Genomic DNA, 288,358 nt, shown 5'->3' on the forward strand with positions numbered 1-288,358 from the left:
CAATACCCAATACCGATGGAATTTATACATACTGTTAACTTTGATTAACGGTTCAAGGTAACAATCAAAACATCAATTTGATAGTTCATGTGCATTGAAATATGAATCAAATACAAAATCCCGTATACATTTTTACAAAAGACAAGTGAACAAAAACAGTATAATTTTTAAGTAGTTTCGATTTGGCCCAGTTACATTTGCTTACATTCTCTGCTGCATCATCAAACAGATTAAAGGTAAAATATCATAGTTTCGATGCCAAAGATTTCATCAACTATAAGGAATTTGGCAGCCGACAGTCAGTTCAATATACACCGAGGGAGACGCCTGTTCGTCTGCATCAGTTTTTGCTTTTCCAGAACGGTTGAGAAAGGCATCTTCCATTTAGCCTACGAGGGTTGTTACTTATGTATTTAGCCTAGAAATGTAAACAGTATTATTTCTAATCGGAAATGGTTTTATTGTTTTTTCAAAATATTGCCCTAGATAAACAATACACTTTTGCATACGCTTGAAAAACTTTCATAACATTTTTTCCACTCTTCTTTTTGTACCCCAAAACATAGGTTTTGAACGCTTCTTCAGGAGTATTGAATCGCTCTCCAAGCAGTTCATTCTTCACGAATGGGAACAAATAGAAGTCGTTAGGTGCCAAGTCAGGACTATACTACGAGTTGTCCATCAATTCGACGTTTTGGGTGCTCAAATATTTGGTTGTTTGAGACGATGTGTGGGAGATTGCATTATCATGATGAAAAATGTTTTGCGTCTTACGATCCTCTAAAGCAGGGTTCCCAAAGTGGTCAATATAGACCCCTTGGGGTCGATGTCCTTTTTGTAACATAAACTGACTGTGGGGGTCGACGAGGTCTAGAAATCGACCCCCTATTATTTGATATAAGTTGTTATTTGAAATATTCATGCTAAAAAAGTTGTTTTTATTTGACCATCAGTAGAAATTGGTAAGTATTTGACATCAATATTAATAAAGCAAGAAATTGAATTCTCAAAGGAATTTGTTAATGGGGGTCTGAGGTCTAGGTTTATTTTAGTAAAGGGGCCATGACCCAAAATAGTTTGGGAACCCCTGCCCTAAAGCAACGGTAGCGATATGTTAATTTATACTGAGAAAACAAACCACCATTTTCTTTGAAATGGTGAAAGTTTTTTTTACAGTCGCATAGAATAGTGCTACACAGAAAATAACCTGTTTTAATTCTCATAAATAAATGTGTGGCATTCTTAAAAAAACAAAAAGGTTTGTCCATAAACAAGTATAACCTACAGAGTGTAACAGTGTTCAGGTCGGTTAGGCCATCTCTGAGGAAACGAAGCGAGTTCCACTATTGCAGGTAGTTCCGAAACCGGAATTCAACCGGTATAATCGAAGTTGGTTCGAGAAGAGTGACTGGGATCCATTTTTAAGTCTATGGCTACAATTTCCGTTATTAAATCGAAAACCGGGAACCAGGAATGCTGAAATTAATTTGTCTGGCCGTCTACTGACAATAAATACCAATTGGAACAGTTTTGAGTCTAGTTTAGAAATTATTTTACATTTTATTTCCAGTGCTTCCGGAATCGGAAACCAAAAACCAGCATAGCCGAAATCGGTTTGTTTGGTTGTCTATTAACAATGGCTACCGATTGGAACAGTTTCGAGGCCAGTTTAGATTTTTTTTAACGTGTTTAGCTTCACCGCTTTCAGTGACGGTGTCAAATTTTTAACAAACTTCACCCTATAATTTCGGAACCGGAAGTCAGATTCGGATGAAATTTGAAAGTTTCGTGTAGGACCATTCATTTGACCTATGAATATATATGAGAAAAGTGGGAAAGTAATTTGAAATAAAGATTTTTTCTCTGATTACTCTGTCATTTCGGCACCGGAAATCAGATCCAAATAAAATTCAGGAACTTTGTATGCGTAGTTTGTATCTTTCGTTTGAATCTAAGCTTGTGCGAATTGGTTCAGCCGTCTCCGAGAAAAGTTAGTGCACTTATTTTCATTTTTTTTTTGCACATATCACCCTGCAATTCCGGAACCAGAAGTCTGATTCGAATAAAATTTAGGAACTTTGTGTGGGGTTACTAGTTCTTTTGTTCGAATCTGAATTCATGAAAATCGTATAAGCCATCTCTGAGAGAAGTGAGCGCAAAAAATATAATTTAATAATACATTTCAAAGTACCAGACATCGAAAATTAATGTATGTTGTTTTATTCATTGAAAAATCAAGACATTCCAATTTACTTTTACATCGATGATGGTTTTCAATCAAATTTCTTTTATCAATTCATATCTCTTTCAAAGTATCATTGAATTACATGTCGTGTAAATTTTATTATTTTTTCTGAGTGTTTCACGCGCGAGCATTGAACGTTTGTAGACTGCTCCTTACTTTTAACTCTCAAACAAAATAAAAATCGATCATCACCATCATACCGAACACAGTAACTTAATACATCTCAAAATAATTTTTAAAAATGAACTACATAACTAGATATCTGCGAATTGAAAAAACGTATTCCCTTGTACAATAATGAGTTTTGCGATCTGGCTAACAAAAAGGATCAGATGCGTTTCTAGTTTCAATTCGATCACACGAATATCGAGGCAGCATGCAATATAAGATCTTGAAAATAAATAGCATGGTTAAGTAGTAAATTCTCTGTTTCACTGAAGGCCATTGTAATGCGTTCAGTAGACAATATGAGGAGGTTTCTCTACTACATTTTCGAATTAATCGCATGATTTTATTTTGCAGTCGCTGTAAGTTCAAGATTCGTGTGTTATTAGCAAGATACAGAATGGATGGGAAGAAGTCAATGTGTGGTGAAATGATTATTTTAAACAGTAAAATCTTACTATGAATCGATAGGATTTGAATGTTAACTTAACTGTACCACAGCTTCATTGAAATCTTTACATGATACATAATTAATAGAATAGGACCTAACACACTTCCCATAGGCACACCAAATAAATTAAATTAAATTACTACATCGCTAAAAATAGTTTTTTGAAATCTACCACATAAATAGTTTTCAAACCATTTACACACTTAAAACCGATTCTCGAGCTCAGCATAATGGAATGCCGAATTATATCGGCAACACTTAATTTTACTGATTATTCAGTAATTAACATGCTCTTTTCCGAAAATCGGTAAAAAATACCGAGATCAGCAAAACCGTTTGCCGAGATTTCGAACAGCGACTTAGCTTTTACTGAAACTCGGTGAGACACTTGTCATCTAATGTTTCCTTTCGATTTTCCAAGCATCACGTCACCATTGCTCGTTTAACTGGAAAACATCTAAATTGGATGAAGGAAAAAGATATGTATATTTTGTTAAAAGATAAGTAAAATCGAAAACTATCTAATTTGCATATATATTTATATCCGCTTATTTACAGGTAAAGGCGTGAGGAGCACTAGAAACAATTGTCTTTAGTCGTGATGTTTTCTTTTGGTGTTTGCGCTTTTTTGGTTTGCTGAATTGAAATGAACATCAATAAAATATTTCTTTCACCAACATTAGCTTTTGTGATATTAATTTCATACAAAAATAAAAAAATATCTTTTCTTTTTTCGATTACTGATGACTCGGCAAATCATGTTTCCATCCTGATAACTTTTGCCGAGCTGACAACAAAATTTCTGCTGACAAGTTCGGCAATAATTGACAAATTTTGGATTGCCGAGATTCTCAGTAATTATACATTTTGCCGAGACGATTACCGAGCACTCGGCTGTGCAAATCTCGGCATTTTTTTGCCGAGATTCAGCAAGAAATTTTAAGTGTGTATGTGCCACACCCACGAGATTTAAGAACACATTACACTTCCGGTGAAACCCTTAACGAGTGAACACGTCATATCGTGTTAGTGCGGTGAAAATTCGAGTATTTTGCGAGAAAGAAAGGATTTTCATCCGTACTTCGGTGAATCCACGTTGTCACATAGCGAGGGTTTCACTTGTAGTCCAGTGAAAAGAAAGTCCATTGGACTATAATCGAAAATTAACTGGCAATATAGCTGAATCGCTGTGCCATCAATCGGCGTTATCTCAAGTGAGGTGACGCCACCAGAATGGAAGAAGTAGAAGAAGAACACATTAAAAGTACATTGGAAAGTCAAGTTCTGAGAAGAACTTCATATTGAATTTCCTGCTCCAAACATGTGCATGAAAAAAGAAGTAAATATCTGTGTACACTACTAAAAGTCAAACTAAGTTGATTGAAGCACTGTTGTCTTAATAATCCACGACGAAAATCGTAATAAATCATTACACGAAAATGTGCACGATTCAATTTAATTTTTTCTGAGGTTAAATTTTCAACTCACTGTAAACAAAACAAATAGCGCTCAAATGACAGAATGTTCTGAAGATGGTAATGGTTGAAAATGTCAAACTTTATGATGGAAATGGAAAATCCACCATGCAGTACTTAGTGTTGACAAGACTAAATACATAAGTAACAACCTACGCATTGGGAATTACGATGCAGAACGCTACTATCTTAACCTAGAGTGTTGTTGTTTCAAATAAACTTATGTCGTTTTCGCTTGATGCCAAACCTAACCCAGTTTCCACTCTAACTGCTGTCAAACCGTTTGTTTGAAGCCAGTTTCGAACCTAGTTTCAACGTTGTTGAACTGAAAATCGAGACATTTTCGAACCTGGTTTTTATATTAGGTTTGTCCAAACTCCCGTTGCTAAGTGCGAAATCCACACAGTTTCGTGACAAGTGTTTGTTTAACGGAACTACTCAGGGTCAGTTTCAGTTTTCTCAAGCGAGACCTAAATTGTCAAATGACGGAAAATTTTATTTGTAATGACTTAATGTTAAATGAGCTTGATTTTTACTGGTTTCAACTGTAACTTGCGTTCTGCTAGCAGGTGGGACTGTATGAATTTAAATGCACCTTTTACCAGCCAAGCAGATGCATGCTTCTGTGGCTCAGTCGATTAACAGACGTATGTGCTATCCAATGATTCTTGGTTCAAGTCGCGGCGGTTGCTGTCAGTATTATATTTTTTCATTTCAATGAATTGCATGTCATGGAGTTTTAGACACAATATTAAATGTTCTTCCACGTAAATTTGCGTGAGCTGCGACGCTTCATTTATGTGCATCTAATAAGATGTAAAATCACAGAATTTTTTTAAGTGTGTAGGGATGTTTAACCTTCGAGCGACAAATCGATAAAATTGTTTTTATTTCTCATACAAAATGTAGATGCTTAGTATTGTTGTCATCAGCTAGGGAGACATAAAAAATATAATAGTGGGACCAGCTTCAAAAATTTAGTCCCTGCCACCCATCGTCTAAAATGTTTGAAATATTCAACACTCATCAACTTTTAATCCCAATATCGCAGGTAAGATGCGGTTGCATCTTGATAGCAACCATTGAAATCATAAAACATTTCCTGTAAGTGGTTCGCAAAAAAACATTCAATCATTTTCTGAAAATTGTTTTTGATGGAATACGACAATAACAAAACCACGTCATATCCCTCTTGTGTTTACAATGGTGGTTTTTTCGTGCATTTGTACAATTGACATAAAAAATATAAACCGTAAGCTTAACTTTCTCGTGTTACTCAACTCGAATATATTTTACATCAATTTGGATTACTCTTAGAGCAAATTCAGCAGCTGCCAGATTCATATGGGTGGTATATAATATAACTGAAACCGAAACAAACGTATCCCCAGCAAGCCGTTTTAGTTTTATTTATTCGAACAGTTCTTCGTCATATTTAAAACTGTTATACGCTGCCGTTCTTTTTTTCTATATTTGAAACACATATAAAACGCTGCTGGGGCTGCCAATTTAAAACAAATTCTAGATTCAAATTTTAAAATTGACATAAATTATGCATCTAGAACTAGAACACTACTGAATATGCCCTTACGATTCACGAGGGACACCACAGTAACACTGCGAAGGCAAAAAAGGTTACTAATACAATTCAAATTTGAAATGACAGCTTTTCCAATCAGTACACTGAATCAAACAACCCTAAACATATAAAACATTTTTCCATATGCACTATAGCTGTAAATACGATTCAAAATCCAATCTTTTACTAATGCGTAAAAAAATACATTGTTATAACAAAAATCCTTTTTGATATAAATGTATGTAAAATTTATTTTCAATCTATGTAATACTTTAAATGCAAACGCAGAACTAAACGAATTCATCTGAATGCACTCTAAATCTACTCCTTAACATTTCGAAATTAATTGTAACAATCACAATTTCTTGATTTTTCAAATTTCTTGATTTTACAAATCAATCCACTTGCATTCTGGCTTACTATGATGATACTTTCCAATTCCAGTGGTGTAAATACACAATATAAGGTTGGTCGAAACTTTTGAATGTAAAAACGATGATTTCAATTCTAATTCTGCACAGATCTTTGAACGGTTTGTTATTTTGATTGTCGTATTGTTTGTAGGCGATACCTTATTTCAGAGAAAATCAACATTTAAAATTTAGGAAAGTTACTACCTCTAAGTGGACAGCATGCTCAATTAGTTTTAAAATTTCATTATGTGGTGCATGATAACCGTAAACTATTGAACAATATTGAATTAGTAACCTTTTCAATCACGAGATGGTGTAACTGTGATGTCTTTTTCGATTCGTGTTAGATTCCCGAATCTTAAGAAATAAACGTATTTATGAAAAAATGTATGTTTTATAAGTGAATCTGTGTAGAGAAGTGAATTTTTTTAGAACTGGTCAATAAACCCATCTAGTTTACAGGATTTATTGTTCCGAGTTGGCGGTTTAATGCATAGAACACTTAGTCTTGAAAGCAGGTTGTCGTATGCTCGAGCCTCGACCAAGAAGGATTCGTAGTATTAATAGAATCGTTACACTTGTCATGCAATGTCAGAGGACTGTTGAAATAGAACACAATTTATTTCGACTCCGATTCGCAGTTTCAGAACCTCCGGAAAAAATGTTCAAAAGACTCCGAACAAAATATGTGCTCTCTTCGACTTTTCAGAGGTAGTTGAAAGGATTGCAAAAAAATTACTTTCCAAAACTGGTATTAAACATACCAAATTTGTATAACTTTTTATTTCGTTTTCTAATTCCCAAAATAACGGCAGTGATGGTTAAGAAACTCCAAAATAAAACATCACATGATTACACTTTACACTCACACGTGTTTTGCATCGTGGTTTTGAACACCTTAAAACTCAATAGTAAGCTATAGGACCATAAGACCTTCCATTTGAATTCAGGTTCGCGAAAATCCGTTAAGCGATCTATGGGTCACTCGCCAGGCCATTGTAGCCTTGGACTGTTTCCCACTGATCCACAGGATCGACAGAATACGGCCACCATCGAAGTACCCAAGTCATCTAGACAATTCCCATCTAAGATCCATTCCATCAGCTACTGCCGTTCATCAACTGGAGACTGGATCCCTCAGAGCTGCGGTGATTAGCCTACGATAACGTGATTGTAACAACATTGTTGCAATTCAAGAAATTATCCTAGTCTTGAGAACAGTTAAGAAATGCCCTCGGCATCTTAGAGCTAAAGAAATGAGAGAAATGTAAAAAAGCGAGGCAACTCAATGCCTCCTCTTGCTTTGTCGCCGAAATTTAACCCTAATTTCCAAATTTCTCCAAGACTAACCCGATTCACGAAAAATCAAAAACATACGATTGTGGATAAATGATTTTTCTATACATTTGGCGAAAAATATCAGTTAGAAAGCATTTCTTTTGAGATATTTCTTGCGAGTTTTGTTAAACATTTTGTTTTCTTGTGTGTTGACATTGTGAGTGTGCGAAAGAATAAGGAAAAACTCATTTATTTTTACAATTCGCACGAAATCTTTCGATAAAAACGTTTATCAGGCACAATTTATATACGAGTTGAAGAAAAACTAATTATCTAGAATCGCATGTACTTGAAATTTCCGTTTTCTTCCCCGTTCTCTCGCAATGTTGGGTAAGGTGCGTGAAACCCCGGGATAGGCAGCGAACTGCACCTGACCACGGCGAAGCGCTACCTTAAATGAAACATGCGATCTATGAGCAAACGAAATGAGTTTCATTATGTAGTTTTTGACCACAATTTCCGGTACTTTCGAAACCGGGGACTGGGGTCCGGTATACACGAAATGATTTTTGGATCATCCAACAAGAAGAAGTATATGACTACTTGAACAGTTTTCGTTCGATTAAACATCGTTATCGCTTATCAGTTTATTACTCCGAAACCGAAAATCGAATCTGAATAAAATTCAATAGCAGCCTTTTGGGACTATAAAAACATTTACCATTTAGATTTATGGAAATGGGTCAGGCAACAGATATACAGGCTCAATCATTTATTTTTTTCAAAATGCTGTGTAAGTTTCAAATTTGTTATACGGAATCAAAAAACTCACTATTGTCACCTACTCGACAATTCGCCGTGATCTATCAAAATATTCCACTATGTTCCGAAACGATACTGTCTACCGTTTGATTTTGACATTGGCTCTTTGCATAATGTTTTATGTACCGACTTGAAAAATATCTTATAGTCCGTAAAATGGTAGCATCGTCCTGTGCATTTAGAAGTCGGAGTCTGTGGAAACAGAAAGCCAAGCTCCGCATTGGAATGTAATGTCCTGATTTTGTGGCAGGATCTTACTATTCCAGAAAAAGTACGGTTTACCAACATCCAAATGGTGCCAGAAAACATGAACCTTCCCAATACACCAGAGCTCCGCAAATAAAGAAATATAGATCCACTGGCAAGTGGACCTTTGAATATTGAAGGAAATCGATTTACACACAATCCTGTTCGAACAATGTTTAAAATTTTAAGAAAAAATCATTCGGATAAAATTCAATACCAAACAACCTTCCGTTTGAGCCTAAGTTTATTCAAATCCATTTTGTTATTTCTGGGAAAATCAAGTGAACTCTGTTTTGAAATCTCTAATATTATCGCCGCTCTAATATTTCAATACCATCTTTGTAGAACGATTTATCTTTTGTTTCAAAATAGACCTCAGTTTCAGTGATAACCTATTCATTCGTGCGAAAATTTAACCAGCGATCATTTTTTCAGATCTGCGAACAGCCAGTAGTCGCTGGGAGCTAAATCTAGTGAATATAATATTCACTGTTAATGGTATTTCCATTCCTCAAGATAGTCGATAAATATTACACCACAAGACATCCCAAAATACCGGGGACACAACCTATCCAGCCGATTGTTGTGCTTTCGAGCGTTAAGGACGAGGTTCACCAGTTGCTGTCCACTCAGATAACGATCGTTTTGATTCCGTAGTGAAGTGATGAATCCATGTTTCATCCATTGTCACATATCGACGCAAAATTTCCGGTTTGTTACGTTTAAACATGGCCAAACACTACTCAGAATCATCAACGACATCCATTGACACTAGGTGAATTTAAACAAGTTTTTTTTCTGATAACACAAGAAAGTCATCTACGAAACATGACATTATGATTCAACAAACTTCAGATCCGATTCACGGTGTGCTAGACAATTACATGACTAGTTCTACCATTCTATTGACTCTGACTCTGAGTACTAAAGATCAACACCTTACGATCCTAACCGCCAGCCAGGTCGAAAAAATCCTACCTGCAATTTGTCGGAACTTTCACACCGGATTGTTCCACATTGCAAATAAATGTTTTCTATCTCACAACTATCAAGACACCCACAACCAACCCGCTAATTGCTGACAAGATAATCCAAACGATGCTCGCATCACTGGCTTAATTAAAATGTCGACCTCTAATTTTACCCAAGCTGAGTGGGATTCTGCCGACAAGCAATTTGAGACATGACAGCGAACAGTCCTTCGGTCAAACAGAAGATATCAAATGTAATACGCCACAATTTCCTTTGCAGTCGGCAAGAGCTCGAGTTTAGTATTTCTGATTTTCCCCCTCTTTTAGCATTCGGGCTGAATTGGAGAAAACAAGTTGCCTTCGGTGTCATTCTTCAATCCTTTCAAGTCGTTTGTTGCGAAAAAAGTGGGTCGCTATAAATATGATTTTGCAAAATATATAAAGCGTAAGGACTTTACATGTACGGTATAGGAATAGAGAACAAAACCTTTTTGTTTAATGGAATGATAATGCAAATTCTAATGCTAGTTTTTTAACTTTCATTGCTGCATAATATCGATACATAATCATTAACAGATAGGTAGTTGATTTGAAAAAGCAATTTTTCCGGAATAGTAGCAAGTCTTCGTTTATCAAAAATTCATGAGAATAGTTTCAAACCAATCACCATAAATTCATCCATTTTTTTATGTTTGTCATCTGTGACATCAAGTAGGGAATAACAGAACATTAGGACGGTTCAACACGATTTCAGCAAACATGTAAGAACTTCTTGGCATTGTTCCAATATAATTTCTTTTGGCAAACGTATTACAAGGATAATAATGCAGTAGACGCTGGCTCGAATGAAACTTGCTCATATGCTGATTCTATAATTTTGCATCTGGCGTGCTGAAATGTAAAATCGCAACTTCAAGTTTCCAACAAGCAATAAATCCTCCGAATGTTCGGTGACAATGTAATTAATAACTCAATAAAACTTTGGAAGCAGTATTGCTGTTACGTAAACCCACAATTAAGACAATAATTATGCCGTGGATGGCGTTGTTGGCCAAACGTTATCAGTTCTCTGTAGCCAATCTTCTGCCTACGATACCTTCTGTCCAACCAAGGCTGTCATTTAAATAGACACCAGGGAAGTCATTACTCCAATCGAAAAGTTGGAAATTTGAGCTAAAATCGTGAAGCCTTCGAACTGCGATTGAAATTTAATCCACACTTAATTCAAAAGCAGTCTTAACGACCTGGATGAATTTAACGATGTCGGCATTTCAGATAGCATTAATTCGGAAAAAAATTTAAAAGCTTCAAAAATAATCATAAATATTTTAATACGCATTTTAACAGAAATTCAAAAGCTGATAAAAATGTAACTAGTGATAAATTGTCTACTTGAGTCGAAGCTGAATAAATCGCAAGAAAGCTCAAAAATGTCACCCGATTAATACAGCTAACAGCATTTATCGCTTGTTAGTGGTTGAACGATGTTCGAAAACTGTAAGTGATATTAATGATCTTCGTGAATTGATGGTGTACTTTCACAAATCGACCTCTTCGGTTGTCACTTTTTCAACTTTGTATCGAGCCGTTGGATGGGTTGGGTTGGACATGATTAATAAAGCATCCTCATTCAAAGGATGATAGATATATTAGGGACGAGAACACGAGAAGAAAAGATAGTAGAAAATTGAGCTTTGGCCTCTCGAGAATGCTTAAATTAGAATTCCTTTTATAAAGTCCCCTACTGTTTGAAAAATATACTGTTTCTTATTTATGTACATGTATTTGTGGTTTGTAATAGTAGCCTGTAGTTCGCATGAATTTCATACTTAGAAATGTGATACAATCAGAACAAAACTTGAATTTTTAATGGCTGTATTCTGACATGTTATTGTTTTTTTTCTTTGATCAGCCATCCATATCCCTTTTCGCGGCTCTATATTTCTATTGCTATAAAGTATAAACCATGAATACACAAACCAATGGTGGAATTGCAACAAAAAAAATTTTTGCGTCTTGCTCTTGGATCGGATGCTGATTTAAAATATTCTGTGCAAAAAAAGTGTCAGAATTTGGTTATGAATATCTCCTGTAGCAATAAATATAACAATATAATTCATGCCTCTAGATATTTAGCTTGCCTTCAATAACTAGCCTTTGAGTCCAATAACGGGAACAGCATACACTCAAATAACACAAATGGGGTACTTGGCAATCGACTTTTTTGCTTACGGTAGACAGTGAACTAAATGTCTATGGGTGTTCTCAAGATGGTGTACTACCATTACTTTTATGGAAAATGGTTAGGAACTAAATGATTTAACCGTAATAGCGGATCTATCACTATCATTTATGGCCATTAGAACTGTCGATTTGCATATGTGTTCTCTCCGTTGTGTTCAAACTTTTATGAATTTAACATAAATGGAAACGGCTGATTTTGCATAATGACGCAATGTGATTCTTACCTTCAAAAGAAAGTAATGTTAATAATCCTTTAGAAAAAAAAATAGAGCCCTTAGAACGGCTGATTTCGTGTAATGCTCCCCATCGTTGTCCACTTTTCGTTTGCTTTATCTCCAATGCAAACGACCATCAGGATGACGCAATCGCTCTTGTTTGAAGCGAAACTCACACTGTGAATGTTATTTGGTTTTAATTGCCGCATAATGTCTACTATATCGATTTTGATTGGTTCTTTTCGGCAAGCATTAACTGAAAGATATGAAATGAAAAGACGGATAGGTGTTCTAGATTGAATCAGTTATAAATTTAGAACGGAAAAGCTAGCCTAGGCAGGCTCATATAGGCATGATCAGAAGAAAGAAATGAATTCTATTTTACCTTCTACTTGAGGAGGTCGAACACTAAATTGCGTGATCGGATCTAGGCGGGAAGATTTGAATTCTATTTTACCGGTGTCAGTAGCATAGTGTGGTGAAGAATTAAACTTGTTACACGACCATACTTGGGGACTCGAATTTAGTGTTCGACCCCCTAAAGTAGAAGGTAAAATAGAATTCATTTCTTTCTTCTGATCATGCCTATATGAGCCTGCCTAGGCTAGCTTTTCCGTTCTCAATTTATAAATGATTCAATCTAGAATACCTATCCGTCTTTTCGTTTCATATCTTTCGTCTCTTTCAGTTAATGCTTGCCGAGAAGAACCAATCAAAATCGATATAGTCACACTATGAATGTCTAACGGTAGATATGCTCACAGAAAAACTAGTTGACATTTTTCTCCGCTTAGGCTTGAGGAACAGAACCTTATATTCGCCATTGAATGAAGCACCAGTTGAATAATTCCTGATGTAGTTCCACTTTCTTGACGTAGATGGCGGCCTGCGCATTCGATGTGTCTCCATTCATGGATTTTCAAAGACTGACGCTAGCACACGTGCATCTGGTTCTATTTATAGATTCGGTTGACTCTGATGTTTCGTGTATGGACCTTCACAGTTTTCCCACTATTTTAATAATGCTTACGTAATAAACGTGGCATTAACAACAATGTTACACCTTCTTCCATTCGTTTCGTGAAAGAATAAGAGAAAATACGAAAACAGGAAAAAAGTTATCACGAACTCAAATCTGGAGTAATTTGGTTACGCTTTCGTATTGTAAAATTTTGAAAATGCATCCAGATGAGCATAGTAAAAAAAGACGTAGTCCTACGTCAAAGATTTTGTCGAAAAATTATTAAAAAATATTTGTTGAATGAAGTGATAATTTAGTAAAATAGAGTAACCAGATGTGAAACCCTGTAAAAACCTGATAAAAGGAAGGAAAAAATAGAAAAGTGAATCAATTGTCGCCTTTTACCTCATGTAAGCAAGTACCAAGTGGATCTTGGTTGAGTTTTTTTCCCGACGGATTCCACACGCCATCTAGGCTGGTCCTGTCCCTAGAAAGATAATAAGTACTATCACACTTATAGTTGACCCCAGGGAGCAAAATAAAACAATTCGGTCCGTTTTTTGGGGGTCAAAAATACTTTTATTTCTAATTAAAAAAAGTACGGGTGTGTAATGTCAGAGACATAACTGGATGTCGTGAATAAGAATAACACGATTTCTTTACACTTTCGAATTCGAATTGATAGTTGATCGATTGTGTGAATTGCAAAACTTTCCCCTTTTTAACTACTAAAATTTTAAACGATTTTTGACGATTATCTCATTTCGGATTAGCAAATTTCATTGAAAGAAACTATAAAGATGCTGTACAGGATTCGTTTCTGGCTTTTAGAAGGACCAAATTGTGCAATTCTCTACGACATTTGGCACAGTTCGGAACGTTTTTCCCGAACGATTTTCGTACAGCGAAAAGTACACGAAACACATCAAATTATTTTGGATTTTCACTAAACTGATGACTTTACCTTCGTTTTGCAAAGAAGTAAACTTAATAGTGCTTTAGAAAACATTTAGAGCCATTAGAACGGCTAATGTTGTCCACTTTTCGTTTCTTGTTTTCGTTCTCTCCAATGCAAACGACCAGCAGCTGATGCGATCGTTCTTGCTTGAATTGAAACTAGCTTTGCGAACAAAACGCTCGCAGTGCCACATGATGCGAAACTGGTTTACTGCGTCTTCTCGCCTTGACGATCGGAAGGCAAATGAGAACTACGACCTGAGCGTTTGAGGTTTTTAACCACGCAGAAGGTGCGCTCTCCGATGCAGCTTTTTGAATGCGTCTTCTCGCCCCGACGTCTGCTTCCATCCAACGCACAAGAAGGAATGATCGATTTTCGACCACGGTTCCCCTTTTAAAACGTTCAGTTGAAGATATGTGACTGACTACCTCAAAATCGTCGTCCTTGCGCAAAAAACCCAAGCAAAAGTAAAGAATTTTCCGTGATGTTTTAAAATTTTCAGAAAACTTAATTTTTGAGTTGTTTGTGGTTATCTCACACTATTCAAAATATTATCCTAAATTCCTGATCATATTTTTGAAGAAATAGTGAAAAAATTATGTTGCTACCATTAATACAAGTCGAGATATTCACGATTAAGTTCTGCCCATTCTTCCATACGGTTAATTTTGAAGAGGCGCCTCATAGTAAAGTAAGTCGTATTCACGACAAAAGAATTTAAAGATTAATCGAAGTATTGTCCATTGATAGTTGATTGCCAATTTACAATTTCTGCGAAAAAAGTTAACCGATGACTTGCCAGGACGTGCTGCATCCGTCGGAGTAACCAGTAATCAGAAGGAGCAATGTCAGAAGAATACGGCGGATGTGACAAAATAATAACTAATAATCACTTTATCATACCTTTGCTTGTATTCCGACCATTCTTCTCGTACTGCACTGCTCAAATGCGTCAATTTCAGCCTATACAGATCGCCCGTTAGAGTATCGCCTAGTTGTAGCAGCTCATGGTACACAACACACTTTTGGTCCCACACAACATGACCTTCGAAGCATAAATATTTGGCTTTGATATTGATGTTGAGGCCGATCGGAATAATTGATCGGGCATAGCGCAGAATTTTTTCTTCCGCAACTCTTTGGCGATTATTTATGTTGAAAATTTTAAATCGTTGATTTCCAAACGGCTCCATTTTTTCAGATGTTAAATCTTTTGGAAACTATCGCTCCGCGAAAGTCAATGTTCGCACATTTCTGACATTTCCCATTGGCATCCCAATACACATACTCACGCCGACATTTTCCGATCTCATCAAGCTGAGTCGAAAGACAAACATTACTTGGGGCCTCAGGAAGTCCTATCCAAACTTGGTTTTCCAGCCATTCCACACCCTTTCTATAGAGAAAGGATAAACACCATGCTCCCAATGAATGAATAAATGAATTGAAATTCGATTTCTCACATTGCATTTCTAAAACGTGATTTTTGTGAATCACGCTCAATAAATCCAAACATTATTCCGAGTATTCGCTTTTATTTAATAACCACAAGTTCATTTCATGACAAGGACTTTTCTTTTTATGACAGCTTCCTCTGAAAGCAGATATGGGCTATGAATCCTAATTTTACACCCAGTGCGTCTATTCAATAAGGTGGTTGGAATTAATGACTATAATAAAGACGATGGTACTCCATTCTGATTAGAGGAGCCAGTATAATAGCACTAACACACACGCATGCATTTTCAGCAAAGACGGGTTCGATTGCCGTTCGATAGAGTAATGATCATAGATAGGATGGATAGCGGTACGTTCTTCGTAGGAAGTTTATGTATCAAACTTTGAATTTGAAAACGCGTATAATGGAGTGCATCTTGTTATTTCCATTTCTATAACGATTATGAATGAGTTTATGGTTAAACTTTGTCGATATAACTTAGAGGCGAGACCGGAAAGTCAATGTTTTTACTATGGCAGTCAATTATCTTGATTGAGCTGTTTACAAACATCATATAGATTTGTTCAATTCTTTCTGATGAGTCCAATCAGTAGTGGATCGAGTCCAACAATACTACTTGTAGAATAGAAGGACTGTGAATGCTCACATAGCGCCGGCTTCACATCATTAGGCATACTGTAAAAGTTAGATAAGGCGTAGAGAAAACTTTTCCGTGACAGAGCACGTCCAAATTGAGTTGAAGATTATTATTCTTTATATTCGTTGGCGTTGGCTTTGGAAGTATGAAAGCGGTTTATGGAAAGTTTGTTAAATTATATCTGTAAGAAAATGCAAAGCACAAATAAATCGTGTTTCAAAACTATGATATAAATTGAAACAATTGCAGACTTCAATGGTTAATTTTACTTGATACATTTGTATTCTCACATGCCGAACTATCAATGAATAACGAGATAGAGAAATCTATGTGGGAATGGTACGAAGTATACGTAGATCATCGATTCGATAAACATAGTTTCGTCTTATTGTAAATCAATTGACTAATGGTCATCACGTAAATGTAACATAAGCAATTTGTTTTTTTTAATCTTATCATCATTGGACTATGAATTTTGAATCTCTTGCGTTTCAATTCCATCCACTGTTGATAACCTTATGCCAAGCCGTTGAAAACTGCAAAAGTGCTGTACATTCACTTGTTATCGATCTTAATTGACGAGTGCTTCGAATTTTCACATTTGCCATCAGAAGAAAAAAATGAAGCGCAACTAATGGAACAAGAGAAAAATCGAATGGTGTGTGTGTGGCATCGACCGGAAACTTTCTCGTTGTAATCAAACAATCGAATCCGGGATGGTTTTCTTATGCTAACAAACATTGATTCTGCCACTAATATCAATCATCCCGGTTGTATCCCGTACGTAATAAAGTATTTCATATAGAAAATAAATGATAATTTAAGTTAAATGGTGAACAATTACCGTCGTTGTTTCGTTATTAAGAATAACGTGTCATGCTGAAGCTAACATGTGTACAAAAAAGTTCGTGTCGTTTTCTTAAAGATGGCGTAACAGTGATTAATCTTTCCTAATATGCGTTGGAAAGCTATAGATGTTTAGTTTCCGGGTCAGTATGTGTCATTTAGCTAATCCATAACCAACAATACTTTTTTCACCTCAAAAACCTGAACCCGACAAAGTAACCTTGCAACATGTGCTCGTCCGCAAATTGTTCAGCCGGTAAAACATACTTCGAATCGATGAAATGGAAAGTCCTTCCCCATGCGATTTATGGTCCAGACATTACTCCTTCCGATTACTATTTGTATCGTTGGAAGCAGTATCACCTGGCAGATAAAATTTGGTAATTTTCAGTTTTTAGACAATATCTGTCACAATCGTTCTTGTAAACGAAATATGTTTTGAGATTTAGATTTCACACGGTAATAGTTATCCAACAAGTCATAGATTATTGAAATCAGTCTATTTTGAACTGAGATATCGATATTTTTGTGAAAACGACTTTCCCCCATATTCAAGCAGAAGCAGTTTTGAGCGCTGTACGATAAAGCGATGCAAAGTGAAACACTGTTTTTCATACTGCTGTATACAATTGTTTTTGAGCACGACTATGTACAGCATCTTTTTACATGATATTTTTACTGTTTTCCATTTCAGCACGGTTTATTTTTGGCAAATGTTTCGAATATGCCATATGTATTAGAAGAAAGATGGCAGCATTTTCGAATTGAAAACAATATATAAATATATACATATATATATATATATATATATATATATATATATATATATATATATATATATATATATATATATATATATATATATATATATATATATATATATATATATATATATATATATATATATATATATATATATATATATATATATATATATATATATATATATATATATATATATATATATATATATATATATATATATATATATATATATCTATATATATAACACTTGGATCAATAAGTCCCGAGACTAAAGCAGAGATGGCGCTCGTAGTAAACCAGTAACCACGTCTTTCTAGAGTACTAACCTTTGCTTGAAACGAGTCAAAATTTTAAGTCGATCCGACCAGAAACAGCTGAGTTATCGAGGTTGGAATACAGTCGTTTTGTAGTTTGTTTAAAAAATGGAAAAACCGAATTTCGTGTTTTGATGAAACATTGTTTTTTAATGGGTAAAAACTCCGTGCAAGCGAAACAATGGATTGAAAAATGTTATCCGGACTCTTGTCCATCAAAAGCAACGATTTGTCGGTGGTTCGCCGAGTTTAAACGTGGTCGTACCGACACAAATGACGCGGAACGTTCGGGTAGACCTGTGGAAGCCGTTACACCGAAAAATGTGAGTGAAGTGACAAAAATTATAATGAAAGATCGTAAAGTGAAGCTCCGTGAGATTGCTGAGATGACACAGATATCATATGGAAGTGTATTTACTATCCTTCATGAAAAATTGAGCATGAAAAAGGTTTTTTCCAAGTGGGTGCCGCGATTGAGACAATGCACTCTGCCACAAGTCGATGAAAACAATGGTGAAATTGAACGAATTGGGCTTTGATCTGCTTCGCCACCTGTTCTGTTTTTTTCTTTGAATAACTGCAGTCTTTACTTATATTTTTCCATCTTAAGCGAAATTTCTTGGGGTGTCGGTAACCGAACACCTTTTTTAAAATGGCCAAAATTTATCACTTTACTAAAATGATAACAATATTTTTCCAATCAAATGAATCAACTTGTACCGTTTTCGTTTATTGATCAGAGCAGCCCGAGAGCAGACCCAGAGTCGCTAAAACAACTTTTGATGAGTTTGTTTTAGCAACCTGGGGTCGCTCTAGATCGGACTACAATCGCGTAGTTTCGGTCTGAAAATTTTCTCGGGTCGCACCACGCATCCATGCGAGATTGTTTATTTTTTCATTTTTATACGAGTTGTTGTTTAAGGTGCGTACCACGTGTTCCTTTTACTCGGAGTCAGAGTCACCCGCGTGTAGATTCTAAAACGAAAACGGTATTAGTTTCTTAACATTCCAAATACCAAGCCCGAAAAAAAGTTGGAACGGTAACTTTGAGCTGTCATAACTCAGCTGTTTTTCAACGGATCTCAATAAATTTAACACCCTTGAATTTTGTACAGTTCGTAGATTATTTTAAGTATATCATTATTGACAATCGGTTAGGAAAAATCAATGAAAATGTGATTTTTCCTGTTCCAGGTTTTTTTCAGGCGCAAAAAATGCCCTATCTGCAGTCTAATTTTGTTTCCTTTGGCATCAACGTCGCGACTGAATATTGAGAGATCCAACTTTATCGAGTCATAACTTTGTTGATAGTCAACCGATTTTCACAATTTGTTCACCATTGGAATGGTACTAGTTTCAGAAATAAAATGCACTAAAACATACGTAAAATAGAGTTGTCTACCTAAAGTTATAGAGAAAACTGTATACAGGAGACCACAAAAAAGATGGGATTTTTTACAATTGTCGTAAATATCTCTGAATTCAAAGCGATGACCTATATGTTTTTGTACATCATTGGATTGCTAATAAAATCAGTTTCAAATAGGTCTAAATTAGCAGTTTTTTGTATATTCAAAAACATCTAAAAATAACTTACAAACACTGAAAAATTTAAAATTTTAGTTATTTTTACTAAATGCTTAGAAATTTAAGCGGTGACATACACTTTTTATACACCCTATCATTGTTATTAATACTCACGATTATTTATAAAAAATTAAACTCAATGTTCTTAAGGAGAATCTAAAAACAAACGGCATAAATACAGAAATTTTCAAAACTTTTTGTCTTTCTCATATGGAAAGGTTATGCAATCACTGTGAAATCCGACTTTTGAACCGAGACCCTGAGGGCCGAGTGTCATATTCCATTCGACTCAGTTCCTCGAGTACGCAAAATGTCTATATGTGTGTATGTGTGTGTATGTATGTATGTATGAAACATTTTTTTGTACTAACTTTTCTCAGAGATAGCTGAACCGATTCTCACAAACTTAGGTTTAATTGAAAGTAACTGAATTTCATTTCGATTCAATTTCCGGTTCCGGAATTACAAGGTGATTAGTATAAAAATTACAATTTCAAATTATTTCATCACTTTGCTCAGAGATGGCGTGGCAGATTTAACTAAAATTAGGTTCCAATGAAAGGTCTCATAGTCCTATATAAAACTCCAAAGTTCCATCAGAATGCGACTTCCGGTTCCGGAATTATAGGGTGAAGTCTGTTGAAAATTAATACAGTCACTTAAAGTGGCGAAACAAAAAAAACATAAATAAAATTCTAGACTTACCGCGTGACTATTCCAATCGGTAGTACTTAACAGTGGACAAATAAAATATTATCTGAAAACTAAAAATCTATTGGTGAAATTCAAATTATGAGTCTCTAAGAATTATAGTTTCTGTTGATTTCAAACGATAGAAGTATGAAAACATATTTTGATACAATAAAATATCAATTTACGCAAAATTTAATTTACGCATCCACGACTTTGCGCGTAAATTGAGGTTAGAGTATATACTGAAACGTTGAAGGCATAACAGAAATTTTAAAATTTCCGATCCTGCACTGATTTTTTAGATTCTACGGAAATGTTGGACAAATTCAAAAATGTAGTAGATATCAATTGAGTTTGTTTTATATGTACATAAAAATTATTTGGATCTATGTGTTTATTCTTTAATACAGCACAAAAATCGAAGCCTCAACTTTTGAGTAAATTGTAAATAAATTGATTTCAAAATATAAAAAAATTTAAATTATATTAGTCTATAACGTAACTGTTCTTGCTTGAAATTTTTAGGCAATATATTTCCGCTGCTAGAAATTGAATGTATTTCTACCAATTTTTTTTAGTTGTTTTGAGAGAATATATAATTTTATTCATCAAAACAATCTTTATGATAATTTTTTATTTATATGTTAAAAATATTTTTTTTTGTAATATTTGTCAATAACATTTACACTGTAAACTTTCTGGTTGTTTTTGATAGTGCAAAAACGTCAGCTTAGCAGAAGTTGTAGCTGGGTTGACTATCGACAATCGAATAATGTATAAAAACATATAGGTCATCGCTTTGAATTCAGAGATATTTACGACCATTGTAAAAAATCGTATCTTTTTTTGTGGTCTTCTGTTTACAGTTTTCTCTATAACTTTAGGTAGACAACTCTATTTAACGTATGTTTTAGTGCATTTTATTTCTGAAACTAGTACCATTCCAATGGTGAACAAATTACGATTGAAGATCGATTGACTAACAACAAAGTTATGACGCGAGAAAGTTGTAGTTCTCAAAATTCTATTCACAATGCTGGATGCATAAATGCAGATAGGGCATATTTTGTGCGTGAAAAAAAAAACTTTAAACGGGAAAAATCACATTTTCATTGATTTTAGCTAACTGATTGTCAATAATGACATACTTAAAAAAATCTGCGAACTGTACAAAATTCGAGGGTGTAAAATTTATTGAGATCCGTTGAAAAACAGCTGAGCTATGACAGCTCAAAGTTACCGTTCCAACTTTTTTTGAGGCTTGGTGCTTCGCGTAACTTTTTGAGGCTTGGTATTAGGAGTGTTAATCAGTTGTTAGCCAGGGACTTTAGCTTTCCATTGATGTACATTAATTTATTGTTTTTTGTTAAGAACTCTTAGGAAATTTTTGTTTCATTTCAATAGGATACGTGGAATTTTCGAGAAATATTTTTTTGAAGTTTCTCGTTCACAAGAAAGAGTCTTTTTTCAACAAACAATACTGGAAAATCTAATAAAAATACAAAAATTCTTAATGAGGGATTCCAAAAAATACCTATTGTTTATTCAATGAAAAAAGTTAAAAGTTGATAAACAAATAAAAAAAATCAAGCATTGGCCTAATTTTTTTTCTTGTTTTTTGTTGAAAAAAGACACCTGAGTCAAATCCTGGCAAAATTTCAGAAAAAAATTATACTCTCGGGGCAGTGAATTTTTCCATCACGAACCGTACGCACGGAGCGCTATATCTTCGTCGGTACTGAACCTATTTGTTAATGTTGGTATCAATGGATTTTTTTGAACTGTAGACACTACTGACTTGGATTTGAGCATTGGTCATTTTTTAAGTGGAAATGTCGGAGCAAGTACTGTAAAATGACTTATGCATCGAAACAATTGTTGAGAACTTAACATCTATCGCGATAACCCACGATTTTTTTATTCTAAATCATTCATATTGCCACTAGTGATAAGTTATCAGATTTCTAATTGAATTTTGACATTGAAGGAATCAAATATTTTCACAAAATTACAATTTCTGCGTTTTATGCATTAATTATGGTTTCGACTTTAGCGGTCTGTTAAATAAGAACGGCTGTTATATACTGCCCGACGTTTCGACCACTGGTTATGGTCTTTTTCAAGGGAAACTGTAAGCCGTTCTTATTAAAAGACCGCTAAAGCCTAAACCATAATTAATGCAAAATATTTATACGGTCGTCTAATTATCTTTCTGCGTTTTATTATATAATTTGCTTTTTTCATAATGACTCACCACTACTGACTAAATACCTGTTGCTACTCGCGTGCGGGTCGTGGTTGAATATGCACTGCTCCGAAAGTATAAATCTTTCCACACTGAAACTTTGTCAGGATTGAGTCAAGCCCCTAAGGTTTCTATTTTTTTAACAAAAAAAATAGGTCCAAGTTAGATTTATTTTTTTTAAACTTTTTTCATGAAATAAACCATAGGATTGTTTTTGAAAATCGTTTTCTTGAAAGTTAAAGAAAAAAGGCTCTCTTTTTATGAGTAATTTCAAAAAATCATTTCTCGAAAATTTCAAGTATCCAAGATCTAGCTGACTCGAAACTTCCGTTGAAGCTGAAACACAACGTGTGAAAAAAGCAAATGCGCTGCTGTAGAGGGCCGCGGAAGGAAGATTTAAAGAATATCCAATCCAATGCCAAAAACTACGAACCTTCGCCCATTTGCTGATGGGCAACCAAACGACAGAAAATAACATCGGAGATGGTTTGGGCCGGAATATCCTTTAATGGCCGGACTCCGTTGATTTTTTGTTCTTCAAGCAGTGAAGACCAACCAAAAACCAATCGGGAACTAATTTTTCAGGACGGCGTCGAACCGCGGGCAAATCACTTAAATCTCAGTTCAATTCAACTATCGACCGGCAAACGACCCCTACAGCCAGCTGCTTTCTCCGATCCACCCAACAAAGATCTATAATCCAATGAATGTTTCCATCATCAACTCAAGCTTACGTGTCACAATATCAACGTCATAATCGAGCCCATTTATCTTCAAATCACAACTTATAGTAGCCCATTTAGACTCAAACACATTTCCCTATTCCGAATAAAATTAAAAACTTTTTGAAAAATGATTGTAACAGAATAGGATAGAATATTCTACACATTAATATCCCGCAATTCGATACTTTTTTGACGAAAATTCACGTTAAACATCTGAAATAAACGATTTTCCGGTGTATAAATTTTAATTTATAAAAATTACTATTACCGGATGATCAGTTACTCGTCAGTTCATTTGCGAAATCTTACTACTATTAATACGATAAATCAAAGTAGTCGCTGAGTAGTCAGAAATCAGTAGAATCAGTAGAAATCACAAGATTTTTTCGAACTGTGAATCTTTCATCCTATCCTTCTATGTGATAAAAAAAAATGAGAATATCTAATACATATTAAATTTTAAAGACATTCAAACTCCGGTTTCCAGGCTTCCTTGCTTTCATGTGAATAACACAATAGTTGCTGTTATTTTATCGAAGTTATGCTTTTCTCTCTATGATTTCAGTTCGCTTCATAAGCGTTAGAAACTCTTTTGCTTGGGATACGGGCTTAAATTGGAGAAGTTGCTTTTAAAATTAACATAGTGGCACATTGGCTTTCTCGAGATTCGTTTATTTTCATTGCACCTAACAAACTAAACATCTAACTAACATCAGCTTATGACCGTTTCGGAACACAATCTTTCCCGTACAATTGCTGCACCAATTCTCTTTGTTTGCCATTCGCACACATCTATATATTCAAACCAAGGAACGAGTACTATCCAGTGTTTTCAAAATAGATCAACCAATTTCAAAAATGTTTGGTGCAAACAGAAATACAGGGAATGAAAATGTCTCTCATCTAAGAATCTTTTTATCTCTCTGCTTGGCACACCCGGTCGGGTGGAATTGGAAAGTCTCTTCTACTGTAGCATGATTGAACTTCTTTCAATCGATATCACAATCATCCAGGAGGATACCAGATTTGCTCCGACGAGCAGACGAACGTTATGTTGATTCGTTTATTAAACAGGACAATGCTAGATCTTGCGCATGCATGTGACAAAGTGGTCCCTGTATAATAAAGTCTATTTCCATCCTTCAAAGTGTTGCGTTGGTATTACTACTGACATGATACTCCTTCCTGGTTGCAAGAGCAAGGGTTATACGGCGCTTGTTACTACTTATGTACATGTGTCGTGACAAATTGTTATCTTTAGTGATTGGTTCAATATCAGTTGGAAGGTGTGGTGAGAATAGTTGCTTAAGGTAATATTATTCATCTGGTATTTACGAAACAAATAATATTAGCAAGTACACTTCATTACTTCATCTTATATGACACTATAAATAATTTCAATCAATAGAATTGAATAGTGAAATGCGTCAAAATATATAAAAAGCTTTTCCCGGTTGCTCGAACTTTCGATTGCATAATTTAATTAAAAACCTTTCCTTTTTAATTTCATCAACGTGCGGCAAGCTTGTGGCTCATGGGTAAAGAAAAAGAGCGAAAATATAATATTACAGGCATAGCACCGAAATGAGAGCAAGGTGAAGAAGATAAAGAATCGAAAGGTGTGACAAGGCGAGGGTAATTTGAACAAGTAAAAACTTCCTGGAACTGACGTTTCTCTTATTGCTTTTACCAGTGAAGTCGAACTTAAGCATTTATCCGATGCTAAAAACAATATCTTTTTCGTGTACTGTATGAATCGATTTTTTACTGCCTGTTCTAATACATTGTCTTGGAACATTTCCCATTATATCAATTTTTGAAAATCAAATTATTGTAGTTAAAATTTCTCGCGTGATATTACCGAACATATCGACCCTTGCTGCTCTTTGTGATCGAAACATTCAAAAAGTATCGTTTCGAAGTATGACGTTAGACGACGCATATAAATCATCGATTGTAGTCGAAGTTTTGATATTTTTACATGTTCAAATATTATTGTTATTATTAATGTCATTTTTTATACCCGGCTTTAACCTTTTCGGTTGTTCGGCGGGTTATAATGTCCAAATAACGTTGATGTTGGTGCACAAATTTAGATATGGTGTTGGCCTACTAGTGATCATTTCGAGTGATCATTTCGACGTAGGACTACATCTACGTTTGCATATTCAAAATACGGAAAATAAACCCGTAAAAACAGGTTTTCAACATAAACAGCCCAATCAATTTCAATCAAATTTTTAGACATTCGGGCCACCCGCTGGGTCTCTGTGACCTGGGGGTGTTTCCCGCGGACCCATTGAAACGTATAATCGTCATCTGGAAGACACTAATGTCATATTTAATCCACCGACCATTGCCGATCGCCAGCTGCAGACTGAATCTGCCAGAATCGAACATTGCGACCGGAATTCGCCACTACCCTAGATAGTACCCTAGTTTTAAGTTAGTTATAATAAAATAAGAAAATGCCCTTGGCATCTTAGAGCTTAAGCAGTGTGCCTTCAAATATGTTACTATTGAATAAAAAAATGTTCAGACATCATTACATTGCTATTGCTTGAGAATATGTCTACGTAACGATTCGGGTAAATGAAACATAATTTCTTACCCCACCATCGGATATATGTTAAGTAGTTTATGATAAAATTTGCAGTAGTATGAGATATCCAAAAATAACTCAAAGAAGAAGTTTTCAAACAGTGAAATTCGGTGCCGAAATAAGACGCGAAAAATTCCAAACACATAAATTGAACGAAACATCGCACAAAGCGTATTGTGCAAAACTGACACATAGAAATATGAAATATTTTCAATAATTTTGTGCTTTGGGTTTACTACACATTTAGTGCCCTAGTGGAACAAACACTAACTATGGATGGTTATAAACCATCAGTATTTTTTAATTAACTAATATAAGATATTTTTGTCCTTGTTGTTTAAGACGTTAGACTTAGTCATTCAATTTGCTTCAAAAAAATTGTCATTGATTTTTTGTTGAAGTCGAAATTGTTCATAATGATAATAAGTAATTTTGCATGTGATGATTTTATATTCGTGAGTCAGTGCAACCCATTTCATCAGAGAGGACACTTCAAGATAATTCTAAGAATTTCACTCTGCATCTTTCGAAACATTTTCTACCCGATGAAACAACAATTTGACCATATTAATACGGGATAAAGCAATGAACAATTTGTTATTAAGACATAGCATAGAATTTCTATTTAGAAGAAGATGTAATCATTTAATACATTTATTACGCTTCTCCTGTACTCCTTCTCTGTGGGTTGTAGTTCCTGGATTAGTTTGTGAATTTACGAAGCCAGGAGGTACAGTCTTTCGTTTTGAAGTGGACTTTATTGGTTTTACACGTGGATCTTTCTAAAGGGTGAAATTTAAGATAAGGTCGAAAATCAAATGGCTGTCACTTCTGGTTTCCATGATATAACGATATAAATGACGTACCCGACAAAATACATTGTTTTTACCGCTCAATTCTCTCAAAGATGGTTGAACCGAATCTAAAAAACTTAGACTCGCTTCGAAGCTACTGTTGAGCCATTGATTGACTTCTGATTTCGAATATACAATAGTATAAGTGACGTAACCGACAAAACACAATATTTCTCTTAACATTAAATTTTCTCGGAGAAAGCTGATCCAATTCCTATAAACATAGGCTTGTTTGAAAGCTACTATTGGGTCATTGATAAAGTTTGAAGATCAAGTAGCTGCCATTTCTGATTTCGGAAATATAATGTCATAAATGACGTTATCGTCAAAACTCATAACCGCTCAATTTTCCCGGGTAGAGACAACACCTAACAATAATTTTAGGCTAGTTTGAGACTAAAATTGGGCTGTGGGTCGATTTCGAAGATCAAACGGATGACAAGTCAAGTTTTCGATATATAATTGTACAAGTGACGTAATCGGCCAATTAACCTATGATCACTTGGTTTGAGAAATGTTGCCGAATATATGATATAAACGATGAAGCATACTTTTGTAAGTTACTCGAAACAATCTAAATAAATTTGTGTCAAATATGAGCCAAAATTAGTGTCAGAAATAGTTTTAAAAAATAAAGGCAAAAAATGAGACTATGTCGATGGAAGAGAAAGGCTTTTTTATACCACTAGATGGATTAAGAATAGGTTTTTTAATAGCTGTTGTTACCCTGCATTTATCTTCTACGGTATAATTGATACCCTTAGCTACCAGTTACAGTGCTCACTGGTAGCGTTTTGAACCTTTTGATTGATATTATTGATAATATGATGTGCTACCAATAAACAAACTCGTGCTGCGAATCATATTCATAGTGATAATGCCAAACAGTTCGGAATTAATGCCCTTGAATTTTGAGCATACTCATGCAAATGTCGCAGAATATTTGTATGGGTTACCTTTCACAATATAGTTATAGTTAAAATCATGTTCTCATACCATTTTTGTTATACTTATATGTAACAGAGCTCAAATGTTCAACTTCACGCTTTGAATACATATCAGGAGCAACCAAGCAACTCAATTGCGAAATATCCTTCTTCAAATACTCATTTTCACGAACCATCAATCCTCGCGCCTAATAGTTGATGGATCTGATTTTTCTATTCGTTCAATCACATATTTCCTGTGATTGGGTAATGTTTTATTCAATTTTGTCTTATTCTATAGAACTTATTTTGGAAATGTGAATTGGATTATGAAAGAACGTTATCATAGATTGTATATTGTCATTGATCTCGTTAGAAACAGTAGTAATTCTTTTTTTTTTATGGTTAGCGAAATGTAACTTGTAAATATCTTTCATTTTCGGAATGTATTTTTGAATTAATGTATGCACTTTGTCAAAGCTGTACAACTCATTCCTACGATTCGATTTTCCATCCTTCTGTGCTGCGAAAGCCTGTTTCTGAAATTTATGTTTTATGAAAAACCGAGTTCGATGCCAAAAAATCGAAGCTGTTCATTTTTTCAAAAAAATAAAATAAAACACACACGTATGAATTACCGATTCCTCGTGTCTGAACTGAAATAAACAACACCATTAATCATGTGACGTCCCCGCTTGGTAATTCTGTAGTTCCGTAGAGCGTACATACATATAACAGAGTATGTCGTTCAGGAACCATTTTCATATCTTTCAAACTGAACTGCTGGCACACAAGTCCATTTTATAAATGGTGTGCCATAAAAACATGTCGGAACTTAAAGTGTTTTCTGTCTCTTAACCGGAATACAACTCATTTCCGGGGACAAAGAAATATTGCAAAGTATTTTTTTGCTCACGATAATTTTTCTGTGAACCAAATATGTGTATAATACATTTAAACTTGATCATAAATCACTTTCAAAAATAATTGTCCGGATAGGGAAAAAATCGATATGTCGTTACGATTATATCTCCGAAGCTGAAAATGTCAGCCATATGATCTTCCAACACAATTTATTATTAATTTCTAGCGAGCCTAAAATTATATAAATCGGTTCATACATATCCGAGAGAACTGAGCTAACGAGTTCTTCGTTTACGTCTAAGGTTTACTCGGATAGAAAAAAGTGCGTTTTGTTGGTTATATCACTTACACCATTACATCTCCGAATCAAGCAGTGACAGCCGTTTGAACATCAACTCAATGGTATCTCTAAAACATGCTTAAGCTTGTGAAAATCTTTTATATTTCCGGAACCTGAATACACAAACAGGCACACACAGACATTTTTCGATCCCGTCGAACTGAGCCGAATGGTATATAGTTACATACTGATCAATCACCAACGGCCCAACTCGTTCGACCACGCCACTGCAGAAGTGCAGACATCAGCAGTACAGTCCGGTGGACTTTGCCAACTCGTTCGAACACGCCGCTGCAAGCATTCCAGCCCGGTGGACTTCACCCCCAGGCCAATATAGCATGATCAGCAATTAGAACCATTAAGTAGAACCTCGATAGGTAGGGCATTCATTCAGTTTCAATCGCGCGACGAGTTCAGTTAGCATAGCATAGTGTTAAATGTAAATTTAATTAAAGGAATAAAAAGTTTTTTTAAAGACCACCGCGTGTGATCTTTTTATTGGCGCAGCCGTCCGGAGTCGGCTGAGTGATTGCTTGTGATTAAGTGGAAAAATTACGAACACGAAAACGTAGTTACAGTGATTCCGCCGCGTTCATACGAAGAGAACAAAGCATCGGTGGCACGTAGATGATTTCATCGCCACAGAGTTGAGGATCCCCCCGCAAGCAACACCTGGAGTAACCAGCATCGTCAGCCCGGCCTACACAGGACACGACAGCAAAACCGTGAGTAACACAAACCTTTTTTTTAAGTGATCAGTGAGTCTTTAGCAAGGAGATTTTGCAAACTCCTACAGAAAATTCGCACTACCAGATAGACGAGTTTTCTGTCCCGTTGACGTACTACCAGATAGGCGACAATTTGTGGTGTCTTTTCGGCTTATCCGACCTTTTAACTAAGTGCAGTGTTATTTACGAGGAGGTTTCGCGCACTACCAGATAGACGCAATACCTCTACAGAAAATCGCACTACCAGATAGACGATTTCTCTGTCCCGACTTGACGCACTACCAGATAGACGACAAGTTGGAAACCCTTTTCTTTTGAATTTTTTTTCAAAACCCTATGAGCCAATTGCAAGAAATCCTGTTCGCGATACGCACACCCAAAAGCGACGACGAACACAGTGATAGCAATAGTGAGTGTTCAAACGATTCAGGAGATTTAGCGCACATACCAATTGCAAATCTCGACATCAATTTAGAAGAAATGTCCCTCAACGAACAACAGCAGCAGCAAGCGCCAACAGCAGAACAAGTGCTCGCGCAGTTAGTAGATCAAGTTACAAGTTTAAATGTGACGATTCAACAAATAACATCGAAACAGCAAGCGCACGATACAGTGCTACAGAATATGGCAAGCCCCCCTGGCTCCTCAAGAAGCAACACCGCACCACAAACCCAGTTGGCAGGTGACATTTTTAGAATTCCTGATCCGATTAAAGGAATTCCCACTTTCGATGGCAACCGCAAACAACTCCAATCTTGGATTACCTCTACGGAAAATACCCTAAACGTTTTCAAAAACCTCGTGAACGACCAAACATTTCAAATTTATGAGCAAGCGGTGCTCAATAAAATCACAGGCATCGCAAAAGACGCGGTTTGCCTCGCGGGTAATCCGTTTAATTTCGATGATGTAAAAATCATCTTATTAGATTCATTCGGCGATCGGCAAGAGCTGGCAACATACAAAGCTCAACTTTGGTCCAACAAACAAAATGAGGATATGAACATCCACAAATATTTTAGACGAACCAAAAAAATAGTGCAAAACATCAAAACGATCGCTAAACAAAACCCGGACTACTGCAACAACTGGGCAGTGATCTGCAAATTCATCGACGAAGACGCACTAGCCGCATTCATTTCGGGGCTTAGACACCCGTACTTTGGATATGCTCAGGCAGCAAAACCTGAGAATATAGAAAATGCTTACGCATTTCTTTGCAAATTCACTTCTGCCGAAAAAATATCATCACAGTTGTTTTCTCAGGCAGGACATAGTAGGCAAACACTAAAGGAAAAAACGCAATCGGATGGCCGCTACCAAAAAGGAACCCAAAATCACACCAATCAAAAAGGAACTCAAAACTATGGCAACAACAGCAATGTCGAGAATAAACAAAAAGCGGACCAAATGGAGGTCGACCCATCCCTTAAAAGCAGACTGACGTTAAATCGGAAGCTCGTCAACAATCAAGAAATTGATTCCGACGACGACTCTAGCGATGTAGAAGCAAATTTTTGCACGATGACGACGCCAGACACGGATCCGTAAAACAACACGACTTCCTACCATACTTAAAAATTGTTGACACGAATGAAAACATTACTCTGAACATTTTGATCGATTCCGGCGCAAACAAAAACATTCTTCGACCAGGGATTCTTAAGAACCCTAAGAAAATTAAACCAACTATCACCAAAAATTTTTGTGGAAGTAGGACTATCTCGTCAAGAGGTATGGCTACACTTTTAGGCTCAGAATTACCAGCAATTCCGGTTTATGAATTAAATTTTCATAATTTTTTCCATGGATTGATAGGTTCAGAAACCCTTTCAAAATTTAATGCAACACTTGATTACAATAATTCAACCCTGAATGTACTTAACAAAACGATTAAGTTTCACAAGTACACAATCAGGCGTAAATCAAAACAGTTCAACCATTTTATAACCCTACCAAGTGACAAAAATGGAAACTGGATTGTCACCAAGCCTTCAAAATTAACTAAAAATATCTTTATTGAACCCGGATTATACAAGTCAGAACAATATAAAACCACCTTTCTCGTCAGAACAAATAACCCCGTACCCCCGGAAATACCTGTTAAAAAACTATCTTTGAAGGTCAATAATTTCGAAGTAAACAATTTCTTTACCCAGGCTAAACAAACCGACAAAATACCGACAGAGACAATCGAATCATTAATTAGAACAGACCATTTAACCGAACTGGAAAAATTAAAAACTTTAGAAACTCTTGCAAAACACGACAGAGTTATTCTTAGAGATAACGAAAAATTAACAGCAACGACTAAAATTAAACACAAAATTAACACGACCGACGACATTCCAATCTATACGAAAACGTACAGATACCCACACGCTCATAAGACAACTGTCAAGGACCAAATAGAAGATATGCTGGAAAACGGAATTATCACACATTCAGAATCTCCGTGGAATGCACCTATTTGGGTCGTCCCAAAAAAGACAGACGCTTCTGGTATCAAAAAATTTCGCGTAGTTATAGACTATAGAAAACTTAATGACAAAACAATTGACGACAGACACCCCATCCCACAGATAGAAGACATTTTAGACAACCTAGGGCGCTCTTGTTATTTCACCACGCTTGACCTGAAATCTGGTTTCCACCAGATAGAACTCGACGAAAAATCGCGACAGAAGACTGCATTTAGTACAGACTTAGGGCACTATGAATTTTTGCGGATGCCATTTGGTTTAAAAAATGCACCCGCCACTTTTCAAAGAGCGATGAATTCCATCTTAGGAGACCTCATTGGTAGTGTATGTTATGTCTACCTGGATGACATAATAATTTTCGGCAAAAACCTCCAGGAACATCTTGAAAATCTAGGCAAAGTACTTGAAAGGCTCGCACAATCAAACTTAAAAATTCAACTCGACAAATGCGAATTTTTGAAGCGAGATTGTGAATTTTTAGGCCACATTGTCACAGCCGAAGGCATTAAGCCAAACCCCGAAAAAATTAAAGAAATTCAGAAATGGGAACTACCCAAATCTCAGAAAGAGATTAAGCAGTTCCTAGGATTACTGGGCTATTACAGAAAATTCATTAAAGACTACTCCAAATTAGCATACCCAATGACCAAGTACTTAAAGAAAGACAGAGAACTGGACACGACTGACGCACTTTACATTCAGGCATTTGAGAAATGTAAAAAAATCTTGACAATGGACCCAATTCTGATTCACCCAGACTTTTCGAAACCTTATGTACTAACAACCGACGCTTCAAATTATGCTCTAGGGGCTGTTTTATCCCAAATCAATGATGGAAAAGATCACCCAATAGCTTTTGCATCCCGAACTCTGAACAAACACGAAGTCAACTACTCCACGACTGAAAAAGAAGCGTTAGCGATTATTTGGGCCGTCGAGAAGTTCCGACCTTACTTATACGCACATAAGTTCACGCTGATTACCGATCATAAGCCACTAACATTTATCAAGACCTCTACAAAAAATCTAAAAATCCTACGTTGGCGACTGGAACTCGAAAACTACGACTACACAGTCGAGTACAGAACCGGCAAGACGAACGTTGTTGCCGATGCTTTGAGTAGGAAAGTGGAAGTTAACGCTTTAGAAAACGGAAACGACACTGATGGAGAATCTGTACAAAACAATGCCGCTGAATCTGACGTAGACACCGTCCATTCTGCTGACACATCAGACGATTTCTTTCTTCATTTCACTGAACGTCCCATCAATTCATATAAGAATCAAATTACTTTCAAACATGCCAGAATAAACACCACAACACAGAAAAACCATTTTCCCTCACCACACTCGCACAACAGTTTGCAGTAACAATTTGGATAAGAACCTAATCATTGAAACACTCAAAAATTACCACAACGGCAAACAAACTGCAATTCATGCTCCAGAAGATACACTTCAATTAATCCAAGAAGCGTACCGTGAACATTTTTCGGACTCCCCTTCACACTTCGTCATAACGCAAAATATGGTAAATGATGTTACTTCCGAGCACAGGCAAGATTCGATAGTAAAAAAAGAACACGAAAGAGCACACCGTGGCATTCAAGAAGTTGAGAAACAACTCAAACGCTCTTACTATTTTCCAAAAATGTTGAAAAAAATCAAAAGGTATAACAATTCTTGTCGCATCTGTTTCCAACACAAGTATGAGCGAAAACCATACAATATAAAAATTACCCCCAGACCAATAGAAAAAACTCCATTCCAGAGAGTACATATGGATATTTTCGGGATAGACAACCACAACTACCTATCCCTCATCTGCGCGTTCTCCAAACACCTTCAGTTAATTCCAATTGCAACGAGAAATACTCTAGACATTCAAAATGCTCTTACAACTTATTTTGCTAACTTCAGAACACCACGTACTATAGTCTGTGACCACGAAGCCTCCTTTACTAGTATTCAACTTAAAGGATTCCTAGCAGATTTAGGAGTTCAAATAGAATTCGCATCTTCATCCGAATCCAACGGTCAAATAGAAAAAACCCACAGCACAATAATAGAACTTTTCAACACAAACAAACATAAATACCCAGAGTTACATTCACCAGAAATGTTGAACGTAATATCTTCACTCTACAATGAGACGGTCCATTCTGCCACCTCGTTTACTCCAAACGAGATCATATTTAACCAGAGAAATTTGGTAAACCCTCTCGAAATTGCAGAAGCTTCACAAAAAATTTTCGATAACGCCATAATTCACTTAAACAAAGCCAAAAAGAACATGCAAAAGTACAACGCTAACAAGGAAGATCCACCCGTAGTCGATGTTGGCAAAGACGTTTTTGTGAAAAAGGGTACTCGAAAAAAGTTAGACCCCCGCTTTACAATCGCTCAATGTATCGAAAATGGTATCAAAACAGTTAAAATACCGAGGAATGTAAAACGTAACAAGAGCAAAATTAAACGTTTAAGAAGATGAAAATTTCAACTTTACTTATTCATTTCTTTCTCGTTACAGGTTCCGGTACCCTCCTCCAGGAATCACGACAAAAAAAAAACAAATAAAAAAATTTTTCTTTGCAGCACACAAAAAAAAATTAGAACCAAAGTTATCATAATCTTCTTTTTCTTTTAGGCCACAGTTGCGATCGATGTTACATGGATACGTGAGAAGACGCTATCGACAGACAGAACGACAAGACAACACCAATCTTTTCCTCTCTTTCCAGCGCGTTATTACGCACTTAATAGTACAAGTTTAGTTGAATAATCAATAATTAATCAAATTCCAATAATGATAGGGTTTAAAATATTCATGCTCGTCGCAATAATTGACGTTAGGGCCCAGAAATTAGAAATAGCTAACATAAATGAGCAACCTCTCTTAACATTGATTACAGGCAAATGTAGAATTCAAACAGGGAATATAAAAATTATACATCCTATCAATTTGACAAATATAGAAGCCACAGTTAATCTTTTAACCAACGTTGTTCACGAAAAAACTAACAATCATTTAACAGAAATAGCAAAATTCAAAATAAAAGAATTATATTCAAATTTTGTAGAGATCAAGCCTAGGAACCACAGGGGACGCAGAAGTCTGGAATCTTTCGGAACGGCATGGAAATGGATAGGAGGCAGCCCAGATGCAGAAGACCTGAGGATCATCAACAAGACAATGAACGAGTTGATCGCCAACAACAACCAACAATACCAGGTAAACGAACAGCTCAATAACCGACTGAATTCAATTACCAGGAGTATCAACGCAATCATCGAGAACAAAGCAAAAAACAGAATAATACTGGACGAAATGGAGACCATCGTCACCATGATAAAAATAGACGTTATCAACAAGCTGCTAGAGGACATAGCAGACGCCGTTATTCTTTCCAAATTGGCAATAACCAGCAACAAAATACTCTCATTGAATGAGATATTCATCATCAGGAAAATCTTAGAAGATCAGGGAATTCAGACGGACCTCCCGGACGAAGCACTAAACCTCGTGCAACCCAGCGTAGCTGTCAACGATCAAACCCTTTTGTACATCATAAAGGTCCCACAGCTGGAAAAAGAAGAAGGATCCATCATTCGAATAATTCCAACGACGAAAGATGGACAGATAATCACACAGTTTCCAGATTATCTGTTAAAAATTGGAAAAACATTGTACTCCACGAACCAACCGACCGCGTATATTCAACGCAGCGCCTTCATTCGTGAGTATTCTGATAGTTGTATACAACCTTTGATAGAAGGAAAGACGAGCAAATGCTCAACAAAAGAATCGTTGGAGACAAAAAGTTCTCTCCTTACAGACGGCATGATACTTATTAATAATGCCCGGAACGATTTAATACAAACCAATTGTGGACCAGATGACCGCAATTTGACCGGAAATTTCCTAATATCATTTTCAAACTGTAGCATTTCCTACAGAAACGAATCGTTTACATCGAGTACGAAGGAAATAACAACAAATATTTTACATGGAGCAATGCACAACCTTGTAATGGAACTGCAACCAGAGGACGACGTACTGAAATTAATCAACAACTTTACAATAACCAACAGGAAGAAGATCGACCATGTCTATCTAATGCAGTACAATAACAAACTTTGGGATTGGAGCCTACTAGGAGGAATCTCCATCTCTACGGCATTAACCATAACAGTATCTGTTTTTGCTTTTTTACTCTACAGAAAGTCATTATGCACAATATTATCAAAACTTACTAGGAAAAGTAAACCCAAGACCCCATCACCTGGAGATCAACCAAATCAGGACGCGTGAGGTCACGCTTTTTTACCCCCCGGAGGAGTTACATACTGATCAATCACCAACGGCCCAACTCGTTCGACCACGCCACTGCAGAAGTGCAGACATCAGCAGTACAGTCCGGTGGACTTTGCCAACTCGTTCGAACACGCCGCTGCAAGCATTCCAGCCCGGTGGACTTCACCCCCAGGCCAATATAGCATGATCAGCAATTAGAACCATTAAGTAGAACCTCGATAGGTAGGGCATTCATTCAGTTTCAATCGCGCGACGAGTTCAGTTAGCATAGCATAGTGTTAAATGTAAATTTAATTAAAGGAATAAAAAGTTTTTTTAAAGACCACCGCGTGTGATCTTTTTATTATATAACGCTAGGGATCTCCGAAATCCTGATCAAAAGTCGGTTTTTACAGAAACTCTATTACCTTTCTCTAGAGAGTAAAGCAAAACAGGTGATGATGAATTTGTTCTCTTCAAATTTCTTTTGCGGTTCTTCGGTTTGACCGACAAAGTGGAATGAACCGTAAAGTTGTCATCATCGAATCTAGATCTCTGCTTTTTACCTTTTCACCCATTTCAATTAATTTGAATTTCGGCGCATCCTTGTATAATCAGAAATTATTCAACTGGTATATCCACAACTGCCAATTGTTTGGTTGGATTCTTATTAAATATTGATCATAAACGTAGTTAAATTTAGACGGATTTCATCTGAGAATTGAACCAAATCACGAACTCAACTATAAATATATGTATAATCAATCATTATTCAACATAGAAATAAGCAGCATAATTTTAGTGAGAAATAACATTGAGATGAATACAGGGAAAATAAATCAACAAAATTAATTTTTGTTTTCGATAGTATGTTTCTTTAATATTCACATTTGCAAAACCGTTGGAGTATTCATACAAATTCCTACCACGTACTCGAAGGATTATTATTCCTTCGACTACCCTCTCATAGCAGTGGTGATAATGCCAACTGGCTGTGGGAGGATGAAAATGGTAGCTCCGTTTAGAAAGCACGTTAAACGCGATGAATGATAAGCATGCTCTGCTATATATGCAGGATGAATACAAATTTCTGTTATCCGTCGAAGATACGCTAGAAATGATAATGCACAACTGATCTACACAAAAATGACAACTAGTAGAACAATAACATAAATTTAGTACACGCTGTACACGCTAGCACTAGCATTTTTGATCGCATTTATTAACTCGTAGTTTCGGGATCCTGTAGATCCAAGGGCCAATCCAGATAAATTTTTATTGATAATTGAAACGAAAGTAATCAAAGTAAATTAAGTCTCTATCATCAGCCTTTATCCTCGCTACCATCATTTTTTAACACAAATATGTGTTTATTAATCTGATATTTGTTCTCCCGAGTCCGAGCTGTTCAATACATTTGGTCAATTGTCGTATGTTCGAGTGTACAACGATACTACAGTTATGTACACTGAGAATCAACAGCGAAGTCTGTTGAAACAGAATGGTTAAGTTTTACAAAAAAGAATGTAATTTCAAGACATTCCTTTTTGTGTTTTACATCAATGCTTTATATTACAAATATTTCGACTCTTTGACCATTTCATCTTTGTTGTAATTCGATTAGCGTATTTATTGTAGTTCCTCTTTTTTTACATACTAATTTTTATGGCGTGATGGGATAGTCCATGCCTTTCACGCAGCCCACCTGGGTTCGATTACCAACCCCGCACACAGGGTCAGAAAGCTTTTCTGACCCGAAGAGGCGAATGACCTTAAGATTAAAACCTCTATAATTGAAACACAAAAAAACGATTTTGTAGATTTATGACCTAAAAACCAGATGCCTGTCAAATGTGAGTCCTAGATATAACTTCGTTGAAACAGCAAAATTGAATTAAGCTTTCGTTTGATGGAACAAGTTTGGGAGATCTCCAATGTGGAAACAAAATGATCAAATTCTTCGCTGCAATGATTACAATTTTTCAGTCAATTCTTCAGAACATTAATGACACGGTCTTTGCGAAGCGGATTTTCTTCATTGGATGTAGAACATAAAAATGTTATACATAATACTTCCTTGGTGCACACCGACAGTGATGGAAAACTTGTATTAAAGTATATTATTCTGGGATGCCTCGAACTCTCTATATTCAAAATAATTTTTGATTATATTAAATAAGTAAATCGGGATATTATAAAGATCTGGCCATCGTGTCACACATTGTAGAATTTCAAGTAAGCTATAGTTGTCGTTTTGGACAGTGACTTGTTTCGATGAATGACGTAGGTAACTCTTGGTTGGTGAGTGGTGACATTCAGTTGCTTACAAGAAGACTCTGTTGTCGAGTTATGGTGATCACAGCACAGGGCCATGATTTACTTGTACAAGGATGAAAACCGTATTTGACTCCGATGTTTTCTAGCTTGGCAATCGTAGTATTGTGGGGCAGCTGATTGAGTCGCTTCATTTCGAACACTTTCACGGTTTGTGAACCCGAACACAACTTATAAAGAATTAATATGGAGTCACCGTAAAACCCAACTTTTGAACCCGTTCGTCGAGATCTGCATGTGGTCCAAGATATGTATCAAAAACTAGTTTTAATTCGGCTGCGTGGGGCATGAAAATCGAATCTCGTTGAAACAGCATTGAAAGATCGTTGCAGTCCAATAATAGCGCCATTGATTCCATAATTAGTGCGACGTAGAGGCATTCTAAGAAGTTTGTTGTTGCGAACAAATCAGAGCTGCATTGATTCAATTCTGAGAGTTCGATTATTGTGGATCGGGTTCCATATTGCCGAACAATATTCAAGCGTTGAACGTACAAGCGAGCATCTATCGTAGATCCTCGGAGACAATAGTCGAAACGTATAGGTGCTCTTTTTCGTATAAACGTGATAATCGAACATTTGCTGATATTCAATGTCATTAGGTTAATTTCACACCACTCCGAAAAAAGTTGACTCTGGAGGAAAATGGTATCCTTAGTTACCTTAATAATTTGAAATCGCAACCATACCAACCAATAATTTGAGATCGCCGGCAAACGATAATCATGAAACTTTCAGTGAAAAGTTTTCGTCATTGAAATACAGGAGGAAAATCAGTGGTCCAAGGTGCCTTGTGGAATACCAGAAAAATGCAAAAAAAATTCGTAGATACATTATCATCGATCTTAACCGCCAGCCGTCGATTGCAGATTATACGATTCAGACTACCGAAGAATGTAGGAACTAGTCAATACATCCTTCTAGTGCACACGTCTTGTTAGTTGATGATCACACGAACTCATTTCGGCTATACTGGACTCTTGTTTTGGAATCCGGAAGTACTGGAATTTCTGAACGTAAATAAGATCAATTTTTCAAATGTGGATAGGCCGTTTTTACACACTTAGAAACAAACGAAAGGGCTAACGGTCGCCTACGTACTAGTTAAAGTTAAGCGAACAATTTACAAATTAAAATAATAGAAAGTTTTGAAATCTATTTTCAAAATATTTTGTTTTTCGCCAAATTTGAAATTATCCTCTACATATGTGAATGCCCGAATCATTAACTATATTGATTCATTCTATCCATAAGAAATTCAATAAAACGGGATTGTAGTAAGGTTACATCTCCTAACGCTCTTTGTGGAACTCTGCAGTGTAAATGTGAAAGCAAGTTAGGAGAATCAACTTCGTTTTAAGCAACTTTGCTACACACACTGCTTATTGAATATTCCATCGGTTAACGAGTGTATCTATACCAATAAGTTTACAACGTTCATGATACGGTAACACGTTATGCGGGTCACACCACGGCAGATTTCCCAATGAAGCAATTCCAGGAATGAGTAGCATTAGCATTAGCTTTAGCATTAGAGACCGCCCGTGTGTTGCTACTCCGTTATTGATCTGGACCAATTGAGATTGCAAAATGATTTTTTGAAGTAACATGTTTGGGAATAACACATTGTTTCACACTGTGCAAACTGTATTGAACCATGCATGCTGATCAATACCGACGCCGGCCACGTCCGAATGCAGATCTACTTGGGAGGGAAAGGATTGTTAGTTCGATGCATGTTGCTACTAAGAACCGAGGAATCCTCTGCATTCCCACATGCATCACAGGAGAGGATACTTTGTTAGTAAATGTTTTAATAATGTTATCATGTGTTTATTGCTCTGGGTAGCCGGCTACCAAGAATGTTTTAAAGTATTATCGTTTTATGTGTTACTTTGTGCTGGCAATATAATGCACGAAACAGTCAATCTCCGAAATTGACAAAACTCAGGACAGCCGGCTGTGGATTATGCAGTCACTCGTTTATGCATCTACCTTTCGCGTTTTTTTAGTCATGCAAAAAAAACACATGCGGATTGATAAAAAAAGGTATCATCTCACTGCTAGGTGGATTAAGCACGTTTTTATAAATGAAACTACGTGATGCAAAATAAACGAGCGAATAGGATTTAGACAAAAAAGTTGATTCATTGCATTGAAATATTCTAAACAGTTATTATAAAATCATTTTAAATCACCAAACAAAGGTCAACAGATTTCACACGCGTCTTGATTCTTTATTATTTCCGCTTTATTATTTGAATTATTTATTGAAATTATTAATTGGTTATATTAGTTGATCTGGGCAGCCGGCTACCGAGAAAAATATTAATTTACTGTTTGAAATATTAATATCAAGTGTTTTTTACTATGTATTCAATATACCGATATATGTTATCTCTGTTATTAACTTTGTAATATAAACGGATTTGCGCAATGGTTGATTTTTATCATTCATTTTATAATCCTGAAAGACAATCAATAAAATGGAAGAAGAAATCATTCCTAATAAAACTTTTCTCCAAAGCTAGACGGAAATTGATAGGTTGAATAAAGAGATGATTTAGTAAAATAGAGTAATCAGAAGTAAAACATTGAAAATATCTTATAACTGAAAGAAAAAAGAAACTCCTGCAATTGTCGCCTTTTACGACATGGAAGCAGGAACCCAGTGGATCTATTCTTGGTTCATTTTTTTTCGCCGGATTCCACACGGCATCTAGGCTGGTACAGTCCGGAGAGAGCTAATAGGTACTATCAATCTCCTAGTGGACCCCAGCCCCTGAAGTCATTCCAGGAATGAGTAGACGAAAAAGTGACAAAATCAGAATCGACCTTCTTCGATTTGGACGAAACTTTACACATGGCTCCAGTATGGCAAACCATAAGTTTTGAACCGATGGAGAGGTCAATTCGACTCATGACTGATTTTTAAAAAGGGCGTATGTATATTTGCATTTCACAAAAATTGCCTTTTTCAAATCGTTGTAACTCGGAAACCGTTAATTGTACAAAAATGGCGTTCAGGAAGAATAAATTTTTTTTTTTATAGTTTTTGTTTTAAAACTATTTTTTTTTTTATAGTTTTTGTTTTAAAACTGTTATTAAAACCTACAGTTTGATAACCTTTTGAAAAATGAAGAAGTTATACTAAAACAATTTACAGATATATTCGAAATTTCAAGTTCTCGTTGAAAGATTTTCATTTAAACAGTAGAATATTATTCTACAGCTTAAAGGCAATACATTTGTTCATGATATCCTTTCTTCGAAAATGTTGCTGTTCTTGAGATACTTGAATATTTAATTATAACACCATTTTTTTCATATTTCCATGAATTGTTTATTTGCTTACTATATCTACAATTATTACATTACGATCGTATAACTTTCCTTATAAGCCCGCCTAGGACAGCGATCACAAATGCTTAACGTGGTATTCAATTAAACCTTGCACTTTTGAGCTTCCAATTTTCCAATTATGGTTTCTGTTAATTGGAAAAAATTTCCGGAACACACAAAACCAGGAACAGGTTTACGACACTTTGGGAAAACCATATTGTAGTATTGTAACTGTTTCAAAGGAGATATGTTATAAACTGATATCTGTTCTACGATGCATGGCTATTTATATGCGAAACAGATAGAATTTAAGTAATCAATTCGCCGGTACGTACGTTGGTTGTAAACAGTAGGTAGTAAACTGGCACACCTCTTTGATTCTACATGTGTTTATTCGTTTGGACGAAGTTACGTTAGTTCTACTGTTTAAATGATTATCTTTCAACGAGAATTTCGAAAATATATGTAAATTGTTTTAGCTGTAACTTCTTCATTTTTCAAAAGACACGGATGGGATAGCCATCAATCTATAAGTTTTAATAAGAGGTTTAAAATAAAAATAATCAAAAAAAAATCGAAACCCTGATTTTTTTTAATTTAATTTTTTTGGTTCATTACAACGAGAAGAACTTGATCATTTGCATGCACCCGTAAACTGTTTTAGCTGTAACTTCTTCCTTTTTCAAAAGGCACGGATGGGATAGCCAATAATCTGTAGGTTTTAATAACAGCTTTAAAATAAAAATTATCAAAAAAATTGAACCCCTGATTTTTTTTATTTAGCGGTTTCCGAGTTACAACGATTGAAAAAGGCAATTTTTGTGAAATGCAAAAATACATACGCCCTTTTTTAAAAATCAGTCATGAGTCGAATTGACCTCTCCATAGGTTCAAAACTTATGGTTTGCATACTGAATCCATGTGCAAAGTTTCATCCAAATCGGAGAAGGTCGAGTCTGATGATCTGCTAAGCATTTCTGGAATTGCTCAATGACATCCAAACGAATCCTTTTTGTATCCGTTCTATTCGTAGATTCGAAAACTGCTGATAAGGACTCAACACTTTCGAAGAGCACTCAAGAATCAGATGAACTAGAGAGCAACTTACTTGTGAACTCAAACAAATCAATCTACGCAAAACACGTATGAATTCTCTTAAGCTTGATTCAAAATAATTTTTATCTAATTAGTTGATCGTCATACAAACAAACCTGGGCTATACCGGCTCCCGGTTTATGATTCCGGAAGCACAGAAAGTAACGATCTTTTCTGTGTGACGAAGAGCATGTGTCATAGCAAGGCCAGCTCTACCTTTTTTAAAAAATCAAGGCTGTGTTTATTCACCTGTGTACACTTGGGTGCATTTAGGTGAGAGCACGTGAATGCGGTTCAAAGGATAAGAGTGTGGTTCACTCACACCAGCTTGATCAAACACAAGCGCAGACAAAAAATCTGTCTGTTCTACACTTATGACAAGTGCACTCTTCTTTTTGTGCGGTGTTCACCGGTTGAATTCTCAGTGTAGGCATGAAACTTACACGCAGGTGTATCAGTCTAGTGCAATATCATCACTGCTCACATCGAAGGCACGACCGATTTTCACCAACTTATATTTAAATCAAAGGTCTCATGCAGAGTTGCACTGAGTCGTGATCATCATCCACACGTCAAATCATACGGAGTAGTTCCGTCACGAACCAAAATGATCGTCATTCAACGTTGATCGAATTCATGCCATGGCACAGTGGTTCAAAAGCCCATTTTCACGCTCTTAATTGATAACTCATAGGATCTTGGTTCTTGAGGTACAGTATCTTCAGAAAAGTTGTTCAGAATGATAGACGCCATCTTTTGGAAAATTTTATTTATGTGATTAATCCCCCTAAAAGTGAGATAAAAACTTTATTTTTGCTCAGGGCCAACATAGGGGCTAAGTTACTTCGACAAAGTTGTTCAGAAAGTTATTTCAAACAAATTTGCTGAAGGTACTATTCCCGTAACATGAGTGTAATTCAAGATATAATGTATTTTCTTAAAAGGGTTTCCAAAAACCAGTTTTTGTAAGAAAACATATATATTTTCAATTTATACGAGTTTTTCATGTTATACAAAGTTTTTCATCTTTAAAAACTACACAACTTTCTCGAACATACTATGCTGCTACCATTTCAGTTTAATGAAATAGAGCAATTTTTCATGTTTTTTGCATAAAATTCTAACTTGTCTATTATCAAAAGGCGCAGAAAGGTGCAGATGAGACTACTTACATATTAAACTACTTCAAAAGAGCTTTCATACCGTGGTTGAATCACTCGTCTGCGATCGTCTGCAGGCGAGATATGTTCTTTTCAAATATCCTTGTCCTTTTTTTTTTTTATTCAACAATATAATATATTTTTAGGCACACTGCTTAAGCTCTAAGATGCCAAGGGTATTTTCTAATCTTAATTAACGACTAACTTAAAACTAGAATAGTATCATTAGATTATGTCGTCTTAGATTTTCTAGAATCCATTGTATGTTGCATGGGTCTTCCAGATGGCGCTATCTATGGCCGATTCCTTTCGGTTCGTGTGGGTCCGCGGGAAACACCCCCAGGCTACGAAGGCCCGGCGGGTGGCCCGCATGCTGGTCATCGACTGGAGCGTAGAACCGTAGACGGTGATGGTGATGTTACGGAAGAGAATGAAAAAAAAAGTAAATATTGTGGAAACCGAGGTAAATAGGGGGTATGGAAACAAAATGTCTGAAAACTACAAAGATCTAATTAGTTGCCATCGAGATGGTGAAGAGACGGAGAAAGGGGGAACGAATAGTTAGTGACAAAAAAAAAAGATCTTGTTAGTTCCAATGAAGATGGTGGACAGGGACGGGGATCGAGAGAATCGGGCGGATATTAGTGTCGAACCTGTAGGTGGAGATTATACTTTCTGAGCGAGGTATATCAGATTACACTTGGATATTAATGTGTTTAAGGTACTGATATATGAGAAACATATATGAACTATCCCGACTCGCCATCACATCTCGGACCGGAACCTCAGGTGGTCTACCTCGGGCCCTAAGGGATTCCAGTAGCTTCGACCTGGCGTCGCGATACTCTACGCACGACCACACGACATGCTCGATGTCCTGATAACCCTCGCCACAGGTGCAGAGACCGCTCTCCGTGAGCCCAATACGCCGGAGATGTGCGTTGAATGTGTAGTGGTTTGACATGAGTCGAGACATCACACGAATGAAATCGCGACTCACGTTCATCCCCCTGAACCAAGGTTTCGTCGATATTTTGGGAACAATGGAGTATAGCCATCTTCCCAGTTCGTCATTGCTCCATGAAGTTTGCCAACTTTCGAGTGTCCTCTGACGAGAAATGCTAAAAAATTCATTGAAGCAGATTGGTCTTTCATAAATTTCACCTTCTAATGCACCCACCTTAGCCAATGAGTCTGCCTTTTCATTTCCCGGAATGGAACAATGCGAAGGGACCCAGACTAAGGATATTAAATAAGACCGACCAGATAAAGTTCTCAAGTGTTCCCGTATTTTCCCCAGAAAATATGGGGGATACTTTCCTGGCTTCATTGAACGGAGAGCTTCTATTGAACTTAAACTATCCGTGACAATGAAGTAATGGTCTTTGGGTAAATTTTCAATGATCTCAAGAGTATACTGAATAGCAGCTAATTCTGCGACGTAGACTGAAGCCGGATCACTGAGTTTGTACGAAGCGGTGATGTTTTTATTGAAGATACCAAAGCCTGTGGATCCGTTGAGATTTGACCCATCAGAGTAAAACATCCTTTCACAGTCAACTGCTCTGAATTTATAATAAAAAATATTAGGGATCACTTGAGGGCGTACGTGATCCGGAATCCCACGAATCTCTTCTCTCATGGATGTGTCGAAAAACACAGTAGAATCAGAAGTATCCAAGAAATGAGCACGGTTGGAAACAAACGAAGAAGGATTAATATTCTGAGCCATGTAATCAAAATACAAGGACATAAAACGGGTCTGAGAATTGAGCTCGACAAGCCTTTCGAAGTTTTCAATCACCGTCGGATTCAAGACATTGCATCGAATCAGCAATCGATATGAGAGATCCCAGAATCGGTTTTTAAGTGGTATAACGCCCGCCAGCACTTCGAGACTCATCGTATGAGTCGACTGCATGCAACCCAAGGCTATACGCAAGCAACGATACTGAATTCTTTCCAGCTTGATGAAATGGGTGTTCGCCGCGGATCGGAAGCAAAAGCATCCGTATTCCATCACGGACAATATCGTTGTTTGGTACAGCCTGATCAAGTCTCCTGGGTGAGCACCCCACCAAGTTCCGGTTATTGTGCGAAGAAAATTAATTCTCTGCTGGCATTTTTGTTTCAGATACCTAATTTGACATCCCCACGTGCCTTTGGAGTCGAACCAGACCCCGAGATATTTAAATGTGAAGGCCTGAGCTATGGTTTCACCCCTTAGTTGAAGCTGTAATTGTGCTGGTTCTCGCTTCCTTGAAAATACAACCAGCTCAGTTTTCTCCGTAGAGAACTCGATACCCATTTGAAGAGCCCATGTCGACAAGTTGTCGAGGGTATCTTGTAATGGTCCTTGGAGATCGGCAGCTTTGGGTCCTATAATGGACACAACGCTGTCGTCGGCAAGTTGTCTTAGCGTGCAAGATGTGTTTATACATTTGTCGATGTCGTTTACGTAAAAATTGTATAAAAGGGGGCTTAAACATGAGCCCTGAGGAAGACCCATGTAACTGAATCGTATTGTCGACAAATCATTCTGCGCAAAATGCATATGTTTCTCGGACAATAGATTATACAAAAAGTTATTCAAAACTGGTGAAAGACCATGCTTATGCAACTTCTCAGATAGGATATGTATTGAAACTGAGTCGAAAGCCCCCTTGATATCTAGGAAGACTGATGCCATTTGTTCTTTACGGGCAAATGCCATTTGAATTTCGGTTGAGAGCAACGCAAGACAATCGTTTGTTCCTTTGCCCCGGCGAAAACCAAATTGTGTATCTGAAAGCAAGCCATTGGTCTCGACCCAATTGTCTAGGCGGAAGAGAATCATTTTTTCAAACAATTTCCGGATACAGGAAAGCATAGCAATCGGCCGATACGAATTGTGGTCGGAGGCAGGTTTCTCTGGTTTTTTAATGGCGATAACCCTCACTTGTCTCCAGTCATGAGGGACAATATTACCCTCAAGAAACTTGTTGAATAGATTCAACAAGCGCCTTTTGGCAGGGTCAGGCAGATTTTTCAACAAGTTGAATTTGATTCTGTCTAGCCCCGGGGCTTTATTGTTACACGACAAGAGTGCAAGAGAAAACTCTACCATCGAAAACGGTGTTTCGTTTGTATTCGCTGTCGCGACGCGGGAGATCTTCTGGTCCGGAACAGAGTCGGGACACACTTTTTTAGCGAAATCGAATATCCAGCGGTTAGAATATTCCTCGCTTTCGTTCGTGGTGTTTCGATTGCGCATTCGTCGGGCTGTGTTCCAAAGAGTGCTCATCGATGTTTCTTTTGTTAATCCGTCAACGAAACGGCGCCAGTATCCGCGTTTCTTTGCTTTAATTAGGTTCTTCATTTGCATGTCTAACGCCGCGTAATTCCGATAATTATCAGGTGTTCCGTTTTTTCTAAAAATGATATACGCTGCAGATTTTTTAGCGTTTAACTCTGAGCACTCTTTGTCCCACCACGGGTTGGGAGGACGGATGTTAGTTTTCGCGCCCGGTACACGTTTCGTCTGAACTTGAATCGCGGTTCCGAGAATCAAGCCAGCCAAAAACGTGTACTCTTCCTCCGGAGGAAGTTCTTGTGTTGATTCTATTTTCTCAGATATAGAGTTTGCATATCTTTTCCAATCAATATTTCGTGTGAGGTCATACAAAACATTGATTGTCTTCGATGGTCTTAATCCGGTGGCAATTGAGATGACGATAGGCAAGTGATCGCTACCGTGGGGATCAGGGATTACCTTCCACGTGCAATCCAACCGTAGCGATGTCGAGCAAATGGAAAGATCCAGCGCACTTGGTCTTGCTGGTGGTGCAGGAATCCGTGTCATTTCTCCCGTATTTAAAATTGTCATATTGAAGTTATCGCAAAGGTCATAGATCAGAGTTGATCTGTTGTCATCCTGAAGACAGCCCCATCCCGTACCATGAGAGTTGAAGTCTCCTAAAACTAACGTAGGTGTAGGAAGGAGCTCCATGATGTCACAAAGCCGTTGGTGCCCAATCGAAGCTCTTGGGGGAATGTATACGGAAGCAATGCAAAGGTCCTTGCCTTTCATTGTGATTTGACATGCAATAACTTCAACACCTGGTATCGAAGGGAGGTTTATCCGGTAGAAGGGATAGCACTTTTTGATCCCTAAAAGTACTCCTCCGTAAGGGTTTTCTCGATCCAAGCGGATTATATTAAAATCATGGAAGGTAATTGGTATTTCAGAAGTTAGCCATGTTTCGCATAAGGCAAATGCGTCACACTCCAAGATGTTTATTAATACTTTGAAGGGGTCTATTTTCGGTATGATACTTCTACAGTTCCACTGTAAAACAGTGATCGGATCCATTACCTCGTTCAATAAATCAGCCATCGAAGGATACAATCGCTGAAATGAGGGGCCATTTTGCAGTTGACTGCTTCAGAAATGTTTTGACTGTGGGTATAAAACTCATCATAAGCTGTTTCAGGGGGTCGGAAATATTGAAAGTTGTGAAAATCCAGTCCACAATATCCGAGAATTTTATGAATCCAGCACTCGGTCGATTTTCTGGTTGGTTTTCTGGGACACTTGGGGATTTTGATGACCCAGGAAGTGCCGGGAATTCCTTTTTAGATCTGAGTTTCTCAAGATCAGGAGCTGTTTGCTTTGGTTTTTTCATTTTACCAGCACTTCCCATTGCTGTTACTTTTGGGGGACCCTCAGAAGATACCTTCGAACCCTTGCTAGGGAGCTTGTGAGAGGAAATATTTATCCTCTTCCTATAGCTGTGAGGGACTGCCGAAGATGTACCTTCTTGGGGATCGTCAGAATCACACTCATCAGTTGACAAGCAAGCGTAAAGGTTTCCGGTGAGTTTAGGTGGCGTAGCACTCTTGAGCATTTCTGCAAAAGACCGTTTGGAACGAGACTGGAGAGACTGTTTCAATTTATCTCCTCGCAGTTTGTACGCAGGGCATGCCGCGAGGTCATGATGGTCCTCTCTACAGTAGAGGCACTTTTCGATGCTCTTCCCGCAAGAGCCATCCGCGTGAGCCCCTCCACAGTTAGCACAACGATACTTATTACCACAATGAGAGGCTGTATGCCCCAATTGTTTGCAATTGGAGCAATTCATGACTCGCGGCACATAGAGACGAACAGGCAGACGAACCCGGTCCAGGAGAACGTAGTTGGGTAATGCCGAGCCGGCGAAGGTCACTCGATAAGAGTCTGATTGGGGATAGGATTTTGTACCATCCCCGGCGATCGACACTGAATGCAGCCGTTTGCAATCCAGTATCTTTACATTCTTAAGTACGGGGTCTTTGAAACCGCCGGCCCCGTACTTAAGAAGATCTTCGCATGTCAGGCTCGCATCTGTGACTACGCCGTCTATTTCTACTTCGCGGGCTGGCACGTAGACACAATACTCCCGCGCAAAAAGATCACTTTGAACGATCTCGTTAGCCTGCTTTGAGCTGGTTAACAAGACCCTAAGCTTCCCTGGGCGTACTTTATCAATACGTGTAATAGTAGAGTATCGTGAAGTCAATTCGTGAGATATTTTTATAAGGTTAAATTTGTTGTTGTTCTTGGTCCGGAAATAGACCACACAGGAACCGGTCGAAAGCAAAGGATCATCGGGATACTTCTTTACCCTCAGAATCTTATTGTCAGCTGAAGGGGTAGGGACAAGTGGGGGTGGTTTTGGATCTGTCTCCATTTTTTCATCCGGAGGGGGGGGAACCATTATTATTACACGGAGCTATCTCCGCACAGATTTGATTATGTATGGTGTAAGTGAAATAATCAGAGGATAGCAATAAAATACAAACAATACTTAGCTTGTTCGGCTGCAAAAACAAACGGCCACCAAGACCTGATCTTGGTCGATTGCCTCTTCAATAGATGCCTAAAACTCCGTGAGGAAAAAAGCACAATCACAATTGTCTATCTATGGCTGTGTGACGGTGAAAAAACCTCCACGAAGAAAAAGCACAAATCACGATATCTAACTCGGTGCAAAAAAAACTCAACTCACTCGCACACCCGAGTGTCCGATCACAATCGACACTGCGAAAACAAAAGAACGACCTTGAAAGCGGATTAATGCGGACTGTACTGGACTGGATTAAAGCGAATACACATCCGATCGCGTCGACAGATACGGTGGGAATGATATCCTTGTCCTTGACATTTGCAATGATAAGGTTCATTGTATTTCAGATCAGATTTCAGTATATATTCATTACTATGGTACTTGCCACAAAATATTATTTTTTGTGCACATTGAAGTCTATAAATTGAATAGTTTAGTAACTGTTTTGTCGCGACTTTTAAAAAAGTCATCATCAAATCGAACTAAGTTATGTCATCTTCTGGTAGAGAAAAGTATGATCAAAACTCATTTTTTAGTTATTTGTATTTATTTTATGATAGCTGACAATGTTTTTAACCAGCTAAAAGACTCTTAGCATCGTTCGACAAATTCTTCTTGGACTGTTTTGGCCATTTAAGAATATTTGTAACCAAAGGATCCAATGAAACTAATGACCAATTCGTGGGATCCCGATTCGTAAGTGATCTGGATTGCTCGCGTGTATAATACCCCCGACATCTGTATAAAAGAAACTACTTAATCATTATGAACAGTACAATATAGCAAGCGTTTATCGATCTCCACTTTAATTTATGAATAGAGGATATTTATCCGCAGAGCTTTTCTATAGAAAAAAACTTATCAAAAAATGACTTAACCTAATTCGACATGATAATTGCCTTTTGTCAAAGTCGTGGCATCTTATCTCACTTTTAAAAAACGTCGGACAGTTACTTTCAAAAAACCGTCTGTAATTATTACTAAACTTTTCTATTTGTAGACTTCGATGACCATAAAAACCTTGTATTATGAGAGTTTCCATGGTAACGAATATATACTGAACTCTGATCTGATATACAATAAACTTTATCATTGCAAATGTCAAGGACAAGGATATTTGAAAAGAACATATCTGGTCTGCAGACGATCGCAGACGAGTAATTCAACCACGGTATGAAAGCTCTTTTGAAGTAGTTTAATATGTAAGTGGTCTCATCTGCACCTTCCTGCGCCTTTTGATAATAGACAAGTTAGAATTTTATGCAAAAAAACATGAAAAATTGCTCTATTTCATTAAACTGAAATGGTAGCAGCATAGTATGTTCGAGAAAGTTGTGTAGTTTTTAAAGATGAAAAACTTTTTATAACATGAAAAACTCATATAAATTGAAAATATATATGTTTTCTTACAAAAACTGGTTTTTGGAAACCCTTTTAAGAAAATACATTATATCTTGAATTACACTCAAGTTACGAGAATAATACGTTCAGCAAATTTGTTTGAAATAACTTTCTGAACAACTTTGTCGAAGTAACTTAGCCCCTATGTTGGCCCTGAGCAAAAATAAAGTTTTTATCTCACTTTTAGGGGGATTAATCACATAAATAAAATTTGCCAAAAGATGGCGTCTATCATTCTGAACAACTTTTCTGAAGATACTGTACCTCAAGAACCAAGATCCTATGAGTTATCAATTAAGAGCGTGAAATTGCGCTTTTGAACCACTGTGCATGGGTAGCGTACGGCGAATGCGAACAACAGTGACGCGAGAGTGGCAACACGCAGAGAGTAAAATATTTCGAATGAGAGAACAGATCGGTCATTCTCTGTTTGTTTTTAAAACGGTCTTTTTATAGTTTTATAGTAAATTGAAAATGATAATACTTTGATTTTCATTATCATTTTCTGACATCACATCATTGCGAATACACTTTTATTTTCCTTCTAAGAACTAAGTCAAACCGAGAAAACGTTGTTCTTGCAATTGATGATCACGACGGAAATTTTAAAAATTGACCGTCATTCTAAGATTTCAGTCATGTTGATTCGTCTCCAAGTGAGCATCAGACTGAACTGACGGAATACCTCTCTCAATGAAACTCATACATTAGTAATGACAGTACATGCAGCTTCTCAGTGAGAGAGCTTGCAAGAGAAACGATGCCTGTTGGAACGCTTGTGTCCGTCAGTGAATATTCTCTGTTTACGGATACTGGATGCAACACTGGTCTCATGGTCATATTGGACCTCATCTGACTTATAGTCTGATATCAAAACTATTTCAAATTGTAGATCTTGAAAGACGATGCTCAAACCCACTTTCGTGCTTTCATTCAAGAGTCAAGAGGATGAGTTTTGAAGAGCTCGATAGAAAAATATAAGCATGTGAGAAAGGCATAATCACACTACTATGTGGATTAAAACTGCTTATTTATCTAGTTTTTAGTCCGATTGTAGCTAATGAAATTTTGTATCAAAAAATAATATTAAGAAAAACCATTACATTTCATCCGGATCCGACTTCCAGTTCCGGAGTTATAGTTAGCCAAACGAACAAATTTAGACTCGAATGAAAGGTTGTACGATCTCATAAACTGCTATTTACTTTTATTAGTATCTGACTTCCGGTTCCGGAACAACGGAATGATGAGTGTTTTAAACTTTATATTGCCATTTAGAGCGAAAATGCAAAAAAAGAAGAATTCCTATGAGATAGATGGATTAAAACGGGTTTTCTTTACACCGCTTCACTAGGTTCAATTCCCGAAGCCATATATAGAGTCAGAAAGTAGGAAATCCTCTAGTCTAAATGAAAGATTCTTCATGTAACTTTCAGATAAAAAATGATTTCATTGGATTACTCAATTTGAGAAAAGAAATCTAGTGATTTTGCTGAAATTTAAAATATCATACGAATAATCATATCCTATATTATTGATTGAATTGCCTGATAAATTAAAAACAGAAGTTGTATTGTATAGTATTTCTTACTAAGGTAATACAAAAAATACGCTGCTCATAGACGCATTGTTGAAGCATCGAACGTCCGAAATATGTGGCTACCGCTACTTTACCATTATGTCACCAACCCCGCTCCCGAAAATCTCAACCCACAAAAAGATTTAATGTCACATCGTCCCTAAAATGCGTTACCTGGGCGCTCAGGGTAACGATAAACGATCGCTAGCACGTACCGGAAATTAGAGGCTTTTATTGTTGCTCCCCCGTAAATTTGGCATCGTAAACCAACATCCCGTTATGAACCAGTGGGGTGGGGTTACCGTAGCAAACAGAGCAAACTTGTCATGCTGGTTTGGAACGAAAAAATACCAAGATTGATACCAGATAACTCAAGCTTTGATTATATATGACATTCATTGTTGATATGTCTATAGATCTTGAATTTCATAAAATTCCTTTTTGGTTCTGATTCCATAAGCAATATAAACGACTCTAACGAGAGGTTCAAGCTGTGCTGTCGGACCCTATTCACATATTTGTAGTTGCCATCATAAAGGAGGCACATATTAAAGGAGGCACATACATACTATTTATTTATTTTGTCGTCAAACTATAGTGGACTATTACATTACATTGAATACATTCTTTACTACATGTGATACTTTCTAAAATAAACCATCCAATGTTAAAAAAAGCTAAAGTATTATTTTGGGGCCTCCGGTACAGAATGCTTCAAATCTCGACACCAATCCATTCTAAAGAGTTGATGTGTAAGGAGAAGAGACCCTGTATCTTCTCTGTTGGTTCCTAGAACCTTCTTTACAGGCCTGCGAGTAGGTAAAATCGGGTTTCTCTATTTTCCAAAAAATAGAAACTATGAAATTTATAAAATGTCCACTAAAAAAAAAAAAAAAAAAAAAAAAACAAAAAAAAAAAAAAAAAAAAAAAAAAAAAATAAAAAAAAAAAAAAAAAAAAAAAAGAGTTGATGTGTTCGGCGTGTTTTCTTATTTTATGTTAGAAGATCACTTTGTACCAAAATAAACAACTAATTTTCCTAAGTTTCAAAGATAATTCCATTCTTTAATTTATCAGGTGTGAATATGTACTTCAATATTATTACAGCCAGGCCAAAATATCTCCGTTGCCCTGGTTTTACTTTTTGCTTTCAAAGATATAATGACGTAAGTGACATAACCGACAAACCGCATTTCTTACAATATGCACATGTTTTCAGAAAGTGACTAATGACCAAGTTCAAATGTATTATTGCTGATACAGTTGGGTTCGGGAATGTTGTCAAATATGCGACGTAATTAATGGATCTACCAAAATTCGTGTAAGAAATTGTCTTAGTGAAAAAATTATAAATTATAATTACCCAGGTCCAGAGTTCAGGGGTGCAAGCCAGTTGTTATATGTGGAGCCTGAACTGGAATGATTTTGAGTGTCTGAAGGATCATATCACTAGTCATGTAAGTGACCTGTACACTTCTTCCAAATTGTAGTACCCGGACTTTGCATTGCTTTGCGTAATATTCAGCCTTTAGTAAAAGTTCCTTTTTTCGTCAAGACTGATAAAAACCCTATAGTAATCTTTCCAGTGGTGTAGCGATGCCTATCTCATAAACCTATAAAACGAAAGTTTTGAATGTTGAATGAAAAATTTAAAACCACTACTGGGAGTCATAATATACAAAAATGTGTTCGGTTTTGGTGATTTATTAAAATTATCAGTTCTTCATAGTTGTTTCTCAATTTCTAATACATGTCTATTCCTTCACGAACTAATGCCTGACATAGATTAAGCAATCACTTTCTAGATGGCAGTTGTTTCATTACTTTCTGGAAAGAACTCAACACGGGCGAACAGAATTGTTGTGTGATTAACAAATCACTAACATCCCTTAGTAGTAACCGAAAGAAATGTCGTGTAGTGGCGCAGCTCCTCCCTGTGGCAAAGCGTAGTCTTTCGCTAACTGATCCAGAACACTGGTGCTACGTCCTTGAGCTGGTCGAGCCTGATAAACAGCTGGGGCAGGTCGGGGCTGAGGGTCTGGTGCATATGCAGACTGAGTGGCAAAGGCTGGTTGGGGAGCAAGCTACAGGGAAATAAACGTAGTTTATAGTAAACATTTTCGGAATATTTCGAACTCGAAACTCAAACATTGATAATTACGTTTGTGTTTGGAACTGGGGCGGGAGCAGCAGCAGCAAATGCTGGTGCGGAGTATCGAATTCTAGGTTCCGGAGCAGGTGCTGCGACTGGGAAGGTTTGTGGTCGTGTATCGTAATTCGGCTCAGGCCGAGCTGGGCGTTGCTGAGGTGAATAGATCACATCAACAGGAACGGCATTTGAAATCTGGGGACGTTGCCGGGGAACAGGACTGGCGACTGGGCCGAAATTTGAGTGCTGAATGTATTGGCCTTGCTGATATTGTGGTTGTGGTTGAGGCTGAGGTCGTGGTTGGGCCTGTGTTTGATGCTGCTGCTCTTCTTCGTAGTCATAATACTGAGGTTGAGGGCGGTGCTGAGGCACTTGCTGGAATACCGGCTTTGCTGGTCGAATCTTCTGAAAATATATTCATGTAAAGCGTTGTTTGAAAAACTAAGTGATGTGTTTACCTGCGGTCTTGGGGCAGGAACATTGTCTTCGTAATCTAAAAGAGCATCCTTTCCTGTCGTTTCATCAACAAGAGTTGGTGGTGGAACAGTGATACCTTCACCGGAAGGTTGGAATCCATATTTATTAGCTCCGTATTCGACCACCTTGACTTTACCACTTTCATCGACGTACCCGTATTTACCCTTCACTTCACCGGTCGCTAGTTTCGTTTCGATTTTGAACGATCCATCTGCGCCCTCATATCCATATGTGTACGATCCGTCTTCATTGTGTCTATTTTGTAACAAGAAAAAAATGAACATATTTTTTTAATGTATTGCTTATTGCAATATGAATTAAATATAAATTGTCAAGATTTAATTTGGGTGTTCAGTCACAATTGGTGACTTTTCAGCTCTATTATACACATGATTTGGTTGTAACCATTAAGACATCATTCGCTTCCGCAATTCTGTGATTTTTTGTTGAAAATTGAAAAACTTCTTGAACTCATATAACAGATCGGCTGAAATGTTCGTATCGTTTCTATGAGAGGGCGCCACTAGAATTAAGTCCATACCATTTTCAGTTAGTGCCAACCTTCAAAAGATACGTGTATAAATTTGACAGCTATCTGATTATTAGTTTGTGAGATATTGCATTTTGAGTGAAGCTACTTTTGTTATTGTAAAAAAAATGGAAAAAAAGGAATTTCGTGTGTTGATGAAACACTACTTTTTGATGAAAAAAAGTGCCGTCGATACCAAAAAATGGCTTGATGAATGTTATCCAGTCTCTGCACCGGGCGAAGCAACAATTCGTAAGTGGTTTGTAAAATTTCGTACTGGTCATATGAGCACCGAAGACGATGAACGCAGTGGACGTCCAAAAGAGGCCATGATTTTCAATGACCGTAAAGTGAAGTTGATCGAGATAGCTGAAACCCTAAAGATATCAAAGGAACGTGTTGGACATATTATTCACGAATATTTGGATATGAGAAAGCTTTGTGCAAAATGGTTGCCGTCACAAATGTCACAAGTCGATGAAAACCATGCTGAAATTGAACGAATTGGGCTTCGAATTGCTGCCTCATTCACCGTATTCTCCAGATTTGCCCCCCAGTGACTTTTTCCTGTTCTCAGACCTCAAGAGAATGCTCGCTGGTAAAAAATTTAGAAGTAATGAAGAGGTAATCGCTGAAACTGAGGCCTATTTTGAGGCAAAGGACAAATCGTACTACAATAATGGTATCGAAAAGTTGGAAGATCGCTATAATCGCTGTATCGCCTCTGATGGCAATTATGTTGAATAATAAAAACGAATTTTGGCAAAAAAATGTGTGTTTCTATTAAACGATACGAACTTTCCAGCCGAACTGTTACTAACTTACTAGTTAATACAAAGAACGAATCGAATCATGGGTAACAATTAGGAATTTGCTTATAATATTATGTGACATTATATCTAATAGTTTTCTATATGTGAGAGTCTGTGTAGCTCATTTGTACTAAGCCAGAGAGGGTGCTTAAAATCAATTTCAGAACTTTATTCTGAATCCTTTGATGCGATTTCTTCCTGATGGAGCAACCACTTGACCACTCAGTACTGAATAAAGCATGGTTGGTCTGAAAATTTGTTTATGAATTAATAATTTGTTTTTAAGACAGAACTTAGCATTTCTGTTTATAAGAGGATATAAACATTTAATATATTTGTTACACTTTGCCAGGATTCCTTCTATGTGATCCTTAAAAGTGAGTTTTTTGTCATACGTTAAACCTAAATATTTTACCTAAATATTTTACATGTCCATTCCAGGCCATTCAATTTGACTATGAGATTATTGCTTTGTTTAAGAAAAGGAACTCTGAACTTGTGAGGGAAGATAATTATTTGAGTTTTTACTGCATTTGGTGCAACTTTCCATATTGACAGACAATCACTGAAAGTATTTAAACTTCTTTGTAGGTGTTTGCAGATCACACGTAAATTTCTACATGTATCGAGATTTCTGACAACCAACGAGTAAATTTGTAAGGTCAGAAATGAAAATATAAAGGGTAAAACGCATCCCCTAAGAAAATGTTTTTATATCTTAACTAGAGAGAATAACACGTGAGAGTTACATGCATGACTACATTCCGTCACCATTATTTCTCATAATAATAAATTCTCAGAATGCTTTGAAAAATACATGGAATATCTTATTTTTCAAAACCCTTAAAAATTTATCAATTTAAATATATGCGGGGCATGACGCCCGATCGTGGAAAACATTTCAAATTACGCGAAATCAGGGTTATCTGAACATAGAGGCAGAATCCATCAAAACAAAAAAAAACCCTAAACTACAATGGGGCAAAAGCAAGGGGAGGACGCTTAGAACAATGTGCCAATCACACATTAACACAATGCATTTATCAATATTGGCACTTTCGTTTTCATACAATTGCACAATCGCGGCACACAAAAGGCTCAGTTTTGACAAGTAGACATGTTTCATGGGGAACAGCGTGGCACACTTATGTCGTTTTCGTTTTTAAATTGCACTACACCGGTGTAGCGAAAGCTGCACCTAAACCGTTCGTTTTTACCAATTCGCGACTACGAAGTTGAGTTTGACAGCTTATGTGTGTGAAGTGGAAGTAAACAAGCAGAAGTAAAAATGTGCTAAATTTTAAACGTACCGTTTTTATCGATTTTCGCTTTGCTGTTTGAAATGGTTAGTCCTAGTGTTTTTTAAAATCTTCGAAAATACTAATTATGTTAAATAATATAAAATAATCGCTATGGGCAATGCCTATTTTTCCGTCTTAAAAACAGTGATCGGTATCTGAAGAAAAGTAAACACAATTTCAGAACAGCATTTATGAATGAAAATCTATCACTATGTTTCAAAATTATTGAGATTGTTTTAGAATAACATGTTTTCTACTGGTGGTGTAATTTTTTCATATAAATGTTTCCTTTAAATGTGAAAATAATTCATTTTTCGATTCATCATTAGGAGCCGTCAAAAAGTGATACGTTTAGTGTATGTGTGAACTTGACGGATGTTTTCAGCTACGCTGCTGGAGGAAGCCGCTTGATAGTCGAAGGTGAAAGAGTATTCAAGGCTGGGCACCTTCTGATAGTTGGAATAGATGAGGTCCACAATGATGGATTTGGCATATTTTCCACTTGTCTGCAGTCATCCTCTCCAAGTGCCGAGCCGCATACAATAAAAATTCGCACCGACAGAGAGTTCTCTACTTGGTCATTTTTATGTACTTGCAAAGCCGGTAATGGAAAATGCAAACATGTGATGGCAGTTCTGAATCATTTATTAAGGTTTGTTTACTGAATATCCGTGTGAAATTATCAATCACAAACTTTTTTCTTGTTATAGAAATCCAGTTATACCTTTGCTCACTGTAACAGATTTGAAACAGAGGTGGGGCAAAATCGCTGCAAAAACTGCCTCAGATATATACAAGGCAACAAAATTAAAGGATCTGTGTTTCAGTAAACAATGGTTAGGTGATACAGCACTAACTAATGTTGCTCTAAACGAATCTAACTTTGAAGAAACCCCTGAAAAAAAATTCGCTTGAACAGCAATTTTCGCAGTATTGAAACTGATGAGTCAGAAAATTCCCAGATTTTGAATCACTTTGTGAAAGGTTTTTTAATGTTTCTAATAATGTTTGTTGAGTTTTGACTTGATTTTGTATTTTTCAGCTTTTCCCGAATGTTCTCTCTCCTACGAGATACACGGTAGACCAACAAATACAAACGTGCCCAAAATATTAAGTAAAAAACCCGATATATCTGAAGAGCTACTGTTGATGGGGGTAAATAACCATAGACAATCTACGGACTCATTATGTTCTTTGGTATCATATGATGAGGATATTAGTTCAGCAACACTGAAAGCATATCTGAGCCAACTTTTTGAAACCAATCGATACATAGAGTATAAATATTTGATCGGACCTCTAGAAGCTGACTTGTGTACATTTTACGAACTGAAAGTTTGTGTATCTTCCCGTGAGAGCATCGGAATTTGCCTACGAACTCTTCATCAAAATTCAAAAGAATGGATTGAAGAACGAAGTCTCCGGATCACTGCCTCGAACGCTTATCAACTATTTACGTACTATGTATCACAAACTTGTAAAGGGAAAGACTGGAAACGAAAACTGACAAAACTTATTATTCCTAAAGAATTCAACTCACCTGCGATTGATCACGGTAAAAAATGTGAAACAAAAGCAATGCTTGCATACGAGAAATCCACGGGGAAAAAAGTTTCACGGTGTGGATTAGTCATACCACCGCGTGTGCCTTGGATTGGATGTTCTCCAGATGGTTTGGTTGTTGAGGAACGGAAAATAATTGAGATAAAATGTCCATTTGTAGGAAAAACCTTAGGAATTCGTGATACAATTGAAAATTTGCCGTATATAACTAAAAACACCTCGATACTTCGTAAAAATCACCAGTACCATGCCCAGGTACAACTAAATATGTTCATTCTTGAATGCACTTCAGCAGATTTTGTTATTTATTCTGAATTTGACGAACAGTGTTACATCATTAATATTAATTATGATGAAGAATTTGTTGTAAATATGCTAAATAGCTTGAAAGAGGTGTACTTTAATGTTTATTTGAAGAACCTTTGCACACTGAAGAATTAAAACGAATTATTAAAACAAAACGAACTAAAATCTTTTATTTGACAATATCGGATTCGATAAATTAACAATTGCACAAGCAATAATCATGAGTTCATCTAATACAGGAACAAATCTTGAGTCTACCTTAGAATTAAAAAACGAAAATATTCTTATTCGCTGAATAGCGCGTTCAACGTGTACCCGTGCTGCTGCAATGGAGATGTTAAGAGTTGCATCCATTCTGCTTAACTGCTTCGCTGGGGCATGTAAAAATGGGGGTCTGACAAGTTTAATGCCTTTTTGTTCGCACTCTTTTCCAATCATGAAACCCTTGTCCGTCATCACTGCTTGACCTGGCTTGAACCGATCTAAAACCTTCTCCTCTAAAACAATTTGTTTGTCAGATGTTTTACCTCCATATCCTGCACTAATATAAATTATGCTTCCACCAGGTGGCACACCCACCAAATATTTTGCCGTCTCACGTGATTTATAGTGCGAATATGTATTTATTCTGCAATGCAAACTCTTGGGTTTCATTATTGAAATTTCAGTGCAATCCAGCACAGCAACAACGTCTTCAAAATCAGGCCTAAAGTAATAGGATGTATTGTTAGCAATTTGCTTCTCAGAAGGCCAGTATATAAGCGGTTTGAGAGCAGCACTCAGGTATGGTAAAGTTCTATGGAAACAAGACGAAATCGTTTGAGAGTGCAAACGAAATATACCCGATATACACCGAAATGTTAGATTAGTTTTTAGTTTGATAAAAACAATCAGTACTTCTTCTTCTAAGCTAACTGATGAATGAGGTTTGTCGCGGTATTGTTTCAAAAGCATAATAGCTTTGACAATGGAATCCAACATGATACGCGATTTCAGCCCCGTCCAAGCTAGCAATTCGTCATCGTTCTCAAAGGAAATCGCAAGAGTTCGTTTCAGATGAAGGTTTTTCAAATCAATGCTATCAACTTGAATGTGCTTTTCAACCATGACGCGTGCTACTTCATTGAATTCTTTGCCAGAATTTACTTCAGGTGACATAGTTCTTGCCTTTTTTCGTTTTTCAGGATTCTGCCGATTTGAGGCACGGATTGAGCGACAATCAATCAGTTTTTGTTTTAGTTCCGTAGTAGGAACACAAGGCAAATTTGTGTCGGGGATTGCAGAAGGCCTGAGAATTAATCTCTGTGTGGTACGGTTCATGCCTGAGAACAGAAACCAAGTTGCATTTGTCTGAATTTGAATTTAAACGTATTTAATACTTACTTGGGGGAAAGAAATTTATTGCAGAGAAATGTGAACTACATACACGAGCAGTTTTCGTTGGCTCGATTTTGATTCTGAGTCGTTGCAACCATGTCATGTATCGTTTTTTGTCTGACTTTTTAGGGAAGGAATGGAACGATATATCTGGTCGATATCTATTTTTGCAATCTGGAACATAACACATCGTTCGGCTAATCGACTTTTTTGTATTGTTGCTCTCATCAACAAAATCAGAAAATCTGTTTGCGACCCCATCCGAACAACTTTTCACATCCATGATCTGCAGAATTTAGAGAAGAACAATTGCAAAAAAATCTCGATTACATTGTTTTGTTATATAATGAATTGGTATTTCATAATGAAATTTCCAAGAAAAATTGTTTTATCATAAAAAATTAAATATTCCCTTACCTATGCGGATTGCTAGCGCCGGGAGAGAAGTTTTATTTTGCTTCTTATTATCAGAATTCCTGTTACGACACACCACAAATCAAGTGAAAAAGGTAAAGCACAAGACGTTTCAATTTTTACCACCTCAACACGCACAACATCACATAAAAAACCAGAGAATTAATTAATTTTATTTTAGCGAAAAAAAGTCTTCTTTTGTTTACATCCACTTCACACACAGATTAAACTTTCATAGGTAGCAGCACCGTTCCTTCTAAGTCGCGAATTGCACTTCACCAGTGCTACACTTTTTCTGCACCGATACCACTGGTGTAGCACTCATCAAAAGTTTGGTGTAGCTCTGTGCAATGGAATCGTTAATTGTAGTCAATGGTTACTGTTTATGTTTTCGTCATTTTTGTTCGTTTATTCATGCCTCAGTGTAGAACTGCAGCGGTGTAGTGCAAATTAAAAACGAAAACGCCATTAGACTCACAGTATATCACGTGATTTTTAGAGGCACAATATAGTTTGTGTTAAGCGACTTTCCCCTTGGGCAAAAGGCACTTCTTCTTCTTCTTATTTGAAGTTTTAGCCTTTTCATAGACGAAATATTAACCAAGACTGTTCACTATTATTCATTAAATTGATAACTTGTACATAATTTTTGTAAGTGAATTCTTAGGCATCTTCCCCACATATTTTGGATCATTTTTCCATCGTCTGTAATAGACCTAATTTTTTTGTGATACATCGTCTGTAATAGACCTAATTTTCGAAAAACAAAACATTAACAAGAAAGTTCACTGGTTAATTAATTGAAATCGTCTTCCTCACTCTAGAAAATTACTAAGGAACGAACGAAAATAATTACACATTACGGAGACATAATTGGTTTATGGTTATTTTTCTAGATGATGACACTACCAAAATTTTAAAGTTATCTATTGTTATTTCGTTTCATGAAAATTTAAGTGAAGAAAAGCAAGAGGAGCATTTTACCTCGATTATTTTGCACATAATTCCACTGAACATGTTTTGCAAAAATATAGATCGATATCTTGTGAGTATTTGCAAATCCCCTTTTAAAAAAATTTATAAATTCACTAGCGCATTGGAATGTCAAATATGCTCCAGTGATAAAATAGATTCCATGAGTGGTGAAAAACATGAATATAATTTTCGTTCGCAACACTCAATTTATTTAAGAAGAAGTCTAATCTCAAAAATTATCAAAAACGACAAAGACCAAGAGCGCAAAACCAGTAGCAATACACTGAGGTCTTTTATATGCGGTCTTTTTTCATGCGGTTTTTTTTAATGCGACTTTTTTATGCGAATTTACAGAGCTATGCGGTTTTTTTATGCGAAGTTTCAGAGTTATGCGGATTTTTATGCGAATTTTCAGAGTTATGCTGTTTCCTTTCTGCGGGTTTTTTATGCGAAATTTTAGAGTTATGCGGTTTTGTTTATGTGAAGTTGCAGTTTTTCTAATGCGAGTTTTCAGAGTTATGCGGTTTTTTTCATGCGGTACGTAAACTCGCATAAAAAAGACTTCAGTAAAATCCTTATCAGATTAACATGACCACATTTGATATTCATCATATTAACTACAATCGAGTTGCATCCTTTACTTAAGAAATTATTAATAACACTGTCAAAAAAAATGATACTATCTCTAAATGTCTAGGTAGTGAAACTACACGTTATGAAATACACTTATTTTGATATGATTGGAACCACTGTGCGAGTGTCACCATACTTCTCTTTTGTGTAGATAGAAATAGTGTGTTTGAACTCGCATCCATTTCTTTAGGATCAGGACTTACGATCTGGCTCTATTTTAGGTACTTTAGTTACAATTAGTTTCACGGAATAAACAAAAGAAGATTGAACGCAAAATAAAGTATTGGTTAGATCGGAAACTAATTGTTTAAAAAAAATTGAATAACATGAACAAAATACGCGTCGACTGCTTGCCATTTGCAGGAGATCGAAAGCCTTTCTGTAATGTTTAAATCCATTTGATGCAAACATTTCATTGAGGCGAGGCTAATCGATGGAACAGTGACCACGGAACACGATTTACTCTGAGTACGAAATGGTTCATCGGAATTCGATTGAATTTAGCCCTGGACCAAAGTCATTAATTAAACAAAATACATGGAAACATCTTTTTTCTGTAAACCTAAACCTGTAAGCTTCTATACAGGTGACCTTGGGATAAGGAAAACACACACACATCGACAATTTGAACAATGGATCTGTATTGAATAAGGTTCTCGTACATGGAATGCTTTTCATTTCTCTCGCTCAGCAGTAGATCGCTTTACATATACAGATCAAATAAATGAAATTACGCACGTTCGAAGGAACTTTCAATTGAGTTATCCGAAGTGCGTGACAATACTCGTCGATAAACCATAAATACGAGCAGTATTGACACGAATAAGCAACATCCGACCATTGAAAGGAAGAAGAAACATTATTATTCTGTTGAATGAACGATCCAACCCCCATCGGAACCCCATCAACCTAGCAGAGTGCTACACCCCTAGGCTACCAGACGCTTCAGTGGTAAACGTTCATCGATTGCTCATCGTCGCTATTCACAAGAAAAATAGATTACATCTCAGAGCAATCGACGATTCTATTTTTATTTACAACCCGACTTCACAAGTGTCACCAATGTACAAAAGAGAAGTTCAATCCCGTAGAACGGTATGTTATAACTTTTGAAGAAGAAAACGATGCTAGAATTTGCACTCAAAACCGCTACGGCATTAGCAAGAAGCAAATGCTCTTAATGTTATTAAGTGTATTTACTGTTCCACATAAAGAAGTGCTAAAGTAACTGTTTTGAACTACACTTGATTTCCCTTCCTGTCAGATACGACCGAAACCAATCCAATCACGAACAACGGAAACCACTGCTAAAAGATTTAACATTAAGATTCGTGTGGTTGCAGAAAAATATGTGTATAAGTATTAATGTCGACATGCAACTACGATTGTACATCATGATGCGGGTCATAAAAGATAAGATAAAAAAAGATGTACAAGAAAATAGATTTTGGAAAGTATATCGTTTTTGCATGAGTTCAAAACATAAACCTGAACCAGCTGTGAACGATAAAATATAAGTCATGGAGGGAAGAGGGGATAACACATACCCTATCAGAAAATATTGCTATATTTATATAACTATAATATTACAGAAAAATAAACGAACACGGTGAATTTTCTAATAAGTATCAAAAAGATAAATAATTTAGATACGATATGTTGATCGGGTACTCACCCGTTTTGCCTTTCTCATATAGAAAGGGTATGCAATCGACTTTTTAACCAAGGCCAAGAGGGCCGAATGTCATAAACCTTTCGACTCAGTTCGACGAACTGAGCAAATGTCTATGTGTGTATATCTTCACAAACTTAGATTCAAATAAAAGGTCTCCCATAGCCTGCTATTGAATTTCATCCCGATACAACTTCCGGTTCCGGAGATACAGGATGATATCATAAATAAAATAAGCCTTGGTTCCCCAATGTAATAGTACTGTAGTTGAGCAACCTGTGACACCAAAAGCGCCGTCTGATGTAGAATGGGTGCCTAAGGGCTCCTAAAATGCATGTACAAAGTTGCTTGCGAATTTAACCACAGTAACTAATGGAAAAAGTACACCCGTTTCTCACTTGAAGCGCTGTCGGTGTCACCGTACAGTGGGAAATCTAGGTTAACTTAATTTATGATGATATGCACAAAAAATGGAAAAAATATGCGTTCACTTTTTTCAGAGATAGCTGAACCGATTTTCACAAACTTCAAATGAAAGGTCCCATAGTTTGCTATTAAATTTCGTTTGGATCCGACTTCCGATGCCGGAGTTACATAGTAATATGTGAAAATAAGAGAATTTTTTTCTTGGAAACGGCTTAACCGATTTTCACAAACTAAGATTCAAATGAAAGGTTTCCTAAAAATTTATAGAACATTTTATCCAGATGCGACTTTCGGTTCCGGAGCTAAAGCATAATAGGTGGAAAAATAACAATTCATGGAGTATTTCATAAAACTGTCATAAAATTTCTTCAAGTTTGCAGAACTTGTTATACTGTGGAAATAAAAATTTAATTCGGTACTACTGGTCCTCCCTTATCCTGTTCCGGAGGTACCGAAAGTAGTGAAGAAAGTTTCCAAAAATAGAATTCACTTCGATTTCTCTGTGATGCTTGAACTGATTTTCACAAATCTTGTTTTAAATTAGAGATCATATTATCTTTAAAGACACTGTGAAATTTCATCCGGATCCGAACTCCGGTTCCGCAATTACAGTGTCAAAGTTTTCAAATCGCCATATAGAATGACAATATGTACAATACCGGTACGTGGTGGTACGGTGAAAGAAGAAAACGAACGATGCGTGCTTTGCTCTATTTCGTACACACTATAAAGAAAACGAGAAGGTTACGGATGTCTGCTACTAGTGTGTGATATTGGTAAAACACGGTGCTACGGTTGATAAAAATTTTACATATTTTATGATAAGTGCGACCGAAAGAATAAAAGAATGTCAATGAATTGATTTTTTTTTAAACTATTCTATTTGCACAGCCGGTAGTGCAGTAATACCGTGCCGATGGTGTAGTGATGCAATAATAATATTAATAATCCTACTTTATATTTCATGCTGATGATCCATGCTGTTTAGCTCGACTGCAGAACTAACAGAAACGCAGGTTCGCTTCGTTTGTTAGATTTCGTTTAATTGATTTAATCGAAATAGAGCATGAGATAGTAAGTCTGCAAATGCAAAAATAATCTCACTCACTTTTCTTCAAGATTGCCCAATCGACTTTCACAAACTTCTAGGTTCAAAGGAAAAGTCTTACAGTTTCATAGGTAATTTCTAAATTTGTTGTGGATACTACTTCCGGTTCCGGAAATACAGGATAAACAGGATTTGTAAGTTTTGTTAGATTAAGTCCGAACAACCTTTTCTACTTCATTTCAATGAACAGTTGTTTTTGCGAATTCCACAGTAATATTCATATTGTTATGAGTAATATGAGAAAAGCTTAAAACAGGTTTTTAAACTGTTATAAGTCGGCAACAAACTATAGTTAAAGGGTCTTGCCGAATGATTGTTTTACCTATAATTTTAACAGCTGGTTGAATTTTCGGGCATAAGTCAAGGAAGAATTTTCATGAGCCTCCATTTTATTGTATAGCATACAAATGGATAGACTGAAGATAAAAACGCTACCGAGTTTTCTGTTGTAATAAAGCGGTTTGGAATCGTGACAACCACAAAGTGACCCGTCATTGAAATTTTATCTGGTGATAAAATGCAATAAAATGGAGGATATAGAGAGTAGGCTAATTATAAACAAGACATTTCACTATTTATGTAAAGCTTCCGTTCCAATAAGGAATCAGATCTCACAATTCGATAGTTATTAACCATAACGAATAAGCAGATTTTTCATTGGCAGAAATATTTTTGGTAATCGAAAGACCACTCACTTAGATAAACAATGCACGGAAAAACTAAATCAATTACTTTGTCTTCTTTATAGTCACCGCCACTTCGTTAAATTTTGTTGTTTTATTGATTCTTTTTGGTGAGAAAAGAAAAGAAGCAATGAAACAACATGTTTTGATTCCAAATTTGAATCAATTACTATCTCTAAATTCAAGATCTTTTTCGAGGAACAAAACTGCTACCGGGAGTGTGGTGCATCCGAGGTCCTATACACACTATCGTCAAAAGATCGTCGCAATTCACTTAAATTTACAATTCAAAACAACTTGATTTAGAAGACTATCGACTGGATTATTTTAAACTATTTTGTGGTGATCGGTTTTTCAGTCACTAGTGGACTACCGAGTATTTTTGTTTTAACACCCAACGTTTCTTCTTATTTCGGTATTTTTTTCATGAAGAAGACAAAACTATTCGTTTAATTCCACTAGTGACTGAAAAGCCGATCACCACAAAATAGCATATCATCAACTTCACCGCTAATTTAGCTGAAATGGACATCGAAACGAACGCAAAATATATTTGATTCCAAGATAGTCGAATTATCCTTCTTCAAGAAAAGTGTTCGTATTTTCGTGACATACTCACTGACATTTTTCGATGTCAACAAACTGATTTTAATGATATATGGCTTCATTGGAACTAACAAGATCTTTTTTTCGTCACTAACTTTTTCGTTCCCCCTTCCCTGTCTCTTCACCATCTCGATGGCAACTAATTAGATCTCTGTCGTTTTCAGACATTTTGTCCCCACATCCCCTTTTTACCCCGTTTCCACAATATTTTTTTTTTTCATTCTCTTCCGTAACATCACCATCATCGCCCACGGAAGACTGCTCCAGTCGAAAACCAGCATGCGCGCTACCCGCCGGGCCTTCAAAGCCTGGGGGTGTTTCCCGCGGACCCACACGGACCGAAGGATGCGGCCAGCATAAATATTTACCAACGCCGTCTGGGAGGCTCATGCAATATTCAATTCATCGACCACTGCCGATCGCCAGCTGAAAGCTAGGTTTTCGAGAATCCGAGATGACGTACTCTAATGATACTATCCTAGTTTTAAGTTAGTCGTTAATTAAGATTAGATAATACCCTTGGCATCTTAGAGCTTAAACATTGTGCTTAAAAATGTATTATATTATTGAATAAAAAAAAATCAACATCAACCAGGAAATTTCAGATTTTATTTACAGTATAACATTCCAGTATAGATTAAATTTGAGGTAATGAAACTGCAAACTGTTTTTAATTACAGATAACTGCAGAGTAGTAGCTTATACACTGAAATTTGATTCGATTTATTGAAAACAAAATGACAAACACAGCGAATAATTTCTCTGTAAATACATTTGTTTACATAACTACGTGTGTTAGCATCATGCTGGCTAGTTGCCAAATCTTTTGAATGATTTTTTCCCGTTATTAAATGCTCCAATTACTGCCGGTCCATTGTTGATGATTCCACTTCCTCCCCCAACGCCTCGATCCTGCTGCTCCTGTGATCCATACGGAGCTAGATTTAGTGCTCTTGGATTGTACTTGGAGCGAGTCTTCTCCGCCGATCGTAATTTACAATTGTTCCGAGCTGCAGTAAAGCATCGTTTTCGGTAGAAATCTCCATGCTCACTTACGGTTTCAGACGAATCAAAAAAAGATAGAAAAAGATAAAATGATAATTCAAGTGCTCATACGTCGAGAGCTGCGGCTATAGATTCGAATATGATTTATTTTTCAAAGTGTTCTAAAAACATAGTGGATCCAGCATTGATGACTGTGGGAGAAGGAAGTGGAACATCAGCAAGCGGGCTCGACATGCAAAATGCTTGTGTTAGGCGAACCTGTGAAATTAATAAAAAAAACTCTCACTGATAAAATATCGCTACAGGACCTGTAATCTGTAAAGTGAAACCAAGGCATTCACAGTGATATATTAGCAATACTCAGTAACCCCCTACAAAGTGATAATTAATTGGTATTCCACAAAAGAAAGCATATAATTAGTGCCGTTTAGCGTTAGATTAGAGATCCAAGCTAGACAGGGCGGGGTGAGTGGTAAGGGTATCCAATTAGCTACCTGTTGATCTGCTTCAGAATCGGTATCGGGGTAGGCTTTGGCTCTGCGGCATTTGTACCGATCCTGTGCGGTGCTGGTCGATATTCCTGCTGATAGTCCTGCTGAGCTATCACGGTTCCCATCAGACAAGCTACCACCAGCTGTGGAAGAAATGATATGGACAAATTAAACTGTGAATGCATTCAAATTCGCTTGCTGGGAAAATATCTGTGCAAATTGTTGTTAGGTGAAATCAACGAGGTACAATTGAGGAGACGAACACTGATGTGTTGCAAATATGCCATGAACCGAGTGATGTAGTGAAATTAATATCATAAAATGTTATACTATTTTTTCTGATGGTGTAAACATGTATGAAACTATCCTATTTCAATAGGTGAACAATGTCAACTGAAACAAATGACGAACTCAACACTGGAGGGAAAATTTATTTGTCAGTGATTATGTGTACATGGGTTATGGTTGTTAAAGTTTTTATGATTTCCGCTAATAATTCAATACATTATTTGTTCGATTATTTATTCTTAAGAAGACAAACTTGCTGTGGCGTTCAACTTCTTCTTTCAATGAGCGCCAGATTTTTAATGCACAAAGCAATCATCTCATGATTTCATGATTTCAGCTCCGCGCTTTAGAGCCTAAAACCAACGGTTAGGGTGGTTAACAGTTAGCCTACTAGTTCATAAAAAAGGCCCTGTTGCTCTTTATACCGAAGCAATTAAATTATTAACTGTTGCCAATTTATCACGAAAATAATACGGCTTTCGTTTGATGATGCTTTAATCTAATATTAATCTTCAGAACCGGTGACAAACAAGATGGGGAACAGCAGACAAATGCGTAATCGATAATCGAAAGAGCACAAGCAAAATCATTTCGTAGTTATGACAAATTGTGAAGCATACCCTGTGCGATAAAATGAAAGTTCTAAACATAAATCAACAGTGGAAGTATCATTAATTTCTTATCATACTTCATTTAAACGTTCGTTGTTTACATGAATTTATATCGGTGAAAACAATCGATAAATTTGCAAGGCTTTCACAGTTTCTTTGGCTCTGTTGAAATTATTTTTCCTACGTTGAATTTCGCTGTGAAGTGTGTAAATGAAATTAGAAACTAACTTTGAATTGAGTTGGTGCACATATACTCATTTTAACTACTTTTTGCATCTTATTTCGTGAGTCCATGCCTAAGAGAGTTTTAAAGCCGATTTTCTGATACTTTTTATTGTTTGGTATAAATAACACTACACCGACGACACTACACGATTATTAGGACATCGGCGTGCCGTTGATTGTAAATAATGGGTTCCAAATATCTTTGAAAGATATGCATTTCCTTTGAAAGATACACGTTTTTGCCTTTCTCATATAGAAAGGTTATGCAATCACTTGAAAAACCGACTAGTGAAAATTGGCCCGGAGGGCCAAGTGTCATATACCATTCGACTCAGTTCATCGAGCTGAGCAATGTCTGTGTGTGTATGTATGTGTGTGTGTATGTGTCAAATAATCTCACTAGGTTTTCTCGGAGATGGCTGAACCGATTTTGACAAACTTAGATTCAAATGAAAGATCTCATGGTCCCATACGGGATTCCTGAATTTCATCCGGATCCGACTTCCGGTTCCGGAGTTATAGGGTGAAGTGTATTACATATTGTACACCGTCACATAAACCAGCGAAACAAAAAACGTAAAAAATTTCCTAAACTGGTCTCAAAACTACACAAATCGATAGTTATTATCAGAAGGCAACTAAACAAACCGATTCCGGCTATCCTGGTTCCCGGTATCCGGTTCCGGAAGTACCGGAAATAGTGGTCATATATACCGAAATGGATCTCACTCACTTTTCTCAACGATGGTTTGATAAATTTCTACAAACTTAGATTCAAATGAAAGGTCTCGTGGTCCTATACGGAATTCCTGAATTTCATCCGGATCCGACTTCTGGTTCCGGAGTTATAGGGTAAAGTGTATTACATATTGTACACCGTCACTTAAACCAGCGAAACAAAAAACGTAAAAAAATTTCTAAACTGATCTCAAAACTACATAAATCGATAGTTATTATCAGTAGGCAACTAAACAAACCGATTCCGGCTATCCTGGTTCCCGGTATCCGGTTCCGGAAGTACCGGAAATAGTGGTCATATATACCAAAATGGATCTCACTCACTTTTCTCAACGATGGTTTGACCGATTTCCACAAACTTAGAATCAAATTAAAGGTCTTGTGGTCCCATACGGAATTCCTGAATTTCATCCGGATCCGACTCCCGGTTCCGGAATTATAGGGTAAAGTGTGTTCAATATTGTACACTTAAAATATTTTCGGATGCAACAAACATTTAAATCGTAATTTAAAGTGCGTACTAGAAGAGTTTGTGTGTCATGTTAGTTGGTGGCTGTTCGAACCGACTTTGATTATACCGGTTCTCGGGTTCCGGTGCCGGAAGTGCATATAATAGTGAACCCATTTCGTTTCCTTAAGGATGACTTACTAAATCAAAGCACTGTTTTATTCTGTATGTTATGCATAAACAATCTCTTGGTTTCTTTCAAAAATCGAAGAGAAACATTTTGAATAGAATACCACAATATTATATACATGAGAAAGGCATCATTACACCACTAGGTGGATTAAAACAGGTTTTTTTTCTTGTTTTACTATGGGACGTCATTTCAACTCCGTCCCGTGGAAGAATAGGTAGAACTTAATCATGAATATCGTTTTCTGAGTAACACCAATACGCTGATTTGCCAGTTGATGTCGAAGAAGAACTGCACAAGGAAAAAATGCCGTCTGATCAAATCACTGTTCCACATAATTATCGAATATCAAAAGTATAAACCGGTTCATCGGGATGTCATACGATGCACGAACTGTTTAAACTACGGCTATGGAGCTAGAAACTGCCACATGAAAAGTCAGTGCGAAAAATGTGCCGAGCCCCACAAGACCAACGATTGCCTACTAGATGACATCGGAGTAATATGTGTGAATTGCTATGACGATCATCCTTCTACCAAATACAAATCATAATACGGAATACTTCGACAAAATTTTCAAGGACACATTTTGCATCGTGCGGTGCACTGTCATGATACACTGTCTGAGTGACAATGTACTTTTACGAGTTTTCTATAAAACTAGCAACACTGAAGGGTAAGAACAAGTTCACCATAGTTACTGTTTATTATAGTGAAAAATAAATAAACAAACAGTTTTTATCTGATAATCAAGATAAAAGCGAAATGTAAGTTAAACAATAATCTAGAATGGTTGAGCCACCATGAATATACTACTAGCTGTATTGATATTTGTAGATTCGTGGGTGTTTGTGTTCATTGTTGCAGTTTAATACAGCAACGATAAACATAAACAAACAAGTTTGTTTTGCACCGTAGCAACTAGCATAAAGCGTTGCCAGAAACGATCTCCTTCCACATTTTCAAACTATCGCAATAAAAGGGAGTAATTTGCTAAGCTTACTTGTTCAGGCTGTGAACCAAACTTTGGCGGTTCGTTTGTATGGGACTTAGGGGTGTTATTATTTGTATTTGCTTCTACTATCAAATCGTGTTCCAAACATACTGATTTCACAAAAATTCAACAACAGGCGTCTCGTAAACCATCAACGCGCAAGAATGTTCCACAGATGGATGAAACTAACTTTCAAATTTGCCACCAATTCCTCACAGCAATCCAAAAGATCCTGACGCTTGATCACAAAAAGATTCTTTCTCCAAAATCTCTCCTGGATGGGGCAATAATCAACCACAAGCAACTCTGGTGACTTATTCTATTCTGAGCAACTGATCGTCATTTTTGAAACAATGATCGAATATGCAGGAACAAATCTGCTGAATTGTCCGATTTTCTTCAAGAGAAGAATATTAATATGTCTATTTTAACTGGAACTCATCGTAGACCTGAAATTTATTTTTTCATTTCGAACTACCGAATTCTCCGGCTGGACAGGACAACTACCAAACGAGGGGGAGTTGCAATTAAACGATCCATTCAGCACAGGCTTCTGCCTGCCTTTAAATTGAAACTTATAGAAGTCATCGTAAATGAGATTACAGCCACCAAACAGTACAAAACAAACTAATCTTCGAGATGGTACGTGTGCGTCATTGAAACAAGATCTGCCTATGCTCACTCGACGACAAACCATGTTCATCATTGCTGGAAACCTGAACGCTTGGCAAGAAATGTGAGAAAAAAAAAAGACGGAATCTAAACGAACTCGTCAAAGACTACGAAGCTGGACTACCTCGGAGAACCGGAAAGAGATCTTTCCTTTTCCAAGAGCTATGGGCTTACTCTTTGTCCTATCCAAGCAGTTTGAAAAGTCAATACAAAGACGATTTCTTGCATTCACTAATGAACACGATATATTTCTGGAAGAACAGTTTGGATTCCGGAAAGAAAGGTAGACCATCCACCAACTCACAAGGGTTAACAACGTCATCCAGCAAAACAAATCATAATTTGTGGCACGATGGCCTGTTGTTTAAACTGCATCGATATAATTTTCCGATATATCTTATTAAAATTATCAAAAATTACCTTGCAGTTAGAGCATTCCAGGTTTCTCTGAATAATGCACTTTCAGATAGTTTAACTACTCATGATGGTGTACCCTAAGGAAGTATCCCAGGACCTATCCTATACAACATGTTTACATCAGACATGCCACCTCTCTCTGGCGGTGGTGTTCTGTCACAATTTGTTGATGATACGGCCATTCTTTACAAAGGTCATAAACTACAGACAGGTCTGAATGCTCTAATTGAATATTTCACAAGCTGTAAAATTGTGATCAATGCAGCGAAAACTCATCCAATGGTTCGACGAAGTTATCTATCTAGAACTCACCATTGACAGATTTTGAGGTCAACCTCTGAAATACAAATAATTCTAAATTTGCCCGTATTAGGTTAAGGATAGTTATAAGTAGAATGATATTTTATTATAATTCAAATAAATATTATTATTGACACTAGTATGTAACACAAGAGTAACTGCAACATCTATAATTAACAACGAATCGTATGTACAGCAAAGACAAAAAAACACAGACGACTAAGGCAATACAACCCCACTTAGTGTTGACAAAAAAACAAATTTTAAAAATCGCGACTGAAATTTTCACAAGTGATTTTCAGACAAAAAAAATCATCGATCAGAAAACTCACTGCAGAAAAGTTCAGTATTAATTTTTACACAAAGGGATTCTAACTGAAACTGAATGCACATGGCAAAAAATCAGTTGTCAAAAGTTCAATAGCGAACATTCTCAATGATATTCAAGAAAAAAGTTCGTACATTGAATATATCTGAAATGATTTTCGAGTAGAGATTTTTGGAACATTAATTTTCATAACCGTTATATCTCAACCCATTGCAGAATACATGATGAATAAATTCGCCGATGAACAAAAACTGAACCTTTCTGAAAATGTTTAGTGTGCGTAGGGTGGTTGATAAGTGAATCAATAGTGAGGATGTATTTTAAATTTATACGGCACTATTTTATTTCCAGTTTAATCTAGATAGTGCACTGTAATAAACCGGCTGGAATTAAAGCAGCCTTTCGTCGCTATAATCACTGTTTGGAATGTAAAAAATATATTGCAGTTCATATTGACCACCCTACGTGCATCGAAAATGTCGCAGTTATTATTTCTTAGTTGCGGTTCAGTTGCGAATTTATCCAGTAGAGATGTTTTTATTCATGGAAATATAATAATTGAATCTAGCACAAATCACTTCGGTATCGAACTGAAACGTGGTGGAAATTCAGCATCGAAATATAATCGAAGACTCTTCTTGCTTTCGATTATTTCTTTAGTGATATTTCTGGGGGTGAAAATTCGCCATCAAGTTTCGCTGACACGAAAAATCACTTGTGAACTTCGAGATTCAGAGTTTTGTGGATGCTTGTTTCAGGAATTAAAATCTCGGAAGTGATTTTTTCAGTCACTGAGTTTTTTAGAAAATCACTTGAACTGATTTTTTCAACGAGTGATACTGAAATGGACTGTTTTCTGATCATGATTTTCCCAACACTGTCCCCTCTACAAACAAATTAAATACATTTCACCTTAAATTTAAACGAGAAGCGTTAAAAGTTTCAATTTCTAATAAAAGTTCCATGTAGTATAATATAGTCTCATGTAGTATAATGTAGTCACATTTCTCTGTTTCTCTTTCCCACTGAACGAGTAACGGGCAAGTTCGGGAGGATAATGAGAATTGAAAGAAAAGCAAATTCAGCAACTCGATGAAGCAGATTCTGTGCTGTGCTTTGATTAATGTTATACAATTGAAGTCGGGGCGGGATGCAGCTTCCGCTACTACAAAAGGACATTCCGTGCTCAGCAGAAACCGGCACAAATACATTTGGTAGCATAAATTCAATCAGTGCCGAAGTATGTAAGACCGTTCCACCTGGAATCGATTTTTGTCTAAAACAAGATAAACTATCTCAACTATGTAATCGGTAGGGTAAAATATGATACTGTTAGTCCACAGGAAATATTGCGGTATTTCTAAATGTATTAATATATTTTCTTCGATAATGTGGGTATTTCGTTTTACTAATCCTGAAAAACATAATTTTTAATGATTCTGGTAGAAGAAATATGAATTGGAGGAGAAAAACACATTTTCACGCTTCAGGTGGATAAAATGTTTATTTAGTCGACGCAAAATATTACATCGATGAGCTGCCTAATAATATTTCCAGTTTATTCATATTTTGCATTAGACGACGACTGCCATACTTGTTTAGTAGAAAGATACTACAAAGAGAGTTAGTGTTAGTGATAAAACCTTTGTTTAAAAAAGTTCTGAATGCTTAAAAATCCGACAAGGACGCTTTATACGACGTTCCTCTATAATCGAAGTGAATATGTATAACCAGTTTTGAAAACTTCGTACCATTTTTGCTTCGTCAATTTTAAGACAGTTAGACATTTCCAGCACACATCATCCTGTAATTTCGGAACCGATAGTTAGATCCGAATTGAATTTAATAACAATAAATAGGATTATTAGACCTTTTTTAGCCGAGTTTGTGAAATTCGGTCCAGCAAAACGATTCGCGAGGCAAGCTTCATTCCGATTGAATTGGAGACCATTATAGTAAAAATCAGTTTGTGAGGTTATCTACTGCCTCCATGCAGAAAGAAAGACTACAAAACTTATCCATTAACTTTAAGATTTTGATCATTGGTCACCTCGGTTAATGGGAAACTTAGTACATATTTCTCATATATTTTCTAATATTACTTGCATGTATGAAAACCTGAGTTAGGATACAGATAAAATACAAAAACAAATTATGAACTATAAATAATTTCATCATAACCTATGTTTTTAAAATCGGAGAAGCCATTTCCGGAAAAATTGAAAACACATTTTTTATTATTCGGTATCACATATCATCCTATAGTTCTTAAACCTGAAGTCGGTTTCGAATAAAATACTGATAAATCAATTGAATTATATAACATTTCACTTGTATTTCCTGTTCTTAACAAGCTGAATGGTACATGAAACTCAAACCTTCAGAATACGGTTCAAAAGTCGGTTTTTACGGTGATTGCGTACCAAAGTAACCAAAAGCTCGGATATAAGGTGATGATTTGGCTCAAGCAGCTTATACAGTTTATGAATAACTGTAGATAACAGATACACAGACTCGAACAAAATTATTTTAAAAATCTGAATAAACTTTCAATTTGTTATAAGTTGGAAACAAGAAGCTAAGTCTTGCCATCTACTCGACTAATTGCCGAGATCTTTTAAAACGTTCCACTGCATTCCGAAGTGAATATAGCACTCGAAATAGAGTCGTGAAGTGAATGCGGCGCCCAAAATAGTGTCGATCGCGGTGACATCTACAATTATTCGCCACGTTATTCACTGCCAATAAAATGTTCGCTTTGTTAACAATATATCTCTAAGTTGACCAATATCATACCAAAGATTGTTTCGTCTTTTTAAAAATATGTATGGATATTTTTAGGTGACTTTTTCCTCCACATCTCAATAATACAAATTTCGAGCACAACACAATAAAACTATGTTTGGAAGCATTAAAATTATCACTACTACACACTAAGAAAAGTTTACATCTTTATAGATGCACATAAATGGAGCGTCGCGATTCACTTACATTCACGATTCAAAGCATGTAAATATAAGTCATATCAGTAACTTCACAGTTAATGTAGCTTAAGCTTACATCGATATAAACGCGAAGTTTATTTTTACATGTTAGTAGATGTAATATTGTGCCATCACCGAAGAAATTATGGCATGTTTGAATTTACGTCAAGCGTAAATTTCATTTTTTTCTAAGAGTGTACTATATAATATTACGTACAACAATTGTTCGATTATGACATGGTTAGGTCGATTTTAAATACAGTACAGTATGAGCCTGTACATCTGTTTGCTGTAGAATAGCATTTTAAGCAGTTCATAATAGTTCACGCACGACGCAACTGAACGAAATTCTTCTTTTCAGCAATGAAAAAGTTTAGTTGAAGCTTGTTCTTCGAGTTGTCGAAAGTTCCACGCGTAATTTTAATCTCCGAGAAAGTTCACGTGAGACATGTTCGGAGACAAGAGTAGACAGACCTTTTCCAATCAGGCCCGTCAGCAGGTGTCATTCAAGGGAGGGGTTTAAGGGAAGGGTCAAGGGAGCGAGGTTTTTAAAACGGGCCTGTTCCAATACTGCGAAATTTTTGGTTTCTCCAGTCTATCTTTCTACAGGGTGCACCATCTGGATGTATCCCATTTCAACATTGAATAACTTCGCCATTTTCAGCCGATTTTGACAGATAAACACAATTCAGAAACAAAATTCAGTGTCATTAGAAGTCGATACAAACCAACATTTACTTCTATTTGAGACTAGTCAGTCAGATCGCTATTGACATGTTCTAAAATCCGATGATTATACTTTAAATTATTCACAATTTGGCGTTAAAATGCTCTCTTGGTTGACAATATCTCTCAAAGTTGACCAATAGCTTGCTAAAGATTGTTAGAATCCGTCTATTTCAAAGAACTGTTTTTTATAGGTAACTTTTCCGTCATATCCCAATAGTACAAACTGATGGTTGCGCAATAAAATGATGCATTGCAATTATCACTACTATTTCGAGGGAAGGCATAGGAACGAAATTCTTCGGGCCAGAAAAACTCTGACCTTATGTTCGGGATTGGGAAACGCACTCCACTATTCCCGCCCCCAGAACTGGAACTGAGAATAACGGCATCCATTGGCATATTACACTGGCGTTTGATTTACCAACGATATTGTTCATTCCTGGTTGGTTAAAACAATATCGTTTGCCTCTTCTACAGCAATGTAGACGAGTGTTAATTCGAAGGCTTCTGACCAACAGCTACGCTTGACGAGACAGAGGGCCGTATGAATATGTTAAAACGTAGCATGCTTGAATTTCGGTAGTAAATGCTACGTGTGGATCACTTTCCTGTCAAAACATGCTACAAACTGTAGTATTTACTACAAGTTTTCGGTAGGTAGCTCTAGAGGTTGCTACTCGTGTGTTTGCTGATAAAGTGAAGTACAGAAATTAAAAAAAGTGACATTTTTACAGATGTAAGTTCGTTTCTTGATTAGTGCATGCTTATGCCAGCTTTTCCGGCTCTGTGTCGATACGGTATGCAGTAAATGCTTAAATTCGGAAGTAGCATTAACTACATGTTCGAACTTGTTTTTTATTCATACTAAACCGCGTTATACTCTGTGGACTTTGTTTTTGAGAAGATACTACAAACAACAGACTTTACTACATTTTATTCATACGGCCCAGTTTGTAGATTCTTATTACTTTTCATTTAAATATTTTATTATTTTTAGTTTTCAATGTTATTTAAGCGAAATATAAAATAACATAATCGATTCACGAATAAATCAATAACTACGATGTTTAAAAATGTTGACTGCATTTATCTCGAATGCTTAGTGCAGGATAGGAAAAATATTGATGAATGATGGCGTCATAAGAAACACTGCCGGAACTGCACACAGAGCGAACGAATGTATTCCATACTAATGATGATGGCGGAGAAAGGCTTCTACTGGAAGAAATTATCGAGTTCTTTGGAGTTGATTCATTGGACTTTAAAAGAACTGATATTTTAAACCTCTTCGATGATTATCAATATTTATGAAACTTTTCTTGCATGTGAAAGACCAGTCGTATAAAGCTGCATGTAGTTTTCACTCAATTGGTGTGGATGAGAGTTTTGTGTATTGTCACGATAAGGTTTGTCCGTTTCTATGTTTAGGAACTAATTGCGTAAAAAAATCGCTGTAATGTCCTACCTCGCCTAACGTACAAGAAGAAATGATTGAACTGCGGCCGTGTTTTATATCCGTCCAGTTGAACAGATAGGCTGATAGGTCATTACGCCGTCCGAGTACGAGATAGGCAAACACGCAACATGAGCTTTATTTACAGATTTTCATTGTATCTAAAATAGTTAGGAATTAGATGTTTGAGACATTTATGAATATCTCATACAGCTAAAACTTTCATCCTAGGTGCATTTAATTTGTTTTTGGCTGGAAGTATAATCAATTTTTAAAGTGTTTTAAAATGTTATAAATTGGTCCTAATTCCATTCAGCTCCAACATGGGAATCTCGAGAAAGACGCGATAAAAAAAACAAGAGTATTTATCTCGGAGACGTTTCTTCAAAACAAAATAAAAATCTTCATATATACATTCTTGTCACCTTCAGTTTTAAAACACTGTACCATTCATCACGCTGCTTGACATTAGTTCGTCTAGCGTCTAGAACATCACGGACGTTTATCAAAAGAAACAAAAAGGTAAGTATCTTCTGCAGAATGGAACCCAAGTGCAACACTAGTTAAGTGTGCTTCCACAAGTTCCAAGCTGTGCATGTGGTAAGGAATATAGCGAAAAATGGTTCTATGTATTGCCTTCGTTCACTTTGTTGATGATGTGGCTTGAGTTTTTTTAATAAAGCAACTGAATGTACTGTTTACTTTTCATGGCAAACATTGCTACATGGATTCAAGCCAGACACTCTCAGAGCCGATTGCTAGCGGCTCTGTAGTCGAACAGCAAATGCACAATCTGCTGCACACCATTGCACCTCGACATGAAGATGTGGAGTACTATGCTTCTTTTTCGAATTTCACTTCAATGGAGCTGTTTAGCCGTGAAGGATAAAATATAACTCAGTTCAACAACATAATGCTCTCAAGTGTTCCATCATTTATGAGTTCGCGCTTATACACGACTTTTAAGGCGAAGAAAACAAATGGAAATCTGTCTTCTGTGTAAATTGATCCAACAAATTTCTTTTGAGAGAGAACGATTTTATTATATTTCGAAATAAATTGAAAGGGAGATCTCATCCATCATATTTTTCAACAGTCCAATTAAGTAAAAAAAAAGCTATACAGCTTCCCACGCACCGAAATCTTAAAAGTTAAAGTGCTAAAAGCTGTTTTCGATAGAAATATTTTTCAGTACCTTCACTGTCTATCAGTGAACAGCTTCCGTATTAAAGATGCACGCGCAAAAACATGCCAAGCCATCAAATTTGTTTCCCATAATGTGTACCCGTCCTGCCGTATGCCAGAGCTTGTGGAAACCGACAGGCGTAGAAAATCGGAACGGTTTGTGGATCTTTCAGCTGAAGCATGGATAGGGTGTCGAAAGAAAAACGAAAATTCTTCATGTGTGAATAGAACTGGAGTCAAAGGTTTTGTCATCGGTCACTTCATGGATCATCACCGGCTCATAAAATTTCGATATAATTGAATGAATAAAAGTTCAATGTTTGGCTATACGTTTAGCTTTGGAAATGCTCTTAGTGCTTTAGACCACCTATCGTGACGCTTAGAATGAGCACACAAAATAAAAAAATTAGGTAAATGTAACAATATACGTCGACTTACAATTTTCGGCTACTAGCTAACGCGAATGTAATAAAATAGTTTCACCTCACTTTTAGAAATTAAATGTTGCGAATTGAAACATTGTGCCACCCTAACGACCATTTCATATTTTTTTGCTGGTTAGCGCTGTAGTTGGCTCATCATAGGGCAAGCCCAGATTGGTTCAAACGCAGAGCAATATTAGCAAAGTCACGCTCCATTCTCGTTAGGAATTGATACATTTGTCGTCGAATGGTGTCACGTTCAACGGGCTTCGAGGAGGACACACAGTGTTTCAGTGATGTTATAATTCATATAAAAAAAACTTTCAGAACAAAAAAAACAGTAATATTCAATTCACTATTTTTCTAGCTTCTTTTGAGCTAGCTCAGGTTTTATAAGCGCAGGTTTTATAAGCGCAAAACAATTATAGTTTATTCAGATATTTCAAACCATATACCATTCCACTCAGCTCGGCAAAATTGAAATTTGCCAGAGTGCGCATTTTCCTGCGATTTTTCTATCCGCTAAAATTTTCTGAAATGGCTGAACCGATTTCGACAATCCTAGGCTTGTTTGAAAGTTACTAATAGGCCATGTATTAAATTAGAATGGCTCATGGCATTTCCGGTTCCGTAGATATGATCATAGAAGTTACATGACCACAAAATACAGTGCTTTCTATTGGCTTGGCTTTCTCGGAAATAGTCCAACAGATTTATTCAATCTTAGGCATTTTAAATCTACAATGTGATTACGAATCAAGTGTAAAATAATCCTTCTGACCTTCTGTTTCAACAGCCGATTCATAGCGTACAGAAACATTGCATGACTGGTGGTACGACCCTACTGACACTATGAATGCTTCAGGTCGGGGCTCGAACATACGAGAACCAGCGCCTTATGCTTTGAGTCGCCAAGTTCATATTCCGGTTCCGGAGCGTTCAACGAATGAGAGACGCAACAGTCAAACCGCACTCTTTCCTCGAAGATGACTCAATCAGTTTACACATACTTGGGCTTGTTTGAAAAGCTGGTACAGGGTTAATAATCAAGTTCAAATGTATTCACATGATACATTCGATTCCGGAAAGATTATCGAATAATCGAAAACAAAATAAATTCAAATGTATGGCATGATACAAAGCATCATTCGAACAACATTTTGTTATTTTTTCGTTGAACAATATTGAATAATAAATCGATGAAGAAGTACTTTTGAAAACGTTTCTTAAAAATCATCACTGTATTTCAGTGCAGACTTATCAGAAGACAACATTTGTTACAGTAGATGTTTTGTCGTGAATACGACTTACTTTACTATGGGGTGCCTTTTCAAAATTTACCCTCTGAGAGAGTGATAAGTTTTTGATCGTGAATATCTATTGTTGTATCTAATGAATCAACATAATTCTTGCGACATGCCATCGGAAATATGATCACAATTATATGATAAAATTTTCAGTTTTGTGACATAGTCTCAAATAATTCAAAATTAAACTTTTCTGAAATGTTTGGTATAAACGAGTATCAAAGAGGATAATTCATAAGGCGCGTTTGCCTTTCTCGTATTTTTAAAGCTCATAGCTCAGTGATCTGTGAAAGGATTTATATAATCTAACTACCAATAGAATCGAAATTTTTCAATTTAAACGTGTATAGCGAAAGCATTGAAGTATTTCAATAGTACACTATTGAAAAACCTGTCTCATGTCAACACCAGCCAATCAGAACGCGTTCTAAGGAAGAGAACAAAATATCTGCTGCTGTACAACAAATCGTCCGGGAAAAATGTTCCGAAAAGTGGTGAATATTGCAGTGAGTTCCTCAATTTGGTCCTTGTGAATGCTAGAAACGAATCCCTACAACATATTGATAGTCTCTTTCAATGAATTATGCAAATTCGAAATGATATAATCGACATTAAAATGCTGTATGCGGCTATTTTTATAGCCGTTAGGACCGCCCATTAGTGAAAAGGTACAAACGAAATAACATAAAAGGAAATCTCTTAACAAAAATTTAATCAGTTTGGATTCTATCGCCACTGCGAGCAGATGTGTTTTGTGTCGTCTGCACAGCTAGTTTCGCTTTCGGAGAGCGATTACATCACAGCTGCCAGTCATTAGCATTGGTGAAAAAACAACGGTGGAGAGCATTGCACAAAATCAGCCGTTCTAATGGCTCTAAAAGTTTTCTAAAGAACTATTAGGATTTGTTGTTCGCAAATCGTAGGGAAATATCCTCAGTTTACTGCAAATCTACAACAGTTTGGTTAGATTTGTGCACATTTCGCTGTGTGAAACTCACAGTAAACGAGATCAAGTGAAGCCTTCTTTGTTTTTGCGAAAAATGTTCCAGAGTTTAATGTCGTAGATAATTACGCAATTTGACCTTTCTGAATGCTAGAAACGAGCCCCTTCAGCATATTGATAGTTTGTTTCAATAAATTATGCAAATCTGAAATGAAATAATCAACATCAAAATTCTGAATGCGGCTATTTTTATAGCCGTTAGGACCGCCCATTAGTGAAAAAGCTACAAACGAAATCAGGTAGAAACAAGCCTCTCAACAAAAAGTGAAGCCTTCTTTGTTTTTGCGAAAAATGTGCAAAGGGGAATGCTTGCATAATTCATACAATTGATCAACTAATTGATATTCGGAAGTGTTAAGGAACATGTCAGTTGTTTTCGTATTCACGACATCCAGTTATGTCTCTGACATTACCCACCCGCCTTTTTTCTAGATGTTTTTAATAGACCTTGGGGTCTATTAAAAACATCTAGAAAAAACATCTGTTATACAGTTTCTGTATAATTTTTCTTTATTTTTTGAAGTTTTGGTGGTTGGTTAAAGCAAAAGTTGCGATTTTTCACGAAAAAATCCGCAGTTTTGTAGCTGTAAAACTTCGCCAAGTAACAAACAACGAAAAGGAGAACGTTTTTAATTCCTGCTATCGAGAAAAACGTGTTCAAAGTTTATTGTCAATAAAATCGAAGGAAACAACTTATGTTTCTAGGGGGTGCGTAGGGACTAACAATTTCGTAAAACCGTATTTTTTCTTTGCATTTTTTTTTTGTGAAAAAATTTGAAAAATGTTCTGTCCAATTTTCGTGTCAATCGAAGCAGAGCTCTTGGGCCTGTGCGTCGAGCTCTAGCCTCTTCGCAGAAGAAGTAAGGAAAGATAAAGATTCAAAACTTTTATAGCTTTGCTCCGATAGGCTTGAAAATTTGACAAAATGTTCTTAAAATGTTTTATTACTAGAAAATACAAAGAAAAAATAAAACATTTTTTGAAAGCATTAGACCCTACCTGCCTTTCAATTAATTGAATGTTTATAAAACTATTTATTTTACGCAATTGTAACGAATATTTACTACTTAAAGCAAAAATCAACAAGCAAGGTCAAACCCGGTTGAAGTGAAAAACGACGGTACTTTTCGTTTTCTCTGGCGCTTTTCGTTCGTAAGGTTTGCTAATTTCAATCGTCTTATTGATTAAAACACTTTGTTATTTGTTTCTGTCGGTCCGGCTCTAAGCCCTAAGATTAATCTAAAAAAGAAATCTGATAAACATTTCAGTATGATGCTGCAGAATCTCATAGGTTGATCATACTTGCATGCATCTTCCAAATTTAGAATGAAATATCACGTGATTACATTCCGTTGCTGAAAATATAAAAATGGCTGCTCAAGCCTCGAGTGAAAAATTCATCAGCAAAGCGGTTATTCATTTTCCTTCAATAGAGCGTCTGTGAAGCATTGGTGACGTACTTACTAGGCTATGTTTATTGCTGCATTTATTGTTCAGAACAGATTCCGTATTATCTGGTTTAAAGAAGCATACTAAACGGTATGAAAATGCGTTTGTTAATATAGCTTCGTCTAAATACTTTCTATAAATTGTATTTCTAAAATAACATTAACGGCTTTCATGAATAAGTATAGACTTCAGGATGTGTATTGAGCACGATTAACTTGGAACTCTTCTTTCAGCACTCAGATTCACAAACAGAATAGATATGAAAATTGAGTATATATATATATATATATATATATATATATATATATATATATATATATATATATATATATATATATATATATATATATATATATATATATATATATATATATATATATTCCTCTCTGTATAGTGGAATGTTCATCTCCTTTTGACTACCGGTTTGTTTTTTCAATTATTCCTCTTCTATGTTCAAAATGGAAAAGCCATCCCAATGCATGCGATATTCAGCTGTATATGTACATCCACTCATTGTTCATTTCGCAGTAGCAATAAAATCAAAAATGAAACTTACGTTTGTCCTTTTTGATACTGTCAAAAAAAGTATAATGCAAGACACTCATCCAGTTTGCCATAATATTTTAGGCCTCCAATAGCATCCAAATTTACTACCAGCGTGTTTTGTATTCTTGCCAAGTTTCTATTATACTGCATTGTTATGAGAATACTGTGGATTTCGGAAGCTGTTAGTATCTTCATTCGAAAGCCCGACAGTTTTCATGCATATAGTTGATTGGGTCTGTCAGGAAAATGAATGCGGAACATCGTTTCTGCAGATACGGCTAGTGATGCGAAGCGAGCTCGATTTTCCATGAAGACCGCGACAAAGGATGTATTTGTGCAGGTGTTTGTACGTGTCTCAACCAGAATATTGAACTATCAATAAATAATGATTTTACGGCTCTAGAGTATCCGTATCCCGCAGTTATCGGCAAAACTTGTATTCTTCTGTAGCGAACAACAAATGCTATATTGGCATGAAACCAGGTAAATAGAAATAGAAAACTGAACAAAATAAGAGGATGTATTTACCGAACGTTATTATAGTATAGGTAGCAAATAGTTGGTGTGAGGGTTTTCGGTGTTACATTTCTAAGATAATAAATTGTTCGAAATTGTATCATAATCCATCGAAAAATAGACTTGAAAAAGACTGTTGAGTGTACTACCTTAACACCATCTCAAAATCTATTTAAATATGCGATCAGTTTTAGTCGTATTTACGTATTTATGTCTCTGACATTACCCACTAGTCTTTTTGCCTTTCTCATATAGAAAGGTTATGCAATCACTTGAAAAACCGACATGATGAAAATTGGCCCGAAGGGCCAAGTGTCATATACCATTCGACTCAGTTCATCGAGCTGAGCAATGTCTGTGTGTGTGTGTATGTGTGTGTATGTGTCAAATAATCTCACTAGGTTTTCTCGGAGATGGCTAAACCGATTTTGACAAACTTAAATTCAAATGAAAGGTCTCGTGGTCCCATACGGAATTCCTGAATTTCATCCGGATCCCACTTCCGGTTCCGGAGTTATAGGGTAAAGTGTGTCCAATATTGTACACCGTCACTTGAAATATTTTCGGATGCAACAAACATTTAAATCGTAATTTAGACTGCGTGTCATGTTAGTTGGTAACCGTACGAACCGACTTTGATTATACCGGTTCTCGGGTTCCGGTGCCGGAAGTGCATATAATAGTGAACCCACTTCGTTTTCTTAAGGATGACTTACGCAATAAAATCACTGTTTTATTCTGATTCATACACACTTTTTTCCAATGATTTTCAACGCTATTCATTAGCTCAACGTATTACAGCGATATTTTTCGACTTGACGATTCCTTCAAACTTTTCAAAATTGCTCTCATACAGTGCGGTTACATCGCTTGTCTTATTCATCTCCGTGACTAATTGCGGACACTCGTCGTCAGTCTTTTCCTCAATTCAACACTTTCTTTCCTATCTGCGCTATAATTTATCTTATGTTCCACAAGAGTGACACCACATCTCATCTAGTCCTTCGTTTGTATAATTGACTCAACAGTTCTCGACAGTTTGCTCATTTTGGAACAACTGGATATTGATGTTCAGTTTAAACAGACGTTTATAACATGATCCATTTGGTTCTTGATTCTCTATCCCGATAACCTTGTGGATAATTTACAGCGAAAGAAAATGTTTCGGACTACCATTTTCCCAGAGGCACACAAAGCTCACTCGTTGTCGTTTGCTGTAGTATACAGATTATCTAACCCATTCACTAGCATGTGAATTTACTCCCGCTTGACATGAACGTTCATATTATCCGTCACCCAACATGACTGACACCTGTGGCAGGTATTTAATGTTCTGCCTATGGTAGGATAATAGCGTCCAACTTCGCGCAATGCTATTACGGACTTCCTGTATAATTGTTCTCTGTGGTTCGAAAGTGCGACTGAAAAAATACTTGAAGTACGAGCTATCTTATGACACGTTTCACGTGCACATACGTGTTCAAGTGGGGTGCTATTCAGAGTGATATGTATGATAAAAAAATCGAGGAAAGGAGAGATGCCTACAGTACTTTAATATTTAATTATACATTGTAAAGAGTATTTAATCTACAGTGTCCTATAGCCAATATCTATTAGATTATCTTGGGTGCGCTAGTGCATGAATACATGAAGTATCCTTTATGAGCATAATTGAAAGGAATCTAAAGAATCAAAATCGACTTACTGTACAGATCGGTAGAACAAATTGAGAGTGAGTTTATCTTATTGTAAGATCTCATCCGTTTTGCTGAATTTATAAACGAAATGCTTGTTAGTGAACACTAAACGTCGTCGACTAAACTGTAAACGCATAAGGAATCAAATTCTGTATAGTAAGGAAAAACAAAGAGTGCATAAAATGTATGCTTGCGATACGAAGTGTAGTAATTTCTGGCGGAGGAAAGAGATAGAGATAGAGGTACGACAATAAATTAATGCCTTGGCGTCCGAGCATAGCGTAGCATGCTCGGTTCTTCTAGTCAATTAGGCTGTTTCTTCATGTATTTTCACATGCAGGGTAGTTTAATTGCAAAATAATTTCCCCGGATAGGAGCTAGCTACGGGTTCGAGTCCCGTCCCTGCGGTAGCCTTTTTGCGGTAGTCATTACATGGTTGTGGTGTATTCGCATGTCATTTTTTCAATCTGTTTTCGTCGTTAAATACTGATTAAATATAAATATGTATTCATTTCTGTGAAATTTTATCATCAGTGACTATACCCTGTTGACAATTAAGAAATTAGATCAAGTCAAATTAATAACGTCTTAGGTCGCTGTAAGGGTACTGTGAAGGTAAATGCGGAACGAAGCAAAGCGATGCAGTATTGCTGCATCGCATTTACGCTTACAGTTTTACTTTGATCTTATGTAACTAACTTAAACGCGTGACGCTTACCCGTCACGAACGCGCCAAGACTCACGTGTGAGCTAGTTACGTTGGACCAAAGTAAACTTGTTAGAATCAGCGCAATCGCTCTGACAGCTGACACTTCGTGTGACGCACTCTGGCAGCAACCTTTGTCGTTATCTTCTTTAACATGTCAAGTTTCGTTCCAATCGAATCCATTTGCAGCATTCGTTGCTTTTCTTGTTTCTTACAAATGAATAAAAATAACTAAAGCTCATCAGTTGATTAAAAACATGGTGAACATGTTCCAGTGGTTAGAACGTATGAAATACGGTTTCATCAATTTAAAAGTTACGATTACGATTTGACTGAAAAACTGTCGGCGTTATTGGATAAGCTACTCAACCCAATCGCAACAAAAATTGGCACAAACACTGAATTCACCCAAAAAGCAATTTACCAACGTTTAAAAGACTTAGAAAAAAGAACGATGAAGTTTGTTTAGATCACTCATTCCTGGATCGTTCTACTGTTCACTACACAATATTGTACTTCGTTTCTTCCGTCCCGAACGTAAGCGATTTTGTTTTATCGACTGGCTTGGATGAGATGTGAATGGAAACTGCACAATAATACACTGTATTTGAGGACATTTAATCATATTTGATAAATAAACGTAATTTATGTTGTGTGCGACATTTTCAGTTGAATAATAAATTCGGTGAAATGATCCGCCCAGCGTAATAACACTCGACATAATGACTCATCCTGGTTTTCGGGGAAATGGCTTTTTTAACTACAACTATTGGGCAACTTCTTACACGATTTAAGAAAGTGTAAAAGAAGCGCTTTATTTCCAAGCCGTTTTTCACCACTACTTCCGAAAATGGAGCTCAGAACTGGTATAACCTAGTAAGTACTCAGACTATACTCTAAAAAATTATAACACCATAACTTTTTATAGTTGAAAATTAATGAAATTTTGAGTGAAACTAATTTTGAGTGTAATGTTTACTGCTCACAATCTGTCAAGCGACTATCGAGATGGATTCCATGCTAGAAGCGCTTCGATAAAATATTAAGGATTCGTGTAGCAAAATCATTCAAGACCTAACGGCGAGCTGGCACCAGAAGAAAATCTCAAGTCTAACTTTTCGATTCGAGGCGTGACGACCAATAAGATCATTCGTCTGATTAGTCCAGCAGGGCATAACTCCATGTCCTCAATGTGATAAATTTGCGCCAGAAAGCTACAACCGAAATGCATTGTAATAGATGACGAAACGTATAGTAATTTTGACAAGCCTTATAAAGGGTGATTTTTTAAGAGCTTGAGAACTTTTTTAAACAATAAAACGCATAAAATTTGCAAAATCTCATCGGTTCTTTATTTTAAACGTTAGATTGGTACATGACATTTACTTTTTGAAGATAATTTCATTTAAATGTTGACCGCGGCTGCGTCTTAGGTGGTCCATTCGGAAAATCCGCTTTTTTATCGACAAATTTTGTTCAGCGATGAGGCTCATTTCTGGTTGAATGGCTACGTAAATAAGCAAAATTGCCGCATTTGGAGTGAAGAGCAACCAGAAGCCGTTCAAGAACTGCCCATGCATCCCGAAAAATGCACTGTTTGGTGTGGTTTGTACGCTGGTGGAATCATTGGACCGTATTTTTTCAAAGATGCTGTTGGACGCAACGTTACAGTGAATGGCGATCGCTATCGTTCGATGCTAACAAACTTTTTGTTGCCAAAAATGGAAGAACTGAACTTGGTTGACATGTGGTTTCAACAAGATGGCGCTACATGCCACACAGCTCGCGATTCTATGGCCATTTTGAGGGAAAACTTCGGAGGACAATTCATTTCAAGAAATGGACCGGTAAGTTGGCCACCAAGATCATGCGATTTGACGCCTTTAGACTATTTTTTGTGGGGCTACGTCAAGTCTAAAGTCTACAGAAATAAGCCAGTAACTATTCCAGCTTTGGAAGACAACATTTCCGAAGAAATTCGGGCTATTCCGGCCGAAATGCTCGAAAAAGTTGCCCAAAATTGGACTTTCCGAATGGACCACCTAAGACGCAGCCGCGGTCAACATTTAAATGAAATTATCTTCAAAAAGTAAATGTCATGTACCAATCTAACGTTTAAAATAAAGAACCGATGAGATTTTGCAAAATTTATGCGTTTTATTGTTTAAAAAAGTTCTCAAGCTCTTAAAAAATCACCCTTTATAACGATCGACACCACCAAAAGCCAAATATATGGAAAATAATACCCATAGTAGCGCTTGCTGCCCTTTCACCAGTCCCCCAAAGATCACACTCTGATTTTGCTGGATCTGACATCGAGTCACTAAGTAAAACCAGTGAGGGAGGAGTGGTAGAAAGGCAACGTTATTGTTTTTGTACCGAACGAGATAAATTCACAAAACTTGTCCGCCCTTCGTCTAATAGAAAAATTCTGGGCGAGTTTGAATGACAAGCTCCGGAAAACAGAAAAAGGTCTTTAAAAACGACAACGATTATAAGGAAGCGTAGATAAAAGTGTGTTTAAGTTTGGCACAAGATTTGATGGATAGCGTTAAGACCTAGGGGGATCAGTTAGCCTAGGAGAGGAGATTGAATAAACCGCAAAGAAACATTATTTATTCCTTATTTTTTTTGGTTATCCTTTTTGTCCTTTGTACAATCTTTATATGGTGAAACGGTTTTTCATGATTTTCGAATCGTCACATTCAATGAAGGCCATGGAACCTTTCATTTGAGCACAAGTTTGTGAAAATCGGTTCAGCCATATTTGAGATAATGAAATAAGTGCTTATTTTTGTCACATACACACACAGACATTTTTCAATCTCAACGAATTGATTCGAATGGTATATGACACTCGGCCTTCCGGGCCTTGGTTCAAAATTCGGTTTTCACAGAAGTTGCATATCCTTTTTATATGAGAAATAAAAAGTAAAATAAATTCATGGTTAAACATCCCGATCAGGAACTGAACCGTAACCTTTTGGTTGCAGTGAATTGCTCTAAAAAATACTTATTGATTACTACAACATATCTATACAATCTTTTAAGCAAAAACAGTTGTTAAAATAAACGCCGTGGAAAATCTGCTTGCTTTAAGCAGCGTGGCATTTCAATTTCGCAATACGCTAAAACTAGTTCATTTTCTTTCTCTACGTCATTCCCCATTCTATTGCTAAAGGACAGCGAGTATCGCAAACCAAACCATTCTAAAAAATGAAAGTAGAAAAACTGCCTTCATGCGACGTCCAGCTACTAACTAAGCGACTTCCATCACCGCATCGAGACACTACACTTTTAAACCTACGCGGGAAAAAACTGGTAAGCAGTTCTAGCAACAGACCATCGGAATAATTGATCAGGCTCATATTTCAGATTGGCATCGAAAAGATATATTCCATTATATCTGTAAATTGCGCATTGATGATTTGTATCACTGTTATCGTCACTTCGAATAACTTAAGCAATATGAAAAAAACACCCCGAAATCTTTCAAGGTCAGGACAAACCATTGTTTTCCATCATTCCTCGCTACAGCACATATGCACATATTTCAAGTTATAATGATGATAAAATGATGAGGGTGGTGTTGATGATGATAATGATGATTTTTCTCACATACCAATTTATATCCAATCATGATTATTTTACACTATCCGCTTCTTTCTTCTCGAACTGCCACTACACAACTGTCGCCAGTATCCTACTCAAGAAGGCAATTGAATTCCGCAACTAAATCAGCTATCCACTAGGTCAGCCAGGTTTCGACACACCCGATTGTACTCCCAGGGCACAATCACTTTTGAAATACCTGCTTGTCTGCCACGAGTGTTCCTCTCTCCCTGCACACGCCACAAGGTGGAATCGAAAATTGGTTCGCGTTCGAATCTAAGTCTTCTCGATAAAGTACAACCGACCACCGACACACACGGCTATCTCGGAGATATACCTTACTGAGCATGGTTATACCCCGCTCAAAAGCTTTTATACGGCAACCCCTTTGCACTACTCCGCACCCTCAGGTCTCGAAAGGTGTTTCTCTGGTAGTGTTCTAACCGAATCACCCTCCCGTTTGGTTTGCTTATGCTCGGTAATGTGATCAACCCTTACCAAGCACCAGCCCCGAAGATTAGTTGGTCGTGATCATTGCTACGAGCTGTGCGGATTTGGAACAATCCGACAAACCATCGCTGGTAGACATCTACAAACTCTTTTTGCTACCTCTGCATAGTTTGGCAGTTATTTTGCACTCATGATCTCAGAGAAGTTTTCCATTCAATATTTGGTGTCTTACCATCAGTTCTAAGAGGTCGGAGACAAAATTAGTTAAACATAAATCTTATATTATGTTCCAACTTATTCTCAACTTCTATCCAATATCTAAACGAACAACAGCAAAAATACTAGAATACAATATAGTGATACTATTGTAACCGCATATACATACAGATACCGGAACGCATTAAAACCATCAGAAAAATTAAGATTTACAGTTCACTACAATGTAATACAACATCAAAAACATTGACTATCACTAATATTTTTCTTTAATTGTCAATGAGTTCAAACACCGGCTACACAAGCCAAGCTTCCACACAAAATTTAGTTTATTCAAAATAAAAATCTTATAACAAATAAGATCAGGTGTACAGCGTGAACTTCAATTTGATTAGTAACCACTAATATGGTAAATATTATATTTTTAACATTTTATTTTGACGGCATAAAAACATTTGATCGGTGCCTCTGAATGTACCAAATCTGGATACGAATATGGCAACGACTCGATCTTATGAATATAAGATAATTTCTAGAATTACTGGGTTAGTTTGGACTATATTTGATTGAATTCCTCATAGATAAAAAACACTATATATGTTTCAGTTTCATGTTCCGATGAGTTTCAGGTAACCTTGTCTTTGGCCTTTACTCTGCGAGTCGAGTGTGGTGAGGAGGGGCCCAAGACACTCGAGTCACGCGATTGTGGCTGCCGAATGCAATGAGGAAAGACACCGTAAATTGCATAAGAATGCAGGTTTACGTCCTACCCCTGGACGATTTTTTTTCAGAAACTCATTTTCTGTTCGAATTTGAGCACTATTCTTTCGCTTAAGCATTGCAAATAACTTAAGCTAGTTACGGTGGCTTCACGACAAAATACTAAAGCAACATCTTCAAGAAAGAAATATGAACTGTATCAAACGATCTTGGAATCGTTCATGGCAAAACTCATCAAAAAAATATCTCATACAACAACTAAGCAGTGTATGGTCATTACTGATTATAACTATGATAATTTTTTATCGCACCTCCACTCGCATATCAGTCCCATATCGATTTTCGCCAATATTGAGTTAGCTTCAGGAATGCAATCTATCCTTAATATACTCTCAGAAATTGCAATAAAAGTCTATGGTTGTTCATTAAAATGTGAAAAAAATATCAACTTATGTCTGTCCCATATGCAAAGTACCCGCATATCAGTCCCATTCAGTGCAAATATCAATAATTTCATTTGTTGCAATATTGGAATAGCAACGGTGTATTACCGATATTTCATGTAATAATAGATATTATTATCGTTTCACACAATGTGATGTACATAACAACCTCAAATTAATTTTTTATTCCAAATATTTCCGCAAAAACCAAGAAGACTTTCCTTCCTCGCAATCTTGAACTGTTGTAAAGTCATTCCTGTTTGCCTTTCTCTATAGATAGGTAGTAAAATTTCTGGAAAAAAAAACTAATTTTGATGAGGGCTCCGGAGACCCCTAGTGTTATACTATTCGACTCAGCTCGACAACATCGGGATATAATTATAATGATATGAGTGAAGTAAATGACAAAACGTATAGAGGTGGTTGATATTAACAAATTCAGGCTCGTTTGAAAGATTTTATTGAGAAATTGATCAAGTTCGAAGATCAAATGGCTGAAACTCTTGGTTCCGGATATATCATGGACGTACCGACAAAACGCACTGTTTTTCTCTTCACTCCATTTTCTCGGACAGGACCGATTGGAGCAAACTTAGGCTCATTTTAAAGCTATTACTGAGTCATTGATTAAGTTTGAAGATGATCTAATGGACACTGACTTAACCGACCAAACGCAATTTTGTCGTGAATACAATTTACTATACTATGGGATGCATTTTCAAAATTTACCCTTTGAGAGACTGATAAGTATTTGATCGTGAATATCTCTTATTGTATCTAACGTATCAACATAATTATGGCTACATGCTGTCGGAAATATGATCATTTAATTATGATAACATTAGCAGTTGTATGACATAATCACAAAGAATTCAAAATTCAAGTTTTATGAAATTTTTGGTATCAACGAGTATCAAAGAAGAAAACTTATGACGCCTTTCTCGCACCTAGGTACGTATAAAGTTTTAACACTTCATATATTTCGTTCATTCTAACCGGCGCAGTTGACTGAGCAGAAATAAAAACAAGTGCATTATTCAGTTCGCATTCACATCGCATCCAAGTCAGTCGATATAACAAAACCGCTTACGTTCGGGACGGAAGAATCCAAGTAAAGTATTGTGTAGTGAACAATAGAACGACCTCGAAATGAGTGAACCAAACGAACAAAAGCTACCGCCGACACGAAAGAATACAATTGTTGTTGATTTTAGGCAGTGCAAAATTCGACCTTCGATACGTGAACTTGAATGTTTGCTTTAGGAACAGATGCATCTTGACATTAAACGTGTGCAAAAGACAATAACAATGTGCCCTATGTGGAGCACGAGAACATTAAATACAACATTCCAGTATATATGGAAGATAGTGCTATAGAAGTTTGTGTGCATGATCTTCCCTCAAGCGTCAACGATTCTTATATTCGCAAAACTATGTCCCAAAACGGAGAGATTCTCTCTATCGAAAAAGAAAAGTGGAAGAACTTTTTCCCCGGTATTCTAAATGGCGTACGTTTGTTACGTATACACTTGAAGAGGCCTATACCTTCTTATGTCTTCTTATGGTGAGGCTCTGTTGGTTAAGGCCGACAAAGAAAAGTACGCCGATGTGCTCAAGGCCATGCGGAGTGAGGCAAAGCTAGCCGAGCTTGGCAAAGAAGTTCGCAGCATCCGTCGTACGAAGACGGGAGAGATGCTGCTCGAGCTTAAAAAGGGAGCTCAGGTGGGCGGAACGGAGCTTGTTGCGCTTGCTCAACAAGTCCTGGGCGATACGGCCGAAGTTAGAGCCCTGCGTAACGAGGTTGCACTCCAGTGCAAACGGTTGGATGAAATCGCCACCGCAGAAGAACTTGCAATGGCCATCAAGGAGCAAGGAGGTGTGGATGTCTCACGGGAATCCATCCGCATGAGGAAAGGACCACAGGGCACCCAGATAGCTACATTTAAGCTATCGGCCACGGATGCTAATAAGATCCTCAAAGTGGGCAGGCTAAAGGTCGGATGGTCGGTATGCCCAGTGACCGCTTACCAACCGCCGGTGGTCGACATGTGCTTCAGGTGTTTCGAACCTGGCCACAAGTCGTGGAATTGCAAAGGCACAGACCGGAGCAACCTCTGCAAGCGTTGCGGCGGCGAGGGGCACAAGCGTATGCATGCGAAAGAACGCCACGTTGCATGCTATGCGCGAGCAAGAAGAAGGCCACAAACCACGTCATGGGCGGACCTACTTGTTCAACAAGTGGAGGGAGCAAAACTACATGCAAGTAGTACAGCTGAACCTAAATCACTGTGCAGCTGGCCAGCAATTGCTGCACCAGTCAGTGACGGAATGGGGCATTGATGTCGCGATTCTCTCGGATCCCTATCACACACCGGTAGATAACGGGAACTGGGTGTCGGACGAATCCAAGACGGTGGCGATCTTGATGACTGGTCGATACCCAGTGCAAGAGGTGGTGAAAACACAAGCGGAGGGAGTAGCCATAGCTAAAGTAAACGGAGTTTACTATTGTAGCTGCTACGCTCCACCGAGATGGTCAATAGACCAGTTCACTCGGATGGTCGACATGTTGACCGCAGACCTGGTGGGTTGGAAGCCGGTGGTGATAGCCGGAGACTTCAACGCCTGGGCAACGGCTTGGGGCAGCCGCTTCACCAATAGGAGAGGACAGACGTTACTGGAGGCCCTCGCCAAGTTGGACGTCGTGTTAGCGAATGATGGACTGAAAAGTACCTTCCAGCGGAAGAGTCGTTTCCAGAGTCGTTTATCGACCTGACTTTCTGTAGTCCCGGCCTAGCTGGAGATCTTAATTGGAGAGTTGATGACATAGCGACCATCTAGCCATTCGCTACACGATCGGCCAATTGGCGAGAAGCACAAGGAGGAGTAATACTCCCAAAACTCTAGCGTGGAAGGTGGCTAACTTCGACCGCGAAACGTTTTGCGCTGCCCTTGAATTAGAGGAGCACAACGCGAACCTGAGAGGGGACGAGTTGGTCGCTATCTTGTCACGGGCGTGTGACGCGACCATGCCTAGAAAGGCTCAACCGAGGACCAATAGACCACCGGTCTACTGGTGGAACGAGCAAATTGCACGCCTTCGCGCATCCTGCCTCAGGGCTAGAAGAAGGATGCAAAGAGCTCGATCAGCGGAGATGAGGATGGAGAGGAACACGGCGTTCAAAGCGGCGAAGCTAGCACTAAACAAGGCCATCAGCGCAAGCAAATGAGCCTGTTTCGACAAACTATGCGAGGGAGCCAACTCCAACCCATGGGGCGATGCCTACAGGATGGTGATGGCCAAAACGAGAGGAGCGCTAGCACCCCCTGAACGTAGTCCGGCGAGGTTGAAGGAAATCATAACGGTTCTCTTTCCCCACCACGCCAGCTCCGCTACCAGCGAATGAAGTCGTAAAGGTGACGAACGAGGAGTTGCTCACTGCGGCGAGATCGCTCGATACAAAGAAAGCCCCGGGGCCAGACGGTATCCCGAACGTGGCTCTAAAGGCGGCTATAATGACAAAACCGGACATGTTCAGGGAGGTCATACAGAGATGTCTGGACGAGCGTATGTTCCCAGACATTTGGAAAAGACAAAGATTGGTACTATTACCGAAACCTGGGAAACCCCCAGGGGATCCTTCGGCGTATAGACCAATCTGTCTGATAGACACTGTGGGTAAGCTCCTTGAGAAAATCATTCTCAACAGGCTAGCCCCCTTCATAGAGGAGGCAGGAGGACTGTCCAGTCAACAGTACGGGTTCCGCAGAGGCAGGTCGACGGCGGACGCCATAACATCGGTGGTAACCACGGCGGAGGTAGCTATACAGCGCAAACGACGAGGGATCCGCTACTGTGCGGTAGTAACGCTAGACGTCAAGAACGCGTTCAATAGTGCTTGCTGGGCAGACATTGCTGATTCCCTACTTCGACTAGGAGTACCGGAAGGGCTGTACAAGATTCTGGAAAGCTACTTCCAGAACCGAGTATTGCTCTACGAGACCGACGAAGGCACACGTAGCACTCCAATCACGGCTGGAGTACCACAGGGATCTATCTTGGGCCCGATCCTGTGGAATATAATGTACGATGGAGTACTGAGGTTGAGGCTCCCTCCGGGTGTCAAGATAGTCGGGTTCGCGGACGACGTCACGCTGACAGTCTACGGCGAATCCATCGAAGAGGTCGAACTGAGTGCATCACACTCAATCTGCTTGGTGGAGGACTGGCTGCGTAGCAGGAAACTGCAACTCGCGCACCACAAAACAGAGGTGATGGTGGTAAACAACCGCAAATCGGAACAGGAGGCGCTGGTACATGCCGGAGATTGCGTGATCCCCTCCAAGAGATCACTGAAGCAATTGGGTGTGATGCTCGACGACAAACTCAGTTTCAGCAAGCACGTTGAATACGCCTGCAAGCGCGCATCAACAGCGATCGCGGCGCTCTCCCGTTTGATGGCCAACAGCTCGCCTGTGCGCTCCAGTAAACGAAGGTTACTGGCAGGAGTGGCAGTTTCGATCCTCAGGTACGGCAGACCGGTATGGGCGTCGGCACTAAATGTGGAAAGCAACGCACAGATGCTGGAGAGTACGCATAGACTGATGTGTCTTCGCGTAATCAGTGCATACCGCACTGTATCGAGGGATGCGGCCTGCGTGGTTGCAAGCATGATGCCTATCGGTCTGATAGTGAAGGAAGACGCGGAGCGCTACAGCATGCGAGGAGACAGGAACGCCCTTAGGGCCTCCAAAGCCGCTTCTCTACGCAGATGGCAACAACAGTGGGACAGCTCAACCAAGGGCAGGTGCACACATCGGCTCATACCTAGGGTCTCGAGCTGGTTAGATAGACCTCACGGAGAAGTGAACTTCGGCCTGACGCAATTCCTCACAGGCCACGGGTGCTTCAGATGGTACCTCCACAGGTTCGGCCACGCGACATCCCTGTATGTCCTGGCTGCCCAGACGAGATCGAGACGGCTGAACACGTTTTGTTTGCATGTTCCCGTTTCGCGGCTCAAAGGAGTGAGCTACTGGAGGCATGCGGCTGGGACACCACACCGGAAAACCTGATCCAGAGAATGTGCCACTGCGTAGAGAACTGGAACGCAGTGTCGACCGCGGCATCCCGAATTGCGGGCATATTGCAGCGGAAATGGAGTGCGGATCAACAACAGGTCAGCCGCGTACCGTAACAGGCTCAAGAGGGATCAGCGAATAAACGTCGGTCCGGGAGAACCTTCTTCGTCGGGAAGCTCTTCGTCGGAGTAGTCTAGATCCATCGTCGGGGACTAGACGAGTAGTACGTAAAACTGCTAGGATCGTCAGGGCGCCAGTGAACCGGAAGCTATCCTCCAACCGGAATCACTGGATCGACCCAGGCATCCTCTCGGTCGGGCGTTGACGGGTATCGAAGGCGTCGGTTTCGGGAGGGCCTCCTTCGTCGGGGAACTCTCCGTCGGTGTAGGCTAGATCCTTCGGCGGGGGCTAGTCGAGTAGCCGCCACAACACCGATTCGAGTCGTCGAGGCGCCAGCGAACCGGAAGCCATGCTCCAACCGGGATCGCGGGACCGACCTCGGCACTCCATCGGGTGTCCCGGGTGGTGTAAGAGACTCGGTGTCGGGAGATTCTCCTTCGCCGGGGAAATCTCCGTCGGAGTAGTCTAGATCCTTCGTCGGGGACTAGACGAGTAAATCGTGGAGTAATACCGCTAGGATCGTCAGGGCGCCAGTGAACCGGAAGCTATCCTCCAACCGGAATCACTGGACCGACCCAGGCATCCTCTCGGTCGGGCGTTGACGGGAATCGAAAGCGTCGGTTTCGGGAGGACTTCCCTCGTCGGGGAACCCTTCGTCGGTGTAGACTAGATCTTTTGGCGGAGACTAGTCGAGTAGTTCCGCGACGTAGCATCAGTTTTTGGGTCGTCGAGGCGCCAGTGAACCGGAAGTTACCCTCCAACCGGCATCACTGGACCGACCTCGTCATCCAACTGGTTGATCCCTCGAGAGCAGGATGCTGATCCCCATTCTTCAAAAATTCTGGGGAGGGTGCTGTGAGCACCAATAGCCTTCCACCCCGAAGTAATACCTAGCGGTGGTGCCGGGGAGGTAGGGTTGGAGATCCAAGGTGTTTTAGTGGGTAGTTCCAATCAACAGTTGGGTAGTCCTGTGGAGAGTCCCACACTCCGTGCGTAAATGCATTTCACCTTGTAAAAAAAAATACCTTCTTATGTGATTTTCGGTCAAGATACAAGAATTCCGTGCAAATCACTTGTTACCTATGACAATCAAATGGCCACATGTCAATATTGCCAAAAAGCTGTTCACTACGGTAAGCCATGTGATAAACTGTATAAGGTGACAACCACACCAAAGGACAACGGTGCTTCCTTCACACCAACCCCAAGCAACCCCAGTACACCTGTGACAGCCACCAACAACAATGAAGCATCCCCTTCAACGAAACCATCAGTATCCCCTATAGAACAAAGTACACCAGCTGCAGTTAACAACTTACCCTCCAACCAACCAGCTACTGCAACCAATGTACAACAAGGCGCATCTACAGCAACTCTCAACGAGCCCAAGACTACGATCAACAAGGACAACGGAAATCACACACAACACCGACGATGAAGCAATGGATGATGAGATAAGCCGTGGACGAAGTGACCCCCGATCCTCGTTGGATGGAAATGGAAACTCATCTCCCCCTAGAAAAAGGGTGACAACGAGATAGCAAAAAAAAATTAAGTAACAAAAATGTAAGCCAACCGGCCACGTAAAGCTTTTACGCAAAAAGGCCAGAATAAAAATTTTATTACAAAAAAAGTGCATTATTCCGGTTGGTTCAGGTCCACAGCTCAATTTCAGTTGCGGTATTAAAACTTCTGTTCAGTATTGAATCAATTGCGGGACTTTCGTAGAGCCAGTCTCCCTTCAAAGAACATTTATGGCGTCATCTTGTTGCTGGTCGATAGCATTGGAGAAAAAATCAACGAACAGTGGACAACGACGGGAAACATTATTCAAAATTAGCCCTTGTAATAGCTCCAAATGTTATCTAAAGAACTGAAGATTGCTTCTTCTCCAAACGGAGATAACAATCATCGGGTAAGTGCAAATCTAGAATAATTTGATCAGCTTTGTGCACTTTTTGCGATGCCAAATTCGCACCAAACGAGTGCGAATAATGCCAATATTTGGCTGCTTTGCGTTCGAGAAAAATGCTCAGCAAAATGTTGTATATTGTAGAGAATTTGGCCCTTCTGAATACTGGAAATGAATCCCGCCCAGCATTTTGATAGGTTCTTTCATTGAAATATCCATATCCTAAATGAAACAATCGACATCAAAATTCTATATGTTGCTATTTCTGTGGCCGTTGGTACCTCCCATTCGTAAAAAAGCTACAAACGAAATCACATAAAAAGAAAGCTCGTAACCAAAATTGATTCAGTATGCAATCAATCGACACTGTGTTTCGCTTGAAACAAGAGCGATTTCATCATCCTAATGCTGGTCGTTTACAATGAAAAAAATAAAACAAAATATTTATTTGTCAATTTAGACCTTTTACTTTACTTTAGAAAATTAATAAAATTCGCATATGGGACTGTCCCTTGCCGTAGCCTCACATAAACAAAAGTCACATGTGCCGCAGGTCAGTGTTGGTGATTGCCGAAAATTTGACAGAAGCTGCTATATTGCTATCTATATTGTATACAACATTTTCAATCCGGTAAAAAATGCTACAAGAACTCGAGTCTCTCAATGCATGAACCGTAAGAGAATTTTGCTACATTTCTTCGCTCCACTTCATACTCTGAGTATTTCACGATCGTTGCTGTGTGGAATTTCCTAAGAGAGAATTGCAAGTTGACAATTATCGCAGAAAATCGAATCGATGATTCAACTTGATGATTCTCATACTAGGTTGCAATACTTCAAAACCCTTGTGTGAAGCATTCACAGACATTTTCATAGACACAACTCATACGAAGGTTATATGCACATAGTTAGAATAAGCGGCAATAGTAAAATGATTCTATCACAATTATCAACTACCTGTATAGAATCGGATCGCGAAACGAGAATAAGCGACCGTTTGTTGCTTCAGAGAGGAACCCCACAGCAGCGTGTTAACCTTTGATTCTCAGAAATGTCATCGAGAGAAATTCGCTCTCGCACTGGTGTCGATTCTATGTTAAATGAGCCATGCCGGGTTTTTGTTGTTGCGATGATATCCGTCTCTCTCTGATGCCACTGAATCAATCGTGTGAGGATTTGACAGTGAACGTTCTTTGATACGATAAACGCCATCCTTGCCACAGGTTATCGACCTTTGACCTATTGTTTGGAAATATTTCTATGCATCGATTGGAATTGATAAAGTTAACGTAGGCCTACGTCTTTCTTTACTATGCTCGCCTGGGTGCATTTTCAAAATTTCACAATTTAAAAGTGTAACGAAATTACTCCACATTTGTTTTCTTAACTTTTTCCCCGTTTGAGTATTTTCTCTAATTCTTTCACGAAACGAATGGAAAAAGATGTAAGATTGTTGTTAAAACCACACGTATTACGAAAACATTGTTTAAATAGTGAAAAAGTAGGTCCAATTACGTAACATCAAAATTAACCGAATTTATAAATAGACCATGATGCACGTTTGCTAGCTTCTGTCTATGATAATCCATGAACATCGGTTGCGCCGGCAGCCATCTACGCCAATACAGTGAAACTACATCTAGCATTATTCGATTGGTGCTTCAGTCAATGGCGAATATGAGGTTCCGTCAAGAGGAGAGTCGAAGTAAAGTAATTATCCTCAAAATTCTATATACTTTTATTTTTGTAGCCGTTAGAATTGCTCTTTTGATCTTTTGATCTACTATGCTCATCGTTCGGAAGTTTAAGAAATTTAAGAAGTTTAAGAAATGGTAACGTTCGGTTCTTTTCAGAATCCAAAACATTTTCTAAAGAACTAATGAGATTTTACTTGAAATTTATAATTTATTAGTAGAACAATGCACCAAAATAAATATGCATTTTTAAAGTGATCTGCTCCTTGATACATGTTTAGTCGAAAGATATCATAACAGCTGGTTTGTGAAATTAGTGCCCTTTAGACTTGATCCTATCCCAAATCTCAATCAAAATCATGCTCAAATAGATTGAACAATTTCAAAACATTCTCAAGTTTTGTTTTTTTTTTCCTTTTCATTGCCTTTTAAGAAACTTTCGTGTTAGTTTGTAGATCTGCGTTGCCATCGCCGTTGAATTGAGCAATTCAAAAATATAATGCGCTACTCAATAATCATCACAAGGTCGTTGAAAAATAGTTATTAATAGGGACCAATTTCATTTGTTCGTCATTATGTTCTCACACTATTATTTGAATTATTTATCAAATTCATATTTTTGCAATGGCACTAGAGTAGGTAATTTAATTTGATGATATTTGGCAATGTAGCATAAGAGACAAATCAAATATGTACATAACCATATCGTCGTTATTATGGCATGGAAAACGGCTGCTGGCAACACGAAAACGGCGAAAACCTGCTACAGACAGTTATTGCGAAATATTGCTTTCATTGCTTTCTGGAGCTGGGATATGAGCAGCATGATCACACGAATGATAATTTTTTTTATATAGAAAAAGTGCATAAGAAATCTGAAATCTATCGACAAACAACTTCATGATTCAAGAAGTGATTTTTTTCACTGAACACAGCACTTTTGATCTCTATAACCACTCTCTCAACAGTCACATACACCTGGTCACGTTCATCTGCGACATATGTGCAGTTGTGGAAAAAGGTGCTGAATCATTGAGTTCTATCATTCCATGTGACATGACTTTTCGTGCTACACTCTGTCGGTGCGGGAGCTTTATGGAAAAATTTCGACCAATTTAACCAAGTCTATTAGCGCATTACGGTCCCGCTTCATTTAAAAAGGAGTCGAATTCTTGTAGATTTCAAACGATTGAAGCCAGTTATAATTAAACTAATAGTTTTACTAGCACAGCGTTATGGTGGAATCGGATTCCATTCATGTCGAAAATTTCTGAAGCGAAAAAGTTTTCCCATTTGGAATGGTATTAAATGCAATGAAAAGTTGTACATGGATGGCTGTATGTGTGTACGTTTAGTTGTTTCGCCAGATCAGCTCCACAGATTACCGCAGTAAACTTGGTACTGGTACATCTTGCTTCTATCCAAACTCTAGTAAGTGTCTCTAACATAGTACCCTTTTGCCCTTTTTTTCTTGATGGAAACAATTACTTATTCTACCTGAAAGACTATCATAAGAGTGTTTATAATTCTAATTGCCTTGAAGAGGATTTCAATTCGTTCAAACTTCAAACAAATTTGCCGAGAACCAGAGGGCCGAGTGTCATATACCAATCGATTCAGCTCAACGAACTGAGCAAATGTCCGTGTATGTTTTGTCCACAAATAGGTCGATATCTCAGAGATGACTCGCAAATGAAAGATCTCCCTGCCACCCTGAACGCTATTGAATGATTTTGATACCAGATGTTTACATTTTGAGTTATACGAAGTTTTATGTCAAAATTTTCAGTTTTTGTTTCTGCACGGTAATACCTGTCTAACAAGCCATAGATTATCAAAATCCGTCCATTTTTAAAGGATATATCGATACTTTTGTGTAAGCGACTTTTCCCCTTATTATAGTAGTAGGAATTTAACGCGTTTGATAATAAGCGATGTTTCGGAGCAAAGTGAAATACGATTTTTAATACTGATTGATGCAATTGTTTCTTAGCACCTAAAAGACGTGCACGGTTCGTTTTTGGCAACATAATCGTTCGAACATGACATATGTATTAGAAAGATGGCAGTATTTTCAAATTCAATAATAAAATAATTTTATTAATTTTTAATTTCTACAAACTTAGATTCGTATAAACAGTCCTACGCTCCCACATAAGTTCTCTGAATTTCATTTGGATCCAAATTCTGGTTCCGCAACTACAGGATGATATATGAAATGGAATTGAAATAACGTCACTCATTTTGCTCGTAGATGACTAAACTAATTTCGTTCATCTTACATTAAAATGAAAGGTTTTAAGGGCATATAAAAACATACTTTATTTTTAATCAGATCCGACTTTCGATTCAGAAGACACAAGTTGATTAGAGTAAAAATTTCAAAATTTATCTGGTTTATTGGGTTTACAGATTTTGAGAGTCGCCGACTATATAAACTTATTTCAGTTTTACCGGTATTCGATCTTCAAAATCCGTCCATTTTTAAAGGATATATCGATACTTTTGTGTAAGCGACTTTTCCCCTTATTATAGTAGTAGGAATTTAACGCGTTTGATAATAAGCGATGTTTCGGAGCAAAGTGAAATACGATTTTTAATACTGATTGATGCAATTGTTTCTTAGCACCTAAAAGACGTGCACGGTTCGTTTTTGGCAACATAATCGTTCGAACATGACATATGTATTAGAAAGATGGCAGTATTTTCAAATTCAATAATAAAATAATTTTATTAATTTTTAATTTCTACAAACTTAGACTCGTATAAACAGTCCTACACTCCCACATAAGGTCTCTGAATTTCATTTGGATCCAAATTCTGGTTCCGCAACTACAGGATGATATATGAAATGGAATTGAAATAACGTCACTCATTTTGCTCGTAGATGACTAAACTAATTTCGTTCATCTTACATTAAAATGAAAGGTTTTAAGGGCATATAAAAACATACTTTATTTTTAATCAGATCCGACTTTCGATTCAGAAGACACAAGTTGATTAGAGTAAAAATTTCAAAATTTATCTGGTTTATTGGGTTTACAGATTTTGAGAGTCGCCGACTAAATAAACTTATTTCAGTTTTACCGGTATTCGATCTTCGATCCCTGAAGGTAACCAAAAATTTTATGTGAAATGCACTACGATTTCTCTAAGGTGGCTAAACTGATTTTCAAAAATTTCGAATCTAATAAAATGTTAACGGCATTTTTTAGTCGACTTAGAAACTAGCAAGTTAGATGTTGGTAACAAACACTCTAGAAACAATTGCTGGTTGTAAACTAGTCACAAATAGGCCAGCGTTAAAAAAAAATTACTTGGGATCTAAACTATTGCGTCTAATTTTGTTGTTGTAACATCATCTAGATCCAAAAATCTGCAAGTGTGAAACACGTTTAGCGGAGTGAACATGTCGAAATTCTTACCAAACAAAGAACTGTGGCTAAAAAGATTCTTCACCTACAGGTTCGACACTACCATCCGCCCGATTCTCCCGACCCCCATCTGTCTACCATCTTCATCGGAACTAACAAAATCTTTTGCTGTCACTAACTTTTTCGCTCCTTCTCTGCCATCTCTTCACCATCTCGATGTAAACCAATTAGATCTTTGTCGTTCTTAGCCATTTCGTTCCCATATCCCCTTTTTACCCCGTCTTCCAAAACATTTACTTATCTGTGTTACTTTCATTTTCTCACCATCATCGCCCACGGAAGTCCGATCCAGTCGATGACCAACATGCGGGCCACACACCGGATCTTCGATAAGGCATACTTTGTCTTGAAAGCTCATTTCTCCAAACCTGTGAGAAATGAACATCGGGCGGCTGTTTTTGTATTCCGCCACTTGCGTAAGAAGCGATTGCCTATTCTCTCCAATTCTGCCTCTCTTTGTTGTATCGTGACCTTTGGACTCGCGAAACGACGATGCGACTTACTTTTCATGTTTTTGATATTCAAATATTGACACGAAGTTCGTTGATTTGGGGATATGAGACGGTTAGATGTTGACTACTAAAGGAAAAACGAAAATTCGGCTCGAAATCTCATATCTGAGGATTAACAGTTTCTCTGATCAATCATTTCAATTAGATCAGTGAAAGAGATCAGAGTGGTTAAATATGTGTAGTTCGTGTTCGAAATAGGTTAGTTTCATAACATAGGAGCTGGGAGATTGATAGTACCTATTAGCTCTCTCCGTACAGTACCAGCCTATATACCGTGTGGAATCCGGCGGAAAAAAATGAACCAAGAATAGATTCACTGGGTTCCTGCTTCCATGTCGCAAAAGGCGACAATTGCAGGAGCTTCTTTTTCCTTTCAGTTATTAGATATTTTCAATGTTTCACTTCTGATTACTCTATTTTACTACATTATCTCTTCATTCAACCTATCAATTTCCGTCTAGCTTCGGAGAAAGGTTTTATTTGGAATGTTCTTCTTCCATGTTATTGATTGTCTTTCAGGATTGTAAATTGAATTATATAAATCAACTAATGCGCAAATCCGTTGATATTACAAAGTTAATAACAGAGATAACATATATCGACATATTAAATACATAGTAAAAATAAACTTGATATTCATATATCAAACAATAAATTAATATTTTTCTCGGTAGCCGGCTGCCCATATCAACCAATATAACCAATTAATAATTTTATTAAATAATTAAAATAATAAAGCGGAAATAATAAAGGATCAGAACGCGCGTGAGGTCTGTTGACCTTTGTTTGGTGATTTAAAATGATTTTATAACAACTGCTTAGGCTGGGACGGGTATAGCGTGATGGGATAGTCGATGTCTTTCACGCAGCCCGCCTGGGTTCGATTCCCAACCCCGCACATAGGGTCAGAAAGATTTTCTGGTCCGAAGAGGCGAATGACCTAAGATGTTGAAGCCTCTATAATTGAAACAAAAAAAAAAAAAAACAACTGCTTAGAATATGTCAATGCAATATATCAACTGTTTTGTCTAAATCCTATTCACTCGTTTATTTTGTAATTTCATTTATTCAAAATAGGGAAGTTTTTATTCTTTGCGCAATAGTATTGCAAATTTTTTTCAGTTTCCTCGAACAAGAGCTGTGAATCAAGACTTCCCGGGACTTCAATATAGGATATTGTTGAAGCGTTCACTCTGGAAGTCAGTGAGTTTAGTGGTGCATCCGAGCATCTTGAAACCGGAACATGAAATTTTTACTAACAGATATCCTTCTACGGTGACACTTGTGGAGTGCGCAGTAGTATATACGACATCTAGTAACAACAAGTGTTGGGCTAACATCCCTTCCCATTCCTTTGACGATCTACGTTCGGGTCTGGCCGGCGCCGGTACTGATCAATGAATTCTGGGATTACCAGAAGATGTACATTGAAGGATGATTTACCAGTCCCAGGTCGGATCATCTAAAAACTTCAGCTAATCCCGATCAAGAACGGAGTAGCAACAATGGGTGGTCGCTCAAGCTCAACAGGTTAGTCTTATAACATGAGATTTTTTTTTAAACAGGCAAAGTTACAGAGTTTCACTTTAAATAGGTATTAGTGCAGTTAGGAAATAGTTACAAGTTCAGAGACTGCGTGCAAATGCGAAGGCCACCGAAAGGTAATAAAAAGATTAACGTACGGCGTGTAGACAATAGATTACAATGTCGATCAGCCATACGACGGCTTTTATTTGCAGATTTGTGCCTGGCGAAGCTAAGACCGCACCGCCAGCAAAGTTCATCCGTCCTCCCACTACTACCTTTGATCATCGAGCGTTAGTTCGGTTGTTGTCCGTTGCCACCAAAATCGGACCCCAGAGCGTCGGCACGTGGTATCAGCGGCCATCATCATTTTCGCCGCTAGCCGGACTCAGCTCCGTTTTATGTTGCTGGTATGCTGTTTTGAGGTCCAACACTACCAGTAGTTACCCTTCTACCCGAGGACCTCACCTAAAAAGCCGCGCTTAGGAGGCGCAGAAAACTTCAGCGACCCATCTGCGCTGAATTAGTGCGCAGCAATACAACGGAGCAGGTAGCAAATACAAGGCTGGTCGACTAATAAGAGTGAGTATACGCCTAAATCCCTGCGCAGGGTAATATAAAAGCTCCGAAAATTATAGCAAATATTAGTTACTCCACACGCATTTGCTAGGGACCTGAACCGCGAATTAAAAATATAAAATTATGTAAATATGTAAAATAGATTTAGATTAGCAAATTGTTAAGTGTTTGTAGATGTCGAATTAATGTTCGAATATGGCTTAGGTAATTTAGTGGTTAGGAAATTTGAATAAATGTTCAAATTAAAATAGAAATAGTTAGGTGTTTGATGGTCGAATAAATGTTCGATAGCAATTCACGTTTCTTAAATTTTTTTTTTGTATCATTTATTTTACCCCGGCTTTAACCATGTTGGTCGTTCACCGGGTAGAAGTTATAAAATTTAACCGTTTTGGTTTACAGAGTTTTGTATTTTTTATGTTTGTTTTGTTTTTCTATTCCGTTGTGGCCGCGGGAGTCATCCCAAGGGGGTCCAGCCCCCTTGCGGATGGCCCACAGGTTTTCTTTGACGTTTCTTAAAAGTATGTATTGTCATTTGAAATGATATTCCGGTAGTTTTGTTTTCTTTGAAGGGTCTCTGGTTTCGCGGTCGTCTCGTTTGTAGTTTTGTGTTTTAGTACTCTGGGTTGGACTGCTCGGGAAAACAGTCCACACTCTAGTTTCTTCGCTTATTATTTGGCTGTTTTTAGGGATTTTGCCAGTGAGGAATCTGTGAGTTGGTTGAAGAGATCGGTGGTCTATTTGCGAATTCGTTAGGTGATTATTAGGAATCGACCTTTGAGACGGAGTACCCTCTGACGTTTGCGTCTTCCGTTTCGTTTCCCAAGATTATTGTAATCTGACCCGCCCTGAGGCAGCGTTTCTAGTCGGGCAACCTTTGAACGTGACAAGTGGTCCTCATAAGAGGTGGCGCTCAAGCCACTTGTTCGTAGATCCGGGAAACGATACAGCAGACAGTTCCGTAACACCGTAGTGCACGCTACAACTACCGACGACAAATGATGAAGTTGAATCAAGTAATGTTCGAAAAACGACCAGAATGCTTCACAAGACATTAGAAAGACATTTTGCAGCAAGACAACGCTCCGCACACGCAGCGGTAGCGGTCTACAACATCGATTCTAAACTGAGATGGGGGGTTACGCCCAATACGCCACACTCTCCAGATCAGGTACCTTTCCGACTATCACTTGTTTTCGTCGATATCTCATACACTTACTGAGCAGTACTTCACTAGTTATGAAGATGAAGGAACTAACTAAAAAAAACTCATTTATTGGCGAAACTCAGCTATATTCTTTTTATATTTTTTATTCAAGTTTCAATGTTTGCCTTTCTCATATAGGAAGGTTATGCAATCACTTGAAAAACCGACTAGTGAAAATTGGCCCGGAGGGCCAAGTGTCATATACCATTCGACTCAGTTCATCGAGCTGAGCAATGTCTGTGTGTGTATGTGTGTGTGTGTGTGTGTGTGTGTGTGTGTGTGTGTGTGTGTGTATGTGTGTGTGTGTGTGTATGTGTCAAATAATCTCACTACGTTTTCTCGGAGATGGCTGAACCGATTTTGACAAACTAAGATTCAAATGAAAGGTCTCGTGGTCCCATACGGAATTCCTGAATTTCATCCGGATCCGACTTCCGGTTCCGGAATTATAGGGTAAAGTGTGTTCAATATTGTACACCGTCACTTAAATCGGCGAAACAAAACACGTAAAAAATTTTCTAAACTGGTCTCAAAACTACACAAATCGATAGTCATTATCAGTAGACAACTAAACAAACCGATTCCGGCTATCCTGGTTCCCGGTATCCGGTTCCGGAAGTACCAGAAATAGTGGTCATATATACCAAAATGGATCTTACTCACTTTTCTCAGCGATGGTTCGACCGATTTCCACAAACTTAGATTCAAATGAAAGGTCTTCCGGTCCCATACGGAATTCTTAAATTTCACCCAGATCCGACTTCCGGTTCCGGAATTATAGGGTAAAGTGTGTTCAATATTGTACACCGCCACTTAAACCGGCGAAACAAAAAACGTGAAAATTTTTCTAAACTGGTCTTAAAACTAGACAAATCGATAGTCATTATCAGTAGACAACTAAACAAACCGATTCCGGCTATCCTGGTTCCCGGTATCCGGTTCCAGAAGTACCAGAAATAGTGGTCATATATACCAAAATGGATCTCACTCACTTTTCTCAGCGATGGTTTGACCGATTTCCACAAACTTAGATTCAAATGAAAGGTCTCGTGATCCCATACGGAATCCCTGAATTTCATCCGGATCCGACTTCCGGTTCCGGAATTATAGGGTAAAGTGTGTTCAATATTGTACACCGCCACTTAAACCGGCGAAACTAAAAACGTGAAAATTTTTCTAAACTGGTCTTAAAACTAGACAAATTATATACAAGTCATTATCAGTAGACAACTAAACAAACCGATTCCGGCTATCCTGGTTCCCGGTATCCGGTTCCAGAAGTACCAGAAATAGTGGTCATATATACCAAAATGGATCTCACTCACTTTTCTCAGCGATGGTTCGACCGATTTCCACAAACTTAAATTCAAATGAAAGGTCTTCCGGTCCCATACGGAATTCCTGAATTTCACCTAGATCCGACTTCCGGTTCCGGAATTATAGGGTAAAGTGTGTTCAATATTATACACCGCCACTTAAACCGGCGAAACAAAACACGTGAAAATTTTTCTAAACTGGTCTTAAAACTAGACAAATCGATAGTCATTATCAGTAGGCAACTAATCAAACCGATTCCGGCTATCCTGGTTCCCGGTATCCGGTTCCGGAAGTACCAGAAATAGTGGTCATATATACCAAAATGGATCTCACTCACTTTTCTCAGCGATGGTTTGACCGATTTCCACAAACTTAGATTCAAATGAAAGGTCTCGTGATCCCATACGGAATCCCTGAATTTCATCCGGATCCGACTTCCGGTTCCGGAATTATAGGGTAAAGTGTGTTCAATATTGTACACCGTCACTTAAACCGGCGAAACAAAAAACGTGAAAATTTTTCTAAACTGGTCTCAAAACTACACAAATCGATAGTCATTATCAGTAGACAACTAAACAAACCGATTCCGGCTATCCTGGTTCCAGTATCCGGTTCCGGAAGTACCAGAAATAGTGATCATATATACCAAAATGGATCTCACTCACTTTTCTCAGCGATGGTTTGACCGATTTCCACACTTAGATTCAATTGAAAGGTCTCCCGGTCCCATACGGAATTCCTGAATTTCATCCGGATCCGACTTCCGAATCCGGAGTTATATGGTGCGTACTAGAAGAGTATGTGTGTCATGTTAGTTGGTGGCCGTACGAACCGACTTCGATTATACCGGTTCTCGGGTTGCGGTGCCGGAAGTGCATATAATAGTGAACCGATTTCGTTCTCTTAAGGATGGTTTACGCAATCAAAGCACTGTTTTATTCTGTATGTTATGCATAAACAATCACTTGGTTTCTTTCAAAAATCGAAGAGAAAATTTTTGAATAGAGTACCACAATATTATATGTACATGAGAAACGCATCATTACACCACTAGGTGAATTAAAACAGGTTTTTTTATGAAGAATCTATTGGAATTTTTTTTTATGAAGAATATTGGATAGTGATATTAATGAAAATCGACAGGATTTTTTTTAATTTTATATGATCGAATCCGGTTATTTGGTCGGGTTTTAAGATAATAACAGTGTGAACATTAATCTTTCTAGGGCCAACCGATTTTCATAAACTAAGGTTCAAATGAAAAACCATGAAGTGATTTTGACTTCCATTGAATGTTATCTGAATCAAACAACTACTCAGATGTTTACTAAATGTTGTTTAAACTCAAAGTTTTTATCATCCACGGACAAACGAAACTGATCCCCTCGACTTATTCTTGTAAAAGTATGGGAGAAAACCCTGTGCACGCTTTTTGACTAGCAATTTAACAATAGCAGCCAAGGTACAGTATAAGGTGTCCAACCGCTGCAGGGTATATGAATGCGGAAAAAGAATGGTCAGAAAACTGGTTCTTAAAATACAACCGAAACGAAACAGCTGTTACGGCTGGCAACTATAAGATCTAGTTCTTAATGTGCACCTAATCATTTACTCCTTGGCGGTGGGATTTACTCCACCAATTTTCTGTGAATGTGCTCATGGTGAGGTAAACTGATTCATTGGTATGTGTATTATATAGACAGTAAATCAGACAGACCGAAAAGCTTACCAGTATTCCTTGAGAAATGTTAATGCTTTTTCGTGATGCGAAACATGCTGCCTAATAACTTACGTTAATGTTTTTATTATTATTATTATTATTATTATTATTATTATTATTATTATTATTATTATTATTATTATTATTATTATTATTATTATTATTATTATTATTATTATTATTATTATTATTATTATTATTATTATTATTATTATTATTATTATTATTATTATTATTATTATTATTATTATTATTAAAATGTAATATGATTTAGAAATATGAGATAAAGTGTCAAGTTATCAGTTTACTTTCGTATCAGTTTTGATACAGTCGTAATCGCTAATCAATAATCTGACAATTATGTGGTATGCGAAAACGATATCAGCACCACGACAGGCATTTTCTCGACTTCGACTTACAGTACTTGAAATGCATCTTGATTTACACAAAGACAAATTTCAATGAAAAATACTTGAGGTAGATAAGATTTAAGACATTATCATGAGATAGACAATGTTCAAGTTATTAATCAGGTGGAGAATAAAGAATAGAAAATATCGTTTTTCAGTGTATTTTTTTAAATCTCCTACAATTTGTTTACTTTTTACTGCTTGAAATATGCATTACATATATAATCTTTAAAAACTGGAGTAAACGAAGAGTGTATTTTGCTAGCTCAATTGTATGGTGAGAGATACGAGTCTACTGACACTAAAAATGGATTGGCTCGAACATATGACAATTGACATCTAAGATCAACCTTATGTCGCTCTCAAGAGAAATATGCTTAGTGCTGAACAACGCCGAACTTTAAATAAACTTTTGGTGGCTATTTAAAACTATCTTTTTAACTTCAATTTCACTTTAATTGTTATCTCTGTTATCCTCAATTATGTATCCAACGAGTGATAATCATTCGATTATCGAACAACCAATAAATCATGAACGAGTACTGTTGTTCGACATCCATGAATGTGGATAAGCCTAAGGACATCACACTCCAACTGAGAGTACGTGAGGCTATCGTATCGACTCCATCCCCTACTAAGTCTCCAATCACCGATAAATTTGATAATATCTTGGACACTTTCAAGTTGAATAACCGATATTCATGACTGGAGAATGCACGACTAAATCATACTTAGCTCAATGTACAAAAATACCATAAACATACATTATCTAAAAAATGCGATGCTAAAATATAGTTATCGATAGATGTGATCTGCACCATGCAGCGAAATTTTTGGTTTTCAATTAATTGGTTGCTTTTATAGTTTTGTACATTGAAATTATATAAAAAATATTCAAGCACTAGAAAATCACACCTGCACTGGCTTTCGTCCGATATTTATGACATAGGCATCGTTTTTTATGAAGCGGTAACTAAATTTATTACAATGCGGCACACCTCAAACATGCAACAAACCCTATCGTAAGCCATTCCCCTATTACTCGAGGTCCAACATATCCGGATGACTAGTGCAATATTTGTAAATTTGCTAGCGCTCTGATATCGGCTACAATATAAATCATTTGTGTTTATGGCGGAAATGGAAGAAATGTTACGCAATTATTTCAAAACTTGAACACTGTATATGAGCATTCAAAACTAGATTTTTTGATTCAGACGCATTATTAGGGTAGCCACCTCGAATGCATCTCTCACCCGTCCGCGATTTGACAAAACACGAAAAAGTATAAACAATAAACATAACCAATATTTCAAAACAAAAAATAATTGCGATACTGGAGATGTAGTACTCAAGTGCGGATTGTGCCTAGTTATTTGCACACCTCCTTTTACGTAATTGATGATTGGGGATTGATGAATAGATATCAGAAAACGATAATTAAAATCCTTTCAAGATGTCGACTTCCGATTCGTCGATAGTTCTTGAAACCAGTAACAAAATGGATATTTTTATGTCCATAAACGATGTTTTAAGATTAATGGATTGAATCCTTTACAATACCACCTAATAAGTTCTACGAGTAAACACTAGAAAGGATTTTTAATTTTTATTCAGGCCAATTTGCGTACAAACATTACGTGGCCGATTGAACCATGGTTTCATCAGATAAATTTTTTTTTATTATTAAATCTCCTTGTCACTCTTTTTCTAAGGGGAGAGGAGCTTCCATTTATATCCTGCGATCATTGAGGGGCACTTTGCTCGTGGCTCGTCCCGTCAATCATTGTCACATCGGTGGTACTGTTGTTGGATTCCGTTTTCTATTCGTTTTCCTTGTAAATCGCAGTCTTGGGCTCGTTGTTAGTTGCTGTAGATGAGCCTTGTTGTACATTCATTGCAGTTGTGCTCACTAGTTTCCGTGGTTGACCTTGTTTTTGGTTCAAGATGTCCTTTTCGCAGTTTCAGTGCGAGGTTTGCCGTAGTATGCAGGTTGTTTACAAAACTGACATGTAACCAGTTGATTTTCATACGTAATCAGCGTTTCACACTGATGTATCCCGTCTTGATCACAAATAATGTAAGATGGAATTGCTTTACGTAGTTGCATACGTACCAATCGCACGCCATTCCGGATACCGGGGATAAATTCCGCCATACTTCCCTTTCGATGGAAAGAACTTCATCGTACTGCGATATTTTTTTTTTCTGAACAAACTGATCGCTGATCTGATCTGCGGGGAAGGTCATGTAAGTGTACTTGTATGGTATTGCCCACCATGTACACAGGGATTTTATATTTAACATTGCCATGATCAACACTGTGCACCTATTTGTTAACCGAAACGAATGCAATCTCTTTTACGTTTGAACATAATGTACACAGAGTTAGACACTTTGTAGAATTGAATCTCACTTACATCATTAACGTCTAGATGCATTCGTTCCTTAAGCAAAATTACAATTTCGGTTGCTGCTGGTCTAACTTTGCAGCGTCAATACAAGTTTAATTTGGTCTCGTAGGCCATGTTTCAGGCTTTGTTAAATCGTATTAGCCCATTTCGTACACTCTATTGTTCACTACACTGCATTGTCGTTGTTTCTGTCGTCTCAACCGTAAGCAATTTTCGACTGTGTCAACACGTATGTTGTGAGAGGATATGTTACGTACATGAAGGTAACGTAAAAAAGAAGTTTACGTAAACGGAGGTTTGGGTGTATAACTATGAATAAGAATCTAATCACTTTAGGGTCTTTCGCCTTTCGGGTCAAAAACCTTTCTGCTCTCATGAGCGAGGTTGGGAATTGAACCCAGGTGGGCTGCGTGAAGGGTATAGGACAAATATTTACATAATTTTCTGTGCTTGTGTGTGTATCCTTCTTACAACAACATACATACAACATAATATACTCAAAATACCGCTGTGTTCAATACCTTCTTTAACAGCGTAAAAAGAGTTCCGGTGCAAGGACACACAACGAATTTACAATGCTGCTAGATTAAAAAGCAAATAGATAGAAACATGCAAAACTATGTAAACAGGGTGAATTGAAATTTATTTTACTTTTGAATTTTATATTGAAACTTAACGTTTATTTAACATTCTTCGCTGTTTGTGGGTGTGTTGGTATTTTTTACAGGAACCCTTACCCAACCAGAATAGTATGCCACACCAAAACTTGTTTCCGGAAAATTTGCATTCTTTTGCTTACAACAGTAACAGTAATGAAAACAAGAATATTTTGAGTTCATGTTTGAATGAATATCATGTCGAAAATAATCACATATATTATTAGGAAAGTTTGTTTAATAAAAAGATTACGAAATTAAATTCGGGATCTTTTTCTCTTTCGGGATGAAATAATGCACGCATTGAACAAGTTAAGCAAAATCAATCAATGTCTTCGAGCAGCTTGTGAAGAGTAGTAGTTGTTTTTTGACATGTCGCATGCATTGCCCGAATCCCAGAGCAGTTTTCCGGGATCATAATCCGGATTTAACGGTGAACAATTTCAGGTGGTTTTGCGGTATCAGTGAAGTTTTACATTGTATTTCGTTCATTCTAACATAGAGTTTGTTTTTCCTGATAACATTTTTGCGTCTTTTGAACAAAGTCTTTCAGAAGTTTTGTAACCCTCTTGGATAGTTGGCCAAATGCGTTTTAGTAAATCTTGCATATTTCAGATTGTTTCAGAACTGTGCCCATATACATTTTTAATTGTTTTGATAGAATACCCCAAATGGCAAAACCGACTTACCCCAAGAATAACACCGGTGTTTTTGGACCGAATTAACACCGATTAAGGCAGAATAAAATTAAAGAATACCCGGTTTTTCTTACACCAAATGCATCAAGATCGGTCAATTTATTCAGTATTTACATATTTTTGAAAAAAAAAATCGATGAAAATCCCAACCCGAGCGTTTGAGTGATAAACACATTGAGCGTATCAATGTGTACTGAATCTTGAAAATGTTCAACTGAATGTGTTCAATTAAAGAAAACTGACAAAGAAATGTTCAATATACGTGTTGTTATATCTAATCAAGTCCAAACCCACCATGCAAAATCGATTTATTAGCAAAACAAATGAATGCCAAAAATCCGTCATCAGAATAACCGATAAGATCCATACCGAAACTGAAACATATTCATCAATTCCATTATTCTCGTCCATAAAACTAAATGTCCACTTTTAAATTAAGTTGAATAAGTTCCGGGAACGATGCCGGAATGATTGACGCAATCAAACATGTGAACCATAAACGTTCTCGAATTCCATTAGTTGTATCTAACTGACTGATTTACTGTTGGATCTATAGATAAACCCAACATCAACACCAGTCCTGTCAGTGGTAAAACTAACAACCGATTGTAGATACAGGTATGCACTCCGCAATAGGTGTCTAGTCATCCAATGCCGATGTAGCGTGGTATTGGATTTATACGCCTTTAGCGATAGAGGCTAAACTGGGCGTTGTTCAAGCCAGATCTAAATAATATCCTATAAAACTTGAAACCGTTCTTGCAACAACACATTAGCGTAGGTATTTGGACACACATTATGTACAAGCATTAACAATCGCCAAACACGCGTTGTTGATTTTTTACTTTCAAATATTAGCGGCTTATTTGCATTTTTTTTTCTTCAGGTTTCGTTCAAATGCCAACGAAGCGGATAAAGTTGTGCTACAAAACCACCTCCTGTTGAAGAAATCGACCACTTCGGATTGCCCACCACTTCTACAGTTGCAGTCGAAGGCACGAAATTACCCCATTTAGTGTCTTCATTATTTGACGATGTAAACAGTTGTCATATTTTTGTAACTGAAACCTTCTATATCATGTACCATCAGTACTAATTAACAGTTCTCGTTTGTTGGAAATGAAATCGATTGAAACCACCTGTTCCTATATAACGGGTTTGGTTATCTAGTGCTTCACAGAAACTAATGATAGGAACTATGGAGATTCAATTACAAATAACAGTTTGTCCAAAGCACTCATAACTTTTCCCATATTCTGCACGTTTCATGTTCAATTCATCAATACATAGGATATCTATATCTATAATTATCTCAATTCCAACATTCATCTCAAATATATAAAAACCGCTCGTTAGAGTTGTAACCGCTAACTTTGTGCAATGCTTGTGCTTCAAGAATAACATTGAAATCGATGCATCCGCACCACTGTATCAGAAATATTGCACACGGTGGTGGTGAGCACACTTCGTCCACAACGCTTATCGCGATTTTTACGTTAATTCGTTTACTTTAGTTTGCACACCCTTTAAAAATTAACCATGTGGGAAAGTGATAAGTTTTTAATAGCAAGTATCACGAGTTGTAAAACAGATGACAACATGAATCAAAAATCCATGGTATCGGAAATATGATCTCCGATTATGATTAAATTTTCAGTTGCGTTAACTACAAATTGCCCAGTTGTTGGACTTCTGGAATCAAAGAGGAAAACTCAACTCGCTTACTTGCCTTCCTCACACCCCCACGACGGTCCTAATTGGCTAGTATAAAACACCTGTTTCAAACCACCTTTGGGGTGTGAAGATGCCTTTCTCGTATTAATACTGTGATATTCACCAAAAAACATTTCATTTAATTTTTAATAAAAACAAGAATGTGTGCTCGGGCGTAAACTTATATAACCTGCAAACTGAAACCGTTTGGTTCCAAATTCTGCAGAACTTTTCCTTTTTCTGCACCGTCGTGTCAGATTTTAAGCACAATTCACCCAGTATTTCTTGATCCGGATGAAATTCAATTTGCAGTCTAAAAGATCGTAAAACTTTTCATTTGAACCTAAGTTTGTGAAACTCGGTTGAACCATCTCTTTTGCAATAAAATGAGTTCCTTTTTGCCTTTCTCATATAGAAAGGTTATGCAATCACTGTGAAAACCGACTTTTGAGCTGAGACCCGGAGGGCCGAGAGTCATATACCATTCGACTCAGTTCGTCGAGTACGCAAAATGTCTGTGTGTGTGTGTGTGTGTGTGTGTGTGTGTGTGTGTGTGTGTGTGTGTGCGTATGTGTGTAAGTAACGTTTTTTTGCACTAACTTTTCTCGGAGATGGCTGAACCGATTTTCACAAACTTAGATTCAAATGAAAGGTCTTGTAGCCCCATACAAAATTCCTGAATATTATTTGGATCCGACTTCCGGTTCCGGAATTATGGGGTAAAATGTGCAAAAAATTGTGAAAATAAGTGCACTATTTTTTCTCAGAAATGGCTGAATCGATTTTCACAAGCTTAGATTCAAATGAAAGGTCTTGAGGTTCCATACAAAATTCCTGAATATTATTTGGATCCGACTTCCGGTTCGAGAGTTATGGGGTAAAATGTGCAAAAAAGAGATAATATGTGTTTTAACTTTTCTCATAGATGGCGCGACCGATTTTCACAAACTTAGGTTCAAATGAAAGGTCCTGTGGTCCCATACGTTATTCCTGAATTTTATGCGGATCCGACTTCCGGATCCGTGTCATATACCATTTGACTCAGTTCGTCGAGTACGCAAAATGTCTGTGTGTGTGTATGTGCCTATGTGTGTATGTAACGTTTATTGCACTAACTTTATGGGGTAAAATGTGCAAAAAAAATGAAAACATGTGTTCTAACTTTTCTCATAGATGGCGCGACCGATTTTTATGAACTTAGGTTCAAATGAAAGGTCCTGTGGTTCCATACGTAATTCCTGAATTTCATCAGGATCCGACTTCCGGATCCGGAAATATAGGGTAAAGTGTGTTAAAAATTTTATACCATCCCTGAAAAGAGCGACAAACCGTAAAAAGTTTTATAAATCGACCTCAAATCTTTTCCAATTGACATTTTCTATCAGTTGACGGTCAAACAAATCTATTTCGATTATTCTTTTAAGAATCGAAAAAAAATATTTTTAAGAATACCACAGTAGTTTGATTGATATGAGAAAGGCATCATTACACCACTAGGTGGATTAAAACTGGTTTTTACCTTTATTTCCAGTACTTCCACAACCGGGAACTGAAAACTAATATAGTAATCAACAAATAGTTTTGATCCAAGTTTAGCTTAATTTTCTACTGTATACATTTATCGATATAAATAGCGGTTCGAAATTTTAAACATGCTTCACTCTGTAATTACGGAACCGGAAGTCGAGCCCGGATGATATGTAATAACAGTCTAGGAGTCTCATCGCTCGTCGGGTCTTCGTGACCCGGGGGTGTTACACGCGGACCTACACGGACAGAAGAATGCGGCCACCATTGATATGTACCAGCGCCACTGAGATAAATCTAATCCACCAACCATCTAGAGGCAGGATTCCCCAGAGTAGATCACTGTTATCCCAATGCGACATCACCGCAATAGTTGAAATCATACTAGTTTTAAGTAAGTAGTTATTTAACATTAGAAAATGCCTTCGGCATCTTAAAGCTTTAGCAGTGTGCCTTTAAACTTATACGAGGGTTGATATTTATGTATTTAGCCTAAAAAATAAAATAAACAGTATTATACAATCGGAAATGATTTTATTGTTTTTCGAAATATTTCCAAAGATGATCAATTCACTTTTGCATACACTTGAACAAATATTCATTACATTTTTACCACTCTTCTTGAGGTACCCCCTAAACATGGATTATGAACGCTTTAAAAATTTTTTCACGAGTATTGAATCGCTCTCCACGCAGTTTATTTATCACGGATGGTAACAAATAGAAGTAGTTAGGTGCCAAGTCAGGGAATCAAATGGTGGTATACTAATCAGAATTCTACGGCGAAAAAAAACTTATGTATATTTTGCCTTATGAAATAAACGTAACACATGGATCAATAAGTCCCGAGACTAACAATGGAAACAACATTTTTTTGCAAAATTTTTTTTATTCATCAACATAATCACCTTTTAGGGTGATACAATGGTTCCAACGTTTTTCCAATTTTTCAATACCATGTTTATAAAAAAAATTATCTTTCGCTTCAAAATAAGCTTCAGTTTCAGCGATGACCTCCTCATTTGAGCCAAATCTTTTTCCCTGGAGCATTTTTTTAAGATCAACAAAGAGCCAGTAGTCACTGGGGGCTAAATCTGGCGAGTATGGGGGGTGAGGAAGCAGATCAAAGCCCAATTCGTTCAATTTCGCCATTGTTTTCATCGACTTGTGGCAGGATGCATTTTGTTCCATCGAAAGCAAACGCGGCACCCACTTGGAAAAAACCTTTTTTATGCTCAATTTTTCATGAAGGATAGTAAATACACTTCCATATGATATCTGTGTCATCTCAGCAATCTCACGGAGCTTCACCTTACGATCTTTCATTATAATTTTTGTCACTTCACTCACATTTTCCGGTGTAACGGCTTCCACAGGTCTACCCGAGCGTTCTGCGTCATTTGTGTCGGTACGACCACGTTTAAACTAGGCGAACCACCAACAAATCGTTGCTTTTGATGGACAAGAGTCCGGATAACATTTTTCAATCCATTGTTTCGCTTGCACGGTGTTTTTACCCATTAAAAAACAATGTTTTATCAAAACACGAAACTCGGTTTTTTCCATTTTTCAACAAACTACAGAACAACTTTATTCCAACCTCGATAACTCAGCTGTTTCTGGTCGGATCGACTTAAAATTTTGACCCGTTTCAAGCAAAGGTTAGTACTCTAGAAAGACGTGGTTACTGGTTTACTACGAGCGCTATCTCCGCTTTAGTCTCGGGACTTATTGATCCATGTGTTATTTATGAGAAAAAACAATCAGAATTGACGGTCTAAAGCAACGGTAGCGATATGTCCGTTTTTACTGAAGAAATAAGCCACAATTTTCTTCGAAGTGTTTCGATCGTGAACAACTTTTGTTGGATTTGGTTTTTCTTAGAGCACCCATACAGTTTACAGCTGCTTAGTTTCGGGCTCATTGAGCAAATCCATGTTTCGTCACCAGTAATGATGTTATAAACCAAATTTGAACCACCGGCGATTGAAAATTTTCAACATTTCTTCGCACCAACCGACACGAGTCGTTTTTTTTTTGAACGATTGTCAAATTATTGTGGGATCCATCGTGAACAATTTTTTTACGACTAAATGTTCATGCAAAATAACATATAAGCTTTACACACTAATGCCCAAGGCTGCCTGCATTTCACGGCACGTCAAATGGCGATCTTCCATTATCGGATTTTTCACAGCATCGATGTTTTCTGGCAAAACAACTGATTTTGGACGAGTTTCTTGTAATTCATCGGCTAGCGAACTATGACTACGATTGAATTCGTTATACCAGTTTTCTACAGTCGCTACAGGTGCTACACTACCAAAAGTCGAACTAAGTTGATTGAAGCACTCTTGTCTTGATAATCCACGACGAAAATCGTAATAAATCACGAAACGAAAATAAGAATATAAGGACGTTTCTGTGTTGAATGGTCATGCTGGTGCAGATGTCTACTGTCGTGAAATGAGACTGAAACAATCATATTCACTTGGTGGATACTTTACTGTGTTCCAAATAGAAATCTTAGTGATTCTGTGCGGTGTACAAACTGCACTTCAGTAGAGAATCTGTAGTGCACGAATGGATGTGGTGGATTGGGAGAACCTTTTTTTTGTTTACTAATGCGATCATCTCTGCGATGGGGCCCTGTCAAACCCTCGAAGACTTTCGTAGAATACTTAAAATACATTCATAAACATATTAAAAAAAAATACATCCAATAAAATTTTAACCAAGTATCGGCATACATCCCGAGAACGCTTTGAAATAGTGTCGCAACGTGAATGCAGGTTCATAAAGACTGTCCCAGAAAGTATGAACGCAACCAAAAATCGCTGCCATTCCGCAATGGTTCAGAATCTGTCCATTTTTATGGATGCGTCCTGTTGTTTACACTCTTCTCTAACCACTTGTGCAGTAGTTTATTCGTTTTCATTAGTTTGTTTCGAAATGCGTGGACTTTCAGCAGAACAACGTCGAAAAATTGTGTACAAATGGTGCACAGAACGCGGACTTTCACTGAGAAAAATAGCAAACATGGAAGGAGTAAGTGAGAAAGCCGTGCAAAATGCAATCAGGAAGTTCGGTGATGAAAACACCTTTGAGGATAAACCGAAAACGGGTCGAAAAAAAGGTCCTGTTAACCCTCAGTTGGATAAACGTATACTGAAAGAAGCAGAAACAACCAAAACGTAGTCCGAAACAAGAAGCATCGATCAGGCCGAGGGTTCGAAAGCTGTACAATACGATTCTTGCTGGAAATTTGAACTGCATAATCATGGACGACGAAACCTACGTGAAACTCGATTACAAATCCTTGCCAGGACCACAATACTATACGGTGCGAGAAGGGCAAGTGTTAAACCAGTCCGACACATCGATTGAAGTCGAAAAATTTGGTAAGAAAGTTATGGTCTGGCAAGCAATTTGTAACTGCGGTAAGATTTCGAAACCCTTCATCACCACTGCTTCAATGAACAGCGAAATATACATCAAGGAATGTTTACAAAAACGACTTCTACCCATAATTCGAAGCCACAAGGATCCTGTTGTCTTCCGGCAAGATCTTGCTTCTTGCCACTACTCGAAATCAACGGTAGAATGGTATACTACCAAAAATGTCACTTTCGTTCCAAAAGACATGAATCCACCAAATTGCCCACAACGTCGACCAATTGAGGAATTTTGGGCATTAACGAAGGCACATTTTAGGAAATATGTCTCGGCAGCCGAAACCAATGTCACCGTCGGGCACAATGCTGTCACATAAACTTGCAAAACAAGTTATTTACGCGCTTTTCAATCCCCCTACAGTTAATTGCCATAAAAAATCAGATCTTGTGGCGGTACAATGTGGTCCTGATTTGGCACGACTGTTCCCATTTTGGGCTCCAATAGTCTAAAGAGAAATCTGTAAAACTAATGGGTACTTTTCTTTCTTCAATTGTACAACGCCGATGCCGTGCTACAGCAAGGCTTACAAAAACGAACGAAAATGATGTAAACATTAAGGGGTGGGTAGGGTCTAACACTTTTGAAAAATCATTTATTGTTTTCTTTATATTTTCTTATAGTAGAACATTTTAAGAATATTCTGTGAAATTTTTAAGCCTGTTGGAACGAAACTCTGGATGTTATGGACCTTTATCTATGGCTATCTCATTCTGCGAAGAAGCAAGAGCTCGGCGCACAGGCCCAAGATTTCTACTTCGATTGACTTCAAAACTTGACAAGACATTCTTGAAATGTTTCATTATAATAAATTATAAAAGAAAAAATATGATTTTTTGAAATTGTTAGACCTTACGGTCTCCCTGAAGTAATAAATTGTATCTATTGATTTTATAGACAAAAAACTTTAAACGCGTTTTTCTCGAAAGCAGGTCCATCGTTATTCAAAAACTGCTGCACCATTTTTTTTGGACACACTTTCTACATATAAAAAACCAGACCCCAACGTTTTCCTTTTCATTGTTTGTTACTTTGGGGAGGTTTAACAGCTAAAAAATGGTGGATTTTTTTGTGCAAAATCGTAGTTTTCATGATTTCATGATGATCATGACTTTTAGGAAGCGTCCTCGAAAATACCTATTCACCGACTTATTTCTCAATATTTTTCGACAAAAAAATTACAAAATGTTGTTTGAAAAATACTTTTTATCATGCAAAACATTGGAATTTATTTTGTTGAACGGTAATTCTGTAAAAAATTAGCAAAAAATATGAAAAAACTCACGGCTGTGTATACTAGTTTCAAATTTGACATTAGTACGGTTCGATTACACATCAACATTGTAACACATGCTTATACATGGATAAAATAAACATAATTCACATATCCGAACGAACACATTCTTTTCATTCAAAGATGGGAGGTTTCTCTATAAATAAGCCATTGTTTTTTATGAATAAAGTTTTATTCTAACTAAACTCGGACTTAACCTGAACACCATCCCAGGAAGTTGAAATACATTCTTGAATCATATTAACACGAATATTCTCGTACAGTTAAAGCACTAGTCGGACCTCCTGGACAATGGCCGCAATTGACAACAATATAAGATTTATTGGCATTTTCGGCAGTTGATTTGACTTAGGGGCACACACACGCTTACGCTAACTAACTTCCCAAATAATCAACCAGTGTAGCTAAGCGAGTACGATCCAGTATTAATGTCTACCCTAGCGTTCGGGTGCCAATAGTCGACACGTTGCTGAGGTTGCTGAGGTTGGTAATACTGCGGCTGAGGTTGGAACCGATGTTGTGGTTGTTGATATGATGGAGCCGCTGGAGCAGGAGTTACATTGTTTTGGTAATATTGCTGCGGAGCTGAGTTGTACTGAACGGGAGCCGGACGTGACTGGAACGCCGAAACTGATGGTTTTGAATTGTAACGCGCGTCTTTGTAATAGATGCTGGGATCTTCACGGTACTGTCCATCGTCCTCTTCATCGGGGCCCAACGGTGGATAATTGTTGTTGTTATTCAACGTTGGCGGTGGAACGTTAATATCAGTGCCTAAGAGCATAATTAAATTGTAAATTTAATACAATGATATTTACTTCAAGACTTACCAACAGGCTCGAATCCTCTTTTGCTCGCTCCATACTCGATCTCCCGCAATTTACCAGCGTCGTCGACATATCCGTATTTACCTTGAACCTCTCCGGTGGGATATTTCGTTTCAATTTTGAAGGATCCGTCAGCGGCCTCATACCCATAGCTGTAACTTCCATCCTCATTGTGCCGGTTAATCTGTTTCAGAATCGGAACCGGTGTAGTATAATCTCTCTGAGCTGCGATTACTGTCATGACAGCGGACAATATGAGCTATAGCATACGCAGAACATAGAAAGGATGTGTTAGAAATTATTGGTGATTGTTATCAATATTGATAGATATTTTGTAGACATAAATACAGAAAACGAATGTGAATATTGTGACTAATTTATGAATGAAATATTCCTTCGGAAATAAGTAAATCATAGAATTTAATAGATCACTTATTATGACCACCGTCTGGCAGTTCTTAAGTGTATTACATAGATTTTGAGTCTACAAGCCAAAGTTAGCTAATGTGCTTTTAGCTAACTTTCAAACAAATGATTCTGGAATACAAACGCTTCTGTGAATATAAATTTGGTGTTACATTTCATCCCGGTAGGACATTCCATGAGGTACAATCATTGTTCGCATAAGCCAGATATTGTGGGTGCATCTGCAGTCCTGATATGGTAGAGTTATCAGTGCCTCTTTTTGTTGTTTGCTAAATAAATGGTTTTATGCTGAAGGATTTCAGTATCCAATACAATAGGAGCACTAATAGATTTCAATTGGAATTCTCTCCATCATCACAAGTGTTACAGAAGAGGGGTGATGATTGTAGGGCGAGGAAACGATATTGGTTGATAATACGATCTAATTGTTTGAAAACCCACACGCGATGTTCGTAGCCTGAACGATCATGTGTAACCGAACTCTCAACATGAATAAATTATATTTATTATTTATTAAAATACTGATTTACGACGACGTTTAGTTCCGCGATATTTTAATGTAGTAGTGTTTCCATTTAGGGGTGACATGCATTGGGTAAAGTTGAAATTCTCTGGACGGTATTCAATGGACTTGAAACCAACCGTTGCTTAAAGCGCGATATCAAGGACAGTTATTTTATAAGAACAATTGAAATGACAATTTATTTATAATACGCGTCTACTATTTTTTGCAGTGACATGTTTGTCACTGTCAATAACAGCTGCGCAATCGATTGGTTTCGGTACGGTTTATCGTTTCAATGATGAGTCGAATTGATCCGGAAACGCGAAAGAAAATTCTGCACACTTGGTGCTCAGAAAGTGGTGTCACGTACAACGAAATTGCAAAACGGGTGAAAGTGCACCACACCAGTGTCAAAAATATTATCGAGAAGTTCGGTAAGACCCTTTCCATGAAGGATTTGCCCCGATCCGGTAGGAAACGGGTCCCAGCCAGCCCGGCCGGAACTTAAAAGTGGAAAAACCCATCGGCGTCGACGCGGGATTAGGCCAACCAGTTCAACACCAGCATCCGGATGATTCAGCGGATAAAAGTTCGGAACTCCCTGAAAACGTACAAGAAACAGAAGGTGCCGAAAATGTCCCTGGTACAGCAAGTTCATGCCAAAACAAGAGCGCGAAAACTGTATAACCGGATTCTACAGAATAAAGACGGATGCATCCTGATCGACGACGAAACCTACACCAAGGAAGACTCTCGAGCGCTGCCCGGATCGAAATATTATACGAAATCGGTGTACCAGAACCTGGACGACGCTAATACCACGGTGGCGATGGAAAAGTTTGGGCAGAATGTGTTGGTCTGGCAAGTAATTTGTACCTGTGGTTTGTGGTCGTCGATTTTCTTCACGAAGGGCACAATTAACGCCAAGGTGTACGAGGAAGAATGTTCGAAGAAGAGAATGCTGCCACTGTACAGAAAGCATAAGGCTCCTCCTCTGTTCTGGCAGAATTTGGCTTCAGCCCACTACGCCAACTCCGTTCTACAGTGGTTGTCAAAAAATAATGTACAATTCGTGGAAAAGGACATCAACCCATCGAACTGCCCGGATCTTCGGCCAATTGAAAGGTATTGGGCAATTGTCAAGCGGCACTTTCGGAAGGAAGGTACAGTGTCCCAAAACATGCAGGAGCTAAAAAAACTGGACAGCTGCTACCTGACTTTCCTGGTGTAACTGTGCAGAATTTCATGAAGAATGTCAAGTCTAAAGTGCGAGCGTTTCACAGAAACTAGGAAAAAAACTTCAATATAATCAGTGAAATGCATAAAAATGTAATTTTTCAACAATATATCGAAAGCTGATGTCAAAATATGTTTTTTTTTCGCTTTTTTAATCAATAATCAATGTTGCTAACTACTTTTCGATACACTCCTTATATCAATCAATCGACAGATGCCTAGTCACTCAATCACTAAACAAAGCATCAACACCTTATTTAGAAAGAAAATTTGTGTGCAATTTTAGACGACTTTGAAATTAATAAAAAATTTCAAACGATAACTCAACGTAACACTGTTAACAAAAGCACCGCTAAGGAATCACGTCATGAGAATATTCGATGAAAAACGCGTATGAATTGAGCTCACCACAATAGAGTTGAAGAACGAGAATTAACATGAAAGAAGAATTTTCTTTCAGGTTAGATTATTCTTAAACGCTCGAAAAAATTGATAAGAAAACATTGTCTTGAAGAATTAGGAATAAAAAAACACAATGTCTGATCGTCACGTGGTCGAACGGCTCACTAAATGGGAACAGGAAAAGAGAATTGTGGCACTTAAATACACCGAAATTTCAGTGGAAGGTATGCCTCGGAGATGCCCAGCAATAATTGATGCCGGTGGTGATTGGACTAACTATTGAACTGAATGTGCGTTACCTCAGGATATATTTACTGTATGCATAAGTCAAAAACTATTATTAAATCAACTATCAATCAATTATTCTGGACACACTCTTACTTAACAGATTGTGGTATATGCGAAAACGGTCTAATACTGAACATACGCAGTTATTAAAGTCATTATTTATATTCAACGAAGCTTCACGCTTACGGTACGATTGAACGAGATCGATGAAATCGGAAGATATATAGGGAAACACTTTCGAAATGTAATAGTGCTATAAGAGGAATAAAAAAAAAGAGTAAACTGTGAATATAAAAACTTTTACGCTAAAACGCAAATTCAACAATGATCATTTAAAACTTTTCAGTAGGTGTACTTTTAGTAAAAACAAACCACAGTTTAACTTGTTGCTATCACCAATCCATACATGGGGCAATCCACTCGACAATCAGCGATATTATAAGGATTTGTAAACACAATACCAACTCAAAACTGACAAAAAAATATCATTTCTTGCCACAATAGCTATCCTGTTATGAAAAGAGAAAGTCTCCAAAGAACGAAAAAAATACCTACCATTGTGGCCAGTCCATGTCCATACACTGCCACATAATAATAATTTCGCTTGTTATATAAAGAACAACCAGGAAAAAATACTCGTGGAAAATGTGCATTATTTGTATTGTTTCATGATTTCATTTGTTCCCAAACATGGAGGAGAGCCGTTCCTTCCGTCAACATAAAGAGCAAGCGGAACGTGATTTTTTCATATCCATCATGAATCACTATTGATTTTGATTGTGTTTCAACAGTATCTCGTTCGTCAATATTATGCCTTGACTGCGTGTGAATTGTATCGCTACTTCTTCTCATAAAGCGCATCTATGAAACCCAGGCGTCCGAAAAAAAGAAGCAAAAATTGATGAATTATCCATGCCAGGTTAGACTGATTGACTCAACCTTATAAAACTGTATGGAGCATTAGATCAAACCAACACCCACACTAAGCGATAGAAAAAAAATAATCCCCACCATAAGGGTGTTCCGTTGAAAGTTGAAAGAAAAATCTGCTGAGTTTGCAATGATAATAACAGGAAACTGATGTTTTTCCTTTCTGTTCAAATAGCTTAAAAAGTTTGTTCGGTGCCCCCTATGTAACATTTGATGTTTTTTTATATTCGGTTAAATCCTATTCGAAAGAAATGGTTCTGTTGAAGCAGCAAGAAAAAATGCGCTTCGATAGCATCTCATGAAACAAGAATTTTATGGCTGCTTTTTTATTGAGGAAAAAATGATAAAGCATTATATATTGTGAGAGGGAACCAGTATCATGCCTTCCTTAAGTTACTAGACAATCGTTTACGAAATCCGTGATCTGCTTATCGGATTCGATATTCTGCTAGACCTGATCCGAGTAACGTTGATCGTCAATGTTTTGACGAACAACATCGATTACCCAGCATTTAACCGATAGATATATAAATATAAGTGGTCGTTCTAGTGCTCTTCGCAGCTTAGACCGTACTAATTACGCAGTCGACGACACCGTAGTTGGAGTGCAAAAAACCTTCAATGATGTATCTACGAGATTTGTTTCCATTCTTCCACGTAGCCGAATGAAAAAAAAAATTTTTTTGAATATTCCTAGACATAACATAACCATTAGGACCATATAAAGTATGTAGATTATATAAAGATTTAATAGGAATAAAATATTACTTATATACATTCTTCAACCAAGCCGTAATAATTCCTGTGACAGAAGCAGATTGAAAATTTAATTTCAATATCCTCCAGATTCATCTTATAATGTAATCCTTGCATCTGATGAAAATGAAACAGTGGATCACGAAAGTAAAAAACGTTACATTTTCTAGCTGAGATTAACATTTTCCAGCAAACTTAGTTTCAGGAAAATGCTAATTCGATTCTCTCGTTGCTTTGTCTTCCAACAAACATTTCAATTTACTTCCGGCACTGCAATAAGACGTTGCTCATCTCAAATGCAGTGCTTCGTATTCTAGATTTACTGCGACGAAACGACAAAATTGCTAGAGATATATTTAAAAGATCAGGCTGAAGAAATGGAAGTAAAGAAGGAAAAAGGAACAATTCCCACAGCTGAGCAGTTCTAGTTTGATTAATCAACCAACAACTCAACCAAACAGTTATTTCACGCCTTAATTTTAACTTCATTATAACGCTATGTATTCCTGATTACAGTGCCATCGGTGCTAATGGGTTGCTAATGGAAAACGGAAGCCAGTAAGAAAATATTTATTTTTCGGCAATATAATTAAAGTTAATTGGATATACAACTAACCATTCCGCGTCTGTATACTGCTGGGTAAAGTGATATTCACTGAATTGATATTTCTAATTAGCTGCTACAAGTGGTTGTTTAGAAGAAACTTTACTGGTTCAAGCATCCTTCTTGCTTTCTGGAAACACGTACTAGAGAAAGTTGGGTCGTATATTTTAAGGTGGACGAGTAAAGAAAATCAACGTACAACAACAATAAATGTAGGAAGTCTGACTTCAATTCGCTAAGACAATAAATAATGCGATGAATAAGATTTTCAATATTTATAATAGGGTTTCCACCCGACTTGGTCAGGCCTAGAAGATTCTGCTGGGTTACCAAATGCTTCCGAAAATTAATGTCATTTAATTTGGTTTTATGGCGTAAAGTCATCATTTATATAGTTTAACTATTTTTTTAATGCAACCTAAGACACACTTGAAAATGCTAGATGATGAGATGGAATTACGGATTTCTTAAATATGGGAGTGTTTAATAAATTTGCCTATAATGAGATGGGATTGAACACATCTTCGAATGCTACCGTATAGAGCAAAGGACCGGTGCTCTTTTTATGATTGATGGAGATCTATTTAAATCTTATAACGACCAATTTGTATATTAATATTTGGTCCTCGATAAATTACATCGCACAGACACATAGGTAGGGGAGGATGGTCCTAGCTTACCACTGTGGGCTACCCCAGCGTTTCTGAGAGATGACGTGGGTGTCAGCTCTACAAATTTATAGGAAGACAGGTTGCTAGCCATGAACGCAACTTTACCCAAGTAACAATTTTTTTACGCTAGCTTATTTGTTACTAGTTTGCAGCTAGAAATTTAAGTTATTGTTTCTAATATTTAACCACTTGCGTGACTCAAAAAGCACAGTTTCTACTAGTTGTTAAGTCGGCTAAAAATAAGTTGTCGTTACGTTGTTATGCCATACGGAAATAACTTATAATTCCATAACTTGAAAATAACTTGTATTCAAGTAAACTAGTCACCAGTCACTTAGTCACCATCGACATTATAAACAATGAATGAATCCAGAGAACTTTTCTATCAGCAATAAAAAGGTAGTAGAGTACTTGAAATCACAAACTTGATACAAGGTACAAATTTCACAACGATTTTAAAACTGTGAAGTAGATTTAATTTTAATTAACTGATTTTTCATGCGCCTTCAATCAAAGTCTGTTCATGAAGATATGAAAAATAAACAACGAAATAATCCTATGTTCAGAATGCTCAAAATTAATCCTAGTAGAGTGATTTCTCATTATTTTAAATCCATATATCATGAGAAGTATAACACTATCACAATCGATGTTCAATCCCTGCATTATTATTATTTTCTTCGTGTTTATGACAGTGCACAGAACAAAAATTACTATTCTGCTTTTCAGTATTTTCGTCAAGAAGAAGTTTTGAAAAAAGTAAAATTCACACACACACACAGTTGATGTTTTTTTCTGTTTTCAAGATTATTAATTGAGATCCATTGAGTCTCCCTAGGCTTCTCAGCAGTAATCGTGTTGGCTTAGCCCTCCGCGATAGCTTTCGTGTATTTGGTCAGCAAGCTATGGTGAAAAATGTCGTCAAATGGTGACCTAAGTCCTCATAAGTTCCTATCTCATGCCTCCCCGTGTGTCTATGATGACATTTGGTCATTAGAACGGCGTCGACTGGGTGCTATCGCCTTCTGCGTTAGTAGCAGAATGAGAGGATGCGACATTGCTTGTAAGTTAAAGCCCATCCTAAAGGGTATCAATGTGTCATAGTACATTGAAACATATAATTCTGTTGTTTATTACATTCTTTATTATACATTGAATTGAATTATATTACATTATATTTAATATAAATATAATAATAATAATAATAATAATTATTATTATTATTATTATTATTATTATTATTATTATTATTATTATTATTATTATTATTATTATTATTATTATTATTATTATTATTATTATTATTATTATTATTATTATTATTATTATTATTATTATTATTATTATTATTATTATTATTATTATTATTATTATTATTATTATTATTATTATTATTATTATTATTATTATTATTGTTATTATTCTTATTATTATTAAAATTACTGCGACGAAAGAAGAGCATAACTTATACTGCACCATCACTGTTATATTGCATCATAGCATAGTATTTCATATATTATCGTCTTATATTATTTTATGTTATGTTATATTATGTTGTATGGTATTATACTGCATTGCATTATATTATATTATATTGTATTATATTTTATAATAGTTCATTATGCTATAGTGTACCATAATATATTATATTATATTATGTTATATTGTATTATATTCTGAAATGAGTAAGACGCACCCTTCTAACAAACAAACCATCAGGCGGCTTTAATCTGGTATAGCGAAATTCTTTGTTATATGGCCGGATGTTCTTACTGGAAGGCGCCGGGCTCTCAAAACCCATTTTGGCCTTCTCAACAGCAGTTATATGAAAGCTATCTGATAATCAAATTCGGATCTACTGTAAGTCTACCCGCATACACTGGTAATGCCTTGAACTGATGGTGGCTTCACACATACATACTTACATACATAGCAAACGCGGTTATGGTGAAAAGAATTGTGTTTTTTTAAACTTCCCATATACGTACAAACTTCAACACACAATAACCCATTTGAATGAATCCATTCTCAACATAAAAACAAAACAACTCTTTTCAATTGCTCAATATTATTTACATTAAATATAATTGCTTTCGAGTGAGACAAATTAATAATTCCATCCATCCATTTAATTACATAATTCAAATATTGAACTAGACAGAATTCGTATAATTTTCATTGATCAAAATCCTCGCAGATATCTAAACCATGTTTAATGCTTATTACTTTGCATATAATACATATTCGATCGGGGAAAATAATTATTTTTGCCCAAGAATACAAATATTTGATCTATTTCACTTCAGCTACCTGAATCAGTACAGCTCCATTTCGAGGTTCTGTATAGTGAGCAAAGTAAATCCGTTTTTGAAACATTTACTCAAAACAATCAACTGTTGCCGCAGTGTGAAACAAAAAGAGGAAAATGCTCTAGAATCTGGAGCTGCTATAGACATATTAGGCAAGATATCAGCAAAATAATTCATTATTTCAACATGTCAGGTACAGAAACATGAAATGAATGGATGATGGATGTATGATTATAAATCTTCACATTTTATTCATCAGCAATGTAACAGAACAACTCTTCATTTTTCACCCATGGCAGAGATTGAAAATCATACACTGAAAGAAAAACTTTCAAATCTTCATAGAGAATCGATAATAAATTGGTAGGTCATATTAGTGTATGGTTGAATGAACCGAATCACTATACCGATATCCAGCTTTTGGTTGCGGAAGTACCAACAATAGTAATTAAGTGTAATAAAATGTAACTCATTTCAATTTGTCACATATAATTGAATAGATTTTCACTTCGAAACTATTTTCTAAACTTTTTTAAATTGTGGTACTTCGGGGAATTTCTACTGTAATATACGCAGGAGAAAATAAAAATGAGAAAGGCATCTTTACACTACTAGGTGGATTAAAACAGGTTTTTCCCTTGCATACCAATGGTTTGTCATGCTGAACATAAGTACAAAGTCACAGCCAAATAGGGATCAATTCAAATATTGTTTTTATATAAATTGTGTTAGTTTAGAACCAATTGATGTCAATTGGACTGGTTAACGAATCAGGTGATCAGTGATCGAAATGTCGAATCATACTGTTACTGTGTCATCAAACTGTTGATTGACAGAAATATTTTTTTCAATTGAGCCAAAACATTGCGATATAGAACGTACAACGATTTCTCAGAAAATGGGTAAAACAAATCACATGAAACATAGCATACCCATTCTGTTCAAACAGTATGATAAAATTTACCAGATAGAATATGATACCAGAATTTTTAAACAAATTCGTATTTTTTTTAATAAATGTCGAAGTAGCAGAAAAATTTAAATTGTGTCTATCGGAAGACTAACGAAAATCACCCCGTTTGATGAACATATTTTTTCACTGCAGAATCAACATTGTTCGCAATCAACGCTGCATCATTTCTGGGGAAAACAGACTCCACACAATTCCCACGTGATCCGGCGAAGCAACGTTTATTAATTGTTTCATTTGCACTGCGTCACACTTCGGGTAGTTGACACGAGAAATTGAATTTGTTGTCGAGTTTTCACCGACAGTGGCAAGAGACGAAAGAAAATCTGTGATGAACAAAAAAACTCGGAAACATGGAAGTATTCGCTGTGGGAATTCAGGCGTGTCCTCGCCCTCAATTTTCCATCCCTATTCTCGTACCGTGCGGAGAACCACGGGAGAGGTCAAAAATAAAAGATACGGACGTTGTCGTAAAAATATCATTCCCGACTTTAAGTACACCAAAAATAAATGCTGTAAAGGAATCGAAGCGAATCGGGCAAAGGCTAACTTTTCCCTACGGTTTTTCAATACTGAAATTGGAATTATATAGCAAAAGCTTTGTTGATATATAACGCAACTCGGTATCTCAAACCTCTGATAGAAGCAGGAAATGAAATGGAGCATAACGTTTTTAGGAACAATTGCAGAAAATAATCATTTATCAACCACATCAAATGCTTCTGAACATTATTGCAAGCATCGGTAAATGAATCAAAAATTCTTAAAGTGTATACAATAACATTAATGCACAGGAAATTGCGTGAGAATGTGTCATAATGTGTATAACACAAAATATGAGACGTAAACAGATTTTTGCAAGGTCTTTCTGTTACTGTAATAGCCCTAGGTAGTATTTGGAAATTTAAATAATGGCAAAGTTAGGTTTATGAAATATTTTTAATGCACGATCCATTAGTTATGCACAGGCCCGCCGACAGAAAATGCGGGCCTGGGGGAATCGCAATATTACGAGCCCCTATGCATGAGTATAAACACTCCTTGTATGTCCCGTGTATTGCATCTTAAGGTCTATCCGAACTCGGCCGGTCAGGCACGTTTTTGCCTTTCTCATATAGAAAGGTTTTGCAATCATTGTGCAACCCGACTTTCGAACGGAGGCCGAGTGTCGTATACCATTCGACTCAGTTCGTCGAAATCACAAAATGTCTGTGTGTGTATGTAAGTATTTAAAAACTAATGTCACTCAACTTTCTCAGAGATGGCTGCATCGATTTTCACAAACTCGGATTCAAATGAAAGGTCTTATTTCTTTATTGTCTTCGACTAGAGGTGACCTATCGCACAGTTTTTTACTTTATAGTTTCACACTTATGTTAACTTAAAAATATTATTTTCGATTTGAATGTGTCTTTGCTCATATTAAAATTAAATAAATGATACACGCTATTGAAATGATGACAACAGACATTCATTGGGTTGTTTTGGCCATAATGTGTGCGATGAAGTGAGCGACGAAGAAATTCCGTTCTTCGCAATGATCTTCCCGGAACGTTAAAATTAATTCTTTCCAGTAGTATGGGTGTTCCCGAATAGGCAACAATACGATGAATAATGATATTTCCGAAAATTTCAACAAACTCTTTTATTTATAATTAAGTTGGTTAAATTTTTCCTGCCGATAATATTTTTATCAGTAAACGTACGACAATCAATTCACAGTTCATTCTAAGCTACTTACGTTTAGTGATTTTCTTGAGTTCAAATTTTGTTCCTACCGGTAAATGATAAGGTACGGTGCAAGTATCAAGCTCCTGCATAGTATAATTTAATTTAGTGTTAGGTATATAATTCATATTTTTATACTTATATTTGAAGTTCTACCTTAGATCTGTGATTACGTTCACCTGTATTATTACAGTTGAACACCCGAGTGATGCAGAAACTAGCTGAGATACAGTCCTGCGATACATCTTAGATTAGGTTCAACAGTTACTTTTTACATATTTATTATTAACCAACCTCTATGAATACACTCAGCCGTACTATTAGTTCTAGAATTTCCATTTTAGCGCACTATAAATATAACTATACGTTTTAATAGCCAAAACTATCAAATAGAGAAAAAAGAACTATTACGGCTTATTCTGCTGGTTCACCCTTCTGCGTTTTGTTTTCTAATCTATACCGTTCACTGCATCAGACTTTGCCACTGGCGTCGTTTTTAGATGGGGTTCAACAGACGATGGAGGCATGTTCGCACCTTGCGTAACAATCCCCCCCAGTACGCAGTCCGTAGGTTGCTGCATACTATATGTTACGCCGACATCCAAAACTGCGAGCTTCACTGCTGGGCGTTCATATACGTTGAACCGGGTCTGAACTGCGAACTTGGCCGTCCTTTAACTTAACATCTATGACACGTCCTTTTGGCCAGGAATTCCGTGGGAGATCTGAATCAGCAATGACGACAATATCACCTATCTCTATAGGCTTGACTGGGTAGTGCCATTTTGTGCGGCGGTTTATCGACGGCAAGTATTCTTGTAGCCATCTCTTCCAGAAGAGATTAGCGTGAGCTTGCGATGCTCTCCAAGTATTTGTAAGTGTAGCAAGGCTCTCACGATATGATATTAGTGGCTTCGAACCATTAGAGGATCCCAGTAAAAAGTGGTTAGGAGTAAGAGCTTCGCTTTCTTCGTCATCAATTGGTACATAAGTGAGGGGGCGCGAGTTTATGGTGTTTTCAATTTCCACGAGTGTGTTCCTGAGAACTTCGTCTGTTGGCAGCCTTGGAAGCTTCATGTTATTAAGAATCTTCTTCACAGACTGCACCAACCTTTCCCAGCTTCCACCCATATGAGGGCTACTCGGCGGTAAGAACGACCACTTTGTATCTGGAGTCACGAACTCTTGCATGATCTTCTCTTGATCCAACAAACGGACTGCTTCTGACAACTCTCGATTGGCACCAACAAAATTCGTGCCCCGATCGCTGATGAATTCTATTGGTGTACCACGTCTGGCAATAAAGTTCCTCAGAGCCATGATACAGGAGCTAGTGTTGAGCGTGTGGGCGATTTCAATGTGCACGGCGCGTACCACCAGGCATGTTATAAGCACACCCCACCTTTTCTCTACTCGTCTGTCAATAACAACCTGTAATGGGCCGAAGTAGTCGACTCCAGTATAAGAAAATGGTCGAGAATATGCTGCAAGCCTTGCGGGCGGAAGATCAGCCATGATGGGTGGTTGCGGACGAGCTCTAAAATTCTTGCATGTCTGACATTCTCGTCGCACTTCATAGCAGACTCCTCGCATCTTAGGAATTTGGTATTTCTGTCGCAGTTCATTGACGATTGTTTCATGGTTCAAATGGTGATAGCGCTCATGAAAGAATCGAACAATAAGCGTGGTTACCGTATGTTTTCTTGGCAGCAAAATGGTATGGGCGACAGTAGACTCGATGAATTTGCATCCAGCGGATCTTCCAAGCATGCGTAATACTCCATTTTCGTCGAGAAACGGAGTTTGTTTGTAAATGGAGCTTTTCTTGGGAATATGAACCGCTCTCCTTCCATTTGTATCCTTGGCAGTTGACAGTAAAGCGACTTCTTCGCTGAATTCGTCTAGTTGAGCTTGCTTGTAGATGACGTACTCAGCTTCCTGTAGTTCTTGCTGTTTAAGAACGCCTGTCGTTAGGGTACAACATTGTCGCTTTGCTTGGATGTTTCTGTAGAAACGTAGCACATACGCAACAACCCTAATGAGTTTCCTCCATTTAGAATATTTGGAGAAATTTATGACGGGACTACGAACTGCATGCACGTTCACCGATATGGCCAACTCGGTTGTGGTTGTTCCATGATCGGCTGGCTGAGATGGCCACGCACATTTCTGCTGCCACAGAAAATTCGGACCTCTAAACCAGCGGCTAGACGGCGAGAGGTCTGGAATCCTTTGCCACTTCGTTCCTTCATCGGCTACGTTTAATTTTGTAGGTATCCAGAACCACTCAGAAAGGTCTGAGTTTTCCAGAATTTCTCCAACCCTTGCACCGACGAACTTGTTGTACTTTCTGTAATCTGAACGTATCCAGCAGAGGACATCTCTTGAATCAGTCCAGAAAAAACGTTTTCGCACCGGTATGCAGTGGGTTTCTCCAATCGTAATCGCCAAACGCGTTCCAATTACAGCTGCTTGGAGCTCTAATCGGGGAATCGAGACGAATTTCAAAGGTGCGACACGAGTTTTCGCTGTAACGAATGCACATTATTTCGTCTCATTTTCTTCATATCGGAAATACGTAACCGCAGCATATCCATTCTCGCTAGCGTCTACGAATACGTGTAGCTGAATATCGTTGGATTGTATTGACGATGTTGTTTTCGTTCGATAGCACCGAGGAACGGAGACCTGTTCAACATTGTTCAATACGCTTAACCATGTTTTCCACTTTGTAAGCTGTTGACCGGTTATCATCTCATCCCAATCAACGTTAGAGCGCCAAATATATTGAAGGAGGACTTTAATGAACATCAACACGTTTGCGAGAAGGCCTAGCGGATCGTAAACCGACATGAGTGTAAGCAGAACTTCACGCTTTGTGGAGGCTTGCTCTCCAGATAATAACTCCTGTCTGCATCGTTTGGGGATTCTGAAGGTAAATGTGTCACTGACGGTGTCCCACCACATGCCCAGAACTTTCTCTGTCGCCAACTCGCCTGACTTGTTCAAATCCTTCTGTGATGAGGTTTGCGCGCCCATAGCGCCTACCACCATCTCCGAGTTTGACAGCCACCCTCGAATCTCAAAGCCACCTTCAGAGTGTATGAATTGTACGTTTTGCGCCAGAGATACTGCCTCTTCTTCTGATTCTACACTGTATAGCATATCATCCACGTACGTTCCTTTACAAATGGCCTCAACTGCTTCCGGAAACTGGGTTTTAAATCGTTCTGCGTTTAGGTTTTTTACATAATGTGCGCTGCTAGGAGAGCAGCTTGCACCGAACGTCATTACCTGCATGACGTAAACCGTCGGAGTTTTTCCTGGTATTCCTTCATTCCAAAGAAATCTTTGGCAGGGCTGATCTTCGCTGTTGATTCGAACTTGATGGAACATCTCGCGGATGTCACCTGATATTGCTACACGATATTCGCGGAACCGTTGCAGAACGTCCGGAAGCGGTGTGACCTGATCAGGTCCCTTCAATAGGAATGAGTTGAGAGAGATTTGGCCTACCTTGGCTGCAGCGTCCCATACAATCCTAAGCTTCCCCGGTTTGTTGGGGTTGACTACCGGAAAGATCGGCAGATACCATGAGCGTTTCTTGTGCGTAATTTCTTCTTGCGCTGACAGCTGACGAATATATCCCTTCATCTTATAGTCTTGAATTTTCTCATGAAGACTTTTTGCCAATTCTGGCTCACGTGCCATGCGCTTTTCTAGGCATTGATGACGCTTCAAAGCCATTTTTTTACTGTCTGGCAATCGAATATCGTCATACCGCCACAAAAGACATGTCTCGTAACTTTTCTCTAGTCTCTTCGTACCTTGTTTAAGCAACATAATCGCTCGCTCGTCGTCTTTCGAAAACAGAATCCTCCCATCATGCTGTATTCCGAGGCTGTCCAAGGCGAAATAGTTTTTAACGGTCGAGTGCAGCAGCTCACACTGGCAGATATGGTAGCTGTGAACACTATCTCTGTTGGTTGTTGCTGGTTCTACTACCGAACATGGCCCGTAGATTAACCAACCTAGCCGTGTCTGTACAGCGGTGGGTTGATTGGCACTTCCTTCTCTCGACTCAAGTGGATATTCTAGCCTACAGTTATCAACTCCCAGTAATATACGAGGTTTGACTCCGGTATATGATTCGATAGGCACTCCAATTAGATGCTTGTAATGCTTAACCAGGTCCGAAGTTGCTATCGATTGAGGTGGTAGATCTAGACTTCGTACAGTGTGCACCTTCTGTAGACGAAATCGTTGAGATGGGCTTTGCGCGCCGGCTATATCTACTGTACACTTTACTGAATCTTCTTCGTATCTACTTTGACCACCAGTCCAAGAGATACACAAAGGGGTCTTTTCACCCTTGAGGTTCAATTCTTCCCACAAGCTGTGTTCCATCAATGTAGAAGTTGATCCCGCGTCGAGAAAGGCGTATGTGGTAATTGACTTCTCTTTTCCGTGTATGGTTACTCGGATGTACTTCAGCAGAACTCCTCCAAGAGAACAATGGTGAGTGTTGCAGGATACATTAAGCGATGAGCTACTAGGATTCCGTCCACCGTGCTTGCTGTCATCGTGCAGCAACGGGTGATGAAGAAAACTACATCCATTCTGATCGCACGGAACTCTCCGATCACAGGATCTAAAATGCTTAAACAGACATTTCCGACAGATCTTCTTCTCGTTCACCAACTCCCATCGCGCTCTCAAAGACATGTTTACTACTACATCTATCGAGGCCTTCGCAATCTTTGGCACAAGCCATGCATGCTTTGCGATTCTCCTCCAGCGGGTTTTCCAAGTGTAAATGGACAAAGGCTTCATCTTTTCGGGTTCTCTTCTCGATCCTTTGCGGTTTAGACCATCCTTGTGGTCGAATAACTCCACTTAAAACTTCTACCATTTGCCCTAGCCACTCGTTGAACTCTAGCAGCGTATTTCCACCTCTCTCCCTCCGATAAAACGCCCAGTTCATCTTTAAAGTTGAGGGCAAAATGTCTACTAACTCTTGTAGCAACGCGACGTTTTATAACCGTTCATCCATCTGACACACCTGGATCATTGCACAAAGATTTTGTACTGCTACGCCAAATTCAACGATCGTTTCCATTTTGTCAGCTTTCGGTGGAGGCATCATCCTTACTCTGTGTACCATCGATTCCACTATCGACTCAGGATTACCGGAAAGTATTTTCAGTCGCTGTAGTATTACCGGAACGTTATCCAGAATACTGCGTACTAGTGCAATGTAAACTGTCTTGAGGCAATACACGTCGTTGAAGTTTTGAGTGTTTCGTTTGATTAGTCCCAAAACTGAATAGGTCTTCGCAGTAACGAATGAAAACTGTTCGATGAAACGAAGCTTGCAATCGAGAATAATGCCCAAGTCTTTAATAGACGAAACTCGTTCAACTGTAGCCATCATCATGGAGTATTCGAAAATAATTGGAGACTGTGGCCGTGAGAAAGTAATCACATTACATTTCTTAACGTTTACGTTTCATGCCGTTTCTGTCACACCAATCCAGGATTCGGTCAATATCCATTTGTAGAGCATAGCAATCCACAAGGCTTGTAATGATGCGATAAATTTTAAGATCGTCAGCATACATCACTTTAAATGACGACAATTCACTGTAAAGATCGTTCACGAATAACACGAAAAGAAGTGGTCCGAGATGGCTCCCTTGCGGTGCACCCGAAGTAACGTGAAACGAATCCGAGAGTGCAGATCCGATTCGTACGGAAGCATTACGATCCGTGAGATATGATAGAATCCAATTGGTTAACCAATCAGGGAATCCACTACACCTCAATTTTTCCACAGCGAACTGATGAGGAACACGGTCGAATGCTTTTGAAAAATTAAAATACACCGCATCGATTTGTTGTCGTTTTTCAAGTTTGTCGATCAATAAAGAAACGAAGCTCATTAAATTGGTGGCAGTAGACCGCTTTTTGACAAACCCATGCTGATCAGTGGCGATAATGTGCTTTACTGATGGGTAAAGAACATCCGACACCATGCGTTCGAATACTTTTGATAAACAGCTTAGAATAGAAATTCCTCTATAATTTTTGACATCGCTCACGTTTCCATTTTTGTGAACAAGAACTATTAGAGCTTCTTTTCACTTCACTGGAAAATAGTGCTCAGCAAGCGAGCGGTTGAAAAGCAGAGATGCAGGTAAAGCCAAAGCAGAAGAACATTCCTTCACGAGCGTCGGAGGTAACCCGTCAGATCCTGGCCCTTTCGATTCATCGACTTGTCGTAGATTGTTGTACACCTCGCGTTCAGTGAAAGCAGTAGCAGGTATACTCAAAGAATACGTCGACAAACTACTCAAACTAGGTACGATTCTGACAAAGGCAGTGAGTTATTACTTAGCACGCTTTGAAAGAAAGACGAGAATAGGTTGGCTTAATCCGAAACTGTCGACGAAGATTGGTGACGATAGTGGACACTGACAGGAATTCCACGGGAAGAAGTTTTATTAAGCAGATGAGAATAAAATTGTTTCGGGTCAGCCTTCAAATTGATCTCCATCCGTGAAACGTATAACCGAAAACACGATGCGTTCAATAATTCGAATTGGTGTTCCAATTCACGAACGAGCAATTTATCATCAAGATTTTTTGTCCGGAAAAATCGTTTGCGAGCTTTTCTTAGACGATTCCTGAGGTTACGCAGCTCTCCATTCCACCAAGGTTGTTTGTTATTAGATTGACACCTGCGTTTTCTTCTAGGCACGAGATATCGAAAAATTGCATCTAATTCATAATAGAATTTCTCTATTGCTTCATCCAAAGTGCCATGCGCCAATATCTCCACCCAGTTAATTCGTATAATTTCAGCACTTAACTCACGAAAATTGCACCGATTGAAATCGTAGAATATTTCTGCATCGTCAATCATGTGCACCCATTGAGGAACTTCAATTTTTAAAATGAAAGGAAAATGGTGTTGATCTAGTTTCATTAGTGGCGATGGTGGTGCTAGAATTTCGCAATCATTGGCGCAACTAACAAATGCTAAGTCTAGCAGTTTTCCATTCAGGTTCGCTATTAAATGTTATCCCGATCCGACTTCCGGTTCTGGAATTACAGGGTGATATGCACCAAAAAAGCAAAAAAATAGTCACACACGTTTTTCAGAGATGGCAGAACCGATTTTTTTCGACTCAATTTCCTGATTTTTATTCGAATCCGCCTTCCGGTTCCAGAGTTAGAAGGAAAGATGCGAAAATTTATGACAAAATGCGCACTCAATTTTCTCGGGAATTTCTCAAACTAAGAAGTTGATCCAAATCCGTCTATCGGATCCGGTATTACACCATTAATTGTCCATTTCATCAATATTTTTTCACAAGCGATGGCGAAACTGCACATTTTCATAAAACTTGCTGCTAAACTCATCTAGTTGGCAGATCTTGTTAGTTAGTGAATATATAAAACTACGTTGAGACTACTAGTCCCCGGTTTCTGCTTCCGGAAGCACCAACAGTAGTGAAGAAAAATTTCCAAACCAGTACTCACTTGGAGTTTTCAGCAACGGTTAACCCGATTTCCGCAAATCTTGATTCAAATTAAATCTCTCCTTGTTTTAAAAGATACTGATCAATTTCATCCAGTTCCGACTTCCGGTTCCGAAATTATAGAACGATGAGTGTCAAAACAATCAAATCATCATTAAAAATGATGCAAAATTGGTACTCGTCGGTACCTGCGGCTTTGCTGCGTTCGCAACGAGCTTTGTTCAATTTCGTATAGTGTGCAGTGTTGCCACATTCCAACCTATATTTTTCAGGTGAAAAATATGTAAAATTATAAATCTTCTATTCAATTTGTACCTACTTGTTAGTATTATCACAAAATCATGATAACGATATTTTTCTATGAAATTGCTACTTGCTACGCTTATTGTCTTTCTCATATAAAAGGTTTATGCAATCACTTGAAAAATTGACTAGTGAAAATTAGCCCGGAAGACTAAGTGTGTATGAATGTGCGTGAGTATGTGTCAAATAATGTCACTCATAAAATAACAAATCTCATAGTCCCTTAGGTTACTATTGAATTTCATCATGCTTTCATAGAGTAAAGTGTGTTTAAAAATGGTGTAGAGTTCTTCTAAATTTGGATCAAAACTGATTCCATTTGTAGGCTATATTAGTTACTTACTAAACGAACTGATTTCGGGTATACTGGTTCTATGTTCCCGGTTCCAGAAGTAGCGGAAATAGTGGTCAACAACTCTAAAACGAGACTCACTCAATTTTTTCAGAGATGATTTGTTCGATTTCTACAAACTTAGGCTCAAATTCAAGTTCCTATAGTCTCATAGGTTGCTGTCTAATTTCAATCGGGTCTGACTTTCGATTCCAGATCTATAGGGCAAAGTATGTTCAATCATGTAATGCCACGATGCAAAATAAAGAAAAATTCTTATTAACTTGACATAACTGTTTACAAATTGAAAAGGTTATGTTAGTTCATACCAAAGAAAGTTTATTTTATTCAAGATAGAAAAAAAATTTTTTTTGCTAAATCTTCTAGTGATATTTTTTGCAAATATAAGTAATATGAGAAAGGCATCTTTACACCACTACGTGGATTAAAAAAGGTGTTTTTCTCTTCGTCTTTACTCTTGCTTTGCGTGCTGTTTGTGCATGTATTGGTTTGACGGATCCGGTCGCAACGATACACAAATTTGGAATAAAGAATATCTTTTAGTATGACGAATAAGAAACACTTCGAATTCTCGGCCCTGGGGGGGTTCCCCCCTTTCCCCCTCCTCACTCGGCGGCCTTGATAATGCACAAGTTATTCTATTAACCTCGAATAATAATTTTTTTCGTAGAATAACATTGCCAATGGGGACGGGTATAGCGTGATGGGTCCCAAGTAGCAATCCGCAACTAGTTCTGATGCGAGTAAGTCCAAACTATGTTGCAACAAGAGCACGAATATGTTTTTTTATGTTATACTGGTTAAAACAAGGTGACAGCAATGTTTCTTCATAACATAACTAGTTACGAAATAGTTATTTAGGTTTCAAACAACCACATCTTTTTGTCATATTGAAATAATTATAAATTATAAGCTATCGTTACTTAATCCAAACATATCTTTAATAACAACAATGCTTCTAGCTACTAGTTGAAAATAAGTTTATTTGACTCCAATAGTAGCAATCCGTAACTAGTTCTGATACCACTTAGCCCAACTATGTTGCAACAAGAGCACGAACATGTTTTTTATGTTATGCTGTTTAAAACAAGGTGATGGCAGTCTTTCTTTATAACATAAACATTGAACTAGCTATCATTTGTAAGTTATCGTTACTTGATTCTAACATATCTTTAATCACAGCTATGGTTTTAGCTACTAGTTGAAAAAAGGTTGCGAAACCATTATAAACACGTAAGTGTAAATGTAAATCGTTACGATGAATTGATGTAGCAATAACTTAGATATTACAAGATTATAACATACAATTTCTTCATTGATTCAGATAGCTATCGGCAGGTTCTCCCAAAGTAATGGTAACGGAAATGCAACTTAAATAACTTTTGTTGGCTTGGATATGGCGATCACACTATGGAGTCGCAAGAAGTATATAAAACATAAATAAAACCAGGATAATACTTTTTTCAAAACTACTTTTTGGCGAAAATAATGAAAAGCAGAATAGTCATTTTTGTTCTATGCACTATTTTATAAACTCGAAGAAAACAATATAGGGATTAACCATCGATTGTGATATTACAATTATCATGATATATAAATTTAAAATAATGAGAAATCACTCTACTTGGATTAATTTTTAGCATTCCGAACATAAGGTTTTTTCGTTGTTTATTGTTCATATCTTCATAAACAGATTTTGATTGAAGGCGCATAAAAAAACAGTTAATTGAAATTTAATTCCGCTCGACAGTTTTAAAATCGTTGTGAAATTTGTACCTTGTATCAAATTTGTAATTTCAAATACTATACTGCCTTTTTAATGCTGATAGAAAAACATTATGGATTCAATCAATGTTGATAATGTCGATGGCGACAAATTTTCAACTAGTTTACTTGAAAACAAGTTATTTTCAAGTTATGGAAAAATAAGTTATTTCAGTATGGCATTTCAACGTAACGACAACTTATTTTTAGCCAACATAGAAACTAGTAGAAACTGCGCTTTTTAAGTCACGCAAGTGGTTAGATGTTAGTAACAATAACTCAAATTTCTGGTTGCAAACTAGTCATAAATAAGCTAGCATAACAAAAATTGCTACTTGGGGTAAGTCGATGCTCTTTCACGCAGCCCACCTGGGTTCGATTCCCAACCCCGCACATAGGGTCAAAAAATTTTTCTGGCCCGAAGAGGCGAATGACCTTAAGGTTAAAACCTCTATAATCGAAACAAAAAAAAAACATTGCCAATAACCAGCGCGTGCACAAGAGAGGTTTTAGAGGTTCAACCCAGGAGGATTTCGTGGTTTTTCAAATAGTTATATACATATTTTCACAGGTATGTAAATTGATAAACATGTTCTGAGTCCTGAACCTATCAAAATAAGTGAAATCTATTCAAAAACCCTCTCAAAACAAATGTTAGTTTTGCTTTGTCTTCTAGAACCCAAACAACCAGTCAATTAAAAAGCCTATTAGTAATCCATTTTAAATGTTTTCTATCTGTAAATTCGAAACTAGATCATTAGTCCGAAGAAAAATTTAAAAAAGTTGGGTAGACCGGGAGTGCTGAAAATAATAGCTGGGTATTGCACAGCGCTCAACAACATGTAACCTTACTTTGCCTGAGTGAGTGAAAACTCTGGTACATATTACTGATACAATTTCGATGCGGAAAAATTAATTTAATTTTTATTGTTTATTTTATTGAATAATTTTTCGACGAAACGGTACACAAAACTTAATTTTTTACACCAAGCAATTTTTTAACTTTGTATTGTAAAAATATAATAAATAATTTTGAGGTACATATTCCCACTTATTCGGGCGCAATCTGGCTCGGCGTGCACCAGCCACGAAACTGTGCCCGAGATTTGGGTATTTTTGAACATTGTATTGAGCTTCATAAAATCAACAAGTTTACAAACAAATTAATACAATTGAAATCCAAAATGCCACACATTTAATCATCAAATTAATATGGCGTTGATTACTTCAACCGGTTTTATACGATTTCATGGAAATCATAAATCATATTTATCAGATGATTTATTCTACTTCCGTAGAACCGAATTAATTTCAATCGATTTATTCACCAATTTCGTCTGTTGTCATTTGTTTAATTCTACTATTCATTAACCGATATAATCTGGTTTCGTAGGAAAAAGATAGATTTGAAGCCGATAAATTGAATAACTGCATCGGATTCAACCAAAAATTTCCAAAAATTTATCTACCAGTAACTGTTAGATTCCGTCTCCACCAATTGTTCGATTAAATTAGATTTTGTGCACCAATTTATTATACTGACACGTCAATAGACCTTATACTGGCTTAAGAGCCAGTACAGCAATTTATATAATCGTCGAATATGAAAACAGATCATTCGGCCGACCTAAATCGCGACAGTAGCTGGCGGCTTTATCAAACGTACTGTAAGTACCCAAGTGCGTTGATAAAAACGCAGGATACCGATGAGATAATTTCATAACATTTTCCAATCGTATATAGAAACAAGTGAAAGGGTTGTTTCCGGGAACTGAGATGCGGTATACCTAACGCTCATATCTGTACTGTAATTTACAGTATTGTACTGTATTTTGACCCAATTTATGCGTACTGTTTTATTCCTTAAAAATACTGTATTCCAATTTATTTATTCTCCCATTAAAATGTACTATATTTCTCAAATCTAAAAATAAATACACTTTGACGCATCGCATTCCGATTTGCCGAAATACAAAATGTCTGAGACAACATTAGCACCATGTAGCGATAATATAAACGAGTATGCAAACAACAATCGGCTGTTGTTTAGGACAAAAGATCGATTGTAAAAAGATTTGTTTCACTCTCTCCTTTTTATCATGTTCTTTTTATTGTCCATTCTTGATCAGAGCGCGTGGCAACAATTTTGCTAACATTTGTTGATTTGAATAAAAAAGAAAAATCCCAAAGATCCGTTTTGCGAAAAAGAATGTGAAGTTTTTGCAAAACATGTTCTGTAATCTTTACAAGTGCATGTGGTGGTAATACTAATTGATGATTATTTCATTAAAAATGTTGAATGATGAAAATAAATCATCTGATAATTATTTTGATGTACTGTATTTTCTTGATTTTTCTGCAAGACTTTTTCTATACGCTCTATACTTTGCACGGAGGTGGCTAAATCGATTTCAACAAGCTTAGGCTCGCTTGAAGGCTACTGCTGGATTGTGGATCAAGTTCGAAGATCAAATGGCTGACACTTTCGGTTCCGGAGATGATATGATCGTAACCGTCAAACCGCATTTTTTATACACACAATTTTTTGAGAGATGGCTTAACCGATCTCAACAAGCTTATGCTCATTTTAAAGCAACTATAGAGTTGTGAATCAAATTAGAAGATCAAACAGCTGACACATCCTGTTTCGGAAATATTCTCGTAAAAGTGACTTCCATCAAATCTTTCTTTTTTGTTTTTTCACTTTTCTCGAAGATTTCAACATACAACACGATACCGGTGAAAGGCTCATTCGAAAGCTACTATTCGATTGTGAATCAAGTTCGAATATCAAATAACTGACGTTGATGTTGATGTGCCGTATCAGTCAAACCGCACTATATACATGCATACTTTTCTTAGAAATGGATCAACCGATTTTAACTTAGCTTGCTCATTGGGGATCTACTATTAGATTATTAATCAATCTCGATGATTATATGAGTAATTCTTTGGGTTCTGGAGACACAATCGTATGAGTGACGCAATCGACAAATAACACTTTTTTAACACTTTTGGTTTGAGGAATGTTGTCGAATATGTATCATAAGCACTAAAGCATCTGTTATCTACCCGAATCAATCTAAATGAATTTGTATCAAAATTGAGTGTTAGAAATTATCTCCCTCCCTCCAAGTCAATATTCGAAAATGTGACATCTGACTTGTTAGACCAGCGTTTTATACTCTGAACCACCGACCCAGGCAGCGAAGAAAATTTGCGTGTCTCAGCATTTGAAATATACTCGAATGCAATCAAACGTATCGAATTCGTCTTTTGTGAGTTTCGTTTATATACGACTGGTAAATTTTACTACCGACAAAGTGCATTCATTTGAACTGCTACGTACTCCCAGGTGAGACTTTGTCACAATCAAGAATAGAGGTAATTGAAGCGAACATATTACATAGAATGCTAATGATCCACCATGAGAACAACTGAATAGCCGATATAAAGTAAATCAAACAAGATTCTCATTCTCCGATTCGGCCTAATTTTCCTCAAAATATTTTTCATTGAGATAACACTTGATGTTTACACCAATCTTTTGCTAAATATTATTTTCCATGAACCAAATATAAATCAATTCAACTGCAACATGTTTATTATTTTAGGTTTTCATATATCACACTTATTCAGTCATTCACTCTCCCAAAGCACTTTGCTTTTAAATTCACAATAAACTATCCCAATACAAAATATGTCACGTTCAACTTTCACAACACTAGAAAAACTACATTAAACCTAGTAGACCACTTTTACGCCGCTCGCACCAAAACATCACTAGCATTGCCGGAACCAATTTCCCCCGGAATAAAAATAAATTAGTCATTGCCACCCTTCGCACAAAAAAGTTCTGCACACAATTTCCAACATGATTTCATCGTTCTCGACCCATAAGGTTTATAGCTCATAATTTAGATGTACTTACCAAAGTGTTCATTTTTGGTCTGATGTTTTAATTAAATCCTCGAAAAAAATCGGACAGACTGGATGATATGGTTGGTTTCACGCAGCAAAAATTTCAAAACGCTGCCGTTGATAATGTTGATGATGACGATGACGATGCTGACGACGATGACTGTGCTATCCGGGACACTTTCCTGGTTTCTCTCCGATTGAGCTGGAAAGCGCGAAAATTGTCACGATTAGTTGGACTGGAACTGATGGCTACCCGATAAGAGACACCCGGGGCGCAGAACTTTCAATTTCGCTCGGATCGTTGGACGCGCACGAATTCTTTTTTCGAACGTTCTTTCGCAATGTGGTCGACGATGACTGTCTGAACCTACTAGGGACGAGTGGTCGACAGCGATAAAAGATTGTTTACAAACAGTCCGTACGCAAAGAATGGACAGTTGCTTTTATATGAGGAAACCAACACAGGCGCGAGCTCTCTCGTCTCGTGCTCTCCATGTGTAACTGGTTCGATTTGGTATTCAGCTGGAGGCGAGGGTCTCTCTGCGACGATTGGGGAGAGTCGCGATTGAATTAAAATGCGCGCCAAATCGTATCGATTGCAGGTGCTGCCCTATTACACTTCGTTTCGTACTGACACTGCCGGCCGCAAGCGGAAGGAAAAGAATTGTGTAGAGCGAGTTTTGGAGCAACAACTGTTCCAAGTGGTTCCGTAAACAAGGCAGTGATCTATTCTCGATGTTGAATTCTGTTTTAACATGGGTGGAAAAGCTTGTTTCAAGTTAAGTGTGTATGTCGGAATCCAACATGGTACTGGTGAAAACGGAAACTACTGATGCGAAGAAACCTGATGAAGTCATACGAGTATTTGATAGGAGTTTAGAAGTTTAGTTTGCACATTTTTCCACTCCATCGAAATTTCATTAATTTTCACCACATATAATAGTGCTACTAACTCAAGGTATTAAGGTTAATCTCTTTCGGCCACAGCAACATCCACGAAACTTATCGTATTCTGTACGCTTGAATTTAAAATTCCAGTGACACAGAACTGTCGAATTTCTAAATCGTAAGAAAAAAAGACGGGTGGTTAATGTCAGAGACATAACTGGATGACGCGAATACGATAAAAACTGACATGGTTTTCCATACTTCGGAATTTTTTCTTCAGTTCTAGCTAATTTTGTACCTATTTAATACAATAAGACAAAAAAAAACATCATATAAGTTCATTTATGTCGAATCTTACTGAAAAATTTGGAACAATTACATTTTTCATGTTAATGGAAGTAAAATGATGGCGACGACCGACATATAACATGTAAAAAAACCAAATGTTCTCAATTTATAACACAAAATATTCGTATTTTTGTATTTTTAGGGGTACCTTTGAAAAGTGTTATAAAGCATATAGCAAAATAATAGGATACAAAAAAAAATTACTTACAATCTGTTCGGTTTTGGCTGTTTAAATTTGGAAACTCGAAATTTATGATTCATTTTATGAGATTCATAATAACTTATCGGATTCGTCAACTAATAAAGTTGTAGTATATTGTTATGAATAGCTAAATTTTTACTACTCGTATTGTCCATGGGAACAACCATGGATCTGAGTATTAAAGAGTTTTTAAGGAATTATATAGAAGTTTAGGCGATCGTTGACCCCAACAAGTATCACACTCTGCATTCACATCTATTGCTTATGTCAAAGATTTTGATATGTAACCAATAATGAACGATTCCGTTATTAGCGAGAAAATTAATTATAAGGGCACTTTGGTTATAAATTGAATAACTAAATTGACCTTCTTAAACAACATGCCAAATATGTCTCCCTCTTACTAGTCAATTAAAAATACTCATGGTTGATAGCCATCCATAGTTTTACTAGCGTACAAAACATGTCGTAAGTCCACAGCACTCAATCACGGAAAAAATTCCGTATTTCTATATGACGGTTCTGCACGATTGTGTGATGATTCGTTCAATTCATGTGTTTGGAATTTTGCGTCTTATTTTGGTACTGAATTTCACCTTAATACTCGGTCATACCAAACATGTTAGAAAACTTCAACTTCGAGGTATTTTTGGATATCTCATACTACTGAAATTTTTATCATCAATTACTGAACATATTACCGATGGTATAGAGAAGAAATTATGTTGCTGCCTTAAATACAACAAGAGATATTTATGATAAAGTTCTACCCATTCTTGTACAGGGTAAGGTAAAGCAAGTCGTATTCACCACAAAAGATTTGCGATTTGTTTCCATCTACTTAGTATTCATGAATTCAAAAATGACATGACACTAAGTGCATAAACCGCATGTTCACCTTGACAGTCTTAATTTTGTCTGTCTTCTCCCAACAACAACAATGAACAATAGCGAGGAAGAGCCAATGGATTCATAGTCACATTTCTTCCGAGTGACGCAAAATTGATAAATTCACATTCAATTGGAGTGAATATTTTCTGTCTTATTTTATTATGCAAATTACTAGCTAGAAATTTGATCACTAGAAGATCAAGCATTTATGGGAGCTCTGTATTGTTTTGCCTTGTTCGTTTGTTTGTTATGCATTGTTCGCTATAATCGGCCTAGTGGTGTAAAAATTGTGACCAAAAAGATTTTTAAACTCAAGGTCATTTGCAATCTGAACCCAGATAGCTCACATAAAAATCAATCATTTTACACATCACGATATGACCATCCTTACAGAACTGTATTAAGACACTTGAATGAAAACAAGCATGTTTGTTAGGCCGTCAATTAACTATTTTCTGTCCGTATTATGAGTCATATGACCGCAATACTATAGTTGTGCCTTTAGAAAAAGTAGCAAACTTTCTAAAAAATAAAATTAAAAACTAGCAAAAATTGATTTTCATGTTTGCATGCTTCATGTTGACCACCCATATTCGCATATTAGTCCCATACGGAAAATTGGTATGTGGAGCAAAATGTGATTCGAATTAATTGTTCAATTTATGGCATTTTATGTGCTGCAAAACACTTAATTTTGCCGCTTCGGTACAAAAAGTTTATAATGGATCACAAATATTTCCATTCCCACTAAAAAATTACGAAAATCCATATGGAAGTGATATGCGAGTATGGGCAGTACGGATATGCAGTATTGGTTATGGCCAACAAAGACAATTTCCATCATCGGTTTTCCATTTTGACTTTAGCTTTCAGAGCCTAAGCAATGCATTCTTTTTCACAATTCATACTTTTTCCACATAGCCCATAATCGGTCAAATAACAAATAACGCGGGCTCGAACAAAAGTTTTAAAAAACCAGTGACAGTGTAAATTTTAAAATTGCTGAGATTAGAAAATTGGTACTACAGAAATATTCCAACTATAAACGTTTGATCGCTTCTCACATGATATCCATTAGTGTACAAGACAACTTTATGTCCATGTCGTATGAGTCACACGGAATCGAAACAAATAATAAACTTGTGATTTTGACCAACAGCAAAACAAGTATTTAGCGTGAGGTGAATGTAACACACAAAATAGTGTTTAATGTGAATACGGCTCCATAAATAGTGTCGATCACGGTGACATCTGAAAGTATTCACCACGCTGATGTTAGTTATTTTAAACAAACCAGGTCGATAAATGATCGACTATACTAGAAATGTTTAAACAAATCGAATAACTCCTGTTGAACTAGTTTCTCACATGCCTTTTTTGATTGGCATGATAAGCCATCTCTACGTGAACGTAGTTATTTCACGCCAGAACAACTCATTGTTTGTCAGCCGTTGCATCAATAGCATCATGTGGCTAACAACTAGTTATCCTCCACATACGCCACATCGCACATATTCAATCAACTTCATCTCCACGGCGAGAACCGAAAACTGTTTGATCAATTTTCAGTTCATTAATTTGTTGCTATTTCCTTTTTCACTATCGGTCCAGTCTATATAGATAAATACATTGAACATGGTTCCACTCTGACAGTAACAGAGAACGAGATCACAGCACACGACAGTCCAACGTTTGTATGAAGCACAGTATTTTTTGCTGCACCAATTGTTTCGCCATAAAGTCAACATGTTGCAATGGCTGGTTGGGTAAGATTTTTTTTTTCATTTTAAATTCCTTCGGTAACAGCAGCCGAGATTACGACAGTGGATAAACATTGAAATAATAAAGTAAAATTTATCGTTTCTCACTAACACCTACCGACAGCAATCTGAAGCAGTCAAAAACCGGTCAACATTTTATTGAGAAAAGAAAGAATGGAGACAAACCGAAACTTGCTGCTAATTCCGTTTATGCTCAGGGTTTTTTGCAATGCACCCAGAATAACCCAAAACATACGCGCGCGTTCACTTAAAGCACAACTCTCACCACAAACGAAGCGAAGAACGTAAGTCGATATGGTTCAGGGCAAATGCACCATTGGCTATTCGCTATGACTATTTTCCGTATTTTGCTGTAACTAACCCTGCTACTGCTGCTGCTGCTGCTGCTGCTGCTTCTACCACTATGCGCGTTTTGTGCACTTTCCCGCTGTTAGTTTGCCTAGTGAAATGAGCTCCAATTTTTGTGTTGCTGCCAACTTATATAGCTATTTAGCCATTTTCAGCCCCAATTGCTTTAGGGTTTACTAGCGGAGGAGAAGGGAGAGGTTCAGAAATGACTCGGTTGTAACCGTTGACGATGGTAGAAAGGATCACCACCCACCCTCGAACGATTAGATTCTCTGCACTTGTATGCAGTTCAGAGTGAAGGTGCATATGGAACCAATGTCGCAACCGCACATAAAACATTTCTCTCGGCACCGCTACCGGTATGTGTGTAACAGCACCTGGTAGAATTTTGTTTTGCGGTTCTGATCCCTGCGGAACATAGACTCCATTGGAGTCATCTAATTTCAGTTAAACGTCTGAAAAAATGTAACCGATGATTTCTGGTCACACAAAAGTTGTGTAGCAATTCTTCATTCCGCATTCGACCTATCAATTAGGTTTAAAAAAAATATTGTATATCAGTGTGGTATTTTCGTGATTTTAAGGTTCTTTGGTATAGTTTTTATTATTAAAAAGTCTTGTTTGAACACATCTATACTTTCAACACAGTATATTATGGCAGTTTTTCAGCGGATATTCATTTTTGAAACGAATGTTCTCCGCAGATTCGTTACCTGCGTACATATTTCCATAGAGATTTAGTTCCAGAGGAGTAGAAAAAACCGATCGATATTATTCTGCATATGACAACAGTACCGCAAACGCATAAAGAAATGCCAAGCATACATGGATTCCGGCAGTAGCATGCCTACAGGGACTGGAAATTGTGACTCTTCATGTGTAATTCGTACTGTTACGGAACGCAGATATAGCTGGCATATGAACTGTGGGTAAAATATCACCACTTTTTCAAATGCAGATGTTTCATCGCCAAATTTTAGTGTAAGTCAAGGGATAATTTACAATCTTCGACAAACAGCCACTGTTGAACAACCCACAAGCAATGTTTTCTGCTGGGAAAATAAAAAAAAATGTTTGTTTGTTTAGTACATTGTCATGGGTAGAAAGATTAATTTAATGAAAACTCATTTTCAAGGATCACATTGAAGGAATCCAGGCACAGTGTAATAAATATATTAAATGTTTATATCCTCTTATGAACAGAAATTCTAAGCTCTGTCTAAAAAAGACAAATTATTAATTTATAAACAAATTTTCAGACCAGCCATGCTTTATGCAGTACCAATTTGGTCAAGTAGTTGTTCCATCAGGAAGAGAACGCTTCAAAGGATTCAGAATAAAATTCTGAAAATGATTTTGAAGCGTCCTCCCTGGTTTAGTACAAATGAGTTACATAGACTCACAAATATAGAACCATTAGATGTAATGTCACATAATATTATAAGCAAATTCCGACAAAAATCGATGCAATCTTCAATTGAATCGATTCACTCTCTGTATTAGTTAGTAAGTTAGTATATAAGTTCCTTTCCTCCATCACACAATACACGTAGGTTTACAATTTTCCCTACACAAAAATCACAGAATTGCGGAAGCAAATGATGTCTTAACGGCAATAACCAAATCATGTATATAATAGGGCTGAAAAGTCACCACTTGTGGTTGAACACCCAATTAAATCTTAATAATTTAATTTTAACTCATATTCCAATAAACAAAAAAAAAGGCGGGTGGGTAATGTTAGAGACATAACTGGATGTCGTAAATATGAAAACAACTGACATGTTCCTTAACACTTCCGAATATCAATTAGTTGATCAATTGTATGAATTATGCAAGCATTCCCCTTTTCTACATTTTTCGCAAAAACAAAGAAGGCTTCACTTGATCTAGATTACTGTGAATTTCACACAGCGAAAAGTACAAAAATCAAATCAAACAGTTCTAGATTTGCACTAAACTGAGGATATTTCCATTCGATTTGCGAACAACAAATCCTAATAGCTCTTCAGAAAACTTTTAGAGCCATTAGAACGGCTGATTTTGTGTAATGCTCTCCACCGTTGCTTTTTCACCAAAGCAAATGACTGGCAGCTGTGACGTAATCGCTCTTGTCGGAAGCGAAACTAGCTTTGCAAACGACACAAAATACATCTGCTCGCAGTGGCGATAGAATCTAAACTGATCCAATTTTTGTTGAGAGGTTCGTTTTTACCTGATTTCGTTTGTAGCTTTTTCACTAATGGGCGGTCCTAACGGCTATAAAAATAGCAGCACATAGAATTTTATTTTCGATTATTTTCTTTCGGATTTGCATTTCATTGAAAGAAACTATCCGGATGCTGTTCGGGATTCACTCCTGCCTTTCAGAAGGACCAAATTGTGGAACTCACTACGATACTAACACTGTTCGGAACATTTTCTTTAACGATTTGTTGTACAGCAGCAGATATTTTGTTCTCGCGTTCTGATTGGCTGGCGTTGACATGGGTCAAATGGGGCAGGTTTTTCAATAGTGTACTATTGAAATACTTCAATGCTTTTTCTATACACGCTTAAGTTGAAAAATTTCGATTTTATTGGTAGTTAGATTATATAAATCCTTTCACAGATCACTAAAAATACGAGAAAGGCAAACGCGCCTTATGAATGATTCTCTTTGATACTCGTTTATACCAAAAATTTCAGAAAAGTTTAATTTTGAATTATTTGAGATTATGTCAAACAACTGAATATTTTATCATGAAATATGATCATTTCCGAAGGCATGTAGCAAAAATTATGTTGATTCGTTAGATACAACAAGAGATATTCACGATCAAAAACTTATCACTCTCTCAGAGGGTAAATTTTGAAAAGGCACCCCATAGTAAAGTAAGTCGTATTGACGAAAAAAAAAGATTTTTTTAGAGGTTGCTGCTTTTCTCAAACTATAAATTGTCCCTGAAAATCTGAAGTTTATTGTTTTCAATTCCGTTGGAACTCGCTGTGATGTCGTTTGACATGAACCTATGTTTTCCACGTACAGTCATTTTTTTTATTCAAACAGGTTTAAATTTTTTATTTGTTGTTTGATATTCGTTATAATTGCGTTTTGTTGAAGTTTTCGTTATAATTGCGCATCAATGAATTACGTTGCCATGGTCTCAGGATTTTGCAATGTAAGTAGCGTATAGCGTGCTTTATACAACGGAAGAGGACTAATTGCTGAACAGATTAGTATTTGAAGTGCATATTATTTTATCCAGATTCTTTTCATATGGCAGTGTGAATGGGTTCTATACAAAGTTGCAGTATTCCGATATCGGTAGTAGTGAGTAGTGTGTAGCAGTTTTACTGTGCGAGAGAGAGAGAGAGAGAGAGAGAGAGTAGCAACGTAGCAACCCTACAGCCAGGGTTGCTACATTTATATCTGCATTTTTTAGAAAAAAAATCTGTCAATCTGTACCAGGAGATTAAAAATCTGTATTGAAAATCTGTATATGGAAGTGATAAGAAATCGAAGCAGAACGGAATGAAAAGTCTAGAACACAAATTTAACGATAACAAAAATTTTATTGGTCTGAATTTTATGATGTAGTTGGAAAAAAACACTGGAAATAATTTTTGAGTTTGAGCCTCTCGAAATTATGATTTGATGAAAAACTTTTAAAATCCAATCTGAAAGTGAGAACTTAGTCTGATTATTGCCTTTCTCTATAGAAAGGTATTAGAATTGCTGGAAAAACCGACTTTTGAACGGAGCCTCGGAGACCCATAGTGTTATATACCATTCGACTCAGTTCGACGAGATCGGAAAATGTCTGTGTGTCTATGTGTGTGTGTGTGTATGTGTGTGTGTGTGCACTTTTCGAAGATATTTGAACGCGCTCAATTTTCTCAGAGATGACTGAACCGATTTTAACAAACTTGGGCTCGTTTGGAAGGTACTGTCGGGCCATTGATCAAGTTCGAAGATCAAATGGCTGAGACTTTTGGTTCCGGAGATATGATTGTATAAGTGACGTAACCGACAAAAAGCGTTGTATTTGAACGCGCTCAATTTTCTCAGAGATGGCTGAACCGATTTTAACAAACTTGAGCTCGTTTGAAAGCTACTGTCGGGCCATTGATCAAGTTCAAAGATCAAATGGCTGTGACTTTTGGTTCCGGAGATATGATTGTATAAGTGACGTAACCGACAAAAAGCGTTGTATTTGAACGCGCTCAATTTTCTCAGAGATGGCTGAACCGATTTTAACAAACTTGGGCTCGTTTGAAAGCTACTGTCGGGCCATTGATCAAGTTCGAAGATCAAATGGCTGTGACTTTTGGTTCCGGAGATATGATTGTATAAGTGACGTAACCGACAAAAAGCGTTGTTTTTGAACGCGCTCAATTTTCTCAGAGATGGCTGAACCGATTTTAACAAACTTTGGCTCGTCTGAAAGCTACTGTCGGGCCATTGATCAAGTTCGAAGACCAAATGGCTGTGACTTTTGGTTCCGGAGATATGATTATATAAGTGACGTAACCGACAAAAAGCGTTGTATTTGAACGCGCTCAATTTTCTCAGAGATGGCTGAACCGATTTTAACAAACTTTGGCTCGTTTGAAAGCTACTGTCGGGCCATTGATCAAGCTCGAAGACCAAATGGCTGTGACTTTTGGTTCCGGAGATATGATTGTATAAGTGACGTAACCGACAAAACACGTTGATTTTTACCGCTCTTATATATATAAGGGTGCCAAAATTTTGGGATCACTTCTATTTCCATTAAGCTCTAGTGCTCAAAAGTTTAAGCACCTTGAAAAAAGCCTTCATGCAAAATTTGAGCTAAATCGGACATGCGTAAGGGGTGCTGCCCGGTGGTAAAGGTTTGACATTTTTCGATCTTGAAAAAGCACCATAAGGGGGAGTACATGAAATTTCCAAAATCGAAATTTTTTTTTGATGTCAAAACTCTTAAAACTGCATAAAACATCGAAATTTAGTGTCATCTAAAAAAAAATTTTTTTTTGAAAAAATCAACTTTCTTGGACTTTCTGGGATTTTTTCTAAGTCCCAAAAAGTCGACTTTTTCAAAAAAATTTTTTTTCGAGATGACACTAAATTTCGACGTTTCATTCTAAGCCTTTTGGCATCAAAATTTTTTTTTCGATTTCGAAAATTTCATGTACTCCCCCCTATGGTGATTTTTCAAGATATATGAAAATTTCACTAAGTGGACTAAGAAGGCTTTTTGCCTTTCTCTATAGAAAGGTATTAGAATTGCTGGAAAAACCGACTTTCGAACGGAGCCTCGGAGACCCATAGTGTTATATACCATTCGACTCAGTTCGTCGAGATCGGAAGATGTCTGTGTGTGTGTGTGTCAATTTTCTCAGAGATGGCTCAACCGATTTTAACAAACTTGGGCTCGTTTGAAAGCTACTGTCGAGCCATTGATCAAGTTCGAAGATCAAATGGCTGTGACTTTTGGTTCCGGAGATATGATTGTATAAGTGACGTAACCGACAAAAAGCGTTGTATTTGAACGCGCTCAATTTTCTCAGAGATGGCTGAACCGATTTTAACAAACTTGGGCTCGTTTGAAAGCTACTGTCGGGCCATTGGTCAATTTCGAAGATCAAATGTCTGTGACTTTTGGTTCCGGAGATATGATTGTATAAGTGACGTAACCGACAAAAAGCGTTGTATTTGAACGCGCTCAATTTTCTCAGAGATGGCTGAACCGATTTTAACAAACTTGGGCTCGTTTGAAAGCTACTGTCGGGCCATTGATCAAGTTTAAAGACCAAATGGCTGTGACTTTTAGTTCCGGAGATATGATTGTATAAGTGACGTAACCGACAAAACACGTTGATTTTTACCGCTCTTATATATATAAGGGTGCCAAAATTTTGGGATCACCTCTATTTTCGTTAAGTTCTAGTGCTCAAAAGTTTAAGCACCTCGAAAAAAGCCTTCATGCAAAATTTGACCTAAATCGGACATGCTTAAGGGGTGCTGCCCGGTGGTAAAGGTTTGACAATTTTCGATCTTGAAAAAGCACCATAGGGGGGAGTACATGAAATTTCCAAAATCGAAAATTTTTTTTGATGCCAAAACTCTTTAAACTGCATAAAACATCGAAATTTAGTGTCATCTCAAAAAAAAATTTTTTTGAAAAAATCAACTTTCTGGGACTTAGAAAAATTTTCATATTTTTTCTAAGTCCCAAAAAGTCGATTTTTTCAAAAAAAAATTTTTTCGAGATGACACTAAATCTCGACGTTTCATGCAATTCTAAGCCTTTTGGCATCAAAAATTTTTTTTCGATTTCGAAAATATCATGAAGAAGGCTTTTTGCCTTTCTCTATAGAAAGGTATTAGAATTGCTGGAAAAACCGACTTTCGAACGGAGCCTCGGAGACCCATAGTGTTATATACCATTCGACTCAGCTCGACGAGATCGGAAAATGTCTGTGTGTGTGTGTGTGTGTGTGTGTATGTGTGTATGTGTGTATGTGTGTGCACTTTTCGAAGATATTTGAACGCGCTCAATTTTCTCAGAGATGGCTCAACCGATTTTAACAAACTTGGGCTCGTTTGAAAGCTACTATCGGGGCATTGATCAAGTTCGAAGATAAAATGGCTGTGACTTTTGGTTCCGGAGATATGATTGTATAAGTGACGTAACCGACAAAAAGCGTTGTATTTGAACGCGCTCAATTTTCTCAGAGATGGCTGAACCGATTTGAACAAACTTGGACTCGTTTGAAAGCTACTGGCGGGCCATTGATCAAGTTCGAAGATCAAATGGTTGTGACTTTTGGTTCCGGAGATATGATTGTATAAGTGACGTAACCGACAAAAAGCGTTGTATTTGAACGCGCTCAATTTTCTCAGAGATGGCTGATCCGATTTTAACAAACTTGGGCTCGTTTGAAAGCTACTGTCGGGCCGTTGATCAAGTTCGAAGATCAAATGGTTGTGACTTTTGGTTCCAGATATATGATGGTATAAGTGACGTAACCGACAAAACACGTTGATTTTTACCGCTCTTGTATATATAAGGGTGCCAAAATTTTGGGATCAACTCTATTTTCGTAAAGTTCTAGTGCTCAAAAGTTTAAGCACCTCGAAAAAAGCCTTCATGCAAAATTTGACCTAAATCGGACATGCTTAAGGGGTGCTGCCCGGTGGTAAAGGTTTGACAATTATCGATCTTGAAAAAGCACCATAGGGGGGAGTACATGAAATTTCCAAAATCGAAAATTTTTTTTGATGCCAAAACTCTTAAAACTGCATAAAACATCGAAATTTAGTGTCATCTCAAAAAAAAATTTTTTTGAAAAAATCAACTTTCTGGGACTTAGAAAAATTTTCATATTTTTTCTAAGTCCCAAAAAGTCGATATTTTCAAAAAATTTTTTTTTCGAGATGACACTATATTTTGACGTTTCATGCAATTCTAAGCCGTTTGGCATCAAAAATTTTTTTTCGATTTCGAAAATTTCATGTACTCCCCCCTATGGTGATTTTTCAAGATATATGAAAATCCCACTAAGTGGACTAAGAAGGCTTTTTGCCTTTCTCTATAGAAAGGTATTAGAATTGCTGGAAAAACCGACTTTCGAACGGAGCCTCGGAGACCCATAGTGTTATATACCATTCGACTCAGCTCGACGAGATCGGAAAATGTCTGTGTGTGTGTGTGTGTGTGTGTGTGTGTGTATGTGTGTATGTGTGTATGTGTGTGCACTTTTCGAAGATATTTGAACGCGCTCAATTTTCTCAGAGATGGCTCAACCGATTTTAACAAACTTGGGCTCGTTTGAAAGCTACTATCGGGGCATTGATCAAGTTCGAAGATAAAATGGCTGTGACTTTTGGTTCCGGAGATATGATTGTATAAGTGACGTAACCGACAAAAAGCGTTGTATTTGAACGCGCTCAATTTTCTCAGAGATGGCTGAACCGATTTGAACAAACTTGGACTCGTTTGAAAGCTACTGGCGGGCCATTGATCAAGTTCGAAGATCAAATGGTTGTGACTTTTGGTTCCGGAGATATGATTGTATAAGTGACGTAACCGACAAAAAGCGTTGTATTTGAACGCGCTCAATTTTCTCAGAGATGGCTGATCCGATTTTAACAAACTTGGGCTCGTTTGAAAGCTACTGTCGGGCCGTTGATCAAGTTCGAAGATCAAATGGTTGTGACTTTTGGTTCCAGATATATGATGGTATAAGTGACGTAACCGACAAAACACGTTGATTTTTACCGCTCTTGTATATATAAGGGTGCCAAAATTTTGGGATCAACTCTATTTTCGTAAAGTTCTAGTGCTCAAAAGTTTAAGCACCTCGAAAAAAGCCTTCATGCAAAATTTGACCTAAATCGGACATGCTTAAGGGGTGCTGCCCGGTGGTAAAGGTTTGACAATTATCGATCTTGAAAAAGCACCATAGGGGGGAGTACATGAAATTTCCAAAATCGAAAATTTTTTTTGATGCCAAAACTCTTAAAACTGCATAAAACATCGAAATTTAGTGTCATCTCAAAAAAAAATTTTTTTGAAAAAATCAACTTTCTGGGACTTAGAAAAATTTTCATATTTTTTCTAAGTCCCAAAAAGTCGATATTTTCAAAAAATTTTTTTTTCGAGATGACACTATATTTTGACGTTTCATGCAATTCTAAGCCGTTTGGCATCAAAAATTTTTTTTCGATTTCGAAAATTTCATGTACTCCCCCCTATGGTGATTTTTCAAGATATATGAAAATCCCACTAAGTGGACTAAGAAGGCTTTTTGCCTTTCTCTATAGAAAGGTATTAGAATTGCTGGAAAAACCGACTTTCGAACGGAGCCTCGGAGACCCATAGTGTTATATACCATTCGACTCAGCTCGACGAGATCGGAAAATGTCTGTGTGTGTGTGTGTGTGTGTGTGTGTGTGTATGTGTGTATGTGTGTATGTGTGTGCACTTTTCGAAGATATTTGAACGCGCTCAATTTTCTCAGAGATGGCTCAACCGATTTTAACAAACTTGGGCTCGTTTGAAAGCTACTATCGGGGCATTGATCAAGTTCGAAGATAAAATGGCTGTGACTTTTGGTTCCGGAGATATGATTGTATAAGTGACGTAACCGACAAAAAGCGTTGTATTTGAACGCGCTCAATTTTCTCAGAGATGGCTGAACCGATTTGAACAAACTTGGACTCGTTTGAAAGCTACTGGCGGGCCATTGATCAAGTTCGAAGATCAAATGGTTGTGACTTTTGGTTCCGGAGATATGATTGTATAAGTGACGTAACCGACAAAAAGCGTTGTATTTGAACGCGCTCAATTTTCTCAGAGATGGCTGATCCGATTTTAACAAACTTGGGCTCGTTTGAAAGCTACTGTCGGGCCGTTGATCAAGTTCGAAGATCAAATGGTTGTGACTTTTGGTTCCAGATATATGATGGTATAAGTGACGTAACCGACAAAACACGTTGATTTTTACCGCTCTTGTATATATAAGGGTGCCAAAATTTTGGGATCAACTCTATTTTCGTAAAGTTCTAGTGCTCAAAAGTTTAAGCACCTCGAAAAAAGCCTTCATGCAAAATTTGACCTAAATCGGACATGCTTAAGGGGTGCTGCCCGGTGGTAAAGGTTTGACAATTATCGATCTTGAAAAAGCACCATAGGGGGGAGTACATGAAATTTCCAAAATCGAAAATTTTTTTTGATGCCAAAACTCTTAAAACTGCATAAAACATCGAAATTTAGTGTCATCTCAAAAAAAAATTTTTTTGAAAAAATCAACTTTCTGGGACTTAGAAAAATTTTCATATTTTTTCTAAGTCCCAAAAAGTCGATATTTTCAAAAAATTTTTTTTTCGAGATGACACTATATTTTGACGTTTCATGCAATTCTAAGCCGTTTGGCATCAAAAATTTTTTTTCGATTTCGAAAATTTCATGTACTCCCCCCTATGGTGATTTTTCAAGATATATGAAAATCCCACTAAGTGGACTAAGAAGGCTTTTTGCCTTTCTCTATAGAAAGGTATTAGAATTGCTGGAAAAACCGACTTTCGAACGGAGCCTCGGAGACCCATAGTGTTATATACCATTCGACTCAGCTCGACGAGATCGGAAAATGTCTGTGTGTGTGTGTGTGTGTGTGTGTGTATGTGTGTATGTGTGTATGTGTGTGCACTTTTCGAAGATATTTGAACGCGCTCAATTTTCTCAGAGATGGCTCAACCGATTTTAACAAACTTGGGCTCGTTTGAAAGCTACTATCGGGGCATTGATCAAGTTCGAAGATAAAATGGCTGTGACTTTTGGTTCCGGAGATATGATTGTATAAGTGACGTAACCGACAAAAAGCGTTGTATTTGAACGCGCTCAATTTTCTCAGAGATGGCTGAACCGATTTGAACAAACTTGGACTCGTTTGAAAGCTACTGGCGGGCCATTGATCAAGTTCGAAGATCAAATGGTTGTGACTTTTGGTTCCGGAGATATGATTGTATAAGTGACGTAACCGACAAAAAGCGTTGTATTTGAACGCGCTCAATTTTCTCAGAGATGGCTGATCCGATTTTAACAAACTTGGGCTCGTTTGAAAGCTACTGTCGGGCCGTTGATCAAGTTCGAAGATCAAATGGTTGTGACTTTTGGTTCCAGATATATGATGGTATAAGTGACGTAACCGACAAAACACGTTGATTTTTACCGCTCTTGTATATATAAGGGTGCCAAAATTTTGGGATCAACTCTATTTTCGTAAAGTTCTAGTGCTCAAAAGTTTAAGCACCTCGAAAAAAGCCTTCATGCAAAATTTGACCTAAATCGGACATGCTTAAGGGGTGCTGCCCGGTGGTAAAGGTTTGACAATTATCGATCTTGAAAAAGCACCATAGGGGGGAGTACATGAAATTTCCAAAATCGAAAATTTTTTTTGATGCCAAAACTCTTAAAACTGCATAAAACATCGAAATTTAGTGTCATCTCAAAAAAAAATTTTTTTGAAAAAATCAACTTTCTGGGACTTAGAAAAATTTTCATATTTTTTCTAAGTCCCAAAAAGTCGATATTTTCAAAAAATTTTTTTTTCGAGATGACACTATATTTTGACGTTTCATGCAATTCTAAGCCGTTTGGCATCAAAAATTTTTTTTCGATTTCGAAAATTTCATGTACTCCCCCCTATGGTGATTTTTCAAGATATATGAAAATCCCACTAAGTGGACTAAGAAGGCTTTTTGCCTTTCTCTATAGAAAGGTATTAGAATTGCTGGAAAAACCGACTTTCGAACGGAGCCTCGGAGACCCATAGTGTTATATACCATTCGACTCAGCTCGACGAGATCGGAAAATGTCTGTGTGTGTGTGTGTGTGTGTGTGTGTATGTGTGTATGTGTGTATGTGTGTGCACTTTTCGAAGATATTTGAACGCGCTCAATTTTCTCAGAGATGGCTCAACCGATTTTAACAAACTTGGGCTCGTTTGAAAGCTACTATCGGGGCATTGATCAAGTTCGAAGATAAAATGGCTGTGACTTTTGGTTCCGGAGATATGATTGTATAAGTGACGTAACCGACAAAAAGCGTTGTATTTGAACGCGCTCAATTTTCTCAGAGATGGCTGAACCGATTTGAACAAACTTGGACTCGTTTGAAAGCTACTGGCGGGCCATTGATCAAGTTCGAAGATCAAATGGTTGTGACTTTTGGTTCCGGAGATATGATTGTATAAGTGACGTAACCGACAAAAAGCGTTGTATTTGAACGCGCTCAATTTTCTCAGAGATGGCTGATCCGATTTTAACAAACTTGGGCTCGTTTGAAAGCTACTGTCGGGCCGTTGATCAAGTTCGAAGATCAAATGGTTGTGACTTTTGGTTCCAGATATATGATGGTATAAGTGACGTAACCGACAAAACACGTTGATTTTTACCGCTCTTGTATATATAAGGGTGCCAAAATTTTGGGATCAACTCTATTTTCGTAAAGTTCTAGTGCTCAAAAGTTTAAGCACCTCGAAAAAAGCCTTCATGCAAAATTTGACCTAAATCGGACATGCTTAAGGGGTGCTGCCCGGTGGTAAAGGTTTGACAATTATCGATCTTGAAAAAGCACCATAGGGGGGAGTACATGAAATTTCCAAAATCGAAAATTTTTTTTGATGCCAAAACTCTTAAAACTGCATAAAACATCGAAATTTAGTGTCATCTCAAAAAAAAATTTTTTTGAAAAAATCAACTTTCTGGGACTTAGAAAAATTTTCATATTTTTTCTAAGTCCCAAAAAGTCGATATTTTCAAAAAATTTTTTTTTCGAGATGACACTATATTTTGACGTTTCATGCAATTCTAAGCCGTTTGGCATCAAAAATTTTTTTTCGATTTCGAAAATTTCATGTACTCCCCCCTATGGTGATTTTTCAAGATATATGAAAATCCCACTAAGTGGACTAAGAAGGCTTTTTGCCTTTCTCTATAGAAAGGTATTAGAATTGCTGGAAAAACCGACTTTCGAACGGAGCCTCGGAGACCCATAGTGTTATATACCATTCGACTCAGCTCGACGAGATCGGAAAATGTCTGTGTGTGTGTGTGTGTGTGTGTGTGTGTGTATGTGTGTATGTGTGTATGTGTGTGCACTTTTCGAAGATATTTGAACGCGCTCAATTTTCTCAGAGATGGCTCAACCGATTTTAACAAACTTGGGCTCGTTTGAAAGCTACTATCGGGGCATTGATCAAGTTCGAAGATAAAATGGCTGTGACTTTTGGTTCCGGAGATATGATTGTATAAGTGACGTAACCGACAAAAAGCGTTGTATTTGAACGCGCTCAATTTTCTCAGAGATGGCTGAACCGATTTGAACAAACTTGGACTCGTTTGAAAGCTACTGGCGGGCCATTGATCAAGTTCGAAGATCAAATGGTTGTGACTTTTGGTTCCGGAGATATGATTGTATAAGTGACGTAACCGACAAAAAGCGTTGTATTTGAACGCGCTCAATTTTCTCAGAGATGGCTGATCCGATTTTAACAAACTTGGGCTCGTTTGAAAGCTACTGTCGGGCCGTTGATCAAGTTCGAAGATCAAATGGTTGTGACTTTTGGTTCCAGATATATGATGGTATAAGTGACGTAACCGACAAAACACGTTGATTTTTACCGCTCTTGTATATATAAGGGTGCCAAAATTTTGGGATCAACTCTATTTTCGTAAAGTTCTAGTGCTCAAAAGTTTAAGCACCTCGAAAAAAGCCTTCATGCAAAATTTGACCTAAATCGGACATGCTTAAGGGGTGCTGCCCGGTGGTAAAGGTTTGACAATTATCGATCTTGAAAAAGCACCATAGGGGGGAGTACATGAAATTTCCAAAATCGAAAATTTTTTTTGATGCCAAAACTCTTAAAACTGCATAAAACATCGAAATTTAGTGTCATCTCAAAAAAAAATTTTTTTGAAAAAATCAACTTTCTGGGACTTAGAAAAATTTTCATATTTTTTCTAAGTCCCAAAAAGTCGATATTTTCAAAAAATTTTTTTTTCGAGATGACACTATATTTTGACGTTTCATGCAATTCTAAGCCGTTTGGCATCAAAAATTTTTTTTCGATTTCGAAAATTTCATGTACTCCCCCCTATGGTGATTTTTCAAGATATATGAAAATCCCACTAAGTGGACTAAGAAGGCTTTTTGCCTTTCTCTATAGAAAGGTATTAGAATTGCTGGAAAAACCGACTTTCGAACGGAGCCTCGGAGACCCATAGTGTTATATACCATTCGACTCAGCTCGACGAGATCGGAAAATGTCTGTGTGTGTGTGTGTGTGTGTGTGTGTGTATGTGTGTATGTGTGTATGTGTGTGCACTTTTCGAAGATATTTGAACGCGCTCAATTTTCTCAGAGATGGCTCAACCGATTTTAACAAACTTGGGCTCGTTTGAAAGCTACTATCGGGGCATTGATCAAGTTCGAAGATAAAATGGCTGTGACTTTTGGTTCCGGAGATATGATTGTATAAGTGACGTAACCGACAAAAAGCGTTGTATTTGAACGCGCTCAATTTTCTCAGAGATGGCTGAACCGATTTGAACAAACTTGGACTCGTTTGAAAGCTACTGGCGGGCCATTGATCAAGTTCGAAGATCAAATGGTTGTGACTTTTGGTTCCGGAGATATGATTGTATAAGTGACGTAACCGACAAAAAGCGTTGTATTTGAACGCGCTCAATTTTCTCAGAGATGGCTGATCCGATTTTAACAAACTTGGGCTCGTTTGAAAGCTACTGTCGGGCCGTTGATCAAGTTCGAAGATCAAATGGTTGTGACTTTTGGTTCCAGATATATGATGGTATAAGTGACGTAACCGACAAAACACGTTGATTTTTACCGCTCTTGTATATATAAGGGTGCCAAAATTTTGGGATCAACTCTATTTTCGTAAAGTTCTAGTGCTCAAAAGTTTAAGCACCTCGAAAAAAGCCTTCATGCAAAATTTGACCTAAATCGGACATGCTTAAGGGGTGCTGCCCGGTGGTAAAGGTTTGACAATTATCGATCTTGAAAAAGCACCATAGGGGGGAGTACATGAAATTTCCAAAATCGAAAATTTTTTTTGATGCCAAAACTCTTAAAACTGCATAAAACATCGAAATTTAGTGTCATCTCAAAAAAAAATTTTTTTGAAAAAATCAACTTTCTGGGACTTAGAAAAATTTTCATATTTTTTCTAAGTCCCAAAAAGTCGATATTTTCAAAAAATTTTTTTTTCGAGATGACACTATATTTTGACGTTTCATGCAATTCTAAGCCGTTTGGCATCAAAAATTTTTTTTCGATTTCGAAAATTTCATGTACTCCCCCCTATGGTGATTTTTCAAGATATATGAAAATCCCACTAAGTGGACTAAGAAGGCTTTTTGCCTTTCTCTATAGAAAGGTATTAGAATTGCTGGAAAAACCGACTTTCGAACGGAGCCTCGGAGACCCATAGTGTTATATACCATTCGACTCAGCTCGACGAGATCGGAAAATGTCTGTGTGTGTGTGTGTGTGTGTGTGTGTATGTGTGTATGTGTGTATGTGTGTGCACTTTTCGAAGATATTTGAACGCGCTCAATTTTCTCAGAGATGGCTCAACCGATTTTAACAAACTTGGGCTCGTTTGAAAGCTACTATCGGGGCATTGATCAAGTTCGAAGATAAAATGGCTGTGACTTTTGGTTCCGGAGATATGATTGTATAAGTGACGTAACCGACAAAAAGCGTTGTATTTGAACGCGCTCAATTTTCTCAGAGATGGCTGAACCGATTTGAACAAACTTGGACTCGTTTGAAAGCTACTGGCGGGCCATTGATCAAGTTCGAAGATCAAATGGTTGTGACTTTTGGTTCCGGAGATATGATTGTATAAGTGACGTAACCGACAAAAAGCGTTGTATTTGAACGCGCTCAATTTTCTCAGAGATGGCTGATCCGATTTTAACAAACTTGGGCTCGTTTGAAAGCTACTGTCGGGCCGTTGATCAAGTTCGAAGATCAAATGGTTGTGACTTTTGGTTCCAGATATATGATGGTATAAGTGACGTAACCGACAAAACACGTTGATTTTTACCGCTCTTGTATATATAAGGGTGCCAAAATTTTGGGATCAACTCTATTTTCGTAAAGTTCTAGTGCTCAAAAGTTTAAGCACCTCGAAAAAAGCCTTCATGCAAAATTTGACCTAAATCGGACATGCTTAAGGGGTGCTGCCCGGTGGTAAAGGTTTGACAATTATCGATCTTGAAAAAGCACCATAGGGGGGAGTACATGAAATTTCCAAAATCGAAAATTTTTTTTGATGCCAAAACTCTTAAAACTGCATAAAACATCGAAATTTAGTGTCATCTCAAAAAAAAATTTTTTTGAAAAAATCAACTTTCTGGGACTTAGAAAAATTTTCATATTTTTTCTAAGTCCCAAAAAGTCGATATTTTCAAAAAATTTTTTTTTCGAGATGACACTATATTTTGACGTTTCATGCAATTCTAAGCCGTTTGGCATCAAAAATTTTTTTTCGATTTCGAAAATTTCATGTACTCCCCCCTATGGTGATTTTTCAAGATATATGAAAATCCCACTAAGTGGACTAAGAAGGCTTTTTGCCTTTCTCTATAGAAAGGTATTAGAATTGCTGGAAAAACCGACTTTCGAACGGAGCCTCGGAGACCCATAGTGTTATATACCATTCGACTCAGCTCGACGAGATCGGAAAATGTCTGTGTGTGTGTGTGTGTGTGTGTGTGTATGTGTGTATGTGTGTATGTGTGTGCACTTTTCGAAGATATTTGAACGCGCTCAATTTTCTCAGAGATGGCTCAACCGATTTTAACAAACTTGGGCTCGTTTGAAAGCTACTATCGGGGCATTGATCAAGTTCGAAGATAAAATGGCTGTGACTTTTGGTTCCGGAGATATGATTGTATAAGTGACGTAACCGACAAAAAGCGTTGTATTTGAACGCGCTCAATTTTCTCAGAGATGGCTGAACCGATTTGAACAAACTTGGACTCGTTTGAAAGCTACTGGCGGGCCATTGATCAAGTTCGAAGATCAAATGGTTGTGACTTTTGGTTCCGGAGATATGATTGTATAAGTGACGTAACCGACAAAAAGCGTTGTATTTGAACGCGCTCAATTTTCTCAGAGATGGCTGATCCGATTTTAACAAACTTGGGCTCGTTTGAAAGCTACTGTCGGGCCGTTGATCAAGTTCGAAGATCAAATGGTTGTGACTTTTGGTTCCAGATATATGATGGTATAAGTGACGTAACCGACAAAACACGTTGATTTTTACCGCTCTTGTATATATAAGGGTGCCAAAATTTTGGGATCAACTCTATTTTCGTAAAGTTCTAGTGCTCAAAAGTTTAAGCACCTCGAAAAAAGCCTTCATGCAAAATTTGACCTAAATCGGACATGCTTAAGGGGTGCTGCCCGGTGGTAAAGGTTTGACAATTATCGATCTTGAAAAAGCACCATAGGGGGGAGTACATGAAATTTCCAAAATCGAAAATTTTTTTTGATGCCAAAACTCTTAAAACTGCATAAAACATCGAAATTTAGTGTCATCTCAAAAAAAAATTTTTTTGAAAAAATCAACTTTCTGGGACTTAGAAAAATTTTCATATTTTTTCTAAGTCCCAAAAAGTCGATATTTTCAAAAAATTTTTTTTTCGAGATGACACTATATTTTGACGTTTCATGCAATTCTAAGCCGTTTGGCATCAAAAATTTTTTTTCGATTTCGAAAATTTCATGTACTCCCCCCTATGGTGATTTTTCAAGATATATGAAAATCCCACTAAGTGGACTAAGAAGGCTTTTTGCCTTTCTCTATAGAAAGGTATTAGAATTGCTGGAAAAACCGACTTTCGAACGGAGCCTCGGAGACCCATAGTGTTATATACCATTCGACTCAGCTCGACGAGATCGGAAAATGTCTGTGTGTGTGTGTGTGTGTGTGTATGTGTGTATGTGTGTATGTGTGTGCACTTTTCGAAGATATTTGAACGCGCTCAATTTTCTCAGAGATGGCTCAACCGATTTTAACAAACTTGGGCTCGTTTGAAAGCTACTATCGGGGCATTGATCAAGTTCGAAGATAAAATGGCTGTGACTTTTGGTTCCGGAGATATGATTGTATAAGTGACGTAACCGACAAAAAGCGTTGTATTTGAACGCGCTCAATTTTCTCAGAGATGGCTGAACCGATTTGAACAAACTTGGACTCGTTTGAAAGCTACTGGCGGGCCATTGATCAAGTTCGAAGATCAAATGGTTGTGACTTTTGGTTCCGGAGATATGATTGTATAAGTGACGTAACCGACAAAAAGCGTTGTATTTGAACGCGCTCAATTTTCTCAGAGATGGCTGATCCGATTTTAACAAACTTGGGCTCGTTTGAAAGCTACTGTCGGGCCGTTGATCAAGTTCGAAGATCAAATGGTTGTGACTTTTGGTTCCAGATATATGATGGTATAAGTGACGTAACCGACAAAACACGTTGATTTTTACCGCTCTTGTATATATAAGGGTGCCAAAATTTTGGGATCAACTCTATTTTCGTAAAGTTCTAGTGCTCAAAAGTTTAAGCACCTCGAAAAAAGCCTTCATGCAAAATTTGACCTAAATCGGACATGCTTAAGGGGTGCTGCCCGGTGGTAAAGGTTTGACAATTATCGATCTTGAAAAAGCACCATAGGGGGGAGTACATGAAATTTCCAAAATCGAAAATTTTTTTTGATGCCAAAACTCTTAAAACTGCATAAAACATCGAAATTTAGTGTCATCTCAAAAAAAAATTTTTTTGAAAAAATCAACTTTCTGGGACTTAGAAAAATTTTCATATTTTTTCTAAGTCCCAAAAAGTCGATATTTTCAAAAAATTTTTTTTTCGAGATGACACTATATTTTGACGTTTCATGCAATTCTAAGCCGTTTGGCATCAAAAATTTTTTTTCGATTTCGAAAATTTCATGTACTCCCCCCTATGGTGATTTTTCAAGATATATGAAAATCCCACTAAGTGGACTAAGAAGGCTTTTTTTAGATTAGCATCACTGTTCTTATACAAATAGGCAACGCAAATGTCAAGCACTAGTTTGGAAAAATGATGCTGACTGTGTGACATAAACTCTGAAGCATGCTTTTGTGACCTACTCGAATCAATCTGAATCAATTGGTGTCAAAATTAGTATCCAAAATTATTTAATAAAAGTATGAAACATATTTTCATGAGACTGTTATGAAAGAAGAGAAAGGCATTATCGCACCACTAGGTGGATTAAGAAGGGTTTTTTTAGATTAGCATCACTGTTCTCATACAAATAGGCAACGCAAATGTCAAGCACTAGTTTGGAAAAATGATGCTGACTGTGTGATATAAACACTGAAGCATGCTTTTGTGAACTACTCGAATCAATCTGAATCAATTGGCGTCTAAAATTATTTAATAAATGTATGAAACATATTTTCATGAGACTGTTATGAAAGAAGAGAAAGGCATTATCACACAACTAGGTGGATTTTTTAGATTAGCATCACTGTTCTCATACAAATAGGCAACGCAAATGTCAAGCACTAGTTTGGAAAAATGATGCTGACTGTGTAACATGAACACTTAAGCATGCTTTTGTGAACTACTCGAATCAATCTGAATCTATTGGTGTCAAAATTAGTATCCAAATTTATTTAATAAAAGTATGAAACATATTTTCATGGGACTGTTATGAAAGAAGAGAAAGGCATTATCACACCACTAGGTGGATTAAGAAGGGTTTTTAGATTAGCATCACTGTTCTCATACAAATAGGCAACGCAAATGTCAAGCACTAGTTTGGAAAAATAATGCTGACTGTGTGACATAAACACTGAAGCATGCTTTTGTGAACTACTCGAATCAATCTGAATCAATTGGTGTCTAAATTTATTTTATAACATATGAAACATATTTTCATGAGACTGTTATGAAAGAAGAGAAAGGCATTATCACACCACTAGGTGGATTAAGAAGGGTTTTTTTTACTTTACTTTTACTTTTTATAAAGTATAATGCAAATGGCAATCTTTCTTTTTTGTTACCTTATGTTGTGATCGGGGGTTTGGGGGTTTCAAATCCCACCATGGAAAATTTTTCCACATTAAGTTCCATGAGCAATAGAATATTTATTTTAAAAAATTGCAAATGACTTGACAATTCATACTTCGTTCTAAGAATATGTCTTATATCGTCAATCGAATTATATCGAATTTTTCTTTCAAATTATTGCACCTTCCCTAACTTTTGAACCCCCCTTCCCCGTTTCACTACTGATCACATATTCACGATAGGACAAGTATTCCAGAAGTGTCGTGAATACAACGTACTCACGCATCACCTATTCAATGACTTCTACGCTGCATACGGCACAATCGATTGAAAACAGTTAGATTCGAGTCGCATCGAATCTCGGAGAGGGCTACGGCAAGGTGAAGGACTCACTTGTTTCTTGTTTAATATTATTTTGGAACGAGAAGACGACGTATGAACCACGAATTTCAACAGCTGCTAGGAGAACCACCCTTCGTACGGGTAGCTAAAATTGCACGGCTACGATGGGCTGGACATGTCAGTAGGATGACGGAGGACAGTCCAGTAAAAATGGTTCTTGAATCTGATCCGGCTGGGACAAGAAGAGCGCAGCTAGTAAAATAAATCGATGAAGTGGAGGGCGATCTACAAAGCATCCGTTTCTAGAGTGGCTGACGACGAGCAGTCATGGTCCGAGTTATGTGGAATCGTATGCTCGATACAGTAAAGGACTCCCCAGGGCTATAGCTGTTAGGTAAGGTAAGTATGTCAAGTTAAGAAGAATTTTCCCTTGTTTTTTACATCGTCGCTCTGAATAACGGTGTGCAATTTTTAACACACTTTACCCTATAGTTACGAAATTAGAAGTTGGATTCGGATGAAATTTAATAGCAACTCATGAGACTATAAGACCTTTCATTAAAGCCTCAGTTAGTGAAAATCGGTTAAGCTGGACAAACTGTGCCGAGTGGTATAGGACACTTGGCTCAAAAATCGATTTTCACATAACCTTTCTTTATGAGAAAGGTGGAAATTCCGTTAATACATATTCCATTTTGAATATTGAGGAGAGAATAAAAATTAAAATTAAGATAAAATGAACTGAATTCTTAAAATTAAGATAAAATGAACAGGAAGTAACGAACCGTTACAGTGAATATTTTAAAAATGCTTCAACCATCACTTATTAGTCTAATGTATTTGTTTGGAGAAAAATCAATGTTTATCATAATAAAATAGGATAAGGGCTCCTATTCTAAAGCTGTTTCATCTCATTTGTAAGGACGTCGCCTTCAAACCCCGATTTAGCCACTAAAATCATTACAACTATTTCATATTTCAGCTTCATTCGCCTTGCTCCACATTGAGAATTGATTCACATTTCTTGAAAATTTAACTAATATTCATAAAACAGCTAAAAACACTTATGGTGTGTTCACTACTCTGCTCCTAATTTCATCTCAATGGATTTTTATCCATCCTATAGTTGATCCTTTATTCATCCTATAAATTAACAATGGCGACAGCAATCAAAACAAAACATTCCACTATTACACTCTCAGGTTCAAAATGTCAGAATTCTTCTTAAAAATGGCCTAATGCTAACTATGAGACAACATACGATATTTTTAGAACCAGATTGAAATCATATCAACGTTTAAAAATTTTTCGGTCGTTTCCGTCACCTTTCGCCTTAAATTTAAAATTTTACTGTAAAATTAATTTGGTGAACTTTAAATAAAATCAAAAATGTAATTGTTATTATTTATTCATTAGCCCTTCTTAAAACAAAGTGTAGAGCCAGAGATGCCATTTATACAGATTTATCTGTATTATATAGATTTTTGCGTTCGCATACTGATTTAAATCAAAGTACAGATTTTATACAGATTTCCTTAATTTAATACAGATTTGTACAGGTTCATAGAAAGTGAGAAGTAAAAAATTAGACTTTTCTCTCTGAGTATCTATTAGTATTTGATTGCAGTGATTCTTTAAAAGTTAATTATTCAACGGACAAATCACATGTTAAAGTGGAAATCTTTTATGTAGATAATTGATTATGAACACTGACAACATTTATTTTAAAATTTTGAACCAATTTGAACTGATATATATATAATGACTTACGGATATATAAAAAACTATCTGTTAACATCATTTTATTAGTGAAAACAGATAGAACAGATATAGACTTTCTATGCAACGTAATACATATTTTCTATGAAAATATCTGGCATCTCTGTGCACAGCCGATGAAACACACACACTTCACAGCGTTATGTTGACGTATAGCGGAATGAAACCAGTGCTACTAGATTTGCCACAATGGTTATTTCATCAGTATTTAACACGCTCTTTCTGGTAATATTCGAAGCCAAAACAGTTTTATTGAAATATTAATATCAATAATATAATTAAACTAATGTCACGGATACCAAAAACATACTTTTCGATAATAATTTGAGGAAGAAAAACAATTTATTTTTTGTAACAATATGAGTTAACTTGGCAACTTTGCGAAACCAAATGAGATGAAAACAAAGCGCAATGAGGTGAACTAAGTGAAAAACTTTCATCTCATATTTTTGAAGACTATTATTGTTTGTCGGGTAATTTTTGAAGTTTTAAATCGTTAATTAATCAAGTGCCAAGTGAACATTACTAATTATGAAGCCATCCAGCATTCAATGGTAGTGTAATTGTGCGAAATAGTGATCATGTTTTGAGACGAATCGATTAGTAGATATTCAGAAACATGACGTACTGTAAATCTTGAGACGAAAATGTGGCCTAAATTGAAAAGTGAATTTATTTTAAATGAAAAAAACGATAACCGAAGAACTTAAAACCATATCTTTGAATAGGAAAGTGTGACAATAGCTTTTATAATCATTTTAAAACATTTCACAGTTTGGTTCAGGTAGGTTGTAAAATATTATTCATGTTCAAAGTAATGAGGTGAAGGGATGAGATGGAAATAGGAGCTCAGGTGAAATAGGGAGCCGTTACCCTATTTGCAGCGAAAAAAATTGTGAATTAATTGGAGGTGGGTAAGGCAAGAAGAGAGTACTCGTTCTTGATTGAAATAAATGGCTGTGACTTTTATATTTGCCATTCTTCACCCCTTTTTTACAGAATGTAGAATTGAGAAAAAGGAACATTAAAAATGTATACAGTCCTTCTTTGACTCATTTTAGGCTTTCAAATTTTCGGATAACCACAGATTTTGCATTACACCAGCCTTTCTTTATATTGCATAGGCATTCGGCATGCTGTAAATCTATATATATATATAAAAATGCAGAGATCATTCTTTGTAATCGCATCACGTAAGAACGGATGGATGGATTTACATGATTCTTTTTTTGTTTGATCACTTTTTACACCCACCGGCTTTGCACATCAAAAAAATTAGGAAAACTTTCCGGAAAAGTGGAAAAATTCCATAAAGTTGTTTTGTATGGACAATGGAATTTTCCACTGAAAAAGTCGTCAATGATTGCTCGATCATCGATAGGTGTTTGGCGCGCAACGAGTTGCATAATGGTTGGGCCGTCGAAGAAAGGAATACTAGATAGTTGAAAGAATCTTTTGGCGCGAAACGAGTTATTTGTGTTTTCAAATACACACTTGATCTATGTGATTCGTCATTCCGAGCCACGTGCATAATTGGGCATCAAAATTATTGCTTGCCAATTGATTTAATGATGGAACGCATATGAGTGTTCTAGCTATACCGTAAACAGGATTAAAAGTTCTGATATTGTTTCCAGAAGATGCATTGTGCGCAATGTTAGCAGTTAGATGATTAATGTTAGCCATCGTAGGTGTGAGTTGAACAAATCAAATTATAGAACGATTTTGGTATGAATCAATGATAGGATTCTGCTGTTTAAATAATGAGATCAAACAAAGAGCTTTGCCTTGCATTTAGCATGTTGAAGTTCGTTCAATCCCATCCGGTAAATTTTGGTGGATTGAAAACCATTAGTTATGAGATTTTATGCATTGACTCGAACGATAAGCTGAATACTGCTACAATCACTCCTCATGTTCACTCCGCTATAATAGGGGAATTGCACATTATTTTCATATAAAACTTTCTGATATAGATTCTAAGTACCGAACTCCACCGTTTGTTAATTATAGGTGGGGTACTAAACAAAATGATGCGGTGTCGACTAATGAGACGTTTATTGATACAACTATTAAACGAATGCAGTAAAAGTTAATGGACACAATCTTTAAAAGAATGGTAGCTTGAACTTTCGAATGTCCAAGAAAAAAGTACGGGTGTGTAATGTCAGAGACATAACTGGATGTCGTGAATACGAATATGACACGCTTTATTTATGCTTCCGAATTCGAATTGGTAGTTCATCGATTGTTTGAATTGTGCAACTTTCCCCTCTTTCATTACTAGAAATTTAAACGATGCGCCCAGACTAAATTACATATTAGTTACATTAAACATTCTGAAACGCAATTAAATATTATGAAATAAGCAGTATAGTTCATTATAATAAAAAATTGTGGCTCTGAGAAGAACTTTTTATGAAAGCGTTCGTGATGAAGAGTGACGAGTTGAGTTAGTTCAGCACGCAGACACTGAATTCTAAACCCATATTCCGGAACTAAGCTCTGAGACTTGAAGACCGCAATGACTACCAGAATGAGTTGTATAGAGTACAGTAAAGTAAATTTCCGCATAATTCTTTACGAGTATTATTATGGTTCTAAAAAGAACCGAATAGAAGAAGTCTGGAATAAAGAACTGGACCCTGAGTTCGAGAACTAAATTTAGAACCAATAACAGACTCAGAATCCAGTTTGAATTCTAGAACTGCAATTTCGAAACTGAAATTAGTTCCGGAATACAGTTTCAGCACGCAGGCTCTGAATACTAAACCTATATTGCGGAACTAATATCTGAAATTTGAACTTCTCGTTACGACTACCGAAAAGCAAATGAGAGTTGCGACCTGAGCGTTTGAGGTTTTAACCACGCAAAAGGTGCACTCTCCGTCGCTGCTGGTTGATGGTTTAACTCTCGCGGTGGCAGTCTTCTCGCCTTGATGGCCAGCAAGCGAAGAGGGATGTCGTAATATCGATCGATTAATCGAGTAATCGATTAATAACCCAGATAATCGAATAATATTTAATCGATTAGCTTAAAACTAATATTCGATTATTGAGCTAATCGAATAGTTTAGAAAATCCCATAGTAATAATCGAATGAATAATCGAGTAAACGAATAATAACCCAAATAATCGAATAAATTTCAATCGATTAGTTTCAAAATTATATTCGATTACTAAATAATCGAGTAATTCGAAATTTCCGACATCCCTACAAGCGAATGATAGTTGCTACCTGAGCGTTTGAGGTTTTAACCACGCAAAAGGTGCACTCTCCGTCGCTGCTGGTTGATGGTTTAACTCTCGCGATGGCAGTCTTCTCGCCTTGATGGACAGCAAGCGAATGATAGTTGCTACCTGAGCGTTTGAGGTTTTAACCACGCAAAAGGTGCACTCTCCGTCGCTGCTGGTTGATGGTTTAACTCTCACGATGGCAGTCTTCTCGCCTTGATGGCCAGCAAGCGAATGACAGTTGCTACCTGAGCGTTTGAGGTTTTAACCACGCAAAAGGTGCACTCTCCGTCGCTGCTGGTTTAACTCTCGCAATGGCAGTCTTCTCGCCTTGATGGCCAGCAAGCGAATTATAGTTGCTACCTGAGCGTTTGAGGTTTTAACCACGCAAAAGGTGTACTCTCCGTCGCTGCTGGTTTAACTCTCGCAATGGCAGTCTTCTTGCCTTGATGGCCAGCAAGCGAATTACAGTTGCTACCTGAGCGTTTGAGGTTTTAACCACGCAAAAGGTGCTCTCTCCGTCGCTGCTGGTTGATGGTTTAACTCTCGCGGTGGCAGTATTCTCGCCTTGATGGCCAGCAAGCGAATGATAGTTGCTACCTGAGCGTTTGAGGTTTTAACCACGCAAAAGGTGCACTCTCCGTCGCTGCTGGTTGATGGTTTAACTCTCGCGATGACAGTCTTCTCGCCTTGATGGCCAGCAAGCGAATGACAGTTGCTACCTGAGCGTTTGAGGTTTTAACCACGCAAAAGGTGCACTCTCCGTCGCTGCTGGTTTAACTCTCGCAATGGCAGTCTTCTCGCCTTGATGGCCAGCAAGCGAATTATAGTTGCTACCTGAGCGTTTGAGGTTTTAACCACGCAAAAGGTGCACTCTCCGTCGCTGCTGGTTGAAGGTTCAACTCCCACGACGTCTGCTTCCACCGAACGCACGAAAAGAAATGATCGATTTTCGACCACGGTTTCCCTTTTATACGCATTCAGTTGAAGATATGTGCCTGACTGCCTCAAAATCGTCGTCCTTGCGCGAAAAATCCAAGCGAAAGTAAAGAGTTTTCCGCATTATTTTCAAATTTTGAGAAAACCTAACTTTTGCGTTGTTTGTAGTTATCTCACATTGTTCAAAATATTATACTAAATTCCTGATCATATTTTTGATGAAATGGTGAAAGAATTATGTTGCTACCATTAATACAAGTCGAGATATTCACGATTAAGTTCTGCCCATTCTTTCATATGGCTAATTTTGAAAAGGCACCCCATAGTAAAGTAAGTCGTATTCACGACAAAAAAATTATCTTTCGGTTTTTTAACAATATTAAACTAACTAGAGATTGTGAGAGGAGAAAGAATATGAAAAAATGTAGAGCCATAGTACTCAAGGAAGAGTAAGGATTTGAAGATAAAGAATTCGACGGCAGAAGGTTTATCGCATCTAAACTTTTACCTTCTTCCAGAGGAATCAAACTTAGCGATGCGAATCATCCGAGTCTCTGATATGTCAGAAATTTACAAAAAATTACTGACTGACCAGAATTCATAAATAAAAAATAAAAAAAGTTTTATCGCTAAATTGTTAATCGAAAATTGTTCCTGTGATTGTCACGCTACGAACATTCATCAAACACGACTAAATGATATCACCAGACTAGCGATAAGTCCCGGGTTGGTGGTTCAATGCATAGGGCGCTGGTCTTACAAACCAGTTGTCGTATGTTCGAGCCCCGACCCGGAAGGATTCGTAGTGTCAGTAGAAGAAGCATCAGCCATGCAATGGTTCTGTACACTCTGAATTGGCTTCGAAGTCTGTTGAAACAGAAGGTCAAATTCAACTACAGGAATGTAACACCAAGGCTTTGCTTTAGACTAGCGAGAGGTGACGAATTACAAGTCGCGAGGGCAGTTTTTGTTAATTTGCGGAATTAATTTAAAGTAGTCATATTAGTTATTTTTGCTTCACTTCTTATCCCATATGACTCAAAAGATGATAATGGCGTTTGGCGCATTTGCTTAATTTTTGCGTAACAAAAGCTTTTAACATATTCACAATATTTTTGCCTTTCTCATATAGAAAGGTTATGCAATCACTGTGAGAACCGACTTTTGAACCGAAGCCCGGAAGGCCGAGTGTCATATACCATTCGACTCAGTTCGTCGAGTACGCAAAATTTCTGTGTGTGTATGTGTGTGTGTGTGTGTGTATGTGCGTATGTGTGTATGTGTGTATGTAAGGTTTTTTGGCACTAACTTTTCTCGGAGATGGCTGAACCGAATTTTAACAAACTTAGATTCAAATGGAAGCTCTTTAGATTCCATACTAAATTCCTGAATATTTTTTCGATCTGACCTCCGGTTCCGGAGATATAGGGTAAAATGTGCAAAACAATTAAAATATGTAATCTAACATTTCTCATAAATGGCGCGACCGATTTTCACAAACTTAGATTCATATGAAAGGTCCTGTAGTCTCACACGTAATTCCTGAATTTCATCCAGATCCGACTTCAAAATATAGGGTAAAGTGTGTTAAAAATATTATACTACACTGAAAAGGCCGTAAAAAAATTCTAAATCGCCCAAAAATCTTCTCCAATTGATAGTTTTTATCAGTAGACGGTCAAAAAACTGATTTCGGTTATTTTTTTAAGAATCGAAGAAAATTATTTTGAAGAATGCCACAGTATTATATATGATAGTATGATTGATATGAGAAAGGCATCATTACACCACTAGGTGGATTAAAACAGTTTTTTTTATATAAATTGAGAAGACTCAAAATCGACCCAAAGCGATAGAAATAAATTTAAAATAGGTGGATTAAAACAGGTTTTTGATGAAATCATCGCAGCCAAGTAGTCAGTAAAATAATGAAAAGATTAACAACATAAGACATTTGACAATTTTACTGTCCGAAAACATAAATTCAAAAAAAAGATCCTTGCGAGACGAAGTTCGACGGGTCAGCTAGTAAAAAATAAAACATTTTTAGATCTTTTTTTTTAGTGTTAGACTCATTTTACATCACACGTTTCATATTCAAAATTTACTATAGGTTATACATATTTACAGATGGAATATATTTCGCTACTTTACCTACCTTCTTGTTGTCGTCTCACGAGAGGAATTCACACTGAAGGTCACAGCTCTAGAGCACTTTTATAACTTTTTTTATCAATTTTGGTGACAGTATGTACATAAATATTGTTTGCAGTTTTCATTGACATCACTACACTTCCGCACGATACTACTGCACTTATGGGCTGAAAAAATATTTCGCGAAGCATGAAAGTGTCTTTGTAAATATACTTCATTCCATTGAAATTCATTCGTTCTCTCAGGCGATTCCTCGTTCAGCGCCGTTTTCAGCAAAAATCACACAACAGTAACAGACTTTCGTGCTAGCACCGAGATTCTGATTTCTTCAACGCGTTCAAAAACTCGTGCTCATGTGTGTTCGATGCCGATGGACTTGTTTATGTTTGCAATCCCAAATATCCGTGTCGGTTTTCGTTTTCTTTACCGCGTGTACGAAATCAAACACCGCACGCTGTGTGCTTCGTTCTTAGAGGCGGTTTTGTGCATTTTGTTGAAATCGGTCACGCCATCTGTAAGAAAGGTAAGTGCACTTATTATCATGTTTTTTACACATATCACCCAATAATTCCGGAACCGGAGGTCAGATTCGAATAAAATTTAGTAACTGTATGAGACAGAAAGACCTTTCATTTGAATCTAAGTTTGTTAAAATCGGATCAGCTATCTTTGAGAAAATTAGGCACACAAAAATGTTACATATATACATACACATACAGATTTTTTGCATACTCAACGAACTGAGCCGAATGGTATATGAAACTCGGCCCTCCGAGTCTCGGTTCGAATTCCGTTTTTCTTATCCCCTTGAATGAGACGATTGCCAGATTGTATCTTGATTGAATCTTGTTTGAACACCACATTACCACACTGTACGCTTACCTCTTGTGAAAGTGATAGAGTAGATCATTTTTTTACATTTGAATATGAATCTGCTATCATTAACTAAAATTGACAATAAATTTATGAGGGTTCTTTGCTAAGGGTATCGATGAAAGACAAAAACGCATAACTTACTGTGCACTAATTCGCAGTGCTTCTATCAAAACGACGTATCAGTAAATTCGAGCATCTCTTCGTTTACGGTATCTCTCTACTACTGCGTTGCGATTCTAGTCTATTTTTTTCAGCGCCGATTGTAAGTCGAAAATATCGCTTATAGGTAGTTTCGGGAACTTCAAATCGAATGCTATCAATCGAATAAAAACTAAACAAATAAAAAAGATACACTCTCGTGCACAAACGACTTTCAAATAACTTGATCTAATAGAATCCCCTTCGAAATGCGCGCTCTGTACAGTCATTGAATGTATTTGGGGAACTTATCTGCCACCCATTCAACTGCATAATTAAATGGGTTATTCATACTAACAAATAAACATACTCATTAAATTTGGCAATTGAAATGCTGGCTTGCATATTTGTTCACATTGTGGTTGTTTCGTGCTGAGAGCACGTTCAACATTCAGCGAATGAATAACGCGCACCAATTAGGTTTATGGTGAATATTCCCAGCAATCAGATATATTGTGTGGTATAAGGTTTGGTCTTCGGTTTTCCAAATTAGAATTTGGAAATACTGAAAAAATTAAATATGATAATGCACATTAGTATGTTCGAGATGTAAACCATCAACATTAGAGAATCCAACAAACTGTGTGCATTTGGTTTACGAGTAGTTTTGCAAATAGTATATAATTTGAGGTGTCTCTTTAGTTTTGTGCTGAATTGAGTAGAATTTTCATAATCAGTATTGTGAAACTACAGGAACATCTACTTCAATTTGCTCAGAAACAACTTTTTCGCGATAGCTCATATATTTCGAATTTATTTCTGGTTACAGAATGAAGAAAGTGATCATGTTATGTTTGTATACATCGTAAATCATTTTACGATTTTTTGTTCATTTCTCCGGAACAAAGCGCCTCATCGATTTTTTATCGTTTAGTTCCAAAATCGATCACGTCTCTCAATGGGTCAGTAAAGTAAATGCGGTTTTGTCGTGATACGTAATCTTATTAAATATTCCGTGCACAGAGAACTGGTACATTTAAAACTCAGCTTGAAAAGCAGGAGAAGAAGTGCTGTTACACCCTATTAATGTCAGTGCTATCGTCTCTGCTACCACTTGAACACCATTGTGGATTGGACTTTACCAAAGAGATACCAATCTTTCAATCCGTTTGCAAACCTGACCATTTGTTTCCGAACAAGTGAAAGCTGAATTTGCAGCAAAAGGCGAATTATTAGCTGTTTGTGGTATTACAGCAATTCAACATATAGGATTATGTACATTTTCTGATTCCTTTCGATATGGCTTTTTTATATAAAAGTTTTCTTATATGAAAAAACTGTGATCTATACGACGTGCATCGACGTTCGTAAGAATAACAAACAGCTAATACTAACGTTATGTTGTAGACCCGTATCTATGACAAACACTTGATAAAACGTGTGAACTGAGTTTATGTACTTTTTGATTCTAGAGTGCTTAACAGAAACAGACCAAATGCTCCTTAAAAATCTCTACCCAAATAATGATAAAGAAATATGGATCGCTGAGAGAGGAATTGCAAATGTAGCTTGCAATGTGTAGTATCAGTGGGTTATGTACGTTGCGCTGTATCGAATATTTCTCGGCTGATCAGTTCCATGGATCGAAGATGATTTACATAATCGATTACTCTCTCTGAGAGATGATTTTCCAAATAGAAGTGAATTGCAAACAAATAACAAATTAATGACAAATTTTACCATCATATCTTGTCTTGATGTTTCTGTACTATCATAGTGATACTTGATATTTCATCAAAGAAATCAAGAAATAGTACAATATCTGTAAAGCATCAAGTAGTATTAGAGTAGTTTTATGGTTATGTCTTTTTTCATTGAAAACACTCGTGGAGTGTTTTGCTCGATTCGTGCAGTTTTCGTGCGGTCGAGCAATCAAAACAGGTGCACTGTGTTTCATTGATTTGCACCGCACAAAAAATATACTTTCGGGGCAATTCGCGGGCAAATATTTTGCACCCGCTTTCTTTTCCGAGCAGCAAACTTTACAAAACCGTTTCATTGATCGGCTTTCAGGGCAAAACACTGGAACCGAGAAAGTGGAATTAATGAAAAACGACATTAGTTTCCTCGTGAGACGACAACAAAAAGATAAGTAAAAGTAGCTATTTTTAGTTTATCAGTTAATATTTATAACTAATAGTATATTGTTATTTCGATTGCAGTGATCGAAATATTTATTTCGCGCCTCGTAAAAGATAAAATAATAACATAACTTGTTTTCGTAACAGATAGAACGTTGTCGAAGATATTTTTTCAATCACAGGCAAAGTCATCGTCATTTCTAATTGTCTATACCTACAAATCGGTAGAGATACCGTCTTTTCAATATAAATCGCGTGACGTAAGACGCACATTTTACTTTATCGATGAAAAAATGAAAATTGAAATTCGACTGATTCTCCCTCCAGATGTTATGTTGGTTTCGTCTTGTCATAGGGGAACGAGTGACGTTGGCATTGATATTCTCTTTAGTTGTAGTGAGAAACGAAAATGCTTCGTTTGTTTTGGATGCGATTGTTTACAAATTGAAAACGTAAAAAAAAATGAGGCTGATGGATTGGATTCTTTCATTGAAAATACATGACAATCATAAACTCTGGTGTAGATAGACCAGTTCAGAAAAAAACAGTTCATAAAAAACACAAAACGTTCAACACATGTTGCTGCAAGTGAAAACAATCATTTGTTGCGGCGGAATATTTATATTTCAATGTGATACGCATTTGGAAATACTTTACTGCACAGCGCAGGACCAAACGAGAGCTATTTGTAGTAAATGGTATTTCGTATTTTAGCACAAAATCTTCTAATGATTGCCTACAATACTGGCTGCTTGTTCGTACCTTATGATAAAAAAAGAACCGGAATTTAACTAAAAAACGTGATTAATCCACTTAGCAGTGAGATGATACCTTTTTTTATCAATACGCATGTGTTTTTGCATGGATATTCTTAGGTGTTTTAGTTCTCATGACATTATTTTAATTATCGTCGTTTTAAACGGCAAATTGAGATTTTAGTCACTCATTACCCTGTAATGCCGAAACTGCAAAATATATCGAATTTCAATCTTAGCGTGTGACAATCGATTGAACATTCCATGAGATGTCGAAGTAAGTTCCATTTTAGAGTTTTTCGTCATTATTTATGGTACTTCCAGAGCCGGTATTCAGGAATTAGCATAGCCCAAAATGATTCGAATGGCCATAAATTATTACGCCAAACAATTTACATGAAATTTATAAACTCATCATCTGTAATTCCAGAATCGGATTAAATTCACCAATTTTGTATGGGACCTTAAGTCCTGTAATATTTGTTTTTGAAGTTCGATTTGGTCTTTTTTGAGAAAATGATTGAGCTTTGAAAATCGATTCGATACTAGAACCGGAATTCTAAATTCGGTGTAGCCGAAATCAGATAAATTCACCTGAGGAGTGTGTAGGCATCTTTAAAAAATTGTAGTGCGAATTAAAATCTGGGGGTACATTCCAAATCCAAAAACGAATACCGTTCAAACTAATATAAATTTATTTGGTAATCGACTATCCAAATTTGCACCTGATTAATTTATGTGAAATGGACATTTTGATACTAATCACCCTGCATTTTCTAAACCAGAAGTCGGATCTGACTAAAAAGTAAGAGGTTTTATAGGATTTTGAGACCTCTCATTTGAATCTTAGATGATTCTTAGATTTCATTTGAATCTTAGATCGGTTCAGCCATCTAGGAGAAAAATTAATTGCATTATTTTAATTTTCTTTTCACATATCATCCTGTGGTTCCGCAATCAGAAGTCGGATCCAAACGTAATTCAGGAACCTTGTTTGGGAGTATACGACTTTTCATATGAATCTGAGTTTGTAGAAAACGGTTCAACCATCTCCGAGAAAATTGAGTGAAATTATTTGTCAAACACGCATTTGCTGATCTCGACGAACTGAGTCGTATGGTATATGGAAGTCATGTTCTTCCAGCATTTATTGCTGTAAATAGTTTAAATCAATATAATTATGGAATTACTTCCAACTCGATAATGCTGGTATCATCTGGTTTACATATGCCATATTCGAAAGATTATGTTGCCAAAAATGAACCGTGCTAAAATTGGTCCGAGGCAAATTGTCATAAAAAAGGATGCTGTACACAGTCTTTTTGGTACTTAGAAACAATTATATGTAACAGTATAAAAATCGTGTTTCATGTTGCTCCCAAGCATTGCTTTTTCATACAGCGCTCAAAATTCCTTCTACTGGAATAAGGCTTACACAAAAATATCGATATCTCCGTTAAAAATGGACGGATTTTAACAATCTATGGCTTGTTGGATAGGTATTACCGTGCAGAATCTAAGTCTGGAAACATATTCTGTTTTCAAGGTCAAATGTGACAGATACTGTCAAAAAACTGAAAATTTTGACATAAAACTTCGAATAACTCAAAAAGTAAACATCCGATCTCAAAACCATTCAATAGCGTTCTGGGTGACGGGGAGACCTTTCATTTGCGACTAGTTTGATCAAAATCGGTCCAGCCATCTCTGAGATCTCGACCTCTTAGTTGACAACACACATACAGACACACACACATACACACACACACACACAGACATTTGCTCAGTTCGTCGAGCTGAATCGATTGGTATATGACATTCGGCCCTCCGGGCCTCGGAAAATTTTTCGAAAGTTTGAGCGAATTCTATACCTATTTTATATATATATAAAAATATGCGACACAATCAACGCTGTGTGAGTCGGCGCATTATCGTGAAATTCAGCTTTTTTGGCACCAGACGAGAAGCGACGCGTTTCAAACCCAAAACATCAGTTAAAATGTGTTCGGCTAATCCATAAGAGATGCCCAACAACACAGCAATCTCTCTAATCGGTACAGAACGATTTTGCAACACGATTTGCTTCGCCGATTCAATGTTTTCTTCAGTAACAGATGTTGTTGGGCGGCCAGGGATCTCATCATGATCCAAGCTTGTACGACCACCTTTGAAGCGTTTATACCACTCGTATGCCTGTGTTTTTCCTAGGCACGATTCACCAAAAGCCTCTCCTAACTTTTTCAACTTTTCGGAACACTTAAATCCAGGAGCCCTGAGGTTGCTTGAAACCGGACTAGAAAAGTTTTTTGGCAGTACTGGCATGTGCCTGATTGATTATCATATGAACGGATGAAAGCAAAAATCGGATAATTACAACTTAGTTTGAAAACTGCCGCTGTGGGAAGGCAGCTTAAATCAAGTTGTCCTCAACAAACAAGCAAACCATGCCAATTAGGCCGATATTCATTCCGTTTGCAACACAAAATTTGATGCACGCACGTTGTTCTAAATTTTCATCCATTATAAAAATCGCCACACGAAAATTTTTCAACTTCTTTGTATAGACGCCAAACAAAAACTAATCGTACGATATGCGTCAAAATTTAACAAAATGTGTTTAAAAGTGTTTCCAACGTTGAGAGAATAAAAGTTTACCGATTGGACAAGCGAGGGAATTTTAAAATGAAAATTCCGGTTCTTTTTTTATCATAAGGTAAATGGTTTCTGATATGTAATACCCAGACTATATTCCTAGACTAATAACGAAGAGTTTTATTTTTTTTATTTTATACACGATTTCGATTTTTGGCTATCCAAACAATAGGCAGCTTACTGACGACAGTAAGTTATCGTTGATGCTAGAGAAACATTTTACGTATAGGTATTTGTCTCCGAATCTAATTCCAGCGCCTAATTTATTTTATGAGTCCTCTTTGTACGAGGTTTGTGATTCGCTAGCCGTGTCGTCGCCCGTTAATTCGTCATCACAGCAGCTGTATTTGGTGTTGTTGTTGCAACTATAGTTTTAAGTTGAATATTTAGCGTCGTTATTATTTGTAACCTTATTGTTTGCATTTCTTTCTGTCAATTCTCATAACAGGAGCCCTGAGGTTGCTTGAAACCGGACTAGAAAAGTTTTTTGGCAGTACTGGCATGTGCCTGATTGATTATCATATGAACGGATGAAAGCAAAAATCGGATAAGTACAACTTAGTTTGAAAACTGCCGCTGTGGGAAGGCAGCTTAAATCAAGTTGTCCTCAACAAACAAGCAAACCATGCCAATTAGGCCGATATTCATGAACTTATATTTAAATAAAAAGACTGAAGGTTCCATCCACTAGTAAAGAATTTTATTTGAACTCGATGTTTAGTCCCAGATTTACAAGACTATGATTACGAAAAATGTCAATTTCAAAAGTCAGCTCTTCAATTTTCAATTGACGACCAAACACAGCAGGTTTCAATCATGCTCTCATTGATTTCCTGAAAAAAACTTGGATGATTTTACAAAACCTCTAAACAAATGAAAGGTCTCATCGATGAATAATAAAATCGAATAATTTTTAGCAGTTGAATATCACATAAACTAGCATGTATTCTTGTTCGAATTTCAATGCATTAACTTGCTGATTTCAGTCAACGCTATGTGATCGAGCAAGTAAAACATACAGCCCTGATTAACATGTTGAATATTATGTAAAAATTACCTATTATTTGTTGACTCGTTGCCTTTGCCGTTATTCCATTAAGTAATCAGTTAATTGAAATTCATATGACAGAGAGAGCATTTCCATACCACATTTATGCATTATAACATGTCGGAACTCCGAGAGCGACACAGTATAATTTAGGTGGCTTTGCATCGAAGCCAATAAAGTGAGATTTAATCAATAATTTCACAATGATGCGACAAACAAGTCAGTGTAATTCTAGATTTTATTGATTTGTTGATTTTTTTCGGTGAGAATTTAGAAAACATTCATTTTTATTTTTTGTACAGCATAACGTTTCGGCTTACTGTTCTTCAGCCATCGACGGACGCATTTAACAAAAATACTCCAATACTGTATAGGCAAACCACATGGACGGTCTAAAGTGAATGATCGTCATACAGTCGACAATGATGGAGTGAGTAATAGAATGAATGAGTAGTGTGAAATTTTTTTGTTAAATGCGTCCGACGATGGCTGAAGAACAGTAAGCCGAAACGTTATGCTGTACAAAAATAAAAATGAATGTTTTCTTAATTCTCACCGAAAAGAATCAACAAATCAATAAAATCTAACAAAGTTGCGGTGATTATATATGAAATTTGTAATATAATTCTACCATAATCTAGATATTATAAATTGAATAATTACATTATTAGTACTGTTATTCCTTTCCATGATATAGGATGCAAACTAAAGTGTTTCAATTTATTGATCGAGATGAGATCGTCTTCTGACTACCACATATACGACTGTGATATATAAGTGACATATTCAAAAACTAGATATGAGATATAAGTGACATATTCAAAAACTAATGGCGAATCTCTAGTATTTCAAAATCGACATATTAACTTATGCATATTCGCACGCAGCACTACTCATAAAAGTACACAGAAAAAAATATGAATTTTACAGGTGACATAATTCTACAAACAATACAATTTATAACTACTTAACGTGTCAAATGATGCAAAATACCATTCGTACAGAATTTTACAGGATCCGAGTGTTACTTGCAATTGCCGCTGTATGGATTTGTATGTACTAATTATTCATCATTCAAATATGTGCCTCTGTGGCTCAATCAATTAACTGACGTGCTTTGTGATCTAATGTTCCTCGGTTCAAGTGGCGTTGCTGTTGCTAACGGGTTTTTGTTTTTTCTTTCATTTTCAAGCCGTGTAATTTTCAAATCAAATCACACAATTTCACATGTTCTTGAATTTAAATTTGTGTGAAATACGACGCTCCAATTATGTGCATCTTATAAGATGTCAAATCACAAGTCTTTTTCGTTCTGTGTAGATTTGTAATTAACACTAAATGTGTTAATAAAACCTATTTTTTATGTAAAACGGCCATTACTTGCCGGATAGGCCTCGCATCTACTATGGATATGAGACACTGATATATTTTAAAGCGCTGATAAATGTTATATTATGTACCTGCATTAAAGGCTAGGTAAATTTGCCACAAATCATTTTTGTAAAGTCCAGTCATTGACGAATTACATTCTTACGGAATGCGTTTCATCCGTAGTCTCGTCACCATTAAAAATAATATATTCAGTGTCTGTTTATGATAAAATTTGGCGGTAGATTTTTTCTAATATTTGGCTCAAAACAAAATTGATTCGCCATAATGTGTGCTTGTGAATACATGGCCCAAAATTTTGAATCCAAAAACGATTATCTTCTCAGTTTTTATAAACCGAGTATCGTTACGTTTTACCAGAGACTCTTTAAGTAAATCTATCGAACAAAGACAGCAGATCTCACTCTAACTAATGGTTTTCGTATATGAGATGACTACTGGAGCTGAGATGAATGGGTGTACCGTTATCCTACAGTATTTTCTATCCCTGATTGGTTGAACTGATTTTGACAGGCTAAATCTCGTTTGAATGTTACTATTGATATATTTATCATGCTCGAAGGACAATAAGCTAAGACTTCTGGATCTGAAAATATGTTCGTAGAAGTGACGAAACAGACAACCCGTACTTTGCCTTTCTCATATAAAAATGCTGTACACTCACTGTGAAAATCGACTTTTCAACCAAGACCCGGAAGAGCCGAATGGCATATACCATTCGATTCAGCTCGACGAACTGAGCAATTGTCTGTGTGTATGTGAATATGTTTGTGTGCATGTGACAAATAATGTCACTCAATTTTCTCGATTTCCACAAACTTAGTCTTAAGTGAAAGGCCATACTTTCCCATAGAACGCTGTTGAATTTTATCCGGATACGACTTCCAGTTCCAGAAACACATGCGCAAAAAATGCGGCTCCCTTTTTCATCCCATTTGTGAATACGTTGCCTCAAAAACCTGATTTAGTCACTATATACAATAATCACAATAATTATACCATATTTCTACTTAATCCGTCTTGCTTGCATTGAGAACTGATTCACATTTCATGGAAAATAAACTAATATTTAAAAAAAACAGCTAAAAACACTTCTGATATGTTCACTACTCTGTTTCAAATTTCATCCCAATGGATTTTGATTCATCCTATTGTTGGTCCTATATTCATCATATTATTTAGCGATCAACACAAAATGTTGCACTATTACGCTATCAGGTTCAAAATGTCAGAATTTTTCTTAAAACGGCCTAATGCCAACTGTGAGACAACTCACGATATTTTTATAACCAGTTTGGAATCAATTCGACTTTTTCTTTGTTCTTTTATTATATCCTTTTCGTTTTACATTTAAAATTTGACTATAAATTTTATCTGAATTGCCTCTTTCAAAAATATAAAAGTATCAAATGCACAACCGATGAAACACTCATACACTAAACAAAATTAGGTTGACATACATCGGAATGAAATCAGTGCTACTAGATTAACCATAAAGGTTATTTCATTCGTATTTTGATATAGTTATTGGAATAAGTATTTTGATATAATTTATTGGAATATAAACATCAAAAATATAACTACACTAATATCACTGATACCAAAAAAATACTTGTTAATGGTAATATCCATAAACAATTTTTTTTCCATGACATTATGAGAAAGCTTGGCAACCTTGCGATACGAAATCAGGTGAAAACAAGATTCAATAAAGTGAATTTTTTTAATAACTTTTTATTGGAATATGAGTTAAAATTAAATTAATGAGATTTAAATTGGGTTTTCAGTCACAAGTGGTGACTTTTCAGCCCTATTATATACATGATTTGGTTATTACAATGAAAACATCATTTGCTTCCGCAATTCTGTGATAATCAAGTGAATTAAATATTAATTTATATTACCATTAACAAGTAGCAAATTTCTATCTCATATTTTTGAAAATTTTTGTTTCTTAAGGGGGTAATATTAGAAGTTTTCAATCATTGATCAAACAAGTAGAAAGTGAGCATCACCAATTATGAAGTCATCCAACATTAAATAGTGGTGTAATTATGTGAATTAGTGATAATGTTTAGAAACGAATCAATTAGTAAATACTCAGAAACATGACAAACTGTAAAACTAGAGACGAAAATGTTTCCTAATTTGTAATGTGGATTTATTTTTAATTGAAGAAACGATACCTAAATGATTCAAAACCATTCTTTTAATGGGAAAGTGTGACAAAAACTCAAATAAACATATTAAAACATTTCACAGTTTGATTTAGGGACGTTGAAAGATATGATTCAAGCTTAAAGTTATGGAAATGGAAAAAGGAGCTTCTCAATGTTTGCTACCAAGCATTTGTAGGTGAACTTTCCTCGTAAGATTCAGAACAGACTACTGGGCGACAAGTTTTAACAATTTTTAATCGTTTTCAAAGCAACAAATGGTTCCGAAAGCCGAGTCATGTCACTGGTTCTAGAGTTTCTAGAGTTGGTCGATTTTGCGTGCAATTTGATGAGCTTTCGATTTATAACAAAAGTTGCATTTTTAAAGGTATACTATTTTACCGTTAATTTTGTGTATGCAATATCTGGCCAAATGACATTCGGATTTTCGTTGCTTCAAATCATGGATAGAAGTAAATTGTTATCAATCCTTGATGCATATTGCACTGTTGAGATGCAGGGTTGTTAAACCTTACCACAACCACAAATAAGTTACCAGATCACAACGTTTTTACTAAATTTTTCGACTTGAGTTGGTGTTTCGGACTGATTTAATTCTTGTACATCTCGTACCGTATACTTATAATTTGTAATCGAATTTCACGTATGTTTAATCGTCCATGATTATACGCTTGCCATTCCCAGCGAGCATCGCATCGCTTTCGAGCTCTTGGTCAGACCGATGATTCTTATTTCGGAATACGTTTTGGCTGCTTCTGTTTTTTGTTCAGCACAAAGAATATTTGATTTCGAAATTTCAATTTTTTTGGTAACATTCCGCAATAAAACCTTCTTCCTCTGCTCGAAAGACTTCAGTATCCGTTTATGCAAACGAGGACTAAAGGGACCTCATTTTCGCTTTATCTTCAAAGGTCTTTGGAATCGCTGTTCGCATGATTTCCTCATTTACTGAATCCATTTATACTAGATTTATGACGTTGTTCAGCTGAAAGTTCACGCATTTTGAAACAATGGCGATGATGAAAACAAATAAATGGCCATATAAGTGGTGAGAGAACAACATGACACAGACATAGAAACTGCAAAATCGCAGTGGTTTTTTACTGCGTCATTACTTGCTAGGACGGTCTATGAGACGACTTTAATCAACATTATGTAACTTGTTCATAAAAAATAGAAACAAAACAGATGCTGCATAATGTCGCACGACAAACACGACGAAACAAGTCATATTATGATGGTGACAATGGAGTCAAAATAATGTTACGAATTGACATCTCATCATACTAAGTTACAATAAGCTCCAACGTAACTTTTCGGTAATCTAACTTTTATGACGTGCTCGCATTGACTGTTTTTACTCCCCAACTGGTCACCGTAACAAAATGTGACAATGAAAAAGTGACATACTATTTGACAAAGTTAAGTAATGATTTCGAATCGGTTACTGTATTCGTTGTGATGCAACAAAGAAATACAATTACAGTCTCGGTTGAAAGCTTCCGCACATTATCCCGTACAATTATATTTAATCAATAAGTAGAATAAGTAGAAAATTCTACTAAATTGGCTAAAGTTAAAGCTGCGCTTATACGCAAATTTTTTGCAGGTACATGTGCGAAGCGAACTTGTTTCGCTTTGGGAAGTACATTCTCTCTACCAGAGAGATGATTTCTACACTTTGTCACGGCAGTGTATGCATGGGAAAACTTATGCAATTGGCTACCATTATGACCAGAAAATTAAATATTCATTAAATTTGAATAAAAATGTAATTTTTAATTATTGCGATTGGTCGACTGTTTTAACTTTGGTGTATGAAAAACTAATATTAAGGTCTGAGGACAGAGGGTCATCGCATCGTATTTCTCTTGTACTCTCTCGTATATGAGCAAACTGTACCGGGTTGCCAGCATACATTTTATTATTTTGATGAGAAGTTTTATCACATTAATCTATCGTATGGGTTGGACATTACATGGATTCCAATGAACAATGAAAAAAAATCAACTTTCACAAAGATTGAATGTCTGTGTGTTTGGCAGCCAATTTTATTTCTCTCTCCTTTTTCAGAATGCTATCAGGAAACCAAAGCGAAAAAAAATAGCGGATGCATTGAAACTGACTTTGTTTCACAGAAAAATACAAGACTTCATTTTTATCGCGAAAACATACATATATGTTTTTATGTACTAATCGCATCTAAACTAAATTATCTAGACTTTGTCACGGTAGATTTATGATACAAGCCTTCAAAGCCGAGATATTCGATGAACAAGTAGAGGTATGCATTTCCGAGCGTTCCAATTTTCAGCAGTTCTTCAGCCAGAAAAAACTACAACACGACCGCTAAACTCAATGAATCATTCTGAAAATTTCATAGAATATTCTCAACTAATTTTCGAAGACATTGTCAGGTGGGTTTTTCTATATTCTGCACCGTTTTCAAGAAAATTTAATTTGAAACGGGAAAACAGCAAAAAACCTACCACTTTACGATACTGTCATCAGCCCTTAATCACAAAAAAGTTCTATCTGAACACATTTCGACATTTTAGCTGTAAATTTAATATGACGGGTTTAAAAACATGAATAATATTTTCTATGTCGATGTTGCGAAATCCAAAATATCGAAGGCGCACACGTTTTCAATAAGTATGATGATCAACTTCACCATAAATATCGAATAGCACTTAGATTTTGAGTAGATATAGTGAGTTTAAAAATGGTTGAATTTTATATTTGAACTCTGATTATCGGATGCCAATTTTGGTCGTAAATGTTGAATGGGACAAACATCAATAAATTGTAACTTGACATGAGCTTATATTTTCTGTTTCATTGTGACTGATGTGCGCGCTGAATCAAATCAAATATTCGATACTGAGAAGTTGTTTGGCAACCCTTGGTAAGTCGCACAAGCTCCGCCTTTTAAGCTTTTCAAGATATATAGCAGTTATAATGCACGTTGTAAAGTCTTCAGCTTGTTCCATGATTTGTATCATATAAGTTGTTCAAAGCTATATCCGTGAACTTCTACTTATGACAGCGTGATAAATTGATAAATATTCGAAACGCAAAGAATTTGCCGCAAGAATTTCCAGCAGAATTTGAACTCTTAGTTAACGCATTTACCTTCCCTACCTACTATTCTAATTATTTTTTACCATGAAAACCTGTTTCCAATCAATTTTCATTCAAGCTAAACAGTAATCGCAAATAACAATGCAAGGCACAAGGAATAATCACACCATCGAACACTGGCCGTCGCCGACGAGAAGAAGGAATAACTGCCTGAAGGTCGCCAAGGTTTCGAAGTCATGAGGTTTTATATGCAGTACGATGTGGAGGCTTGTGAACCATGGACTGACGATTGGCGCCCGGGTGTTCACATTCCTCGAATACATTGGCAGTTAAAAATATTTCTTCTCACATGGAACTAATCTTTTTTGTTTCGTTCGATTGCTCTCTGCTATGTCATAAGATTGCCTAGAAACAGTCTCACACTACCATAAAAGAAGCAAAACCAAACAGACCGTAGAATGAAATGGAAAACTTTAAATTTTATTCACTTTTGCGGTAGTAACCTCACTTCCAATACATTCCGATTAACTTGCGCATAGACATGCCTGCACTTGAGAGGCAAAGCTGGACGGACCCTAAAAAGCACGTTCAATTTCTATCCATGACCTGGCCACATGCTTTTATTCACTACCACTCATAAAGAAACGTGATGCCGGCCCCGAACAGGAAAAGCACATAATCTGTTCTATCTGTACTCCCCAGACAAAAAGGGTGTAACGGCGTAAACGCTCGGAACCGACAGAATCGATTCGAAGGTAAACAACATCCCCAACCGCTGTTCCAATGCACTTGGGCTGAAAGTTGAGTTAGCAACAGGAAAAAGTTGTTGGAATGTACTTTGCTGAAATGTAGATCAGCCACCCAGTCATGCTTGAGACTATATACATATACAGTTTACGGCTTAACGGGCAGCTATATAATTGTATCGCTGGATGCAGTACTAAATCATATCGTAAATATACGCAATTCGTATTCAATCGGAGTAGAATTGGAATCACCATTAGTTGTAGGAATTTACTTCTGGGAACCAATTAAAACTTTCAACACGGAAAACCCCAAACTAATTTGACCCCCGCCAAACTAATGTAGCTGATTGGTGGTACCATATACAATACCGCTGATCTCTTAATCCCTTCTATTAAGTAAAAACGTTGTACGAGAAATTTCATCAGAAACATCGACCCCACTAATCTCCCTTACCAAGGATGGAAATTGAACTTGTTACGGTCTGGACTCACACTAATACAAATGTCTCTGTGTGGCTGCTATTAATTAAGTGTGGGTGCACATCAAATCATTTCACACGAGTCACAAAAGCTTGATTGAACACAAGTGAATGAAATGAAAAGTAAATAAACGGGTGGAACTAATTTAAATTGGGCTAGAGTAACTGGTATGTAGAATAGAGTGGACCACTTAAACAAAAATCCTTAACATTGCATACAGGTTGTAGCTATAATCGGACATTATTTAATGCGTTGCCGATTAAAAGTTATAAATCTGTAAACTTAAAACTTGTGGCTATATTCTTGATAGAAAATATTCCAACTGGGTGCCTTAGTACCAATTGACTTTACAAATGAGTAAATTTTAATATGGATTTTAATTCATGTCATAGTTCTTAATTTTCTTAAATGCCATGGATGAATGGAGATATTTTAGTCGTAAAATTGAGATCGAACAAATTATCCTTCTCACTAATTGATCATTTTACCTAATTGTGTTTAGTGGAAATTCAAAACACACCCATAATACAGCGAATGTTACTATGCCGATACCCAGAGAGTTTGCTGTTTTATACCAATTGACTCAGTTCGTCGAGATTAAAAAATGTGTTTCAATGCGAAAAGTGTACAAAATCTGAAAATCTTTTAAAATTCGATTGATCTATCTACTATCTCACTACCTGCTATTGAGTTTCGTCTGAATTCAGCTTCTATTTCAAAAATAACAGTCATATAAATAAAACGAATAAGAACTCTAACAAATAAGAACTCTTCTTCGTCGATCTCGTGGTGTGATAATGCCTTTCTCTTGCCATTCAAATAATCTCATTGAGATAATTTTTGACACGAATTTGGGCTCAATTTTAATACAAATTCATTTAGAATATTTCGGATAGTTCACAAAAGCGTGGTTCTAAGCATACGTCGCATATTCAGCAACATTCCTGGAACCGAAAGTATTATTACATTTAAAGTTGATAATTGAGTAATTTTAGAAAAATGTGCATATAGAAAAAAAGCCCTGTTTTAATCCTCCAAGTGGTGTATAGACAGGATATATTCGCAGCGAGGATGGGTGAATTAATTAGTTACACGAACAATATATCCACCATTGCTGTGGTATTCAAAGGGTTTCTTTTCGATTCGTGAGAAAAACTAAAGAGATTGTTTATGCGTTAACAGAATGAAACAGTTCTCAGATTGGTTCAGCCTTTTCTGAGAAAACGGAGTGAGTTCCACTATTGTAGATAGTTCCGGCACCGGGACCCGAGAACCAGTTTCATCGATGTCGGTTTGTGTGGCCATCAACTAACATGACGTACAAGCTCTACTAGTTTTTATTCAAAGTTCGAAGAATCCAAAAATATGCAGTAATTTTTGGTAGGACCATAAGACCTTTCATTTGATCCTAATATTGGGAAAATCGGTTCTGCAATCTCTGAGAAAAGTGAGTAAGATCCATTTTTGAGCATATGACTATTATCTCCAGTCGTTAATCGAAAACCGGGAACCAGGGTAGCCGGATTGGAAAAGTTCTAAGGTCAATTTTGATTTTTTTACGTTTTGTCTTTCTCATATAAAAAGGCTATGCAATCACTGTGAAAATCGACTTTTCAACCGAAGCCCGGAGGGCCGAATGTCATATACCATTCGACTCAGCTCGACGAACTTAGCAAATGTCTGTGTGTGTGTGTGTGTGTGTGGGTGAGTGTGTATGTGTGTGTGTATGTGTCCGTATGTGTGTGTGTATGTATGTGTATGTAACAAAAATATGCACTCACTGTACTCAGAGATGGCTAAACCGATTTTCACAAACAAAGATTCATATGAAAGGTCTCATAGTCCTATAGCCTGCTATTGAATTTCATTCCGATCCGACTTCCGGTTCCGAAGATATAGGATGATATGCACCAAAAAAGTGAAAAAAATATGCACTCACTTTTTTCAGAGATGGCTAAACCGATTTTCACAAACTATGATTCAAATAAAAGGTATTATAGTCTCATAGCTTGCTATTGAATTTCATTTGAATGTGACTTCCGGTTCCGGAGTTATATGGTAATATGTGAAAATTTGAGAAAAAGTTTACACTCAATTATCTCTGGAACAACTCAACCGATTTTTGCAAACTAAGATTCAAATGAAAGGTCTTATAATATCCTGAAAATTTGTGGAACATTTTATCAGGATTCGACTTCCGATTTCGGAGCTAAAGCGTAATAAGTGGAAAATTACCAATTTATTAGTATTTTTCCACGAACTATGGTTAAAAACAGGTACAAATCCCATAAAACTATCCGATAAATTCTTGTAGTTTGCAGAGCTTGTTAGTTTGTGGGCATAAAAACTTAATTCGGCACTACTGGTCCCCTCTTTTCCTATTCCTAAAGCACCGAAAGTGGAGAAGAAAAACTTCTTTCTTCGATTTCTCTGCGATGTTTGAACCGATTTTCACAAATCTTGATTTGAATTAAAGTTCATACTCTCTTTAAAGCTACTGTGAAATTTCATCCGGATCCGACTTCCGGTTCCGCAGTTACAGGGCGATGAGTGTCAAAGTTTTCAAATCGCCATATAGAGTGACAATATGTACAACGAAAGAAGAAGAAAACACAAAACGAACAAGGCGTGCTTTGTTCTATTTCGTACACGTTGTGTAGTGATGTCAATAATAATAATAATAATAATAATAATAATAATAACAATAATAATAATAATAATAACAATAATAATAATAATAATAATAATAATAATAATAATAATAATAATAATAATAATAATAATAATAATAATCATCATAATAATAATAATAATAATAATAATCCTATTACATATTCTATGCTGCTGATTCATGCTGTTTAGCTTGACTTACATATGCAGAAGTATCAGAAACGCAGGTTCGTTTGGTTTGTTAGATTTTGTTTAATTGGTTTAATCGAAATAGAGCATGAGATAGTAAGTATAGGTTTAACTTCGTTAAAAACTGTTCCAATTTGTAGGTCATATTTGTTGGTAGTAAACGAACCAACTTCGGCTATTCCGATTATCTGAATCCGGTTTCGGAAGAATTGGAAATAGTGATCAAAAACTGCAAAAAGCATCTCACTTACTTTTCTTGGAGATGGCCAAATCGATTTTCACAAACGTATAGGTTCAAAGGAAAAGTCTTACAGTTTCATACGGAATTCCTTAATTTGTTGTGGATACTACTTTCGGTTCCGGAACTACAGGGTAAACAAGTTTTATAGAGTTTGTGAGATGTGAGATCCGAACAAATTATCCTATTTCTGTTCAATAAACAGTTGTTTTTGCGAATTTCACGATTATATTTATGATGTAATGAGTAATATGAGAAAGGCATCATTACACCACTAGGTGGATTAAAATAGTTATTTTTGTTTCGCTGCTTTAAGTGAGGGTACAAAATCTTTAACACACTTTACTCTATAATGCGGAAACCGAAACACGTATCCGGAGGAAATTCAGGAATGACATGAGACCTTTCATTTGAACTTAATTTTGTGGAAATCGGTCAAACATCAGTGAGAAAGATGTGCGAGATCCATTTTGGAATATATTACCACTATTTCCGATGCTTACGGAACCGGGAACTAGGATAGCAGGAATTTGTTTGTTTGGTGGCCTACTGATAATGGCTATAGATTGTTGTAGTTTTAAGTCTAGTTTATAGAATTTTTTGCGGTTTTGCCTTTCTTATATAAAAATATCATGCAACCACTTGAAAAATCTACGAGTAAAAATTTCTAGTAAGTGTCATATACAATTCGACTCAGTTTGTCGAGTTGAGCAATGTATGTGTGTGTATGCGTAAAGTCACACACGTTTCTCAGAGATGGCGTGACCGATTTTCACAAACTTAGATTCAAAGTTTTATTTCCATCCGATTTGCGGTTCCGGAATTACAATTGCGCAATAAATTTTCTCGGAAATTTCCTAACCGAATTTCACAAACTAAGAAGCAAATAAAAGGTCTTCAAATTCTTTAAAAACTCCCCGAGTAGTTGATCCAGATCCGACTTCAGGTTCCAGTATTACAGTGCGATAGTGTAAATTGTCAATTTTATGAGTATTTTTTCACAAGCCATGGCAAAACGAGATACACATTTTTATAAAACTTACTGCTAAATGGATCTATTTGACAGATCTTGTTAGTTAGTGAATATATACAACTACTTTGGGACTAGTATTCCCGGTTTCCGCTTCCAAAAGCACCGATAATAGTGAAAAAACCGGAACACCAGTCGATTTTTCAGCAACGTTTAAGCCGTTTTTCACGATTCATGATTCAAATTAAATCTCTCATTGTCTTTAAATATAGTGTGCAATTTCACCCTGATCCGACTTCCGATTTCGAAATTATAGGGCGATGAGTGTCAAAACATTCAAATTCAAAATGATGATGCAAAACTGGTACACGTCGCTTTCTCATATAGAAAGATTATACAATCACTTGAAAAATTGACTAGTGGAAATTGGCCTGAAGGGCTAGGCGCTCTATATCATTCGACAAAGTCATTGAGCTGTACAATGTATGTGTCTGTGTGGGTATGTGTGTGAGTATGTGTCAAATAAAGTCCCTCATAAAAAAAATCTCTTAGTCCCCTAGGCTGCTATTGAATTTCACACCGTCATTTAGAGCGACGAAGGGTAAAATTCTTATAGATTTGAATTAAAACTGATTCAATTTGTAGGCTTTATTAGATACTTATTAAACGAACCAACTTTGGCTATACTGGTTCCAAGTTTCCGGTTCCAGAAGTACCAGAAGTAGTGGTCAAAAAGTTTAAAACGAGACTCGATTTCCACAAACAGGCTCAAATAAAAGTTCCTGTAGTATGAGACTAGGTTGCTGTTTATTTTATCCGAATCCGACTTCCGGTTCCAAAACTATAGGATAAAGTGTGTTTAATCATTTAGTGCTGCGATGCAAAATAAATAAAAATTCTTATTAACTTGATATAACTGTTCACAATTTGAAAAGGATATGTTAGTTTACACCCAAAGAAAGTTTTTTATTTTATTCAAGATTGAAAAAAAAATTCTTCATAAAATCTTCTGGTGATATTTTTGAAAATATAAGTAATATGAGAAAGGCATCATTACACCACTAGGTGGATTAAAAAAGGTTTTTTCAAAAATGAAAAGCACTTACCATTTACTGGATTGATCAGAGAAAATCCATTGACCCATATATGTATTAGTTGTAAAATATTGGTTAATAACACATGAAAAATTATGTGCTTTACAATTTTAATTGAATACACATGACGTGAATAGGTTTGTTATCAAATATGGCTCATGTGATTTTTTAATAAATATCATGGGCTAAATAATAGTTTCAGTGTATATTATCCTGTTGTTGTCAGCTAAACCTAGCGACCATCACGCAGAGAAAAATATTGTAAAAGTAACTACTTTTGGGTTTCACCCATCGAATTATTTTATTGATATAGCGACAAAAGGTAATTCGGTTCATTATAGCAAATATTGTTGCATGAAACTACAAAACTAGATATTTGATTAGTTGTATTCAATAAATATTTTTATACAAATAACAAATATTTAGTTATGCGCTTGTGTCAATTTCTTGACAAATTATTTCATAGTAAATTTAACTTGCAGAATCAGTTTTAATTGAACTAGTTTCAGATAATGGTAATATTTGTAGCTCTTTGAATTTATAAATATGGTAATTCAAATAGTGAATAAAATATTAACTTAAGCTGATTGGTATTTCAACTTACACGTTTATTTGTTAAAACCATACAAATTGTTTTAATTTCAAGAGTCAAATGATTTATTTCTTCAAAATAATTTGAAGGGATGTTTTTGATATATTTTTTCATTGATTAATATAGTTTAGCTATTGCAATCAAGATAGAGATATCCTAAATCATTTTTTTCGGAAAGAAACGTGTTATGCAACGTAATGCAGTCTCTAATATTAATTATTATCAATAGTTCCGCTTTAATTGTTTAAAAGCCCTCAGAAAATGAAACATGCAGATAAAATTTCACTTATGAAACACGTACAAACTTTTCTGTTCATTCAAAGGTGAGAAATTGCTTATAAGAAATTATGTATTATTACACAAATAAGATCATTACATAAATAAGATCATAGATGAAATGAAACAAGCTTTTTAACATAAAGGCAAAGTAGAGTTGAATCATCTTAGATATTGCCAATTAAATCAACTCTACTTTTATTAATATGATGTAAATTGCTGATTTATTTCAACTATGAAATCAGCTGGAACAATTTTTTTTTTCGTTTAGCTGGACCAAAGTCTGGATTCACATTAATTGTTGATGTTAAAGGACTCACATTAATTGTTGATGTTAATTGGTTTAGAACGATCATATCCTAGCTTGAAATTAACATAAAGCAGATTTAAAATATAACTGTTTTGTTATTTTATAACTGTTTTGTTATTTTAAACTAGCTCCATTTCTCTGTGTGATGGACTACCATGTTCGAAGTTTCCAACAGTTGACGAAGCGGTCACACAGAACAGTGTCAAAACGACATAAAATGAAGGATAAAACTGATCGAATGGTTTTCTGGGAATGTTAAGCGAAATCGTTGTGAAATGTCCATACATGAAGTACATGAGCATCGTTACCATGATTAAAATCATCGGTTTAGATTCCAATTACTTGTTCACCTGATTTGGCTTCCTCGAATTTGGACATGTGTGACAGAAATGACATGCCATTAAATGTTTAGAATTGTAATTCAATAACCTTCTTTCGGGTACAGTCACAAATTTTATTTTAATGCTCAATAATAAAAACTCCAGAAAAAGTGTCTGTTGAAAACGCTGGTTAAAGACACACCGAGAATTAGGTAAATAAGCAATCTTCAGTAAAATTAATTTTTTTATCTGAGGACTCATCCCGAAATGAAATCCTGGGTACGGGTCAGGGGGATACTAGCGGCCTACAATGGGTTTTGCTCCATACTCCACCCAGTCATTTGCCTGCCATCTTTAATAACTATCATAGTTTGGTTTATGAAACTCGCAGCATCAATTTCACAGAACACACCGAACGCTTTCGGAATTACTTCGGAAAATTCGCTTGCAGGGTTATTACCCAAGTAATCAATAAAAACGCACTGATGCATGAAATCTCTAATTGACATTTTAGTCACTCTTAAGACCGATAAGCTTCCAGACTGCTAATTTAGAGCAAGAAATGTTGATGCCCATAAGACGCTATTTTACTACCAATAGTAATACTTAATTGCTTACCAGGCAGTTTTTTGATTAATTGTCGAACAGTTAATTTTCAAGTAATCATTTAATTATTCATCTACAAATAATTCACAAATGTTTTTGTTTTGAAGCGAAAATATTGATTTCTCTCCAGTTAAATGATTTGACATCCAAAAGTAACGACTTGAATGATTTTCCGTTTATATGCACATCCAGTTGAAACAAGTTAACAAGAATTGCAAATAATGTATTGGATTGAATCAATATTAATCAACCGCATCAATTAGCTGTAAGAACTGTTAAGTTTGGCTCTATTTCCACAGTGCACGCCAAAATTTGTGTTTACTCACTGTTCACTGTTCCGTTGATGAATTATTCAGTTTTGTTCCTCCACTCCACTATTCGGTTTCTCCATTCCAAGAGGGTGTTTGCTCTTTTGCTCAACAAGGGGATGTAAGCGTGCTGCTAATTATCAACCCATTCCAACCTGAGCTATGCTTCTATATATAGGATAACTTGGCAGAATTGCCTGTAAATGTATAAACCACGCGTGGTATCTAAATGCTTCTAATTGTGATTACTCAGACGTGTCTGGAGAACGATGGCTAAAATAATTGTGGGCCAGTCCAAGCCATTGTCGGTAAATTACGTTTCGTTTACTTTGATATAACTGACCAAAACCATCCCAATATTAGCAGATTAATTTATCCTGGTTTGGTCAGCATTCAAATCAAACATTCGGAAAGACAACTGCTTATTTCAACTGATTTTCCCAAAAACCTGAAAGATCTTCATCTATGGTCATCAGGTCTCAACTAGCCCATTAGAGGTCATTAGTTTTGAATCACTAGTAACTAAATTCTTTTTTGATGGATTTATACCAATATGACTTTGTATTGGCTGCATGTTTTGGTCGACTGAAGATTCGAAAGTCGCTCGCGAAACTGGTTCAAGTTAAGTCAGTTATTACATCAAGGTTGTAAACACGTTTTTCATGGTTCTGCTTCCTTTCGCTCGTATTCAAGGACACTGAAGTTCGTTCCCAAAGTTTTCAGATGCATGGCAACCCGATTCACGGCTACAAACGAAATATTTCGGTTAGGCCTTTTACATGCAGAAAGGCAATATAGTCAATGTAAAAATCAATTTTTTTAACAAGGGCCAAAATATACTATTGAGCCAAATATCGACAAGATCACAATCTGACTGTGTGTGAGAGAGAGAGAGAAAGAGTATATATTTGAGTGTGTGTGTAGGTGTGTATGTGTGTGTGTTTACGTATTCACCGGGGGACGCTAATCAAGCTCATATATTTTCGTACTAAAACAGGTGTATTGATTCATTGTTCAGTGTACATATTAACAACTAGGGATCTTCCAATAGATTTCAAATATGCAATAAGAAAACTTATGAATTGCTTAGTCTGAGTATGTTATGGGTTCAATGATGAGTCGAGTATAAAACTTATTTAATTATTTATTTCGTCAAAAAAAATGTAGACTACAGCCAACAAAAGTTACAATGGTTTTTTATATGCTATACATTATTAATACGATTTGGTTTCATTTTTTATGTTATTTGTTTCCTGGACATAGTCAGATCGATTTTTGGCTGTTTTCGTTAAAAATGCGCATCATTTGATTTACAGGATTATTTCTGGCATGATTTGTTTTATATTTTTTCCGAAAATATTTGACGACTTTTGAGATGGTGGCTAGGAGCATCTAGTTACTATGACTTTTCAATTAATAAGGCCAGATTCCTCTCAAAAAATGCATTTCAACTTTCTCATAAAGAAAGGCTATGCGATCACTGTGAAAACAGACCTTTGAACCGAGGCCCGGAGAGCCGAGTGTCATATACCACTCGACTCAGCTCGTCGAGTACGCAAAATGTCTGTGTATGTGTGTGGCAGTGTGTGTATGTATGTTTGTATGTAACAAATATGTGCACTCGATTTTCTCGGAGATGGCTAGAGCGATTTTCACAAACTTAGATTCATATGAAAGTTCTCTTGGTCCCATAGCTAACTATTGAATTTTACCCGAATCGGACTTCCAGTCGAAAGTAATGGACTAAAATGAGCCAGAGATGGCATTTCACCAGAGTGATACATGCTGGCGTAAGATTCTTGTCCACACCGAGGATGCAAAAAACGAAGCATCGCACAAAGAGGAAAGCGCACTTCTTCTCAGTGTCGAATAGACAGCATTTGAGTGTGTGTCTGTGGTTAAAGCAGCTGGCGCGAGTGAAACACATTCTCTTCGCATGAATCGCTCTCACGCGCTCTCGTCTAAATACACCCAAGTGACCACTGGCGCGTGATGGTGAGCGAACACTTCTGTGAACTTCAATTAATAGAGAGTAGATCTGGCCTTGCTATGAAAAATTTGCAAGGAAAACCGAAAATTTTACGATAAATTGTTTTATTTTGCTGATTTTGCATGTCCACGATTCTTCTACGCAAACCATACACCAGAGTGCTCACCGGCGTGTACACCTCTGTGAAAGTATTTGCATCCACCTCAGAGAATTTATTAGCTAATGTTCTAGCACTTTGGTGCGATTCAGTGAAATTGGTGCGATTCAGGGAAATAAACAAACGCACTCATGATGCGTGCACACTTTATACAACAGTGGTGTGTGTATGTGAAAGAGAAGAGCTCTCGTTGAAGTTGTCAGTGCGAGGGGAGAAATTTTGCTTGCTCTTTGTCACACAGAGGAGATGGACATCTCTGAAATGAGCAGAATATGATGAAAACGTGCACCCGATTTTCTCAGAAACCACTTAACAGATTTTCTTCAAATTATATTCACATTGAAGTCCCGGCTTATAGTCACATAGAATCCGAGAGTATATTGAAATATATTTTGATCCGGTTCCGGAGTTACGGTTTCAAATATGCCAAATTAACTAACTTAGCTTAGAATCAAATAAAAGGTCTTAGAATCCCACATAACCATACCGAATGTCGTCCGGATACAACTGCCGGTTCCGGAATTATAGGTTGATAAGTATAAAAATATCATTTTCAGGAGCGTGCTTTTATAGACGATGCGGGAAAATCAAATCAATAAATTCTTCGATTAGGCAGCTATGATTAGTTGATGACCACATACGTTGATTTTGGGTATACGGGATCATCGTTCCTGATTTCGGAAGTATCGGGAAAGTGTTCGTGTACCGGAAATCACTCATTTAGCATCGGCTCGACCAATCTTCGTAAACTCAGCTTTAAACGAAAAGTATAATGTTTTCAAAAACATAAAAGCGTCATTTCAAAATTTGGTTCAAAACTTTTTCAATTCATAAGTTATGCTAGTTGCTAGCCAAACGAACCGATTTCAGCTGTACAGGTTCTGGAAGTATCAGAACCAGTAGTCTAAAACTCAAAAAACGAGACAGCTCTCAGAAACAGCTGAGTCGATTTTCATAAGCTCAGACTTAAACAAAAAAAAAGTCAACTAGCCCCGCCGAAGGATCTAGCCTACACCGACGGAAAGTTTCCCGACGAAGGAGGCTCTCCCGAAACCGACGCTTTCGATACCCGTCAACGCCCGACCGAGAGGATGCCTGGATCGATCCAGTGATTCCGGTTGGAGGATAGCTTTCGGTTCACTGGCGCCCCGACGATCCTAACAGTTTTACGTACTACTCGTCTAGTCCCCGACGAAGGATCTAGACTACTCCGACGAAGAGCTCCCCGGCGAAGGAAGTTCTCCCGGACCGACGTTTATTTGCCGATCCCTCTTGAGCCTACTACGGTTGCACGCGACCAGCGGTCGCTGCTGCCTGTTGTTGCTCCGCACTCCATTTCCGCTGCAATATGCCCGCAACTTGGGATGCCGCGGTCGACACTGCTCTCTACGCAGTGGCACATTCTCTGGATCAGGTTATCCGGTGTGGTGTCAATGCCACATGCCTCCAGTAGCTCACTCCTTTGAGTCGCGAAACGGGAATATGCGAACGTGTTCTGCCATCTCGATGTCGTCTGGGCAGCCAGGACATACAGGGGATGTCGCGTGGCCGAACCTGTGGAGGTACCACCTGAAGCACCTGTGGCCTGTGAGGAATTGCGTCAGGCCGAAATTCACTTCTCCGTGAGGCCTATCTAACCAACTCGAGACCCTAGGTATGAGCCGATGTGTCCACCAACGTCCCCCATGCTTATCTTAAGCGATCCGTACACCAGAGTGCTCACCGGTATGTACACTTCGGTGAAAATAAAATATCTCAGAGAATTTTAGTTCGATCCAGTGCTAGAGGTGAAAGAAAATAAGCACGCGCTCTCATGATACGCGTACACTTTATATAACAGTGATGTATATGTGTGAAAGAGAAAAGCTCTCGTTGATTTCGTCAGTGCAAGGGGAGAAAATAACACTTGCTTTTCATCACACAGAGGAGATGGACATCACTGCTCGTGTGAATTTCAAATCGTATTAGTTATACACAAGTTACATCCTTATTATTGATCTATTTGATCAGCTGTGTTCTGTACACATTTAAATCAAATCATGGAATCGGAGAGACCATCAGGATATCCATTATAAACGTAACACTGACAAAGAGTCGGCGTTTCTCCCACATATTAGGACTTATTTCCATTACGACCGTTTTTATTGTTACTGACTCATATGACCAATTTATTGGAAGTACTCTCGTGGAACTTGAGAGCAAATTGCTTATTATTATATCCGAAATGCCTTGGAGCTTAGTCCCATTTTGCTTATTTATAAAGTCTAGTTGATTATGTTGAGTGGGTCAAGTCGTTCAACTCGAGAGCAAATCGTTGCAATAAAACACAAAATACTTACAGTGCACATGAGTGCTAAAGTTTCAATTTCTTTTTTTTGTTTGACAAGCTTGGAAGAAATATCAGCAGTGCTATATAGAGTAAGAAATCTCGACTGTATTTCATGTAATTGATCTGTTCTAGTTAATTTGTGCTCATCATCTTACTGTTCGAGTCAATTGTGTTTGCTGGATATTAAATTTGAGCCGTGATATTGTGTTATTTGAGCAAAAACCGATTCTGATTTTGCTCTTCAATTGCTGGCTTACCACAATTGTGACCGATCCATTATTGTTTTGTTCTACGATTCGCTATAATGGAGATGAAAAAACAGTGCGGTGATTGTCATCTGGATATTAACGAAATCGAAGCAATTATACCATTCTGTAACATATTTTGCTGCCAATGAACAAAACCATTGCATGGTTAATGTCACTACCCTATTTACCCTATGAATCTTTCTAGGTCGAGGCTCGAATATGTGACTAGCCAGAATAGCCCAAATGAATGTTTTTAACAATGAAATAATAAGACCTAGAAACTGTAAGGCATTTTCTATTTTAGGTAATGGTTAAAATCTATTCTTACTTGTAGGTCTTAAAAATTTTGAAAAATGCTTTCGAGAGGAATGTAACAGTTTCTATCCCACTATTTGAATAAAGAGAGCAGATCTCACTGTAACTAATACGTTTAGTATATGAGAAAAAGTTTAGTTATTAATATGAAAAGTATCATTTGGATATTCTGTAATCTGTTGGTACAAAGGATGAGGAGGTTTTATGCGTACTGGAGACATAGTGTTAGATTATTAATAACTTATTTCCAGTGGGCTTTTCCCTGCTCCAAAAATAAAATAAAAATAAAAATAGAAGAATAGTGGATCTGAGATGAACAGGGGTTGTATTTATGACGGTTTGAAATTTTCAGCACTCTGTAATTCCAAAACCAGAAGATTGATTATGGTAAAATAGAATACAAGGGCCCGCATTATGCATATCAAAAAGATATGTTTTTTTTGTACAATGGAGTTCACTGCACGGAGAACCCTTCGATCATAAAATTGCGATATCGCAGTTTTTGATTTCTTTTTGATTCAGCCAATATGGTTTTTGATTTGCATACATTCAAGTAGTTGAAAAATATGTTTTTTTTTTGTTTCGATTATAGAGGTTTTAACCTTAAGGTCATTCGCCTCTTCGGATCAGAAAAACTTTCTGACCCTATGTGCGGGGTTGGGAATCGAACCCAGGCGGGCTGCGTGAAAGGCATGGACTTACCCATCACACTACACCCGTCCCCTGAAAAATATGTTGTTTTGAATGCTGTCAAATGCCGGAGACAGTTGAAAGCAAAACAATAATCGCAATGCAAAATCAACAACTTTTTTAGTTGAAATCTGTTCGCGTCGCTTCAAAATGTCAATGAAAACAACATCGATGGTTAAAGCGTTTGGTGAAATTGTGTTCATTCGACTTGAAAAATTTATGATAACAAGTGTTTATCTCTTGTCGAAGCCCTTCCTGCTCCACGTTTGATTTTAGGAGATTTCAATTCGCACGGAATGATGTGGGGTTCCGTTTACAATGATAGCAGATCATCTCTAATATATAATATTTGCGACAATTTTAGCATGACGGTACTAAATATGGGTAGCATGACACGGATCCCAAGACCTCCTGCACGTCCAAGTGCATTAGATTTATCTCTTTGTTCGACTTCAATTCGACTAGATTGCACCTGGAAAGTATTTCCTGATTTACATGGTAGCGATCATTTACCAATCATCATCTCAATTAGCAGTAACAAAGGCATTGCTAATTCAGTTAATATTCCATATGATTTGACAAAAAATATTGACTGGATTAAATACCAAAGTAATATTTCAAGTGTCTTAACTTCAATGGAAGAGCTTCCCCCACTTGAAGAATATGACTTCCTCGTTTGTTCGATTCTGGAGGCCGCAGAACAAGCTCAAACCAAACGATTTCTTGGTCCATCGTCTAACAGAAGACCTCCAAATCCTTGGTGGGACAAAGAGTGCTCAGATGCTAAACACGCGAAACAAAATGCTTTCAAGACGTTTTTAAAACGAGGAGGAGGAACTCCTCAGAATTTTGAAAAATTCTTGGTTTTAGAAACCAAGTACAAGAACATACTTCGGGTTAAGAAATGCAGCTATTGGAGACATTTTGTGGAAGGTTTGTCAAGAGAAACCTCAATGAGCACTCTTTGGAATACGGCCAGACGAATGAGGAATCGTAACGTAGGAAATGAGAGTGAGGAGTACTCGAATCGATGGATATTTGATTTTGCGAGGAAAGTTTGTCCAGATTCCGTTCCTACGCATAGCATTGTTAGGGAGTCTTCTTCAAATGATGATTCCATTGATAGCCCCTTTTCAATGATGGAATTTTCCATAGCACTCATGTCTTGTAACAATAACGCTCCTGGATTGGACAGAATTAAATTCAACTTGGTGAAGAATCTGCCCGACCTCGCAAAAAGACGTTTGTTGGAATTGTTCAACAAGTTTCTTGAGCAAAATATTGTTCCACCTGACTGGAGACAAGTGAAAGTTATCGCCATTCAAAAGCCGGGGAAACCAGCTTCCAATCACAACTCATATAGACCCATTGCGATGTTGTCCTGCATCAGAAAATTGTTCGAAAAAATTATTCTACGACGTCTCGACACTTGGGTCGAGACGAACGGTTTGTTGTCAGATACTCAGTTTGGCTTCCGTAGAAATAAAGGGACGAATGATTGCCTTGCATTACTTTCGTCTGACATCCAAATTGCCTTCGCTCAAAAGCAACAAATGGCATCTGTATTTTTAGACATTAAAGGAGCATTTGATTCAGTTTCCATTGATGTTCTTTCAGACAAGCTCCACCAACATGGACTCCCAGCGGTTATAAATAATTATTTGCACAACCTTTTGTCAGAGAAACGCATGCATTTTTCACATGGCGATTTGGCAACAATCAGAATTAGCTACATGGGTCTCCCGCAAGGCTCATGCCTCAGTCCGCTTCTCTATAATTTTTACGTGAATGACATTGACAGCTGTCTAGTAACCCCATGTACACTAAGACAATTGGCAGATGATGGCGTGGTTTCAGTTACTGGATCCAAAGCTATTGATCTGCAAAAACCATTGCAAGATACCTTAGATAAATTGTCCGTTTGGGCTGTTCATCTTGGTATCGAATTCTCTGCGGAGAAAACAGAGCTGGTCGTCTTTTCAAAAAAGCATGATCCCGCGCAACTTCAGCTTCATATGATGGGAAGAATAATCGAACAGGTTTTGACTTTCAAATACCTCGGGGTGTGGTTTGATTCCAAATGCACGTGGGGAGGACACATTAGGTATCTGATAACGAAATGCCAACAAAGAGTAAATTTTCTTCGAACAATAACAGGGTCTTGGTGGGGTGCTCATCCGCAAGATCTAATAAAATTGTATCAGACAACGATACTTTCAGTGATGGAATATGGATGCGTTTGTTTTCGTTCCGCTGCAAATTCTCATATTATCAAACTTGAGCGAATTCAGTACCGTTGTTTGCGAATTGCTTTAGGCTGCATGCATTCGACACATACAATGAGTCTTTAAGTTCTGGCGGGAGTTCTTCCATTAAAAGATCGATTTTGGGAGCTTTCATCACGCCTGCTAATAAGATGTGATGTGCTGAATCCCATGGTAATTAATAATTTCGAACGACTAGTCGAGCTTCGATCTCAAACAAAATTCATGACAGTATATTTTAACCATATGTCACAGGAAATCAACCCTTCAAGATATATTCCTATCCGTGTCAGCCTCCTAAATGTACCTGACTCAACTTTATTTTTCGACACATCCATGCAGCGCGAAGTGCGTGGAATCCCGGACCACCTACGCTCTATGGAAATCCCAAAAATATTTTCAAGTAAGTTCAGGCATATTAACTCTGAGAAAATGTTTTACACGGACGGATCGCGAATGGAAGAAGCGACAGGGTTTGGTATGTTCAACAATAATGTTTCGGCCTCATTCAAGCTTCAAGAACCTGCATCTGTTTATATAGCAGAGTTAGCAGCAGTTCATTATAGCTTGAATGTAATCGTCACATTATCTCCAAACCATTATTTCCTCTTCACAGATAGTCTGAGTGCAATTGAAGCCATTCGCTCAAACGCTGCTGGCAAAAATGAACCGTTTTTCTTGGGTAAAATAAAACAGTGTCTGAACGACATATTGAATAATAATTATCTAATCACAATAGTTTGGGTTCCGGCTCATTGCTCCATTCCAGGCAATGAAAGAGCCGATATTTTAGCCAAACGTGGTGCTATTGAGGGTGAAATTTATGAGAGACCGATTGCTTTCAACGAATTCTATAGCGCGTCTCGCCAAAGAACACTTGCCAGCTGGCAAGCTTCTTGGGATAAAGATGATCTGGGTCGGTGGATGCACTCAATTATTCCTAAAATATCGACAAAGGCATGGTTCAGGGGACTGGATGTGAGTAGAGATTTCATTCGTGTGATGTCCAGACTCATGTCCAATCACTACACGTTAGATGCACATCTCCTTCGAATTGGACTTTCCGAGACTAATCATTGTGCTTGCGGCGAAGGTTACCGCGATATTGACCATGTTGTTTGGACATGCGTGGAGTTTCGTGATGTCAGATCTCAACTAATAAATTCCTTGCGTACCCAAGGTAGACTATCCAATGTCCCAGTTCGCGACATTCTTGCTTGTCGTGACCTTCCATACATGAAACTTCTTTATCATTTCATTAAATCCATTGGAGTTCCAATTTAAATTTTATTTTATGTTAAACTGTTTTCTCTTCCATGAGTTCAACCAATAGCCAACTATAGGATATTGAATATAAGTGGTGAACTGATACAAACAATCCTGAAATAGTTATAAGATCATGTACAAAATAAATGTATTTTATTTAATGTAATTTAAAATAGCAACTCGCTTGATAAAAACAGTGTTTAGATTAACTAATGAGTACCAACATACTAATATGATATTCGAAATGTATTAGGTTTAAACTACTATGTATTGTGGATGCCACGGCGAAGAAAAACTTATGTATATTGCCTATGAAATAAACGTATTTATGAAAAAAAAAAAAAAAAAAGTGTTTATCTAACAGCGGTGTTGTGATAAAGTTAACCTTGTTTAAGATGAAAAAGATTTGGTGACAAATTAGAAAATGTTAATGAATATTCATTTCGTAGTCTTCCAGGTATGCGCAAAAATTTTATGCTTCAAATTCTATCATTGATTGTTTTACTTCCATCTGTTTGATATCGATGATGATGTTCATGCATTAGCAATAAAACGCTTTTTGACATGAATTTAATATATAAAAGTAACAGGAGCGAAGGGTTTCAAACACACAGAACGCTCTGCGATTGAATGGCGCGTTTGAATTGCCGTCGCAAAATTCCAATTCCCAACGGTTGATGCACCCAAGCTCATATAAATTGACTAAAATTATCAGTGCATAACTTTAGTTCAACCGTTTGAAGGCATCATCTTTCAATACTCACTTTAGATAAATCTAATAATTTCGCTAATTTACTCGCCCCTCCGGGCACTTTTGCTGATTAAAAACGTTTTTCTGCATCAATCATTTCCGATCGAATCAGAAGTATTTTTTTAGAATTTAGATCTTTACTGATCTCGACTTGACATGATCATGATCATACAAAAATCAAAATTACCTAGAGATCAGATCAGTTCTGATTTCGTAATGATAATTTATTCTTTGGTTAAGATCACTTGAAATCAACAGTGATCGGTGGTTTTCCCAGCCCTAATGTCAATATAAAATACTGTTTATATTTTAACAACGATATTTATTTCATGAATCTCAACATACCGAACTTATTTCAAATAGATCATGATGTGTATCAGTAAGTATATTTTGATTATTTTCGTAAATCAATAACATTGTTTGAGTTGATTCAACTATTTGCAATGTCTAAAACAAATAAAACCGATTTATTTTTCAACTAACAGAATTTTGTTTCAATAACAACACAAGTTATTTCAACTAAAATATTTGTTGAAATTGAAAGGTATGCTTCCTCACTAATTGACAGCATTTTTTTTCAAACAGCAAAATTAGTTGTTTCAACCATCATTTCTGCTAATCGAAAAACAAAAATGACAGTTCAGTTAAAACAACAACCGATTAGTTGTACCAAATTTTAACCAATCGAATTCAGAAAATCAACTAATATTCTGGTTGAAATGGGATCGCGGGTGGTTCCGTGTGGGTAATAACTTTCAAACGAGCCTAGGGTTGTCGAAATCGTTTTAGTTATCTCCGAAAAAAATGAGTCATGTCGAAGGGCATTTACGCTGAGGTTCTCCGGGGCTCCGATCAAAAATTGATTTTCCAGCAATTTTAAATCTTTTATATGAAGAAATACTAATCGGGCTGTCTGAACCAAATCATCCCAACATTTGACCACACAAAACCTGAGAACTGTGAAAGCGAAAATATAGTTTCATGTCAACCGAAAAAAATTAAAGCATTTGCTTTTACTTCAAGTACTAAATACGTTAGCTTAGTTACTATTTGTAGGGGGTAATAAATCTTTATACGACCCATTAGCGCATTTCGACAACATACCCTTTATGGAAAGATGAAATATTTACCAGTTCTCAGCCGGATCTGATCACTCACGAATGCCAAAAGACACAATTAATAAGCAACCTGTCTCTGAAACTACCAGTTAAAATTGTTGTTTTTGTTGGTTTACAACTCTCAAATTCGTAAACATCGTTTAGATAAGTGCACACACAGTTATCGCATGGTCCAATTGGTCAAGTTCATATATATCTCAACGACTAGTATTTGTTTCAATTTCCAGCGAGACATGTTGGCCTTGATTCTGCATACGAGGAAACAAGTTGGAAAATAACCATTTTACTTTGACTCTAACTCACTACCAAATGAAATCATATTATGGTTATCCCAGCTTCAATAAAGATAAACTTCGACCACTGAATAATACTATATATTTAAACTTTCATGAAATTAGTCAATATACAGAATATCATTAGGTCTGTCAAACTGTCTACAAAGATGTTTCGTTATGTATGAAACAAATTTCAACATTTTTCCACATCTGCCAAAGCCGAACATCCTTGTCTGTTTTGTCGCTATGGAAAGTTCGATTCATTCCAGCTGGTTTTTGTGCTACGATGGAATGCAATAATGGAAACTCCATCCATCTTTCTGCAATTTGCAAATCTACTTCGTACCCGTGCAACGAATCAAACCATATTCGCATTCAAGCTTAATTCCCATGAACGGCCTGCCATAAACCTAGGAGACGAAAGGTAGAGCTTCAACCGTGTCACATCCAGCATTGTCGTACCAAGTAATCAATATTTATAGTCATTCGCTTCCACTGAATCGCAGCTCGTTTTTGTAGCAATTTCATATCAGGTCACATAACCAATAGGTAAAAAGAAAATCGACAATAGCATATCAGTGCCTAAAAACATTAGATGAATGCAATCTACACTCATTTCTAAAATGAACTTAATTTTTTGGGTAGATTTAGCAAAATTTATTAAAACTTTTTTCAAAACAGACTACTGATTCTAAATAATAATTGTTCCAAATTGTTATGAACTTATTTCCTTAAGTTCACGGAACAGACAACAGCGGTAAATTTGCGTGCGGTAATAATTCTGAGAAAAATTATCTAGACTAAATTAAATATACTTACCTATTCTGTATATCCCACAGAAAGCTTTTTTAAAATGATACCAGCGCCACCTGTTGCAAACAAGGTAAACAGAAATAATATTAAAAGCTTATTCATCCAAGTTCTCGCATCGAATTCTTGAATGCAAATAAAATTTCATCTACTGTGACTGCAAAGAAATTCTGAAAGCACCAACTTAATAAGGATCAAAGCCTATGTACTTCAACTGTTATGTTGGAAGACGGCTTTTTTGCCGTTTGCTTCTCTCATATACAAAGGTTATGCAATCACTTGAAAATCCCACTAGTAAAAATTGGCCCGGAGGGCCAAGTGTCATATACCATTCGACTCAGTTCACCGAGCTGAGTAATGTAATGTGTATGTGCGTGTGTGCGTGTGTTTGTGTGTGTGTGTGTGTGTGTGTGTGTGTGTGTGTGTGTGTGTGTGTGTGTGTGTGTGTGTGTGTGTGTGTGTGTGTGTGTGTGGCAGAATATGATGAAAACGTGCACCCGATTTTCTCAGAAACCAACAGATTTTCTTCAAATTATATTCACATTGAAGTCCCGGCTTATTATCCCATAGAATCCGAGAGTCTATTGAAATATATTTCGATCCGACTTCCAGTTCCGGAGTTACGGTTTCAAATGTGCAAAATGAACTAAACAAGCTTAGAATCAAATAAAAGGTCTTAGAACCCCACATAACCATACCGAATGACATCCGAATACAACTGCCGGTTCCGGAATCATAAGTTGATAAAAATATCATTTTCAGGAGCGTGCTTTTATAGACGATGCGGAAAAATCAAGCCTTCAAGAAATTCTTCAATTAGGCAGCTATGATTAGTTGATGACCACATACGTTGACTTTGGGTATACGGGATCATCGTTCCTGATTCCGAAAGTATCGGGAAAGTGTTCGTGTACTCTAAACTAGAAATCATTCAAATTTCTTAGTATTGGCTCGACCAATCTTCGCAACCTCAGCTTTAAACGAAAACTAAAGGGTGATTTTTTAAGAGCTTGAGAACTTTTTTAAACAATAAAACGCATAAAATTTGCAAAATCTCATCGGTTCTTTATTTTAAACGTTAGATTGGTACATGACATTTACTTTTTGAAGATAATTTCATTTAAATGTTGACCGCGGCTGCGTCTTAGGTGGTCCATTCGGAAAGTCCAATTTTGGGCAACTTTTTCGAGCATTTCGGCCGGAATAGCCCGAATTTCTTCGGAAATGTTGTCTTCCAAAGCTGGAATAGTTACTGGCTTATTTCTGTAGACTTTAGACTTGACGTAGCCCCACAAAAAATAGTCTAAAGGCGTCAAATCGCATGATCTTGGTGGCCAACTTACCGGTCCATTTCTTGAGATGAATTGTTCTCCGAAGTTTTCCCTCAAAATGGCCATAGAATCGCGAGCTGTGTGGCATGTAGCGCCATCTTGTTGAAACCACATGTCAACCAAGTTCAGTTCTTCCATTTTTGGCAACAAAAAGTTTGTTAGCATCGAACGATAGCGATCGCCATTCACTGTAACGTTGCGTCCAACAGCATCTTTGAAAAAATACGGTCCAATGATTCCACCAGCGTACAAACCACACCAAACAGTGCATTTTTCGGGATGCATGGGCAGTTCTTGAACGGCTTCTGGTTGCTCTTCACTCCAAATGCGGCAATTTTGCATATTTACGTAGCCATTCGACCAGAAATGAGCCTCATCGCTGAACAAAATTTGTCGATAAAAAAGCGGATTTTCCGAATGGACCACCTAAGACACAGCCGCGGTCAACATTTAAATGAAATTATCTTCAAAAAGTAAATGTCATGTACCAATCTAACGTTTAAAATAAAGAACCGATGAGATTTTGCAAATTTTATGCGTTTTATTGTTTAAAAAAGTTCTCAAGCTCTTAAAAAATCACCCTTTATTATGTTTTCAAAAACATAAAAACATTCTAATAGGTTAAACTACAGTACAACGTATAGAAATGACTTGGTAAAACTACAATACAACAAATTTATTTAGGTTTGGTAGTGATATACGAAGCTGTCAGTGACATGATAATATAATCATTTTCTTGTTGGCGTATTATCTCCAATTACATAGTTAACATTATAAAATTCTCATTTACTCACACTGAAGAATGTGAATCTTCGTTCCACTGTTAATGGCCCTTATTAGCGTTCTCGCTTCCACTTCCACATTTACTTCACTCACATATCACTTCCCTTGATTTTACCTATTACCAGTATCACGCATAGTGAAGTGATCACTGTAGTAAGAAAAACTCATTTATTCAACAAAATGTTGGTGGAGTGATGTTCATTATGACATCAAGTTCATCTAAGTAATTACTTTTGTCTCTAAAGCGACTTCCGTAATAAGGACCTAAATTTACTTCAGTCGATTTTCACCGTGAAGTGCTACCGATAATAAGAATCACAATCACTTCATTGCCCCAGTGTGGCTCTTAGCCTTTTGTCCAGCAACTCCTATCCCTACCTTCCCGCGGTGCCGGCTGGGGTACGAGCAACCATAGGAAAGATCGGGTAAGCAACCCCGGTGGTACCTTGGTCGTATGCTGACAGGGAAGGGGGTCCTCTTTAGAGGATGTCGGAGCGTCTGTACTCCACGGCTTCAAACAACGTCTGTTCTGGTATCCAGCGGCTGAGTATGAAATGCTACAACCCCTCCAGCTAAATCCAAGGTGGCAGCCCCACCAATGGGATCGTCCTAGTGCTAGTTGGGACGTTAAACGGAGCAAACACGATGCTCCTCCGGCTAGACAGGGGGTTGGCGTAGGCCTAATAAGCCACCCGTAAAATAATCATTACAAATAATACAGGAGAGAATACGACCCGGAACAATCGGCATAGACCCACGTGACCAAAAAAAAGGAACATGTAACTGCAATTCGCTAGGTTTCACAGGCTGCAACAGAATTATATACGACGAACTAAGCACCTTCTTTCCCCGCAAGGATATCCACAAAGCTACCTGGAGATCACCTGACTAGCAGACCGAAAACCAAATCGACCACGTTTTGATCGACGGAAAATTTTTTTCGGACATCAACAATGTTCGCACCTACCGCAGTGCGAATATAGATTCGGACCACTACTTGGTTGCTGTATGCATGCGCTCAAAACTTTCGACGGTGGCTACCAAACGTCGAAATCGAACGTCGCGGTTTAACATCGCGCGGCTCCGGGATGCTGGAGTAGTCCAAGATTACGTGCAGCAGTTGGCAGTGGCACTACCAACGGAAGAGCAGCTTGGTGCAGCTACTCTTGAAGATGGCGTTAGAGACATCCGTTCTGCCATAGGTAGCACTGCATCAGCAACGCTAGGTACGGCGGCTCCGAACGTAAGGAATGACTGGTTCGACGACGAATGTGAACAGTTAGTGGCCGAGAAGAATGCAGCTTTTGGCGAGCAAGCTGCAACACCGGACGAGAGCAAACAAGGAGCGATACAGACAGGCGCGGAACAGATTAAACTCGGTATCCCGTAGAAAAAAAGTGCCAACAGGAAGACCGAGAGCGCGAAGCGATGGAACAGCTGTTTCGTGCAAATGACACAAGGAAGTTCTACGAGAAGGTGAACCGTTCGCGCAGAGGCCATGTGTCACAGGCCGATATGTGCAAGGACACCAACGGGAATCTTCTCACGAACGACTGTGAGGTGATCGAGAGGTGGCGGCAGTATTTAGACGAGCACCTCAATGGCGATGTGCCGGAATACGAAAGAGGCGTGGTAACTAACTTGGTAACGCGAGCGGAGGACAATATACTGCCCAGACCTCCAAGAATTAGAACAGGAGGTAAGCCGGTTGAAAAATAATAAGGGCGCTGGCGTTGACCAACTACCAGGAAAGCTACTAAAACACGGTGGTAATGCACTAGTAAAAACATTGCACTGGGTCGTTACCAAGATCTGGGAGGACGAGATTTTACCGGAGGAATGGATGGAAGGAAAAAAGGGCGATTGCAGCTGGATTGCTGCAATTACCGCGCGATAACTCTGCTGAACGCCGCCTACAAGGTACTCTCCCAAATCAAATGCCGTCGACTTTCACCGATTGCAAACGAGTTCGGGGGACAATACCAGGCAGGATTTATGGGCGAACGCGCTACCACGGACCAAGTGTTCGCTATTAGCCAGGTGTTGCAAAAGTGCCGCGAATACAATGTGCCCACCAGTGCAGTAAAACTTCATTTAGTTCAGTTGAAACTGAATGTGGAACACATTGACGATCTCTCTAATGCAGTAAACTTCACTCTCTGACACACACACAATGTTTACTGACGACCCGAATGGGTAGCATTCAGTTCATCGCTCGTTTCTCTTCAATCGAGGCTCAGTTTAACCACCGTCAGTTGATCTCTTGGAACAACAAAATATCTCTTTCAATAGTGTGAGAGCGGCCTTCAAATGAGGTTCATGTAAACATTTGAATAGGTTCAAGATAATAGATGAAAGACAAACCAGATAGCTGAAATATCAATCACAGAATACACATAAATTAATTGTTTCCTGCTTCAGTTTTCATTTTTAATACTTTACTCCATTTATAATTCTATTCGTTCGAACTTGCTTACTACCAAGAGCGAAGGCAATGAAGGAGCTACACTACGTGGCACTCGAAACTGAGCAAGCAAAACTTCAAATGACTAGGTACGATTATTCAACTGACGATGAATTCCGGGTGATTCACTTGAAAATAGCAGCAAAAGTCAAATGAATTAGTAGGGATATGCTGACGGTCAGCGGCCATAAATTTCATTTTCATCTTATATTGTTCGATTGAAAATGAAATTTTACCGAACTGGTGTCCACACATCACTTATTCATCGATTTCAAATCAGCCTACGACACATTCGATCGAGATCAGCTATGGAAAATCATGCACGACTACGGATTTCCGGGCAAACTGATACGATTGGTCAAGGCTACGATGGATCGAGTGATGTGCGTTGTTCGAGTATCGGAGATAAACTCGAGTCCCTTCGAAATGCGCAGAGGGCTACGGCAAGGTGATGGCCTTTCGTGTCTGCTATTCAACATTGCTTTGGAGGGTGTGATAAGAAGAGCGAGGATAGACACGAGTGACACGATTTTCAGAAAGTCCGTTCAGCTACTTGGTTTCGCTGATGATATTGACACGCAACTTTGAGATGATGGAAGATACGTACATCGGACTAAAAGCTGACGCCAAGCGGATCGGACATCAATGTGTCAAAGACAAAGTACATGAAAGGAAGGGGCTCGAGAGAAGATAATGTCAGCCACCCATTACGAGTTTTGATTGGCGGTGATGAAATCGAAATGGTCGACGAGTTCGTGTACTTTGGCTCACTGGTGACTGCCGATAATGACACCAGCAGAGAAATTCAGAGATGCATATTGTCAGGAAATGAGAGGAAATGTCAGAGTGCTTACTTTGGACTGCGCAGGACGCTTCGATCGAGCAAAATTCGCCGTCGTACGAAGTTAACTATCTACAAAACGCTGATTAGACCGGCTATCCCCTACGGGCACGAGTCCTGGACAATGCTTGCGGAAGATCAACGCGCACTAGGTGTTTTTGAACGGAAGGTGTTGCGAACCATCTTTGGCGGAGTGCGGATGGAAAACGGTACGTGGAGAAGGCGAATGAACCATGAAGTGCACCAGTTGCTGGGAGGACCAACCCTCGTCCAAACGGCCAAGGTCGGGCGGTTACAGTGGCCCGGGCATGTTGTTAGAATGTCGGAGAACAACCCGGTTAAAATGATCCTCGATAATGATCCGACCGGTATAAGAAGAAGAGGCGCGCAGCTGGCAAGATGGATCGATCAAATTGAAGACGACCTGCGGACCCTTCGCAGCTACCGAGGCTGGCGGCGAACAGCCATGAACCGAGTTGAATGGAGACGCCTCCTGTATACAGCAGAGACCCGCGTGGCCTACGACTGAAAGAGTAAGAGTAAGTATCACTTCATTTAGTTTTTACCGTGTAGTGATACCAGTAATGAGGTCCAATATTTCCTTTCTTTCTATCACTTTACAACGCTGCTCGGTAGTATAATTGAACAGTGCGAACAATGCACAGAAGAACTGAGTCGGATGTTATATCGGACTTGTCCTAAGTCGAGTCGAGCTTTGAAGTTGAGGAGTTCCTTAACTGAAGAAACAAGTCATATAATAAGGGGAAAACCCAATATCCTAACGAAATGAAATTTGGTAATCATCCTGCATTAGATGCAAAAAGAATCACAAGACATTTGGCATATTTAAGTTGTGCTGCGTTACTGTGTGTGGTGAGACCACAATACACCACAACTTTCCTGAAAATCAAACTTATGATTGATGATCGAAATTATTTTCCATTCCTTGAAGTATCCTGTGGTGCATGCTAAATAATAGCAATCGTAAATATTTATGCATAACAAAATAGCACAATAATATTTACAGACTGAGGTATTAATGGATTGTTGTTCGCATTTGTCTCGTGCATTCTCACCAGAACGAAACTGACAGTAATTGCCACTTTACACGTTTTGTTTGCAAATATTCTCATGATGACCAGTGAAGCTATCTCCTGGCTCATATACTTCGAAGATGTGGATAATATGTTTACAATAAATCTTCGAGCGAATGCAAAATTTTTAGTCCTCCAATCGTTAACTCCCTCATAGACAGGTTCAAACATTACCAAATACGAAAAACCACGTACAATAGGGACGGAATCTTAAGCATTTCGTAATTAAAGTCGGCGACAAAATAACAGTTTAGCAGTAGCAGTTTACGTTCCATTTTGTACCAATCGGACATACCTGGCATCGTGCGTGTGCAATGTGACAAAGAAATGAATTATAAGTCCGTTTATTATAATTGGAAATTGGTAGTTTGCGTATAATTACAGCTCCCGCTGTGTGCATGTGCCTAAGCCAACCTGCCTCGCCCGGAGAGATTTTTCTTTAGATTGTGTTCTGCTCGGCGCCATGAACTGGAGCCAGTTTTGCATCTTCAGAGAATATCTTGTGAAATTCCATCTACTCACATTATAAAAAAGAACAGATTTGCAAGTGTAATCATATTTTTCATTCAAGATCAGATTTATTCATGCGAATTATAATTTATGTATGCAAAGTAATCATCGAACAGGTTATTTCACCACGATTAGGAATCTAATTTTTCTTACAAATGAAGCTAAAATATCAGCAGGCACGATGTCATTTATGATTCAGTGCAACATGAAATTGCTAATGAACAACGTAACTTAGCAAAGAAATATTCTACTACAACAAATCTAATGTGTTAAGTTTCTGCTAGAATTCATAATTGCCCCAAGTAGTAAATGTAACTTATTGAAATTTCAAGATGTTCGCCAATTGTTTTAGAATTTTATTTAAGGAGGATATGTTTAGAAAATATATAAACATAATAAAATCGGCTGTGCAACTTATCACCATGTTTCATAATACTACCAAAAAATCACTGTAGAACGACTTAGAGTACATCTAAAACAATTGTGCAGCAAATCGCCAACTTGCTCATGTTGCACTAGGAGTTATAGTCAAAGCAAAAAACGAGACAAGCTGAAAAAACCTGTTTTATTCCATTAATACTTTAATACTAAGAAATTCTTCAAAAAAACTTCTTCGAATCTTGAATAAGAACAAAAAAATGTTTGTTTGGGCACACACTAGCTAAACCTTTTCAATTTTTAACAGTTTTTACCCAACATTTAAACACATCTTACCCTTTTGTTCCGGAATCGATAGTCAGATACCAATCAAAGTGTAAAGCAGTCTTGTTTATATAAACGTAGACTCTGATATTTTAATCTAAGCTTGTGAAAATCGACTCAGCTGTTTCTAAGTGAAAAAATGAAGTTCCGTTTTTGAATTTTTGACCATTATTTCCGGTACTTCTGGAACTGGTAGCTGGAAACCAGTATAACTGAAATCAGTTTGTTTGGCCAGCAACTAGCATAACCTATTAATTGAAACAGTTTTGAGCCAAACAATGAAGAATTTTTACGTTTTTACTTTTCTCGTATAGAAAAGCTATGCAATCACTGCGGAAACCGATTTATTAAAAAAGACCGGGAGGGCCGAGTGTCATATACCATTTGACTCAGTTCGACGAACTGAGTAAATTTATGTCTGCATGTGTGTATGCGTGTATGTGTGTATGTATGTGTGTATGTGTCAAAAATGTGCACTCGATTTTCTCGGAGATGGCTGGATCAATTTTCATAAACTTAGATTCAAATGAAAGGTCTCTTGGTCCCATTAGTTGCTATTGAATTTCACCCGGATCGGACTTCCGGTTCGGGAGTAACGGGACAAAATGTGCAAAAAATTAAGAATAAGTGCACTCGATTTTCTCAGAGACCGCTCATCCAATTTTCACAAGCGTAGATAGGTCTTACAAGCCCATATAACCCTACCAAATTTTTTCTGGATACAGCTTTCGATTCCGGAATTACAGACTGATAATTGTAAAAAATTCATTTCCAGGGGCGTGTTTTACCAGTCTCATATAGAAAGATTTTGCAATCACTGAGAAAGCCGACTTTTGAGCTGAGGCCCGGAGGGCCGAGTATCATATATCATTTGACTCATTTCAACGAGTACGCAGAATGTATGTGTGTGTATGAGTGTGTGTATGTGTGTATGTAACGTTTTTGTGCACTTTGCTCGGAAATGGCTGAACCGATTTTAGATTCAAATGAAAGGTCTTGTGATACCACACGGAAAACCATCCAATCAAAAAATTACGATCTCGCAATTTTTTATTTTTGCAGTTGTTGTTTTAACTAATAATTAATTGATTCAACCAATTTGCTATTTGATTTGCACATATTGAAGTAGTTGGAAAATATGTTGTTTTTAATGCTATCTAATGTCAAAAACAGTACAAAGCAAAACAAAATTCGTAATGGAAAATCAATCATTACTTTAGTTGAAATTCAAACGTGTTTCTTAAACATTTTTCATGCAAACGAAATTCGTTTATTATACGTTTGTAAAACTCGTGATGTGATGATAAATTATCTACATCTTTAATGGTGTTACAAGAAGAAACGATTGATATAAAGTAGTGCTATGCACAGAACTAATAGCCGTTAGAAATATTGTAATTGACAAAACGTGTTTAACCAAAACTAGAACCCAGTGAATTGTATGCGTTTGAATTTTGGTCTTAAAATCAACTTGATTCTCCATCGTGAAATGCATGTTAATGAATAAGCATCATGTTATCTTCAAGTCATGTACAAAAATTTTATGAACAAAGTGATTAAATGGAAAATGTTTTATATTCATTCATATAATCTGTTGAAACTGTAAGTTGCAATGGCTCAAAAAATAAAAATCAGTGCATTCGGTTCGACTTTTTATTCGTAAGTAATATAGTGGTCAGAATTAGAAAGTTTCGTTGACACCAGCACTACTAAAAGACAGTATATTAAAAACAAAAATAAAAATGGTTTTAATGAATAATTCATTTAATATAAAGCAAGGGCTGAGAAAGGTTTTTTTTATACCGATAGATGGAAGTTAATATCTTAACATAACGAATTTTCACTTTAAAAAACAGAACGTATTTCAATAAGGAATATTTTATTATCATTCAAAATCAATAATTTTGCTTAAGTTGAAATAACTAATCGTAATATCTAAAACAACTAAAACCGATTTGTTTTTCAACTCACATAACTGTTAAATCAAAAACAAGGTCGGTTGTTGTAACTAAAATCTTTATTGAAATTGAAAGGTGTGTGCCTTGACTAACTGACAACATCATTTTTACAACCAAAAATTTTGTTATTTCAACCATCGTTTCTGTTGATCGAAAAACAAAAATGACAGTTTAGAAAAAACAACAATCGATTAGTTGTACCAAATTTTAACCAATCAAATTCAGAAAAACAACTAATATTTTGGTTGTTTCACGATCGCGAGGGATTCCGTGCATACAAAATACCTGAAAATAATTGCACCAACTTTTCTCTGAGATAGCTGAACCGATTATCACAAAATTTGATTAAAATAAAAGGTCTTGTGATCCCACAAAAATTCCTGAATTTTATTCGGATCTGACTTACTGTTTCGGTTTAGTATTGAAAAAAAACTTTTATGAAGAAGTATTATATATGAGAGTTTGATTGATATGAGAAGTTTTATACCACTAAGTGGATTAAAACAGGTTTTTTGGATTATCGCTCCATATGACATGTTGCAATTTCATATACACTACTCTGTACTTCCGGTACCTGAAGTCGGATGGGGATGAAATTCTACATTAACTTATGTTAATACAAATCTTTGCATTTAAATCTGATTTGAAGAAGGTCGGTCAAGCCATTTCTGAGAAATTGGGATGGTTTCCGGTTTGGAGCACACGAGCACATTTCCGGAACCAGTCATGCTGATCCGGTAGAGACAAAATCAACGTATTTGGTCATAAATATCTGCCAAATTAAAGAATTATCTGGTAATTTTACTGTATTTGGCTCTATTTTTCCGTGTTATGTATAAAAACACGTTTCTAAAAATGAAATTTTTATACTTATCAACCTGTCATTCCGAAACCGGAAGTCGTATCCCTATGAAATTCGGTAAGGTTGAATGGGATTGTAAGACCTTTCATATGAACCTAAGCTTGTTATAATTGGATGAGCGTTGTCTGAGAAAGAGCACTTTTCAATTCAAATTTGCACATTTTACCCCGTAACTCCGGAACCGGAAATCGTATCAGGATGAGATACAATAGCTGGCTATGCGATTATGAGATCTTCAGTTCGAATCTGAGTTGAAAAAAAGCGGTCACTGAGAAAATCAAGTGCACTTTTTTCACATTTATTGTACATTTTACCCCATTCCTCCTGAACCGAAAGCACGATCCTAGGACAATTCAATAAAACGTTATGGGACAAGTATATCTTTCATTTGAATATAAGTTTGTGAAAATCGGCTCAGCAATCTTCGAGAAAATTGAGTGCACATTTTTGTTACATACATACATACATACACACAGAGATGTCTATCTCCTCTGTGTGACGAAGAGCAAGCAAAATTTCTCCCCTCGCACTGACAACTTCAACGAGAGCTCTTCTCTTTCACATTTATACACCACTGTTGTGTAAGTGTGCACTCATCGTGAGTGCGTTTGTTTATTTCCTTTTACCTCCTCCACTGAATCGCACCAAAGCGCTAGAGCATTAGCTAATAAATTCTCTGAGGTGGATGCAGATACTTTCACAGAGGTGTACACGCCGGTGAGCACTCTGGTGTATGGTTTGCGTAGAAGAAGCGTGGACACGCAAAATCAGCAAAATAAAACAATTTATCGTAAAATTTTCGGTTCTCCTTGCAAATTTTTCATAGCAAGGCCAGATCTACTCTCTATTAATTGAAGTTCACAGAAGTGTTCGCTTACCATCACGCGTCAGTGGTCACTTGGGTGTATTTAGGAGAGAGAGAGTGTGAGCGATTCATGTGAAGAGAATGTGTTTCACTCGCGCCAGCTGCTTTAACCACAAGCACACACTCAAATGCTGCCTATTCGACACTGAGAAGAAGTGCGCTTTCCTCTTTGTGCGATGCTTCGTTTTTTGCATCCTCGGTGTGGACAAGAATCTCACGCCAGCGTGTATCACTCTGGTGAAATGCCATCTCTGCATACACACATACTGCGTACTCGACGAACTGAGTACCATTCGACACTCGGCACTCCGGGCCTCAGTTGAAAAGTCGGTTTTCACAGTCTATTGATATGAGAAAGGCAAACAGAAATTCATATCAAAACCAAATCAAAACTATTGTGAGAAACAGAGGGCATGAGTATTTGTCCTTGCACGAGAGTTGGTCACAGAACCCTGATTGAATTTTCGGAGCGTCATATGCTGTACAATGTAATAAATTTAAAAAAGCTGTATTGAAACTTCAGCAGTATTTATTCGACATAATTTAATTTCAGAAAGATCCTATCATACGTTAATCTAGATTATTCAACCTTCATTCATTCGTTTCATTATTGATTCTTTTTTTTCTTATCCGTGACAAAACGGATAAATTCTATTCGTGAAACTTTGCTTCTCTATCATTACACTACAAACATTACAATTGCTTTATCTTAACGGATCTATTTAAGTGCTACTATATTTCAGTTCGAATTGATATGGCAAGTTGTTATTTTGAGTGAATTCTGTTTCAAAATAAAAATCTCCAAATTGAGCAGTTATCGTATTGTTCCTGACACTATCGCGGGTTTGGAATAAACCGGACAAATAAATTAATAGTTACCCTAGTCTACTATCACATTCAAATTCAACTTGTTAAACGATCCAATTGCTAACATGCAAACGACGTATGAAGGCCATTGTCATTATTATATACATTTAGCAATCAATGTAGTTGAAAAGTTCGTAGTTCGTATGGCATCGTCTTAGTATTTTAACACTGCTCTTAGAACGACAGGACTGGTTGAGTATTAGAAGATAATCTATTTTATCTCTTGTGCATTACTATATATTTTGCGATTCCTTTCTGATAATGGATAGTAAAAGGGACGATAGTACACTCTATTTGGCAACAGTTACCTTCAGACAACCCCCTTCTTGATTCAAAGTGACAGAAATTTCAGCAAAGCATCATATATCAGCCTAGGATTGGTGTCAGAGTCTGCCGTATAACGAACACCTCGGAGTTTGCCGTCGTTGTGACTCAATACTCCATATTCCCCAACAATGAACCCATCTGGAGTTTTCTCTTCTACGCGATACTTGCGATAATTACGCCCTTCAACAACGTAGCCCACTTTGGAGTCATCGCTTGAACCGGCAGTGGGACCAAGGGTTCGCACGACAGAAGATGAACTATCGTTTCTATTCACTTGTTTTTCTACATACGGATCCACAATCTCCGTTGGATCTGGAGTAGGTTTATAATTATACCGTTTTGGCGGTTCGTGAACTTGTTTTGGAGTAAACTTCCCTATTGCGTTGTGAATGGATTTGGAATCTTCCACAATAGTAGGAGCGTTCAATTCATCGTATGGAATCTTATCTAGGTCATTAAATACAATTCGTTTTGGTAAACTGGAAGGTTCGACTGTTGATGAATCACCAGATGAGGGACGATCGTACGCTGTTTGCCAGTAGCTGGAAGGTCTAGAATAGACTTTCGCTGGCTCGGAATATATCCTTGCGGGCTCAGAATAGATTTTAGCTGGTTCAGAATAAATTTTGGCAGGTTCAGAATAAATTTTTGCAGGCTCCGACCATACTTTAGCAGGTTCACTATAGTTCTTCTCTGGTTCTGACCATATTTTACCAGTGTTTTGAATTATTGAGTCACCAGTCGAACTTTTTGTGGTTTTCGCAGTGCTGTTATCTGACTGGGAGGGTCTCTTCAAATATTCTTCATCAATATCCTTCCAAGTTTTAAGGGTTGGAGCAGTTTCGCCGATATAGCTGTAAGAAACAGACTGATGTTGCTCTTGCCCGTTATCCTTATCATGATAGATGACTGTTTGTTGTGGAGCTATCGCATCTTGTTTCCGTTGCATTCGACCTCGAATTTGCTGAACATATAGAGCTTCAGTTCCTGACATGGCTATTACACGTTGAATATTACTAGATTCTCCGCGTTCCGGATCTGCTCTATCAGAATCAACTGATGGTGGCATTTCATCTACTGCCAATTCGCTTCGATATGATTTTGAGCTGATAGATTTATTTTCTTCATTCAGTTGCGCTGGTTCGATTTCATGGTTTTGTTTAGGAAATTCTCCAAATTGTTGTCCATTGGAAAAAGTAGTTAATACTTCAGTAGTCGTCACTGAACTGCTAAAAGTTACATTCATTTCAGTTGATAGCTCCGGTATAATTGTAGTAGTGCTTTCAATCATATCATCATCAATCAATCTTGAATTTTCACTGGTTCCAGAAATAACCGCATTCATCTCTCCTATTTCATTATTCATTTCAGCTGTAGTTGTAGTTGTAGTTGACGTTGACGTTGAACTTAAAAACAGTTTCCCACTCCGTGGCCGATGTCTGTTCCTGTATCCGTAAGACTTAGACCCACTAGACGTTAGATTTTCCTGTGATGTGAATAGACTTTCGATAGGTAGTACACTGTCCTCAACTTCTGAACGATCGTTATAAAAATGATGATACTTCCGAGATCCTCTATATGGATAGCCGGTCACAACCATTGATTGACTTTGAGTGTTGGTGCTAATGCTTTTCCTGTTTGGAAGATCTGTCTCCATGAGAATCGATAGGAACTCTTTTCCTGACAAAATGTCATTTGGTGTGGGATAAGTGCAGACTCGATCGATGCTTGAAATCTGCAAAAAAAAAACAGAAACAAACAGGATGTTACTAAATTGATCCGTAGATGGAAAGCGAAAAGGTCTGTGAAGAGTATCAATTAAAAGTGCGCAAAGAATTAACAACCATCGATTAACAAGCATCTGGAATCAACGAGCTGAGTAATTTCAATCGCGGTAAATTAACAATAATTTACTGTAATTCCGTTTTAATGCCCTATCCTTATACATGTAGGACCAAAATGTGGCTCCTTCATGCGACATGACCACACCTTTGTATCGTTCGCATAGCAATATAGTGTAAAAACAGCCAGTACCACTCTGCTCTTGATTCTCACCTAGGATTCAAGGAGGATATACTTGTAGTTCTTTATTAGCTCTATATACTAGTAAAGATTCGTGCAGCGGCACAATAACTAGAATGATTGCGGGATTCAAGAAAAGCGAATATTCACCCCAGACATGATATTGGAGTAGTGCAGGAACCATGCATTCTGTATGTAGGCACAGTTTATGAGTTTATGTTTCACAGGCCCATTGGTAATCAAACTACTGCTTTTAAATAAGGATTTTACCTCCATTTGTCGATTCAGTGAATCTCACCTTGCAAGTTCAACACGGACACGCTGTAACCATGATTTACACGCATATGGCTGATCGGAAGATTGTACCAGTCGGAATCAGGTTTTGTGCTGCTGTCATCGACCCGCAACTAGTGAATGTTCATAAAGACATTGTTACCTATATCTGTTTATAATCGTTCATCCGATGCATCCGATATGATAAATGCGCAAGCTTGTCTGATGTTCTGCTTTTAACATTTTTAATTCGTGGTTTTTATGTAACAGTTTCGGAATTTTTTTACATATTAACCATTATTCAAAATCTACTGCACCTCTTCCATATTCAACTTTTGAAATTTTGGACTTCTTCCAATATTTTTCTGATATGAATTTCAATAATTATTTTCAGCACAGTTATTTGTAAAATTTGGTGGCCTTCGATTCAATTTCAATAACGAAGTACACATAACCAGTATAACCAGTTATAATTGGAATTGGGAGAATCGCTTCGCATTACATTATTACTAATGAGGTACTTTTCAAATTGATATTTGTACTTTATACTGGATACTTTCGAATGTTGACTGCCTCTAATAGTGGATTAAAACGAGTATAGTTGAAATAGTGTTCAAATTGCCGTACAAAAAATAGAAAAAGTCATATAACTCCTGAACGCCAAAACGTAGCAACATACTACCTTCAGCAGAACGATGGTTTCAAATAAGCCCTATAAAGCCCCCCTCTCAAACTTCTTTTTTTTTCGAAAAAATATAAACAAGATAACTACAGCCGAAAATGAAGGTACTATGTTTCTACGTTTTGGCATTTACGAGTTATATGACTTTTTCGATTTTTTGTAAGGCAATTGAACACAAATTTAAATGAGTTCAAAAATAACACCCTCCCAGATTTCTCTTTAAACTTTCCTTACTCTATGATCATTCAGAAATCGTATAAGATTAGTTTGATCGATTTGGCATCTGAACTTTGACTAGTTTTTCTGAAAAAAAACAATCATAACTTTTAAAAGGTAGCCTACATTGAAAAACTTTGTGGATCAAAATTGTGCGCAACAATTATCTCGACAAATCTTTCAAAGACGATGTTCTCGTAAAGAGATTTTATTAGAGCCAACCTACTTTTACCACGAAAAATGTAACTCGATCAAATGAAGAGGTAGGAAGGTGGTTTCTTCAGTAAAGTTGCTTCAAATAATATTTCCTAGATCTTTACTGTGGAGTGTAATAATTTCCAAATTCAATTAGAAAAGTTAGATTACAGATTTCAATCCGAACCATGGACCACCCTAATGATATTTTACATCAAAAAATACGTCAAATAAATACAAACAACTTTTGTGTAGACACCAAGTACAAAAAAAAATTAATAGCGAAAATATACTCGTGACCTTCCTTTCATGAAACTTCTTTATCATTTCATTAAGTCCATTGGAGTTCCAATTTAAATTTTATTTTATGTTAGACTGTTTTCTCTTCCATGAGTTCAACCAATAGCCAACTATCTTATATTAAAAAAAAGTAATGAACTGATACAAACAAACTAGAAATAGTTATAAGATCATGTACAAAATGAATGTATTTTATTTAATGTTATTTATAAAAGCAAATCGCTTGATAAAAACAGTGTTTAGATTAACTAATGAATACCAAAATATTAATATGATATCCGAAATGTATTAGGTTTAAAGTAAGGCGTGTATCAAAAAGTAGTTAGCAACATTGATTATTGAATAAAAAAGCGAAAAAAACATATTTTGACATAAGTTATCGATATATTGTAGAAAAACTACATTTTTATGCATTTCACTGATCATATTGAAGAAAATCCTAGTTTCTGTGAAACGCTCGCACTTTGGACTTGACATTCTTCATTAAATTCTGCACAGTTACTTTTGTGACTTCCCTGGTGGCAGCTGTCCAGGTTTTTTAACTCCTGCATGTTTTGGGACACTGTACCTTCCTTCCGAAAGTGCCGCTTGACAATTGCCCAATACCTTTCAATTGGCCGAAGATCCGGGCAGTTCGATGGGTTGATGTCCTTTTCCACGAATTGTACATAATTTTTTGATAACCTCTGTAGAACGGAGTTGGCGTAGTGGGCTGAAGCCAAATCCTGCCAGAAAAGAGGAGGAGCCTTATGCTTTCTGTACAGTGGCAGCATTCTCTTTTTAAAACATTCTTCCTCGTACACCTTGGCGTTAATTGTGCCCTTCGTGAAGAAAATCGACGACCGCATACCACAGGTACAAATTGCTTGCCAGAACAACAACTTCTGCTCAAACTTTTCCATCGCCACCGTGGTGTCAGCGTCGTCCAGGTCCTGGTACACCAATTCGTATAATATTGCGGTCCGGGCAGCGCTCGATAGTCTTCCTTGGCGTAGGTTTCGTCGTCAATCAGGATGCATCCGTTTTTATTCTGTAGAATCCGGTTATACAGTTTTCGCGCTCTTGTTTTGGCCTGAACTTGCTGTACCAGGGACTTTTTCGGCACCTTCTGTTTCTTGTACGTTTTCAGGGAGTTCCGAACTTTTATCCGCTGAATCATCCGGATGCTGGTGTTGAACTGGTTGGCCTAATCCCGCGTCGACGCCGATGGGTTTTTCCTGACGTACTCAACCGCTTTTAAGTCCCGGCCGGGCTGGCTGGGACCCGTTTTCCTACCGGATCGGGGCAAATCCTTCATGGAAAGGGTCTTACCGAACTTCTCGATAGTATTTTTGACACTGGTGTGGTGCACTTTCACCCGTTTTGCAATTTCGTTGTACGTGACACCACTTTCTGAGCATCTAGTGTGCAGAATTTTCTTTCGCGTTTCCGGATCAATTCGACTCACCATTGAAACGATAAACCGTACCGCAACCAATCAATTGCGCAGCTGTTATTGACATGTAAATAAACATGTCACCGCAAAACACGCTGCAAAAAATTAAGCCATTTCAGAGTAATAACTGTTTGAATGTTGCTAACTACTTATCGATACACTCCTTACTATATATTGTGGATGCCACGGCGAAGAAAAACTTATGTATATGGCCTATGAAATAAACGTATTTATGGAAAAAACGTGCCTAATCTACCTAGCAGTGAGATGATTCCTTTTTTTATCAATCCGCATGTGTTTTTTGGCATGAATATTCATCGGTGTTTTAGTTCTAATGACATTATTTTTGTGACCGTCGTTTTAGGCGGCAATTTGAGATTTCAATCGTAAATCGGATCGAATTTTATTCTAAGCATGTGACAATCGATAGAACATTGCATGAGATGTTGAAGTAAGTTCCATTTTAGAGTTTTTCGCCATTATTTACGGCACTTCCAGAGCCGGTATAACCTCAAAGATTCGTATGGCCATCAATCAATATGACGAATAAATTGCAATAGTTTTGAGTCCAACTGTCATCTTCTACATTGGTTTGAATTTTAAAAACTCATCGCCCTATAATTCCAGAATCGGAATTCAGAATTGGAGAAAATTAATTAATTTTGTATTGGATCCTTTAATTTGAATTTTTGTTTTTGGAATTCAATTAGGAATATTTTGAGAAAACGATTGAGCTGTGAGGAACGATTCAATACTGGAACCGTAATTCGAAAATCGGTATAGCCAAAGTCAGTTAAATACACCTGAGGAACTGAATTGTTTACATTCAATTCAAAATGTTTGTAAATCAGTGTAGACATCTTTGAGAAATCGTAGCGCAAAATAAATTTTTGGGTATTTTCCGAATCGAAAACTCAATACTGTTAAAACTGAAATTAGTATATTTGGTTATCGACTATCCAAATCTGCAAACCCGATAAACCCGACTAATTTATGTGGAATGGACATTTTCGAACTTATCACCATGTATCCCTCTAAACCGGAAAAAGCCAGATGTTTTATAGGATCTTAAGATCTTTCATTTGAATCTTAGATGGTTCTTAGATCGGTTCAACCATCTACGAGAAGAATGAGTTACACAATTTTAATTTCGTTTCACATATCATCCTGTAGTTCCGGAACCAGAAGTCGGATCCAAATGTAATTCAGGAACCTTGTTTGGGACTTTTCATATGAATTTGAGTTTGTGGAAAACGGTTGAGTCATCTCCGAGAAAATTAAGTGAAAGTATTTGTCACACACGCATTTGCTGTTCTTGACGAACTGATTCGAATGGTATATGGGTGTTATGTTCTTCCAGCATTTGTTGCTGCTAGTAGTTTAAATCAATATAATTATGGAATTGCTTTCAACTTGAAAATCATATGGTTTACATACGTCATATTCGAACGATTATGTTTCCAAAAAACGAACCGTGCTAAAATCGGTCCAAGGCAAAATGTTATGAAAAAGAATGACACAGCCTTTTTGGCATTTAAAAACAATTGTATGCAACAGTATAAATAATCGTGTTTCACGTTACTCCCAAGCATTGCTTTTCCATACAGCGCTCAAAACTCCTACTACTGGAATAAGGCTTACACGAAAATGTCGACATCTCCGTTAAAAATGGACGGATTTTAACAATCTATGGCTTGTTGGATAGCTATTACCGTGCGAAATCTAAGTCTGGAAACATATTCTGTTTTCAAGGTCAATTGTAACAGATACTGTCAAAAAAAATTTGACTATGACTCAACTCAACTATTGAGTATAACCCAAAAAGTAAACATCCTATCTCAAAACCATTCAATAGCGTTCAGGATGACTGGAAGACCTTTCATTTGCGACTAGTTTGATGAAAATCGGTCCAGCCATCTCTGAGATCTCGACTTCTTAATTGACAACACACACACACACTCTCTCTCTCTCTCTCTCTCACACACACACACACGGATATTTGCTCAGTTCGTCGAGCTGAATCGATTGGTATATGACACTCGGCCCTCCGGGCATCGGAAAAATTTTCTAAAGTTTGAGCGAATTCTATACCTATTTTTTATATATATTAAAAAAGGTAAAAAATAGCGACAATATTTTTGTCTCGCTAATTTCCTGTTTCGAACCACTGTGCATTTGGGAGGGAGCATCAGGGCGTCATACGAATTGAGGACTGGACGAGGGAACGTGGTTTGCCAGCCCGAGTCACTTGAAGGAACTTGTTCCTCCTGAAGGTCTCATATAAGTTTGATTCGCCATTCTCAAACAAACCATCAGATGGGTTCAAGCTCGTATAGTGCAATTGTTCATAGTTTAGTAAGATGTGATTGTTGGAAGGGAGTCTTGCATTCCGTGGTACACGCGTAAGCTCTTCGACTTACGAATCCACCCAAACCTTTTTTCCCTTCAGTAACAACAATAACGTGAAGACTTCTCGGTTAAGGATTTCGTGGCTACAGTAAGTGATGGCTACTCATACGTACATACATACATACATACATTTATATCATAACGCTCGATCTCGACGATATCTTTATTATGACTAAGAATAATCTTCACTATAAGGTTCGACACTAGCATCCGCCCGTTACTCCCGAGCCACTGTCCCTATCCACCATCTCATTGGAACTAACAAGATCTTATTTTTTTGTTACTATCTTCTTAGTTCCTCCTCCCCCGTCTCTTCACTATCTCGATGTCAACTAATTAGATCTCTGTCGTTTTTAGTCATTTCGTTCCTCTTTTTTACTCCGTTTTCCACCATATCTACTTCTATATATTTTTTCATGCTTTTCCGTAACATCACCATCATCGCCCACGGAAGGCCGCTCCAGTCGATGACCAGCATGCGGGTCGGCCTGGAGATGTTTCCCGCGGACCCATAAATATGTACCAACGTCACCTGGAGGACTCACGAGTTACATTACCGGCCACTGCCGATGGCGATCGACTAAAAGCTGGATCTGCCAAAATCGACCATTGCGACTCCAATACGACATCACCTAAGGATACTATCCTAGTTTTAAGTTAGTTGTTAAATAAAATTAGAATCTGCCCTTGGCATCGCAGTGTGCCTAAAATATTATGTTATTGAATAAAAAACTATCATAACGGTCACTTCATACCTGGTATACCAGGTTTCGATGCAAACTCGATTGAGGGCGCCATGCTTGCAAAAAAGATTGTCGCTCATGCCTTGTTTGTAAAATGTGTATATATGTATCAGTCGTAACAGGTCTCCCTTCACTATTTATTTAAGTTCTAATTACTTTAATCATTGCTTTCAAAACTAAATCATTGAGATGTTAAATCAGAAATAATTTATACTTTGCATCAATTCATCATTAATCGAGAATGTTCCAAAATCGGTTTGAGGTAATATTCATAATATCTCTAGGAAACACCGTAAATATAATAATTACCGGAATACTAGCCCGAAGTCACTACAACCGCCTCTAATTGAAGCCTAAAACGTTCCATAAATCACTACACCCATTTACATACCCAACGGACCACATTGCACGTATAAAGGCACAGACCGAAAGAAGGCGGTTCCTGCTTCAACGCCAGCCAATGCGACCTGTTTCTAGTACATTGGCCACACCAGCACCAGAATAAGGTCTTTCTATTCTGACAGTTTACTTTTAAGTTGACCTGATGCCAAGCGACTACAGGATTTATTGAAACCTGTACGGGATTGTGATGTCTGAATCTAAATCCGGCTCTAGTTCAGTTGAGCTTATTATCGACCCATTCATAACATTGGTAATACGCGAGAAGACCGTACCGCTAGCATACCAGCTTAACACATCTGGATTATTCACTGTCACGTCCACGTATGGTTACAAACAAATTCGCCTGTCCTGACGCGCATGTAGGTTTGCGGAATCGATTTCCTACATTTGACATGGCAAAACATGTCCCTTACATAGTATGGTGGTGGTACAAAAATATCTTCAATTGATCGATACTGTTCCTTCACTGTGTTTTCATTCATTCAATTTTGGAACTTAAGAGCGTATCATATAGTTTCAACTATAGCAAGTTGGCACCTACAATGTTGTGGGAGTATCAAATGGACACAAGCATCAGTTTCCAGGTGATCACATTATATTTTATCCGCCAGAGGCATGCCGTGAGGCCAACTTCAGAGGTGTACAGAATGCGATCCAGTTCTCTACTCGAGTATGTGGTATGCTATTCTAATGGTTTCGCTTCAAGAAACCAATAATTACAAGCTGTCGACCGGTAGTCGGTAATGAAAATCACTTGAAAGTGGTAAAGCGGTGAGGCGTTCAGAAGACCGATAGAGGGGCCCTGCCCACAGAATCGTATGTAGTTCAAAGTGATACGATAAGATCCGCTTTCGACACGATTCATATTGAGGGTGTGAAGCTGGTTTTAGAGTAGAAAGATGAGGTCTACCGGTTAAAATAATTGGAATGAGGCTTCCATCCGGTTAAAAATTCACATGGCAAACTGCATTCCTACCGATGTACATGAGTTATGATAGTTAATAAAATCAATCACATTCCGAACGCAAAGCCTAAAACAGATGCCATATTTTCGAACCTTGACCAAAAAGAATTATTCTCGTATAATGAGAATAAACTGTCAAAAAGTCAAGTTCCGAACTAAAATCTAATAGCAAGGCTTGGAATTTTACTGTATGTAGAACGTGTGTAATTAGAACCATCAATTGAACAAAGTTTGTAAGAAACATCATGTGAAATGTGTCGATATAGATCATGAGTAAAATAATGCTTATGAAAAACTACAAATAGTCAAAATGTTTAGCAGCCCCAAAACTTTACGCTTTAATATAATTAAGCCACTTTCGGTTTCGGAGATATAATGGTATAAGTGACGTCACAGTCGAGCAATTAACTATTATATTGCCATAGAAGAATCGTGCCAAAAACCAAAATACTATCTATACTTTATGTTTCGTCTTCGACTCGTCAGTACATAACAGTTTATGTTGAACTGTTATGTAACCTAGCAGCTCAACATAAACCGCTAGGCAGACATAAAGTTTCTGCTACTTACAGAACACATTTTTTATTTGCACCGAAGTGCAACCGAAGTTCAACATAAACTGTTATGTACTGACGAGTCGAAGACGAAACATAAAGTATAGAAATCGGTTATGTGCCCAATGCACAAAATAGGATAACCCCTAAATGACCATCACCTGAATCGGCCAGTTTAAGTCGAAACTCGTTTACGTTCGGCACGACAGTAAAGACGTTGCACTTCGGTGCAAATAAAAAAAGTGTTCTGTAAGTAGCAGAAACTTTATGTCTGCCTAGCGGTTTATGTTGAGCTGCTAGGTTACATAACAGTTCAATATAAACTGTTATGTACTGACGAGTCGAAGACGAAACATAAAGTATAGAAATCGGTTATGTGCCCAATGCACAAAATAGGATAACCCCTAAATGACCAAAATACTATGTTAAAGAGTATTGTATTCATTCTTTTAATCACTCAGAAATTATTTTTTTGAGAGTTGTGTCTAATTTTGATTCCAAGCGTCATTTCATCATGCTTTGTCATATCAAATATATAAAAATCTCCGTGAATAGTTGATAGTTCTTACAATCTACGGCTCATTTGATTGGTATTACGATATGATATTGTGACAAATATTGTCAAAAAACTTCTAATTTTAAAATAAAAGTTTGTATAACTCGAAAAATAAAGACCACTTCTCTAAGATTCACGACACAACACTAGGGCGATTAAAATTGGGTTTTGAATATTTTCAAATATACAGTCTTGCTCATTGAGAATTCATTGCATTCCATTTTAATTTTACATTTTACATGCATTTCTAAGACAAAACAAGAAAACCGCGTAGTTCCGGAAATTCGCTTAATAAAAAATCGCCTATCTTCGGAAATTCGCATAAAATAGCAGCGTAAAAAGACCTCAGTGTATTTACAGCAAACCAAAGGGACCCTGTCAGAGTGAAAACTGAGCAGATTTCTCGCTTGTACTCTGACAGGGTCCCCTTGATTTGCTGTTCCTGTATCCTTCCCGCTCTTGGTTTGCAAATTTCAGTCACCAGGAAGGGGGCGTTTTGGCCAGCAGAGGCGCTTTATAATACTTTACCGGCGTTTTATACGGCGGCTCGAAATTTTTAACGTTCATAACCCTGTAATTCTGGAACCGGAAGTCGGACCCAAGTGTAATGCAAGAAGTCGGTATGGAGTCAAAAGACCTTTCATTTAAACTTAAGTTTAAGAAATAGGACAAGCCATCGCTGAGAAAAGTGAGTGAGTTCCATTTTAGAGTTTGTGATCAATATTTCTGGTGCTACCGGAACCGGAAGTCGGGGTTTGGTATATACGGTTCGTTTGACCATTTCCGAGAAAAGTGAGTGCAAAAAAGTGTTACATATGTACATACACACACATTCACTCACATATACAGAAAATTTGCATATTCGATGTACTCATTCAAATGGTATATTAGCAAAGTCTTGGCATTACATTCCTTTTGTGGAATTTGGCCTTTCTGTTCCTCAGACTTTGTAGCCGATTCTTAGCGTACAGAACCGCATGGCTGGTACTACGATTCTACTCACACGGCTCAAAAGCAGTCATTGTATAAACTTTCTATATGAAAAAAAAATAAAATAGAACTCACACGTTTTTAAAGAATAGTACCCGAACAAAATATTTTGATACCCTGATGTTAAATTGTTATTTTATCTTTTCCGTATTTTTTAGTGCAAGACAATTGAGGATCCGAAAACCTGTTCGTACATGCTTTAATTTCGATTTTTATCGCCAATCTTCAGAATACCTTGCTAAATTAAACCAGTTTGAACTGCGCGTGTCAGCCGTCAGTAGCTTCTTCGGTGAGAATTCCATGGCATTAAAAAATCGTCCACTCATCGTTTCAATTTAACACCCTTAACTGAATCAATATTTCATCTTTTTTTCTCAAATCGAGGTACGTCACAACGTCACATATTTCCTCTCCAATAGCATATAAAACAACTCCGTCATCGAAGGTCAGCGTTGGCAGAAACGGTGCAGTAGTGCTTAGCGAATATGTATCTTGTTATTATGGGGTGGCAGCAAAAAGGATGCAGTAAGTGGGACGGGCGCAATAAGTGATCAGTAACAAACAGTAATCAACGAGGCGGTATCTTCGAAACTAGTAATGTGTCAATTCTTCAATCAGGGCTAAAATTATTATTAGATATCACCCATTTTTTTAACATGACTGATTCTGCTCTTACGATGTTTATTAAGAAAAATAAATATCGTTTCCATAATCTTGAATTTGTTATCATTATTTATAGCTGCAATTTACAACCCTCTGTGGAATTGTGTCCCCGTCCCCACCGTCGAGTTGCGGTTTTCTCTGGCAGGCTAGTCTACCGTGGCAACATTGACACGCACTGCTTTAAGAGCAGGAAAATGGCCAAAGCAATCAACGCTCTAGTTTTAGTACAAAAACATATTCTCAAACAAGACAGACAAAACGACAAAACTAGCTTCGATTCTGAACACGCAATGCACCATTTTTTGCAATCTATAGCCGCCTTTGCTGCTGGAATGCAAAAGCCGGCCAAACGTTAATTTGATGATGCGCCGAGAAAACGGCATTGAACGACCTTGGAAGGCCGTGGAATTAATAACCGCGCTGCTTTTCGCGATTCACGTCGTCCCGTACTCAGATAGGCGAGTAAATCCAAGTTACTGACATGCATCAATCGCTCTACCTTCACTATGGACATGGTGCTCGATTATATTGTTTTTCATGAAGGTACCACATCGCGTGGGCCTCGTGGAATCTTACTCGTTTTACTTGCTGAGATACTTTGCGGTGAATAGAAGTGTTATTGTTCGGTAATTTAAATTCCATGATGTCAGATATATAATGTATTCGATCCACTTGTGTTTGAGAACGTAGTTTAACCAACAACTAGATTTTTGCAAAAAAAAATGTATAAATTGGAAGTGTATTGTCCGATAAGACCGAATATAGAGTATTGATTTTTTTCTGTAAAAACTTACTATGTTAGTCACACAAAGAAATTTCTTCGCAAAATCCTTCTACTAGCTATAGCAATTACGAACCTCACCATAAAATTTGTTCTTTTTATTTTGTTTCAATTTTTGTTTTTGCCTGTCTCTATAGAAAGGTATTAGAATTGCTGGAAAAACCGACTATCGAACGGAGCCTCGGCGACCCACACAGAAATCTGGAAATTAATGACTAATTAAAATTTTTTTTTGTTGTCTAGGCATGTCTTCTACGCTGAAAACTCCATTCTTAAAACGTCAAAACCATTCCCTACATGATTTATCAGTTGGATCATTATCACCATAAACATCCACAAGCATTCGATGCGCTTCACCTGCACTTTTGTTTTTTTTTTTTCAATTAAAACAGAAAACTAAAACTTCCCGCAAATGCTACTTAGTTAACATAAAACTGCTCATTATTAAGCCATCGTCCAAGTACAATGCGCGCGGGTGGTTTTAGGAAATTTTCGATGGAAATTTTGAAAAATTGTACAAAACTAAAAACATACAGACCTTTGATATACTTTTATCTATCTACAGGGTAAAAATGGCTGGAAAATGCGGAGGATTCTCCGAGTCTTATCAAAATTGTTAATTAACATTGACAAGGATTCTAAGCTAACGGCGATCGCTGGCATCAAGGTTACTTCTCTTCTGGTCCTGACGGCTTACCAGAAGTGATCTTGAAAAAATGCTCGACTAATGTAATCGTTTCCACTAACAACTAATCTTGTTAGTTAGTGAATATATAAAACTACTTTGGGACCACCAGTTTTCGGTTTCCGCTTCCGAAAGCACCGATAATAGTGAAGAAAAGCTCCAAAAACGGGACTCACTTCGATTTCTCAGCAACGGTTAAGCCGATTTTCACGAATCATAATTCAAACTAGAGCTCTCATTGTCTTTGAATATACTTTGCAATTTCATCCAGATCCTACTTCCGGTTCCGAGATTATAGGGCGATGAGTGTCAAAAAATTTAAATCGTCATTCAAAATGACGATGCAAAACTGGTACGCGTCAGGGCGTGCAGGGTTGTCACATTTAAATCTATATTTTTCAGGTGAAAAATATGTAAATTTGTAAAACTTTTATTCAATTTGTACCTACTTGTTAGTGTTATTACAAAATCATGATAACGATGATTTTCTGTAAAAGTACGCTTATTGCCTTTCTCATATAGAAAGTTTATGCAATTACTTGAAAAATTAACTAGTCAATTACTTGAAAAAACAAACTAGTCGGCTATACTGGTTCCAAGTTCCCGGTTCCAGAAGTACGGGAAATAATGGTCAAAAGTCTAAAACGAGACTCGTTAAATTTTCTCAGAGATGATTTGATCGATGTCCAGGCTCAAATAAAAGTTCCTTTGGCCTCATAGGGTGCTGTTTAATTTTATCCGGGTCCGACTTCCGGTTCCAGAACTATAAAGTAAAGTGCGTTTAATCATTTAGTGCGACGATGCAAGATAAAGAAAAATTCCTATTAACTTGACATAACTGTTTACAAATTGAAAAGGTTATGTTAGTTCATACCCAGAGAAAGTTTCTTATTTTATTCAAGATTGAAAAAACATTTCTTCACAAAATCTTCTAGTGATATTTTTGAAAATATAAGTGATATGAGAAAGGAACCATTGCAGAATTTTACCACTATTCCCGGGACCTCCGGAACCGGGAACTGGGAACCGGTAAAGCTGAAATCGGTTCGTTTAACCAACAACTAACCTAATCATTTTGAGCCAAACTTAGAATCATTTTGCTTTTTATTAAATATAATGAATAGGTATAGCATTCGCTCAAATTTTGGAAAATTTTTCCGAGGCCCGGAGAACCGAGTGTCAAATACCAATCGACTCAGCTCGACGAACTTAGCAAACGTCTGTCTGTCACAATTGGCCTTGTAAGCAAAATATGTTCCGAGATTAAAATTTTACACGAGCTCTCCAACAAGCCATAGATTGTTAAAATTCATCCATTTTTAACGGAGATATCGATAGTTTTGTGTATGCGACTTTTCCCCTATTCCACACGGAGAACCCGCAGATCACAAAATTACAATATTGCGATTGTTGTTTCATGCCCTGGTTGTTTCAACTAAAATGTTGTTGATTTAACTAACATATCTGTTGATTTTGTCATAACCCTTCAGGTAACCGAAATTGTTGTATTCAAATGCTGTTACTTGGCGGAGAACGAAGACAGCAAAACGCAGAACAAAAAACCTCTTCATTTCACCAGAAGCGTTTCATATTGAAAATTTTCAATGGTAAATGAACGTCATTTATGTTAGTTACGTAGTGATCGTTTTATGTAAGTGAAAGAATGTAGAAGAATATATCAGTTAATTTTAAAACAAGTTTTCCATGTGTTAAATAGATTTTCCAACAGTATAAATGTCATTAAATTTCTGTTATAACTTATAAAACCGATACACTGAAGAAGGATGCAAATAGCATTCCGAAATACGTATCTGTATTATAACGTTTAATACACTTTCGGAAAAATAGTGACTGTGAAAATAGTGACTCTGTGAGAGTGTAATGACGTGATATAGTGGAATTCAACGGTACAACAACAGTACTATTAGTGAGTATAAATGTTTTAATTTCATCTGAGAGTAATGTATTCTAGAACAGTTCATGTCAATGTTATTAAAACCGCTTAACGCTTAAAAATGTGCTGCTAAAGTGAAGTGGTACTATTTGTTTTTTCTTGAAAGTGTATCTGTAGCATTAGGTTTACCAGTGAGCCATTCTGCAAGTGAAGGAAAAATTTCCTAATTCCCTGTGACCATTTTTCTGGTGAGTTCCCTTTTGAGAATTGTAATTTTTTGGGTCATTTCTATATCCTTTGTGAATTTAGTGATAAAGATATAAGCAGTTAATTAGGTAAAATTTCGTTGTTCAAGCAGTGATCGATTAGCTGCCCCCAGAAGAGGCTAACAGTAAAAAATATTAATTGCAATTGGCGTCTTAAGTTCAAATAATTGAATAATTGGTTGAAACAACTGAGACATTTTTTTGCTTTCATGCATACAAGTAACTTTTCTGGGATTGTGTCTTTGCTCAATTGCACGAGTGACACCTCATTGAAACGTTTCATTGTTCGCTCAGGGTGTTTGGCATTGCTCAACTGAAACGTTTCAATGCTTGTTTGTGATGCGATTCTTTGTTGGGTGTCGTTGCTAAGCTGCCAGCACGATAAATCAAAAATGACAGATTAGTTAAAACAACAGTCGATTAGTTGTACCAAATTTTAACCAATCAAAATCAGAAAAACAACTAATATTTTAGTTGTTTTGCGATCGCTGGCTTTTCCGTGCAGTGCACAGTGGTCCCAATTACACTAAAACGCGTTTTTTGTTTGCGCTTCAGAGTTTGATTTTGGAGCCTAAATGCCTTCAGAAGTATTTCAGATTGGAATTTTCTATCTTCCCTTTCTGATTTAAATCGAACCTTTGTAATCCACCTAGAAGTGAGGTTAAAATTATTATTTGCCTATATTGCGTGATAGAAAATTCATGTCTTCGGAGAATTATTATTACAAGAAAACATACCGTACCCATGAACTCTTTAAAATGGATTGGTGTCGAAATATGCAGTGTTGTTTATCGGAGGACCCAAAATATAGTTTTGATTTTTTTTATAATTATAAAAATTAGGTTCAGAAGTTGCTCAAACTTTGGAAAACGAACTGAATTTGAAGATGTGTGAATGTATGTATGTGTGTCTATTCTTCATATTCCATTTCATTACCATATCCCAATAGTTGAAGTCTTGAACGAAAGACGATAAAATAACGCTATTTTCAATACAATGATTTACACACACAATTTCCAATACAATGATTTATGAGTGATTGAAAGATTGATCAAAAAATTCTTTAGCATAATGTTTTGGCTTGATTGGTTTTTAGCACTTTTTTTCTTTTTTGATCACTTTTTTCGGTACTTTCGGAACCGGAAACGAAGATTTGCTATACCCTAAATCAATGCATTTGGACTAACTAAACCTGTTCAATTGAAAGTATTATGATTGATTATGATCGATTTTTCAGATTCAAGAACAAAAATGCGTTCCTGAACAAATGAATTATTTCTACTTATCAGCCTGTAATTAGGATTGTAAGACCGTTTACCTAAGTTTATAAAAATTGGTTGAGCGGTCCCTGAGAAAATCGACTGTACATTTTTGTTACATGCACACGTTGTTACAAACAAACACATACATACACAGACATTGTACGTACTCGATACACTGAGACGAAATGGTTTCTCCAGCAATTCTATTACCTTTCTATATAGAAAGGCTAAAATGAAACATTAAAATTATCTAGAGACTGAATTTTCTGGTTCACCGGGAAAGGAAATTGCATCGAAACTTACGGTTAATTTTGGTTGTATATAGACATTGGCACCACTACACTACCAACGCATGGTTGGTTCGAAAACAATTAAGAAAACCTACTGTGATGACGGTCTCCGCTTGATGAACAAATTTATGTTTTCAACGGAGTTTCATTTCACTTACGAAAATGTACTTAATTGATTGTATAATGTTCAATGTTAATCCATTAAATCAATACTCTAGGGTGCTGCATTTATTGACACTGTCTTCGAAGAGTTTTCCAGTTTTAAATTTTTAAGAAAATGAAGTACAAGATTAGATCAAGTTCAAAGTTTTTAGTGTTTAATAGTAATGACAATAAATAACAGTTCTAACATCAATATCTTCAGCCCAACAAATATCAATCTGCCCATTATTCTAAAAAAAATAATGTCTCAATTTCATACCCATTGTACATCACTTGTAACAAGTTTCAACTCGTCCCCTGAAGGCTTCTGCGTCTGATGACTTGCATCATCGAACAGACTGCGAACCCGTTCAAGACAAACAAAGTCGGAAGACGGCCAACAAATTGAGTTGTCGATCGCTCATATCTCATTTTCCGTACTTTGAGCGTTGAAGAACTTTGCTGAGAAGCATCTTCAGCAGCTTATTGGTGCAGAGTGCAATCATCTTGTCAATGTTTGATATGAAGCAACACCGAGCTACACTGCCTGAGAGAGTGTTATCTTCAATTGAATCGATTAACCCGCCAGTAGAATCGATCAACTTAGCGCGATACTTCCATGTGAAATAATGATTAGCAACTGACTGCCACCAAGTAGTAGGTTACCTGCTGCTGACAGAATTTCAAAAAGGTTTGAGACAGCATGGACTGACAATAAGTTATGTCGGCTAGGCCGGTGCTTGCTTACAAATGAAGAAATCTGATAAGTGGTAGATGTTTCCAGCACAAGCTAAGAAAACGGGGTCTAGTTCAGTGGTACGGATTGAGGAAAAAATGCTGCAGCAAACTGAAATATAATCTTTGAGGTGAACTGCAATTTTTAGATTCCTTAATGATATAAGTCAATGTCTCGGGACTGTGCTCATACCAGTACATTACGTATTACATATTTTCGTTTCCTCTCGTTGATTTAGCGACAATCACTAGGTTCACCAGCCCGCAACTGGAAGGAACAATAGATATCCTTCTAATCATTAAACATTCTGCAGTCTTTTTCACACCCAAGATCGAATAACTACTGAAATGATTTTTCAAGATGTTTTTCCGTACACCAGAATAAAAATTGTAAACAGGATAAACTTTTTTTTTAGTATTAATTCACCAAAATTTTAAAAAGTAAAAAAACTGAAAATTGATTTTTATATCTGTGTATACAGAGGTAGAATGGAGCATTTGTTCCACATGCTTACCAGTATGGGATATTCAATAGTTTAGGTTCAACAATATAAAGTATTTTAACCCGACCTGATGTTTGTATACGAACGCTCTTTAATGTGATAACTTATAATCATGATTGGGATAATCAACATTAATATATAATCCTAGAGAAAATCAATTAGATCGAATCAAAACAATCTTGAAACAGAATTATAAATTACAAGAATAAGTCATGAGTGCACGTTTGATAACAATGGCACATAGAGAAACTTTTGTAACTTTTGAACCGTATATGTAAAAATCTGTTTTAGTTCACCTAGTGGTGAATTGATGCCTTGCTCATATTATTCACTCTTTCTTATACATTACAACGGGATTCGGTAAAATACTACAAATTATTGAAATATTAGAAAACTGCATCAAATGTCATCGGTCAATTCAGTACTAGCATTTAGTTGCATCACCGAACGCAATCTATCGTTTCGTTCTAACGTAACAATCAATTGTGTGAGAAGCTACCTGGCTGTGAACTGCGGCTCACGGGTTAGAGGGTAAAATAAGAACGGTTGTTTTATACTGCCCGACGTTTCTACCACCGGTTATGGTTATTTATAAGGGAAATAACTTATCGTTTCTCGTCTGAAATTCGTATGCCCATGAATGGTTATTTACATAATAAAACTTCTTCTACCACTAGTATTTCTATACAAACGCCTATTTTATCACTATGCAATATCTGACGTCACTTACAAAGATGAAGTGATTTGCCAAGAACGAAGAATGAAAAGATATTTCCCTTAAACAACACCATAATTAGGGGAAAAAGCCTCTGGCAGTATAAAACAGGCGTTCTTATTAAATAAACCGCTAAAGTCGAATACATCATTATCGCTAATTACATATACGGTATCTCTATCATACTATGGAAAACAGTTTTGAAAACATCTTTTGTATAATACTACTATATTTACACTAAATTTGAAGGAAAATTCGATTCAATAATATACATTCACTAGTTAAATAATTTTTATACTTCTCGATTTTAACTAATCCTACATAACGACTAAATCCTATCCAGAAAAATGTAAAACACTCCATTTTTTCCCTACAGACAAAACATTTTGAAGTATACGAATGAAAATCTATATAATAACGAAATGGATACTATTTTCACACACACAAGAATGCCTTTGAACTTGGTGACTGTTTATATAGATGTTGTTTTTTGCTTCATAATGAATCATAACGGATCTCGAAATGTTTCATTGTTTCAAATTTACAATTTCAAGCATCATATATTATTCATACTCCTTACGCCAACCTTCGATATACGGAAAAAATTCATTACCGTTGCCGTGACTTTTCAGTTGATCTTCTCATGAAATCATGACAATTATTTATGATTTTATCATCAAAATAAACTAATCAACTAAAATCATGAGTAACAACGCTTCTCTTATGAAAATTCATTTTGATCTGAATTAAAACGGCTTATAATGAAAATATTGACAAGATTTTAATATAAAATATGTTTCTATGAATATAAATTTGCTGTTTTCACTCTTTCACTTTTTGCATAGCATTTCGAATCACTCAGAATATGTTGAAATCGTTCGTAAAAACATCGTTCCGCGTATCATTTCATATCATATTTAAGAACCTTTCATATTTGAAGACTTAGCGCCTGAAATCATATTGCCCAAATAATATAATTTAGGCCATTATAATAGAATCACGCCTGAATTTGTATCCATCAGCCAAATGGTTTATGATCCGAGAACTTCTAATTCTGATATATTATCGTAACATGCTCAACACTCTCTTTCCGAAATTATAACTTATTTTGCTCATTTATAGAATTGAAATTCTACCTGTCATGATTTGTTCAGAACCTCTCTTATCCATGTTTTGAATTTAATTTGCCAATTGCAAGTTAGTTCAATTACTTGTGCATCCACCAATTATATATTTCCATAATTGGCCTGATTACAATTGAGAATCAAAAATTGCAACTACCAATCCCTACATAAGATTAGGTATAATCATAATAATAACAGCTCTTAACTACAATGCCAAATATTGCTAACCAGCACGAAAAACTAAATCATGACGTATCCGTCATTTCAAAGTTTCAGGTGTAACTATGTCTGGAGTGTGTGTAAACTTCAGTGGTACCCAATTGATTTATCGAAACGAACGCCAGCAATAACAGGCGTTTGTGCCTCTCTAGAACTCTAATTAAGGCACGACCTTGATCTGATTTTGCCTTTTACTTTACTACGGGCCACACAAGCAAGGTTCTGGTCACCAGCGCCCTTACTAAGTAGCTACGTTCAGTGATATTGACCGAAGAATATGTTTATAGAATGCAATGAATTGTCCACATATGGCACTTACCGTAATGCTAGCAGAGGATTATGTGCAGGAATATTCGATTACTAATCAAATCAGAACAAATACGTCCAACAAATGAAATATTTCTATTTCAATAGCAGTCAAGAACAAATTTTGATAGGATTTCATTGGGAATTTGCGAGTTGTGATATATAATTTTACATTAATTTTTAAATCTTGCTGAATGTTCATTCCATACTATTTATATCAATTTCCCACCAGATCCAGCTACTTCAAATATGCACATAAAAATCCCATTAAATTGATCAATCAATTGCGATCATTCGCAGGCGTCACTATCAAGTGTAAATGAGACTGGTCTCAAGGCAACTTTTACGCAAAGCACCCTTCGATAGACTTCAAGCTAATGGTTTCTGTTTCGTCATCTATTTCTGATAAGCGAATATCAATCAATGTACAACACTTAGCAATCGAACCTGATGGAGCCAGATCGGAAAACGATGGCCACAGTCAGCGGACAATCACGTGATCAGGTTCTGCCACTCAGGACCTATGTAAATCGGTAAAACAAGTTCAGACCTTAGTAACTGAAGAAGTTTTGTAGTTATACCATGTAGTAAATGAACACCGGAATCCAACTTGTGTGAATTCTAATAAAGTGAACGACTGGCGCGGGGTTTGCAGCAAAAAGTTTACAACATTTAATGCAGTCTACCATTAGAGTTATTCCAGAAACGGGTGGCAAGTCAACAGTCACATACTCACTATATTTGATGAAACTTTGCACACGTTTTCAGTATGACCAAACATTTGCACAAATGTAGAAACCGACTCGACTCAACAATGATTTTTGAAATAGGTGGGTGTGTTTCAGCATGTACTTTTTTCGATTCATTGTAATTCAAAAAATGTAAATTGTACACAAGTGGTGTGTTAGAAGAAGTAGCATAAAATAAATTGGACACTCTAGAAACAATATACATAGATAAAAAGTTTAATAAGAATGTTCTTTCGATAAGGTTTTGTTAATCTCTTCATTTTCATAACGAAAGTAATGTCAAATGCTGCTTTCTCATCAAAAAAATCCTTAGAGTCAGTATGACCGCAGTACTAGCCATGCAATGATTCTGTACACTATGAATCGGCTGCAAAGTCTGTTGAAACAGAAAGACCAAATTCCACAAAAGGAATATAATATCAAGACTTTGCTTTTTCTTCAAAGATGTTCAAAACAAATATACTTTGTTATTTAAGCCTCAATAGAAAAAATAACTGCGTACATCGAATAGCTAACTCTATTTTCACAAAGACAATATCAAATTGATTAACGGTCCTTCGTGTTTACACCGGCAACCGGATAGTAAATGGTAAAAGACCTTTATCACTACTTTCCGACATACCAGAGACTTGGGCGATTCGCATTGTTCAGATCCTAAGCCCGACTCCTCTGGTAGAAGCTAAAAGTTAAGTTACTAAAAGATTTCTGCTTGCTTAAATGACCCTCTGTTACGTCTATCTTTTTCCGTTCTATATATTCACATCCTTGCTCTCTCTTGAGTACTATCATTCTATAATGTTCATTTTCTGTTTCTACAAAAATGGTTTCTGGTTAGGTGAATATCAAAGAAAAAAGAAATATTGACTTAGTCGTCAAAAAGAAAGAGTAAATAAGACAAACATCTTGAAAACGTCATTGCATTATACATTGGAAGTTTGTTCATATGTGTCGAAATTATGAAGTTTGACTAGCAAGTGCGAAATCTTATTGTGAGAGACTGTGAAAAAGAATTTTCAAATAGAAAATTCCAGAAAAGTTCAAAACAAGTATTCAGCTGCCTGGCGTAGCAAGCGAGATTCACTGGAGCCCACGCCACTACGGATAAGACAAGTACACCAGAACTGTCGTGAATACAACGTATCTAGAGAAGAAACACTACGCCTCTCATCACGAATAGTGATAGACGGTAACGATATCGAGGTGGTTGACGAGTTCGTGTATTTGGGTTAAGCCGAGGGTGACCGCCAATAATGATGCCAGCAGAGAAATTCAGAAGCGTATTTTGGCAGGAAATCGTGCGTACTTTGGACTCAGAAAACCCTTAGTGTTTCCGCGCCCTTAGTGTTTCCGAAAGAAAGGTGGTGAGGACCATCTAGGGCGGAGTGCAGATGGAAGACGGAACGTGGAGACGGCGTATGAATCACGAATTGCAACAGCTGCTAGGAGAACCACCCATCGTACGGAAAGCTGAAATCGGACGTCTATGATGGGCTGAGCATGTCATAAGAATGTCAGACGACAGCCTAGTAAAAATAGTTCTTGAATCTAATCCGACTGTGACAAGCAAGGTGGATCGACCAAGTGGAGAGCGATTCACGAATGAGTGGCGGGCGACGAGCAGCCATGGACCGAGTTATGTGGAGACTGCTGTAGCTGTTAGGTAAGGTAAGGTAAGTAGGGGCGCCATCAAAGTAAACTTATTTCTAAACAAATCTGTTAGAACAGTGCGACAACGTTCGCAGGAACACGAATTCAAAAACAAATTTGCTGTGTCGCGGTCTTTTATCAGCAAACGAAACTAAATAAAACGACTAGAGTTCGTAAAAAACATGCGGATAAACCTATTGCTTTCTGGAAAAAGAATCTCGGTTCTGATGAGAGTAAAAAACATGGTGTGGGGTTTTTTGTGTGATCTGAAGTTAATCTGTAATCGATAGGATTATGAAAGCTGATTAGTACAAGAATGCCATTTCAGCAGTCGTTTGTGCAAATAAAGTTTGTACAAAGTGCAAATCAATAATCAGAAACATTGATTGATTGACAACATAAAACGAAATTATGATTTCATTGTTCAAAATTGGTACTACGTATTTCATTCCAAGTAGGGGGAGTCGGTCTAAGCCGGCCACCCTAAGCAATCGGTTTATTTTTTAATGTCAGAAAGCTGAAATTACAATTCCATCCATATATGTACTTCGGTTGAAAAAAAGGTTTGTTTTTTCATCAACCAATGCACTTCAAACAGAATTGTTTATAAATGTGGTGGGTAAACCAGCGCGGATAAAACCGCCACCCACTGGGGGTGGAACCGACTTCCGATATATTACTGTAGGAACAGTTCTGATACATTCAATATAATAATAAAATTAAATGGTATTAACTATGAATTACGGGTTTCTTTTAGTTGCGTGTACCACTTACAATTCACTTTTGGCATCTGTTGAAAGGCTCTCGTCTTACCCCAAATGGAGAATGGCGGAATTACCCCAACAATGAAGATAATCAATCAGTAAATTTCAAACGTTTTGTTTTCAAATTCAATTTTCTAGGAATCCTTGTATCGGGAAATTTTGCAGGCAGATATACCAAATGATTTGAAATGGGATTCAATTATTACTTCAGTGCTATACAGTTAACATTTTCACAGAAAAACAACATCCATTCTTCCGTGACGATGCTCGTTTATTTTTAACTTAACTTGACATATGATAGGTTACAAAAAGTTCAATGTGGTTTGAAATTTAAAAAAATGAATGATGTATGTTGTAAATGCAAAGGAAAAATCCCCTTCTTAATCCACCTATTGGTGTGATAATGCCTTTCTCTTTCTTCAAAACAGTCTCATACAAATATTTTTTATATTTTTATCAAATAATTTGCGACACTAATTTGGGCTCATTTTTGACACCATTGATTCAGATTGATTCGAGTAGTTCACAAAAGCAATAAGAATTGCATGAAACGTCGAGATTTAGTGTCATCTCGAAATTTTTTTTTTTTAAACGACTTTCTGGGACTAATATAAAAAGTTTTTTAAGTCTCGAAAAGTCTTCCATGTCTAAATATATCGAGAACGGCTGCTTCTAGGAAAAAGGTCATTATCAGCAAGTATTGTTTTTAATCTGTAGAATGTTGGTAAACTGTTTTAGCTGTAACTTCGTCATTTTACAATTCACACTAACCAAATTTGCACTCAATTGTGGGCTGTTAAAGGGATTTTTATTTTTAATTTAGTATTTCGATTGGTTTTTTAATTCTTGAAAAAGTGTTCATCTTTTTTCAACAGTGTATTAGTGTATTATTTTTAAGCTCAATCGATTTTCTACAACTTCTTATTCGACATTATTTTTGTACAAATTACAGTTTCCGAGTTACCACCATTCTAAGAAACTGAAATAAATGTTTTTGTCATACTGAAAACGTGTACAAAGTTTCATCCGAATCGGAGAATGTGAGTTCTGATGACTTGCTAATCATTTCTGGAATTACTCATATGGATTTAATGCATCCATAACACAAATGGTGGTTGCAAATATGCACAAGTAAAATGACTCAATGAATGAGATAAACGAATATTAATCCTGAGAATTTTCTTGTTTCACTTCACTTGATAGCTTTCATTTAAACAATATATATTGGAAATAAAAAAAACAACGTATCACTCTAATAATTTTCTTCGATTTAACACCACAAACAACACGTTCGCTGGTTCCGCGACCAAAGAAAACGTATGACATTTATTCATCATTCTTGAGTCTGCCAATAGATCACTGGCTTCTCAGTCTCAATTAGTTCTGACTGACGAACGTTCTCAGCTTCAATTACGATGATGAAGTCATAAACACAAGACAGCAAGAGTTTACTCGTACTGCAGCATTGGACATATCTGGTCATCTATTCTAATTGAAACAAATAGTGGCGTATTGACACAGCAATGCATTAACGTTAGCACTTCAGGTTAGAAGATCAAGTCAAGCTTCAAAGATCGCCGCTTAAAAGTACCACTGAATAGAACAGTAATCGATTAAAGATCGCGGAACAGTGAAATTCTCGTTCGCAAGTTGTTAACTCCAGCAACAGTGACCACACGCTCATTCAGTCCTTCACTTGCCAATTAGCCGAAGGTGACTGATCTTTGATCAAGGGATTTTCTCCTGATGGGGAAGCAGTAATGTGAAGTTCAAAGCGATGGCTAAGGTTATTGTATGTTGAATAGGAGCTGATCTAACAAATGATACATGATTCTTACTACGATGACAGACCAAATGAGAATTAGTAAGACGTTTTTATGATGTACAGTCATCACAGGCTCGACTTCATATTTTCAAATAACGTATAAAATACAGTGATTTGAAAAATGGAAATTGTCTAAGTTATGATATACTCTATACTCTATACTGTTACGAAACCAGGAACCATACTCGCATATTACATTTTAATTCTAATTTCTTTACATTACTGTTGATTTTCATGGTATGAATTTGATGAAAATACTTTGCGTTGGGGCGCCTTTTCAAAATTATTTTTGATTGTATCTCTTGTTGTATTTAATGCAACAACATAGATTTTGCTCGCTGCCTACGGAAACAGTATCAAGATAAAAATTAAACGGTGAATAGTTCAGCATTAACAGTTTTTTAGAACGTTATGAATCGAGGACGGTTGTAAAGTGATGAACAGTTCAACTTGACAAGTATAAAATATGAAACTTGGTTGTAGTTTAATCGTGGCTAAAACAAACGAATTCAATCAAAAAGCCATAAACAGAACAAAATAAACAATTCTAACTAATAAGACAAATGGTACCAAATACAAGCGAAAAGATACCATTTGATAAAATTATTATAAATGTAAATCGAAAAGTAAAGCAAATAGTATAAATACAAATTTAAGGGGAGCTAATACTGTAAACGGCGGTTTTCGCTCCTTGATTTCGAGCGCAGACTTCAAAAAAACTATGGGTTGCTTAATCTTGAAATTTCATGTAGATGGTTAATATTCTTTATTAGAGACTGCTACAGTATTAATTTTATGTAAAACTATCGTGTCATTCCCAAAATATGAATACTCAAAGTGGACCATAAAATTTACGTTGAAGCAAATGGATTCTGCAGGCTGTTTATTATGTTGCTTATTATTTGAAGATGGAACTATGAGATCGATTGTACTTAACAAACAACAACTAATACTTATGTTAATCAGTTATTGTACTATATCTTGATTCCTTCAATCTAATAGCAATCAAAAACCAAGTATCACCAGGACAGCATGCGTTGGTCTTTGTTTGCTATTCATATCTACCCGATTTCGCTGTTATGACGAAGAGTCGTCATCAACTCAGTCATTTACATTTATCTCTACCCAATGAGAAATGAGTGAAAAGAAAGAAAGCTGAATGAAACAGTGATAAACTTAAAAAATAAAACTGTCACTACAACATGCACTAAAATTGATTATTTCGGTTGCCCATTATTGGTTTATTGATGCCGATACTATTTGAACCAGACATGGAACACCCTAGTTGCAGTTGAGATTTGAGATATACATTGGCTATCATTGTAAATGGTTTCTTAGCACTTTCCGTTCAGGATTTCTATCCTTTTGTTGTTCAACAATTGTTTTTTACAAGCTCTTTCGGTGCTTCTGGAAACGAAAACCAGAGACCTGAATAGCAGAAATAAATTTTCAGAGAAAACAACTTACAAGATCTGCAAATTAGGGAAAACAGTTTACAAAATCGGAAAATAACGCAATAACTAGTTTTAAAAAGGTTCGCTCCTTCTTACATCATCACATATTTAAACACATCCCACAAATTGGCAGTTTTACACTCTCCACAACAATTCATTAGACTATTAGACATTTCCTTTGGTTGTGAAAATCGGTTCAGTCATCTCTGAAAAAGTACATTTTCGTGACATTCTTTCACATATAGCCCTGTTATTCCGGAACCGGAAGTCAAATACAGATAGCTATGGGATGGGTTATGGGATCACACTCCTTTCATTTGAATTAAAAATTATGAAAATCAGTGAAGTCATCTCTAGATAACCAAGTGCACATTTTTACCCCGGTGAATGACTAAATAATTGAAACCGGGGTAAAATAAACGATATAATAATAATAATAATGCACATTTTAGTACATACGCACATGTACATGTACTGAAATTGTTTGACCTTGATGAACTGAGTTGAATATCCCTCTGAGCCTCGGATCAAAAGTGGTTATCAAAAACGCTTTTTGTATGCGAAAGGAAAAAAAATCTACAAAAGTTATGTAACTTGTTATTTGTTTAATTAATTTACACAGCATTCCAATAGACAAACATGATTTTACTTCAGATATTTGGCAATATTTCTGATGTTGAATACACGATATACACTGAAGTCTTTTTTTATGCGAATTTACGTACCGCATAAAAAAAACCGCATAAAAAAACCGCATAACTCTGAAAATTCGCATAAAAAAAACCGCATAACTCTGAAAATTCGCATAAAAAAAACCGCATAACTCTGAAACTTCGCATAAAAAAAGACCGCAGAAGGGCTAACCGCATAACTCTGAAAATTCGCATAAAAAAAACCGCGTAACTCTGAAACTTCGCATAAAAAAAAACCGCATAACTCTGAAAATTCGCATAAAAAAAGTCGCGTAAAAAAAAACCGCATAAAAAAAGACCGCATAAAAAAAGACCTCAGTGTACTCGCACAATACTTTTCATACAAATATGAATTCCAAATCCGAATGTAACGGTGTTCAATTCATCCAGTATACCAAAGCGACAAATTCTATTAAGACTGGCACCAATTTCTTGTTCTGGCTAGTTTTAATCACAAAACACGAATCTAGATTTTTATTAAGGAGTAAGTAGCACTGTTACACCGATATGTGAATGAAAACATGTTTTTCTCATTAAGATTAAGGTTACCCACACGTTCACAGATCAACAGTGGAATTTATATTCTTTGCAACTTAGAAGATAATACATTCCTGTCTATGTTATATCAATTGTTATTGGGATAACGCGCTAGAAACAAGCATCGCGTGTTTTGGATGTGTATCAGACCGGCACAAATAAACTGCTAAACCGGATGGAAACGGATTCCATAAACCACATTTCGAACTAAGGCGAATTTAGTTATTGCTGTGTTTTGCTTCAAATTTTTAAGGCCTAAGGCAGGCCAATTTGTCGTATATAATACCGTCCAGACCTATGATAATTCTTAGTGTCAGTCGGATCGTAGCACTAGCCGTACAGCACCCTTTTTCATAACATTTTAGCACGATTCGTCTTTGGCGAATATAATCGTTTGAATATGACATTTTTTTTTTTTATATATAACTATTTATTGGAATATGAGTTAAAATTAAATTATTAAGATTTAAATTGGGTGTTCAGCCACAAGTGGTGACTTTTCAGCCCTGTTATATATATATGATTTGGTTATTACCATGAAGACATCATTTGCTTCCGCAATTCTGAGATTTTTGTGTAGGGAAAATTCTAAACCTACTTGTATTGTGTAATGGGGAAAAGGAACTTATATACTAACTTACTAACTAATACAGAGAGCGAATCGATTCAATTGAAGATTGCATCGATTTTTGTCGGAATTTGCTTATAATATTATGTGACATTACATCTAATGGTTCTATATTTGTGAGTCTGTGTAACTCATTTGTACTAAACCAGGGAGGACGCTTCAGAATCATTTTCAGAATTTTATTCTGAATCCTTTGAAGCGTTTTCTTCCTGGTGGAACAACAGCTTGACCAAATTGGTACCGCATAAAGCATGGCTGGTCTGAAAATTTGTTTATAAATTAACAATTTGTTTTTTAGACAGAGCTTAGAATTTCTGTTTATAAGAGGATATAAACATTTAATATATTTATTACACTTTGCCTGGATTCCTTCAATGTGATCCTTGAAAGTGAGTTTTTTGTCATACGTTAAACCTAAGTATTTAGCTTGATCAGACCATGTCAATTCCAAGCCATTCAATTTGAGAATGTGATTATTATTTGGTTTAAGATAAGAAGCTCTTGGCTTGTGAGGAAAGATAATTAATTGCGTTTTTGCTGCATTTGGTTTAATTTTCCATTTTGACAAATAATCACTGAAAATATTTAAACTTCTTTGTAGGCGACTGCAGATCACTCTTAGATTTCTACCTGTGGCTAACAGACTTGTGTCGTCACAGAATAGCGATTTCTGACAACCAACGGGTAGATTTGGAAGATCAGAAGTGAAAATATTATACAAGATTGGAGCTACACTCGAACCCTGCGGAACACCGGCTCGTACGGGTAGCAATTCAGATTTACAATTCTGATAGCTAACCTGAAGAGTACGATCAGTTAAATAATTTTGAATCATTTTGATCAAATAAATAGGAAACTGGAAATCAGACATTTTTGCTATTAAACCTTTGTGCCAAACACTGTCGAATGCTTTTTCTATGTCTAGAAGAGCAACTCCAGTGGATAACCCAGAAGATTTATTTGATTTTATCATGTTCGTTACTCTGACAAGTTGATGAGTAGTTGAATGTTCATGACGAAATCCAAACTGCTCTGGTAAAAAATTGAATTCTCATTTATATGAGTCATCATTCTTAACAAGATAATTTTTTCAAAAAGTTTACTGATAGAAGAAAGTAAGCTAATTGGGCGATAACTTGATGTTTCTGCTGGGTTTTTATCAGGTTTTAGGATAGGAATTACTTTAGCGTTTTTCCATCTTTTTGGGAAGTAAGCTAATGAAAAACACTTGTTGAAAATTTTAACCAGGAGTCTCAAGGCAACATCGGGAAGATTTTTAATAAGAATATTAAAAATTCCATCATTACCAGGAGCCTTCATGTTTTTGAGTTTCCTAATAATTGATTTAATTTCATCAAAATTCGTCTCAATAATGTCATCGTGTGATAACACTTGGGTTGAAATATGATCATACTTCAGTGAGACTTCATTTTCAATAGGACTCACAACGTTTAAATTAAAATTGTGGACACTCTCGAACTGCTGAGCTAGCTTTTGAGCTTTTTCACCATTTGTAAGAAGTATTTGATTTCCTTCCTTGAGAGCAGGAATTGGTTTCTGAGGTTTCTTAAGAACCTTAGAAAGTTTCCAGAAAGTTTTAGAATATGGTTTAATTTGTTCAACTTCTTTAGCGAAATTTTCATTTCGCAAAAGAGTAAATCTATGTTTAATTTCTTTTTGTAAATCCTTAACTATGTTTTTCATAGCAGGATCACGAGAACGTTGATATTGTCGTCGACGAACATTCTTCAACCGAATGAGCAGTTGAAGATTGTCATCGATGATAGGAGAATTTAATTTAGTTTGAGCTTTGGGAACTGAAAGATTTCTAGCTTCGATAATATAATGATTCAAATTATCAATTGCTGTGTCGATGTCCGCAGAATTTTCTAAAATAGTTTCATGATCCACATGATTTTCAATGTGAGATCTGTAATCCAACCAATTAGCTCTATGATAGTTGAAAATAGAACTAATTGGATTAATTATAGCTTCGTTGGAAAGTCTGAATGTTACAGGAAGATGATCTGAGTCAAAATCAGCATGAGTAATCGGTTCACTACAAATGTGACTTTGATCTGTTAGAACCAGATCAATTGTAGACGGGTTTTTCACGGAAGAGAAACAAGTAGGATTACTGGGATGAAGAACTGTAAAGTAACCAGCTGAGAGTTGATTATGAAGTATTTTACCATTACTGTTATTTTGCCTACAATTCCACTGGACATGCTTAGCATTTAAGTCCCCTATTACGAAAAATTTCGATCGATATCTTGTAAGTTTTTGCAAATCGCCTTTAAAGAAATTTAATTGTTCGCCGGTGCATTGGAATGGCAAATATGCTCCAGCGATGAAATAAATTCCATGAATGGTTTCAACTTCGATTCCCAAGCTTTCAATAACTTTAGTATTGAAAGAAGGTAAAATTCGATGTTTAATTTGCCGTTGGACAAAAATGGCAACTCCACCACCAATTCCAGTAAACCTGTCAAATCGATGAACCACATAATGTGGATTACTTTTCAATTTTACATTTGGTTTAAGAAAAGTTTCTGTCACAATGGCAATATGAATTTTGTGAACTTTGAGAAAATTATAAAATTCATCTTCACTCGATTTCAAAGATCGAGCATTCCAATTTAAAATATTCAAATAATTATTTAACATCACTGTTAAATTTTAAATTCATTATAATATTATTTGCAAATTTCCATCCGATTTGAAATGCTTCAAAAAGTGATGAAGTCGAATTCATTTGGATGATCATTTGAAAAAGTTGATCTTGTAGGTAGATCATTTTATTTTCAGTTATATCGCCTAAATCGACTTCATTTAAAGAAGCGAATGGCATTGAAGGAATATTTGTAGGTAGACTGCCATTAGAAGAAGATGATTTGGCCGGTCGACCTATTAATAAATTGTTTTCGTTAGAAGAAGAACTGCAAGGCGGTCCTGTGTTTTGATTATTTACATTAGAAGAAATAGGAGATAGATTTCTACCTAACATACCAGCATAACTGACATTAGAAGAAGATGATGACGAGGTCGATCTACCTGTCAATAAATTGTTTTCGTTAGAAGACGAATTGGCAGGTGCCTTAGAAGAATTTTCAGGTATGTTCTGTAAATTTAAGGTCGTTGATTTGACTTGTTGTCTAAGCGAACGAGCGTTTAAAATTTTTTCCCTGACAGGACATTTCAAATAATTGGATTTATGATTTCCATTGCAATTTGAACATGAAAATTTATCAGTGGTTTCATTCATTGGACAAACGTCTTTCGAATGCGATTTACCACAATTCAAACACCGTATATCCATATGACAATTTTTGGTTCCATGGCCGAAGCCTTGGCAACGACGACATTGCGTTAAGTTTGCAATACGATTATGCCGTTTATAATGTTCCCAATGAATTTTAATGTGGGAAATGAAACGTACTTTTTCTAAAGTTTTCAAATTGTTTACATCACTTCGATTGAAGTGTATTAGGTAAAGTTCATGGGAAATTCCAGAGCGTGGTTTAGAAGTACCATTCGCTCTTTTTTTCATAAGTATTACTTGGGAAGGGGCAAAACCAAGCAATTCTTTTATTTCATTTTTAATTTCATCAATACTTTGATCATTTGATAATCCTTTCAAGACAGCCTTGAAGGGTCTGTCTGATTTTATATCATATGAATAAAATTTATGAAGTTTTTCGGACAAATATCGAATAAGACGTTCGTAATCTTCCAATCCATCCACCAAGACTCGACATTCTCCTCTTCGTCCGATTTGAAATGAGACTTTTACTTCCGGGAGAAAAGTAGAAAGCTCAGTACGGAATGCTTTGAAGTCGGAAATCATCACCGTCACTGGTGGCATAGATTGATGTTTCTTCCCAGAACGACAAGCGTCCATTTTGGGAATTTTTGAAGAATTTTCTTCTATGTCGCTACAATCGGATTCAGGAAGAATCTCGTAAATATTGTTAGACGGCATAGGATCAACGGAAGGGAAATCCGTCTTTTATTTTTACATTCAGATTCTATAAGATCGTGAATGTTATTAGAAAAATGTTGAATAACGGATTGTGATTTATTCCGTATTGAATTATTTTTAGCCTTAGGCTTGTTGCCTTTCCGGTTGGACGCAGGCATTTTTGAAATTAATGAAATTTTAAATTAAATTAACTAGGCTAAATTAGTCTTCGATTAGACTCCTAGCTAGCCTTAAAAAAGGCTGATTAATTTCTTAGTCACTCTAATATCACTCTTTGTATCACTTAGTCACTCTAATATCACTCTTTGTATCACTTAGTCACTTAGTTAGTGATTCAGGTAGCCTTGAAAAAGACTGAAGCCTTGAATCAATGAAACTCTAGGTAGCCAGAAAAAATTCCAGGAGCCAAGAGCTATACGCGTGCGGTGCGAACGACTGTTCAACACCGACTGGTTTGAATATGACATAGTATGATATAAGAAAGGTGGCAGTATCTTCGAATACCAAAACATTTTTATAACTGGATCGATTGAAACTCCATCAATTGTTGGAAGAACAGAATATCATAGCTCCAATTCTGTTTTCACACGCAGTTCTAGCACGTTTTTTCGAGAAAACATTTTTAGTGACCGCACCAAGCTACTGACACACAGATGGCGCTATCATTGTCAAATTCATATGACGATCGTGAAGTATCATTTAATTGAGGCTACACAAAACCCAAAACAATTTCGTATGAACTCTATAAGCTCAACAATGACAGTCGATGGAAAACAACTACGGATTGATAATTCAGAGCAGTGTTTGGCCATGTTTAAAAGTAATAAATCAAATTTTTGAGACGATATGTAACACAGGATGAAACATGGATCCATCACGTCACTTTGCAATCAAACTATCATCACTTCAGCCAGATAACTACGTCCGAAGCGATCAAAAGCACATCAGTCAGCTGAGAAGGGTAAGGCTTGAGTATTTTGGGATGACGATGGTATAATCTTCATCAACTATCTCCAAGGAAAAAACAATCGCTATGGATACTGTATAGCGTTATTTAAAAAAACACTGTTCCACCTAGACAATGCACCGATTCCCAAGTCGACGGTAATGATGCTTAAAATGAACGAATTACACTTCGAATTACTTCCTCATCCACCGTAAAGTCTAGATCTGGTCCTCGGCTACTACTGGCTATTCGTCGAATTTCTTTAGAGAAGTTAGAGTTAGAGAAGTTAAGCGTTGGAATGATGGTATTTCTCTTGAAGGAGATTATTAGTGTTTTTTCTTAGATAACATTAAAAGAATTTCCGAAATTACACGAATTCTTTTCCAAGGTTTCTTGAAGATTGTCTGTGCAACGTTTATTTTAAATGACACGGATATATTTTTCCCATTTCAATTATATACGGTATATATTCATCGAGTGAAAACAGATAAGGACGTATTGTTCAATTTTTGATAATATGCTTAGTGTTCGCCAAATCTTTTGGAAAGTGTAGAAAATACTCCCCCACTAATTGTTTCTATAGCAATCAATAAATCACAAATAAAATTTATGAAGGACGTAAAACAAAAAAATTGATATCGGAATTACTATTGTTGAGACTTTTTGATTTTAAAAACGTAATTTTTTAAATATTTTGTTCAAAAAATTTCTTCACGATTGTTCACCACTAAAATTTAAATCAATCCAATTTAGCTTACAGTTACACTTTCAATAAAAGATAAAAATAATTAAAGGAAAAACTGTCTTATTAAAAACATTCTCTAAATTTATTCTAAACTTACCAAAATTTAAAAATTGATTTTAATTATTCTTTCGGATAATAACTGGTTCAAATCCCAAACAAGACTAATAATGACTACTAAATGTTGCAACTACCATTCCTTAATACATCATTGATCGTCAATTTATATAGAAAATTGAATTCATGATACACTAGACGAACATAACACCAAATGCTTAAATTGTACAGATCGCATCTTCAGAAATGCAACTTGACCAACCGGTTTCCCGACGATCTGGCATTTGGCGCATTGGCTGATAGCCTTCGGTGCGGCATCTTCAAGAAACCTATCTGAATAAAACCGACAAAAGAAAGATCCATAGTTCAACTTACCATTAAGAAATAAACGACCAAATTAACAATTTGTTCCATCCTATTAAGATGTGAAGATATTTTGCAAGTGCCAACTACAAAATAAGCAATTTACTCTCGATCTCTGAGGCTCTCTCCTCTAGGACAGTAGGATGACCGTCAGCACAAGCTATGAAGCCTCTTGCGTACCGCTTAAAACATTTTCCTTCACGGTTCAGATTGGGCACTATGCACGGATCAGCTGAAGTTTTATTTTCCTATCTTCCTTCTTCTATGCTTCTTTCTGAAGCGAAGGACTAGGGAAGATTGTCAGTTAAATTAATTTTCCTTTGAGCGATCCAGAAAATGAGAGCCGTCGTAAGTGTTCTTAAACTTGCAATCTTCAAAAAATCGACCTAAAATCACTGAGCGCACTAACATAGGATTCCTTTTCCTTGCGTTCCATTTTAGACAACCTAATTATTGGATTAGACAAACCTCGATCAAAAAATGTTGAAAAAATCGATTCGCGTTGTTCACTAGCAGACGACCTTCTTTTCACATTTATCCTAGTCCCTGGGTTTGAGCAAACAGTTTTCGGTTGACTAACTTTCACATAACACATCAATCTACATCAAGAAGCGCAGGGATAAATTGCCCTTCACTTTTACCACCTCGACTTCTGTTAGGCAGTTCGTTTTTCTACGGTCGTTTGAGTCACCACCAACAGAAAGAAATAAAGTTTCCAAAAAGAGTGCGAAAAGATTTCTTCTTTTTTTAAATTCCAAACGTTCTTCTCAAACTGAATTTATTCTCACTGTTGGGGCACTTGCTTGATTGTTATGCACTCAGCCCGAACCTAAGCTATTTCCGTGACATCGGTCAGGACTAGAGCAGGAGAAGCGTGTGGCTGCGTGCTTGGAGGATCCGAAGCATCTATTCTGTAACACGGACGGCTTTGCACTGACAAATGGTATGTGAAACAGAACTTAAATTGGCACGATATACATATTTTTCTATACTCTCTGTGGTTCTCAAGCGCGTGCTCACCACTGTGCACTACATTCAAGTTCTCGGCTCCAAGGAATCGGAACCAAATAGACCAGCCGAGATTGAGAGAGGGTGTCTTAGAATAGTCAGCGCCTGTATAGTTCGAGTTGCGAGTGTAACCCTAGGATTGTTCTTGTTGCCGGGCATTTTACCAGTAAGCGTTCGCTTGGAATTCAATTGTACATACCTTGAAAAGAAAGTCCACCGGCATAATTAATCGACTTAAGTAGCTAGGCGCAATAATAGCGTAGCTTTAGGATGTATAATAAGACTATCTTTGTTCGTGAATCCAGGCTTATTCAAACATGTAAAGTTACTTCTGGGGAAACAAAAAGTTGGGAATAAACACAATCACCATACAAACATTTAAAATTTTGCGTAGGTCACGAATGAAATTAGGCGGCTTAAAGATTAAGTATGGAAAATTTTAACATTGGTATAAGCAGACATAAAGAGTTGATGTGAAAGTCATAGAGGCTGCTCAAGTCTGTGAAATTTCTAGGTGATGTGGAATGGAATTCAGTTTCTTATTAATGACCCTATTCCATGGCAAACGTACCCAACATTTGATCCAAGGAATGCATGAGCTATGCTCGAAATTATGCGAAAATATTTTAATACAACTCTTAGTTCATCGTTACCCGTACATTTTTATGAAACTTAGTACCCAAATTCGTTAAATAACCGCTTCCGACTGTCTTACCTTCTTAATATAAATTAATGCGTCTACTACGTCGGGTGAAAAATAAACTCCCTGAATCCCAAAAAGCGCAACAAATTGACAAAAAAAAAGATCGTAGTCCTTTTATAAACGCAGAAAAAAAATGTTATAAAAATAAGTAAATTTCTGGTAATTCTAACGCATTTTTTGTTAGTTTAGTCAGAATAACAATTCTGGTTCGATTCAACCAATGTTTATTTAAAACTACCAACATTTCCTCGTTGAAAACAAGCATATTTTGTATGAATCTGTGATATCTCGGTTTGAAACACATATTTATTTTTAGCGAAGCGCAACTAATCGTTTTGTTGGTTTAAACAACCAGGATTTTTAGAGTGCTTTTTTTTGTTTAAACTAGGTAACTGATTTTTGTTGACGTGTTTAGTATCATGTTGAGCACGGAAAAATCGATTTTCGTTCTCTTATGAAACATTACTTTTGCGAGACAAATCGGCGAAGGAAACAAAAGAAGTAAATTAATACTATTGGGCTAGTTTCATGGCCACCGGAACTGCCGCAGCGACACATCCTCTGAAGCGATTACACCGGAATATGTCGAAAGTAGGGGTGACCGGGGCTAGTTGCCCGAAGGGGCAGGTTGGCCGAGTGGCTTTTATGAAAGGACTATTATGCGCAAAGGCGACATCTATTGTGATTTCGGTGGAGTATTTGGCCACCCATGCACCGACGTAATTTCAGATGTTTTTCTATCGTCGTTTGTGCAGGAATCCGTTTATTATTTTTTCGGCACTTTTGAGTAAATTTAGATTTTTGTACAGTAATATGCGTAACGCGAAACAATTATCCGAACTCCAAGAGCATTGTACCGGTACGATGGATTCCAAAGTTCTCTTATTTCTGTTAGTGTAAATCGTGGTTGTTCTAGGAAACATCGATTGGGGAAGGCTGGCCAAGTTTTGTGCGGGGTTGGTTGGCCGAGTTATAAATTTAGTGTATTCATGAAATTCAAACTTTTTTCTGAGTGAACTTAAATGTTACGCTAATATTGATTATTAAACGTGTTGTATTTATATTTAATTATTATGCATGTACATATTACTATTCGCTCGATATTATTATACCCTCATACTTAGAATAGGAGTGATGTCTGCTCGATTCTGTCTTGTTTTTTCTCTCCTCTCATGATTCCAATTAATCTGAGTTGTTTCCACTAATAAACGTTTTCTATTGATGCATTTGATGTGTTTCACATATTTCATTATACTTGGCTAACCTACCCGGTCTAGGTGTTAGTTGGTCGATTTTTTTCTTAGCATTTGATTATTTATCTTTATTTGAACTTTGTTCCTTTATTCTAGAGTTATGAAAAAATTCTTCAAGACAGCGTAAACCGTTTATCCAAAAGTCTAACTAGAATGAGTACGGAGATTCCGAAACGAAAACTCGGCCAACTAGCCCCGGTCTCCCCTATATATGAAATGTTGACCGGCAGACCGAGAAGTAAAGGTGCCATAACCATGAACGCAAATGCACTTCGGAAGCATGTTTAATCATGCTGATGTTGAATCGGGTGAACTTTTGGATGAAACCCGGATCCACTACTATATACCGAATTTTTAGAGCATTATTAGAGCGATTAAATATATAGCGAAACGAACGCATATTAAGTGAAAAAACTTGCATTTTTTACAAGACCAAGGCTTCAATCCACCATGTATAACATGTATCGAAACTGAAAAGATGGCCCATTAATAGCATTATTTGATCAATTGCGATAATTGTGAAGATCAGAGATGCCAGGTCTGCAGATTTGTCTGTAAATCAGCAGATTTGGGGTATAGTGCTGCAGACATTTTTTGTTGTGCAGACTTTTGTAGACTTTTGAAATTCTCGCAGACTTTAGTCTATATTTACAGACTTTTGAAATTTCCGCGACCTTTTTTTTTTTTTTGCTCGCCAAGTCAGTTATGCGTGTCATACTTTATAGAGAAATTGCTGCCAGCAAGACATACTTGCTGACTGCAGATTTTTTTTCAGATTTACAGACCCTGTTTGCAGATATATGAAATATTTACCTGGCATCTCTGGTGAACATAGTTAATTGCAATGACAAATAATATAGTTGATACAATAAAGCATGGCAAGACCGTGGCCTTCTTTAGGTATCTGTCACTGGTATTTGGTAGGACATTAAGTCTGTCTCGCAGAGGATTGCATTTCTTCCGCTGCTAGTTTGCCGCTGGGTCTCCATGAATGATTTTATTACACGAAACACGGTCAAATTGTCGATTCCCAACTGTTTCGCGATCCACCTATGGCACTGATCTGTATTTTCCACGGCCACGTTTACTAGTGATTACTAGTGTCCATCGCATTTACTGTGAAAGTTACAAATTCTAATTGATTTTATTACAGCTGATCAAAAAAAGTCATGCCGTTTGTTTGTTATTATTTTTAGAAGTACCGACGTCAGATAGAACAGTGGCAACATTTATTTTTGTTCAGAGCGCGCTACAACAATTTTGCTAACACACTGATTGGTAAATTTTTGGAACCAGAAGTTTATTCGTGTTAATTTTCTTTTTTTTTCATCACGGCTTTAACCTAATTATGGTCGTTCACCGGGTAAAATTTTGTTCTATCTATTCCGCCGAAGTAGATGTGTTGAATCTGGTTCCATTGTCATTATCATGAGTAAGCATGAATTGAATAGAGAAATGCTTCCATTATAGTATTTCTGATCAGCTGAAGCTGCACATATACGTCTCCTCAAGGCCTGAAATCAATTTTACAAATACCCACCCAAATGAGCTACACTAAGAACATGAAACGTGTTGTACTACATATCAATGGCATCGACACTAGAAGATCCCAATGAACTTGTTTCAAATCCACTTAAATCGACGAACCAAAAACTAGCGCAATCGAAAACCACCGTTTGACTCTCTTGTTTTTCCCAGTGGTTTCCGTCGGTACTCTCCACCAATGATTGTGAGTGGACGCCGACACCAAATTGTGTATGCTAAAAACAGCTGCAACTACAAAGACACGAGTCTGTCTCTCGAATATGATCCGGGCGGAACCGTCTCGATCATGAACTTGGATGAGGTAGCTGGTAACTTATAAATTGCAACTACCCGTCGCAAACCAGTTCAAGATCGTAGCAAAAAGAGATTTTTACGTGAATGAGTAAAACGGCGGCTATCAGATAGTGGTTGAGTCCTGCCGTACCACATATTCGTTGTCCAACCAAAACATTTGAATTGATCTTGCTCGAAACTGCATCGACACAGTGGCGTAGCTAAAAACTGGACGAAATCTGCATGCAAAATGAAGAATTGTATTATTGAAAATAATGATATTTAATAACGATTATCTTCTGTTACTTGCACGGAAAACGACCCATAAATTAAACATTGTGATGTAAATCTATGGACACAATTTAGAGATCATTTATTTTTATTTTTAGTCGTTCCAAATTTGTTGTACAACAGTAGGTAAATTGGCGATGAATAATGGGCAATTTATAAATTGTGACAGACTTAATCGTTGATAAGTAACGGTTGCCAGGAACGTAACCTACGTAATTTCGTAATTTCAAATGTAGATTTGAACAACCAAAAATGGAAACTCTAATGGTTCGAGAGCCTTTGAATAAAAAGCAATATGGAATAACCAGACCAGACGAAAGAGAAAACTTTTCTCTGCCGTTTACTACTATGACTTACTCTCAGCGAGTGCCGAGTCATTCGAAATTACTCTTCAAAGTGAATGTTGATGGATGGCTTATTGGCCGTTCTAAAAAAAAGGCGTGAAATGATAATCAAATTGCAAATATATTATATGACTAAGGCAGTATTTACTGACGCTTTCTTTAGAAATTCCATGTTGGTTCAGAGACACTAAAAATTAATTCGGATCGATTATTTGTATCAACTTGATACGAATCCCTACTATAAATTAAAAACTCAAAAAAGTTATAAATATTTTGACTTGTGTTGTTAGCTCAAGGTTCATTTTCAGAAAATCAATCAAAAAACACTTCAACAGATTCTTCTGACATCACAAAAAGGTCACGCTTTGGTTCCTATATATATTTAATAACACATGGATCAATAAGTCCCGAGACTAAAGCAGTGATGGCGCTCGTAGTAAACCAGTAACCACGTCTTTCTAGAGTACTAACCTTTGCTTGAAACGGGTCAAAATTTTAAGTCGATCCGACCAGAAATAGCTGAGTTATCGAGGTTGGAGTAAAGTCGTTTTGTAGTTTGTTTAAAAAATGAAAAAACCAAGTTTCGTGTTTTGATAAAACATTGTTTTTCAAAGGGTAAAAACACCGTGCAAGCGAAACAATGGATTGAAAAATGTTGTCCGGACTCTTGTCCATCAAAAACAACGATTTGTCGGTGGTTCGCCGAGTTTAAACGTGATCGTACCGACACAAATGACGTGGAACGCTCGGGTAGACCTGTGGAAGCCGTTACACCGGAAAATGTGAGTGAAGTGACAAAAATTATAATGAAAGATCGTAAAGTGAAGCTCCGTTAGATTGCTGAGATGACACAGATATCATATGGAAGTGCATTTACTATCCTTCATGAAAAATTGAGCATGAAAAAGGTTTTTTCCAAGTGGGTGCCGCGATTGCTTTCGATGGAACAAAATTCACCCTGCCACAAGTCGATGAAAACAATGGCGAAATTGAACGAATTGGGCTTTGATCTGCTTCCCCACCCCCTATACTCAACAGATTTAGCCCCCAGTGACTACTGACTCTTTGCTGATCTTAAAAAAAGCTCCAGGGAAAAACATTTGGCTCAAATGAGGAGGTCATCGCTGAAACTGAAGCTTATTTTGAAACGAAAGATATTTTTTTTATAACATGGTTTTGAAAAATTGGAAAAACGTTGGAACCATTGTATTACCCTAAAAGGTGATTATGTTGATGAATAAAATAAAATTTTGCAATAAAATTGTTGTTTCCATTGTTAGTCTCGGAACTTATTGATCCATGTGTTACATATCATGAAGGCTGTAAACAGCGTGGCTATATATGAATGTAAGTCTGTTAGAGCTAATTGAACTTGTTTATGTATGCTTGCTGATGAACTGCATGTCCGTATAGTGGAAAATAGACACACATATATGGATTGTTGAAGCGATAAATTTGTGCATTTTGTGTTCTCTTGATCTATTGTCGCTTTCGTTTTTAAATTGCACTACACTGGTGTAGCGAAAGCTGCACTGGAACCGTTCGTTTTTATCAATTGCACTACACCAGTGCTACACTTTTTCTGCACCGATACCACTGGTGTAGCACTCATCAAAAGTTCAGTGTAACTCTGTGCAATGGAATCGTTTATTGTAGTCAAGGGTTACTGTTTATGTTTTCATCATTTTTGTTCGTTCATTCATGCCATTATGTAGCACTGCACGGGTGTAGTGCATTTTAAAAACGAAAACGGTATAAAACAATAAACGTTCATATGATCCAGCATAATTCTGGAATACTCGAACTTTGAAGGGATCGTAATGGTATTTTTATGTAGGGAAGGGCAGTAGTAAGTCAAAATAGGCAAACCAGATCGAATTTGAAGATAATTGATACTATTTTGATCTCAGAGGAGATTCAATGAATATTTTCAGCGGGAATGTGTAATAAGTGTTCCTAAGATCTCGCATCTCAGGGTTTGATAAGTGTTCCTTACAGGGAAGTGAGAATTTGAAGTGAAACAATAAACGAATTTAGGCCAAATCGTTTTCGGAGTTGGCAGCACTCTTTTTTTTAAATGGGTATAGACGAAAAATAACAAATCCTCTAAAATTATTTTCTACTAGTGATTTTCCCAGAAACAAGTTTTTGATTAAAAATACTGAAAAAAAAACAAATTGAGTCCAACAATGAAAAAAACGATTTTTAAAATTAAATGTATATATAAAAACGTGATTAATCCACCTAGCAGTGAGATGATACCTTTTTTATCAATCCGCATGTGTTTTTTTGCATGGATATTCTTATGTGTTTTAGTTCTCATGACATTATTTTAACTATCGTCGTTTCAAACGTCAAATTGAGATTTTAATCACTCATTACCCTGTAATTTCGAATCTGCAAATCGTATCGAATTTCAATCTTAACGTGTGACATTCGATTGAACATTCCATGAGATGTCGTAGTAAGTTCCACTTTAGAGTTTTTCGTCATTATTTATGGTACTTCCAGAGCTGGTATTCAGGAACTAGCATAACCCAAAATGTTTCGAATGGTCATAAATTAATACGCCAAACAATTTACATCTTCTATATCGGTATGAATTTTAAAAATTCATCATCTGTAATTCCAGAATCGGATAAAATTCACCAATTTTGTATGGGACCTTAAGTCCTTTAATTTGAATTTTTGTTTTTGAAGTTCGATTTGGCCTTTTTGAAAAAATGATTAAACTTTGAGAAACGATTCGAAACTGGATCCGGAGTTCTAAGATCGGTGTAGCCGAAATCAGATAAATTCACCTGAGGAGTGTGTAGACATCTTTGAGAAATTGTAGTGTGAATTAAAATTTGGGGGTACATTCCGAATCCAAAAAAAAAATACCGCTTAAACTGAAATAAATTTATTTGGTAATCGACTATCCAAATTTGCAAACCCGATAAACCTGATTAATTTATGTGAAATGGACATTTTTATACTAATCACCCTGTATCTCCTAAACCAGAAATCGGATCTGACTAATTTTTATAGGATTTTAAGACCTCTCATTTGAATCATAGATGATTCTTAGATTTCATTTGAATCTTAGATCGGTTCAGCCGTCTACGAGAAAAATGAATTGCATTATTTTAATTTCGTTTCACATGTCATCCTGTGGCTCCGAAATCAGAAGTCGGATCCAAATTTGGAAGTATACTAGTTTTTTTCATATGAATCTGAGTTTGTAGAAAACGGTTTAGCCATCTCCGAAAAAATTGAGTGAAATTATTTGTCACACACGCATTTGCTGATCTCGACGAACTAAGTCGTATGGTATATGGAAGTTATGTTCTTCCAGCTTTTATTGCTGTAAGTAGTTTAAATCAATATAATTATGGAATTACTTTCAACTCGAACATGCTTATATCATCTGGTTTATAAATGCCATATTCGAACGATTATGTTGCCAAAAACGAACCGTGCTAAAATCGGTCCAAGGCAAATTGTCATGAAAAAGGATGCTGTACACAGTCTTTTGGGCACTTAGAAACAATTGTATGTCACAGTATAAAAATCGTGTTTTCCGTTGCTCCCAAGCATTTCTTTGTCATACAGTACTCAAAACTTCTACTGCTGGAATAAGGGGTAAAGTCGTTTACACAAAAATATTGATATCTCCGTTAAAAATGGACGGATTTTAACAAACTATGGCTTGTTGGATAGCTATTACCGTGCGGAATCTAAGTCTAGAAACATATTCTGTTTTCAAGGTTAATTGTGACAGATACTGTCAAAAAACTGAAAATTTTGACATAAAACTCCGTATAACTCAAAAAGTAAACATCCTATCTCAAAACCATTCAATAGCGTTTTGGGTGACGGGGAGACCTTTCATTTGCGACTAGTTTGATCAAAATCGGTCCAGCCATCTCTGAGATCTCGACCTCTTAGTTGACAACACACATACAGACACACACACACACATACACACACACAGACATTTGCTCAGTTCGTCGAGCTGAATCGATTGGTATATGACATTCGGCCCTCCGGGCCTCGGAAAATTTTTCGAAAGTTTGAGCGAATTCTATACCTATTTTTTATATATATAAAAAAGGTAAAAACGGATTTTAATCCACCTAGTGGGGCAATGATGCCTTTCTCATGGTACTCATATTCTCATGTATAATAATGTGGTATTCTTCAAAATAGTTTTCTTTGATTCTTAAAAGTTTGGCTCGTACATCAACTAGTACAACCAATAAAATGGAACAGTTTCACTATTACAGGTACTTCAGCAGCTGGTATAATCGAAGTCGGGTCGTGTGGCTATCAAATAACATGAAGTACAAACTATACTAGTTTTTAGTCAAATTTGAATGATTCTATATGATATACCTATACGATATACGTAGTTTAACTCGCATTTGTCTTTCGAAAATTGTAACAAAAAGGTTCTAATGTATCAATTTGATACATGCCATCGAAACGTTCTGAATTCACACCAAAAACAACAGGATAACATTTTTTTTCAAACTGTTACAATATTAGTATTTCTTTTTTACTAATGTTGGATTAGATAATGGTGAATAAGTTCTACTTGTTTCTATAATTGACTGTGGACAGTAAATTAACCAAATGCACTGAATACAGAAACTTAACATATTTTCAAATATATCAACTGCACGGAAAGACCAAAATTAGCATTTTGGCGAAAAAATTAGTTGATTTTCTGATTTTAGTTAGTTATTTTTTGAGACAACTAAAAAAATCTTACTTTTGCAAATTTAGATTTTTTAATTCTAATTCTCTTAATAATAGTAAAATATTTGTTGAAATGACTATTTTTTTTAGTTGAATTCACCAATTAAACGTGCTGTCATTTCTTAGCTAAGGCACGCTTCATTTCCATTCAACTAATTTTTTAGTTGAATTAGAGAAATAAAACGTTGTTTCCAACCAACATAAATGGTTGAATTGGTTTCTGCAATTAGCAGCTATATGGCGCTCGTTAACACCGTATTGACTACTAGCCACTAGATGGCACACTACTACCGAAAAAAATTTCAGTCGCGGTTATATTTTCTATATTTGCAGGTATAAATACGATGTTGTATTGGAGAAAAAGACATAAGCGAAACATAAACTTCTTTTTGAAAATTTTACTTCTAAATCGCTGTTTTCTTCATTCGACTTCGCGAAATCGACTCTCTTACTGAAAACTTTGAGCACTCGGAAAACAAAAACCGAATACAAGTAGTACACCGGACGGCGTAGCCCGGAAGGTTTGAAGATACAAAAAACATCATTTGACGTGTACAATTAGAGTGCAACATTCGAAACTCACTTCACTGTTTCGCGTAAAAACATTATTACCCACAATCGCTTCAACTGCGCACAAATTCTGAATAAATACACTTTCCACTAACAGTTTACGTCAGTTTTACATATCGGTTTAGAAATTTATATAGGGATATATCGTAACACATTCGAAAAACAACTAAACAATTTGCGAGCAGTTTCAACAAGACTGTCCCTTTTAGCTTTTTAATGGATTGTTTTGCTTTGACACTGCTGTCCTTCAGTAATGACGGTGATAGATAAATAGAATCAAAGTTTCTGATTTTAATAACAAAATTAGTTGTCAATGAGAATTTCGTATTGGATTGAATTATTGCTGGTTTGTGTCCAGAATATTCGCCAACTAAACACATTCTCTAAAAATAAGAGTTTTTTTCAGCACAGTAAATTCTAAATTTTAACTAATTTTATAGTTATTTTGGAAATTTTGTTGTAAAAATCAACTAATTCAAAAACAGTAATACGAATTAGGCGCAGAGCTAATTTCGGTCGTTCCGTGTGGCCACAGATTTCCTTTGCAAGAATACCGATAATAAGACACTCGCACTCAAATTCTCGACAACATTTTTTTATATGGTAATGGAACTTGTCAGTATCAAGAACAAATTTTTTATGTGTAGTGTACACAAAGCAGCTACAAATTGGTCATTACAGAAAAAGATCTATCTAGAGTTCTACAATCACTTCTGAGAAACAAGAAGCATCTGTGATTTTCAAAAAGTATTCTTATACGCCTAATTCGATAATTTTCATCTTATACAACCAAACCACACACCATCTCTCCCCTCCCATCCTCCCATGTAATGAGAACATCGTTTCACGGAAAATCAAATCAATTATACCTTTACCCTCTCTCCCCTTTTCTTAGATACACTTGCTACATTTTCCCATTGGAAATACTACTTGAATCTGTACTGGTCAAAAAGTTTCCATTCTCGTAAAATTCGATCAGTTTCACCTAAAATTCTCCCGCTAGGAACACTTGCTGCTCATTCCAGCCACATGAAAGAACCCTTTTGACTACTTTTCAAGTGCAAAGTTTGGTTGAAATCTGTTGGATTGGCCCGGAGTTATGTTAGATCACACGATCGTTTATTTTTGTTGACCAAGAGACGCAAAACACACACATTTATCACATTACCTTTACATGTGTGTGTGTGAGTGTGAGTATTTTCCGCTAAATAGTTACGCAAGCATACAGGAACAAACTCAAGTAGTTCTGATAGACTCACATCTATATATAGCAACGCTGTATGCTGCCTTTATGTACTGTATCAATTTGATACAGAGAAACCAATGCGTGGCATTTTTGTAGCGACTTCCGGTGACGTCACAGGATTCTGTAAAAATGTTTTTACGTTGATTTTGTGAAAATGAAGCTTGAGCAAAAAATGCTAGTCGAAATATTAATAACTTTTTTTAAATTTTATTTTTTAGTTGAGATTTGTATTAATCAGAGACAAAAAACCGATTAGGGTTAAACGACATGTTGAAATTTTATCCACAACCGAACAAAATTCTGGACTTCGGTATGGCACTATTTTACCTTTTTGCGTTCTCTATAGAAAGGTATTAGAATTGCTGAAAAAACGACTTTCGAACGGAGCATCGGAGACCCATAGTATCATATGGCCATACGAATCGGTTTAGGTTATGCGGGTTCTGAATACCGGCTCTGGAAGTAAAATAGCTTAAATAAGAGTAAACTTTAAAGTGGAACTTACTTCGACATATCACGGAATGTTCAAGCGATTATCACACGTTTAGATTCAAATTCGATCCGATTTCCAGTTTAGACATTACAGAGTAATAAGGGATTAAAATCTCAAATTTCCGCTTAAAACGACGGTCATTAAAATAATGTCATGAGAACTACAACACCGAAGAATATTCATGCAAAAACACAAAACGCGGATCGATAGAAAAGGTATCATCTCACTGCTGGGTTGATTAAGCACGTTTTTGAATATCGTTCAAGCCATCTCTGAGAAAAAAGAGTGAGATTTATAATTTCCTATGCTTTCTTAACAGTGTATGAACGGCTGGTAGAGAACATAATTACCTATCTAGGGACCAAATTTCATTATAATCAAAAATGGTGTTTTACCTTTCTCACATAGAGGATTATACAATCATATGTGCACAAACTTTTCACGGAAATGACGGAACCGATTTTCATAACCTTAGATTCGAATGATACAACTGGTACGGAAGCAGAAACACAACACAGACTCTTACGCACTGAAGCCTCCATTCCAATTAATTCAAGTCAAGAAAGAGAGTGAAAATAACAATATCAACATACATATAATACATTCGAACGAGCTTGGCGCTTCTAAAAATTACCGTTTCCAGTAATTATAAACTTCATATGGAACGTTTGTGTAACAAAAATGACATACCAATCACTATCAGTGTAAACGATTAATAGTTTCATGACATTTACTTCTTAAAAATCCCATCAACTAACACAATAAACTTATTAGTAAAACCGTACGTAATTTATGATAGCAACAAAAGAGGTTCAATAATTCATGATCCGTTGAATCGGATCACTTTAAAAAACAAAATAATTACTGTGTCTCGTTCTTGCTATATTAGCAGACTTATTAGCAGACTTATCGAACAAAAGGCATTGCATTCTCTTCAGAACTATATCAAAACCGGCTTACGGATACGGTGGGATAAGTACCATGTGAATCGAATCATTATTTTCCGTGTCATTGATGTACTGAATCCCGATGATTAGTTCTGTTTTTTTTAACGAAATCGATCATTTCAGCCCACCGTGAATCGAGTAGCAAAAAACCTATTTTGTTTTGCTAGTAATTTTTTTTTCAATCGTTAAACCTTGAAAAGGTTCGTAGTTTGACAGGTTGACGTACAATTGATTATAAACGAGTTTAACTGGGTGTGGCATGAATTGCAGCATCAACTTATGTTAATAGCAACTTTTCGATTTTCATTTATTCAGTGTTTCTGTTGTCGAATCTGATGCAATACCATTTACGAACTACAAACATTTGCATTTTCAAACTCGCTGAAAATGAATGAAGGGTTTATGCACCAAAGTCTAAAGAAAAAATGCAGTAACAATATTGATATAAATCAACTGCGGTTTTGGATATTACAGAAAAATTTGTTCGATCCACCCAATAGTGAGATGAAACCTGTTTTGTATCACTCCGCCTCTCCAATTTTCATCAATATGCAAAGATATTAATCGTGAGCAGTAAAATAATGAAGTATTTTAACATGAATTGCGGAAAGTTTTTGGTTTTCTAACAACGCGTTCATAAATTTCATGAAACTTAACCGCTCCCAAAGACTTCTTATGGATTTCCGGAAGTTTCAGTGCTATTTCTATAGCCTTAATGCATTTCGTTCCTTGATTTTTAAATTTGATATGTGTTAATTTCAAGCTAGAATATGATTGTTCCAAACCAATTTTTCTCTTTAACGTCATCCTTGATCTTTGTTTAATGTGAATCAAAATTTTGGTCTAGCAAAATGAAAAAGAATGTTGTTTCAGCTGATTTTATTGTTGAAATAAATTTGTCTGTTTATTGCATATCAACAAAAGTTGAGTTGATTTTATTGGCAATATCTATATTGATTAAATTCTACCTTTATGTTAAGAAAAAGATTGATTTAGATTATCCATGATCTTATTTTTTTAATGATAAAACAAAGATTATTGTTAAAATAAACCGTATCAGTTTTATTTCTTATAACCCAGAGAAATTTTCTGCCGTTGAAAAAAGAAAAATTTGTACGCATTTCAAAAAGTGAAAATACATCTGCCTACTTCTTTGTCTTAGGGATTTTCAACAATCCAAGCGAAAGTATTAATAATTCATAATGTTGAAAACTGCATAACATAACATAACACGTTCATTTTACAGAATATATTTGATGCAGGATATCTTTATTTTGACCGGACTTCAAGGGCACCGAATCATTGGACACTATAAAAAGTTGTAGATGTAGTTGAATGGAATTTCATAAATGTGAGTAATATAAATTGAACATAATATATAAATCGAAGAAAAAATATATCAAAAAACAACCCTCCAAATTATTTTGAAAGAAATCATTTTAGTACTTCAACTCATGCTAACAAACAAAAGCGTAAGTTAAAATACTAATTATTTTAAGTTATCTTATCTATCTTATCATTTGTTTCAACTGCCAAATTTATAAATCCAAAGCATTACCAATATTATCTTCATCTTAAATTAGTTCATTTTAATCTAATTTTGCAAGTTAAATTTACTATGAAATTGTTTGTGAAGATATTGACAGGAACGCGCAACTAAAATATTTGTTAGTTTTATCTAAATATTTTTTTGAAACAAACTAATCCACTGGACAAAACAAATACCTAGTTTTGTTGTTTAGTTACATTCACAATATGATTCTCTGCGTGTAGATGTATTTTTTGTATGATGTCCGAAATTCCGGTAATAGTTTGTGAAAATAGGCTCATCCTTCTCCGAGAAAATCATGTGCAAAATTTTTGCATATACACACATACACACGCCCACACATATACACATATACACACAGAAATTTAGCGATCTCGATATATATATATATATATATATATATATATATATATATATATATATATATATATATATATATATATATATATATATATATATATATATATATATATATATATATATTTATATACAGGTGTACAACTTTGCTTCCGCCGTTTTCCGATAGGTGGCTGTACCGGCTGAGGCTGGTTAAAATACATAGATGATAATGAATTTAAAGTGTGTGTGTTCAGTGCCTAAAGAATTGTCATCGCTGTTTCAGTGACAGTTGTTCTTTTTCTTTTATTTAAAAGATATTTTATTCAGGCCTATTTGCGTACAAGCTTTACGTGGCCGATTTAGCTGAGTTTTTAGATAATTTTTTTTTGTATTGGATCTCGTTGTCACCCTTTTTCTAGGGGGAGAGGAGCTTCCATTTTCCTCCTGCAAGGATTGAGGGGCAGTTTGTTCGTGGTTCGTCTCGTCATCCATTGCCCTGGTATTGTTGTTGATTTCGTTGCTAGTTGCTGTCGATGCACCTTGTTGTACATTGTTTGCGGTTGCTGGTTGGTTGGATGGTAAGCTGTTTACTGCAGCTGGTGTACTTTGTTCTATAGGGGTTACGTTGGATGCTTTCGTTGAAGGGGATACTTCCCTGTTGTTGGTGACTGTCACAGGTGTACTGAGGTTGCTTGGGGTTGATGTGAAGGAAGCACCGTTGTCCTGTGGTATAGTTTTCTCCTTGTCCGGTTTACCGTAGTGAACAGCTTTTTGGCAATATTGACATGTGGCCATCTGATTGTCATAGGTAACAAGTGATTTGCACGGTATTCTTGTATCCTGACCGAATGTCACATAAGAAGGTATAGGCCTCCTCAAGCGCATGCGTAACAAACGTACGCCATTTAGAATACCGGGGAAAAAATTCTTCCACTTTTTCTTTTTCGATAGAGAGAATCTCCCCGTATTGGGACATGGTATGGCGAATATAAGGATCGATGACGCTTGAGGGAAGATCATGCACACGCACTTCTATAGCACTATCTTCCATATATACTGGAATGTTGTACTTGATATTTTCATGCTCCACATAGTGCACATTATTATTGTCTTTAGCGAATTGAATTGCATCCAACTCTTTATAGAACTGGATATAAACAACATTATTGCATTGAAGTAAATGCACACGTTTAATGTCAAGATGCATTTGCTCCTTAAGCAAACCTTCAAGTTCTCGTATCGAAGGTCGAATTTTGTACTGTCTGAAGTCAACAATAATTGTATTCTTTCGTACCGGCGGTAGCTTTTGTTCGTTTGGTTCACTCATTTTCGAGGTATATTGTTCACGACACAATACTGTACTTTTTCGCAATAAAGCTTTAAATTTTGGAAAAAACCGGCGGAAGCAAAGTTGTACACCTAATATATATATATATATATATATGTATATATATATATATATATATATATATATATATATATATATATATATATATATATATATATATATATATATATATATATATATATATATATATATATATATATATATATATATATATATATATATATATATATATATATATATATATATATATATATATATATATATATATATATATATATATATATATATATATATATATATATATATATATATATATATATATATATATATATATATATATATATATATATATATATATATATATATATATATATATATATATATATATATATATATATATATATATACAAGGTGAGATGAAAAAACTGCAACAAAGTAAAACGCCATAATTTTTTCATTTTTTTTTTAAATTTTATTGAATGAAAGCAAAAAATGTCGGAAATAACATCAAATTTGAGAATCGGTTTAGATTTGTTCGAATTGGCCACCTTTGGCACGAACTATGGCCTTCAAACGGCCAATGAAACCATCACACGCTGCCCGAAAGTGGCTCTGCGGTATTTTGTCCCATTCTCGGCGAAGCGCTTGCTTGAGATGATCGACACTTTGGTATTTTTTAGTGCCAACCTTGCTTTCCAAAATACCCCAGGCACAATAGTCCAACGGATTGGCATCCGGAGATTTTGGTGGCCATTGTGCGGTGGAAATGAAGCGAGGAACCTCATTTCTTAACCATTCTTGGGTGGCGCGTGCTGAGTGCGATGGTGCTGAGTCCTGTTGGAATGTCCAAGGTCTGCGGCCGAAATGTTTGCGTGCCCAGGGCTTCAGAACTCCCTCCAAAATATTTTCGCGATAGATTTGCGCATTTATTTTGACCCCACGGTCGATGAATACGAGCGGCGAGCGACCATCGGCTGTTATGGCGGCCCACACCATCACCATGGCCGGCTTTTGAGTTCTGGTGGCCAACCGAAGTTGCAAATTTTCAGCTGACCTCTCTGGCAAGTAAACACGATCATTTTGTTTGTTTACAAACTGCTGGATAACGAATGGTTTCTCATCGGAGAAAACCAAATTCGGCAGTTCACCACTTTCGGCCAAGCGAAGCAACTCTTTAGCTTTTTCGAGTCTAACTTTTTTTTGCGCATCAGTAAGATCTTGCACTTTTTGGAACTTCAATGGCTTTAGTCCAAGCTCATTTTTCAATATTTGCCGAATGGCATATTGCGATATGTTCAGCTCACGAGCCATTTTTCGGCCACTGCGACGCGGATTTCGTTCAATTCGCTTCTTCACTTTTCGAACCATTTCTGCCGATGTTGCTGTTTTTTTTCGTCCACTTCCTTGACGTCGGGCTACGCTACCAGTATCACGGTAACGAGCGATGGTACGAGACACAAAAGATTTATTCACTTTTAAATGCTGGAGGGCTCTAACGATAGCCACTTGTGGTTTTCCAGCCAAATGCAAAGCAATCGCACTATCACACTTGAATTCCATCACAAATAACTTTTTTTCTGAAAAATTCCCACCAAAATGCTTTTGTGCGCTTGTAAATAATATAATGAGCTGTCACTAGAATAAATCTGACAGCTGTGGGACGAGCGGTTTAGAAATGACAGCAGTCTGAAGTTGGTTGCAGTTTTTTCATCTCACCTTGTATATATATAATGAACTTTTACTTGCATGCGCATACGCATACAAACACAGATATTTTCTCAATTCTTCGAGGAGCTAAATTTGGGCCCTCCGAATGACAAGTTTATTAAAACGACATGTTTATCGAAATGTTTCCCGATATGGAAAATCCACTTGAAATCAATCTCCTACACGCACAGTAAGTTGGCATGCCTTACCATTCCATATATAAGGCATTTTATGTTCGTAACTGAACTGATATCTGCATATCTTGGCTCGTCACAGATTTCAGGAGCAGAAGTGAACGTATTCGATTCTCCTATCGTACTATCTCGGCGTCTCTGCGTTTATCGACTGAGAGTGCGTAAATGTAGAATGCAAAATAAAGTCAGGTTACTACATTCCAATACGGAACTTGACCGAGGTACGTATCCGAAGGTGGGTGGCCCAAGGGGCCCTGGCCCCTCCCGAAATCGAAGTAAAGTAATTTTCATTTTGGAATTTTTAACTACTATTTCCGGAATTAGGAACAGAAATGGGTTTTTTGGCCATAAACTAGCTAGATCTGTTGAATAGAAGATTTTACCAACCAGTTTTAGATAACCTGCTTCTTTTTGCAATTGATTTTTTTTTTGAAACTCAAAAATCGGGTTTCACAGTGGTTACAATCAATATCAAAATTAAAGGAAAAGGTACTGGATGACCAGAAAGTACCATGAGGATTAGTACTGAGCAAACATATCATAGTTTTAGAAAGATTCAGCGAATGAAAAAGATGTCCTGCCGCTGGATGCCGCACTTGCATACTCAGGACTAAAAAGATGAAAGCGAGCACACTTCAGAGCATGTTCTCCTATGCTGATGATGATGGTGTCGGTTGTTTGCTGTTGACGAAGTCTAGATCCATGATTATACGCCAGAGAACAGAATGATTAACCGACAATAGACTGAAATCGGCACGAGCGCTCCGAAGCGGCCTAGGAAGGCTAAATTGTGGCGGATGGTTATGAAGTCGGTTCTTTGTGTTTGTCTCGGTACACTTTTCGCGGACTACTTCGAAAAAAGAAAAACACCTTCGACAGCAAATATAAGTGTGCATTATTGGAGCGATTGAAAATCGTTTTTTTTTTTTTGAGACAATGCACATATACACAAGAGCATAGTGTAAGCTTCATTTTGGAGTTCTGACCGCTACTTCCGGAACCTGTTCCGAAACCGGATGCCGGATTCGGTTGAAACAGCGTACAAGTCTATGACACCATAAGAACTGTCATTAGAATCTATTTTTACATTTGTGCAAATCGTCCTAGTCACCTCTGAGAAATTTATGTGAGTTTCGTTTTGGAGTTTTTGACCGCTACTAAGATTTCTCTGTTGTTGCATCGCCACTTCCAATGACGAATTTAAAATTTTTATACTCATCACCCAGAAATGCAAAGAAAAATTTCAAATATATTCATGCAGGGTTGAAAACGTCTGTAAACTCGAAAAAGGTCTGCGGACTTTAAGTTTTCCTCAAAGAATGATGCACGGAATTGGTATAGCGAACAAAAAAGAGACCGCCGCAATTTCAAAAGTTTGTAAATTTTTACAAATGTCAACAAAAAACGTGATTTTCAAAAGTTTGCATTTAGACTTTTTCGAGTTCGTCTAACTGATACGAATGGTATATCACACTCGGCCTCCGATCCTCGTTCCAAAAGTCATGTTTCACAGTGATGGCACACCATTTTTTTATGAAAAAGGCAAAAAATAACCTTCTATTCCGAATTTCAAAAACTTTGGAATACCTGGTTGTAAAAAGTATCTAATGTCCAGTCTTTCTACTTGTTTTCTACTTGGTCCGTTTTATTTAGACTTGTTAGCGATTTCTTGAGGCTAAGTTGCATTACGAGAGCACTAGTTGAAAAACTAATAACATATTTAAATTTCCTAGTTGATAGTGATCCCTTGGTTGTCTCTTTGTATAAGCTTTCAATTCTAAGACGGTCCTCTGGTATTTCTCTCTAAATAAAAAGCTCTACTATTTTATTTTTTTCATAAATCTAGTCTACATGCTATACGAAATTGGGGGGGATTTTTTGTGATCTTAAGCGGTTTTAAAATTACACGCAAAAACCGGATAAATTATGACCCTTATTACCGTTCTCACTTCCACTTTCACATTCACTTCACTTATATCTCACTTCACTTTATTTTTCCTATTACCAGTATCACGCATAGTGAAGTGATCACTGTGATGGAAAAAACTATTTTTGTCAACAAAATGTTGGTTGGCGTGATGGTAATAATGACATCAAGTTCATCCAAGTATATACTTTTGTCTCTAAAGCAACTTTCGTAATAAGGACCTACATTCACTTCACTTGATTTGCACCGTGAAGTGATACGCTTAATAAGGGTCACAGTCGCTTCACTTGGTTTTCACCGTGTAGTGACACCGGTAATAAGGGCCTATATAAAACTCTGAAAAAATAATTAAATTTACTCAACTTTTAAATCAAAGGTAATGTGAAATGGATATCACCTGAATCTGAAATTTGCTTGAAAACCATCATAAACGTAAAACTGTGCTGAGATACCTCGATTTTTCTATGAGCGAGATTGTATGAACGCTTTATTCTGTTTGAAAATTAGTTCAACATGGACTAATTTCATAATCCATGCACCAAATACGTGCATAAAAATGGAGTAAATTCACCAAAAAATTATATGATAACATTAGAACGCGTTTTCTCGAAAACAAATCTCTTTTAAACC

General features: G+C 36.9%; 2 protein-coding genes across 2 annotated transcripts; both read right to left on the minus strand.

Moving 5' to 3' along the window:
* Nucleotides 1-54,845: 54,845 nt before the first annotated feature.
* On the minus strand, nucleotides 54,846-151,564 carry LOC131427177 (uncharacterized). The gene is made up of 7 exons (XM_058590149.1): nucleotides 151,146-151,564; nucleotides 126,430-126,685; nucleotides 125,994-126,373; nucleotides 69,688-69,827; nucleotides 55,765-56,038; nucleotides 55,319-55,711; nucleotides 54,846-55,241 (listed from the first exon to the last, which is right to left on the minus strand). Exons 1-7 carry the CDS (start codon nucleotides 151,155-151,157, stop codon nucleotides 55,047-55,049), a joined length of 1,650 nt encoding a protein of 549 aa, XP_058446132.1. The 5' UTR covers nucleotides 151,158-151,564; the 3' UTR covers nucleotides 54,846-55,046.
* A 79,290-nt stretch (nucleotides 151,565-230,854) lies between these two features.
* On the minus strand, nucleotides 230,855-268,175 carry LOC131425206 (uncharacterized). The gene is made up of 3 exons (XM_058586885.1): nucleotides 268,078-268,175; nucleotides 267,261-267,694; nucleotides 230,855-233,272 (listed from the first exon to the last, which is right to left on the minus strand). The coding sequence occupies exons 2-3, from the start codon at nucleotides 267,297-267,299 to the stop codon at nucleotides 231,542-231,544; spliced, it is 1,770 nt and encodes a 589-aa protein (XP_058442868.1). The 5' UTR covers nucleotides 267,300-267,694; nucleotides 268,078-268,175; the 3' UTR covers nucleotides 230,855-231,541.
* Nucleotides 268,176-288,358: the final 20,183 nt, after the last annotated feature.

Source organism: Malaya genurostris, chromosome 1 (assembly GCF_030247185.1).
Source record: "Malaya genurostris strain Urasoe2022 chromosome 1, Malgen_1.1, whole genome shotgun sequence".
Lineage (NCBI taxonomy): Eukaryota > Metazoa > Arthropoda > Insecta > Diptera > Culicidae > Malaya > Malaya genurostris.

Excerpts from the sequence above, each read along its gene's own strand:
- LOC131425206 (XM_058586885.1), bottom strand. The coding sequence starts at position 267,299 with ATGGAACAAATTGTTAATTTGGTCGTTTATTTCTTAATG. Across the intron at positions 233,273-267,260 it reads TGGTCGTTTATTTCTTAATG|ATTTCAAGCATCGATCGAGT; the intron begins GTAAGTTGAACT and ends TTTTTTTTGCAG.
- LOC131427177 (XM_058590149.1), bottom strand. Across the intron at positions 126,374-126,429 it reads AAGAGGATTCGAGCCTGTTG|GCACTGATATTAACGTTCCA; the intron begins GTAAGTCTTGAA and ends TTATGCTCTTAG. Across the intron at positions 55,242-55,318 it reads CCCCAGTTCCAAACACAAAC|CTTGCTCCCCAACCAGCCTT; the intron begins GTAATTATCAAT and ends ATTTCCCTGTAG.